Source organism: Lampris incognitus, chromosome 1, assembly GCF_029633865.1.
Source record: "Lampris incognitus isolate fLamInc1 chromosome 1, fLamInc1.hap2, whole genome shotgun sequence".
Lineage (NCBI taxonomy): Eukaryota > Metazoa > Chordata > Actinopteri > Lampriformes > Lampridae > Lampris > Lampris incognitus.
Window position 1 is genome coordinate 51,655,172 of NC_079211.1, and position 288,358 is coordinate 51,943,529.

The 288,358-nt window shown below is 46.7% G+C and overlaps 4 protein-coding genes across 5 annotated transcripts in view; all 4 read right to left on the reverse strand.

The window, feature by feature from the left end:
- Positions 1 to 2,500: 2,500 nt before the first annotated feature.
- pigg (phosphatidylinositol glycan anchor biosynthesis class G) lies at positions 2,501 to 132,228 on the reverse strand. Its single transcript, XM_056282726.1, has 13 exons — positions 131,853 to 132,228; positions 130,598 to 130,803; positions 116,023 to 116,232; positions 114,871 to 115,059; positions 103,376 to 103,514; positions 89,137 to 89,349; positions 77,035 to 77,252; positions 74,212 to 74,496; positions 60,160 to 60,563; positions 50,658 to 50,849; positions 16,022 to 16,331; positions 8,147 to 8,310; positions 2,501 to 3,910 (listed from the first exon to the last, which is right to left on the reverse strand). Exons 1-13 carry the CDS (start codon positions 132,004 to 132,006, stop codon positions 3,688 to 3,690), a joined length of 2,907 nt encoding a protein of 968 aa, XP_056138701.1. The 5' UTR covers positions 132,007 to 132,228; the 3' UTR covers positions 2,501 to 3,687.
- Positions 132,229 to 138,843: 6,615 nt separating this feature from the next.
- guf1 (GTP binding elongation factor GUF1) lies at positions 138,844 to 165,278 on the reverse strand. 2 transcript variants are annotated; one of them, XM_056289207.1, is made up of 18 exons: positions 164,963 to 165,278; positions 163,303 to 163,417; positions 156,527 to 156,675; positions 155,047 to 155,127; positions 154,254 to 154,331; positions 154,076 to 154,159; positions 153,920 to 153,984; positions 153,602 to 153,805; positions 152,665 to 152,799; positions 151,271 to 151,410; positions 149,192 to 149,315; positions 146,603 to 146,735; positions 144,325 to 144,468; positions 143,746 to 143,879; positions 142,227 to 142,328; positions 139,973 to 140,092; positions 139,225 to 139,261; positions 138,850 to 139,130 (listed from the first exon to the last, which is right to left on the reverse strand). In XM_056289207.1, exons 1-18 carry the CDS (start codon positions 165,065 to 165,067, stop codon positions 138,996 to 138,998), a joined length of 2,085 nt encoding a protein of 694 aa, XP_056145182.1. In that variant the 5' UTR covers positions 165,068 to 165,278; the 3' UTR covers positions 138,850 to 138,995. The 2 variants fall into 2 exon arrangements, with proteins under 2 accessions (XP_056145192.1, XP_056145182.1); XM_056289217.1 differs by lacking the exon at positions 152,665 to 152,799 and having other exon boundaries at positions 138,844 to 139,130.
- A 10,617-nt stretch (positions 165,279 to 175,895) lies between these two features.
- On the reverse strand, positions 175,896 to 236,107 carry LOC130126850 (gamma-aminobutyric acid receptor subunit alpha-2). Its single transcript, XM_056296497.1, has 9 exons — positions 236,037 to 236,107; positions 235,122 to 235,237; positions 216,644 to 216,711; positions 213,716 to 213,936; positions 203,297 to 203,379; positions 200,992 to 201,135; positions 184,637 to 184,789; positions 179,918 to 180,120; positions 175,896 to 176,204 (listed from the first exon to the last, which is right to left on the reverse strand). The coding sequence occupies exons 1-9, from the start codon at positions 236,105 to 236,107 to the stop codon at positions 175,896 to 175,898; spliced, it is 1,368 nt and encodes a 455-aa protein (XP_056152472.1).
- A 38,372-nt stretch (positions 236,108 to 274,479) lies between these two features.
- The window catches only part of gabra4 (gamma-aminobutyric acid type A receptor subunit alpha4), a 27,824-nt gene continuing 13,945 nt past the window's right edge, over positions 274,480 to 288,358 (reverse strand). The window contains exons 8-9 of the mRNA XM_056277901.1: positions 280,113 to 280,372; positions 274,480 to 275,028 (exon numbers count right to left, since the gene is read on the reverse strand). Coding sequence (XP_056133876.1) covers positions 274,480 to 275,028; positions 280,113 to 280,372 — 809 coding nt within the window. The remainder of the gene's footprint in view (positions 275,029 to 280,112; positions 280,373 to 288,358) is intronic.

The window sequence follows — 288,358 nt, forward strand, 5'->3', positions numbered from 1 at the left end:
CCTCCCATGCGCTACGTCCCCCTGGTGAAACGCCTCACTGTCAGGTGAAAAGAAGCAGCTGGCGACTCCACATGTATCGGAGGAGGCATGTGGTAGCCTGCAGCCCTCCCCGGATCGGCAGAGGGGGTGGAGCAGCGACCGGGATGGCCCGGAAGAGTAGGGTAGTTGGGTGGATACAATTGGGGAGGGAAAGGGGGGGAAATCCTAAAAAAAAAAAAAAAAACAACAAAACCCCCCCCCAGTAGATTAGATTTACAGATCATACCTAGGGACAATTTAGTACAGTTGATTCACCGGATCTACATGTCTTTGGGCTGTGGGAGGAAACCGGAGCATCCGGAGGAAACCCACACAGACACGGGGAGAATATGCAAACTCCACACAGAGGACGAACCGGGATGACTCCCAAGGTTTTACTACTCTGGGGCTCGAACCCAGGACCTTCTTGGTGTGAGGTGACTGTGCTATGGGGTTGCTTTTCAGCTGCAGGCACTGGGAACCTTGTTCAAACTGAGGGAAGAATGGATGGAGCCAAATACGGGGAATTTTTAAGGTGGCCGACAAGGGCCAAACGCACTGCAACGGCCTAATGCGTCTCAGTTAAGGAAAACAGCTTCAAGTACAGAAACGATTCAAATTCACAACCTCAAACACAAGTCTAAACGAGGTACAAAAACGGAACGTGGTGAAAAGGACAGGGTTTAGGTATGGAAGACTGTTATAAGAGGGCTTTTTAATGTACTATTATAACGGGTGCTTTATATCAATCTCTAATCATCATCTTATCTTATTAAGCAGGCTAATCTACGTGCAAATGTGCAGCCTTGTATCGTCTGGTGTAAAATACAATAAAAAACTTCACGTAATGTGCAGCGTTGTACAGTGATATAAACATAGTATATAAATATAAGCAAATAAAAGTCACATTATTACCGTTCCCGCTGAATGTCGAAACAGTCAGCTGTTCCAGAGACGGCTGTTCTGTCTCTCTCCATCCCGTGTGTCTTTCCATTGAGCTGTTACGCTGAGAGCGCCCCCTGCAGGTTTGGAGCGTTATGAAGCGTTTTTCTTTTGAAGATCGTTTCTTGGTTTGTATCGTTTTGTGCTTTGCATCGTTTCTCTATTTGCAGCGCGTTTGATGATGCTGCATTTGTCTTTGTTTTTTGCAGCACGTTTTTTCATTTGCACCACGTTCCTCTTTTTGTACCTCATTTAGACTTGTGCTTGAGTCTGTGAATTTGAATCGTTTCTGTACTTGAAGCTGTTTTCCTTAACTGAGACGCATTATGCCGTTGCAGTGCGTTTGGCCCTTGTCGGCCACCGTAAATATTGGAAGAAAACCTGTTGCAGTGTGCCATAAAACTGAAGCTAAAACTGAAGCTTGGGAGAAGGTTCACCTTCCAGCAGGTCAGTGATCCTAAGCACAAGGCTAAAGCAACGATGGCATGGCTCAGCAACAAAAAGGTGAACGTTTTGGAGTGGCCAAGTCAAAGTCCGGACCTCAACCCCATTAAAAATCTGGCATAGACTGAAAATCGCAGTCCAGAGGCTCCATCCCACCAACCCGCAAGACCTGTACAAATTCTGACAAGAAGAATGGGCCAAAATTACTCCAGAAGAATGTGCAAAGCTTGTACATACTTACCCCAAGAGAATCACGGCTGTTACCGCAGCAAAAGGGTATGCTACAAAATTGATATGTGGGAGTTGAATACTTATGCAACACTATATTTTAGTTTTTAGTTTATGTACCAAAAGTCAGTGAAACATAACTTATTTTGACTTTGAGAACACGATGTTAGAGCTTATGGGTTCACAAAAACAGTATTGCTCAGGAGCGGATGTGCGAGTATCTTCTATAATCCAGAAATTAGTGACGACTGCCAAGGGGGTTGAATACTTTCGCAAGGCACTGTACATACCAGACGCAAAGCATTATGAAGACTTAAGCGTTACGGTATACATTTCATGAGCTATTTGCGTGTTTATCACTTACGGTCTGTGTGAGAGCCCGTTTCCACGCCTGAAAGGAGGAAAGGTAGTTTATAAATGATCAAGCAGAACGTGACTTTTCTAACCCGGTGGCTCACAACCAACAGTGGAGCGAGCTACTGTGGCAAAGTACCACCGAGTCAGCTTAGCCAAGATCTTGTGGTGCAGAATACCTCAATGCTACGTCTACAGATGCGAGGGAAGTGTCTTTTTTGCCCTTGGAGCCCTACGGGGCTCACACAAATCCCTCCAATTCCCTTGACCATTTTTGTCTTCCTGGACACGTGTCAAGAAAGTAATGTAAACTACTAATAAGACACGTTAGCCCTTAGCTAACGGGTCTGACCCTTTAGCCGAGCCGTTAGTGACGTCGCCTTGTGGTGCAGTACACCCCGTATCGAATCCCGCACCGGTCAAGAATTGTCCGCAGACCAATTCTGCTTTAAAAACCAGTGCGACTCAAGGCAGTCAATAACAGTTTGGCGCCATAAACGTTTGGACAGCAACACACCGTTCGCTGTTCCCGGCACAGCTCCCTTTATTGCTTTCCATGATTGGCAGCTCTTCGTGAACAGTATTTTTACACACATTGAGAGAAAGGTCCCCACCAAATATTGCTACTGCCTTACGAGTCAGGTAAACTTTTCAGGACATTTTGTCTTTAGATACAGTGAAGCACTGTTTTTGTTCATATTTCCATGAAAGCTGTACACCACTAGGGTACTAAGATTGTCTCAGGGTCATGTGTGACCCTAAGACATGAGTAGGTCATGTGTGGCCCTATAAAAATGGGGGGTGTCCACTGATTAAATGCAGTCTTCCTGCACCGGGAAGGGGGAAAACCCAGATAGTCACACAGTTTGTGATGAATGCAAGTTGTTTCTTCCTGCAAACTAGATATGGGGTTTAAAATTAAATTAAGTTGCTTTAATTTAGAGGTTTGATGAAGGTGGGTCATAAATGACCCTTAAGACAGGGGCAATATACACAATGTGTGGACAACACGAGGGTTTTAAATGAGAACAAGTCCAGTTTTTGAGTGATCAGACCAACACAGGGACATGGGGAGTGTCTTTAAGCTGCTTCTAATGAACACTCATTTTCCTCACTAACTTAGAGATCCAAAGCACCTTTCCCATCCTTGTAGACTTCCTATTGATTTTTGGTAGCCACATGGGAATGTTGACACAAAGGGGGGGGGGGGTGCTAATGTCCATTTCAAGCTCTGTAAGCAGGGGCATGATGATCTGAGGCTAACTTGATAACTCAAAGCCTTGTGCACTCAGCGATCCAGACTCACATCAACCACACACTCCCCCAGGGGCAGCTGAGTGCCCCACAAATTCCCAGCTAAGTGAATTTGCATTTCCTTCATGCAGAAATTACACCATCTTTTATCACATTTTATCGATCCGAAAACATTCCCTGTCCTCTTTGGAAGAATGAAACTGTTTCAATGACTACTAAGGAAAAAAAGAAAACACAAGGTAAGAGTAGTTATTGCTCGCTGAAAAACGCAACGGTCCAGTTGCCAGTCTATGATGAGGTACTGTGGGTGAACTACATGGAGTCCATTACAGGGTAGTGCATATACATCTAAAACAGAGCATTTGGTACACTTGTGGTAAAGAAGACCGCTCTACTCCGATCCCCCGAATGTCAGTAAAACCAGAGGGTCCTCTGCCTCCGGGCTGCCTAAGACTTGCCGGAGCCATGACTTTGCTCCATGATGCTGAAGACGAGGCAGACCCCAGCAGTCAGCAGCGTGTGCACCGACTCATAAAGTAGCTTGGGTGAGAAGACACTCCAGATGAAGAGGTGGTAGCGCAGAAGGGTCACCAGCACAATGTATGCCGCCGCCGGTACGGACCGCAGCAGGGCCAGGCAGTAGCAGCCGTGGCCAACTGTCACTGGACTCCTGTGGAGAGAGAGAGAGAAAGAATGTAGGGCAGAGGACGGGGATGAATAAAATGAATAAAACGCTGGGGGGATGAAATCTAGAAGAGAGCACTTGAGTGGACAGAGTGAACCAGCTAGAAGAAAATGGTGAGAAAAACAAGATGGGAAAGTTGGTGTGTGAAACAAGGCGGGCTCAAGTCGCCTTGCCGACCCCACGAGGTTGTGCGGCGCTATGGGATCAGAGAAACAGCATATTCCAATGACAATCTATTTACATATTTTTAGCTTTTCTTACTTTAGCCTTGATTTAACACTTATGAACCCGAGGGGCGTCTGGGTGGCGTGGCGGTCTATTCCATTGTCTACCAAAGCGGAGATCACCGGTTCGAATCCCCGTGTTACCTCCAGCTTGGTCGGGCGTCCCTACAAACACGATTGGCCGTGTCTGCGGGTGGGAAGCCGGATGTGGGTATGTGTCCTGGTCGCTGCACTAGCGCCCCCTCTGGTCGATCGGGGTGCCTGTTCAGGGGCTAGGGGCTAGGGGGAATAGTGTGAACCTTCCATGCAATGTCCCCCTTGCGAAACTCCTCACTGTCAGGTGAAAAGAAGCGGCTGGCGACTCCACATGTATGGGAGGAGGCATGTGGTAGTCTGCAGCCCTCCCCGGACCGGCAGAGGGGGTGGAGCAGCGACCGGGACGGCTCGGAAGAGTGGGGTAATTAGGCAAAATTCAACTGGGGAGAAAAAGGAGGGGGGGGGGATTGTAAATCTGGCCCTGTCAGTCGACCCATGACAAGAATCTGATCCCATGTGCCACTTAAAGTAAGTACGGCTTGCTGGCACAGCCTGGTGAAGAAGTCATAATCTTGCTTCTCCATCAAAAAACAAAAACAAAAACAACAACAAAGAAAACAGCCCTTTGTTGCATCCCACATACAGGGATGAGGGAGGCAGGGTACAGATTAGTGAGCGAAGATGAAGAAGCTAAATTCACACACACTTATTCACTCGCAGGCGAACAACGCACACAGTAGCGTATGTCTGCTGGCGTGAACAAGGCGATATCTGACCCAGTTCAGCACCAGAGCAAGTTAGTACGGGGCTCCTGCTCATTCCACTGGGCAGCGTCCCAGCTGTGGGGGAGGCACTCAAAGCCTGGCGCACAGATCTGCTCCCGAGACAATGAAAGACCCACTGACAAGGCGGGAGATACGGGAGGTTAGGCCAGTGTGGACGTAGAGACAAAAAAAACAAAACCAAAAACCTTGTGAGCAGAACGGGTTCGATTTCCATCTGAGAGACGCACACGCTCGGCCTTCATTTGTTCGGCTTTTTACGAAACATGGTAGATGTCCACAGACTGTCCCGCACGTGGTTTTCAGAGTGAAAGCAGTGAGGATGCTGGTGGGATTCCCAGAACGGCCAGCATTTTGGTGGTCAGCCATTTATGACCCCCTGCTGGCTGGGGATCCCACCTGGTAAGGTATCGAGCTTCTGAATTTTTTTTGTAAAATTTTTTCGTGATTTTCTTTCGTGAATTTTTCCGATGCGTTGGACATATGTGTTTTTGTAGTTTTTTGTAGTTTGGATATGTGTGTTCTTGTAGTGTTTTTGTCTTCGTGTTGCACTGCTGTGTTATGGGGGAAACGACAAATAAATGTTCCTGATTCCTGACCGATGCCCATTTCCACTACCTTCTTGGCGGCTGAGCCCCTGATGGTGCACAGTTCACTCTAAATGAGCTCCACCCTGTCAGATGCTGGTGGTGGACCTGCATCACAGAACCTCGTAGATGGTTTTAGTGACGGGGTTTTTGAGGAATGCAGCGTGAAAGATCGGGCCGTGCTGTGAATAATGACAACACAGAGCGACTGTTCATGTTTACTGCACTGCACAGTGGTGTGTAATGTGATATTACCCGGATTTAATACCCTTATATTAAGCTGGGGGCATTAGCAAAAATAAATAAATAAATAAAAGAAAACCTGAAGTGTAGTGGAACTTTCTCAGCCGAGGCTGTTTTGTGACACATTCAAATGTGTGATCCAAGACTATTAAAGACGTAATTCATGAATGTGCATAAATCAAACAAGGGCCTCTGCAGTCTAGTTTCCAATTTAAATGTGATTTTTTTTTTTTTGCTGCCAAAAATAAATACTTTTTTTTTTTTAGAACAACAAGAGTAGGTCAAAAGCTAGTATACAGCTGCACCGTGTAGGGTCAGTGTTGGAATGTGGCCAACTTGTTACAGGGACGGTCAGTGGTGGTGTCTATAACGTGAAGTCCATCCATCCATCCATCATCCGAACCACTCATCCTGCTCTCAGGGATGCTGGAGCCTATCCCAGCAGTCCTTGGGCGGCAGGTGGAGGGACACCCTGGACAGGCCATCAGAGGGCTCACACACACACACAAACACATTCACACCTAGGGACAATTTAGTACGGCCGGTTCACCTGACCTACAAGTCTTTGGACTGTGGGAGGAAACCGGAGCCCCCGGAGGAAACCCACACAGACACGGGAGAACATGCAAACTCCACACAGAGGACGACCCCGGACGACCCCCCAAGGATGGACTACCCCGGGGCTCGAACCCAGGACCTTCTTGCTGTGAGGCGACAGCGCTAACAACTGCGCCACCGTGCTGCCCATGTGAATTCCTGGATATCAAATGTTCCTCTGCAATGTTGTGTAGTGGTGCCAGTAGTATTTGTTGTTAAAGTGTGCTGAAGTAGCATATCACATGACACGCTTAAGCTACGCTGGAGTAAAATCAAGGTTCTAAATGCAGTTGCAAGAACAATACTTTCCACTCATATCTTGGATTGTTTGAAATTTATCTGGTCGTAATTCTAACTATTCTAATTATTTGTTAACTCTCATCTGCTCCTATATGTGGCTGTGTCTTTGTTTTTCTAAGACTCACTCTGTTGAGTGTTTTGTCGGGGTGATTGTTATTTGGGGTGCTTTAACTGTGCGCTCTCCCTCATGCCTCTGGGTGCATGGACAGCTGTTTTCTCTCCTACTCTGCTGGACGGTCACAGTGAGTAACCAGATGTGGAAAGAGCAGCAAAATATTCCGTCTGTAGCGTTTTAGTAGTATCCACGAGCAGCAATATATTCAGCTCGCTTGGCGTGTGATAAATGTGGACAGAGCCGAAACCGCTGCACCTGTCACTACCCGATCTGAGTATGTGAGAAGAGGACGTATGTATATGAGAGGACCTGAATATATTATGGCTTGCACGGCCCCTCATAAGAGTGACTTCATACTTGAGGAGGAACTTCCTGTGTCCTTCCATGTGAGAACGTGAGAATGAATATACACACACACACACACACACATATATATATATATGTGTGTGTATATAACTTTGTTAAAATATATTATGGCTTGTACGGCCCCTCATAAGAGTGACTTCCTACTTAAGTGACTTCCTACTTAAGTGTTTCCTCCAACCCGACCAGGTTGGAGGAAACACGGGGATTCAAACCAGCGATCCCCGTGTTGGTAGGCAATGGAATAGACCACTACGCTACCCGGACGCCCAAATACATAATGTTTTGACACCGTGGCGATGGCCGTCCTCACATCTGGACCTGACATGTCGTAAAGTGTTTACACTCGCGCGTGCGCCGACTCACATCTAGCGCTAACTCAGATCAGGTAGCGACACCCGGCCGACCAGTCGTGTAACTTCAGTGACGTCGTGGGGTCACCTGATCCAGCGGCCCACATGTAACTCGTTCTCTCAGCCGCTCTGAACATGATCGCTCTAGTCACAGACATTTGCCTTTTTTGGCCGGCCCGCTAGTCCGGTCCAGCCCAAAAGATAATGCTAAGCACAAAGCAGCTGCTCACAGTCAGACTCAGTCTGTGCCCTTGGCATGTGGTGTACGGCGGTGAGGGGGTACCGTCAGTATTCTCTGGACAGTGGAACCCTTGTCAGTTAGCTCATATTCATCCTATTCATTATATTCAGAATTGAATGACATGTATGACCGGTCTTATGCAGGTTTACATGAAGGCAGTACTATATAACGCAGTAGAATTGGAGCAGTCAGCTGCACCAGTGGAAATGCTATCCCTCGTCCAACAGGGCTTCCTAAGTGGTGCAGCAGTCTTTCATGCCAGCAGGTGCAGCACTTAAGAGCTGAATGGGATGCACTGTGAGGACAAAGCCGCAGCCACTAGCATTGTCAACACCCTTCGTAACTGAAAAATAAACACTGACACAATGATTGCAACTCACCTGTCTCTCTCTGAACTGAGGTAGCAGACCAGGTGGCACGCCCAGAGCAGGGGCCCCGCGTAAGTGCTCAGGGCTGTTAATAGGACGGCTGGGGCCTCCACGTAACTCTCGAGTCCCACAAAGCCAACCGAAATGTCCACAGTGGCAATGTTGTTGGAGTTCCCCTGCAGGCACACAAAGAGATCTTATTTTAGCAGCGCCAGCAGTGCAGGTACGACAATATTTTGGATGTAAAACATAGACGACCCCAAATCAGTATTTCAGAATTTGTGAGGCGTGCCGACATCCGGCATCGCAGATTGGTCCTCGGGACGTGGAATGTCACCTCTCTGCATGGAAGGAGCCTGAGCTGGTGCGGGAGGCGGAGCGGTACCAACTAGATATAGTTGGGCTCACCTCCACACATAGCACGGGTTCAGGTACCAAACTCCTGGAGAGGGGCTGGACTCATTACTGTTCTGGAGTTGGCAGGGTGACAGGCGCCGGGCGGGTGTGGGGTTTCAATCATCCATCCATCCGTTATCCAAACTGCTTATCCTACTCAGGGTGGCAGGGATGCTGGAGCCTATCCCAGCAGTCATTGGGCGGCAGGCGGGGAGACACCCTGGGCAGGCCGCCAGGCCATCACAGGGCCGACAAACACACACACATTCACACCTGGGGACAATTTAGTACGGTCGATTCACCTGACCTGCATGTCTTTGGACTGTGGGAGGAAACCGGAGCCCCCGGAGGAAACCCACACAGTCACGGGGAGAACATGCAAACTCCACACAGAGGACGACCCGGGATGACCCACCAAGGTTGGACTACCCCGGGGCTCGAACTCAGGACCTTCTTGCTCTGAGGTTTCAATCAATCAGCCTGACATAGCTGTGATTATGACGAATCATAGGTTGCTAAGGCGGCAGTGTATTTATAAAAGCAGAACTTTTCAAATAAAAGTTTCGGAGCATGGCAGGTTTGGTGCATGTGCCGGAGGTGATGCATCTGATCTGGAACATTTGCGTCACATTCAACGGATGGTTTGGTGACAGGCCCTCAAGACAGCAAGGGCCAACTTGTCGTGTGGCATCAGGGAGGCAGAAAGACAATATGCACAGAGAATCAACAGCCACTTCGCTGATATAGCAGAGACGCACGGTGCTTGGGGAAGGGCATCCGGGCCCTCATGGCTACACGCCTCCTCCTCAGACCTGTGGCGGTGCCCCCACCCTCCCAGATGCACCAAATGACTTCTACGCACAATATGAGAGACTGAACAACGTGCCGGTGGTGAAGACTGCATCCCTGCTGGATGACCGGGTTCTACAGGTGACCGCAGAGGACATGAGAAAGACCCTCTGCTGTGGGCTGGGGGAAACAGAATTTCGTTTCTTTTGTGTACGTACTAGTACACAAGATTAAATGACAAATAAATTATTCCTGATTCCCCACACCGGCCATCTCTTGCTTAAAACAGTCTTAAGTGTATCACTAGACTTATCACTCTTCTCTAGACTTATCACTCTTCTCTAGACTTATCACTCTTCACTAGACTTATCACTCTTCACTAGACTTATCACTTTTCTCTAGACTTATCATTCTTCTCTAGACTTATCACTCTTATCTAGACTTATCACTATTCTCTAGACTTATCAATCTTCTCTAGACTTATCACTCTTCACTAGACTTATCACTCTTCACTAGATTTATTACTCTTCTCTAGACTTATCACTCTTCACTACACTTATCACTCTTCACTAAACTTATCACTCTTCACTAGACTTATTACTCTTCACTAGACTTATCACTCTTCACTAGACTTATTACTCTTCACTAGACTTATTACTCTTCACTAGACTTGTCACTCTTCACTAGACGTATCACTCTTCTGTTTCTGTACACAGGGCAGCCCAAAACTAATACCCCCCCCCCCCGGTCCTCATGGTTCTCACAACAACTGGTAGCTGTGGCTCTGGGCCCTAGGACTAAATCTGTTCCATCAGTTTGTGTAGCAGACATCATTTAGCCAGCTCATGATGGAAAACACACAATGGTCTTTTTTACACATGTGAGTGATCCCCGTGACACTAGAGCTCACATCAAATGAGCTTACCGATCTGAACTACATTTTTGTCAGTGCTGTACTCACGGGTCCACAATCGGTGTGTTGTGTGCCAGAGCTAATATTGTTTGGTAGCGGCTTATTCTGGACCCCATCAAAGTTTTAATGACCTGGGAGAACATGATCATGAATATTTCAGCGTTTTGGAGGTTTTAGCGCTGCCAACAGTGTGCCAACTGAACACATCTGCCCCCCGAGGAGGCTAAACCCAACGCAAGCTCATGCGTTTTTTTTCGTCATCTTGCTCTCTTGCTGCTCACGTCATGGAAAGTACAGTACAGGAAACGGCTCGATCAACCCAGCCTTCATTGCCCCTGCTGGACAACAGTGATATCACTCGTGTGTAAAAAGCTTCATCTGCAGGAAGACCCGTGAATGTCTTCTAGGAAAGTGGTGTTCATTACCAGTGATGGCTTTCCTACACATCATTATATTAAACTAGGTGTCTCTAGCAATCACACAACAACAACACTACTGACGTTTACCTATTAGACACACAGACTAACACACCATGTCAACTTCCTCCACAATCACACAACTACGACTGACCCCTAGGGCACCAGATTACGGATTGAAGAGAAACACTTATTTGTCAATAATGAATTAGAAGGGCGTCCGGGTCGCGTGGCGGCCTATTCTGCTGCCTACCAACACGGGGATTGCCGGTTCGATTCCCCGTTTTACCTCTGGCTTGGTCGGGCGTCCCTAGAGACACAATCGGCCCTGTCAGCGGGTGGGAAGCCGGATGTGGGTATGTGTCCTGGTCGCTGCACTAGCGCCTCCCCTTGTCAGTCGGGGCACCTGACCAGGGGGAACGGGGGAATAGCGTGATCCTCTCACGCGCTACGTCCTCCTGGTGAAATTCCTCACTGTCAGGTGAAAAGAAGTGGCCGGTGACTCCACATGTATGGGAGGAGACATGTGGTAGTCCGCAGCCCGCCCGGATCAGCAGAGGGGGTGAAGGAGTGACCGGGACAGTTTGAAAGAGTGGGGTAATCAGTCTTTCGGTCGTGATGTCACACGCCGCCATTTTCCAAGTAACGTTAATCATTGCTGTTAGCTGTTAGCACAGATTTTTCTTACTAACTCTATTAGTATGTCAAATATTGTTTCAAATCAACATTAAGATTACAGATTTTTGTGGCACATTGGCGCAGTTGTTAGCCCGGTTGCCTCACAGCAAGAAGGTCCTGGGTTTGAGCCCCGGGGTAGTCCAACCTTGGTGGGTCGTGCCGGGTCATCCTCTGTGTGGAGTTTGCATGTTCTCCCCGTGTCTGCGTGGGTTTCCTCCGGGGGCTCCGGTTTCCTCCCACAGTCCAAAGACATGTAGGTCAGGTGAATTTGCCGTACTAAATTGTCTCTTGGAATGAATGGGTGTGTGTGTGGGCCCTGTGATGGCCTGGTGGTCTGTCCAGGGTGTCTCCCTGCCTGCCGCCCAATGACTGCTGGAATAGGCTCCAGCATCCCCGTGACCCTGAGAGCAGGGTAAGCAGTTAAGACAATGGATGGATGGATGGATCACAGATTTTCTCCGGTAAAATTTTAGGTTAGGTATATACACTGCTCAAAAAAATAAAGGGAACACATAAGCAATGCAATGTAGCTCCAAGTCAATCACACTTTTGAGATATCAACCTGTCCAGTTAGGAAGCAACACTGATTTGTGAATCAATTTCACCTGTTGGTAAATTGTCTAATTTCCACCAGGTGGAAATTAGACAATTTGCAAGACAACCCCTATAAAAGGAATGGATTTGCAGGTGGTGGCCACAGACCATTTGCCTGTCCTCATCTTTTCTGGCCGATCTTTGGTTAGTTTTTCATTTTGCTAGTGCCCTCACCACTAGAGGTGGCATGAGGCGGTATCTGCAACCTACAGAAGTTGCTCAGGTAGTGCAGCTCATCCAGGATGGCACATCAATGCGTGCTGTGGCAAGAAGATTTGATGTGTCTCCCAGCACAGTGTCCAGAGCATGGAGGAGGTACCAGGAGACAGGCCAGTACACCAGGAGACGTGGAGGGGGCCGCAGGAGGACAACAACCCTGCAGCAGGACCGCTATCTGGTCCTTTGTGCAACGAGGAGCAGGAGGAGCACTGCCAGAGCCCTACAAAACGACCTTCAACAGGCCACTAATGTGCAGGTTCCTGCTCAAACAGTGAGAAACAGAATGCATGAGGATGGTACGAGGGCCCGACGTCCACAATTGGGGCCTGTGCTCGCAGCCCAACACCGTGCAGCCCGATTGACCTTTGCCAGAGAACATCTTGGTTGGCAGATTCGCCATTGGCGCCCTGTGCTCTTCACAGATGAGAGCAGGTACACATTGAACACATGTGACAGACGTGAGAGAGTCTGGAGACGCTGTGGAGAACGTTCTGCTGCCTGCAACATCCTCCAGCATGACCGGTATGGCGGTGGGTCAGTGATGGTCTGGGGAGGCATATCCTTGGAGGGCCGCACAGACCTCTACGTGCTAGCCAGAGGTACCATGACTGCCATTAGGTACCGGGATGAGATCCTCAGACCCATTGTCAGACCATATGCTGGTGCAGTGGGCCCTGGGTTCCTGCTCATGCATGACAATGCTCGTCCTCATGTGGCCAGAGTGTGTCAGCAGTTCCTGTATGTCGAGGGCATTGATGCTATGGACTGGCCTGCACGTTCCCCAGACCTGAATCCAATCGAGCACCTCTGGGACATCATGTCTCGTACCATCCGCCAACGCGATGTCGCACCATAGACTGTCCAGGAGTTGACCGATGCCCTGATCCAGGTCTGGGAGGAGATCCCTCAGGAGACCATCCGTCGTCTCATCAGGAGCATGCCCAGACATTGTAGGGAGTGCATACAGGCACGTGGAGGCCACACACACTACTGAGCCTCATTTTGAATCGTCTTGAAGAATTTCCACAGAAGTTGGATCAGCCTATGTTCTCATTTTCCACTTTGATTTTGAGTATGATTCTGAATCCAAACCTTAATGGGCTAATGATTTTGATTTCCATTGATCATTCTTAGGTTATTTTGCTCTAAACACATTCCTCTGTCTAATAAATAAAGATTTTCAGCTGAAATATTTCATTCATCGAGGTCTATATTGTGTTTTTAGGTGTTCCCTTTATTTTTTTGAGCAGTATATATATATATATATATATATATTAAGATAACATTTCAGGTTAGATTGGCTATATATGTAGCTATATATTAGATTAGATAGTGCACGCAGGCGAGATGGTTGGGCGTTCCTGTTGTGTGAAGAACTGCCACAGCAAATCCCACGATCGCTCCGGTATCAAACTGGAGAATGGGTTACGCTTTTTTTCTTTCCCTCCTTGGAAGAGAAACGAAGGGAAGAACACAGAGGACTTAACCAAGAGGCGCAGGATGACCTGGGCTGCAGCAGTGAGACGCCAATCGATCCCGTTCTTTAAACATCTCAGGGAGGTAAGGGTAAAGGCAACTGTAATGCTAATGTATGGATAAGTCAATGGCTAAAGTGCTAGCTAATTCATAAACAATGCCTCTGATCCTTGGAAGATGGCGCCCGGCGTCGCGTTGCCCTTGGAAACGGCCCAAGTCTGAAAGACCGATTGCCTGGATACAACTGGGGGGGGGGGGGGGGGGGAAGTAAAATAATAATAGCGGATTAGAACAGCTATAGTTTAGCTGTTCGGCTCTTCCCACCTATGGTCCATTTATGCTGTTTTTCTGTGCCGTTCATCTCTTTGTCTGTCTTTTTTATTTCATTGTACTTTTAACTAATATTTTTACAGCCATTTTTAACGAGCAAACTTTTGTATATGGCAGTCTTCTCTCACACGTGAAACGAGCCACCAAATGGACCCATTTTTTCTTCTTGATTTTAGTTTTTTTGTTCTGTACATTCTTAGCCAGAAAATCAGCTCCTGCACGATTCGTTCGATTTTAGCTTCAGCAACACCTGACAGCAAGACACCGATTCATCTGACCGCCAGCTAGCAGCAGGGCAACATAAATAAAGGGCTATTCCGCCACAGGGGGCAGCAGGGTGGCTACGCCTGAGGGCAGGTGTCATGTCCTCTGTAGTCCGATGCTGCAAAACAATACTACATATGTTACTCAGCCATGGAGCGCCCCCATATGACGTGAGCACAACAGTAAACATCAGCACAAGATGTGCGCTGCACAGTGTGGCTCATACAACAGGCTGCGGCGTTATCTGTTAACAAGCGGGAGTTCACTCCTACCTGAAACGACCACGGGCGGTCAAAATGACCGCAGGTTTTTGAACTCGATATCCCGTCAAGATAAATACCCAACTGAGATATTAACGCATTACACATGGTAGTATGTCTGTTATGAAACTGACACCAAACATTAGCATTTTAACAACCATAATACTATTTTTAAACAATTTAGACTTCAGAGAGACATGGTCAAACTTGAATAGAAAAATTGAAAAAGTGAAAATATTCGCTGAAAACCAAACCGGAAACACATGTTGCTAATGTAACAAACGTAACAAGGCCTATAAAATGTGAAATGTAAAAAAAAAGAAGTGAAAATAAATATTGAAACAGTCCCAAACAACGACCAGAACTTAAAAAATACTAGAACGACCGTGGTGGTCATTTTGACCGTTTTGGATTTTCAAAGTTTAATAACTTTGTGGGGGGAGACACAGACCTGCCGCACCCCAAATGCTCCGCAAACTGCATATATTTGCATTAAAATTAGATTTAGATCAATTTAATAATAATTTAAAAAAAAGTTATGATAAGATTTACCTAAAATGACTATGAGCGGTCAAAATGACCGCACGTTATTTGCGCGTCATGTCACGTGTGTTCTTCACGTCATTTCCTTCGCAACGTTCAGTTCTTTTTTTACAGTTCACGTTTTATAGGCCTTGTTACGGTTGTTAGATTAGCAACATGTGTTTTCCGTATTGTTTTTGATGTATTATGTCCAACATGTCTGGTTACAGACGCCGTTACAGATGCACCATGACTACCACCGAGGCGTTGCAGTATTTACAGGCGCTGGACAGCAACGATTTTAATTTGGTTGAAAAATACTATTAAAGTTGTTAAAATGTTACTTTTGGTGTCAGTTAGTTTCATAACAGACATACTAACATATGTAATGCATTAATATCTCAACTGGGTATTTATCTTGACACAATATAGAGTTTAAAAACCATGGCGGTCAAAATGACCGCTCATGGTCATTCTAGTAGTTTTTAAGTTCTGGTCGTTGTTTGGGACTGTTTTAATATTTATTTTCAGTTCTTTTTCTAATTTCACGTTTTATAGGCCTTGTTACATTTGTTAGATTAGCAATATGTGTTTTCCGTTTTGTTTTTCAGGTAATATTTTCACTTTTTCAAATTTTTTATTCAAGTTCGACCATGTCTCTCTGAAGGTTAACTTGTTTAAAAATAGTATTATAGTTGTTAAAATGTTCATTTTGGTGTCAGTCGTTTCCTAATACTAACATATGTAATGCATTAATATCTCATTGGGTATTTATCTTGACAGAATATAGAGTTAAAAACTTCCGCCTATGGTCATTTTAGGTAGGAGTGAAATCCTGGTCATTCTAGAATGAGCCCGTGCTTAGAAGTTTCCATATACATTAACAACCCATGCAGAAGAGGAGTGACATGTCACATGACAAAAGTCAGCTTTCTACAGCAATCATGCCTGACTTGCATCCCGTAGAATACTGTTAGTAAGCCGGAGTGTTTGAGAGCTGGATATGTGTGAAACCTGTCTTCATCCATACCTGGAAGTAAAAGAAAGCTTGACCAAGCCAGTAGTGCATGATGGTGGTCTGGGCGGCGTCGTAGTTCAGCCTCCTCCATATGAACTCAGCCATCAAGGTCTGGATCAGGAGGCTGCAGCACAGCACGGGCAGGTTGTGTGCTCGAAACAAGAGGGCCACCAGCAAGACCAGGCCGCTGTAGATCTCCCATAAGCCCCGGTTTTTAAGTCTGGCGTCCACTGTGATGATTTGGGAGCGTAACAGGTCCTTGGTGCCCGTGAAGAGAATCCCCAGCACAAAGACGTACACGAAGCGTGCCTCCACGGTGCCCCTGAAACAGAGACGGAAGCACTGATTGTGCATTTGCTATAAAGTGTCCTGTGCAGTGAATTGTCCTCACTATCAGTACAGCAGTGTTACTCAACCACCTTCCAAGGGAAGCCATGCTCATGTTGTCTTTCATTCCAAGCTAGTTCGACACCAGATCAATGTACAGCAATGTTTTTCAACGTTAACTAGGATTTTCTGCCACAAGCGACATCAAGTTATCTTACTGAATAGTTCAAAATATAAAGCGTAACACAGGGGCCAAAATAAAATACAAAATATATAAATATATATATGTATATACACACACACACACAATATATATATATACACAACATATACAATATATAAATATATATACAACTAGGAGAGGTACCCGGCGTTGCCCGGGGAAAATGTTCTCATCAAAACAACCAACATGATCTGATCTTTACGATATAAGCGACGATGACATATAGGATAATTTATGATATGATACACGTGATAAACGAATGTCGAATAAACGAATCTTGTTAACGAAAATGATCAAATGTCATAATTTTCAATCCATTCATCAAGCTTCTTTGCCAGTGTGTGTATTAATCACTCAGTGCTCAAGCGCCTCACGGTAAACCACACTGCATGCCTTCAGGCTAGCATTGACAAGGTTAGGTGTAGTGCCTCCCTCGACCACTGGAAGGATTTGTCCAAAGTCTCCACAAAGCATCGTTGGAATGCCTCTTTCGCAAATAAATCAAATTTTGGTAACACTTTAGTATGGGGAACATAAAAAAACTTAATTACTAGTGAATTAGTAATGATCAAGATGTCACTTTAGTATGGGGAACATATTCTAAGTAACAAAAACTTAATTAACAGTAATTTAACACTATTAACACTTGTAGTTTTGTGTTTTGTTATGTAAGAACAGACCATATTCATTAAGTGTTGGTAAGGGAGAATAAATTTTCTTGTGGTACTACCACCTTATAAAGGCCATACTAAGCAAAGCATATTGAGATGGTACTACTAATAAGCAATAACTCTGAGGTTATAGAGGGAAAACTCATAGTTAATGGCTTACTGGTTGTATAATAAGGCCATGCAGAATAAGGCATTAATGAGTACGTAATAATGACCAATTAAGAGCCAATATGCCGCTAATTTGCATGCTAATAAGCACCTAATTAATGGTAACTACGTTCCCCATACTAAAGTGTTACCAAAATTTTTTACTTGGTTTTCGAAATATTTCTTGAACTGTGCAATCCTTGGAAAGTGCTGATTCTAAAGATACCTTTCTTTTTGTTCTACGATGAGTATTTCTGGAGTTTTAAGCGAATATACAAACATACACTCTTGCTTTATATATACTTAGCAGAAAAAGTAAGGAAATGTGTGTTTGGTGGATGATTTCTTTGTTGTAACAACGCTTCTTGGCAATAAATCTTATACCGTTCGAAAGCCTGTTTATTTCCCTTTTAAATGGTGCCACATTTGTAAGGAACATGCATTTGTGGGATGAGCAGCAGAGCTGAGTATGTGGGCTGTGCCCATGAAAAATTTGCCAAATCTTCTCTGCCGATGCCAAACAACTTGTTTTGCTGCTGCTATTGACTCTTGTTTTGAGCTTCTGATACCCCAGGTGCTGACAATCAGGTGCTTAATATCAGATTTATTGCCAAGAAGCATTGTTACAACAAAGACATAATCTACCAAACACACATTTCCTTACTTTTTGTACTAAGTTTATATAAGATATATATACAACACATACAATATATGAAATACATAGAAAATGTAAACTGCGAAACAGGGGGCAGTGACAGTGAACACACAGACAATCTGAAATTCAGAACGTGGCAACAACTTAAAACTCACAACACCTTGTGAAGGTTGAAATGTTAATAAAGTAGCAAGTAATTGAGAGAAGGACTTGGTGACGATTAGTCCTCGCTCATCCTCAGGTGCCACGGCTGTGCCGGAGTGAAAAAGTGCGATGATTGAAATGTGGCTCTGACGTCACATGATTGGATTTCCTTACCAAATCAATAACACAACACAACACACAAAGGCCAGTGAAAGTAAAGAGAATAAAAACTATACCATGTCCCTAGAGTCTATCTGTTAAAGGTGTTTTAAAAAGGTTCATTGCCCATGTAGCACCAAATATATGGTTTGGGACATTGGAATTCTTGGAGAAAAATTAACAAGTCTCAGGATTTAATGGAGAAACAGAATTACAGTGAGGGCAATTCTGATCAAATTCTAATCAAGTTAAAACTTTCCAATAAAGGGTGTCTGGGTAGTGTAGCGGTCTATTCCCTTGCCTACCAACACGGGGCTGGCCGGTTCAAATCCCCATGTGTACCCCGGCTTGGTCGGGCGTCCCTACAGACACATGTGGGGCGGGAAGCCGGATGTGGGTATGGGTACTGGTCCCTGCACTAGCGCCTCCTCTGGTTGGTTGGGCCGCCTATTCGGGGGGGGACTGGGGGGAATAGTGTGATCCTCCCACGTGCTACGTCCCCCCTGGTGAAACTCCTCACTGTCAGATGAAAAGAAGCAGCTAGTGACTCCACATGTATCGGAGGAGGCATGTGGTAGTCTGCAACCCCCCCCCCCCCCCCAGATCAGCAGAAGGGGTGAAGCAGCGACCGGGACGGCTCAGACAGCGGGGTGATTGGCCAAGTACAATTGGGGAGAAAAAAATAAAGGGGGAGGGGGGTGTAAAAACAAAAATCCAATTAATCTTGATGTTTTAGTGAGTAATCTGAAGACAAATAGTATTATTATTATTTAAGGCAGTGTAGAATGAGCAACTAAATACAGTTTATTATTATTATTTAAAGCACAGTGTAGAATGAGCAACTAAATACAGTTTATTATTATTAGTTAAGGCACAGTGTAGAATGAGCAACTAAATACAGTTTATTATTATTAGTTAAGGCGCAGTGTAGAATGAGTAACTAAATACAGTTTATTATTATTATTTAAGGCACAGTGTAGAATGAGCAACTAAATACAGTTTATTATTATTAGTTAAGGCACAGTGTAGAATGAGCAACTAAATACAGTTTATTATTATTATTTAAGGCACAGTGTAGAATGAGTAACTAAATACAGTTTATTATTATTATTTAAGGCACAGTGTAGAATGAGTAACTAAATACAGTTTAGTATTATTATTTAAGGCGCAGTGTAGAATGAGCAACTAAATACAGTTTATTATTATTAGTTAAGGCACAGTGTAGAATGAGCAACTAAATACAGTTTATTATTATTAGTTAAGGCACAGTGTAGAATGGGTAAACTAGTTTCTGTATCAACAGAACGGTTGACAAAACTGTAGTGAGAACAATGGCACATTTATTTTGTTCTGTTTTGTACAGGAAGGGAGGAGTAGATTTACAGTATGAATCATGACGTAGCATGAGGTGATAGGGTTAGCTTGTTTCTGCAAACACGTGGAAACTAATAACCTGAGAACTTTGATTCAGCTACACTTGGTGCTCACAGATCAATCAATCAATCAATCAATCAACCAATCAAGCTTCATTATATGTAGCGTTTTTCTTGCTGCAACAGCCACTCAAAGCGCTTTACAAATAATACAAATACAAAACTTCAAACCACCATTACTGAAGGTTAGCTGTCCGGAGAAGGATTTCAATTCTAGACTAACTGACCTTCCTTTGAATATGTATTGGCTTGATGATGATGATGACCTAACAAAGGGCCAAGCATCAGTTGAAGCCAGTAGCACGGCATGATACAGACGTGAGGATTCAGCCGTAGAAACTAATTCCTGTCAGTCAGGAGAAAAGCTCAGAATCAGAAACTCTTTGTCATTTAATTTCATGCACTTGTGCACATGAAATGAAATGAAAGATGGTTCCCCCCAGCCCACAGCAGTGCAACAAGACAAAAACACATATCCAGGGGCGTCCAGGTAGCATAGCAGTCTATTCCACTGCCTACCAACACGTGAATCGCCGGTTCGAATCCCCGTGTTACCTCCAGCTTGGTCAGGCATCCCTACAGACACGATTGGCCATGTCAGCGGGTCGAAGCCAGATGTGGGTGTGTGTCCTGGTCGCTGCACTAGCGCCTCCTCTGGTCGGTCGAGGTGCCTGTTCGGCAGGGAGGGGTAACTGGGGGGATTAGCGTGGTTCTCTCACGCGCTATGTCTCTGTGGCGAAACTCCTCGCTGTCAGGTGAAAAGAAGCAGCTGGTGACTCTACATGTATGGGAGGAGGCATGTGGTAGTCTGCCGCCCTCCCCGGGTTGGCAGAGGGGGTGGAGCAGCGACTGGGACGGCTTGGAAGAGTAGGGTAATTAGCCAAGTGCAATTGGGGAGGAAAAGGGGGAAAATCCAAAAAGAACCCTACTCCCCCCCAAAAAAACCCACATACCCAAAAACTACAAGAACACACATATCCAAACTAACACATATATCTAAAAAAAAAAAAAAAAAATCACTGTTCAGGAGATCGAACGCCAGCCAGGATGACTGTCGGAACTGCTAGTCTGCATGGGCTAGCAGTTAGCTTAGCCTGCCCCGTTTCTGCGTCCTGTCAAACCACCCTTTGGATTTCCTCTTTGGGCGCAGCGCCGGTCAGAGCTGTGGTCCTTGGGCCCACAGGACATAGCAGACCCAAGCTCCCTCTGCCGATCCAACACCAGCTCTCCCAGCCAGACACCTTTGACACACCTGCCCGCACGCCACATGACGACAATAAAAACACAGTGAAGGCTAGGCAAGGCTGCCGCCAGACCGTCCTCTGTGTTATCGGAACTGCTGGTCTGCATGGGCTAGCAGTTAGCTTAGCCTGCCCCACTTCCGCGTCTTGTCAGACCGCCCTCGGTGTTACCTCTTCGGGCACAGCTCCAGGCAATGTTGTTCAGCCACTGCAGGACAAGCTGGGAACAATGCAGATCCCCCATGAGAACCAGTCAGCACCGCTAACATTGCCGAGGCATTCACAGCCAACTCGGACACTGCCAAGATCACAGGTGAAACCAGAAACACCTCGACCCACGCCAGAGAAGAAACCATTCTCACAACAGCCAGCAAATCAGCACCAGCGGCTGCTGAGCCACCTCATCTGAGCGACTGAAGGAAACAGAGGAGCAGCAAGACATTTCACTTAAACAAGAGCACTACACCTGATAACAAAAGTCAATAGCAACATGTCTGAACTGAAGTCAACAGCAACATGTCTGAACTGAAGTCAATAGCAACATGTCTGAACTGAAGTCAATAGCAACATGTCTGAACTGAAGTCAATAGCAACATGTCTGAACTGAAGACAATAGCAACATATCTGAACTGAAGACAATAGCAACATGTCTAAACTGAAGACAATAGCAACATGTCTGAACTGAAGACAATAGCAACATGTCTAAACTGAAGACAATAGCAACATGTCTGAACTGAAGACAATAGCAACATGTCTGAACTGAAGTCAATAGCAACATGTCTGAACTGAAGTCAATAGCAACATGTCTGAACTGAAGTCAATAGCAACGTCTGAACTGAAGTCAATAGCAACATTTCTGAACTGAAGTCAATAGCAACATGTCTGAACTGAAGACAATAGCAACATGTCTGAATTGAAGACAATAGCAACATGTCTAAACTGAAGACAATAGCAACATGTCTGAACTGAAGTCAATAGCAACTGAAGTCAATAGCAACATGTCTGAACTAAAGCCAAAAGACAATCAGAAATCCTTTTCAGAAAATGCATTCCTAACCTGCTGACCTCACCTTCCACCCTGACTGGAAAATAATTTGTTGACCATGAAATTGCCAAGGACAAAAGAATAAACAGCCCTTTCCTGACACTCATCTCCAAACAACCCCTATTCTCTCCTCCTGATGCCTGCCGCTAACTCAAACACAGTGAACCACCCAAGCCATCCACTCATCAAACTCATGGCATGCATTTTTGTACAAAATCGTAACATATATACACCACCAACTTCTTAAAATGGTGTTTTCCACTCAGTAAGGGCTACATTTAGCCCATTCCAGGTGTTAATGAGAGACTTTAAAAGATGTCATTCCCTTTAAATCCAACAAACTGAACTTAATGCTGCAAGCCTGCTCTGCCCTGACTGCACCATGACCATGAGCTGGGGAAAGAGTTACGAAAATGGATGGAATGATGGATGGAATACTATGATGGATGGGTGAATGGAATATCGTACTGATAACTGATCCAGTGGACCCCGGACAACAGCCGCTTTTCTGGGGTCTGGTCGCAGTGGTAGCAAGCTAAGTAGGGCACTCCAGACGTCCCTCTCCCCAGCAACGCCCTCCAGCTCCTCCTGGGGAATCTCAAGACGTTCCCAGGCCAGATTGGACATGTAGTCCCTCCAGCGAGTTCTGGGTCTACCCCGGGGTCTCCTCCCAATTGTATGTGCCCGAAAATCTCCAAATGAAGGTGCCCAGGCAGCATCCTAATCAGATGCCCGAACCACCTCAACTGTCTCCTTTCGATGCAAAGGAGCAGCGGCTCTACTCTGAGCTCCCTCCGGATGTCCGAGCTCATTGTTGACTTGTTGTCTGAATAATAAACAATCCCTCATGCATGGAAATTGCCTGCAAACACTCAAGACTCGGAAATAATTACACAAAGCACTGGTGGTTGATGAGAAAAGATAAGTTGTACTGCATGCAAGAGGAGAATACAAGGAGTGGGTGAACCTACTTCATTCTTACTGAACAAAAGAGTCGTGTCCCTTATATTCCTTTTCCTTAAACAAAGAAAGGCCTGGCCATTGGTCAACTAAAGCCATACATTTTCCTATACCTCACACCATAGGTTAGTTTAAACATCTGGTCATCGCCAGTTAGGAGGGGCCATATAGAATTACAAGGCACTGGGAGTTAAACTGGGTATATGGGAGAGAAGATAACACCTGTCCCTCATTACAAACATTCCTTATTCCTCTCTGGGAAATTCACAAAAGGCTTCTTTAAAGCTGATCTGACCAAAAGGCATAGAGAATCAACTGCACAATGAATAAATGATAATCCTTAATAACTCTTAATGCTTCAAGCCACTTTTCCTAATGTCAGCACCGTGTCTATATAAAGATAAAGTTTTATTGTTTGAGTGCACTATGCTAAGAAGAGGTGGGAAGGCTGGTGTGATTACTGTCTTGAAAACTGATATCTCATCTCATCTCATCATCAGCCGCTTCTCCGGGGTCGGGTCATGGTGGCAGCAAGCTAAGTAGGGCACTCCAGATGTCACTCTCCCCAGCAATGCCCTCAAGCCCCTCTTGGGGGATCTCAAGATTGGACATGTAGTCCCTCCAGCGAGTTCTGGGTCTATCCTGGGGTCTCCTCCCAGTTGGACATGCCTGGAAAACTTCCAAAAGAAGGCACCCAGGAGGCATCCTAATCAGATGCCTGAACCACCTCAACTGGCTCCTTTCGACGCGAAGGAGCAGCGGCTCTAATCTGAGCCCCTTCTGGATGTCTGAGCTCCTCACCCTATCTCTAAGGCTGAGCCCAGACACCCTAAGGAAGAAACTCATTCCAACTGCTTGTATCCACGATCTCACCCTTTCAGTCACTACCCAAAGCTCATGACCATAGCTGAGGGTTGGAACGAAGATTGACTGGTAAATTGAGAGCTCTGCCTTACGACTCAGCTCCCTCTTCACCACAACAGTCTGGTACAACGTTCGCATTACTGCTGATGCTGCACCAATCCGCCTGTTAATCTCCCGCTCCATCCTACCCTCACTCATCAACAAGACCATGAGATACTTAAACTCCTTCACTTGAGGCAACAACTCATCCCCAACCCGGAGGGAGCAATCCACGATTTTCCGGTAGAGAACCATGGCTTCAGACTTGGAGGTGCTGACTCTCATCCCGGCCATTTCACACTCAGCTACAAACCGCCCCAGTGGGCGCTGGAGGTCGCATTCTGATGAAGCCAACAAAACCACATCATCTGCAAAGAGCAGAGATCAAATTCTGAGGTTCCCAAAACGGACACACTCCTCACCTTGGCTGCGCCTTGAGATCCTGTCCATGAATATCACAAACAGAATCGGAGACAAGGGACAACCGTGGCGGAGTCCGACACCAACTGAAAACGTATTTGACTTTTTGCTGAGAATGCAGACACAGCTCTCACTTTGGTTATAGAAGGACTGGATGGCTTGCAGCAACTGCCCCAGTACCCCAAACTCCTGCAGTACCCCCCCCCCCCAGAGTGCCCCGGGGTGCACGGTCGTAAGCCTTCTCCAAGGCCATAAAACACATGTAGACTGGCTGGTCAAACTCCTATGCCTCACTCAGCACTTCCGCAAGGGTAAAGAATTGGTCCGTTATTCCACAGTCAGGACAGAATCCACACTGTTCCTCCTGGATCCGAGGTTCGACGATCGGTCGGAGCCAGGAGGAAGCGCCCCAAAACTGATATTAAAACAAAAAATAGCAACATTTTGTCATTTTTAGGTCTTTAAACCAACAGAAACAAATAATTTTGCAGCAATTGTGTTTGCAACTGTTATGTATGTTACTACATTGTAACATGTAAACATTTGTCAGAGTGGTTCGAATAAGAGTTTGGTTTGTTTGGATAAATGTCAACCTTCAGAGGGAGCCACCATTCGTTTAAGCTACCAGCTGTGGGGATGACATTTCTACCACCCGGGTAATGCCATCTCACCAAGTTGAGCACGCTCTCCGAACTACATTTTACACCTGTCTGATTCCAGCCAAATCCTGATCACAATGCGGGCCAAACTACCTCCAGAGGTTGTCTGGCAGATCGGCACATCACAGTCACAATGTGTGCTGTGTATATTTACAGCTTGCATGAACATGCGATCTTCTTTATCCTAATATCATATCCAAAGGCAGATTGCATCTTCATACCTGTTGCAAATGAGCTCATTCTAAAAGAATCCACATTTTCCGTCTTTCAGGAAGGCAAAGTCATGTTGGATGAAAAAAAATTGCAGCGATCAGAGAAACAATAATGCTGAGGAAGACGGTGTTGACTCCTTTCAGTGCAACATAGGCCAAACATCTCAACATGTGGCATCGGCACAAGCTGTTTGCAGTTTATGTCCATGTCATTTTCTACAATCACTCTAAATATCTGAAAAATCGCAACAAGCTGCAACCGTTTGAGTTACATTGTAAGGCGACCATAGAGCTTAATCGGCTAATGCAGCTTGGTTGAAAATACACCAGCCACCTGAGGCCACTGCCATCAGGAAATACGGTTACCATTAAGGGGTGTACCTGGTCTGTAACAATGTTTAGGTAGGTGGTACGTGTCTAGGTAACATCCACATGAATGCCCTGTCGCCAATTCACCAGTTGTCCTTCCTTGGAAGACTTTTGGTAGGTACTGACCACTGCATACTGGAACACTCTACAACCCCTGCTGTTCTGGAGATGCCCTGACCCAGTCGTCTAGCCATCACAATTTGGCCCTTGTAAAAGTAGCTCAGATCCTTATGCTTGCCCATTTTTCCTGCTTCCAACACGTCAACTTCAAGAAATGACTGTTCACTTGCTGCCTGATATAACCCACCCCTTGACAGGTGCCACTGTAATGAGATAATCAATGTTATTCACTTACCTGTCAGTGGTTTTAATGGTTTGGCTGATCAGTGTTTATCCTGCAGTAGTTAAATTGCTAACTTGCAACCGAGGCCTACATTGGCTTGGTTTACATGTGAAAGGGGTGTTATTATGAGGCAGTATGCCTACAGCAAACCCTCTACCCTACACACAGTGCGGAACAGACACATATGAAAGACTGGAACAAATTGTGGAAATCCAACCCAATCTAAGACTCTCGGAGGCAACAGGACGCAAAAAGAGAAGCGGGCATTGAGACCAATTTCAGCAATTAAATAAGATGAAATGGAACAAATATTTTTTCATTTAGGTTTTTCAACCACCTACTTGGTCTATGCAATTTGTTAAGTGGGACAGAAATATAAATATATACATTTTCACTTTGTATTAAAGTATTCAAAAGTACCTTTGAATCATCATTTTATTCATAATAAACCATCCTTCAGCAAAATGTCTATTATTTTGGAAAAAATGTATCATGATTTAAAACCCTATCTTAGATATAATAGATTTGAGACTTGAGAACTGTCCTCAAAGACCACCCCTTGGGGTAAGTCCAAGTTTAGAAAATATCCAGTTTTGGTAAGAACAATAACAGAGTACTGGACATGTTTTTATTTTTATTTTCGATAACAGTAATCTGGTGTCTCTTTTAGAGAGCACATTATTTAAGAACCACGGAAAAATGGTATTTTATGATGTAAAATGAGTCAGGCTTTTTTTTGGGGGGGGGGTCCCCTTTTTCTCCCCAATTCAACTTGGCCGATTACCCCACTCTTCCGAGCCATCCCGGTTGCTGCTTCACCCCCTCTGCTGATCCGGGGGAGGGCTGCAGACTACCACGTCTCCTCCGATACATGTGGAGCAACCAGCCGCTTCTTTTCACCTGACAGTGAGGGGTTTCACCAGGGGGACATAGCGCCAGGGAGGGTCACACCGTCCCCCACCCCCCACCCCGAACAGGCGCCCTGGGTATGTTGCACAATCCTCAACCATCTCCATCCACCACGAAGCGTGACTAGTCAAATCCATCTGGTCTACAGTTCTGCAACCACAGCAGTAGTACGGTGCAACAGTGGGGCGAAGACGCCAGCTCGTCAAGCGCCAGTACAGATGAGCTGTCTGGATTTCACTAACATGTTACCTTGGAAACAGAATCTGGCGCTCTGCCAAGAGTGAGTAAGCAGGATAGGTACGACTACGTCCAATCCTCTGAACACGTCCGGCACGGCCCCCTCCGTCCAGCGCACACACTGGCCTGATGCTTGCGTTAGCCAGCAGGGGGGATTAAACGCTTGGGGAAACCTTTGAAGAAGGCAGGAGTTTAAGGGTGGAGAGCCCCCACACTTTACCCCAGACCTCTCTCTCTCTGTGGGACGAACGCCGTCACGCGGCCAGACTCCACAGCGGAATGCCACAGTTGCACCCGGGCGACTGCAACACCGTGGACATAGACGAAGCATGTCTGCTAACGTGGCGTGCCCACAGATCATCCTTTGCTGTTTCGGCGGCACGCGTCTTTAGTTTTATTGAGGTGAATATCTGCTCTCGGTCGTTCAGATGAATTTTAACAAGCTATATTACCTACATTACCCCGAGCAGCAGCACGAGTGGGGTGCAGAGATAACATGCACACACAGCCACTTCCAGGAACAACGCCTATTGACTCACTCCTGTTAGTGTAGACTGCAGTGTCATAGTTCACCTCTGAAACAGGAGATAAAACTGTTAATCCCCAGGGTAATAAACTTGTACACTTCAGAGAGAGAGAGATGGAGAGAGCAAGAGAGACGGAGCGAGAGATGAGAGAGAGAGAGCGAGAGAGAGAGATAGGGAGAGAGAGATGGACAGATACGGAGAGAGAGATATGGAGAGAGATGAGAGAGAGATGGAGAAAGGGACAGAAAGATAGATGGAGAGAGAGATGGAGGGAGAGCGAGATGGAGGGAGAGCGAGACAGAGTGAGAGAGAGACAGAGTGAGAGAGAGACAGAGCGAGAGAGAGAGCAAGAGATGGAGAGATATGGAGAGAGAGAGAGAGAGCAAGAGAGATGAGAGAGAGAGATGGAGGGAGAGCGAGACAGAGTGAGAGAGAGACAGAGCGAGAGAGAGAGCAAGACAGAGCGACAGCGACGGAGAGCGAGAGCGAGAGAGAGAGAGGGAGAGCGAGACAGAGCATGAGAGATGTATAGAGAGAGAGAGCGATGGGGAGAGGGAGAGAGAGACCCTTAAATTAAGAAAAAAAGTAGAGATTGCCTGTATATGTGTGCAGGTGTGTGTGTGTGTGCAGGTGTGTGTGTGTGTGTGTGTGTGTGTGTGTGTGCAGGTGATGAGGCTGTGGGTTCACAGGTGTTGTGTGAAGGGGGTGTGAATACATTTGCATGTTTAATCAGGATTGGTATGCATGGATGTTCCTCAATGAGCTACCTGCACAACACACTCTTCTAGATAAGGCATCACAAGTCTAAATGGGTCATGTGTTGTGCAGGTAAAACGTGCGCGCGCGCGCGCGCACACACACACACACACACACACACACACACACACACACACACACACACACACAGAGTTTAAATGCCTCCTCTGGTTGCCGTTTGGCACCAACATGTGTAATAGTGAGAAACGGGGAGGAAGAGAGGGCTTTGACCTCTACATGTTTTGTCCTGTCACATGACTGAATCCTCATTTTACGTCACATGACTGTCACATGACTGAATCCTCGTTTTACATACATTTCTGATCATTTTGTTGTAAGAGTGTGTCTGTGTCAACATGTCAGTGACTGAGTCAGTGAGAGAAGGATAAACACAGATACAGACAAAGGGAGGGAGAGAGAGAGGGTGAGAGAGAGAGAGATGGCGAGAGAGAGAGAGATGGCGAGAGCGTGAGAGATGGAGAGCGAGAGAGAGATCATCTGCAAAACTTCTGTCAGACCTGGGCTCTGACAGTTAATCTGAAAAAAAAAAAAAACTAGAATCATGATCTTCCAGAAATGACCCAGGTGTCAGGGAAACCCAAATAGGTTCTTACGAGGCTCCACTGACATAGAACACACACACAGCTACACATACGTGGGGCATATAATTACCCCTACAGGAAATTTCAATCTCACTATTAATGATCTCAGAGACAAGGGAAGAAGGGCTTTCTATACTATAGAAAAAGTCTTCAAACATAGACGTATCTGTTAGAACATGGCTCAAAATATTCAAATCCATAATGGAACCAATGTTACTATATGGTAGTGAAGTGTGGGGTCGTCTTGTAAATCAAGACTTTGAAAAATGGGACAAACACCCAATCGAAACCCTGCACACTGAGATTTGAACAGCATTCTCAGAGTACACAGGAACACCCCCGACAATGAGAGATGTATAGAGAGAGAGAGCGATGGGGAGAGGGAGAGAGAGACCGCTCTCCCTCTCTCTCTCTCTCTCTCTCTCGCTCTCCGTCGCTGTCGCTCTGTCTTGCTCTCTCTCTCGCTCTGTAGTCTCCTCACAACCCATGTTCCACCTTCTGATCTACTTCTGTTTCTCTATTGTTATGGCTGTGTTATTGTTTCTTTATTGATCGTTACAATGTTGTGTTGATGTTCATTATTAGTGTTGTTGTGTAATGTCCAAACTGTATTTTTGATGCTTTGGCAACATTGTTGTAAAACTTTCATGCCAATAAAGCCTGTTGAATTGAATTGAATTGAACTGAGACGGAGAGATGGCGAGAAAGGGAGAGTGCGATGGAGAAAGAGTGAGAGAGAGATGAGAGAGAGGGTGAGAGAGAGAGAGATGCAGAGAGAGGGAGACAGGGAGAGCAAGAGAGATGGTGAGAGAGAGATAGACAGAGGGAGAGCAGGAGAGATGGCGAGAGACCGTGAGAGAGATGGAGAGCAAGAGAGAGAGATGGAGAAAGAACGAGAGAGAGACAGCTGGGCAGAGATGGAGAGTGAGAGAGATGGAGAGCAGGAGAGATGGCGAGAGAGCGTGAGAGAGATGGAGAGCAAGAGAGAGAGATGGAGAAAGAACGAGAGAGAGACAGCTGGGCAGAGATGGAGAGTGAGAGAGAGAGAGAAAAACAGAGCAAGAGAGACAAACAGAGAGAACACAAGAGACAGAGAGAGAGAGCAAGAGAGAGAGAGACAGAGAGGGGGCGAGGGGTTAGACAGGGCTGCAGTTTGAGTCCAACCCTGTTCAATATCTACATCAATGAGTTGGTGGTGTTACTGGAACAATCTGCAGCTCCTGGCCTCACCCTAAACAACACAGAAGTTAAACTCTTTCTCTACACAGATGACCTGGTGCTGCTGTCACCCACAGAACAGGGTCTACAGCAGCATCTGGATCTGCTAGAGAAATACTGTCAGAACTGGGCCCTGGCAGTAAACTTAAAAAAAAAGACAGAACTTCCAGAAGAAGCCCAGGTGTCAGAGAAGTAGACACCTATTTGCTCTAGGTAACACCGCCCTAGAGCACACGTTAAACTATGATGACCTGGGACTGAGGGTCAGTGCCTCAGGAAGCTTTGGTCTGGCAGTGAATGCACTTAAAGGAGCCCGAAGAGCTTTCTATGCAATAAAAATTAAATTCTATAAATCAGACATCCCAATTAAAATCTGGTCCAAAATCTTTGACAGTGTCCTCCTGCCCATTGCAGTATGGAAGTGAAGTATGGGGTCCACTCAGTCAGCAACACTACACTAGATGGGACCAACATCCAATAGAAGCCCTGCATGCAGAATTCTGTCAAAAATTGTTAAATGCACAAAGCAAAACACCAACAAATGCATGCAGGGCAGAATTAGGCCATTTGATAATAAATATCAAAACAGACCACTTACATTCTGGATGCACCTTAAATCAAGTCCCCACCACACACTGCAGTTAAAAGCATTCCAAATTCAAGAGGTAAGAAAGAGTCCCCTCAGTCAGCTGGTTCTGAAACTAACTGACCCCATAACCACTGACATTGATGAGTTTCAGACTAGCACGCTAACCAACCACAGATTAGAGGAAACCACATCATCACACAATGCAACAACTCATACGTGGCACATTGGGACATAGAAACCAAATGACAACACAAATGAGAATGTTATGGGGCCCTAAAAAGAGAACACAAACTGGCTGACTGTCTGTCCACTGTCAGAGACAGTCAGCACAGACACATCCTTACCAAGTACAGGCTCAGTGACCACAGTCTAGACACTGAAAAGGACAGACACACAACACATCTTGGCTACCAAAAGAGCAAAGACTATGTGGTTACTGTACAGCAGGTGAGGTGGAGACAGAGATGCACTTCCTGCTAAATTGTGAGAAATTCCGGAACATGAGAGGAAAATACCAGGAGAAATTTGAAAACCAGATTCCAAATGTTCTACTCCTGGATGAGAAAGAACAATGGCCACTTATTTTAGGAGAGGACCAAAGGTCACACCTTGCGGCACAATGTGTGTTAGAATGCCATAGCATAAGGGTCAGTGAGTGACCAAAACACTGTCAGTTACTGTCAGTTGCTGTTCAAGTGCTGTTCTATGTTTCTGCCAGATCCCTTTTTTGTTTGTTTTTTTGATTAGTTCTCTGTTGACCTGTTTTGCTTTGGCAACATGGTAATTAATGCAGTCATGCCAATAAAGCATAATTGAATTGAATTGAGAGGGAGAGATGGTGAGAGAGAGAGGGAGAGATGGAGAGAGAGAGGGAGAGAAAGAGAGAGAGAGCGAGAGCGAGCTGGAGTGAGAGGGAGAGTGAGAGAGAGGGACAGAGAGGGAGCGTGAGAGAGCGAGCTGGAGAGTGACAGAGAGAGAGGGAGAGAGAGATGGAGAGACAGGGAGGGAGAGAGAGATGGAGAGAGGGACAGCGAGAGAGAGAGGGAGGGTCAGCGTGAGAGAGTGAGATGGAGTGAGAGGGAGAAAGATGGCGAGAGGGAGTGCGAGAGAGAAATAGAGTGAGATGGAGAGAGGGAGAGAGAGAGAGAGAGAGAGAGAGGGACAGCAAGAGAGAGATGGAGAGAGAGGGAGGAGAGGAAGCGTGAGCAAGAGAGCGAGAGGGAGAGTGTGAGAAAGATGGAGAGAGAGAGAGAGATGGAGAGAGAGAGGGAGAGAGGGAGAGAGAGAGAGAGAGAGAGAGAGAGAGGGACAGCAAGAGAGAGATGGAGAGAGAGGGAGGAGAGGAAGCGTGAGCAAGAGAGCGAGAGGGAGAGTGTGAGAAAGATGGAGAGAGAGAGAGAGATGGAGAGAGAGAGGGAGAGAGACACAGACAGACAGAGAGAGAAAGAGAGAGAGAGAGAGAGAGACAGCTCTGATGTGGGGCTAGTGGTGTGTGCACATGAATAACCATGGTAGACGACTCTCAGCACAGTGATCAGCCAACTGAAACCATACTGCAACACAAGAAACTGGTGAGAAACGAAAAATAGATAAAAATGGCTGCTGACCACAGTAGTAAATTGTACCACACGGTCAGTTCCAAAGTAGTGCAGCCCCACAGGAAAGGTACCACACTGTGATTCACATTCTCTACTGCACATCTACTGTGTAGCGAAAAATACGTGAGTCTTGACTTGCTGTTCAGAGGACACACTTCTGTCAGACTGCTTTTTTGGGGGGAGGGGAGTCCCCCCCCTTTTCTCCCCATTTGTACCCGGCCAATTACCCCACCCTTCCGAGCCGTCCCGGTCGCTGCTCCACCCCCTCTGCCGATCTGGGGAGGGCTGCAGACTACCACATGCCTCCTCCGATACATGTGGAGTCACCAGCCGCTTTTTTTCACCTGACAGTGAGGAGCTTCACCAGGGGGACGTAGCACGTGGGAGGATCACGCTATTCCCCCCATTCCACCCAGAGCCCCGACCGACCAGAGGAGGCGCTAGTGCAGCGACCAGGACACATACCCACATCCGGCTTCCCACCCGCAGAAATGGCCAAATTGTGTCTGTAGGGATGCCCAATCAAGCCGGAGGTAACAGGGGATTCGAACCGGCGATCCCAGTATTGGTCGGCAACGGAATAGACCACTACGCTACCCAGATACCCCCTGTTAGACTGCATTTGATCTTCATTAGGCCTGGGGGCAAAGGTCAGCTGAGCTTAACGATACAGACAGAGGATCCACAGCGAAGAGCAAATGTAAAGTAAATGGAGGGACAGGTGTCCACACTGAACGTGGTCTCGTGAAAGGAATGAACAACCAGGAAGACGAGTCACACCATCCTCCTTGCCAATCACAAACTCTGTCAAAAGAATCCAGGTTATGTGTTTGGCTTTAGAGAGCTGCAGGTGCATGGAGGGAGTGGACGGGGGTGAGAGGTTGAGCTTTTAATGAGGAAAGCAGGTAGGAGAGACCGTGGAGGAGAGCAGAGGTTTAGAAAGGCCAGCCTCTGGTGGTCGACAGGAAGAGGTCAGAAAAACCAGAGAAGAGAACTGTGTGCCACCCTGCACATGTTATTTTCTGATAGAGGGCTAGTAACAGCTAACTCTGTGCCAGTAAAAGGGCCACAAATATGGCCCGCATCCCCCTGAAACCCAGGTTCCACAATTTTTTGCATTAACCAAGTGTCTAAATGAGACACAGTTTTAAATAAATTACATTAGATGGCAGTACTGATACATAAATGCTGTGTGTCACTCCCTATCCACTTCCGGTCTGGGAAGGTGGCGGCACGGACTCGCGTTTGCAGGGGCCTCACCCAGTACCGATTATGCAGTGTCTTTGTCCACCTCTACTACTACTACTACCACTACTACTACTACTTTCGGCTGCTCCTGTTAGGGGGCGCCACAGCAGATCATCCGTTTCCATCTCTTCCTGTCCCCTGCATCTTCCTCTGTCACGCCAGCCACCTGCATGTCCTCCCTCACCACATCCATAAACCTCCTCTTTGGCCTTCCTCTTTCCCTCGTCCCTGGCAGCTCCATATTCCGCATCCTTCTCCCATCCTTCTCTTTGTCCACGTCTGTGTCTACGTTTGTGTCATGGAGTGAAGTTTTTATTTTGATCGTCGATTTCGCTTGGCTAGGCGAGCTGGCGCTGGATTGTCTGAGAGAGCTTGGTCTGCTGCGTCCTGTGGGCCTGAAGAGGAAACACCAAGGACGGTCTGACAGGACGCGGAAGCGGGGCAGGCTACACTAACCGCTAGCCCACGGTGTGGGTTCCATTTCTGCTCGGGTACAATATCGACTCGGGGTCCTTCGACTACATATGATGTCACGGATTATGTTGCTACTTAGCGTTGTTTAACGCTAGCTTTATAGTTATTTAGCTGTGTGGTTTTTACAATCCACGTTGACATAGAGTTGGTTAGTAAAGGTGTGAGCTGCATCTAAGGAGCGAGGCCACAGGCTCAGGACAGGTCCTGGACGAGCGAACACGCGCGAGGACCGAAGGCCCAAGCTGCATCGAACATCAATCTACTGTTTCCCGCTGTTCCTAAACTGAACTAGCCCCTACCCAAACCCCTACCCAATCATAATGGGTGAAGTAGTGATGTCATCTGTAGTTGCAGGACCCCGAGCACATCCGGTAGGGCGAGTAGATCAAGTACCAACAACGGCCCTGCCCGAGAGGAAACACCGAGGCAGTCTGGCGGCGGCTTTGCCTAGCGTCGACTGTGCAGTGTTTTTGTCTGCGTCTGCGTTTACGTCACCGTGTGGAGTGCGGGGGAGGTGTGTCGAAGGTGTCTGGCTGGAGAGCTGGTGTTGGATCGGCTGGGAGAGCTTAGTCTGCTGCATCCGATGGGCCCAGGGACCACGGCCCTGCCTGGAGCTGCGCCTGAGGGGGAAAACACCGAGGGCGGTCTGACGGGATGTGGATGCGGGGCAGGCTAAGCTAAATGCTAGCCCATACAGACCGGCAGTTCCAACAGTCATCCTGGCTGGCGTTCGTTCTGTGGACGGTGGAGTTTTTGGACTGCGTTGTACTGCGTAGACTGTGTTGTTGGCTGTTTGTGTTTTTATTCTTATTTTTTTGCTTTGTTCTCTCTGTTTTTGTATGTTTCTGGTGGTGCTGTTTTTTGAGGTTTTTGGATATGTGTTTTTGTCCCTTGTGTTGCGCTGCTGTGGGCGGGGGAAAAGAAATTTTGTTTCTTTTGTTTACGTCATACATAAGATGAAATGACAAGTAAATTGTTCCTGATCCCTGATTGTTCCTACCTGCCCCTCTCCACTCTCAAACATTACATTCTGTTAATTCAACTACTACACTGAGGAAATAGCAAAATGAAGCAACACATTTTTTTCATGAAAAGACATAACTCTGATTTCAAATCAGCGCTACAGTCAGAAGAGAGTGTGAATTTACTTGATCAGTGCTGTGGGATCACTGAGGATGACAACAGCCAAACTGGTGTTTCATGGTATGTCCAAGGAAACGACCACATCTGACCAGCAATTTTACATTCTTCAAGGAGTCAAAGCTTTGTGACGGCATCACGGAGACGGGTAACCCCTTCAAACTTTCCCTGACTGTTTCCATGAGCAGGGCATCATGTGAGAGAAACCTTTCATGCCTGTGCCATCTGAAGACCTGTATGAGAGGTGACACAAGAGACTTTCTTGACAGCTCTACTAAATAATGAACACGCCACCCCCGTTGGGGTCCTCCCTATAGTCCCCGGGTCCTATAGTCCCTGGGTCCTATGTTCCCCGCTTTGTATGAGACCAGGGAATATCGGACCTTTTTGTATACAGAGGGCCCTATATTCCCCACTTTTCCCCAAAAGGGTCCTATGTTCCCCGTTTTGTATGTGCAGGGGAACATAGGACCTTTCTTTATAAAAAGGGTCCTATGTTCCCCTAGGGCACCCGGGGAACATAGGACCCTTTTTATAAAGAAAGGTCCTATGTTCCCCGGTCAGCAGGTTTGACGCTGTTTGGCGCAAAAAGTGCATTTTCAATAATGCATTATTTAGGGCAGATTATTAAGAAGACAATGAATCATACGATTTCTATTTTTATATCACAAAAACGAATTCACAAAGTCCAGGTTGGCTAAAGTATGTGGAAACTTTCGACACTACACCAATTTCAATTTATTAGGCTATAGCTTACATTTGGGCGCATAACCCACCCCGGTAGTTCTCTGATATTTATGCGCGAAATGTGTCACTTACCGAGGAAAATGCGCCTCGCCGAGTAGGTGAGCTGGCTCGTCTGTGTCTGAATGTAATATAGTAAGCCTATGTTCCTTGAGCAACTGTACCCGGGCATAGCTCAGTCGGTAGAGCTCTCGCCTATGGATCGCAAGGTCGTGAGTTCGATCCCGGGTGCCGCCAACTCAGCGTATGAGTAGCACATTGTGCGAGAAGTGCTGGGAGCTGAGGATAGGTGTTGTGTTCCGTCCTCAGCAGTCCATCTCCCAGAGGTCTAGCGCATTGTACCAGGGATAGACTCCTGCAAAAGCTGGCTGATACCGACAATAGGCCAATTCCGACCCACTTCTTCTATGTTTCCTAGAAAGCCGTCGTTCCCATTATAACCACACCAGCTTATTGGGAAAAGCATCTGACAGATATTAGATAGAAACCATCTGCTCAGTAAGGCCCTTTAAGCATCATAATTGTAATGATAATAATAATAACATAATAATAATGATAATAATAATAGCCTAATAATAATAATAATGATGATGATGATGATGATGATAATAATAATAATAATAATAATAATAATAACAATATAGCCTTATATTAGAAATGCTAAAAATTGGATAATTGAAATATTTATAATTATAAAGTAGGCTAATATAGCATGGTAATAACAATAAAATAATAACAATATCTGCCTGGTCTCTTAAGATTCTAAGATGCTGTATGCTACAGAAATAACGGGACATAGGCCTAGGCTAATGAATACGCCTTTTTGACAAAATATGACTGAAAGGCTAATCAACAACGCTAAAGCTGAATCACAAAACACATATTGCTCGAAAAATAATTTATAAATAGCCAAATGCACACATGATTTCGAGTTTGGAAATATTTAAGACTTGTCGTGGATGTGTGGTCATCTGCACGCAAGTTTCCTGGCGTTCTAAACCACATGATCAAAATTCACCAATGTCTAAACCGCCCGCCAACTTGCAACAATTTGCAACAATCGGTTGTTATCGGTGATAACTCGTGGACTCACTGTCATGTGCTTACTAGCCTACAAGAAGACAAACAATGGCGATAGTTATGGATGGTGATCGAGGGGGCAAAGTGTTGGTACATGAGAACTTCAGATATCAGAAGCACCGCACCAATCAAGACACCATTAGATGGAGGTGCTGGAGGTGGAACTGTAGAGTGCCACTGATCACAAATAGATTTGAAGTGGAGGATGTGGATGCTAACATTATTGTGCACGATGTTGGGGAACACGTGCATCCCCCTGACGGAGAAATGGTGCACTGTTCAGAATTCCGACAGGGGGTGGTTGCAGAAGTTGCGAGGGAGCCAACAGTCCCAATCAGAAGGATCTATAATGCGCAAAGGGTCCTGCAGCGTCGGCAATGTCAAATCCAGGGTTTTAGCCCCTCTTTGTTGAGTAGCCTAATGGACTAGGACTACTCATTTTGATTTTTTGAAGAAGAAAAAAGCCTTAACGTTAGCCTAGTTAGGCCTTGGAGATTTTTGTTTTAGACCATGCCTTTTCTGGGGGGCTTCTGCCATAGACCAACCCTTTTTCAGCCAAGCTTTTACTAGAAGCATTTTGTTATTAATAGCCTATTATCAGCATTACTATTGATAGTATTATGCCTGTAATTGTTATTTGTTATTAGGCCTCTTTTATAATTAGGCTATTATTATTATTATCATTATTATTATTAGGCTGTTATTATTATTATTATGTATTATTTCTTATTATTATTATTGATATTATTACTATTACTATTACTATTATTATTATTATTATTATTATTATTAAAGAAGAACATCAAAGGATGTAAGGTAGCACTCATCAAATGAAAAAAAAGACACAATTCTCTATTTTACCATTTCATTGTTTGGCATCAGTCATTAACTTGGCCGGGTGGTCTTCTTCAGAGACCTTAATGACTGATGCCAGACAATAAAATGGTGAAATAGAGGACTGCCTCTGTTATTTTTTTACCATTTGGTGAGTGTTACCTTACATCCTTTGATGTTCGTCTTTGATTCATGTTTTTGGTTTAGCACCTCCACAAGCCTTTAGTTTTTTGAGAAGCACATATTATTATTATTAGGCAATTAGCCTATTGTGTAAGGTAGGCGGCCCCCGTTGATGGATACTTTGTGCTGGTCCTAAATTTCAAGTCCTGGTCTAAGTTCTCTGCCTAAAAAGTTCATCATTAAAGTCTTTTTGAAAGAAAGTCTGCCAAGTGATTTAATATGGAAAACGAACTGCAAAGTAACAAGAAAGTGGCTGAAGTGTCCAGTGCTGTGCAAACTGAACTTTGAGCGAAGGTGGAAATGGCTAGGTTATACTGGTAGGCGAGCCTACTGCAAGACAAACTTGCGTTGATTGCCGACTGTCCATGCTGAGCCGGAGAGCCAACTAACTAGGCCTACTGCAGTAAATATTGGTAAGAAATAACAATAAAGCAAATTACAGCCTCATCTATAGGCCGAATTTGGATACGCACTCAAGGTGGCCTGCGATATACAACAGCCAACAATGGTAATACGGCCTAATTTAATCAGCGGAGGAATAGATTGTCGTAGCCTACAACTCAGCCATGACCCAGGTTTTTATTATTTTGGACCCGTTAAGGAAATAATTTGCAAAAAGGGTTCTAAGTTCCCTGGTTTGTTCCTCGATTGGCAATAGCGGGGAATATAGGACCCTTTATTTGGAAAAAGGTCCTATGTTCCCCTGGAAACAGCGGGGAATATAGGACCCTTTTTCCAAAAGAGGGTCCTATGTTCCCCGGTGTCTATTGCAACAGGGATTATAGGACCTTTTTAGGTGGAAAACAGGGAATATGGGACCCTTTTTTTCCGAAAGGGTCCTATAGGACCCGGGGACTATAGGCACGGCCCCCCCCCCGTTAACCTGGATAATGCAAGAGATGCCTTTAATGTGCTCCATCCTACCAGTGGTGGAACATCTGGCTCTTCATTATCTAAACATATATTTTTGTTTCAGTCATTTGGAAGGGTTGAAATAATTAATCAAGCTGTGAATAATACACCTCTGTGTGTGCTTTCACAAAGTTATCAGGGTTTTCATAAGGTAGCATGTAGTCCATGGGCCAGAGCCCAAAATTTCCTATTTCGGTACACTCAAGGTGGCAAAACTTACTTATAATTTTTGAAAGGATCCATGTCTGTAGATGATATTTTGGTATGATAACCATTCCTGAGTGGCAGCTGTATCACAGCTATCAGCTCATGAAGTTAACCACCCCCTAAAGTAAATTGCATTTTAGACGCTGGTGCATATCCTGGTTTAGCCTCATGGTCAGGACATTTTTCAATGTTCTATAATATTGTCTTTGGTATCATTTTAAAGGGGGCCTTCTTAGCTTTCATTCAAGCCCTGTTGTGGATATTTCTCACAAATATAGAGGTCACTTGAGCTCTTCAACCCGTCAATAACACACATCTTTCTGCAATGTTCGCCTAAACTATATACTTTCTTTTAGCCCTGTGGCATCTAGGAATATCAGGGACACAAAACACAAAAACTGGAATACTCACAGGACTGTAAAGATTCAGGAAATGTATAATATACCCATACTATTTCATTGTGTGAGGTGATTGTGAACCTTAAATTAGAAGGGCATTATTACTAAGAAACTAACTAGACCAAAGCCAGTTAGTCCATGGGTCAGACCAGATATCGATATCACCCAAGGTGACACAACTTCACTGGTGCCATTTTATTTGGTACACTAACAGAAGTAAAATAATACATGATAACCTTTCCAAATGAGCAGCTATTTCATTTTTCTTTCAGGAAACCTGTTTCTGTGCCTCTCACGATTGTGTATTTGCCCAGATTTTTACAAATATAGCATTTCAACACCCCTGGTACTGATTAGCCTAGCTTAAACTCTGGGACAGTTCTTAGTTGGCCAACAACCAAGGATAACCAGTACTGTGTACTTCCATTCATTGTGCTAAGCTAGGCTAACGTGCAGCCAGATAGCTTTCTACTAAACACATATAGAGGAAACTGGTATCTATCTTCTTGTCTCACTCTGGAGAAGATTGTAAGCTAATTTCCCATAATATTAGCATGTTCTTTTAATGTATATGTTAATATGATTAGTTAAAGTGGCTACGAGGAACTTTCATCTTGTGTTGATTTAAGCGGCCTCATGTGGACAAAATACAGCTGTTGCATAGCAACTAGGTAATGTATCTATTTGTGGCTATGTAAGATAAATAATGGTAATATGACGCTGGTGAAGCAAAGTAAACTTTGTTTTAGTAGTGTTCATACACCTAAGTTACATGTATTTGTTTGTATGTGGCAGGTGAAAACTGACTGAATATGGCCACTGGTGAACAAGCAAGTTTTTACTCAATACCAAAGCGCCCACGGGTGGAGTGCATTATCCACTGTTCTGATGATACAGATAAGCTGGTTTCACTACAAAGTGTCGACTCATGGAGAACTCTGCTCAGGGTTGCTCAGATACGAAATCATGCACCAGTTTTGAAACTGGCAAAAGACATTCCTGAGGGACAGATTCCAGCAATCTACTACCACAGAAAGTGTCGCAGTATCTTCACTATGAAGCAAATTCTTGATGGCCTCCTTGCAAAAGAAAAGAAAAGTTGTGTCTCTGCTGAAGAGAAACAATCTAAGAGAGTAGCTCGACATGCTCCAAGTACATCTAGGACTTATGATGCAGAGTGCATATTTTGTCAGAAAAACAGCAAATATTCCAAGAGACAGAATACGAGAGAAGTACTGGTGCAGTGTCGAGAACTGCGAGCTGATGCAAAGATCAGGAGTGCAGCCACAAAGAAAAGGGACAGCAGAATCCTTGCCATTGTGAGTAGAGACCTTGTAGCAGCTGAAGGGCACTACCACAGGTCATGCTATAGACTTTACACCAAAGAAGAGGTTTCCAAAGGAGAGGTTGCCAGCAATGAAGATGATGATGCTGCAGCCCAGTATGAAGCTGCTGTGAATAAGGCATACAATGAGCTGTTCCTCTTCATCAGGATGGAGCTTTTTGGCAATCCTCAAGTGATGACAATGACTGATCTCTCTTCTAGACTGGTAGCTTCAATGAACTCCCAAGGCATTGCCCAAGTCAAGGAATCAACCAAGAAGCACATAAGGCGAAACCTGGAGAGTGAGTTTGCTGGAGCCTTGCAGATGTTCCCTGATGAGAAAGGAAAATTCCTCCTCTATCCCGATAACTTGTCCATGAGGGAACTTGCCAAAGAAAATCAGTCTCTCAAAAGGGAGCTGCAGACCCTGAAAAGTGTCAGTGCACAAGATGTTATAGCCAAAGCAGCCATCAAATTGAGAGCAGACATTAAAAGTCAAGATGTTCCTCAAGCCTGGCCGCCTGAAGTCAAACCAGAAGCAGAATGTCCTACCATTCCAGAGTTGCTCATTATCTTCCTGTACTCTCTACTCACAGGCTCAAATGATCCTGATCATGCATCCCAGAGAGTGCAGTGCCTTCTGCAGTCATTTGGCCATGACATAGTATATGCAGTGACATGTGGAAATACCAAGCCTTCCAAGCACATTGTTCTGCCATTCAGTGTCAAATCGTTGACAGGAAATGTAGAGTTGATAAACATCCTCAACCGACTTGGTCACAGTGTGTCCTATTCACAGATGGAAGAGATCAACACTGCCCTGTGTCTCCAGAAACTCTCATCATCAGGGAGTGGCATTGCCCTTCCAGCTAACATCCATCCTGGCATATTCACAACTTTAGCCTGGGACAATATCGACCGTCTTGAAGAAACTGTCAGTGGTGAGGGAACATCTCACAGAGTCAATGGGATTGCTGTGCAAGCAAAGCCAGTCAACCCACTTCCTGTCCAACCCATGCCCACTGTTCCCAAAACAAAGAAGAGAAGCATTGATGGACCCCCACCAATGTTACCAACTTACAATGCTGGACAACGGGTAGGGCCACCACAAAGCAAAAAGTCAGATGCCGATACTGCAGCCAATACTAAGCTTGCCAGAGAGAAAAACCTTCTTTGGGTCCTAGCACGCATGTCACAACAAGAAGAACAGTTAGTCAGCAGCTGGACAGGCTTCAACATCCTGACTCGAGTAGAGATGACGGTCATCCCCGACAATATAGGCTATCTGCCTACCATCAATGCTCCAGCGACACAAATGTCTACTGTCAACGAGGTGCTTAACCAGTCACTGAGCATCATGCAGTGCTTAGGCCTGAGGAAGATTGTCTGTGTCTTTGACCAAGCCCTGTATGCGAAGGCAGTCGAGATCACATGGAAACACCATGACAAGTTCCATGATATCATCGTTAGGCTTGGGGTATTCCACACCATCTGCACACTGCTGGCAATAATAGGAAAGCGTTTCCAAGATGCTGGACTCAAAGACCTCTGCATTGAGTCTGGCATGATTGCAGAAGGCTCAATTGCTGGTGTTATGGATGGCCGCAAGTACAACAGGGCAGTGCGACTACACAAGCTCCTGTATGAGGCTCTCATGCGACTGACCTTGAATGGTTTCCTGTCCTGGTTGGAAGAAACTCACAGGAATGACATGGTTCACCTGAATGAGACACTGAAGACCATTGACAGCCTTGGGAAAGAAGTCTCACAACATGCTTTGAAGGAGGTCCTCGAGAACAGCTCTTGTACACGCATCATGGATCTATTTGAAGTCTACCGTGAGTTCCTTAGAGGTGGAAACGGCAGCCTCTCGAACTTCTGGATGTCCTATTTGGACATGGTTGAAATCTTGTTGGGGCTCATCCGAGCATCCAGAGAGGGAGACTGGATGCTACACTTGGCTAGCATTCGAGCAACGATCCCATGGTGCTTTGCTTATGACAGGATGAATTATGCACGCTACCTCCCCTACTACTACGCCCAGATGTCTGAGCTGCCCATCACACACCCAGATGTGTACACAGAATTCATGGAAGGAGGCTTCTCAGTCCAACTGGGCTCCACCAATCCCTTTGGCCGAATCCCTGTTGACCAAGCTATAGAAGAAACAGTGAACAAAGACACCCAAACAGCTGGAGGGACAAAGGGATTCAGCTTGAAGCCAGGAGCTGTGACCAAATATTATCTCACAGCTGAGTATAGAAGCATGTACCTCAGACAGCTGAGAGACCTGACAGGTCAAGGCAGGTGCAAATGGTCTCATCCAGATCTACAGAGTCCAAGGATCAAGAGAGATGAAGCAGATGTCCAGTCTCTCATGGACCTTATGGAGAATAACTGGCTCAATCCTATGTCCCCTGATGAGATTGATTTGGTTAGCCTCTCCACTGGCAACATGGCTCCACCTGATGTGACCATAGATCTCTTGAGAGCTCTTGAGAAAGGAGAAGAGGCCTACCAAGCATTCCAGCAAACAAGGTTAGATGCAGACCCACCACCTGTGAAATTCCACGACAAGATGACCAAGCAAAGTCTGAAAACATTCTCCAATGTCAGCACAAAACAAGCTCATGGAAAGAAAGCACAGGATGTGGTTCTGAAGGCAGATAGAAACCTTTTCAGTCACATGATCCTGGTGGCTGAAAGCAGGAAGGTGAATCTGAAGGATGTCCTTGCCTACCCATTGGGCCCACTACCATGGGCACTGGCAAATGCTGATGGGTCCTTACGAAAAACAAACAAGGCTGCACTTGCCCGAGAGCTTGAAGAGAATGTATCTCCTGCAGAAGACATCCCAATCCCATCTACTTCCATCATTGATGGGATGAGCCTGGTCCAAAAAATGAATGGCAACAACAAAACCTTTGCACAGGTGGCAGAGTCAGCCTTGACCCAGGTCCTCCATGAGGGAGCACAGAGTGGGAGGATTGATGTTGTTTTTGATGTCTATCACCAGACTTCGATCAAAGATGCTGAACGACTGAACCGGGGTGGAGACATCACTCTCCAGTACAAGAATCTTGCAGGGGGACACCACGTCCAGCAGTGGAGAAAATTTCTGTGCAGTTCCTCCAACAAGACCAGTCTCATCAAGTTTCTGGTGGAAGAGTGGAAACTCCCACGATACAGAGCTATGCTGCATGGCAAGGTGTTGTACATGACCTGTGAGGAAACCTGCTACAAGTTGACAGAAGATGGGTGTGAGGAAGCAGCAGAACTGCACTCCACACATGAAGAAGCTGACACCCGTCTGCTCCTGCATGCATTGCATGCAGCAAATGCGGGCTCAAAGTCAGTTATCATCACAGCTGAGGATACTGATGTCATGGTGCTTTGTCTTGGCTTCCAGAAGGACATCACCTGTCCCATCTACCAGAAGTGTGGGACTCAGAACCGCACACGGTTTGTCGACATCACCAAACTGGCAAGTTCACTTGGAGACAGCATCTGTGACAGCCTAATTGGCTTACATGCCTTCACAGGCTGCGACACTGTCAGTGCATTCACTGGTCGAGGGAAGCTAAATGCCCTGAAGATAGTGAGAAAGCACGCTTCCTGCCAAGAGACTTTTAGTCAACTGGGACAGACATGGAATGTGAGTGATGAGCTGTTCCAGAAAATTGAGCAGTTCACCTGTCGGATGTATGTTGCTAATAGCAGCACTGCTGAGGTGAACAAACTGCGTTACCAGCTCTTCTGCACCAAAAGGGGAGAGGTTGAGTCCAGCCAGCTGCCACCATGTAGAGACTGTCTCTTTATGCATGTTCAACGAGCCAACTATCAGGCAGCAATATGGAAGTGCTGTCTGCAGGCTAACCCTGTGGTGCCAAGCCCTACTGAGTATGGATGGACAGACGATGAAGGCAAGCTGGCCATTTACTGGATGCGCTCCCCACCTGCACCAGATGTGGTCTTGGAAATGCTAACATGCAAGTGTGTGCATTCATGCAAAATGCCAAGCTGCATGTGCCTGTCAAATGGACTTCCATGCACAGACATGTGCAGGTTACAGACCTGCAGTAACCAAAAACAGCAGGATGGTCCAGAACTGGACTTTGAACTTGGGGAGTCAGATGATGAGAGAAACGAGCAGTTTGATGAATGACAGTGTGATGATTCTGATGGTATTACTGTGGTAGTAGTCTATTGATGCACAGGATGTTGATTCTGGACTTGGTTACCCAGAGCTTGATAACAATAATGTAACCATATTCACATATACCCATTACCCTACCCATTACCATTACATATACCCACTAATGATATGGGATTACATGTATCATTGACTAAGTATATGTAAATGTCAATGTTGTTTAAAATATTAAAATAGTTCATTACCTCACTATGGTATTCCTTTTTATCATGTATTTTGATTGTGTATTTAAACAAATGTATAGAGACCAGTTTGTGACCTAACTGGCTTTGGTCTAGTTCTCATTTAAGGCTCACAGTCACCTCACACAATGAAATAGTATGGGTATATTATACATTTTCTGAATCTTTACAGTCCTGTGAGTATTCCAGTTTTTGTGTTTTGTGTCCCTGATATTCCTAGATGCCACAGGGCTAAAAGAAAGTATATAGTTTAGGCGAAAATTGCAGAAAGATGTGTGTTATTGACGGGTTGAAGAGCTCAAGTGACCTCTATATTTGTGAGAAATATCCACAACAGGGCTTGAATGAAAGCTAAGAAGGTCCCCTTTAAAATGATACCAAAGACAATATTATAGAACATTGAAAAATGTCCTGACCATGAGGCTAAACCAGGATATGCACCAGCGTCTAAAATGAAATTTAGTTTAGCGGGTGGTTAACTTCATGAGCTGATAACTGTGATACAGCTGCCACTCAGGAATGGTTATCATACCAAAATATCATTTACAGACATGGATCCTTTCAAAAATTATAAGTAAGTTTTGCCACCTTGAGTGTACCAAAATATCGTCTGGCCCATGGACTAATGTTATCAGAATCAAATTCAACTTTATTGGCCAAGGGTGCCTAAGCACACGAGGAATTTGACTCCAGCATACAGCAGCTTCTAGCACTTGCACACATCACTCACATAAAAAAGAAAAAGAAAAAAAATGAAAACAAACAGCAAAAAAGAAAAAATAGGAAAAAAACAGAAGAAATAAACGGAACAGGACATTGGAGGCAAGCATGTATGCACAACAGATATGTCGCTACTATATACAGAGTTGTGTTATGGTTGAGTAATCAACAACCTATGCCCATATATTATACCATATTGCTTATATACTATATCATCCATACACTATACCATATACCATACCACAACTCCACCATGCCCATGTATACTGCTATATACTCCTGCTATATGACACTATATTGTCTTATATACCAGAAGTATACACTATATATTCACCTACCATCCACCACACAACTACATACTTTGCACAGGACAGATTCAATGACTGCGGTGAAGAACTGGCTCAACAGCTCCTGTGACAAACCAAATTTACTCAATTACTGCAGAAAGAACATCCTTTGCTGGGCCTTTTTAAGAATGGAGTTGATGTTGGTCTCTCACTTCAGGTGAAATGGTAGTTCTCAGAAACTTGAAGGTCTCCACAACTGACACAGGCCTGCTGGATATTGTGAGGGGGAGCAGTGTTGAGGGGTGTCTCCTAAAGTCCACTGTCATCTCCACAGTCTTGAGCATGTTCATCTACAGGTTGTTCTGACTACATCAGAGCACCAGCCACTCAACCTCCCGCTGATATGCAGATTCGCCGCCATCCTGGATGAGTGCGATGACCGTAGTGTCATCTGAAAAGTTCAGTAGTTTAACAGCTGGGTCCTTGGAGGTGCAGTCATTGGTGTAGAGTGAGAAGAGCAGTGGGGCGATAACACATCCATGGGGGGCACCAGCGCTGACTGTCCATATACCAGAAGTGACTTCCCACAGCCTCACTTGCTGTTTCCTGCCTGTCAGGAAGCTGGTTATCCACTGACAGATGGCGGGGGATACAGTGAGCTAGGAGAATTTGGAGGAGAGCATTTCTGGAATGAAGCTGAAGCTGAAGTCTACAAACAGGATCCTTGCATATGTTGCTGGGCAGTTAAGGTGTTGCAGGATGTAGTACAGTCCTATGTTAACTGGATCATCCACTGACCTGTCTGCTCAGTAGGCAAACTGCAGGGGCTGTGACATTCTTCAGGTGGGCCAACACCAGTCATTCAAAGGTCTTCATGACCACAGATGTCAGAGCGACAGGCCTGTAGTCATTCAGTCCTGTGATGGAGGGTTTCTTTGCGACCAGGATGATGATGGAGCGTTTGAAGCAGGAGGGGACCACCAACAGCACCAGTGATCTGTGTGAGGATTGGAGCCAGTTGGTCAGCACAGGCTTTAAGACAGGATGGGAAGACACCGTCTGGTCCCGGTGCTTTCCTGGTCTTCTGTCTCTGGAAAAGCTGGCTCACATTCTCTACATGTATCTTGAGTGCAGCCTGAGTATCAGGGGAGAGAGTAGAGGAGTTACCAGAGGTGTGATGGGGGCTGTTGTCATTGGGCTGGAGTGGGTCAGAGGTGTGAATTTGTCTCTCTCAAACCTGCAGTTGAAGACACTCAGGTCGTCAGCCAGGTCTTTGTTTACCTCGGCATGGGGGGATGGTCTTCTATAGTTTGTGATGTATTGCAGGGCCATCCACACTGCCACTGGGTCTCACTTCATGTCATCATCAGCTGCTTCTCCAGGGTCGGTTCGCGGTGGCAGCAAGTTAAGTAGGGCACTTCAGATGTCCCTCTCCTCAGCAATGCCCTCCAGCTCCTCCTGGGGGATCCCAAGGCATTCCCAGGCCAGATTGGACACATAGTCCCTCCAGCAAGTTCTGTGTCTACCCTGGGGTCTCCTCCCAGTTGGATATGCCTGGAAAACCTCCAAGGAAGGCACCCAGGCGGCATCCTAATCAGATGCCCGAACTACCTCAACTGGCTCCTTTCGATGCAGAGGAATGGCTCTACTCTGAGCTCCCTCCGGATGTCCGAGCTCCTCACCCTATCTCTAAGGCTGAGCCCAGACACCCTATGGAGGAAACTCATTCCAGCTCTTGTATCCACTACCCAACGCTCATGATCATAGGTGAGGGTTAGAACGAAGACTGACTGGTAAATTGAGAGCTTTGCCTTCCAGCTCAGCTCACTCTTCACCACAATGGTCCGGTACAAGGTCCGCATTACTGCTGATGCTGCACAAATCAGCCTGTCAATCTCCCACTCCATTCTACCCTCACTCGTGAACAAGACCCCGAGATACTTAAACTCCTTCACTTGAGGCAACAACTCATCCCCAAACAGGAGGGAGCAATCCACCATTTTCCGGTAGAGAACCATGGCCTCAGACTTGGAGGTGCTGACTCTCATCCCAGCCATTTCACACTCAGCTGCAAACAACCCCAGTGCGCGCTGGAGGTCACGTTCTAATAAAGCCAACAAAATCACATCGTCTACGAAGAGCAGAGATGCAATTCTGAGGTTCCCAAAATGGACACACTCCTCTCTGTTTTGGCGCTGGTGATTTTCCTTTGGCGCTGGCTAAAACCTCTTTGGGGGGGCGGCAAAAAAATTTTTTTGCAAGAAAAACCTTGACCCTAATAACAAGAGGAGCAACAAAACGAGCTGCGGCGACTGTTGAAAGGACTCGAGTCCTGCTTGGCATCATGTTGCTCTGCCAGCGGCGTAGATTGATTACGTGTGCTGATGCGGAACGGACGCTGATGACGTTTTTATGGAATCGGTAGGTGTTATCGTACAGTCTACATACATGACACTTGATGTCGTACCCAAGTTTATTAGATCCATATCACACAGTGTGGCTTGCAATAAACTTATAGGATTGCTAAAATCGCACAGTCTGTAGAAAGCTAAACACAGAGGTAAAACTGCCCTGCAATCTTTACATCTCATTAAACAGTGATATTTAACAATTTCCCAGAGACAGGCATGTGTATTCAGGTTTTCTGCACACTTTCTGCACACTACACCTACTAGCTTCGCTAATTAGTACCCTGTCTGGTTGAAGGTGTGTTTATCAATGAAATCTGAAAGTACAGTCTTGGGTTCTACAGAAAACCTGCATACACATGGCCCTCCATAGCACATGGATAAATACTACTGTCATAAAATAAGACACATGGGTAAGTGAAGAAGCTTGGTGGGCAAAATACCTATACCTTTTAAGGTATACGATTCAATGCCTTTTCCATTTATCAGTTGAATGAAGCATGATTTGTCCCAGAAACACAAAGGCAGCACTTTGATAGGATTCTTAACGACACCCTTATGCAAATGATATCATTATTTTCTAGTTTTTGGTTTACTAATGTTTTCCAAATCACTAGCCCGTGCCGAGTCAGGTTGTGCACAAAATAAATCTTTTTTTGACATGTATTGTTCTAGTGTTTTGTGAATGTTTATGAAATTATATTGGTGACCGAGGCACAAAAACACTTGTAAGAGGTAAACTCGGGGATGCAATGACAAAAGCAAGGAAAGAAGGGAAACAATCCATCCATCCATCCATTATCTAAACCGTTATCCTGCTCTCAGGGTCGCAGGGATGCTGGAGCCTATCCCAGCAGTCATTGGGCAGCAGGCGGAGACACTCTAGACAGGCCGCCAGGCCATCACTGGGCCAACACACACACACACACACACACACACACACACACACACACACACACACACACACACACACACACACACACAGACACACACACATTCATACCTAGGGGCAATTTAGTACGGCTGATTCACCTGACCTACATGTCTTTGGACTGTGGGAGGAAACCGGAGCACTCGGAGGAAAACCACGCAGACACGGGGAGAACACGCAAACTCCACACAGAGGATGACCTGGGATGATCCACCAAGGCTGGACTACCCCGTGGTTCAAACCCAGGACCTTCTTGCTGTGAGGCGACCATGCTAACCACTGCACCACCGTGCCACCCGTAATCAGGACATGAATAAAAAGATTATCATTCATTAGTGCAACGTTTGTGTTGATTTGTGCTGCAGAAACTAAAAGTCAAATTATAAATCAACTGGATTTGTGTCCAAAAGTCCTGGACAAAACTGAATCTGCTGTGTATGTTAACTCATGAAATTCCAAGAGAGGTGACCATTTTCTTTCTTCTTTTAAAAAAATCCCCACCCCCCTTTTCTCCCCAGTTGTATCCAGCCAATTACCCCACTCTTCTGAGCCATCCCAGTCACTGCTCCACCCAGTCTGCCGATCCAGGGAGGGCTGCAGACTACCACATGCCTCCTACGATACATGTGGAGTCACCAGCCGCTTCTTTTCACCTGACAGTGAGGAGTTTTGCCAGGGGGACGTAGCCATGGGAGGATCATGCTATTCCCCCCAGTTCCCCCTCCCCCCTAAACAGGTGTCTCGACTTACCAGAGGAGGCGTTAGTGCAGCAACCAGGACATATACCCACATCAGACTTCGCACCTGCAGACACGGCCAATTGTGTCTTTGGGGATGCCCTAACAAGCCGGATGTAACACGGGGATTCGAACCGGTGAGCCCCGTGTTGGTAGGCAACGGAATAGGCCGTTACGCTACCCAGACGCCCTAAGTTTGGGGAGTTTGGTCGAGTATAGAGCAATTTGCCATGTGGTATAGTCAATTAACTCACAGTGAAGGGTTTTGCATCAACTTACTTGGAAACGTATTGACTTGGTTGTTGCCATGGGAACAAGACATTGCCAACTGCTGCCCGGTAGCTGTAGACGCCTAAAAGTCCAAGGGCTAGGGCAATCTTGGACACCCAAGAGCATCGCCTTTGGATGAGGAAGTAGACTAGAACCAAAGAGAAGGTGGCGAGCAGGGAGAGCACCATCTTGTGTTCCGAGCTGGGGAGACACAACAGACACACACAGATTTATGTAGTTGCTATGCACTGCAAAGTATTTTTTGGGGGGGGGATTCCCCCCCCTTTTCTCCCCAATTGTACCCGGTCAATTACCCGACTCCTCCGAGCCGCCCCGGCTCACTGCTCCACCCCCTCTGCCAATCCGGGGAGGGCTGAAGACTACCACATGCCTCCTCTGATATATGTGGAGTCGCCAGCTGCTTCTTTTCACCTGACAGTGAGGAGTTTCACCAGGGGGACGTAGCGCGTGGGAGGATCACGCTATTCCCCCCCGTTCCCCCTCCCCCCTGAACAGGCACCCCGACCGACCAGAGGAGGCGCTAGTGCAGCGACCAGGACACATACCCACATCCGGCTTCCCAGCCGCAGACATGGCCAATTGTATCTGTAGGGATGCCTGACCAAGCCGGAGGTTACACGGGGATTCAAACCGGCGAGCCCCGTGTTGGTAGGCAATGGAAATTACTGCCACACTACCCGGACACCTCCAGAAACTTCTTTGATGAGGTTTAAAATAATGGACAAATAGAGTTATCAGCTAAAATTCATTAACTCACAATAAGTGTTGTGTCTGTGTTCATGTCTGTGTTGCGGACGTCATTCCACTCTTTATTTGAACCCCAGAGACGTTTGACATCAGATAAAACCAAGTCAGCAATATCTTCAGCAGTAGTTTAATCCCCCAAAAGGCAAAAACCTTCAATTGTTCACTGGATTTGGGACTACGCGGTCTTAAATTACCCTGTACTGAGTGCCACAAAGAAAAACCACCTCACAGGATCCATCAGAGAGGCAAAACCCCGTGTTAAACTGCTGGTCGAGGAAGATAGAAGATAGCGGAAGAGTAAGGTTTTTGGGAAGTACTGCAGATGGAGGAGTAAGGGACTCTGAAATTACCATCCTCTCCACCACTTAAAGGGTCAGTTCACAAAAAAAAGTATTTAATATATATATATATGTGTATATATATATATGTGTGTGTGTGTGTGTGTGTATATACACTACCGTTCAAAAGTTTGGGATCACCCAAACAATTTTGTGTTTTCCATGAAAAGTCACACTTATTCACCACCATATGTTGTGAAATGAATAGAAAATAGAGTCAAGACATTGACAAGGTTAGAAATAATGATTTGTATTTGAAATAAGATTTTTTTTACATCAAACTTTGCTTTCGTCAAAGAATCCTCCATTTGCAGCAATTACAGCATTGCAGACCTTTGGCATTCTAGCTGTTAATTTGTTGAGGTAATCTGGAGAAATTGCACCCCACGCTTCCAGAAGCAGCTCCCACAAGTTGGATTGGTTGGATGGGCACTTCTTTGAGCAGATTGAGTTTCTGGAGCATCACATTTGTGGGGTCAATTAAACGCTCAAAATGGCCAGAAAAAGAGAACTTTCATCTGAAACTCGACAGTCTATTCTTGTTCTTAGAAATGAAGGCTATTCCATGCGAGAAATTGCTAAGAAATTGAAGATTTCCTACACCGGTGTGTACTACTCCCTTCAGAGGACAGCACAAACAGGCTCTAACCAGAGTAGAAAAAGAAGTGGGAGGCCGCGTTGCACAACTGAGCAAGAAGATAAGTACATTAGAGTCTCTAGTTTGAGAAACAGACGCCTCACAGGTCCCCAACTGGCAGCTTCATTAAATAGTACCTGTTAGAGCCTGTTTGTGCTGTCCTCTGAAGGGAGTAGTACACACCGGTGTAGGAAATCTTCAAATTCTTAGCAATTTCTCGCATGGAATAGCCTTCATTTCTAAGAACAAGAATAGACTGTCGAGTTTCAGATGAAAGTTCTCTTTTTCTGGCCATTTTGAGCGTTTAATTGACCCCACAAATGTGATGCTCCAGAAACTCAATCTGCTCAAAGAAGTGCCCATCCAACCAAACCAACTTGTGGGAGCTGCTTCTGGAAGCGTGGGGTGCAATTTCTCCAGATTACCTCAACAAATTAACAGCTAGAATGCCAAAGGTCTGCAATGCTGTAATTGCTGCAAATGGAGGATTCTTTGACGAAAGCAAAGTTTGATGTAAAAAAAATCTTATTTCAAATACAAATCATTATTTCTAACCTTGTCAATGTCTTGACTCTATTTTCTATTCATTTCACAACATATGGTGGTGAATAAGTGTGACTTTTCATGGAAAACACGAAATTGTTTGGGTGATCCCAAACTTTTGAACGGTAGTGTATATATATATATACATATATATACATATATATACATATATATATATCAACACGGATACAGGAAAAAATATTTTAATACATTGCAGTACAGGCCTGTTTCATGCATCTCGCACTCATCAGCTGCTATATATATATATATATCCATCCACCCATCCATTATCCAAGCCGCTTATCCCAATTGGGATTGCGGGATACTGAAGCCTATCCCAGCAGCCATTGGGTGGCAGGTGGGGAGACACCCTGGACAGGCTGCCAGTCCAGCACAGGGCCAACACATTCACACCTAAGGACAATTTAGTACGGCCGATCCACCTGACCTACATGTCTTTGGACAGTGGGAGGAAACCGGAGCACACGGAGGAAACCCACGCAGACACGGGGAGAACATGCAAACTCAACACAGAGGATGACCCGGGACAACCCCCAAGGTTGGACAACCCTGGGGCTCAAACCCAGGACCTTCTTGCTGTGAGGCGACATATATATACACTACCGTTCAAAAGTTTGGGATCACCCAAACAATTTTGTGTTTTCCATGAAAAGTCACACTTATTCACCACCATATGTTGTGAAATGAATAGAAAATAGAGTCAAGACATTGACAAGGTTAGAAATAATGATTTGTATTTGAAATAAGATTTTTTTTACATCAAACTTTGCTTTCGTCAAAGAATCCTCCATTTGCAGCAATTACAGCATTGCAGACCTTTGGCATTCTAGCTGTTAATTTGTTGAGGTAATCTGGAGAAATTGCACCCCACGCTTCCAGAAGCAGCTCCCACAAGTTGGATTGGTTGGATGGGCACTTCTTGCGTACCATACGGTCAAGCTGCTCCCACAACAGCTCAATGGGGTTCAGATCTGGCGACTGCGCTGGCCACTCCATTACCGATAGAATACCAGCTGCCTGCTTCTGCTCTAAATAGTTCTTGCACAATTTGGAGGTGTGTTTAGGGTCATTGTCCTGTTGTAGGATGAAATTGGCTCCAATCAAGCGCTGTCCACTGGGTATGGCATGGCGTTGCAAAATGGAGTGATAGCCTTCCTTATTCAGAATCCCTTTTACCCTGTACAAATCTCCCACCTTACCAGCACCAAAGCAACCCCAGACCATCACATTACCTCCACCATGCTTAACAGATGGCGTCAGGCATTCTTCCAGCATCTTTTCATTTGTTCTGCGTCTCACAAACGTTCTTCTTTGTGATCCAAACACCTCAAACTTGGATTCATCCGTCCACAACACTTTTTTCCACTCTTCCTCTGTCCAATGTCTGTGTTCTTTTGCCCATCTTAATCTTTTTCTTTTATTGGTCAGTCTCAGATATGGCTTTTTCTTTGCCACTCTGCCCTGAAGCCCAGAATCCCGCAGCCGCCTCTTCACTGTAGATGTTGACACTGGTGTTTTGCGGGTACTATTTAATGAAGATGCCAGTTGGGGACCTGTGAGGCGTCTGTTTCTCAAACTAGAGACTCTAATGTACTTATCTTCTTGCTCAGTTGTGCAACGCGGCCTCCCACTTCTTTTTCTACTCTGGTTAGAGCCTGTTTGTGCTGTCCTCTGAAGGGAGTAGTACACACTGGTGTAGGAAATCTTCAATTTCTTAGCAATTTCTCGTATGGAATAGCCTTCATTTCTAAGAACAAGAATAGACTGTCGAGTTTCAGATGAAAGTTCTCTTTTTCTGGCCATTTTGAGCGTTTAATTGACCCCACAAATGTGATGCTCCAGAAACTCAATCTGCTCAAAGGAAGGTCAGTTTTGTAGCTTCTGTACCGAGCTAAACTGTTTTCAGATGTGTGAACATGATTGCACAAGGGTTTTCTAATCATCAATTAGCCTTCTGAGCCAATGAGCAAGCACATTGTACCATTAGAACACTGGAGTGATAGTTGCTTGAAATGGGCCTCTATACACCTATGTAGATATTGCACCAAAAACCAGACATTTGCAGCTAGAATAGTCATTTACCACATTAGCAATGTATAGAGTGTATTTCTTTAAAGTTAAGACTAGTTTAAAGTTATCTTCATTGAAAAGTACAGTGCTTTTCCTTCAAAAATATGGACATTTCAATGTGATCCCAAACTTTTGAACGGTAGTGTACATACATATAAACAGACACAGGTGAGAAATTAAAGGAAAAACCTGAACGCTTGACCTCAACGGTGAGGGGGTCCAGGGGCTGTGTTATGCTGTGGGGGGCATTTCCCTGGCATTGTTTGGGTCCATTTGTCCCCTTAGAGGGAAGGGTCCCTGCAAATCAATACGACATTCTGAGTGATCACCTTTACCCTATGATGACAAATTTTTATCCTGATGGGAGTGGTCTCTTCCAGGATGACAATGCCCCCATCCACAGGGCACAAGGGGTCACAGAACGGTTTGACGAGTATGAAAATTATGTACGTTACATTGATCACATGCTATGGCCTATGCAATCACTCAACCCAATTGAAAACCTACGGGAGATTTGGACTCGCGTGTTAGACAGCACTCTCCACCACCATCATCAAAACACTAAATGAGGGAACTTCTTTTGGAAGAATGGCGTCCATCCCTCCAGTAGAGTCCAGAGACTCGTAGAATCTACGACAAGGAGCACTGAAGCTATTCTGGAGGCTCGTGGTGGCCCCGACACCTTACACTTTGTGTTGGTTTTTCCTTTAATAAGCCCCTTCTAATCAGTGGGTTTGGGTCTTTACCCACACCTATACAATCTAAATAGCTAAAGGTTGGCAGTAGACTGGGTCATACTGAAGAGCTAAATGACCTTCAACATGGGGCTGTCATAGGATGCCGCCTTTCCAACAAGTCAGTTCATTAAACTTCTGCCCTGCTCGATCAGCCCTGGTCAACTGTAAGTGCTGTTACTGTGAAGTGGAAACATCTTGGAGCAACGACAGCTCAGCTGTGAAGCGGCAGGACACACAAGCTCACAGAATGGGACCACCGAGCGTTGAAGCACGTAAAAATTGTCTGTCCTTGGTTCAACACTCACTACCGAGCTCTAAACTGCCGCTGGAAGCAACGTCAGCACAAAAACTGGTCCGTCGGGAGCTTAATGAAATGGGTTTCTACGGCAGAGCGGCCACACACAAACCTAAGGTCACCATACAAAATGCCAAGCGTCAGCAGGATTGGTGTAAAGCACACCATTGGACTCTGGAGCAGCGGGAACGTGTTCTCTAGAGTGATGAATCACGTTTCACTATCTGGCGGTCCGACCAACAAATCTGGGTTTGGCAAATGCCAGGAGAATGCAGTCTGCCCTAATTCATATTGCCAATAAAGGTTGGTGGAGGAGGAATAATGGTCCGGGGCTGTTTTTCATAGATTGGGCTAAGCCCCTCACTACCAGTGAAGGGAAATCTTAATGCTTCAGCATACAATGAAAAATGATATTCTAGGGAATTGTGTGCTTCCAACTTTGTGGCAACAGTTTGGGGAAGGACCTTTCCTGTTTCAGCATAACAATTCCCTGTGCAAAACAATGGCGTCCCTAAATAATGATAATAATGGATTACAAATAGATTACATTTATATAGCGCTTTTCTGGACACCCAAAGTGCTTCACACCTCTACCACCACCAATGTGTAGCACCACCTGGGTGATGCACAGCACCCATTTTGCACCAGAACGCTCACCACACATCAGTTTGAGGTGGAGAGCGAGGGATCATTGAACCATTTAGATGGGGGGGACGGTTAGGTGGCCAGATGGAGACAGCCAGGTTGGGAATTTTGCCAGGACACCGCAGGAACCCCCTACTCTTTACGATAAGTGACATGGGATCTTTAATGACCACAGTGAGTCAGGACCTCGGTTTAACGTCTCATCCGAAGGTTTGGTTTGCAGAGTTTGGTGTGGAAAAACATGACTGGCCTGCACAGAGACCCTCATCTCAACTACCATAAAACACCTTTGGGATGAACTGAAATGTCGAATGCAAGCCACACCTTCTCCTTGACATCAGTGCCCAACCTCACCAATGCTCTTGTGGCTGAATGGGAGCAAAACCCTGTCGCCATGTTCCGAAATCTAGTGGACAGCCTTCCCAGAAGAGTGGAGGCTGTTATAACAGTAAAGAAGGAGAAGGGGGCAACTATAATGTTCAACGAGCACACATGAGTGTGACGTTAGGGTATCCACATAATTTTGGCCATGTAGTGTATATATCTTTCCACTTGGCCCTAGTGCAATCCACCCATTCAGACAGTTTTGGTGCGATTCGACGAAGCTTGGCATTATCTTCAGTAGCGCTGTCTCCCTTCACCCAACAAAATGGAATTGAATAAAAATGGGTTTGTGGCGCTCACAGCACCAAAATTACATTAGAAAACGTCAAGAACAAGGTCTCTTTCCAGAAACAATGACACATTTACTCACTATAATCCAAAGACTTTGTTTTGAAAACTTTTATTGAGAACTATTTTCTCTTGAAGACAAAAGAAACTTATTTTGCACAAAGGTACAGGCCCCTCTTGGGCCAGGATTGGGTGTGGCCCCTACAGTAGCCCTACCAGCCTCACAGCTTGACACCTCAGCACCCCCAGTCCTGCTGCAGCTCGACACATCAGCCCCTCCTGTCCAACTAGGAATCGTGGAGCCAAACCCTGAGACTAGTGCTGCACCTGTGCCCCGCTCAGTCCGTGCACATACCCGGCCTGTGCACCTACATGACTGTGACTTAGGTTCTTGTGTGTTACGTCTGGCATTGCTGTGACAATGCCGTGTTCCAATCTTGTTAAACGTTTTACCTGAGTTATGTGAGTGAAGTTGAATGTCGAGTGTTTAATCAAGTGTTGTCGATTAAATGGAGTACGCTCTGACTGGAGCTTTGTCTGTCGTGTCTTTTTCACAACATAACACTACTTATTTGAACCAAACTAAACAGATGAAGAATTACAGTATATAGATGCAGAGACAGCAAGAGCCCCAGATGGAAATGATGGGTAGTACTGCAGCAGACCCAGAGCTGCCGATAACTGCTGAACCTGCACCAACACAATGGGAGATTGGTGGTATTCCTGCAAGATATGTGGATGAATGCTATCGGAAGCTGGGTGGATATATAGACAGCTGTCATCTATTCTTCAGCAGAAAATAGTCCTCAGTGAAACGTTCCACAACAAGATCTGTGGATTACCATGAGTAATCATGTCATTGTTTCTGGAAAGAGTTTGAGATTTTCAAATGTAATTGAGTTGTACATGAGAATTTGTCGAGTTTTTCCCAGATGTAATTGAGTTGTAAATGAGATTTTGTCAAGTTTTTCAAATGTAATTGAGTTGTAAATTAGTTTTTCATCGAGTTTTTCCAAATGTAATTGAGTTGTAAATGAGTTTTTTGTCGAGTTTTTCAAATGTAATTGAGTTGGAAATGAGTTTTTTGTCGAGAATTTCAAATATAATTGAGTTGTAAATGAGTTTTTTGTCGAGTTTTTCCAAATGTAATTGAGTTGTACATGAGTATTTGTCGAGTTTTCCAAATGTAATTGAGTTGTACGTGAGTTTTTGTCGAGTTTTTAAAATGTAATTTTTTTTGGCACTTTGAGTGCCACAAATTGATTTCTGATCAGCTCCATTGTAGCGCGGTAAAGGGAGGAGAGAAACTTCAGCAACACCAGGGTAGGAAAGACGGGAGTGTTTACCTAATAGAAACCTACCTGCTTTGGCATCAGTGTAGGCTACACTGAAACGTGTTGGGTTTTATTAAACACTCCAGTCTTTCCTACGGTTGCTGACGTTTTTTGCTCAGTGTGCCTCAATTGTATTCCATGCGCCTACAGTAATACAACGTAGTGCCAGAATCCTCTACCATATCGGGGCAAAGGGAGACAGCTCTAATTTGGATAACGCCAAATGTCACCAAACCACACAGAAACTATCAGGATGGACAGATTGCACTAGGGGTAAGTGGAAAAAGTTTTTTTTTTTGTATTCCGGGTGAACTGACCCTTTAAACCAATCAAACACAGTGTTTCTGATGTACGCGGAGGCATGGAGGACTTAAATCTAGTTCCGAGTCCTACTAAATCCTTGTAAACTCTAGAAAGGCTGGCGAGGAAGGAGACAATTTTTCATAAGGAAATTATTTTTTTTGGTCATTTTTAGCTCTTAGTTTTTGCCTCCCAATATCTGTATTTACCCACCCAATTACCCCACTCCTCCGAGCTGTCCCAGTCACTGCTCCATCCCCTCTGCTGATCCGGGGAGGGCTGCAGACTACCACATGCCTCCTTCGATACACGCGGACTCGCCAGCCACTTCTTTTCACCTGACAGTGAGGAGTTTTACCAGGGGGACGTAGCATGTGGGAGGATCACGCTATTCCCCCCAGTTCCCCCTCCCTCCCGAACAGGTGCCCCGACCGACCGACCAGAGGAGGCACTAGTGCAGCGACCAGGACACACACCCACACCCGGCTTCCCACCCGCACACATGGCCACTCTTCTCTGTAGGGACGCCCGACCAAGCCGGATATAACACGGGGATTCGAACCGGCGATCCCCGTGTCGGTAGGCAACGGAATAGACCACTACGCTACCTGCAGCCCCCCTTCTATGAAATATAACTTTGTCAGATGCCTTAAAATCCTTTATTTCTGTCTTTTGACTTCTCTTTAAAGGTTTTAAATTGCTGCGTCTACATAATCAGTAATTGAAGTGATTAGAATGTTTTCGTTTAGTTTTATTCATTAGAGCCACTGAATCGGCAGCTTTTTCTGTGGCTTGACGAGCTCACTATTGCACAGTGTGGTTTCTGTGCTGCAACTTTAACATTTGACACTCAGTTGGATTTGGGTAAATTTGTAGAAAGCAGGGTACAATACCACAATACTGCAAACGACGGTGTTCGCAATAACTTCTCAGAGACAGAGGAAGCCAGCACAAGCTGCAGCTACACTGTGAAGGCCAATTCAGTACGTTTGATATCAAATTCAGATCTCAGGCTGTTGCTAACTGCAACAGCTAGAGCATTATTCTAGCCAAGAGCCCTGTGCCAGTCTCGGAAATGTCCCAAAACGTCCCAGAATGAAAGTGTAATAGATGAGATTTTATACAGCACGCGCCGAGGCAACGGACCCCACCTGTTTAGCCAGTGTCCGACGTCAGGAAGATGGGCCCACTGCACCCCTGTCTGGTTGAGGGAGCGCAAAAGACGGCAGCAGGCCAGAATGAATGGTGGGGTGGCTAGAGCTAGCCATCTTTCTGTGCACAGCTCCGCCTGGGGATGGATAGAAGGATGACAATCTTTGGAAGGGAGGAGATGTTCGGTTTCATCTACGGCGCTACTGTCCTCCCTGAAGTACTTGCGGCAGACATCCTGGAAGATGGCAAGGCAGAGGGTGCTGAGCAGGAAGTACCATGTTTGGTGCTCTTCCTCTACAAAGCTGCTGGCGGCCAGACTGAGAGTGTGGCCGACTGTGCCCGCCAGCAGCAAAACATCCAGCTCTGAAAGGGCCCACTCACTGCCAAAGCTCCTGGATGGAGACTGAGAGAGAGAGAGAGGGAGAGAGAGAGAGCAGAGGGGGTTGAGAAATTGCTGTTCAAAACAGTTAGTCTTGTCATGTTTTCATTCCAATGTTGTTTTTACTACATGCAATTTTTGCTGTACAATAAATTCACCTATGCTCTAATTTCTACTTCATTTCTAGAAATTTCCATTCCAATTCTAGAGTACTGTTTAAACATTTCAAGTGTTTCTATAGCGGACTTGTCCAATATAGCGCTGAATTCAGCTGGAAACTTGTAGGGACTAGCCAGTGTTCTGGAGTCGTGCTTACTTAACTCAATATCCAGGACCAGGATCATTTTTTTGGGGGGGGGGGATTTTCCCTGCCCCCCCCCCCCAGTTGTACTTGGCCAATTCCCCCTCTCTTCCAAGCCATCCCAGTCACTGCTCCACCCCCTCTGCCAATCTGGGGAGGACTGCAGACGACCACATGCCTCCTCCGATACATGTGGAGTCACCAGCCACTTCTTTTCACCTGACAGTGAGGACTTTCACAAGGGGAACATAACACGTGGGAGGATCACGCTATTCCTCCCAGTTCCCCCTCCCCTTTGAACAGGCGCCCCGACCGACCAGAGGAGGCACTAGTGCAGCGACCAGGACACATACCCACATCCGGCTTCCCACCCACAGACACGGCTAATTGTGTCTGGAGGGACGCCTGACCAAGCCGGAGGTAACACGGGGATTCGAACCGAGATCCCCGTGTTGGTAGGCAACGGAATAGACCGCCATGCCAACTGGACACCCCCTGAAAAAGTGAGTTTAAACACTGTTGCAGATGCAATGTAGATTTAGCATATTTCAAGAGAAAGATGATCCACCCATCTGGTCAATAAGGGGCATTTGTACCAGGTACATCTCCTACGTAGTATATAGTTGACAGATACAAGAGATAGTGTGTCAATTAATATACTTATTGTACTGTCCTGAAAGGGGAGAGCATTGATTCTCTCTGACTGAGCAGTGAATTATTCATTAATCAGTACTGCAGAGAATAAAACGTGCATGTAACCAGAACATCCCCTCTCCGTTCTTCTTCTCCCCATCAAGAGATTTATCCGAGAGTGTAAACCACGGTAACTTGAAATTCTTAAAGATACTCTTTTGTCTCTGCTGTGTTAGTATTCAGTACGTAAAACATTCCAACAGGAAAATTAGACGCCTTCGACAGTTTGTAGCTCAAGTTATTGTGTGGCAATTTGGAGTCCCATGTTTCACCAGTTCCCCAATTCTTCCTGGTTTTCCTTAGTTTGCATCAAAAGGTTATCTGTTTTTTATAGATAGTATGCAAGAATTTCATTTTTTATAATCCTGTTTGATTGTAGAATAATCATACGTGGTAATAATTTTTGCACTCACAAGTATGTTCCCCTCACAACCAACTACATGATGTTGCTTTAGTTTCCTGTTGACGTCTGCCAACATCCTGTAAAACTCAACACTCTATGCCCCAAAATGTTCCAAAAATGGCGCCAAAAGACAAAAAAAAAAAAAAATCCATCATATTTTCCTCTCTCAGCATAACAAAGGCAGATTTAGGACTCACGGCTTCTAGGTTGCATTTATTTCCATAGATTATCTAGGTTGTACTTCATAAAGCTGCCTTCAAAATTTAATTTGCATCTTTTTTTATGAATGGCTGTCACGCAAAATACCGCTGTTGTTACCAACACTCCTCCGAAACAGAGTTCTCCTCATCACACACGTTTTTAGGGATAAGGTGGAGGGAGGCACAACAAGAGTTGAAGTGGAGGTGTTCATTTGTTTTAAGCCACTCATGTTAGTGAGAACGAGATTAGCCAGACCCTACTTTTGAAGAAAGGTCTGGAACAAGACTGATGTCTTTTATGCAGTTTTAACACTTTTTCACCAATGACTTTCCCCTGACTTCTTCATAACTTTTAGTTTAATTTCCAGGACCAAAAGAAGTTATTTTTTGGAGTTCCCACTGAAAAGTTTTGTTTTGTTTTTTTAAACATGATACAATGGGAAAGTCCATCTATATTTCAAATAATGTATACGAGCTGCTCAACTCTTAACATTTGCTAGCCTTATTCTTTACTTGCTAATTTGAAGCCACTGATTGTTGAAACTGCACTTGCCCGGCATACAGTTGACAAAGCTAGCTAGCTAGCTAGCTGATAGGAAAGCTAGCCAGTGGAGACACATGTTAGCATACTGAGATAAACTGTTGCATGCACTCACATGAAGGAATGGTTGTTACTTTTTTTCTCCATTGGTCAATCAATCTTTAACTTAACACTGCATAAGTCATTATTTCCATTACTTTTCCAAAACCTAACTTTTCCAGGGTCTGAAAATTGTACTTCCAATTTTACTGACTTTCCCAGGTTTTCGATGACTGTATGAACCCTGCTTATGCTTCCATCCATCCATCAGCTTAATCCAATTAAGGGTTGTGGGGGTTTGGTGTCTATCCCAGCATGCACTGGACAGAGGGCAGACAGACGTCCTGAACAGCTCACCAGTCCATCTCAAGGCCTGCCTGCACCTTCTCTGTTTTTGAACAATTTGTAGTGAAAAGGGAGCTATAATACATCTTTCCATCGCTACTTCTTCTATTTCTCCAGTGGTAGGGATATTCAAAAGAAATCTAAAAGTAGTTCTAAATAATCTTTTTTCTTTTGGAGAATAAATTAATATTTTATTTCATCGGTGCAATAAACAAAATAAAATAAGATATAAGAATAAAATAGAAAATATATCAAATAATGTTTACAACAATTCATGACAATTATTTGTAATGTCTTTAGATAGGACCTATAAGTCCATAGTAGAATTCAGAATAATTATTATCACTAAATTAAAAAAAAAAACCCACAAAGAAACAAAGAACATGCTTTGTCAATGATTCTCTTTGCCTAATAAAAACGTACGTCATCTCTGAAAAAGAGATGTACAATTGCACCTCCGAGAATCGCCACCTTAACGTGGTGGAGGGGTTTGGGTGTCCTGGTGATCCTGGGAGCTGTGTTGTTGGGGGCAATAGCTCTTGGTAGGGTCTTCCAAGGCAAATTGGTCCCAGGGGAGGGGCCAGACTAAGAGTGATTCCCAAGAAACACAGTGAAATGACATCAGCAGAGCTACAACACCTCGCCCGGAAAAGGGAAACTGGGGCCCCCCTGGTCTGGTGCCTGGGCCTTGGCCCATGGGGCCCGGTCGGGCCCAGCCCGAAAAAGCAACATGGAGCCACCACCCCGTGGAGCCACCACCCGCTGGGATGAGCATCAGTGCAGGGTGCAACGCAGGTCTGGCAGCAGGCAAAGGCTGTGACCAGGATGTGCCGACTTCCAGCATCGCAGACTGGTCCTCGGGACATGGATATTACCACTTGGCAAAAATCCCTCACACTACTTTTCCTCTTCTCTAATTATACCTGTACTTGACAGGGGGAAGCCTTATCACAAGCCCGATTGTTTTGCAGGTTCTCGGCAGCTCAGTCTTGAGGATAGTATGTCTACGTGAGGTTTGTAATATTTTCCTGGCAAGCCTTTTAACCTTGGCTTTCCATCATGCACCCTGCAGTGAAATAGCCTTTCTAACTTCCCCTTCTGTGATATGTACAAGACTTGGAAGCTTTTGAAGTATGTCATATTTTTCACCCTTCTGAAAAACCGTAATCTTTTTTTCTCCTGCTTTGTTCTCAGACTGAATCTTGAACTGAATCTGTCTTGAACAACTCCATTACTGCACCGTGTAAGTAGTTTATTGTCCACATTGATTATTGCTGGCAGAGAACAATTGAAATTTTAATCACATTTGTTTGAGTATCGATCATTCTTACAGGTTCATTTTTTCAGTGAGTGAAGTTAAACGCCAATTCTGTGACTTATTTGACCATGTAAAGGTGAGATGTATTTACTTCCATGACTGAACAGTTTGAGTTAGACTGGAAATCAGGATTTTGTATCTTTCTCAACCGATGGTTACTGAACATATGGGCCTGTTTTCCTCCGAAGTCGACAACTGTTACTGACTTCATCAAACCTTTTACAGTATCAGAAAACATCAGAAACTCAGGGCACCTTAGTATCTGAATGGTTACAGCGCATACCACATGGCTGCAACCATCAACGGTTCGATTCCAGCCGATGACATTTGTTGTATGTCATACCTCTTTCTCGCTCTCTGTCTTTCTTTCTCTCTGTCTGTCTCGCTCTGTCTCTTTCTCTCTCTGTCTATCTATCTCTCTCTCTGTCTGTCTGTCTCTCTGTCTCTCTCAATTCAATTCAATTCAATATTTGCTTTATTGGCATGACATACGTTTGTGTACATATTGCCAAAGCATGTAAAACAACAACACAACTATGATTATAATAACAGCAACAACAATGATTATGATATCAAACAACAACAATGGCAATAGGTGCCGTCCCCCTCTGTCTCTTTCTCTGTCTGTCTCTCTTGCTATCTGTCTCTCTCTGTCTGTCTGTTTGTCTGTCTCTCTCTCTGTCTCTCTCTGATGCATCTCAAACTTCCCACAGGGGCAATAACAACTGATCCATCAGAGATGAGGAAGTAGGCCATAGACTTTTACAGCAGCCTGTTCAGTGCGGAGACCTGTGACTCTGACTGCATGGAGGAGATACTGGAGGGACTGCCTCAGCTGGGTGAAACACAGGTGGCCTCGCTGGAGTCCCCCATCTCCTTTGATGAGATGTCTGTGGCGGTTCAGCAGCTCAGCTGTGGCAAAACCTCCGGAGTTGATGGACTTCCTTCAGAGTTCTACAAGACGTTCTGGACTTTAATTGGACGAGACTTACACGATGTATTTAAAGACTGTTTGGACTCTGGAACTCTACCTTTGAGTTGTAGAAGGGCTGTCCTGACACTGCTACCAAAAAAAGGGAGATCTTGGCCTACTGAAAAACTGGAGACCAGTTTCAAATAGACTCAAACAGTGTATGGATATGGTTGTTCATTACAGCCAGACGTACTGTGTTCCTAACCGTACAACTAAGGATAATCTTTTTTTTTTATACGAGACATTATTGCCATATCTAAGCTCCAGGAGCTGGACGTTCGCCTGCTTTCCTTAGATCAAGAGAAGGCTTTTGACAGGATTGATCATTGCTATCTGTTCAAAACACTTGAAGGTTTTGGTTTTGTGGATACATTTATTACTTGGATCAAGTTGTTGTACTCCGGAGCCAGTGTTCTGTTGAAGGTAGGAGGTGGACTCAGCCGACCTGTCTCTGTTAAGAGAGGTATAAGATAGGGTTGTCCCTTATCTGGAATGCTGTACTCTCTGGCCATTGAACTGCTTTTATTTCAGCTCAGGCAGGGGCTCCCAGGACTAACCTTTTCAGGGAACATCACCAATGCAGTTAGCTTATCAGCATTTGCTGACGATGTCAGGGTTTTTGTAACAACTCAAAACGATCTACAAGTTCTCAAGCAGAAATTGGCCTTATACGAACAAGCTTCCTCTGCAAAAGTCAATTGGTCAAAATCTGAGGGTCTCTTGCTGGGGGAGTGGAACAACAAAGAGAAGCCAACATTACCAGCAGGGTTGCAGTGGAATAAAGAAGGGATAAAATGCCTTGATGTCTTTCTGGGCAGTGACTGCTTTCTGAACAAAAAACAGGGAGGGTTTAATTGAAAAGGTCAGAGTGTTGTGGTTACACCGCCCCGAGCTGCCTCCCCGGCACGTTCAAGCCACTCCCCCAGCTCGGACGTGCGGGAAACATCTGAGCGCTCGGCTCGCGCTCTGAGGAGACGAGCGCTGTGCTGCACCAGGTGTTTGCCATCATCCATCAGGCACACCTGCGGCAATCAGGCAGCCCTCTACAAGAAGCACATCGTCTCAACAACGCCCACCTGAGACTCACCTGTCATTATCCCCTGTGGCAGTGTTGTTTGTTTTTCTTCCCTGCATTAAATCGCCCTTCGGGTTATCCCGGTGCTCTGTTGTCTGTCTGTCCTTTTGGGTTTCGCTACACTGGCCTCTGGTCTTCATTCGTGATACGTAACACAGAGCCCGATTGTCTAGATGGACTTGGATACAGCCTCAGTTGTCCTATAGGGGGAGAGTCTTGATTGTTAACAACTTGATTGCCTCGATGTTCTGGCACCGGTTTACAGTTGTAGAACCTTCAGACACGCTCATATGGGAAGTACAGAAGACGCTGGTGAACTTCTTCTGGGGAGGCTTTCACTGGACCAAGTCTGCTGTACTGTTCCTACCAGTGCTGGAAGGAGGCCAGGTCCTGATTGACCTCTGCAGTCGTATAACGGCTTTTTGCCTTCAAACTGTGCAGCGCCTTTTATACCATAACCGGCGACTTTGGAATGAAACAGCATCTGTGTTGCTTCGGAGGGTTATGAACCTGAACTATGACAAGCACTTCATCCTTCTGGACCTGGCTGGCATGGAGTTCACAATGACACCCTTCTATCAATCTGTCCTCCGTGCTTGGGGAACGGTCTTACGCACGAACAGACTACTCCTAGCTCTATGGCAGTGTAGGTGAGGGACCACTGTTCCATAACCCACTGATACACTGCAGGATGCTCAGCTCCGTAAGTGTACAGAGATCCCTCATAAGAGCTGGACTTATGAAGGTAGTGTGTCTCAGATCAGGAGGACAGTGGAAGACGGCTGGCATTTTGAGCCAAGAGACTGGCTTTAAATCTCTTTGTTTGATGGAGAGGTTGTTGGAGGAAGTGACCAGTGCATTTCCGGGCTTCTTTAGAGAGGCACTAGCAGCGGAGTGTGGAGAGGGTCAGCCAGCTATGCAGCCTGTTTTTCCATCTTTGTCAATCCGTGCAGCAGTGGATGAGCAGGAGGAAGTGAAGGGGGCCATTCTATCTTTCAAAACACCAGAACTACATGACTTCTTAAGTACATCACAGAAGGCTTTGTACGCAGTCACTGTAAAGGTTCTCAACAGAACATCACTAGCCGGCGTACAGGAGTCGAGGTGGTTGAGTGTGTTGGCACCAGGCTCATCCCCCAGGGGCAGCTGGAGGTCCCTCTACAAACCCCCCATAGAGAAACACACTGTGGATCTACAGTGGAGGGTGGTACATGGGGCTGTGCCTACGAACAGACATGCGGCACACATTGACCCTAGAGCGGGGAGCCACTGCTCTTTCTGTAATGATGAGGAAACTCTACAGCACTTGTACAGTCCCAGATTGAGCCCTCTTTTCTCTGTACTGCAGCAGTGGCTCAGAGGTTTAGGAGAGGTTCTCGAAGACAGCCTGTTTGTCTTTGGTCCGAGGTACATAGCAGCACAGTGCAGATGGGTCACCTTGGTTAATTTTTTGATAGGTCAGGCAAAAATGAGCATTTGGCTTAGTAGAGGGAACAAAATGAAAGGCACAGGGTCCACAGATGCTACACTCATATTCAGGGGTCTGGTGGCTGCTCGGCTGAAAATTTAGTTCACGTTTTTCAAACTTAGTTCAAACTTGGAAGGATTTATTTCTATTTGGGGACATGGGGATGTTCTGTGCACTGTAGAAAACCAAGTGATTCATCTTAATTTCTGGGGAAATAAAATAGGGGAAGGTCTGTATCCTTTTGTTTTTACTGTGTATGGCAATTGTTGTGTTTTTCCCTATGTATATGAGTATTTGTGTTAATGTTGTTATCTTGATGTGAATGAAGAATTTGAACATTAAAGGCTTGGTTAAAGGTCAAAGGTCTCTCTCTGTCTCTGTCTCCCTCTCTCTCTCTCATTTCTTGTCACCCTTTCACTGTCACTGTCTCATAAAAAATACATAAATGAAATAAGAAAACAGTAGAAACTCAGATTTGGTAGTGGTGTAGTGTGTGTCCCTGTATGAGGGACCTGTCAGTCTATGTGGGACTGACAGCAGGGTCCAGTGCTGTGTTTTGTATTTTGTTAGCAGGGCGGCCCTTATGTTTACTTCTGAATTAAAGGACTGCACCTTTAATGTTTCTGTTTTTTTACACAAAGCAATACTCTTTTTTCCATCTATCTTCTCTGCAAACTGAAGATCTTCCTCAAGGTCTGCCCAACCCAGCTCCACCTCCTTCCTCTGCCTGTTTGTTTCTATCAGCTCCATTTGTCTCTGAATTCAACTTTGTCTATATATATTTAAATATATATACATAAAAAAATCCTGCTCTCAGGGTCATGGGATGCTGGGGCTTAACGCAGCAGTCATTGGGCGGCAGGTGGGGAGACACCCTGGACAGACCGCCAGTCCAGCACAGGACCGATACATTCACACCTAGGGACAATTTAGCACGGGCAAGTCACCTGACCTACATGTCTTTGGACTGTGGGAGGAAACCGGAGCACCTGGAGGAAACCCATGCAGACACGAGGAGAACATGCAAACTCCACACAGAGGGTGACCCGGGACGACCCCCCAAGGTTGGACTGCCCCGGGGCTCGAACCTAGGACTTTCTTGCTGCGAGGCAATTGCGCTAACCACTGTGCTACCGTACCGCCTATAATTAACCCCCCCAAAAAACAAACAGAAACTGCAATATAACTAAGCGACAACAAGTTCCTGGGTGATAGCGCGTATTGAAAATGGGCTTGCAGCTGGGATGTACAGAGTTTACTGTTCTTCCCCCGGCAGATTGTTCAAAAGATTAATGCTGTGATTGCAAAGGCTCACTTCCCATTTGTCTTTAATCTCCACTGTGAAACAGTCAAAACAGACGTGTCTGTAGATCTACGACTCCATTTCCGTACGCTGCGGGTTTTAAGCTCTCTAATGCAAGACTGGTGTGAGTCATTTCTTGCTTTCTAAGTAATCAATAAGACTTTAGTATTGATTCCAAACAGCCCCTTCAAACTCATGACGGGTAGCTGAAGTAGGGGTAGGACAACCTGTCCACATAGTTCAAGTCAGAAGTGCAGATTCTGCGCTCCAACCGTGATTACAGGGTTGTGCATCTACGTATGTTCTTATCAACGGACATTAACGGCCCCCGTGAGGCCTTTTTCTGGAGCTCTTCATGGGACATTACAATCGTCACTTGTTCAAAAATCAGTGGATTTTAACCTGTAGTTTGAGACTACAGTCAACATACGTCACAGGACCTGCTCAGAATTGGAAGTCCTGGGCCTCCGCGTAGTGTTAACGGTCTATTCCGTTACCTACCGACACGGGGATCGCCGGTTCGAATCCCTGCGTCCAGCTTGGTTGGGTGTCCCTACAGATGCAGTTGGCCGTGTCTGCGGGTGGGAAGCCGGATGTGGGTATGTGTCCTGATCGCTGCACTAGCGCCTCCTCTGGTCGGTCGGGGCGCCTGTTCAGGGGGAGTGGAGAGTGGAGTAATTGGCCAAGTACAATTGGGGAGAAAAAGGGGGGCAAACAGCCAAAAAAAAAAGAAAAAAAAGAATTGGCAGTCCTCTTGGACAACTGTCTCCATTAATCATTTTACTAGCCAAGTTTACTAGCCAAGTTTGCTGCAAACCCACATACAGAGCCCCTAGCATGCCCACAGTGAACACTTTTGCCTAACTTGTAACATATTTGTGTGTGTGTGTGTGTGTGTGTGTGTGTGTGTGTGTGTGTGTGTGTGTGTGTGCATACACTCATGCTCATGTTGTGTGTTGAAAGTGTTTGGCGTCATTTCATTCATCCATCCATCCATCATACAAACCGCTTATCCTGCTCTCAGGGTCGCGGGGATGCTGGAGCCTATACCCCCAGTCACTGGGCGGCAGGCGGGGAGACATCCTGGACAGACTGCCAGGCTATCACACAGGGCTCACACACACACACACACACTGACACCTAGGGACAATGTAGTACGGCCGATTCACCTGACCTACATGTCTTTGGTCTGTGGGAGGAAACCGGAGCCCCATAGGAAACCCACACAGACACGGGGAGAACATGCAAACCCCACACAGAGGACGACCCGGGACGACCTCCAAGGTTGGACTACCCCGGGGCTCGAACCCAGTTCCTACCTGCTGTGAGGCAACCGCGCTAACCACTGCGCCACCGTGCCGCGCGTCATTTCATATTGGAGCTAAAAAGAAAACATCATCATGAAACATTTTTGTGCCACAGATTGGCGGCCTGCTCCTTTACTAGCCGACAAGGCAGTGTCTCCTCGACAACACTAACCACACCTTTTTTTTGGGGGGGGGGGTCCCCAATTTTTCTTCGCATTTGTACCCGGCCAATTACCCCACTCTCCGAGCCGTCCCGGTCGCTGCTCCACTCCCTCTGCCGATCCAGGGAAGGCCGCAGACTACCACATGCCTCCTCCTATACATGTGGAGTCGCCAGCCGCTTCTTCTCACCTGACGGTGAGGAGTTTCACCAGGGGGGCGTAGCATGTGGGAGGATCACGCTATTCCCCCCAGTTCCCCCTCCACCCCTGAACAGGCACCCCGACTGACCAGAGGAGGCGCTAGTTCAGCGACCAGGACACATACTCACATCCGGCTTCCCTCCCGCAGACACGGCCAATTGTGTCTGTAGGGACGCCCGACCAAGCCGGAGGTAACATGGGGATTCAAACCGGCGATCCCCATGTTGGTAGGCAACGGAACAGACCGCCATGCTACCCGGACAGATACTAGCCACACTTTTAAGAGTTTTTCACTCTGCCTTTGATGAGCTGTACATAGTGTCCTTAAATGTCAAATACTATTGAAGTAAACTTGTTAAATTATACTTGACTCAACTTTTAATGGACAAAATAGTCAGAGATGATTCTGCCAGGGCTTCTAAAAGGTAACTTGACTGGAGCAAAACATCAGCTCATCCTTTCCATCCTCCAGGGTCTGGATCTGTAAATGTGGCTGATTCCCTGCCAACCAAATGGTCCATCAGGGTTTCCTTTTTTTTCCTTTTGCTAAGTCGGCACTTCTACTGATAAGTCTCCCGACGGGAAAGGAGTTGTAACCTTTGCAGATAAATTATACTGAGCAAATTAGAAGTGCAGTTATGAGGAGGGAGAGAGAGAGAGAGAGTGAGAGAGATGCTGGCATCTAAAACAACACCCTGGAATTTTTTAATCTTCAGAAGTTTACTGCTTCTAATTATTCAAATCATTTGCCTACACTTAGTGGCAGTTAGCAAATCCTTCTTTGAGTTAATCTTTTTATAGTTATGTTCTTCACTAACATCTACATATCTATTAGCTAGAATATGGTTGATCACAGCTCTTCTGACTCACATTACTCTTAAACTTGATCCTGGTAGTTTTATGTAAAAAGAAATAAATAAATAAATAAATAAATCTTCATTTGTAATTAATAATAAAAACAACAACAATTACATTAAATAAATAAATATGTTAAACCGTATTTAATTAAATTAATTACATTTATTCATTTAAATAAACCAATTAAATTAATTATTTTGATTTATTCAAATAAACAATCTATTTATTTAAATAAATATTCTAATTAATTAAATCAAACGCATAAATGTAGTTAAACTATTTAAATAAATTACTTCGTTTAATTAATTAATTTTATTTATTTAAATAAAGTACATTGGTTTAATTTATTTACTTAATTTTTTTATTAAATAAATAAATGTATTAAATCGAATGAATAATAATTAAATGAAATAATACAGTACCAATGATACTAATAATATCAGTATGACAAATAATGATAAAAATCAGCATTAGCTGAGCCTAATTGTGTCACAACCCCTCTCCCTTGACGCCTGCTCACTCCTCCTCCTCCTTCACTCTGGCACACCTGTCCATGGTTTCAATCAACACACCTGCTGGCCATCAAGCAGTCACCCTCACCTTTAAGAAGCCTCCACTGTGGACCAGTCTTCGCTGGAATGTAGCCATTCATGGGTTGTTGCCTAAAGGTTATTGCACGGCCAGTCCTAGCCTGCATTCTCTAATGTTCATAGTTTTTGCATTCTTGCCTGCCTGTCTGATTTTTTGCTCTCTGCTCTCCGGGACTTCAGCCTGCCAGTCTCCCTGCCACTGAGCCAACTCCTGCTTTACTCCTGGGATCTGCCACTTCTATAAAGACTTGATTTCTTCCTTACCTGGTTGTCCTGTCTGCTTTTGGGTCTTTCCAGATATGTGACAAATTGAGTTGGACCATATGCAGAGTGCACGGCCCCCCTCCCCCCCCCTGTACTTGTGTGCTCCCGCTGGCCCCACGATCCTGACTTGCATTGCAGGATAAATACCAATTCATCATCCCTGTAATCGTGAAAGCTGTTCAGTTGGATTTAAGTGAGAACTGTGGTGAGAGCCGTGTAGACTCAACTTTGCTCACTTCCCCACACTCCCCCTTCCTGCTGCTCCCTCCCTCGCACGTGCAGCGAGCTCAGTATTTTTGAACATGACTGAGCTGATAAACATGTATAGCCAATCTCTTACACAACATTTTTGTGTGAAGGTGTAGTATTTATAATGTTCACCATTGGCCACGTGTGCGCTGTCATCTCCATAACCAGGAAATGACACTCGTAGTGATTTCATATAGCAATCTATGCAGCAAAACCATCACTTTTTCAGCAAATCAAGTGTATTGTTCACAAACACCCATTCATCATCAGTTTCTAGGTTGTAGCACAAACATGTGCTCGCCCTCCCCTCCGTTGTTGAGACTCGTGTGTGTGTGTGTGTGTGTGTGTGTGTTGTTCCCCCTACTGGTGTAATTCTGGCATGCACATTTCAACAACGGTCACTCAGTAAGGGACTTTAAGACTTTCTAGTCCACCACCACGTGCCGTCCGGCAAAACGAACCATAACATAAGTTATAATTTCATAGCTAGATTCTCTCTGTAATGAAATATGGCTTTCAAATATTTCAAAGTTTTATCTTTACCTCGGCGGGACAAGATTTCACACCACTGAATTTTAGCTTGGAGTTGATTCAATTAATTTTCCTAATCAATGCAGTCTCTTATCAATAACACAAGTTTAGATTCAACAAGGTGCACAAGAGCAAGAAGCAAATGATGTCACGAGTATGAGACTGGCTCAACATATTCTCTTGGGAAACATTTTGGTTAAGTAATTTTTCTTTGGATTTCCCCCCTTTTTCTCCCGAACTGTACCCATCCAATTACCCCACTCTTCTGAGCCGTCCCGGTCACTGCGCCTCCCCCTCTGCCGACCCGGGGACAGCTGCAGACTACCACGGGAGGATCACGCTATTCCCCCCAGTTCCCCCTCCCCCCTGAACAGGCGCCCCGACTGACCAGAGGAGGCGCTAGTGCACCGACCACGACACCCACATCCGGCTTCCCACCTGCATACACGGCCAATTGTGTCTTAGGGACGCCCGACCAAGCCGGAGGTAACACGGGGATTTAAAACCAGCGATCCCTGTGCTGGCAGGCAACAGACCGCCACGCCACCCGGATACCCCGGTTAAGTATTTTTTCAACTGTAGAATACCAACATTTTGGATCTTTTACATTTATTAATTAAACTCATTCCATGCAAACCATAATGTCAGCATGGCAGTCGGTAAGCTGTTGTGTAGATCTGATACTGCTCTGCCACAGACCACGAAGACTACAGACGTCCGTCCTCACGGCTCCACCAGCACTGACTCGCTAGACTGTGCCAGACATGCATATGTGAATATATCTCTGAGGCCCACTGTGTGTTCTGATCTGGCCCTGCAATGGCGTTGTTATTACCGGGGCATGCCACTTACCTTCCCAGGAATCTTTGGTCCCAAAGGGAGCTGTCTTGTTGCCATAGCAACCAAAATACAGAACATCGCTGAGGAGAAGGCAATAGCAGCAAACACAAGGCCCCAGGAGAGGCTGCAGAAGTAACAGGAGCTCTCGGCTGACGTGCAGACTAGGACGTGCAGGGAAGCAAGGAGGAGGCACAGAAGGTAGAAAGGCAGGGAGAGCAGAGACTGGACGACCGGGAGGTCCACTTGTGCCGAACCACTAAGGGCCTCTGGCATTGCCAGCAGTAGGACCAACAGGAGCTAAAAAGGAGGAAAGAGACAGGAGTGAGAAAGACAGTTAAAAGGGCACATTCTTAAAGCGGCTGTAGACAACTTTTCAACCCTCCCTCCCCCCGCAGCGTTTCAAAGTGATTTTATTGTTTGCGCCGCTGTCGCAAAGACAACCGGATCACTTTCCAATCATTAGCAGCCAAAGCAAGAAATAACCTTAACATTCCCCAGTTTGAACTAGAAACCCCATCATCTCAGTTCTGTGATAAAGGCAGAGTAAAACACCCGGTAGTATTAGTAAGTAGGCTGGCTGTGTTACTTACAGATCCACTTAGGCCCGGGTCTTGTATCGAACTCTGTTTCCTCGTCGAAATCCGTTTCCCCCTAGCCAGAGTTCAATACAACATCGGGACAACTTGATCACCCTTAACCTAACTTCAACCTGACCTTAACCTAAGTTTAACCTAACATTTGACTTAGCCTATTCATAACCGACAGCTAGCCTGTTTCCATGCCAACGCTTTCGTTTGGCTAGGGGGAAACACATCTTGATGGGGAAACGGAGTTTGATACAACACCGGGACAACTTGATCACCCTTAACCGATAGCTGACCTGTTTCCATGCCAACGCATGCCAGGACACACACCCACATCCGGCTTCCCACCCACAGACATGGTCAATTGTGTCCGTAGGACGCCCAACCAAGCCGGCGGTAACACGGGGATTTGATCTGGCGATCCCCATGTTGGTAGACAATGCAATAGACCACTACGCTACCTGGATGCCTGATATTTTACCTGTTTTATCACTCTCCCTCTTCACCCTCTTTGCCTCCTCTTTCAACAGGGTTCTTTTTCTCTTGCCAAGTAGACTTGACACTGTCCCTTCAGTTGTTCCACCGTCTGCCATTTGTGCTACTGCGGACAGCTATCGATAGCTCCCAGGGAAAACAGAAGCGCTATCCTCTCGCTATTTTGGTTGTGCAATGGTTGGCGCACTTCCTTTGTGCCAAAAATCCAACCTTGATTTTTCCCGCGAGATCGTACCCGGGGGCAGACAGAATTGCATAGTGAGAGCGAGGCTTGTAGGGAACCAGTCTAAACACCGATGGTGTCATTATTCTACAGAATCAGAGTCAGAATACTTTATTTATCCCCGAGGGGAAATTGAGTTCTATTACAGACACTCATGCTATAATAACTAAGAATGAACAAGATACAAGATAAAAAAACAGAAATAAAAGATAAATAAGAAATAGAAATAGTAACAAAATATATTAACAAGCATGATGCACATAACACCCTATCTATACTTCACTACCGCAGCAGACAATAAGCAGCCATTACACTCTGCCATCAACATTTACTTCCTAAAAAGCTAAAGCAAAGAAAAGTTGCCTACTGCAGCTTTAAGAGATGTGGAGGACCTGAGCAGTGTTTTGCTGAACTGCAACACGACGATTCGCAGACTAAAACACACCCACCAAGTGTGTCTAGTGAAGCTATCCAGCTCAATGGGCTCGGAAGAAAGGAGGAATTTAGTCGTGCTCGACTCTCAGTTGCCCTTAAACAACTGAAAGAACACACTGGGCTGTGGTGTCAAGCTACAATTTGATTCAGTCTTCCTACAGAGCTTCAACGTAGGCATGAATGACAATCCGCTGATTAAACCTTGAAATCTTGATTGATTTTTTTTTTATTGATATACAATGTGGGGATGCTGGAGCCTATCCCAGCAGTACCCCCCGCACCACCCACACACACACACACACACACCTAGGGACGATTTAGTACAGCCGATTCACCTGACCTACATGTCTTTGGTCTGTGGAAGGAAACGGGAGCACCCAGAAGAAACCCACGCAGACACGGGGAGAACATGCACACTCCACACAGAGGAGGACCCGGGACGACCCCCCCCCCCCCAAGGTTGGACTACCCTAGGGCTTGAAGCTAGAACCTTCTTGCTGTGAGGCGACCACGCTAACCACTGTGCCACCGTGCCACCCTGGATTCATACTCTCTAATGAAAACGATGAAGCCAAATATGTGCTTCCTGTATCCTGTAAAGACTACAGTGTGGAGTGAAGGGCTAAGTGCAGGACAGTGTCCGGACTTGGCTTGTGGCAGCACAAAAATGCTGCCACCTTGTAGCTTAGCTGCACATTATAAACACATTTTGCCTTGAAACCTCACAAATAATTCCTCGATTCTGACAAGTTATATGGAGTCGGTTACGGAGGCACCCCCCCCCCTCTTCTATACCTTCTGACCGATCAAACGGGTAAGACCCGATATATTAAGTTGGAAAATCATACCTTCAAGTGTAATACAGTTTGATGCAGGTAAATCCCAGCTCAGTGGCTAGCAATTTCACTAAACTGCTTTTGCAGTTACGACAAATGAGGGATATCCTCAAAACGTGACGGTTGTTTCTCAAAACTCAAATTTACACATCAACAATAGACCCCGACTTCCTCCAGAGATGTATAGAATGCCTGTCCACATAGCCGTCTACCACTTGTATGTTGTCTGAGCTTCAGATAAACACGGATGTTCTCTGCTCACCTGAAACACGAAGACCATGCCGGCGATCATGGAGTACATGTCGTACTTGCCCAGCTGCTTGCTGAGGGCGGAGCTCATGGCAGCCAGGGCCTCCAGGTATTGCTTCAGGACCTTTTTGCCCATGTTGGTCAACACCTCAGAGGTGTTGCCCTCCAGGTACAACTTCATCCAACTGCCGTGGGACTTCTCTGCCACACGGAACTGCTCAAAGCCGGCCTCTGTGAATGGGGAAAGCATGAAGATAGTCGAGCATCAAAACTTTGTACGCTTTTACAGAACATGGACGACAAATTAAAAAAAAAAACCCATTAGGGCATCCAGGTGGCGTGGCGGTCTAGTCCATCGCCTGCCAACACGGGGATCGCCAGTTCGAATCCCCGCGTTACCTTGGTTGGGCGTCCCTACAGACACGACTGGCCGTGTCTGCGGGTGAGAAGCTAGATGTGGGTCTGTGTCCTGTTCGCTGCACTAGCGCCTCCTCTGGTCGGCCAGGGCGCCTGTTCAATGGGCAGGGGGAACTGGGGGAAATAGCGCGATCCTCCCACGTGCAAAACTCCTCACTGTCAGGTGAAAAGAAGCAGCTGGCGACTCCATATGTATTGGAGGAGGCATGTGGTAGTCTGCAGCCCTCCCTGGGTCGGTGGCGGGGGGGCAGCGACCGGGACGGCTCAGAAGAATGGGGTAATCGGCCAAGTACGATTGGGAAACAAAGGGGGGAAAAGCCACAAAAACAAAAAAAAAACTCATTAAATACAAATTGATATGAACGCAACTCCTGACTTATCTAGAAGTGTGGGTAATGCTGTATGGTGAGAAGATAGATGGGGTTGTGAAAAGCCCGACGCCAAATTCAAGCAAATTCCACTTATGCAGGGAGACGCATCTGCAGCACTGCATTCATTAAACTTGTGGTGATGATCCTGCCTCGCATCATCCCACACACACCTGCCCACCCGCTAGCCTGGCATTCTGAGACCGACTGTAAGTGAATGCTGAGGTACAGGAAATACACACATCTCACCAGCCAGCTGACATGGACTACTGCATTCACTCAGGACTGGACACACAACCACCTGATGTAAAGCAACACGTCTTTATGTATTCTGTGTATTGTTAGATATTATTAGATGCACTTACATGATCTCTCTCTCTCTCCTCTCTCTCTCCTCTCTCCTATCTCTCTCCTATTGCTCTCTCCCCTATTTCTCTGTCTCTCCTATCTCTCTCTTCTCTCTCTCTCCTATTTCTCTCTATCTTCCACTCTCCTATCTCTCTCTCCTATCTCTCTCTCTGCGATCTCTCTTTCTCTCCTATCTCCCTCTCTCCTATCTCTCTCTATCTTTCCTATCTCCAGCTCTCTCTTTCTCTCCTATCACTCTCTCTCTCTCTCTCCCTCTCTCTCTCTCATCTCTCTATCCCTCTCTCTCTCTCTTTCTCTCTCTCTCTTAGCTCTCTCTCTCTCTCTCCCATCTCCCTCTCTCTCGCTCTCTCTCTCTCTCAGTAAATTGTGTTGGGGACTTGGTCAGACAGAAGGGATGGTAGAAATATTAGCACATTTAGGCACAAGCATGAATCCCACAATATCAATGTCCTGAGTATCTGTATGACAGAACAGGGATCCGTTAATGGTCCCAAAGATGCCTGAGGTCAGTAACACAACAGTCGCACAATATGAAGATTAAACAGAGGGATGCAATATAAGCAACAAAGACTATGATAGAGAGCAGGCCTTTCTCCAACAGCAATGCTGAAAATGCTATAAAACATGTTCCCCTTTATAGAGGATTTTTTTTGGGGGGGGCTTTTTCCCCCTTTTTCTCCCCAATTGTACTTAGCCAATTACCCACTTTTCCAAGCCTCCTGGTCGCTGCTCCACCCCCTCTGCCGATCTGGGGAGGGCTGTAGATTACCACATGCCTCCTCCGATACATGTGGAGTCGCCAGCCGCTTCTTTTCACCTGACAGTGAGGAGTTTCACCAGGGGGACGTAGCACGTGGGAGGATCACGCTATTCCCCCCAGTCCCCCCCCCCCCGAACAGGCGTCCCGACCGACCAGAGGAGGCGCTAGTGCAGTGACCAGGAAATATACCCACATCCGGTTTCCCACCCGCAGACACGGCCAATGGTGTCTTATAGGGACGCCCAATCAAGCCAGAGGTAACACGAGGATTCGAACCGGCGAGTCCAGTTGATCTTGTGTTTTATTGGAAAACAAATCATGTTATGAGATCTTCCTCAACTTCTACTGCAACTTCACAACTTCACAAAAAGAATGAAAAAGACTATAATATCAACAAATCAGACGTCACATTTGTGCCGTCAGTTTCTATTGGTCATGACAAGCCAGCTAACTGACCTGTGTTTCTCCCCATACTAAAACAGATCGATGCGAATATCAGCACCTTCATTCCCATGGAGCGAGGGCAGAGACCACAGCAGGTGTCTGAGAAGCTGCCTGAAATAGAGTCTCCGGCCCATTTCCTGTAGCTATACCGTCCTGCAGCACCGTAGCTTTATGCCCATTTCCTGTAGCTATACTGTCCTGCAGCACCGTGGCTTTACACCCATTTCCTGTAGCTATACCATCCTGCAGCGCCGTGGCTTTACATCCATTTCCTGTAGCTATACCATCCTGCAGCACCTTTGGGTTCGCGAAGCGAACCCTAGTTATATGAACAACGACAAAATGGCTGAGAGGGTTATTGCATTGTGACATCATCCACAATAGCTCGCTGGAAAAAAGAAAAACGATGGAGGTGCATTCCCAGTGGCAATCCCGGACAATATGACCCCCTGTGGTCATATGTCCTCCCACCGACCCCGTATTGGCACGCCCACCGGAAGCGCTATTCCTCTTTGTAAGTCGAACCATCTCCAACTAAATGAGCACCACACCTGTGGCCCGGGTAGGAGGAGAACGGCTCTATTCTCAGCCATTTTGTCGTTGTTCATATAACTAGGGTTCGCTTCGCGAACCCAAAGTTACATTTCACGTACTCCAAAATGGCTGAGAGGGTTATTGCATTGAACAACGACAGGATTCGTGCCTCCGTTCCCTAGCCGTCCAATGAACCCTTCAAACCCCTGGTGGGAAGGGGTACGCGTTCTGATGAGAGCATCCTAAGAGGCCTGCTCCAGAACAGCGTCGGCAACCGACCGCACCTTAACGTGCCGGTAATAATGCCGTAAGAAAGTGGTCTCACCACTCCAAACCGCCGCCTGGCGGATGACCTCCCAGTCGATACCTGACAACACAGCTATCGACGTAGCAGTCCCTCGGGTAGAATGCGCCTTCAGCTTAGGAGCTGTTTTACCCGCTTTGGTATACGCCTCCGTAATACCATCCACCAGCCAGTGTGCTAGCCTCTGGGTGGAAAGGGCATAACCTGGTTTGCTCACTCTGTAGGTCAACAGCAGCCTGTCAGACCTACGAATATCTGCTGTGCGCCGCATGTAAATGCATAAAGCCCGTACAGGACACGAGAGGTGCAAGCGTTTCTCATCCCTAGTCACCGGTGACGGATGAAACGCGTGTATCACCACCGGGGCCCTACGCGTCAGGACAGACACAGTTTTGGGCACGAAGCTGGGGTCTGTAAAGAGCGTGACCATCAGATCACCAGAAAACACCATCCCCTTGATGGTGAGTGCAGTGAGCTCACAACCCCTCGCTGCGGTGGTAAGTGCCAAGAGCACAGCCAGCTTAGCCGAGACATAACGCATGTCTGCCTTAGACTTGGGTTCAAAGGGATCTTTCTCTAGTGCGCGCAGAACAAGGGAAGCATCCCAAGTTTCAGCTCTCGTAAGCTCCTTAGCCGAGAGCTTCTTAGCACCCAACAGGTACTGCGTCATGAGCGGGTGCGTGAAAACCGTGCTACCCTCGATCTTCCCCCGGAAGAACGTGAGAGCCGATACACAGACTTTGACCGAGGAGAAAGACCATAGTCTATCACTCCTAGAGACCTCCACAAAAGTCAGTATAGGGCCAATCCCTACTGACAAAGGGTCCATGTCGCGTTCAGCGCAAAATTGGTCAAATCGATTCCAGTACCCCTGGTACCTGGAATACGTGGAGTCTTTACGCGCCGCTAAGATGACACGAATCACTTGCGCACTAAGTCCCATAGCTAAGAGCCTGGCTTTGTAAGCATCCACGCCGCTAATCGGGAGCCTCCTATCCAGGGGCCCTCCCATAGCAGCCCTCCTGCTTGCGTGAGCGCGTCCGCCCACTCCGGGACGTCGAACCGCTCGCCTACTATCCAGGGCACTATTCGCGGAAACCACGGGGTGCTCGGTTCGTATGGGGCCACGAGAACTAACCGACCCCCTGTGCGCTCGAACTTGACCACCAGGTCTAGGAGGCACCTGCGCGGGGGGAATGCGTAAAGCATCTCCTCGGGCCATGGATCTAGTCCAAGCGCGTTGACCCCCAACGGCGCTAGGTCGGACGGGAGCATCGAGTACCAACGAGGGCACTTGTAATTGAGTTTCGATGCGAACAGATCCACTTGAGCTACCCCGAACCTCTCCCAGATCATAGCCACTATGGCTGGGTTGAGGCTCCAATTGTCCGTATGCGGGCCGCCTCTCGAGAGGATGTCCGCTGCTTCGTTGTCCTTCCCAGGAACATGAAGCGCCCTGATTGATAGCGCGTTGCTGTTGACCCAAATCCAAATTTGCATGGCCAACTCTCTGCAACGCTTGGACTTCATACCGCCTTGGCGGTTGATGTAGGCCTTGGCCGTCATGCTGTCTGTCATTATCAGTATGTGACGGCCTACGAGATCCTGAGCGAAATGCTGGATAGCCAGCCAAATCGTTTCCGTCTCGCGCGCGTTGATGTGGACCTTCTCCCCAGAAAGCCACACTCCTCGCGCTGTTTTGTAGCCAAGGATGGCCCCCCAACCCGAGAGGGACGCATCCGTATAAATCGTTACCTCGGGTCCCCTGGGGCCCATAGGGACCCCAGACATGTCCACGCAGGCTCTGTTCCAGTGGTCTAGGTCCTGCGCTACCACGCGCGGGACCAGGATAAGATGGCTGTTGTACCGGCGTTCATTGCCGTATTTCAAGAAGTGAACTGCGAACCACAATTGCAGTCTCCTCATGAACAACAGACCTAAAGGAACAACTTGGTGAGCCGATGCCAGAAGGCCCAGCAGCCTCCTGATCATCCGATAAGTGACATATGTCCCCAGGACGAAATGTGCTAACATGGTCCTGGTGGAATGCCATCTCTCTTGCGTAAGGGTTGCGCGCATGGATACCGTATCCAAACTCAGACCCAGATACGTTGCCTGGCACGAAGGCCATGGCGCGCTCTTCTTTATGTTGATAGTGAAACCCATGTACTCCATGAATTCCATCAACTCCTGAGTATGGAGTATTGCTTGTTCCGGCGACCGGGCCAACACCAACAGGTCGTCTAGGAACCATGCCAAGCGCATACCTTTGCGCATCAACACTCCGAGCGCTGCTTTCACACACCTTGTGAATGTCAGAGGAGAGAGGCGATATCCGAACGGGAGGCATGTGTACTGGTAACACTGACCCCGGTAACAGAACCGAAGATACTTTCTGTGTCTTTCCGCAATCGGACAATGATAGAAAGCATCTTTTAGGTCGACCGAAGTTAGCCAATCGGGCTGTGTCACCATTGACAGCAGAACCGGTGTGCGTAGCATTTTGAAACTGACCTTCTCTACATACTTGAAGGGTTTCAAATCTAGGATTGGGCGCATGCCCCCATCCTTCTTCGGGACCAGCAAGTAACGGCTGTAAAACCCGTCTTCTCTTTCTAGGGGAGGAACCACCGTGATTGCCCCTTTCGAGAGTAACTCTGTGAGTTCGTTGTCTAGGATTTGTGCTTCGGCCACCGACCCCGGTTCCGTATGCACTATTCCCAAGTACGGGGGTACAATACCGTTCTCGAAAAGGATTTGGTGTCCATGGGCTATCTGATCCAAAACAGAAGCCGACGGGACCAATTCCTTCCACCTGTGTAACATGCGTGACAGAGGTCTCGTTGCCTCCTGTACCTTGCTGTTCAGGTAGCGCACATAAGTTGCGCGTAAAGGGTCTGGGGAAGCCCCGCCCGCCATGCCCTGCATCCATGGGGGGGCTTCGTCCTTGTAAAGGAGACCCAGATGGGGGAATTGGCGTTTTGAACCTTTCCAAATTACCATTTGACCCATCAGAGAGACTAAACATTGTCGCATCATAGTCCCCTCCCAGGGGCTCATTTGCGCTCATGTCATTATTATCCAATATTTCCAGCAGGGATGTTATTACATTGTTATCATCATCTTTACCTAAAGATTCAGACAGACAATCAGACTTGCGTTTCAAACCTTTTAATACGCAATCCCCATCATCACCAACATAAAAACTTTTATTCACATTCACAACCTTTGGAATAGAACAAGTAGACTGTGCATCAGAAACCAAAATAAAAGGCGCAGTGTTTAGCCCTGCGCACGCTGTGTCCCCTGAACAAGCGTCTATATCGCTGGAGACGGCTCTGGAATCAGTCTGTTGGTGTGGGTCGTAACATCCTGCCGAAACACGTCACTTGGCAGCTCCCTTCTTAGAAGTGTCTGTGCTGTCCGACTTGGCCGCCTTGGCCGCTGGTTCTGTGGAAGACTGGGAGTTTGGACGTGAGCCCTGTCCACGCTCGCGCCCCGCTTTACCACCTCTTTTTGGATAAGTCTCTCTCCATTTCTGCTTGCGCGCAGGCTTGTCCCCCTGCCCTTTGCCCACCGCGGGCTTAGGGGTAGGCGGGTTCTTCATCATCGGGAGAAGCTCCTTGTGCAAGGTTTCGCGCTCGGCCTGGGCGGCCTTGTATTTGCTGATAATGTCCGGGGTCGTTCCAAACAGGCCCTGGTTCCCTGCGCCGGAGTGGGCCATCCACTCCTTGCAGAATTCCTCTTTTACCCCGCCTGTCTCTAACCAGAGACGTCTGCGCGAAAGGGTGGAGGCAACTGCGCTAGAACCGCACTCTAGAGCGATGGAATACAGCAGCGATCCCAGGGAGTCAGCTATGCGTTCCATTTTCAAGATGTACACACAACCTGCTTCGCTGGCCACTACGTCACCGAACTCGGCCCCGTCGATACCTGCTGTAGCGATGGCGGCTTTGCTTTGCTCGACGTTTGATAGGCTGCAGAGCTTGCGCATGTACGCCGTTATCATCCCAGCCGTTGAGACGAGTCCAGCTGCGCGTGTACTGGCGTGCCATGCATCACACGCGTAACGATCCACCTGTTGGCCCCACTGCGAAGGGTGTTTGGGAGTATCGCGAGACCCCACCTTGGTGTTAGGGTTGAACGATAAAACGTCCCTCTCTGGTTGCGGAATTTTCCAGTCTTTGTAGTTCAGGTTCCTAACCTCGACTGCTAAGACGTCAACCCCCTTCTGACTGAACTTTGAGGACGATTTAAGTAGCGGATCCGCCTCCGCCCGCTTAAACGCTCGTTCGATGTGAGGATAAGGTGGTAGAGTGGAGTCCCTGACCCTCTCTGCCATTCGTGGAAAATCGGCTACCACCGGATCTTGAGGATTGCCCGGCTCGGTAACGATGTCGGCAGACTTGACCGCTCGCGCGAACAGATCGCGGAAACTGGCGAGGAATGTTTCGGACCCACTTTGCATGGCGTCGCCATCTTTGTTTGGTTGAGACGAACTTGGCTAGTCGTCTTCCACGCCCTGATCGTCTACTTCCTCAGGCAGTGAATCCTCGGGTTCCGCACCCGCCGAATAACATGCCACGGATTCACCAGGGAGAGATAGGATCTCATTGGTCCAGTCCTCTCTGACTACCCCGGATGGTGGGATAGCCTCTGGCTCCGGAGGGATGCTAATGCTAGCCGCCGTCCCGTGACTATAGCTAGGAAGCATCGGAGGGATGTTGCTAGCCTCCGCCCCATGGCTATAGCTAGGTAGCACCATGCTAGCCGCCTCGTTAGCAGGTGCGAAGGGATCTGCAAGTCCCCATCTTTGACGGTACAGGGCAGCCCACCTTTGGCGCCCCGATCCTCTGATGGTTTTACAGAAATTGCAGTCGATCTCATTACGGTCTACATCCCTCAAGTAGCCCGTGTAGTGAACATGCGGGATATGGGAGACACAGTCCGGATGGGGGTCCCATTGGAGCGTCGCCGGTTTAACACACCCGCACCAAGCGTAGAATCCGGCACATCGACCGGATTAACGAACATCTTGGCGATAAAAGGTAAGCTAACTATAAGTTAGTTTCTAATATACCAGTATATCACTAGATTACTTGCGTATTTGCAGTTTTACTCTTAATCCCAGCGAGAGAGAAACAGCCATCGACCGATCTCATTTAGTTGGAGATGGAAAGAGGAATAGCGCTTCCGGTGGGCGTGCCAATACGGGGTCGGTGGGAGGACATATGACCACAGGGGGTCATATTGTCCGGGATTGGCACGGGGAATGCACCTCCACCGTTTTTTTTTTTCCAGCGAGCTATTGTGGATGATGTCACAATGCAATAACCCTCTCAGCCATTTTGGAGTACGTGAAATGTAACGTAGCTTTACACCCATTTCCTGTAGCTATACCGTCCTGCAGCACCGTGGCTTTACACCCATTTCTTGTAGCTATACCATCCTGCAGCACCGTGGCTTTACGCCCATTTCCTGTAGCTATACCATCCTGCAGCACCGTAGCTTTACACCCATTTCCTGTAGCTAACTAACAGGTACTATTTAATGAAGATGCCAGTTGGGGACCTGTGAGGCGTCTGTTTCTCAAACTAGAGACTCTAATGTACTTATCTTCTTGCTCAGTTGTGCAACGCGGCCTCCCACTTCTTTTTCTACTCTGGTTAGAGCCTGTTTGTGCTGTCCTCTGAAGGGAGTAGTACACACCGGTGTAGGAAATCTTCAATTTCTTAGCAATTTCTCGCATGGAATAGCCTTCATTTCTAAGAACAAGAATAGACTGTCGAGTTTCAGATGAAAGTTCTCTTTTTCTGGCCATTTTGAGCGTTTAATTGACCCCACAAATGTGATGCTCCAGAAACTCAATCTGCTCAAAGAAGTGCCCATCCAACCAATCCAACTTGTGGGAGCTGCTTCTGGAAGCGTGGGGTGCAATTTCTCCAGATTACCTCAACAAATTAACAGCTAGAATGCCAAAGGTCTGCAATGCTGTAATTGCTGCAAATGGAGGATTCTTTGACGAAAGCAAAGTTTGATGTAAAAAAAATCTTATTTCAAATACAAATCATTATTTCTAACCTTGTCCATGTCTTGACTCTATTTTCTATTCATTTCACAACATATGGTGGTGAATAAGTGTGACTTTTCATGGAAAACACAAAATTGTTTGGGTGATCCCAAACTTTTGAACGGTAGTGTATATATATATATGACCTTTCGACGTGAAGGAGCAGCAGCTCTACTCCGAGCTCCTCACCCTATCTCTAAGGCTGGCCCCAGACACCCTACGGAGGAAACTAATTTCAGCCGCTTGTATCCGCGATCTCACCCTTTCGGTCACTACCCAAAGCTCATGACCATAGGTGAGGGCTGGAACGAAGACTGACTGGTAAATTGAGAGCTTTGCCTTCCGGCTCGGCTGCCTCTTCATCACAATGGTCCGGTACAACGTCCGCATTACTGCTGATGCTGCACCAATCCGCCTGTCAATCTCCCACTGCATCCTACCGTCACTCGTGAACAAGACCCCGAGATACTTGAACTTCTTCACTTGAGGCAGCAACTCATCCCCAATCTGGAGGGAGAACCACGGCCTCAGACTTGGAGGTGCTGACTCTCATCCCGGCCATTTCACACTCGGCTGCAAACCGCCCCAGTGTGCACTGGAGGTCGCGTTCTGATGAAGCCAACAAAACCACATCATCTGCGAAGAGCAGAGATGCAATTCTGAGGTTCCCAAAACGGACACACTCCTCACCTCTTTCAATGTTGTATTGTGTAAATTGTGTAAACACAACATCCTTTGCACGTTGTCCGTCTTGGGAGAGAGATCCTCCTCTGTTGCTCTCCCTGAGGTTTCTTCCTATTTGTTCTCCCTGTTAAAGGGTTTTTTTAGGGAGTTGTTCCTTATCCGATGAGAGGGTCTAAGGACAGGATGTTGTGTTGCTGTCAAGCCCCCTGAGGCTAATTTGTAATCTGTGATATTGGGCTATACTAATGAAATTGACTTGACTTGACATCAGGTGGTCTACTGACAGCCTGTCTCATGGCCCATGTCATTCAGATTGACCTGTAAGAGTGCTGCCATTGGACAGGAGAAGGAAACACCTTTCATTACATCATATGGTAAGGTAGAGTGCTAAATGGGTTATGTAAGTTGCCACTACATCAGTGTGTCGCCAAACGTCTTGGTTTCACGACAAACCATCTCCAAAAGATCTGAGAAAGGTGATCATTTTGTCATGAGTTGTTTTTGTGAGGAAAGCCACCAGGCCTGAAGAGAGTCTAGCTCTGGAGCTGAAGTCAGCAACCTGATAACAGAGTCAGCATCTGCTTTTCAAACAAAATAATCCACGTGCTCACTTTCATGCTTGGTGAGATCCATCTGAGGGGGGCTTGTAGGAGCTGAACACTGACTTTTTCATTTTTACATTGCTCTTGAAATTGTTAAGTGTTTTATTACCTTTTTGTTTTCATTTTCAAGCCTCTCAGACTCACTGACCACACTTAACCTTCAAGACCTGCAGTCAGTTTCTTGCATATCACATATACTATGTAATTATTACACTGCTACTATAAGCTTTTTTATTTCTTGACAATAATCAAGATCTGACTCATCAAACATCAGAAATACGGGCGTCCGGGTAGCTTGGCGGTCTATTCCGTTGCCTACCAACAGGAGGATCGCCGGTTCGAATCCCCGTGTTACCTCTGGCTTGGTTGGGCGTTGCTACAGTCACAATTGGCCGTGTCTGCGGGTGGGAAGCCGGATGTGAGTATGTGTCCTGGTCGCTGCACTAGCGCCTCCTCTGGTTGGTCGGGCGCCTGTTCGGGGGGGGCTGCGGGGAATAGCGTGATCCTCCCACCTGCTACATCTCCCCCGCTGAACCTCCTCACTGTCAGGTGAAAAGAAGTGGCTGGCGACCCCACATGTATCGGAGGAGGCATGTGGTAGTCTACAGCTCTCCCCGGATCGGCAGAGGGGGTGGAGCAGCAACCAGGATGGCTCGGAAGAGTGAGGTAATGGGCAAGTACAAGTGGGGGGGGGGGGGAGTTAAAAAAAAAAGAAGTATGGCTCTGGTTTGATATTTATGCCTGAACGTGATGGAGAAAATGCGCTCAGGCGAGGTCGGATCAGTTTTCTCACCGAACTACTAAAATTAGGTTGGGCGTGAGTTCAGTATGACGTCTTCGCTCCTCAAATTAAGCTAAGCTGTATTACTCAGTTGACACAGTACATCCGCTACTCGGAAACACCACTACAACACCACTCTCTCCATCATAAAGCTGCAGCTTTACTTTCAGTAGAATACTGCAGCCAAGGTTTCACAGCCCTCCTCGTCCTTTGCATCCTCAGTTGATTAACCGGAGCAACCAGCCAGAAACTACAAACATACGCTGAGATGTGAATCACCACACCGCTGTTGGATAAATATCAGAGAGCCCCCTTTCCTCAGTTAAAGCCTTTAACCACAAAAAGTCAAGGCATGAGTTAAGGCATGGGTGAGGTTTAGATCCAAAACCTCCCCTACTGTTTTTAAACAAGAATTCCTGCTTTCCATGTCTGTTGTATATGTAAAATTGCTCTATGTCATTTTCAATCTCAAACGCCGGGGTGTCACCGACAAGATGCCGTTGAAAACAAGGACGACTGACTTTATTCTATTTGTGGTGCACCGTTTTTTTTTCAAGTGAAAGGACAACACATTGTTGTACTGGCTCATCTTTTTATATACCTGTAGCTGAGCAGAGCGAGCACCAACAGCTGGCGCTGGGATTCAGACCAGCTACACAGTAATGAGTCCCACCGCCCAGGCCAGGGGAACATACAGGGTAATTATGCTTCAGCGAGGCTCTATACCTCGCCACGGCCATCATTAGTCTACAGCGGCGCGCCCAGAGAACTGCACGACCTACCTTTCTCGTACTCGGCCATGCTGTCTTTGAGCAGGCAGCTGAGCTGGTGGCCGTTGAGGTGCAGGAGGCGCAGCTGGTCCCTGAGCGGGGTCTCCTCCAGGACAGCCGGGATGACCCGGCCCACGCTGTTCTGGGAGATTGGCAGGCCGAGTCCCAGGGCCAAGGTCGGTGTCAGGTCCACCTGCTCGACCACTCCAGGCTTCTCCATCCCCACTTTTACATGAATGCACGAGACAAGGACACACAATTACACAGACCACATCTCAGTGACTGATGAGGAGTAAATAACACATTAAGTACAGATTCCCATCACAATTTTAATAATCTAGTTCATTTTATTTGGCTGAATTCAAAGCAACAACCCTGAGGACTTACAAGCAAACACTCTCACTAGTGCACGATAAAGTATGTTTAGTGTGTGTACGCTAGTGACAATAGCTAATCCATGAAAATCTAAGCCACACCCACTTCCGTATGCCCATTTCAATAAAATGATAATAATGCACAGAGTTGAATCATCTGGACACAATGTTTATTGAGAGAGAAATGTTTTTGAAACACCGAGGGCGGTGTGGCAGGACACGGAAGCGGGGCAGGCTAAGCTAACTGCTAGCCCATGCACACCGGCAGTTTCCACAGTAATCCTGGTGTTTACTCTCTTGGACAGTGAATTTTTTTGTATATGCTGGATATATATGTTTTTGCAGCCTTTTTGTAGTTTGGATATATGTGTTCTTGTGGTTTTTTGATGTGTTCTTGTCTTTGTGTTGCACTGCTGTGGGCTGGGGGAAACGATGTCTCGTTTCATTTCATGTACTTGCGGACATGAAATGAAACGACAAACAAACGTTCCTGATTCCTGATTCATCTAAGTGGCATCTTCAGTGGGGATACCTGCAGGTGTGTAGTGGTGAGTTCAAGCAAGAAGCAACACTATTGTGGTGAACAAGATTTGACACAACAAGCTGGCAAAAGAATTTTACAAATAAATAATTACAGCGGGCGGCATGGTGGCGCAGTGGTTAGCGTGGCCACCTCACAGCAAGAAGGTCCTGGGTTCGAGCCCCAGGATAGTCCAAACGTGGTGCGTCATCCCGAGTCGTCCTCTGTGTGGAGTTTGCATGTTCTCCCCGAGTCTGCGTGGGTTTCCTCCGGGGGCTCCGGTTTCCTCCCACAGTCCAAAGACATGTAGGTCAGGTGAACTGGCTGTAATAAATTGTCCCTAGGAATAAATGGGTATGTATGTATGTGTGTGTGTGTGTGTGTGTGGGGGGGCCTGTGAGGGCCTGGCAGCTTGTCTAGGGTGTCTCCCCGCCTGCCGCCCAATGACTGCGGGAATAGGCTCCAGCATCCCTGCGACCCTGAGGGCAGGATAAGTGGTTAAGACAATGGATGGATGGATAATTACAGCATCAATGACCAAAACTCAAGCTCATCCATGTTTTATTGGTTGTGCGGCAGTGAAGCTGCTGATGTAAAGGCACCGTCTATAAACTCACTGCTGGATCATTATTAGTATCTGGATTGCTCAAACATTGCTGCTGTGCACCATTACCACACATCCATCCATCCATCCATCATCCAAGCCGTCCATTATCCATCCATTATCCAATTAGGGTTGTGGCGATGCTGGAGCCTATCCCAGCAGTCGTTGGGCGGCAGGCGGAGAGACACCTTGGACAGGCTGCCGGTCCATTACAGGGCCGACACATTGACACCTGGGGACAGTTTAGTACAGCTGATTCACCTGACCTACATGTCTTTGGACTGTGGGGGGAAACCGGAGCCCCTGGAGGATACCCACGCAGACTACGGGCAGAACATGCAAACTCCACACACAAGACGACCCCCAAGGTTGAACTACCCCGGGGCTCGAACCCACGTTATCACACAGTCCATTCGTAAAACCAAACAGAAAGATTTTCATGGCTGCAGCTTTAATTTCTTAAATAGTTGTGCATCAAAGACTGTTTGAACTTTGAACGTTTCAATTTGAGACCTACCACGTAGTAAGATTTCACCGGATTCGTGGTGACAGCCTAGTGTTTTTCTTTAGGATTTCACTGTGCTCATGAAGTCCAATTTGAAACATGTTTTCCCCTGCAGCCACAGCGTCAGCACAGCGCTGACGTTGCCAAATCCCCTGCCCTTTCTATTGTTTGCAAGAAAACAAATTAGCACAAAGGGGTATTTTTACTAGGGCATCGATTTCTTTGCCAAGAAGTTCCAAGTTCCCGAGGCTCCCAAATCACAGCTCACACTGAGGAAAGAAAAAAATCATTCTAGCAAGAAAGGAAGAATAAATAGCGAGTGGTGCGATTCTCAAAGAGGGGTGATGAGGCTTACATCCCTTCTTCACAGGTAATTTCATTTCGTTGAAGAACATTCATGACATCATCTGTTGTGTGGTAATAACTGTAATTATTTCTGTTGGGAATTTTAATCTGGATTCGCAGCTTCCACCTGACTACAAACACATCATTAATAATTCACATTGACAGGCCTTCATCTGTGGTTGACATGAGTCAGGCTCTGTACAAGTCACTAGGCTATAAAGTCTGGGACAAGACCAAGACCTGCAGACTTAAGACAAAGTTCATTCTCAACTACTACAACCTTCATCCATCCATCCATTCGTCCGTCCGTCCACCCGTCTATCTATCTACAGTGCCTTGCAAAAGTATTCAACCCCCTTGACAGTCATCACTAATTTCTGCATTATAAAAGATACTCCTGAACAATATCATTTTTGTGAACCCATAAGCTCCAACAGCATGTTCCCAATGCCAATATAAGTTATGTTTCGCTGACTTTTTATTAATAAATTAAAAAGTAATTGGATAAGTATTTACCTCACATGTAAATACTTTGTAGAGTACACTTTTGCTGCAATAACACCCTTGATTCTCTTGGGGTAAGTATGTAAAAGCTTTGCACATTCTTCTGAAATAATTTTTGCTCATTCTTCTTGGGAGAATTTGTACAGGTCCATCCAGGTAGCGTAGTGGTCTATTCCATTGCCTACCAACACGGCGATCGCCGGGTCGAATCCCCGTGTTACCTCTGGCTTGGTCAGGTGTCCCTTCGGACACAATCGGCTGTGTGCGCAGGTGGGAAGCCGGATGTGGGTATGTGGGTCCTGGTCACTGCACTACCGCCTCCTCTGGTCACTGACCTCTGGAGCTTCTTCAAAGTGACTGCAGGATCATCTGTGGCTTTCCTCACCAGCCCACGTCTTGCTCGGACACTTAGCTTTGAGGACCGGCCTGTCCTACAAAGCATCTGGGTGGTGTGACACAGCTTCCACCCCCTGACAATGGATCCAACAGTGTTCCGTGGGACATCCACACACTTGCATACTGTTTTGTGTCCCTTTACCGCCTTTTGCATGTTAATCACTTTGTCTCTTACTTCAGTATTATGCTGCTTTGTCTTCATGTTCTGATGGAGTTCACGCCTGGCTAATGAACTTTACACGGAGTGCTTTTATACCCATAAACGAGACCGTTACCCTAATATCTTACAGGTGCACACTAATTATGTCCAATTGTGTTTACCTGAGTTTGTTTTGAGAATAATTTGTCATTTGTGTAAACTTGGAGCTTTGAGAGCACAAGGGGTTGAATACCTATACAAGCACAATATTTTATTTTTTAATCTATTAGTGAAAAGTCAGCAAAACACAACTTATGTTGGCTGTGGGAACATGCTGTTAGAGCTTATGGGTTCATAAAAATAATGTTGTTCAGGAACAGATGTGTGAGTATCTTTTATAATCCAGAAATTAGTGATGACTGTCAAAGGCACCTACCTACCTGCCTACCTGCCTGCCTGCCTGCCTACCTACCTACCTATTGCTTTTCTAGTCTGGCGACCACTCAAAGCACTTTACAGTGTAAGCCTCACATTCACACACATTCATACTCTGATGGTGGAGGCTGCCATGCAAGGCTCCAACCTGCTCATCAGGAGCAGTTAGGGGTTCCGTGTTTTGCTCAAGTACACTTCAACATGCTCTCCGGAGGATCCCGGGATTGAACCAGCGACCTTCTGATTACTAGATGACCTGCTCTACCTCCTGAGTTATGCTGCTCCTATCTATCTATCTATCTATCTATCTATCTATCTATCTATCTATCTATCTATCTATCTATCTATCCATCTATCTATCTAGCGATCTATCGATCTATCGATCTATCGATCTATCCGCACAAAAATACACATAGTGGCTTGCAAAGGCATTCAGATCATTCCTAAGATCTATTCTGTGAAATTACACAATCAGGCTCTTGAGACACTTTTTTTGACAAACTTTGTGGAAACTTTTTCCCCCCTTTTACTCCCCAATTTTACTTGGCCAATTACCCTATTTTCCGAGCCGTCCCGGTTGCTGCTCCACCCCCTCTGCTGATCCGGGGAGGGCTGTACACTACCACATGCCTCCTCCCATACATGTGGAGTTGCCAGTCGCTTCTTTTCACCTGAATGTGAGGAGTTTCACCAAGGGGATTGTGGTAGGATCAGGCTATTCCCCCCAGTTCCCCCTCCCCCCTGAACAGGTGCCCCGACTGACCAGAGGAGGCGCTAGTGCAGCGACCAGGACACATACCTGCATCCGGCTTCTCACCCGCAGACACGGCCAATTGTGTCTGTAGGGACCCTCGACCAAGTCGGAGGTAACACGGGGATTCGAACTGACAATCCCCGTGTTGGGACGACATTTTATTCAAACCCTCCATTCTCAAACTAAAGAACTTCTTAGGGAAGGTAAAGCAGATTCCAAGTTAACGTCAGAATTAACTAACAAGAAAAAAAATTGAAATATGAGCTTTGAAGTTGTTAACATGTTATCTCTATGCATCCCTATTTAGTTAATGGAATGGAGGACAGCTCCCCTTCTGGTCAGGTTATGCATGTGCAGGGTATTGCCCCTTCTAGGTGGGAGTCTCTTGTCATGCGCAGTGGTGATGGTGCTCATGCTGAGAGCACGTTGCTGGTCGCTTGGGATCGTGAAGAAATGGAGTGAATAAAGTCGGTTTCACTGAAGATAAACGTCGTGTTTATTCAGAACAAGCTTAGTAGTCAACATTGGTAGCAGTCGATGGTTAGCAGAAAATGGCTTCTGGTAGCTACAAAGTTCCACCGAAGTTCGATGAGTCCCGACCGTACGAGAGTTGGAAAAATGAAGTTGCTGTGTGGAAGCTCGTTACTGAGCTGGATAAGAAGAAACAGGCCCTTGCTGTCGTCCTGGGGCTTGAAGGAAGGGCAAGGGATATCGCCATGGAAATACCCGCTGCAGACTTGAATACAGATGGGGGTATGGACGCTTTAATTGCAAAACTAGATGGAATGTTTCTCAAAGAAGAGAGGGACCGCGCTTACGATGCTTATTCGTATTTTGACTGTATCAAGAAGGACAGTTCTGTGTCCATGGCGGACTATGTGATTGACTTTGAGCAGCGATACAATAGAATGAAAAAGTATGATATGACTCTTCCCGATGCCGTATTGGCTTTTAAACTTTTGGATACGGCTTGTCTAGACGAGAGGAGTAGGCAAATGGCGCTGACAGCGTGTACGGATCTAACGTTTGCGGCAATGAAGTCCGCGCTCAGGAGGATTTTTGGAGGGAAAATACAAGTCGACGCGACTAATGGCATACAAGTAAAAGATGAAGTGTTCTACACAGAGCAGCGCTCGCGAGGAAGATTTAAACGAACAAGTAACGTTGTGCAGCACGCTGGACAAGAGTCACAGACAACACAGGTTGGACAACAAAAGCCACCGTTACAAGGTACTAACCCACTGGATAGGTTCGGTAGGCGATCAAAATGTGCTGTATGTCAGAGCACGTTCCATTGGGCCAAGGACTGTCCCCACAAGAATAGCGAGCAAGTAAAGCTAACTGAAGAGCCAGCAAAAGTAGAGGACACATTGCTTACCAAAGCCTCGCTGTCTGAATCAGCATCAGAGATCTTTCTGACTGAGTCGTTAGGGACAGCTATCATTGATACTGCATGTACCCGCACAGTATGCGGAGAAAAGTGGTTGGAAAATTTTGTCGCAGACCTCAGTCAAAGCCAAGTGAACCAGATAGCGCAGAGTGAAATTCCAAGCAGCAGACCATTTCGCTTTGGAGATGGGAATATAGTACATTCCTCCAAAATACTGAAACTGCCTGCAAAAATAGGACATACAAAATGTCAAGTGGAAACTGAAGTAGTTAAAACTGATATCCCACTGCTTCTGAGTAAGACTTCACTGAAAAGGGCAGGGACCATTTTGGATATGGAGAATGATAGTGCTGTGATGTTTAATCAAAATATCCCTCTTGAATTAACCAGCTCGGGACACTATTGTATAGATATCAGAGACAAGAGCACAGAAACAAAGCCAATAGAAACTGAAGCACTGACGGCTCCAGAGAACAGCCTGAATGAAGATGAGGTCCTCACAGTCACAGAAAATATGACCGCAAATGAGAAACACAAAGTTCTTCTGAAATTGCATAAACAGTTCGGTCACGCCTCCGCCGAGAGGCTACAGCGGCTCATCAATAGCTCTGGAAATAAAGACACAGAGTGTGACACGATTTTGCAGCACATAGTACAGGACTGTGACATTTGCCAGAGATACAGCAAGACGAAGCCAAAGCCTGCTGTGGGCTTGCCTCTTGCTTCAACATTTAATGAAACGGTGGCAGTAGATTTGCATGAGTTGGAACCAGGGGTATGGTACCTCCACATCATTGATCAATTCACAAGGTTCAGCGCAGGAAGCATTGTAAAAACCAAGAAGTCCTCAGAGATCGTCAAGTCATTTCTTCATACATGGATAGGAATCCACAGCGCCCCCCAGAGGCTCTACAGCGATAACGGAGGAGAATTCAATAATGCAGAGTTCCGTGATATGGCTGAGAACTTTAACATTGAGACGAAAACAACAGCGGGATACAGTCCCTGGAGCAACGGACTACTGGAGAGGCATAATCAGACCCTCACCGACATCATTCTGAAGGTCAGGCGAGAAAGTGGCTGTGACTGGGAAACGGCCCTGGACTGGGCTCTTATGGCTAAGAACAGTATGCATAATGTGCACGGCTACAGTCCACGTCAACTTGTGTATGGTTTGAATCCTAACCTTCCTTCTGTACTGGTTGATAAACCACCCGCACTAGAGGGTACTACTATGAGTGCTAGAGTAGGAGAGCACATTTCGGCCCTACATGCTGCTAGAAAAGCATTCACTGAAGCAGAGTGCTCAGAAAGGATAAGACGAGCACTACGTAAACAGCTCAGAGCTACAGATGAAAAATATGACATGGGTGACAAAGTGTATTACAAACGAGCTGAATGTAATGAGTGGAAAGGACCAGGAATTGTTATTGGTCAGGATGGAGCTGTTGTTTTTGTAAGGCATGGTGGAATCTTAGTGCGAGTACATCACTCTAGACTTTCCAAGGTGAACACAAGGGTTAACGAAGAACAAATGGTACAAAATGAAAATGATGCTGAAACGGTAAATGATGAACAAGACACAGAAACAGGAAATGATGAACAAGGTATAAACAATGTAGCTGATGATTTAGCCAGTGAACAAAATAGAGAGAATGAGTTACCTGAAAGTAATGTTGCACAAACTGAAATGGCCCATAAGCCTAATGCACATGATAATCCTGTCCCCTCTGCAGGTATGAGTTTAAAAACAGGACAGACTGTAACATATATGAACAGAGGTGACAATACTCTACTTAGAGCAAGAGTCTTGGGGAGAGCAGGCAAAGCTACAGGGAAATATAAAACATGGTATAACATGCAACATCTAGAGAATAATGGAAGTGATGGGCAAAAGGTATCAGTTGATATCTCAGAAGTTGATAATCTTCACATAGAAACAGACAGAGAAGCTGATGTACTTATAACGAAAGACATCTCATTTGATGCAGCTAAACAGGAAGAAATAAAGAACTGGCACAATAATAATGTCTTCGAGGTAGTTAAAGATGCAGGTCAGAAATGTATCTCTACTAGATGGGTTTGTAGTCTTAAAGAAACACCTAAGGGTATTGTGCCTAAAGCACGACTGGTTGCCAGAGGTTTTGAAGAGATAAATATTCAAGAGCTACAAAAGGATTCCCCTACATGTGCTACTGATTCACTTAGACTTATGTTATCAGTGATATGTCAAAACCAGTGGGAAGTGCATTCTATGGACATCAAATCGGCATTTTTACAGGGTATGGAGCTATCCAGGGATATTTATATCCGCCCCCCTACAGAAGCAGGCTGTGAACATGTTGTATGGAAACTTAAGAAATGTGTTTATGGACTTGCAGACGCATCACTATATTGGTACAACAAAGTGAAGGAAATCATGCAGACTACTGGTGGTAGAGTGTCTCAGGTGGATCCAGCAATATTTTATTGGTTGGATGAGCAATGTAAGGTCACTGGGGTGCTTGCATGTCATGTAGATGATTTTCTCTGGGCAGGCACATCAAACTTTTCATCAAACGTAATCCCGCAACTAAAATCTGTGTTTAAGGTTGGTCGTGAGGAGCATGAAAAGTTTTCTTATGTAGGAATGGATTTTGTAACGGTAAACGGTGAGGTACAGGTACACCAACAAAGTTACATTGACAATCTGCAGCCTATACCCATTCAAGCAGGTCGGGCCACACAGAGAAGTGAGCCCCTTAATGACACTGAAAGAGAGCAGCTACGGTCAAAAATAGGACAAATCCTATGGGTTGCTAAACAAACAAGACCTGATGTTATGTTTGACTCGTGTTGTTTGGCTTCTAATATAAAAGGGGCAACAGTACAATCTATTCATGAGGCTAATAAGGTTATCCGTAAGCTTAAATCTGAAAAGGTAACACTCAGATTCCAACATCTGGGAAACACTGATGCTTTGAACTTGATAGTATTCAGTGATGCTTCGTTTGGGAACCTCCCTGATGGAGGTACACAGGGAGGTACTTTGATAACACTTATGGGAGAAAGAGGGAAGTTTTCCCCACTCAGCTGGCACTCTAAGAAAATCAGACGTGTGGTTCGCAGTACACTCGCAGGGGAAACTCTTGCTATGTCAGATGGAGTAGACAATGCAATGTTTCTGGCCACACTATTTTCTGAACTAACTACTGGCAATGCTGAACTGAATGCTCCCTCCGTGCTCTGTGTGACTGATAACCAATCTCTGTATGATGCTCTCAAGTCTACAAAGCAAGTCACAGAGAAAAGACTTAGGCTGGAAATCAGTAGCATTAAAGAACTCATACAAAGCAAGAAGATCAAGGAGGTGCGTTGGTCAGACACGAAAACTCAACTCGCTGACTGTCTCACAAAGAAAGGAGCATCGGCTCTTGTGCTCTTAAAGGCACTCTGTGAAGGACAATGGGACCTGGGTTAAAAGGGTGTTGGATGGACAATTGATTTTGTTCTCAAATGTTTCCATGACATGTTGATTTCTCTGGAAATGCATGTTCCATAATTCACGCTGTAAATTTCATTTTTTGTTTTCTGTTTATTTCTTTAAAAAAAAGAGAATGAGATTGTTAACATGTTATCTCTATGCATCCCTATTTAGTTAATGGAATGGAGGACAGCTCCCCTTCTGGTCAGGTTATGCATGTGCAGGGTATTGCCCCTTCTAGGTGGGAGTCTCTTGTCATGCGCAGTAGTGATGGTGCTCATGCTGAGAGCACGTTGCTGGTCGCTTGGGATCGTGAAGAAATGGAGTGAATAAAGTCGGTTTCACTGAAGATAAACGTCGTGTTTATTCAGAACAAGCTTAGTAGTCAACAGAAGTATTCAGAACCTTGACCTCAATATTTGGTGGTAGCACGTTTGGCAACAACAACAGCTGCAAGTCTTTCTGAGTAACTATCAATTTTGTTGTTCATTCTTCCTGGCAGCACAAGCTCTCTCGAACTGCTTATGGACAGCAGTTTTCCAGTCTTCCTACAGACTTTCAGCAGGACTCAAATTAAGACTTGGACTGGGCCACTCAAGGACATTCACTTTTCTAATTCTGAGGCTTGTCCAGGGAAGCGCTGACCTTGTGCTCTAAGTAATTATCTAATTTTAAAGATGCATTTTTGCCCAACTTTAAAGTCTTTAGCAGACTGAAACAGGTTTTCTTGTAGTTTACTGTCAGAGTCTAAAATCCAAAATGTCCCCCCCCCCCATTTCTCCCCAACTGAATTTGGTCATTTACCCCACTCGTACGAGCAGTCCCAGTCGCTGCTCCACCCCCTCTGCCGATCCGTGGAGGGCTGCAGACTACCACATGCCTCCTCCCATACATGAGGAGTCACCAGCCGCTTCTTTTCACCTGACAGTGAGGAGTTTCACCAGGGTGACGTAGCGCGTAGGAGGATCACGCTATTCCCCCCGGTTCGCCCTTCCCCTCGAACAGGCGCCCCGACCGACCAGAGGAGGCGCTAGTGCAGCGACCAGGACACATACCCACATCTGGCTTCCCACCCGCAGACACGGCCAATTGTGTCTGTAGGGACGCCCGACCAAGCCGGAGGTAACACGGGGATACCAGCTGATGATCCCGGCAACGGACTAGACCGCTACGCTAGCCGGACACCCTAAAATTTCAAACTTAACACAGCACAGAACTCTCTTTTTATTCACCACAATCTTTGGGAATTATGAATTTTGAAAACACTTCAGTGCACTCGTATCAATTTTCTCATATAAGTTAAATAATTTGGACAATTAATCTATCTGAATCACTTCAGGAATCACTATCTGTATCACGTCACACCAGGGTCTGGATTGCTCCATTACAAGCTCTTTACATATGGAAACAGATTTTGACCACCCTAAGATTTGAAACAAATTTCCAACTTTGAAAGCAGAACTTACATTTTTTTGGTTTGGATTTTCCCCACTTTTTCACCCCAATTGTACTTGGCCAATTACCCCACTCTTCCGAGTCGTCCCAGTCGCTGCTCCACCCCCTCTGCCGATCCAGGGAGGGCTGCAGACTGCAGACATGCCTCCTCCGATACATGTGGAGTTGCCAGCCGCTTCTTATCACCTGACAGTGAGGAGTTTCACCAGGGGGATGTAGCGCATGGGAGGATCACGCTATTCCCACCAGTCCCTCTCCCCCAACAGGCGCCCGACCGACCAGAGGGGGCGCTAGTGCAACAACCAGGACAACCACCCACATCTGGCTTCCCACCCACAGACATAGCAATTGTGTCTGTAGGGACGCCTGACCGAGCCGGAGGTAACAGGGGGATTTGAACCAGTGGTCCCCGTGTTTGTAGGCAACGGTATAGACCGCTACGCTACACAGACGACCCAGAACTTACACTTTTGCTGATAAGAATGGTAAACCGTGCTAGAAAAACCATGAATAACGCTGCAATGACTTCCTGAGCTGTAAATCATTAATTTAAATGAATTCTCCAAAAATAACACGATGTGGAGAACGATCTCATAAATAGACATGGCTGGGAAAGAAGCAATTATCACATTCATACTTCATGTCAAAAGCACATTCATCACTGCTACATAAATTTATGCTAATAAGCTTATATTTGCACTCCACGGAGACAACACTACTCCATACAAAGAATGCTGAAGAATATGTACGAGTACGTAGAGAGATCATCTTTCACTGAACGTGATACACATGAAAGATGATATATGTAGATTTGATTGTTAATTACTGACAGTCACAGACAAAGGCAGACTCTTTCCATGAGGCTCGACTAGTTGTTAGAGAGACCACAGGTCTTAGGTTGAGGGCCCTCTGAAAGCATCTGCCTTAAGTGTCTTTGGGCAACATACTGCAGCCGAGCCTTTGGTCACACCTTCTCTGTCAGCTCCTTGACACTTAGTAAAATTTATTGACTTGGGTGGGTATGACCTTCTTGGGAGGGCCACATAAAAGGGAAAACCCCCTCTGGGATGAATTCACCTCATCTCATCATCAGCCGCTTCTCCAGGGTCAGGTCATGGCGGCAGCAAGCTAAGTAGGCCACTCCAGACGTTCCTCTCCCCTGCAATGTCCTCTAGCTCCTCCTGGGAGGTCCCAAGATGTTCCCAGGCCAGATTGGACATGTAGTCCCTCCAGCCAGTTCAGGGTCTATTGCAAGGTCTCCTCCCAGTTGGATGTGCCCGGAAAACCTCCACAGGAAGGCGCCCAGGAGGCATCCTAATCAGATGCCTGAACCACTTCAACTGGCTCCTTTCAATGCGAAGGAGCAACGGCTCTACTCCGAGCTCCCCACCCTATCTCTAAGGCTGAGCCCAGACACCCTACGGAAGAAACTAATTTCAGTCGCTTGTATTCGCGATCTCACCCTTTCGGTCATTACCCAAAGCTCATGACCATAGGTGAGGGCTGGAACGAAGACTGACTGGTAAATTGAGAGCTTTGCCTTCCGGTTCATTCCGGCTCAGCTCCCTCTTCACCACAACGGTCAGGTACAACATCCGCATTACTGCTGATGCTGCACCAATCTGCCTGGCAATCTCCTGCTCCATCCTCCCCTCACTCGTGAACAAGATCCCGAGATACTCGAACTCCTTCACTTGAGGCAACAACTCATCCCCAACCCTGCAGGGAGCAATCCACCATTTTCCGGTAGAGAACCATGGCCTTAGCCTTGGAGGTACTGACTCTCATGCTACATATCTGATCATTTAATGCGACATATACCACAAAAAGATCTCAATTATGATCTAAGTTCCAAGTCAGTAATTTTGGTTTTTCTGGAGCACAGCACAGCCAGCGAACATCAGCAGGGCTTACTAAATGGTTCTGATTGAAACCAGAGTAAATGACTGAGTAAAGCATGAAGGGATCAAAGTCCTTTGTGTTAAACTTTCTGTTTATATATGTTCATAGGTGTATGTGAACGTGGAAGGGTAAATCACAATTAATCAAGCGGAACAGAAACAAAATATGTGAAGTTAAATAATACCGAGTAGATACCCATCAATTCACTTGTAGTTTAACTTTTACCCAAACTACAATAGCAGGAGTACTGTTGTGGTGGTTGGTCCAGTATAGACAGATTCAGTACAGTTCATGGACAGGCCCTCAGAACTTGCATGTACCTTCATAGTTGGGACATGCGTGTGCATATTGCTTGTGAAACAAATACATGAATATATTAAGAACTAGTTCCTGTGGGAAGATGGCGGTGCAAACTCACGTTTGCAGCAGCCTCGGCCAGTGCCGACTATGCAGTGTTTTTGCCCACTTCAGCATCTAAGTTTGCGTCCTCATGTAATTTTTTTACATTTTCGTCGATTTTTTTGTTTTTGTTTAATGGCTAGAAGAGCTGGCGCTGGATCGTCTGAGACAGCTTACAGCCCTTTCTGGAGCTGTACGGCCCTGCCTGGAGCTGCAAACGAGAGGAAACACCAAGGCGGTCTGGCGGTGGCCTCGCCTAATGTCAACTGTGCAGCGTTTTTGTCTGCGTCTGCGCCATTGCGTGGAGTGCGGGGGAGGTGCATCGAAGGTGTCTGGCAGGGAGAGCTGGCGTTGGATTGGCTGAGGGACCCTGGCCCAGGGACCACGACCCCTGCCTGGAGCTGCGCCTGGGGAGGAAACACCGCGGGCGGTCTGACAGGATGCAGAAAGCGGGGCAGGCTGGGCTGGCTGCTAGCCCATGCAGACCAGCGGTTCCGACAGTCATCCTGCCTGGCGTTTGTTCTCTGGACAGAGGAATTTTCTGGACTGTGTTGCAATGAGTGCTCTTGTATTTTGGTTGAGAGTGACAAAGAATGTCATTTTACGATCTTTCACATAGAAAAATGCAGTAAAAGCTACTTTGAAAATCATAATTAAAAAAAAAATTGCAGACAATCTATAGAAAAGTATATTCCTGAGTTCTGTCTACCTGCCTTATTTAAAGGAGATTATGATTTACTTTTTAACGGCACATGTTTACGAACTCTTTTAGAAGTGTCACCTGGTGAGAGGTGTTCTGCGACGCCGAGCCACGCGTCAGTGAGAAGCGTCTGTTGAGATCATCACGCAACTGCACAAACTACCACCACCCGACCCTGCGGGTTCTCCCCCTAATTGGAACAACAAATACGCAGCCCTCGTCTTTGCCTTCCTCTGCACAGCTGTTGTGTGTGTGTGTGTGTGTGTGTGTGTGTGTGTGTGTGTGTGTGTGTTGTGAGAGCGATGTCAGGCGGGCGGGTCTAAGTGAAAGGCAACAGCTAGGAGTTGGAGCAGACAGTTGGCTCACCTTTCCTCTTGAAGGCGGGGCTGATGAGCACCAGCGGGGTGTTGATCTCGGGCTCAGACGAGCCTCCGTGGCTGCCCGTCTCAGACATACCGTGGTCTCCACACAGCAGCAGCAGGTACGGCAGGGAGCCCTCCGCCTCCTGAGAGGAGGAAACACCAGGGTTAACGGACTCTACTGTTATCTTACAGGAGCACAGCGCACAGCTCTTGACATGAGTTATTCAATCTTCCATTGTCAAAACCTCCGACGCGGGCGACTGGGTAGCATGGCGGTCTATTCTGCTCTCTACCAAAACGGGGATCTCTGGTTTGAATCCCCGTGTTACCTCCGGCTTGGTCGGGGGTCCCTACAGACACAATTGGCCGTGTCTGTGGGTGGGAAGCCGGATGTGGGTATATGCCCTGGTCGCTGCACTAGCGCCTCCTCTGGTCGGTCGGGGTGCCTGTTCGGGGGGGGGGGGGACTGAGGGGAATAACGTGATCCTCCCACGCGCTACATCCTCCTGGTGAAACTCCTCACTGTCAGGTAAAAGAAGCGGCTGGTGACTCCAGGTGTATCGGGGGAGGCATGTGGTAGTCTGCAGCCCTCCCCCGGATCAGCAGAGGGGGTGGAGTACCGACTGGGACCGCTCAGAAGAGTGGGGTAAAAAAACTTCCAACGCTGGCGACCGGAGTAAAAGGACTCGACAAACCCCATTTTGTTTTTTGTTTTTTTAGGGATTTTTTCCCCTTTGTTCTTGCCAATTGTACTTGGCCAATTACCCCACTCTTCCGAGCCGTCCCGGTCTCTGCTCCACCCCCTCTTCCGATCCGGGGAGGACTGCAGACTACCACATGCCTCCTCCCATACATGTGGGGTCGCCAGCCGCTTCTTTTCACCTGACACTGAGGAGTTTCACCAGGGGGTGTAGCACATGGGAGGGTCACGCCATTCCCCCCCAGTTCCCCCTCCCCCTCGAACAGGCGCCCTGACCGACCAGAGGAGGCGCTAGTGCAGCGACCAGGACACATACCCACATCCGGCTTCCCACCCGCAGACACGGCCAATTGTGTCTGCAGGGACGCCCGACCAAGCCGGAGGTAACACGGGGATTCAAACCGGCGATCCCCGTGTTGGTAGACAACGCAACAGATCACTACTCCACCCGGACGCCAATATGACAAACCCCATTTTGAATTAAAGTGATGGGTACTTATCCATCAGTTTGTTGCACGATGATTTTCCAGATTTTATTTGTGTTTTCCAGTTCTTCCAAGTGGAAGACGGACTATTAATCCTGCCGAAAGAGCAATAAGTGATGCCATTATCTGTGGCAACGGAAGTCTTGACAAACAATGCCCGGCACACTTTCAACCCGTTTTGTTTATAGTTTGTTTTTTGACTGAATGAATTCCATGAAGGCAACAAACAAACAGACACACCGGGTGAGTCATTTAGGCGAGATGGCACACTTTAATCCAGCTCGGGTTCCTTGCTCTGTAATTCCCTTTCAACTAAGACACACGAGGAACTGCCTCCGGGGGTAAAGTGACAGGGAAGCTGTCGGGAGTACAGAAGCGGGGGCTGACTTGAAAAGCTAAGAAGCGCAGGTACAAACAAAGTGAACTAAACCTCACAATAATCCTCTCAAAAAGACTCACCGTGTAAAGTACAGTACCGTGTTTAACCCCCAACCCCAAAAAATAAATAAACAACTCATTACAGCAAAACACAGTTCTTAAACACCCATGAGCAATAATGAGTTATTAATATATAGAATATAAAATAAGATAAGAAGAAGAAGAAGAAAACCTTACATGTTGCAGTCTTAAACCTGGCATTATTTTAACTATTCAAGTCTTACCTCTGGCTCAGCTGACCAATAATGCCTGTTGTCCACTTAATATAAAAGTCTCAACCACACACACTACTACTACTACTCCCACTACTACTACTACTACTACTACTACTACTACTACTACAACAACATCTGGCTGCTCCCATTAGGGGTCGCCACAGCAGATCGACTGTCTCCATCTCTTCCTGTCCTCTGCATCTTCCTCTGTCACACCAGCCACCTGTATGTCTTCCCTCACCACATCCATAAACCTCCTCTTTGGCCTGCCTCTTCTCCTCTTCCCTGGCAGCTCCATATTCAGCATCCTTCTCCCAATATACCCAGCATCTCTCCTCCACACATGTCCAAACCATCTCAATCTTGCCTCTCTTGCTTTGTCTCCAAACCGTCCAACCTAAGCTGTCCCTCTAATATACTCGTTCCTAATCCTGTCCTTCTTCATCACTTCCAGTGAAAATCTTATCATCTTCACCTCTGCCACCTCCAGCTCCTCCTCCTGTCTTTTCATCAGTGCCACCGTCTCCAAACCATACAACATAGCTGGTCTCACAACCATCTTGTAAACCTTCCCTTTAACTCTTGCTGGTACCCTTCTGTCACAAATCACTCCTGGCACTCTTCTCCACCCACTCCACCCTGCCTGCACTCTCTTCTTCACCTATCTTCTGAATTTCCCGTTACTTTGGACAGTTGACCCCAAGTATTTAAACTCATATGTCTTCGTCACCTCTACTCCTTGCATCCTCACCATTCTGCTGTCCTCCCTCTCATTCACACATATGTATTCCGTCTTGCTCCTACTGACTTTCATTCCTCTTCTCTCCAGTGCATACCTCCACCTCTCCAGGCTCTCCTCAGCCTGCACCCTACTCTCGCTAAAGATCACAATGTTATCTGCAAACATTGTAGTCCACAGAGACTCCTGCCTGATCTCGTCCATCAGCCTGTCCATCACCATTGCAAACAAGAAAGGGCTCAGAGCCGATCCTTGATGTAATCCCACCTCCACCTTGAACCATCTGTCATTCCAACCACACACCACCTCACCACTGTCACACTGCCCTCATACATATCCTGCACCACCCCTACATACTTCTCTGCCACTCATAACTTCCTCATATAATACCACACCTCCTCTCTTGGTACCCTGTCATATGCTTTCTCTAAATCCACAAAGAACAAGATAACTCCTTCTGGCCTTCTCTATACTTCTCCATCAACATTCTCAAAGCAAACATCACATCTGTGGTGCTCTTTCATGGCATGAAACCATACTGCTGCTCGCTGATCATCACCTCTCCTCTTAACCTAGCTTCTATTACTCTTTCCCATATCTTCATGCTGTGGCTGATCAACTTTATACCTCTGTAGTTGCTACAGTTCTGTACATCGCCCTTGTTCTTGAAAATCGGTACCAGTATGCTTCTTCTCCACTCCTCGGGCATCCTCTCACTTTCCAAGATTGTGATATTTAAACAATCTAGTTGAAAACCCCATGGCCATCTCTCCTAAACACCTCACTGCCTCCACAGGTATGACATCTGGACCAACCGCCTTTCCACTCTTCATCCTCTTCATAGCTGCCCTCACTTCCTCACCCTACACCCCCCTCACTTGTCAGCACATTTCCATCTCTATCCTTGATCACCTAACCTGCTGCGCATCCTTCCCAGCTCAGTCCCTCTGTCTACCCAATTGGTACAAGTCCTTTTCTCCTTCCTTATTGTCTAACCTGTCATACAACTCACCATACACCTTTTCCTTTGACTTTGCTACCTCTCTCTTTGCTTTACGCCACATCTCCTTGTACTCCTGTCTACTTTCTTCATCTCTCTGACTTCTTCTTTGTCAATGTCTTTATATATGCGCTGAACTTCCTCATTCCAACATCAAGTTTCCTTGTCTTCCTTCCTCTGTCCAGATGACCCACAAGTACCTTCCTAGCTGTCCATTATTATTTCATTATCCACACCACTTATCCTGTTCAGGGTCACAGGGATACTGCAGCCTATCCCAGCAGTCATTTGGCGGCAGGCGGGAAGACACCCTGGACAGGCGGCCAGTCCATCACAGGGCCGACACCCCCCCTCCACACACACAAAGGGCCCCAAAAGCACCCAGCATTCAGTACTAAATACCACCAAGCTCCAAACCTCCAGTCTTTTTTTTTTTTTTTGGGAGGGGATTTTTTTTCTCCCCTTTTTCTCCCCAATTGTACTTGGCCAATTACCCCACTCTTCTGAGCCATCCTGGTCGCATCCCTCTGCCAATCCGGGGAGGGCTGCAGACTACCACATGCTTCCTCCGATACATGTGGAGTCATCAGCCGTTTCTTTTCACCTGACAGTGAGGAGTTTCACCAGAGGGATGTAGCGCGTGGGAGGATCACGTGATTCCCCCCGCCCCCCCGAGAAAAGGCGCCCCAACTAACCAGAGGAGGTGCAAGTGCAGCGACCACGACACATACCCACATCCGGCTTCCCACCCGCAGACACGGCCAATTGTGTCTGTAGGGAGGCCTTACCAAGCCGGAGGTAACATGGAGATTCAAACCAGCGACCCCATGTTGGTAGGCAATGGAATAGACCGCCGCGCCATGCAGATGCCCTACCTCCTGATTCTTTTATCTAACTGTGATCAGTCAGAGTTTTCTCAGATTCTCGGGGATGAAGGCGTTGAGGAGTTAGGATGCATTTTAACTAATTAACAAGGTACGAGGCCAATGTAGTTGATAACTTGTACTACTAAGCCTGTAAATCAGCAAAGAACAAGCTAACTTTGTTCTTAAGTCCATTTTTCTTCTTCTTTTTACATTCGTTGCATACAGGGTGTTGTGGTGCTGTGATATCCCACAATATTATTGATGTCAAGAGCGGGAACACATTACGCTGCTGTAAATGAAATGCCATGTAAAACATAAACTGTGTAATAACAGTGACTGAGAAATTCTATTCCATTACCCCCCTCCTCATAAAATGCATGGCTCAGAGCAAATGTGTGCTTTGCAGGTCTGGCTGAACACAATTTGTACTAAGATAGCAGAAGCAGACTTTAAAATATGAGAGACACAGGAAAGAAGACCGGAGCCTAGCCAATCCATCACTCTTTCTATTCACGATAAGGTCTGATGAAGATGTTAAGGGCCAAAACTTCCTGTTTTTAAGTCATGTCTTAATGACCAGTGTTGAGTCGGTCAGCTCTGAAGGTAGGGCACTTTCTGCTTGAAGGAGCTGGTTTTTTGAATAGGCTACTCCCAGGAGGAAGCTGGAGAGCGGTTGTTCAAATACCTCCCTACTATTTTTGTCCACTTCTGCAGAATGCAGCTTTGCTTTTAAAATGTCACGATTCAAGATCAAACAGCAGCTAATTAAGGTGAACCGAACTACCACTTTCGGTGTGGGAAGATGGCGGCGTGAATTCACGTTTGCAGTGGCCTCACCCACCACCGTCCATGCAATATCTTTGTCCACGTCTGCATCTAAGTTTGTGTTCGTTTGATGGCTGGGAGAGCTGGTGCTGGATCGGCTGGGAGAGCTTGGTCTGCTGCGTCCTGTGGGCCCAGGGACCACGGCCCTGACTGGAGCTGCGCCCGAAGAAGAAACACTGAGGGCAGTCTGACAGGACGCAGAAGCGGGGCAGGCTAAGCTAACTGCTAGACCATTCAGACCAGCAGTTCCGATAAAACTGAGGGTGGTCTAGCGGCGGCCTCGCCTAGCCTTGACTGTGTTTTAGTGTCGTCGTGTGGAGTGCAGGGAGGTGTGTCGTATATGTCTGGCTGGGAGAACTGGAGTTGGATCGGCTGGGAGAGCTTGGTCTTCTGCGTCCTTTGGGCACAAGGACCACCGCCCTGACTGGAGCTGTGCCCGAAGAGGAAACATCGAGGGCAGTCTGACAGGACGTGGAAGTGGGGCAGGCTAAGCTAACTGCTAGCCCATGCAGACCGGCAGTTCCAACAGTCATCCTGGCTGGCGTTCGTTGTCTGGACAGAGGGATTTTTTGGACTGTGTTGCACTGAGTGGATTGTGTTGTTAATTGTTTGTGTTTTTCTTTTCTTTTCTTTTTTTTTTGCTTTGTTCTCTGTTTTTGTATGTTTTTGGTGGCGTCGTTTTTGGGAAATTTTGGATGTGTGTTTTTTGTGTTGCACCACTGTGGGCTGGGGGAAACGAAATTTTGTTTCTTTGCGCATGCAAGTACACGAAAGAAATGACAGCAAATTGTTCCTGATTCCTGATTAAGATGAACCGAAGTAATACTTAACTAATACTTCAAAACAGTGAGTCAGTGAGGGTTTTCACAGCCACATTTAGGAACATGTGCTCATCAGAGAAAACATGGTTGTTTTTCTTGTTGTAGAAGTTTCCAAGACATCCTGTGGGGCCCCGGTGGGCCGTGTCTATATTTAGGTCACACTTGTACAAGAGAATGGCAGCAGCTCTCACTGATGTGAGTGAAGCGAGACTTTCAAACACATTTCATTCAAACGGCTCACTGGGAGTGCCTCGCTAACAGCCACGAGGCTTCTGTTAGCCAGGAAGCACGAGTGCAGCTGGGGAGCACGGCAAGGCAGGATTTGATGAGGCAGTTTAACAACATCGGGGACATGGCAAAATAAATTCTGTCAAAATTTCAGCCATGTCCTTTGTCTAGTTTTACACTGAGAAAGAAAAGATTGGAAGGAAACCCACACTTGCCTCCCTGCCCAAATCCCGAGAGTCTTTTCTCTCTGCACCATTTCACGAACGGGGGGCGTAAAAAAGACGTGAGAGCTTGTCAGCTTGTGTACACAACATGAAATAATAACAGAAGCTACCAACTGTAGACACAACTAGAAAGCACAAATTGCCCCACAACAGTGCACAGAGAAGTATACCTGTATTTTTTCCTATGAAACTTACTGGAAAGTTCAAAATTCAAATGAGGGGAAATAACTTGAACACGGAATTCAATCCCTTGTCTCATTAGCTCAGTATGAGAATTTACTTCAATAATCTGTTCCCCAGCTCTCCTCCCGATGTGGTTTCAACAGGATCTCTTTTCAGACTCGCTGTACTTGTCTCTCTGGCCAGTAAAGCCAATACCAGAAACTGTTCAAGACATTTGGCACATCTAAATGGGATGTAAAAGCTTGGCAGATACTGCAGAAAAGTTTGAATTTGATTTGTTTAAGAGCCATAAAAGGACAACGGACACCGAAGGACTTATTTTTTATTTTATTTTTTTGTGGCCTTTTTCCAGCTTTTTCTCCCCACTCTTCTGAGCCATCCTGATCATTGTTCCACCCCCTCTGCCGATCCGGGTAGGGCGTAGACTACCACATGCCTCCTCCGATACACGTGGAGTCGCCAGCTGCTTCTTTTCACCTAACACTGAGGAGTTTCACCAGGGTGACATAGCGCATAGGAGGTTCACACTATTCCCCCCAGTTCCCCCTCCCCCACGAACAGGCTTCCCAACTGACCAGAGGAGGCGGTAGTGCAGCGACCACGACACACAACCACATCCTGCTTCCCACCCACAGACACGGCCAATTGTGTCTGTAGGGACGCCCGACCAAGCCGGAGGTAACATGGGGATTCGAACCGGGATCCCCATGTAGGCAACGGAATGGACTACCACGCCACCCGCACACACCCCCTAAGGACTTATTTATTAGCAGGGATTTATACTTTTCTGTATATAATTGTATGTATGTTGTTTATGTTAGTTAGTTATATGGTTAGCGTGGTCACCTCACAGCAAGAAGGTCTTGGGTTCAAGCCCCGGGGTAGTCCAAACTTGGGGGTCTCCCCGGGTCGTCCTCTGTGTGGAGTTTGCATGTTCTCCCCATGTCTGTGTGGGTTTCCTCTGGGTGATTCCGGTTTCCTCCCACAGTCCAAAGACATGTACGTCAGGTGAATTGGCCATACTACATGGTCCCCTGGTGTGAGTGAGTGAGTGTGTGTGTGTGTGTGTGTGTGTGTGTGTGTGTGTGTGTGTGTGTGTGTGTGTGTGCGCGATGGCCAGGCGGCCTATCCAAGGTGTCTCCCCACCTGCTGCCCAATGACTGCTGGGATAGGCTCCAGCATCCCCGCAACCCTGAGAGCAGGATAAGCAGTGTGGATAATGGATGGATGTTGTTTATTTTTGTGTGTCTGTATCTTGTGCAGCACTTTGTAATTTCGTTTTAAAATATGCTCTATAAATAAACTCTTACTTACTTACTATTAAATATGAGGGGAGCCAGTAAGACACACACTAGAGCTGGGCCACATATTAACATAATGCCAACATCATGATATGATGAGAGGAGCTATCGTCTGGGATTTTGGTGATCGTAAGACACCATGATAAAAGGCTACATTGCAGTAAAGTGAAACCATTTTCTTAACTTATGAGATCTTTAGCCAAGTGAAGTGAACACTGAACGTCTCCACCTGCTTGGTCATCACATGACTAATGATCCTTTCTCAACATGTTCTTGTGTGTAAATGTCATATGGAGGCACCAATAGTCATCCATAAAATATTGTAACATTATCAATACTGAGGTATTCAGTCAGAAATGTTGTGATAAGGGCGTCCGGGTAGCATGGCGGTTTATTCCATTGCCTACCAACACAGGGATCGTTGGTTCGAATCCCCGTGTTACCTCCGGCTTGGTCGGGCGTCCCTACAGACACAATTGGCCGTGTCTGCAGGTGGGAAGCCGGATGTGGGTATGTGTCCTGGTTGTAGCACTAGCGCCTCCTCTGGTCGGTCAGGGGGCCTGTTCGAGGGACGCGGGGACTGGGGGGAATAGCGAGATCCTCCCACGCGCTACGTCCCCCTGGTGAAATTCCCCACTGTCAGGTGAAAAGAAGCGGCTGGCGACTCCACATGTATCGGAGGGGGCATCTGGTAGTCTGCAGCCCTCATCAGTCGGCAGAGGGGGTGGAGCTCGGAAGACGGCTCGGAAGAGTGGGGTGATTGGCTAAGTACAATTGGGGGGGAAAACGGGGGAAAAAATGTTGTGAAATCTTATTTTGGCAATATTGCCCTGCCCTGTGGTATCCAGCCAGAGAAAATAAGGTTACTTCAATAGACCTGAATATAAAACCAGGAGTAAAGCTGCTGTATCTCCAACATGTCAACACAGTCTCTGGCTAAAAAGCTAATACACATTTACTGTAATTTAATTTAATTAATTTAATTATTTTGCTGAAAATATATCAGTATTTCCCTTCGGTGAGAAAAACTGAACCGGTGAGAAATTCAACATCCATCCATCCATCCATTATCCAAACTGCTTATCCTGCTCTCAGGGTCGCGGGGATGCTGGAGCCTATCCCAGCAGTCATTGGGCGGCAGGCGGGGAGACACCCTGGACAGGCTGCCAGACCATCACAGGGCCGACACATTCACACCTAGGGACAATGTAGTACGGCCGATTCACCTGACCTACATGTCTTTGGACTGTGGGGGGAAGCCGGAGCCCCCGGAGGAAACCCACGCAGACACGGGGAGAACATGCAAACTCCACACAGAGGACTATCCCCAAGGTCGACTCCCCCGAGGCTCGAACCCAGGACCTTCTTGCTGTGAGGCGACTGGGCTAACCACCGCATCACCGTGCCGCCCAATAGTCATTCAAACAATGAATGACCTTTAGTGCTTCAACAAAAACAACAAAGAAGACCACATGTTAGTCACTTAGAAAAGAGACAATCTAAGCTGTCTCCTTCTTCTGAAGGGCAACACAGATTATCATTAACCGTCCTGATTCACTATCACGTGAGGGCGTCAAAGACTCCGGCAACTCATCTTACACAGGTGACGCACGTGGGGTCGAGCACGTAAGACCAATGACGTATGAGGCAATTAGAACGACAACACACGCGCGTTGCCCAAGTAAACTGTCTGTCACCTTCACACCCACCCCACCCTGTGCCAACAACCTCACACTCCTTCATCCATTCATCCATCCATCGTCCAAACCGCTTATCCTGCTCTCAGGGTTGCGGGGATGCTGGAGCCTATCCCAGCAGTCACTGGGCGGCAGGCGGGGAGACACCCTGTGGACAGACCGCCAGACCATCACAGGGCCGACACACACACACACACACACACACACACACCTAGGAACGATGTAGTACGGCCAATTCACCTGACCTACATGTCTTTGGACTGTGGGAGGAAACCGGAGCACCCGGAGGAAACCCACGCAGATACGGGGAGAACACGCAAACTACACACAGAGGATGAAACCCAAGGTTGGACTACCCGGGGGCTCGAACCCAAAACCTTTTTGCTGTGAGGTGACCATGCTAACCACTGCGCCACCCTGTTATTCATCTATTTCGTAACGTGAGTGGCTAGAGACAGGCTACAAACAAACGCTTACTTCCTCTTTTAATAAGTACATTTTGTATAAACTACACAAAACCTCAGGCAGCTGTGTCTTCTGTACTTGTGTATGTGCGTGAATTCTGTCTTGCTGTGTTTGAGGACCCTCGGTGTTGAGTGTTGGTGCTTGTGGGAAAACTGCAACATCTTTGTGATGTCACCATATTTGAATAAGATCCCCAAAATATAATTAGTAAACGCAGCTGACTGAGTTTCCAGAATATGAAAGATGAATAGGATTGGGGTAAACATGAATTCTACCGGTACCTACAAATGAGGGATTACTGTAGAAAGGAAATCAAGATAGATCCCTCCATGGAGGTGAATGGTGTGATCCAAATTATAATCGGTTTATACAGGGACACCAAGATCAGAATCATATCTACACTGTACCCAAAACTGAGGACAAATGAGTATTCAACTAAATACATACAAAAAAATGGGAAATAGAGTTCAACATAAAAATTTCACATGGCGACTGGCAAAACATGTGGAAAATACACCAAACACCCACCAGTTCACAGATATGGAGGGAATTCTCTCGAAAAATATTAGACGCAGACCACTCGCATATATTTTGGAAATGCCACAAAACGTCAATGTTTTGGAAAATGGCACACAAAACTTTACAAAAGATACTAGGCTATGATATCCCTATGAGCTACATGGTGCTACATCTGTGTGATTTTCCCACAGGAAATGTACACATAACTGATAGATAGCTGGTCAAAATATTGTTAACAGCTAGTAAAAAGGCCATTACAATAAAATGGGGTAAAGTGGACACCCCTGCCCAGGATCAATGGTTAGAGATAGTAGAGGAACTCTTTAAAATGGAAAAACTGACGTGGTTTGAGGTTACAAGAAACACAACTAGAAGAAAAGTGGTTGAGATGGACATTATTCAGAAACCGGAACAGCGATGAAGACTACGGAGAGGACAACTGATCTAGATATGGAAACTGGAAGAATGGACGGACTGCTGAGATTGTAACTCCCAAATAAAATGTATTTTTAATTTTTACTTTTTTGTGTAAGTGGAAGAAATAAATAAATAAATGCAGTTGATTGGTGCAACCTGATGAGTTCTCATGAGTCTCCTTGCCACAATTAAATAGATGAGGGTTTGTGTTGAGTTCCAAATGACGGCACTCTGGAAAAGTGATGAATAGACACATGCATGCTTACGTAGGTTGTGCAGGCATGCATGTGTCTGCAGAGTAACAGAGCTTATTCAAGGATTTCTGTGTGTGTGTGTGTGGGGGGGGGGGGGGCTGGAGATTAGAATGAGCGAGCACCTTTGAGATAAGGGAGCCGTGGATCTTTTTCAGGATGTCATCCATCTCCAGCAGCTTGGGCTGCACAAGGGAGCTGTGGGGTCCACTAATATGGCCAATATGGTCCAGGCCCAGATAGTGGAGGATCAGAATGTCCCAGTCATCTCTCTTCAAGGTGCTGTCCAGGTGGCGGGTCACATTGTTGTCGACCTGTTCATCAGGACAGGAGGAAAGGGTAACAAATACTCACATGCCCATATTGTGTTTTTTTTTTCTTTCTTTCTTTTTTGGATTTTTTCCCCCCTATTTCTCCCCAATTGTACCCATCCAATTACCCCACTTTTCCTAGCCGTCCCAGTCGCTGCGCCACACCTTTTGCCAATCCGGGGAGGGCTGCAGACTACCACATGCCTCCTCTGATACATGCTGCTTCTTTTCACCTGACAGTGAGGAGTTTCACCAGGGGGACATAGCGGCGCATGGGAGGATCACGCTATTCCCCCCAGTCCCCCCCCCCAAACAGGCACCCCGACCGACCAACCAGAGGAGGAGCTAGTGCAGCGACCAGGACACATACCCACATCCGGCTTCCCACCCGCAGACACGGCCAATTGTGTCTGTAGGGACGCCCGACCAAGCCGGAGGTAACACGGGGATGCGAACCGGCGATACTGGTGTTGGCAGGCAACGGAATAGACCGCCATGCTACCTGAACGCCCCTGCCCATGTTGTGTTTTAAAGGCAACTCCTTGCACCAGGTCTAAGTCATAGTACCTTTGAGCAAAATAACTTGATGGAGTCTGGTAATTAGCAGTAGATCAACGGTTGTTTGGTAGATTTACCTTCATCCTCCATCTCAAGTACAGCATCCTTAACATCTACAATGCCGACTTTTCCACCACAGAAGAAGCCAGACAGCTCAGACGTATCCCTAAAGACGGATTCTAATTTGTCATCTTGTTCTCCTATTAGGAAACCCTTATCTTTCTAGAACATTCATGAAGCTGAACTAAAGCAAAGCTGACTGCTTACCCCCTTTCTTTTTCAAAAATCCATCTGAGATTGGTAATTTCAAAATCAGTGTTACACGCCAGCTACGTCTTATCTTAATCATGTATCGTTCATCCATATTAATGAATTAATCATAGAGTCCTTGGCTCTTAGAAATCCTACCTCAGTGTAATCAGATACGAAGAAGGAGGTGGTGCCGTCGTACTCCATGAAATGCTTGGGGAAGAGGCGCACCCAGGTGTCGTCTCCGTAGAAGACGATCCTCTTCCCGGCTGTCTTGGCCTGCCAAACCAAGTTGTCTTCCAGCAGTGCAGGGGAATTCAGGTTCATTACCACGTCGATGAAGCCTGGGATACTGCCAGTGGTGAGAGCCTGGAGAGGGGTACCTTATTGTTATTCTCCTTAACAACTGACTTCAGATGGGCTTCAGCAACCCTATCAGGAATCCATCATACCATGGACGTACATCGGCTTTAGAAAATACTCACCCCCCCCACTGATTATTTCTTGTTTTGTGTGTAACAAAGCCAAATTGAAATATATGTCGTATATATTATGAATATAGAATACCCCCCCCCCCCTTGTACATCAACAACAGTTTAAGGTGTATTAAGGCAAGGTGTTTGCAGTTTTCTTGAGGGATCACACTAAATGTGTTGGGTTTGATTTCGAACCCACCTGTGTTCCACTGCATCACTGCACAACTAATATCATCAGATGTGTCTGAAATCCAATACTAACATACCGTAACGACCACAGATGACTAGACTCGCTAGCCCGTTGGCTAACGGGTCGGACCCTTTAGTCGACTGGTTAACGCAATATAGTATCCGCTGTTAAGTGCCAGGAGGGTTGCCATGACTTGTACATTCGGGAAACCAAATGGACACTGGCCAAGAGGATGGATGGTACAACACAGGAGAGCTAACATGTCAGGCCAGGACTCCACAGTTTACACCACCTACAGGCCAGTGGCCACTCTTTCAAGGATGAGGATGTGCACATCCTTGACAGGGAGGAACGCTGTTTTGAACAGGGATTCAAATAGGCCATCTATGTGAAGAGGGAACGACCATCCCTGACCGAGGGGGGGACCTAGGAGTACATCTGTCACCATTTTACAAGGCTGTGATTGCAACTGTTCACCAATCCTCTGTGAATAGTACAGATGGCTTTTGAAACTCTAATTTGATGGTCACGGCAATTTGCATATGAAACTGATTGTTTTCCGTGGTTATGTCACTGTATTGTTTATAAGGGTGGGGATACCTGCAGTCAGTTCAGATTGAGGAGGTCACTTAGATGAGTGATGAAACTTTTCTCTCAATAAACAGTGTCCAGATGAACTGATTCAACTTTCTGTGATAGTACACATTTATGTAGTACATAGTATGTTGAATGTGATTTGGGGAATCCACTGACTTTGGAGTGGCAATTCTGAAACATCAGATAAGTTTTCTTGGCCTGTAGACCAAGGAACTGCCTGCTGAACTTTAAAGCTGGGGAAGATTGGCAAGGCTCTGAACCTTCCTAGGAGTACTGCAAAGTCCATTGTAAGAAAATAGTAATATGGTGCAACCGAGACACAACCAAGAAGAGGCCACCTTACCAAACTGAGCGACTAGACAAAAAGACAAATGTCAGAAACCAAGAGACCAGCTACAACACATACAGCGTTACACAACTTCAGGTGGCTGAAATGGAAGAAGCTGTCCAGAGACAAACAACCTCTAAATCACTTCATAGATCTGACCTCTTTGGGAGAGTGGCTGGTGGGAAGCCACTTCTGAGAAAAGCCAACATTAAGTTGTACCTGGAGTTTTCTAGAAGCAATAAAACAAAATCTGAGATTTTCTGGAAGAGGATTTTATGGTCTGATGAAACTAAAATTGAGCTCTTTGGTCTGAAAGCAAGGGGCTATTCTTGGCGCAAACCAAACACAGCTCAACAGCTGCATAACACCATCTCTACTATACACATATAGTATAAGACGTGGAAGCGGGGCAGGCTAAACTGACTGCTAGCCCATGCAGACCGGCAGTTCCGATAACACCGAGGGTGGTCTGGCGGCGGCCTTGCCTGGCCTTGACCGTGTTTTCAGTGTCATCGTGTGGAGTGCAGGGAGGTGTATCGAAGATGTCTGGCTGGGACAGCTGGCGTAGGATCGGCTGAGGGAGCTTGGTCTGCTACATGCTGTGGGCCCAGGGACCACGGCCCTGACCGGAGCTGCGCCCGAAGAGGAAACACCGAGGGCGGTCTGACAGGACACGGAAGCGGGGCAGGCTAAGCTAACTGCTAGCCCATGCAGACCGGCAGTTCTGACAGTCATCCTGGCTGGCGTTCGTTCTCCTGGGCAGTGTGTTTTTTTTTGTTTAGTTTAGATATGTGTCTTAGTTTGGATATATGTTTCTGTCTGTGTGTTGCACTGCTGTGGGCTGGGGGAAAACGATGTTTCGTTTCATTTCATGCACTTGTGTACATGAAATTAAACGACAAATAAAGTGTTTCTGATTCTGATACTGTCCAGCATGGTGGTAAAGCTATGGCACAGCTTTTAAGCAGGACTGGAGAGCTTGTTGCCATTAAGGCCAAGATGGATGGAGCCAGACCCAGCTAAAGCCTTGAGGAGAACTTGGTTCCCACAGCAAGAATTTGTGTTAAGGGCAAATATTCATCTTCCAACAGAACAATGACCAAAGCACACAGCAAAAACTAGGAAGGGCTTAAAAGAGAAGCTTAATGTTTTGGAAGCATCAAAGCAAAACCCGGACTGTAATCCCATCAGAAATGTGTGGTATTGCCGGAAAACTGCTGTCCAACAAGCATCAACACTGTCCATCCAGTTTGAAGGGAGAGTGGCGGTTTAACATTAGCAACGCAAATCTTTCTTTTCTGAAATACACGTGTTCTTGGATTCAAAAATATTTCCTGGTCCAATAAAAGTGTTGAATTTATTCCAGCACCTGCAGGAATGTATTACCCTGCAGGTGCTGGTAACTGCAGTAAAAGCATTTTGTTTTCACAAGTTAATCGTAAATAAATAAAGCAACATCCAAACTAAATAAATCGTTTGTTTGATGTGTTGCTTCAGAAACATGCAGGGTGAGAACTGAATCCTGTTCCCCCCCAAAAATGATCCTTTCTGCTGGAGACGTGGGACGAACACCAAATCAGAAACATAAACGGTATAGGCCTGCTCTCGGCACAGTTTCCATGTATTTCATCATGGGATCTCAAGTAAAAACAACAGTTCAAGAGCGGCGGCTCCCATTTGACTGACAAGGAGAACAAGCAGTACTGACTCTGGTGTATTGTTGAGCGAGGCACTGTCTTCGGGCAGAACCGAGGAGATGCGAAACTGCAGCTGCCGGCAGGGATCACTGACCGTTTAACTCCCAGAATCCCCCATAAACTACCACACTGTGGCCCAACATGTAAGGTGACCAGAACCTCACTTTCAGGACTCAGTGAGCCAGGCCACATGACACATACTGTCAACACTTGTGAAGATCAGGAATCAGGAACACTTTACTGGTCATTTCACCTCATGTACTTGCACACATGACATGAAACGAGATGGCGTTTCCTCCAGCACACAGCAGTGCAACACAAAGACAAAAACACTTTTAAGAATCACAAGAACACACATATTCAAACTAACACATACATCCAAACTAAAGAGAGAAAAAAATCACTGTCCAAGGGAACAAACACCCGCCAGGAAGACTGTCAGAACCACCGGTGTGCATGGGCGAGCAGTTAGCATAGCCTGCCCCGATTGCGTGTCCTATCAGACCGCCCTCCATGTTTCCTCCTCGGGCGCAGCTCCAGGCAAGTTCGTGGTCCCTGTGGCAACGGGATGAAGCAGACCAAGCCCTCCCAGCCGATCCCGCACCAGCTCTCCCAGCCGGACACCCTTGACACACCTCCCCGCACTCCACATGACGACATCAAAAACACCACAGTCAACGCCAGGTGAGGCCGCCGCCAGACCGCCCTTGGTGTTATTGGAACTGCCGGTCTGCATAGGCTAGCAGTTAGTTTAGCCGGCCCCACTTCTGCGTCCTGTCAGACCACCCTTGGCGTTACCTCCTCGGGTGCAGCTCCAGGCAAGGCCGTGGTCCCTGGGCCCACAGCCCTGCAGACCAAGCTCTCATAGCCAATCCAGCGCCAGCTCTCCCAGCCATCAAACAAAGACAAAAACTTAGACGCAGATGTGGACAAAGACACTGCATTGACGGTACGGGGTGAGGCCACCACAAATGTGATTTTGCGCCACCATCTTCCCACACCAGTGCGGGCTGAGGATGCTGTGAACGTGAATTCGCGCCACCATCTTCCCACATCAGAAGCAGAATTTTTTTTTCATTTTAATTTGTTTTACTTTTTTTTTTTTCTTAATTTCAACTCCTCACAGAATGTTTTACACCTGGCAGGACATGAACTAGAAAGTACAGAGCTGACAAGATTTAGCTCCAATTCTTCGGTTTCTAGTTTGGCATTTTTGACGATACTCAGTAATAATAATAATGCCCTGGTAGAGCACTGGCAAAAATCAAAGTCATTTTTAAATCAGAATGAGATTCATGTTTACTGGCCATGTAGGTTTGCACAAACATGAGATCTGACTCTGGTTTCGTGGCTCTCTGTGTACTTAACATAGAATAACAACACTACAACACGACAATCTTCAGACAAATAAATACACAAGGGTTGACTTATACAGGCGAAATAAGAGGTGATAAAGTGCAATGGTGCAGAGAATATATCATCCATCTGTCCATCCATTATCCAAACAACTCATCCTACCCAGGGTCGCGGGGATGCTGGAGCCTATCTCAGCAGTAATGGGGCGGAAGGTGGGGAGACACCCTGGACAGGCCGCCAGGCCATCACAGGGCCAACACACACACATGCATTCACAAGTAGAGACAATTTAGTATGGCCGATTCACCTGACCTGAGGAAACCCACGCAGACATGGGGAGAACATGCAAACTCCACACAGAGGACGACACGGGACGGCCCCCAAGGTTGGACTACCCCGGGGCTCGAACCCGGGACCCTCCCACTGCGAGGCGACCGCGCAAACCACTGCGCCACCGTGTCGCCCGAGAATATATCAGAGATGTTGAAATGGATGTTAGCAGGTTACGTACATACATGCCCGAGGTAGATGGACATGACAGAGCGTACCAGAATACGTACAATGTACAGTACAGTATATACAACATGTACAGTACAGTATATACAACATGGTTGGATTTATTGACAGTGTTAAGTGTTCATTTGAATGACAGCCTGCAGAAAGAAACTGTTTTCATATCTGGTTGTTTTGGGGTACAGTGCTCTGTAGCGCCCCCCCAGAGGGGAGGAGTTGGAACAGGTTGTGACCAGGGTGTGATGGGTCTGCAGTCATGTTGCCTGCCCGCTTCCTGACTCTGGAGGTGTGTAAGTCCTGAATGGAGGGCAGGTTGGCACCTGTGATCTTCTCTGCAGACCTAACTGTCCATTGTGAAATCATCCCACATGACAGAGTTGCCTGCAGGTTTTTGTATGAATTGTTATCATCCCTTTTATTCCCTGTGCATTTGCCTCCTCTTTTCCCCTCAAGTACTAACCCAGTTTTCATTTCATGTCTGGCATCTTGACTGTTTATCTTGTTTGCTTCTATTTTATTTTACTGCTAGCAAATCACTTTGTGATGGCATTGTGGGAAAGTCTGTGTGTCGGATTATTTGCCATAGAGCTATTCACTAGCTACACACACACACAAAACAAAACAAGCGGCCGGGAGCAATAAACTAAAAATGCCAGACCCCCGCTGAGCTGGGTACCAAACGCTTCAACAACTGTCACAAGCCTCCCTGGAAGATGAACGCTGCACGTCTCCACGCTGCCAACACATTCAGCAACTTGTCAAGACCTGCAGCGACGTATGCAGAGGACTGTGTCCTGCAGACATTAAACCAACACATCTACAGCCTGAGCATTACTGAATGAGGAGGGAATGACGATTTATTTCGAACACGTGAACAAGCAGAATGTAACTTACAGGTAATCCACTGCCAATAATCTGAAGTGATTGACAAACCCACACATCAAACTCGACTTCAACTTTACTGATAACGTTAGTCCGTTGATTTGGGTCAGAACAGTACCTTTTGTACTTTCATTCCCTGCTTTAAAAATAGGCTCATCACTCTTCTTCGAACAAGAGTGAACTGAGGGAGGGTAGAGCTGGGCTACTGGATGACCGGGAAGATGGCGCCAGAGCTGCTGCAACTGAAATTAATGCAGTGTTTCCCAACCCAGTCCTCGAGGACCCCCTATCCTGCAGATTTTCATTGGAACCCTGCATAGGTAGCCCTGCTTGTACTTACTCAACCAATCATCTCACAGCACTTAATTATGCAAGGTGTGCAACATCTGGCATAATTCATTGCTGATTGGCTAAATAACAACAAACAGGTACCAATCCAGGGTTGTAAGGAAAATCTGCAGGATAGCGGGTCCTTGAGGACTAGGTTGGGTTGGAGGGCCTGTCTGGTGGTTGTAACAAGCTGTTGGTTACGTGTTAGCTGTGTTAGCTTAGTACTAGCTAGGCTGCACCAGGATAGCTTAGCATAGAAGTCAATAGTAGGATTTTGCACTTATGTCACTTTAATCGCCTATACCTGCCACCATACAATGCCTGGTTACGACGGCACTATGACCTTTCACCAGACACGTGGACTGATACTCAGTTGTACACGAAGCGATCTGTTACTAAGGAGAGACAAGTTACTGTTGCACAACAGACAGGTAGACTGGGAGTGACACTGGCCCCAGTGACGAGGCGCAGCATAAACATGAAGCGCCACCCAGTGACCAAATATGGTACTACAACTAAAATACTGTCCCAAAACACAGTAGGTATATTTCTGACTGTTACATGGTGCACCAGCCTCAGCAAGCCAGACCGGGCTGCTGTTGAGAGCACGGTGGCTTCTGAAGGTGCTGTTGGGTCAGTACTCTGGTGGACTACACCGTCCTAAAACCACATGGACCTGGGCCAAGTCAATGCTTTAATGGAAGGCTTTAAACACAAAAAGATTATGCCATTGTTTGTGTGCCTAATTAATGCAATCCTAATTGCAAATTGTTTAATAATACGAAACTTTTAGAAATATGAAAGCAGGTCAAAAATTCCTTCACTTATTAAAATGTGTAAACAGTAACATCTGACGCCACAAATTAAACTGTATTTGTAATACAAGTTAATACAAGTAAGTTTGTAATGTCCTCAAATGTTTTGCTCTATTTTTTCGAGTGAGAATAAATTATTTTACATCATGAAATAAAAACAGGCCCTTGCTAGAAACAGAAAGATGCAACCCAAGTCTTGAGCTCTCTTTGTTCTTGAGCTCGTACATACAAGAAATTGAAAAATGACTGCAGAAATTCAAAACTTTGCTACAAACATTTGACAAACGTTTCCTGCATAGAATGGATTTTGTCTTTATTGCTGAACAGAGTTATGATACTGCTTTTTCTACTTTTTTTCCCGTAATTTTCTCCCAAATTGTATCCGCCCAATTACCCCACTCTTCCGAGCCAACGTGGTCACTGCTCCACCCCCTCTGCTGATTCAGGGAGGGCTGCAGACTACCACATGCCTCCTCCGACACATGTGGAGTCACAAGCCACTTCTTTTCACCTGACAGTGAGGAGTTTCGCCGGGGGGGGCGTGGCACGTGGGAGGATCACACTATTCCCCCCAGTTCCTGCTTCCCCCCAACAGGCGCCCCAACTGACCAGAGGAGGCACTAGTGCAGGACCAGGACACATATCCACATCCGGCTTCCCACCCGCAGACACAGCCAGTTGTGTCTGTAGGGACGTCTGACCAAGCCGGAGGTAACAAGGGGATTCGAACCGACAATCCCCATGTTGGTAGGCAGTGGAATAGACTGCCATGCCACCCAGACGCCCCTGCTTTCCCCCCACTACTGTTAGGAATGAATGATATCCCTAGTATTTTCTTTTAAATAACAAAGCCAGAAGCCTGACTGAAAATAGACCTATATGATTCTGAGCAGAGAGAAGAATCACTTTTCTCCATATAACATACTGACTCACATGTGTGACAACTTCATGCCCACAAGTAGTTGAATGATATGAAATAGAATCTGTACAGATAAGGAAAGCAAAAACGTCAAACTTCTTCAAGGACTCATAAATATTCTGGCTCCATGCCAGCCAACAGGATGTACCCGGCTGGTGTGGCCCTGCACAACCCAGATACACCGGCACAGCGGAGGAACAGCGCTGTAGGAACAGCAGATGAACAATGTTGTAGTAACAGCAGAGGAACAGCGCTGTAGGGACAGCAGAGGAACAGCGCTGTAGGAACAAGAGAGGAATGGCGCTGTAGGAACAGCAGAGGATCAGTGCTGTAGGAACAGCAGAGGAACAGCAAAGGAATAGTGCTGTGGGAACAGAGTGGGCCTTCAGGTCTGTTTCTGTGGAAATCATTTTTGTCCATTTCTTCTCCAATTTTTGAAACAAGAAACTTTTCGACATTTACCTTGAAAACATGTGAAGAAATCACCAGGCCAAAAGGGACACAAGGGAGAGACTTCACTACCAAAACAACTGCTCATCTGCTCGAGTACACTGGGAGATTTGAAAAAGTAATGTTAGTTCAGCAATATGAGGACAATGGAGCACTTCACACAGTTGGTCCATTTTGTCCATCTTTCAGTGGGAGATGCTGCCCTCTCAATCAGCCACAGTCTTTGATTCAGCTGGCACTGTGACTGACGGGACTCATTGTTCAAACCAAGCACTTCAGAAAAGCTTTTCCTACTCCTGTGCCAGCGTTACAGCCCTGTTTGGCTAAACGTGAATACAAAGGGACAAGAAAATAGAACCAACCTCCCTTCCTCTCCTGCTTCTGGCAAGAAATACTAACTTGAACGGATCCCTAAAATTTAGTTAGAAATGCTGCGACAAAACCCTAGGGTGGCGTTTCTGTCATAGCATTCTCCTGCTGCCTGGTTCCAAAAAGCATACATAAAACAAACATCCTCATCATGTGTTTATCTTTACAAAACAATGTCATCCTGTAACTGTGCACATATAATGGATGGGAACTGTGGACTTAATGTATGCATGAATTAACGTGGGCTGAGCCTCTGAAAGATGTTGATTTGGGTTAGTTGGCTGTGTCATACCAGTTAACTGGGTGCAATGCAGTGATAGTGGTCAGTAACGTGACAGTTGATCTGCACTGCCACCTGCTGGTATATAATTAAGTTGCAAATCTACAATTAGAACAACTGAGCACAATATTATCCACACAGTGTCAACGCTAACAAGCTTACTTAGGTTATGGTCTAAGTTTTTCGAATGTTAACACATCCTATGTAAACATACACCCACACGTCCATGTCAAAGCCATGATCATATGCCTGATTTGTGTGACGCACAAGCTGCAGTGTCAGTGCGCCAAACAGTGGGTGTCATGTGGGTCATCAATAATAACACATTGTGCCGTGTTCATCGAGCATGCCAGCCTCTGAATGCACAACTCCCTCCTCTCAATCTACAGTAAAATGCTGATCATACAGCGTCTTTAAGATGGGAAGCTATGCATATGTAAACACTACAGAGGTAAAAAGACAAGAAAACGTCACACCTTTTGCACATTACAAGGTGTTTTGATTCCATGATGAGTTGGCACTTGCAATTCTGATTAGACAAAAGGTCAAAAAAATATGACTGAGTTGCAAGGCTCACTGGATAAATACAGCTTGGATGCAGCCTTTATGATTCTAATCATGCTGATGGACAACACCTCGGAGAAAACTCGCCATGCGTTAGATAAACAGAGCCGCACTATTTCCTTCTGTTTAGCGTAGCGGTTGGCAGTGCTCTGACAAAGCAACAAGGTCGAATGAGTTAAAACTGCTGAATTTAGAATCTGCTGCTTATCCAAGTGACCAACCATCTGAAAAATATCCCCTAGTGACTACCGATGGGGGAGACACCCTGGACAGGTCGCCAGGCCATCAACAGGGCCAACACACACATTTACACCTACGGCCAAGTCACCTGACCTACATGTCTTTGGACTGTGGGAGGAAACCTGAGCACCCGGGGGAAAGCCACGCAGACACGGGGAGAACATGCAAACTCCACACACAGGACGACCCCCAAGATTGGAGTACCCCAGGGCTTGAACCCAGGACCTTCTTGCTGCAGGATAAGCAGTTTGGACAATGGATAAATGGATAGACTACCGATGGACTCTTGTGCAGAAATGTTAGACGACCCATCTCTCCCCACCTGCATCTTGGCAGTCTTAAGCACTGACAATAAATCATCAATTCCTTCTAAACCTACTGCCCCCAAAGAAACACAGAAAAAGTTTGTTAGCCAGTTGCAAAAGAAAAGCACATCTGAGGTTTCTCTTTTCAGTTACCAAGTCTCTCAGTGTCTCCTACTCTGAGCTATGATTCTGCCTTGACCCCATTGTCTGCTCCAGATCGTTGTTGGTGATGTGCTCCCCTTACTGACTACCATCACTAACTCCACTGTGATATCTGGTTCTGTTCAGCTCAACAATTACACACCCCTTTGCCCATCCATATATCCATTATCCAAACTGCTTAACCTGCTCTCAAGGTCGCGGGATGCTGGAGCCTATCCCAGCAGTCATTGGGCGGCAGGTGGGGAGACACCCTGGACAAGCCGCCAGGCCATCACAGGGCCAGGCCATCACACACACACACACATACACACAGACACACATACACAAACACACACATTCACACCTAGGGACAATGTAGTATGGCCGATTCACCTGACCTACATGTCTTTGGGCTGTGGGAGGAAACCGGAGCACCCGGAGGAAACCCACGCAGACACGGGGAGAACATGCAAACTCCACACAGAGGACGACCCGGGACCACCCCCAAGGATGGACTACCCCGGGGCTCGAACCCAGGACCTTCTTGTTGTGAGGCAACCGCGCTAACCACTGCGCCACCATGCCACCCAATACATAGTGTAGCGAATTTGGGGGGGCAGCCGGGAACCGCCACAGCCAGGATGCGAACCCGGGTCGCCCACACCACGGGCGACTGCGCTAACCAATCGACTAAATGGTCCAACCCCCTTTGTCCATCTAATGTCAAAAACGACAACCCCGTGACATTTACTAAAACACAACCCTTGACATGGTGTCTGGTAAGGTCCAGTGTGGACACTGAGACAGTGCTCTATGGTTATACTGTGGCACCTTATTCTGCAAGAACTACTCCCTCTCTTAAGGCCTTATGCCTCCAAAAATATGAGTATCTAAACCAGAAACATGCTCCTTGCCACCTTTCCTATCCTGGGGGTCTAATTTGCCTTGTGTAGGACTTTTTCATTCACACTTATAACAACGTGGTGACACAAACCCATGTAGTCAAAACTTCTGGTGTGATTTGACTCAACCAATGAGGCCCATATGTCATTAGTGCAACTCATAAAAGGATGCTACAACTGGCAAGGTTTTCATTGCCAAACTCATCTGTGTCTTCTTGGGCACATCTTGGGCAGCACAGGGGTTAGTGCTGTCACCTCAGAGCAAGAAGGTCCTGCGTTCGAACCCCAGGATTGTCCAACCTTGAAGGGTCATCCAAAGTCGTCCTCTATGTGGAGTTGGCATGTTCTCCCCGTGTCTGCGGTGGGTTTTCTCCGGGTGATCCAGTTTCCCCCACCAGCCAAAAGACATGCATGTTAGGGTTAATACTCCTGTCTGTGCCCCTGACCGAGACATGGCAAGATGAACTGGAGTTGGTCCCCGGGTGCTGCACGGTGGCTGCTCACTGCTCCTACACAGCTAGGATGGATTAAATGTAGAGCATGATTTCTGTACGGGGATCAATAGAGTATATCAAAATCAAAAAAAAAAAGTCACACCTCTCCCAGGCAACACGGATTTCAGTACTAGCCTATGAGGGAGCCGCACCTCTGTCCCTTCGGGCCATAGTCAAGCCCTACACTCCAAGACTGTGCCCCGCATTCTCCCTTCCTATAGTCCCCAACCCATCACTCATCCACCAGTGCCAAGTCTCCCTCTTCCTAGCTCCCCAACAGTGGATGACCTTTCCAATCCAATCAGGACCGCGGCACCACGTCCAGTTCTGTCAAACGCTGAAAAAGCCTCTCATGAGGAAGCATTTCACATCCCCCTCTCTAATGACACCCCTGTCTATTCTGCAGAGAATTTTACTCCATCTTTTCCTCGTGCTCCTCACTTATGGGTTAACTCTGGCGAGTGCTAATGAAGTCGTCGAGGCACTACGGCTCTGACCCGTCACCTGTTAGCCTCCTACTGGTTGATTTTGGGTTTGCTGAACTGGCAGTTAAAGATCTACTGTTCCAGTGATTAAATCTGTTTCTGGAGCATCGAGCCTCAGCCAAATAACTAACATTTTTTATAAAAAACAGAACAAGTCTGATTAGTCTCTAAAAGTCACACTTGTTTGAGAAGGTCTATGGATTACAGTAATGTTTAATGGATTACAGTAATGTAATCCATCTATGGATTACAGTAATGTAATCCATAGATGGATTACATTACTGTAATCCATCTATGGAATATAATTATCTGACAACATGGAAAGGGCTAGTTACTGGCTATGGATGGGCAGAAATCAGTTCAGCTGGGGGAGTAGCTCTTAGATGTTGTTCCTGCAGATTAGCTGTATGTAGAGGGGTGTCGGCGTAGGAAATTTAACAAATATTTGGCAGGGGGGGGCAACTTTTGCCCCCACACTGTCTAAGAGATTGGGGCATTTACAAAATGTTGGGGGCTGTTCTAGTGTTAAAAAACAGCAAATAGTGCATAGAGTTGCTGTTTTTAATGTGAAATGAGCCCAGATTAAAATGCATAAAGTAATCACCACCGTACCGTGTGCCAAAATGAGTAAATAAAAAGCATACTACTGCAGTCCCAGAGTGTTCAATCATCTGTATGTATATACAATACCATCTGTATGTGTTAGAAGGGGCAGTTGTAGAAGCGGCAACTTTCTTTGCCATCTTATTTGCTGGGCTTGGCGTTGGTGACGGCCCAGGACTTTTGGGTTGCTTTCTTCGGTAACAGTTGGAGCTTTTTTTAATGAGGTGCCGGTCCACTGCAGCAGCCAACTTAAAATTCAGATGCAGGATTGCCCGGCCTCTGCCAGGGATCGTAACAGCAGCACAGCGTGAACAACAAGCGCTGTTTGTGACTGTGTGTCAGAGACGGCAATGGAAATTAAATTAACTGAATGAAAATAAAATTATGTTTTATGTAGGATTGGGATATTGGCCTAAAACTGTTTAACATTGAATTACATTTTCAAAATCTTTGGGGCAAGTTTCGCCCCCCCCCCCCATCACAGTTTTTGGGGGCATGCTGAGATTTCTTGGGGCATTTTTGCACTTTGTCCCTGTTAATTTCCGATGCTGGAGGGTGCTGGATGTGGGTATGAAGGGGGATGGTTCAGGGACGCCAGGGCTTACTGTCAAGCCTTCTGAGCCTAATAGAAATAAACCTTCGGGATGGAAGGTGCCAACCTGATCACCCCTGTGAAATACTCACGTTGGCACTCTCGCTGGTTGTTGTAGTTTGGGAGTTCAATCTCTGACCTGCTGAGCAGGCTGCTTCAAGCCAGCAGTGTCCGCCGTCCCACTAGCTTACAGCTGTTCATATCGTGAGTGAGGATACACATACTCATGCTGGCACACTCCCTGGTTGTTGTAGTTTGGTAGTCAGCTAAGTCATCTGAAACCAGCTTTATGCGGATTCAGTACAGCACTGTCTGACGTGTGAATTTGGATGAATTAGTTGTTTTTCTGAATTGATTTTTTGTGTGCAGCCCACAAACAAGGGATTTAAAATCAGATCATATGTATTGCTTAATGAACCCAACCCTACAGCCCTTCTTTATCAAGTCTTTAATACGTCATTACATGATTAGTGTAGTCATTCATTTTTCATTCATTCATCATCCATTATCCAAACCGCTTATCCTGCTCTCAGGGTCGCAGGGGTGCTGGAGCCTATCCCAGCAGTCACTGGGCGGCAGGTGGGGAGACACCCTGGACAGGCCGCCAGGCCATCACAGGGCCAACACACACATACACACACATAGACATTCACACCTAAGGACAATTTAGTACGGCCGATTCACCTGACCTCCATGTCTTTGGACTGTGGGAGGAAACCAGCGTCCCCGGAGGAAACCCACGCAGACACGGAGAGAACACGCAAACACCACACAGAGGACGACCCCCCAAGGTTGGACAACCCCGGGGCTCGAACCCAGGACCTTCTTGCTGTGAGGCGACCGTGCTAACCACTACGCCGCCTAGAAATGACCAGCTAGACAGGGCAGCCAGAATCCAAATCCTCTATCGTAGTCACTGCTGGTAGACCCACAGATTGCTTAGTTACTTTGTGATGTGTAAAAAGCCTTCAACTTCTACAAGCCTTATAATGTTGTTTAGAAAGGTGCGATATAAATAAAGTTTAGTATCATTACTTCAGTTTCAACACTGCTGCCACAAAAACAATCTTTATACATAACCTTGAGTATTTGCTGCCCTAAGTACGTTGAGCCATGGTGAAAAGTCACGGTGAATGTACAAGCAGACGGTTTACAGCCATGTCAACCTTCACATGATGACGACAGAGTTGAGAAGTGTCAGTTTACCTTAATTCTAGGCATCGTCACCGTTGGAGGCCTCGCCTTGGCCACAAAGCTGTGCGCTGAACCACGTTCAACCAGATGCCTGGTGTAGGGCATGTACTTCCGACCATGGGGACCAAACACAAAATCCTCCCGAAGAGCATCTACTAACATTATAACCACCCTTTTAAATAGGGGCTGGGGGAGTCGGGATGAGTTGTGGGACCCTCCTGCAATTCAAAACAAGCCGTCAATGCATTTCGAAACGCGTAACACCTGAGAGCATACGGTGCTGGGTGACGAGGCAGCACGAGGGACGCTCTCATTTCATTTATCTTTTTAATTGCAAAAAGTACAACACAACAGCCAACTTCAAACACCACACCCAACTTCAAACACAACACACAACATCAAACACAATACCCAACTTCAAACACAACACACAACTTCAAACACAACACCCAACTTCAAACACAACACACAACTTCAAACACAACACCCAACTTCAAACACAACACACAACTTCAAACACAACACCCAACTTCAAACACAACACACAACTTCAAACACAACACCCAACTTCAAACACAACACACAACACACAACTTCAAACACAACACACAACTTCAGACACAACACCCAACTTCAAACACAACACCCAACTTCAAACACGACACACAACTTCAAACACGACACCCAACTTCAAACACGACACCCAACTTCAAACACAACACACAACGTCAAACAGAAAACAGAAACTCACAATAAACAAAACAGACTCCCCATTTAAAATATAACAACGTCCTATTTAATGGAAAAATACATATACTGAATAGAAAATAATAGAATTAAACGAAAAGAAAAAAGAAAAACTGCATTAAAACTGGAAACAAATACAAGAATAAACAAGCATTATAAGCCACAGCCATTTGAAACGTCACACGGTGACGTCAGAGGATTCCCTGAAGAACTTGTCGTGGCAGTTTAACCACTTTGTACCCTTGTCGTCCTTTAACGATCCAACAGAACTTCAGAGAGACTCAAGTTCGGGCAGGAAACGTCGCAGATAAGGGCGGGAATTAGAAAACCTCTGCTTGTGTACAAAAAAATTTTCCAATAAAATGTAAAAATGTTTAACTACATGCCCCAGTATTTTATTTTGTGAGCTGCCATAATAACAAACCCCGTGTGTTGGGGTACAGGGAACGGAGCTGCTAGACCCCCTCCCAGCACTGAACCAGCTGAGAAGTGAATGAGGGACGCTGTCGTGCCTACGCACCTGCCAGGGGCTCCGGCGGCAGGTCCGACAGCTTGGTCTTGGACGACAGGGACGACTTGACGGGGACGGGGAAAAACCCTCTGAGGAAGACGGCCACGCCGACCACCTCCAGCATCAGAACGAAGGACGCGAAGACCGACGAGCGGACCTTCATCTTGCCGGCCGGCTCACAGCTAACGAGCTAGCTTAACAGACGCGGCGCTGCCCGCGTACATGACCGCCGTGCGTGTCGGACTACATAGGGACGCCCCCGAAACCCCTTCGGCACGTCCGCACTAAAGAACCAACAGCCGAGCTACGGCTATATGTTATGTTATGTTATGTTATGTTATTTAAGGAGCTGCCCTTCTTAAAGGTGTAAGACGACGGCAAACGGGCAGTGTGAAGGCTAGCTGGAGAGCGTACAGTGGATTTGTTATGGGCGGCTTCCGGGTTGTGCCGAACTACGGTGGCCCTGACGTTCAAATCACACGGCGGAAGTAGCGGTGTCAATCAAGCTAGGTTGAATCAGCGTGGAAATGTTGAATTGAGCACCCCCCCCCCCTCATCGTTTTTTCTTCATTTTGTTTGAATAATTAATACAGTTTGTAATATATGATGTGGTGGAAGCCATATCCAGTCAGTCAACGACGTCTTTTATTCTGCGGTCTCAATACAAACACAGTAACACAACAGCAAAGTCACAGTGCCGCCTAGCGGTCGCACCGAGTAATGCACTTATTCAAATACACTACACAGTTATTTGATGATCTTGTGTTTTCCCTTCTTTACCCTGGTGTATTCTGTACCTGTGGTCCTATGAGCGGGCGGGTGGGTGGGACGGGAATGAGGGTTTTCAGTTTGTTAATACATGTGATGAATAATACTTTGTATCTGGGAGGTGAGTAGCTGATTTGAAGTCACGCGTGTTTCGTAATTCTTGTGGGATTAAAAAAAAGTGAAAATCAATAAAATATATGGCAACACTTCAGTATGGGGAACATAAAAAAACTTAATTACTAGTGAATTAGTAATGATCGAGATGTCACTTTAGTATGGGGAACATATTCTAAGTAACAAAAACTTAATTACTAGTGAATTAGTAATGATCAAGATGTCACTTTAGTATGGGGAACATATTCTAAGTAACAAAAACTTAATTTACAGTAATTTAACACTATGAACACTTGTAGTTTTGTGTTTTGTTATGTAAGAACAGACCATATTCATTAAGTGTTAGTAAGGGAGAATAACTCTTCTTGTGGTACTACCACCTTATAAAGGCCACACTAAGCAAAGCATATTGAGATGGTACTACTAATAAGCAATACTTCTGAGGTTATAGAGGGAAAACTCATAGTTAATGGCTTACTGGTTGTATAATAAGGCCATGCAGAATAAGGCATTAATGAGTACGTAATAATGACCAATTAAGAGCCAATATGTTGCTAATTTGCATGCTAATAAGCACCTAATTAATGGTGACTATGATCCCCATAATAAAGTGTTACCAAATATATATATTAAAAAAAGTTGTACCAGTTCATGTGGATACAACGTTTGTTGACAGAAACGTTTCATCGCTCGTCTAAGTGACGTGTTCAGTCTAAACTGACTGCAGGTGTCCCCACCCTTCTACACAATACAGTACAATGCAGGCAGGGCCTGACGACCCAAACCTACGCAAATATGGGTGTGACCAGAGATCATGTGTACTATTCACACAGTACCAGCAGTCAGTATGAACACCGGTATCACATCCGTCTTCATACTGACTGTTGTCTGTAAGGGCTTGTGCTGGCAGTTAAATAACATATTTAATTAATCAACAAAAACAGCACCAATAATTGACAACATTCAAAGCAGTAATTATAATGCAACAAAGAAGGGCAAAATATGCTGCCACACACGTATTTTGTAACACGTTACTTGTAAATCAGCAAAAATTAACAAACGAAATTGACCAAGAAAAACATCATCACACTTGATGTGATAATTAAACGACTGTTTCCCTTTTCTGGGCCTTAAATGTGCTTTCTATTGTACATTCTTAGTGAGAACGATACTTATTTCAGGAGAGGTCCTCGGCTTCATTAAACTACAGCTGTTAGCCCTCAAACGCAAGGTTGCTTCGACATCTTACAGAAATACTGATTTCCTCCCAGTATGAAGTCTGTACTGGTTCAGACCACTGTAGAGTAAAAAAAATAATCATATCTGATCTCTTACGAAATACTCAAAATTCAAAAAAAGCTGGAATGAGTGATGATAGGATGCCAGATGTCTACCGTACGAAGGTATCTTCTCCACAGTGCCTTCAGGAAGCATCCTACCCCCCTGAACTTCTTCACACTTTGTTCCTAGCAAGGTTTTATGCATCAGAACATTTGCTTTTCCTTAATCTGATCCAATTCAACACATGCTAACACACACACACACACACAGTATACATATAAAACTGTCTCGCTGTGCACAACAGTTGTTGAATAATATGACGAGGAGGATGCCAAGCAGTGTCCAGACGCCGGCGGAACTGCCCAGGACCCGAGCCACGCAACCAGCATCACCATGGAGACCTGACAGGAGCACAGCCTACACATGCACACAGGGGCGACTCACATCACACCATTCTCACACTCGGGAGAAGAGACAAGAAAAAGGTTAGTCACACATCTGAGTGAGAGAAGGGTACAACTTTGAAACATAACAAAATTACATGCATTTACAAGATACTAAATAAGAATAAACTGCGATGAGGGGGATGCCAAGCAGTGTCCAGGTGGCGCCCACCATCACCATGAAGACCTGGGAGGAGGACAGACTGCACGTGCACACAGGGGAGACTCACATCACACCATTCACACACACACACAGAAGAGGAGAAAGGAGAAGGCATCATTCAGAGAGAGAGAAAAGACATGTGAGAGAAGTCTGCAATAGTCAATAATGTAAAGTTAGAATTAGATTGGCTTGGATTAAAGTTTGGATTTAAAGGACTCAACAGACTCCGATTGTCTGATGGCAGCAGGCAGGTTATTCCACAAGAACGAGGCCCGGATAGGAAAAGGCCCTGCTGCCACCAGCTGACTTCCTCTTAACTTTGGGTACACACAGGAGCCCTGTGTTTTGAGATTGAAGTGCTCGAGGTGGCATGTAAGGTTTAAGGAGATCAGACAGGTAGGATGGAGCAAGCACATTTAGGATTTTATAAGTCAGCAGAAGCACCTTGTATTCTGATCTAACATGGACAGGAAGCCAATGAAGGGAGGCAAGAGTTGGTGTGATATGGTTTAGTTAGGATTCTAGCAGCAGCATTCTGACCCATCTGGAGAGTCCTAGTACCAGCATGTGGCAGACCTGAGAACACAACATCACAGTAATCAAGTCTGGATGAGACAAATGCATGTATTAGAGTCTCTGCATCAGCCATGGAGAGGAAAGACTGAATTTGAGCTGTGTTAAGTGGGTGAGAAAAGGCAGTCTTGGTGATTTCTGTAATGTGCTTACCAAAGGAAAGGCTGGGATCAAACTAACACCAAGACTTTTGGATGCCACACATTGTGAAACCACAGAGTTGTCGATTGTTATCGTTACTTGATCAAATTGGTGTCTGTGTGTAGCAGGGCCAACGACCAGCGTCTCGGTTTTATCCGAATTTAAAAGCAGAAAGTTTAGTGGCCTCCACGTTTCCGCAGCAGTGATTAGTAGATCTTGACCTCGGGAGCTTGTCTCATCTATGTGTGTTCTACTGTTTGTAGTGTTTATTACATTAGTGTGGTCGCCTCACAGCAAATAGGTCCTGCGTTCGAGCCCCGGGGTAGTCCAACCTGGGGGGTCATCCCGGGTCGTCCTCTGTGTGGAGTTTGCATGTTCTCCCCGTGTCTGCGGGGGTTTCCTCTGGGGGCTCCGGTTTCCTCCCACAGTCCAAAGACATGGAGGTCAGGTGGATCAGCTGTACTACATTGCCCCTAGGTGTGACTGTGTGTATGTGGGCTCTGTGATGGCCTGGCGGCCTATCCAGGGTGTCTCCCCGCCTGCCGCCCAGTGACTGCTGGGATAGGCTCCAGCATCCCCGCGATCCTGAGAGCAGGATAAGCGGTTTGGATAATGGCTGGAAGGATGCTACGTGCTATGCTGTAAATGGTTATTGGCTGTACTGTCACAATGTTGTGTGTCCCCCGAGAAGAAAAGCTGCTGTATGCAGAAACTAATTGAGAGCCTAATAAACAGACAATGAACAAACAAACTTCCAAGCTTTATGTTTTTGTAGTGTGGCCAGTTTGGTTCTGGATTTATTTTTTATTTTTTCATCTTTCCCATAAAATGTGTTTACTATAGAGTTTAATGAGTGTGACCAATAAGTGGCAAGTTGGATCGGGTACCTCGCAAAGAAGTAATTAACTTTGGGTAGATTGATCACTTCGACAGTTAAAAAAGTGGCCTGTCTTTAAACTCTGAAATGAATCAGTAGACGGGCACCAAGGGATGTGCCAGTCCTCAGGTAGTGCGAGTTGCTCTTTTGGCACCAGCTCCGGTTTTGGCCCTGTGGCTGGATTCTTTCCAAGCCGGAGGCGTGGAGACTTGTGCTACGAATGAATAAAAAGAGATTATGTGAGAGCAAGATGTGTGGATGTAGGTTATAAAGACTGAGACAGTCAACGCTTGCACAAAAATCCTTTGGCAGAGGCTGAGCCGCCTCCGTTTCTAGATTTCAGAGGTAGGTGTAGCTTAGCTGGGTGTTGTCGGCGTATCAGTAGAAGATAAAACGTCTGTAGAAGACGTGTCCAGGAGGGAGCGAGCACATGAAGAGGAAGAAAGGATGCTACCTGGAAAACCTACCACACTTCCGGTGTGGGAAGATGGCCTCACCCAGTGCCGGCTATGCAGTGTCTTTGTCCACGTCTGCATCTAAGTTTGTGTCTTCGCCATCGTTGCCCACGTGAGCTTTGAAGTCCCTCAGCAGAACCGTAGAGTCCCGAGGCGGAGCGCTATCCAGGACACCACCCAGACTCCAAGAAGGCCGGATACTCCAATCTGCTATCCAGTGCATAAGCACACACAACAGTCAGAGCCTCCTCCCCACCCCACCCCCCGGTGACTCGCATTTGTATAGCGAATTAGGTAGTAACTTCTATTAAATATAACCTTGAGTGTGTCAAATACTGTTGAGTACTTTGCCTTGGCAAACCAAAAACAAATGAGATGTCATTTTCCTAACTCTTCATCTCATACTGGGGAATACTCTTGCAATACTTACACTTTTCTCTTTCACCCTTGTCCACCTCCTTCACTCAGATATAACAAGACACACCTCTTGTTAGGACAGAAACAGTGAGCTAGAAGGCTGCAGCCAGAAGGAGACCCTGCAGGACCAAGAACAAAAGTTGCAGGTGCGGGACATTTTTACTCTAACTCAGTGGGAACGGTCAGAAATCCCGAATAGGGACCGAAAAAACTGTCCCACGCAGGGCTCTAAAAAATCACTCGTGTAATAGACTGAAAAGTGCATGAGAGTGGCCTGTACTTACCAAGTGCCGAGGGCAGCTACACTTCATGGCATAGCCGCCACATTTTTAAGTCATGCAAGGTATGTGGATTGGGTTAAAGTGACTCATTTAAATCTCTGGGAATGAATCAATGAATCGTTTGGAATATTTAGCAAGTTATGAGGACTGAAGATAATGTAATCTTTGACCCCCCCCCCTTCCCTTCCTGGTAGAGAATGTGTTAAAGTCAACCAGAAAGAAAAATTATGCAATCAGCACATGTAAGAAGGAAGAAAGAAAGCCACTTTATTTGACATTGTATTCTTACAATGAATTTGTTCATTTAACCCATCCTGTAGCATACCAGCAGTGGGCGGCTGCAGCGCCTGGGAGCCAACTCCAGTTCCTCTTTCCATTGCCTTGCTCAGGGGCACAGACAGGAGTATTAACCCTATGCCTTTTTGATGGTGGGAGGAAACCAGAGCACCCGGAGGAAACCCAAGAGACGGGGAAAACATGCAAACTCCACACAGAAAAGACCTGGTTCAATGTTGCACTGTGTAAACTGTGTACACACAACATCCATTACACGTCGTGCGTCTTGGGAGAGAGATGCTCCTCTGTTGCTCTCCCTGAGGTTTCGTCCTACTTTTTCTCCCTGTTAAAGGGTATTTTAAGGAGCTGTTCCTTATCTGATGTGAGGGTCTAAGGACAGGACGTTGTATTGCTGTAAAGCCCCCTGAGGCAAATTTGTAATTTGTGATATTGGGCTACACAAACAAAATTGAGTTGACTTGAACCCAGGACCTTCTTGCTGTGAGGCACCAGTGCTAACCACTGGACCACCGTGCCCTTTTGTAACTGAGGTATGTAACACCGGCCTCTTTATGCTGGATCTCTGTGCTCTTTATGCAGCCTTTATGCTGGATCTGCTGGGAGAGTTTGGTCTGCTGCATCCTGTGGGCCCAGGGACCATGGCTCTGCCCGGGGCTGGGCCCGAGGAGGTAACACCGAGGGTGGTCCGACAGTACGTAGATGTGGGGCAGGCTAAGCTAACTGCTAGCTCATGCAGACCGGCAGTTCCGATAACACCAAAGGCGGTCTGGCGGCGGCCTCGCCTGGCATTGACTGTGGTGTTTTTGGTGTCGTGGTGTGGAGGTGTGTCAAGGGTGCCTGGCTGGGAGAGCTGGCGTTGGATTGGCTGAGGGAGCTTGGTCTGCTGCACCCGGTGGTCCCAGGGACCATGGCCCTGCCTGGAGCTGCGCCCGAAGAGGAACACCGAGGGCGGTCTGACAGGACGCGGAAGCAGGGCAGGCTAAGCTAGCTGCTAGCCCATGCAGACCGGCAGTTCCGACAGTCATCCTGGCTGGCGTTCGTTCCCTTGGACACTGATATTTTTGTTTAGTTTAGATATATGTGTTAGTTTGGATACGTGTGCTCTTGTAGTTCTTGTAGTTTTTGGATGTGTTTTTGTCTTCGTGTTGCACTGCCGTGGGCTGGGGGAGATAGTATTTTGTTTCATTTCATGTGCACAAGTGCATGAAATGAATCGACAAATAAAGTGCACCTGATTCCAGATTTATTCAGTAAATTATCTACATTTCAGCCTTTAATAACAAAGACTCGTTCAGCAACATTTTGCTTATGTCCCATAAATAATGATGCAAGTCAAGGATCGCTACTTGTCCTTCCTCTTTAGGACACTGATGAAAGCGTCCTTGGGAACGTCCACGTTGCCGATGCGTCGCATCTTCTTTTTGCCTTCGGCCTGTTTCTTCAGCAGCTTCATTTTCCGCGTGATGTCCCCCCCGTACTGCAAACAAACAGGCGAGAGTTGAGGCACACCGTACAGTTTTTGGGGCTTGTTGTATATTCTCTCATTCAACCGTATGGAGACTACTACTTACACATTTTGCCAGGACATTTTTTCTATACGCCTTTATTCTGAAAGAGACATACAAGCTGTTATGTCCACAGGCATTCATACATTTCTCTACTGGTAGAAAACGTGGTATTTTTCATGCTCTCATCTGAAGGAAAGATAAACTATGATATTCTGTTAACCAAGTGCTATGATATTCTATTAACCAACAGCTTACTTTAAAAGTTCTTTTAAAGTTAATTTGTATCTCTTTCTAGCCTGTATCACTTTCTCGCCTGATATGAAGGATGTTGTACAAGCTGGCAGCTACTGTTGTGAAGTTAAGTAAGATCTTCTTCTTTAGTTCTGGTTCCACATAAAGCTTCAAGTGCACCCAGTCTACCACCACGGGCGAAAGCTTGCACACGTTGTGACAGTTTACTCATGTTGTGTTGTGTTACTCTTGCTCTTAGCAGATTCAAAACGGAGCATCCATCCATCCATTACCCAAAACGCTTATCCTGCTCTCGGGGTCGCAGGACAGGTTGGACAGGCTGCCAGGCCCTGTATTGGCTTGGCAGCCTGTCCAGGGTGTCTCCCCGCCTGCCGCCCAATGACTGCTGGGATAGGCTCCAGCATCTCCGCAACCCTGAGAGCAGGATAAGCTGTTCAGATAATGGATGGATGGATTCACTCTGGAAACACTTAACATCTATCCTATATGATGATGATAAGAATCATGCTGAACACAGCACAATCTCAGGAGGCCTTTACCTCCTTCCAAATGTACTTACGTTTCCCTTGCAATGATCTTACTCCCAACAGCTGCTTGTACGGCAATCTCAAACATCTGCCTTGGTATGGAGTCTTTCAGACGCTCACACATGGCTTTCCCCATGGAATACGCCTTATCTCTGCAAAGAAAACATGGACCTTTACAAGTCAAAGACAAAATTGTGTTTTTTTGTTAACACTTCTATTCATGGCTGACAAAAAAAAAAAAAAAAACTGACAAATGCTAACTTAAGTAAGCTGTTGTACTTTTTTTTATATACATTTGCAAAAGACCACAGAGAAGGCATTTAGATTAGAGTGGTTTTGTGCTTTTGACAAAAACGTCCATCAAAAAGAAATATTAAAACAGATGTTCAGCGCCACAGGGCATCCCCTCACTTGTCCTCAGCCTTTTAATTTTCTGATGCACTTGTGCATGCCTGTGGTGAAAGATGGTCTGTCCTGCTACTGGTGCAGTGCCCTTTGTGAACAACAAAATGCAGGTGTACCTGGCTGAGCTCCAAGCCATTTATATGGTATGAGAGTAGCTATCATTGCTCAAGCATGGCGCCCTTCAATTACCCTAACCCACAGAGGCTTAAAATTTAATACAGATCCACTGTGGGCCTTCAATTTTTGTACATGACTTACACTATTGTCCTTGTTGCAGACAGAATGAAAACTTTGTCCATTTTCTGAAGTCCCAGCACTAAATAATGCACTTTTTTCCCCACTCTCATATTGTTAGATTGACTGGCAAAAACGTTTCGCAACTGTCACATTCATGCCTTCTGTGCCCCCCCCCCCCCCCCCTCTGGCTGGTCCTTGTTTTGCGCCTCTCATTGTCACTCTCCTGTTCCCCATCAGGATTAATCACCGCACGAAGCCATATTTAAGCCTGTATTTTCATTGGCTCCATGCCAGATTGTCAAGGCACTGGTCCTCTTGTCATGTTTAGCCAAAGTTTCTCTTGTCATGTCTAGGTCCTCTTGTCAGGTCTCGGCCATGTTTCTTTTGTCATGTCTATGTCCTCTTGTCATGTCTAGGCCATGTTTCTTTTGTCAAGGCACTGGTCCTCTTGTCATGTCAAGGCCAAGTTTCTCTTGTCATGTCTATGTCCTCTTGCCATGTCTAGGCTATATTTCTTTTGTCAAGGCACTGGTCCTCTTGTCAAGTCAAGGCCAAGTTTCTCTTGTCATGTCTAGGTCCTCTTGTCATGTCTAGGCCACGTTTCTCTTGTCATGTCTAGGTCCTCTTGTCATGTCTAGGCCATGTTTCTTTTGTAAAGGCACTGGTCCTCCTGTCATGTCAAGGGAAGTTTCTCTTGTCATGTCTAGGTCCTCTTGTCATGTCTAGGCAATGTTTCTTTTGTCATGACAAGGTCCTCTTGTCATGTCTAGGCCACATTTCTTTTGTCATGTCTAGGTCCTCTGGTCATGTCTAGGCCAAATTTCTCTCGTCATGTCTAGGTCCTCTTGTCATGTCTAGGCCAAATTTCTCTTGTCATGTCTCGGCCAAGTTTCTTTTGTCATGTCTAAGCCAAGTTTCTTTTGTCATGTTGAGAGCATGTTTCTTTTGTCATGTCTAGGCCAAGTTTCTCTTGTCATGTCTAGGTCCTCTTTCTAGGCCGAGTTTCTTTTGTCATGTCTAGGTCCTCTGGTTATGTCTAGGCCAAGTTTCTCTTGTCATGTCTAGGTCCTCTTTCTAGGCCGAGTTTCTTTTGTCATGTCTAGGTCCTCTTGTCATGTCTCAGCCGAATTTCTTTTGTCATGTCTAGGTCCACTTGTCATGTCTCGGCCAAGTTTCTTTTGTCATGTCGAGGTCCTCTTGTCATGTCTAGGCCGACTTTCTTTTGTCATGTCTAGGTCCTCTTGTCATGTCTAGGCCGAGTTTCTCTTGTCATGTCTAGGTCCTCTTGTCATGTCTAGGCTAAGTTTCTCTTGTCATGGCTAATCCTGCTCACAGCTATTTACCTTGCCTAGTCTTAAGTTTTGAGCCATACAACAATTGCTATGCTGGTTTTGTCTGTTCTGCCTTGTTTTTGTATTCTCATTGATATTGCCATTGAAAGGCCTTTTCAGTTTTCGAACTACTACTACATGTCTCAGCCTTGTTTGCGTTTGTGCCTGAGTCCCACCTCGAACCATGTCAGTAACATTATTCAGCATGACCGCTTGACAGAAACAAAAGGCTTGTGAACAGAAATGTTCAGACTAAATATTTCTCAACCAGTTTTGCCATATAATCTGAACCGTAAGAATTACTGAAACTTACTTGTGTACGATTGTGGTGAGTTCTTCCACAGGCTTCCCATTCAGCAGAAAATCCATTTTTATCAGATCAGCAGGCTGGTAGCCCACATTCTCATAGTCAAAGCTAAGGGAAGAAGGAAAATGACAATGACCTCATTACCTACTATTCACAACACCTACACAGACAACAATGTAAAATTATGAAAGCCTTTATAGTGGCAATCCTGAAGATTCCAGTCACGTTCTTTTTTGGCAAACACTTCCTAAACAGAGAGAAAAATTATTGCACGAGGTTTGTTTGTTTTTTTTTAATCGACAAGCACGAAACTGTCCAGATCCACGGTGCACCTGTGCTGCATGTGTAGGTGGAGCGTATCCTATTAAATGTCCCTCTCAGGTCATCCATGAGTGAGTGATCACAATTTGTGATGCATAGCCCAAGGCAGCAGTTGCGTGTGCGCCATGGGAAAAAAAAAAGACTTTCTTACAAACAGGAACTAATCCAAGATTACGACTGAACCTTGAAAAGAATGCCCAAGAAATGCTCTCCCCTCACTCGCCTACATCTCCCAAAGTGGCATTGAGTAACCTAGCCCCTATCTGCTCCAGTGAAACTGTGGATGCACTTCAGCAAATGCTGGGCATCAAGTTGTGTAACTATTGTATTGTGTGTGTGTGTGAGCGACAACAAGATGCAGGCTGCACAAAAAAAAAAGAAAGGGTGTCCAGGTGGCGTGGCAGTCTATTCCGTTGCCTACCAACACTGTGACCACCAGTTCAAATCCCCGTGTTGCCTCTGGCTTGGTCAGGTGTCCCTACAGACACAATTGGCCATGTCTGCAGGTGCGAAGCCGGATGTGGGTATGTGTCCTGGTCGCTGCACTAGCACCTCCTCTGGTTGGTCGGGGCGCCTGTTCGGGGTGGGGAATAGCGTGATCCTGGAGGAGGCATGTGGTAGTCTGCAGACCTCCCCGGATCAGCAGAGGGGGTGGAGCAGCGACCAGGATGGCTCGGAAGAGTGGGGTAATTGGCCAAGTACAATTGGGAGAGAAAAAGGGGAGAAATTCCGAAAAAAAAGGAACAAAAAACTACATATGCCCAGCAGACATTCCATGGGTAAATGAAGGTGAACACTCCAACAGCCATTGAAATTCACTTTTGTTTAATGCTTTGCTTGATGGAATGTTTTTCTATTAGTGACTGTTTTCAAGCCAACAACACAGTCTGATCACCACTCTCAATCTGAAATTGATGTCTTTATTTGTTCCAAAATGCTGGAGTAAACAATGTTTGTAATGTCTGTCAGACGTTTCTGATTTACACTTGCATCTGAAAATTAGGGGGAATATTTTCCTCCAGTGAGTCCCTCCCGTAGAAACTGTGGGCATATCCATTACTTAAATAGACATATAATGCAGACTGGCACCTCAGCAAAACATAAGCAGGACTTTGTAAATGGAAGGCACACAATTTAAGTGTTTAGCCAAGAAATTCCCATGTGTTAAATGGCAACATTTACACTGCCGGCTGCTTCATTTTACCTGGCATATCCAGAAGACAACGATTTGAGAAGGTCGTAGAAGTCGACAACAATTTCATTCAGAGGGAAGAGATACTTCATCATCACTCGATGGTCATCAATGTACACCATATTCTTCTGAATGGCTCTGCGAGTCTTTGGAAAGCAAACAGCTTGAGGTTTTACATTTATCCGATTTTCATATGAGAAAAGGAATGAGTTAGCAACACATAAAAGCATGTACCGCATTAGTAAGAAAGAGAGGGAAAGAGGGTACCAACCCTAAAACTCGTTATTCGCCCGGCATATTACACAAACATTAAACAATTAAGAGTTTTTTTTGTCAGGGGTACACAAGATATTAAAAATAGCAATTGTGTCGCGTAAAGAATTCTGGATACAGACAGACCCCTGTGAATACATTCATCTCATTACTTTCAGGGAAATTTCCCAAGTTATATCCGTCATCTTGTGAGGACAAATGATGCTTTGGGTTACCCCCAAAACGGATGTGGTCATTGCCGTTGCTTTGTTAAGCTTAAAAAATAAAGTATGTTTAAAAAAAAAAGAGGAAATTCAATGACATGGGACAAAATCTTACCAAACAAAGATTCATAATATTGCCAGTGTAGTCATCTGGAGTCAGGATGGTCCCCATTACCATGGGCTCCAAATAATGCGACACTACGGATTTATCTGGAAAATGAGCAGGGTTCACGATGGTGATCTCCTCACCGCCATGTTCCTGTGAGAGGAGCCTGGGTTACTTTAGCATGGTGCTCAAACTGGTTACCAGGAGGTTTTACAAAAAGTCTTGCTTGTTTTGACATTTTTATAACTTCCTTGAGATTTGAGACTACAATGCACCATAATTTTGTCTTTCTTGATACACCTGAAATACAACAAACAGCACGTTGGATAATGAAGAAAAAAAGATCACTCTTTACAGCCATTAAAAAGTAACTTAACCCAAGACCATTTTCGCGAGTTTGCTGACATCTCCAGGTTAAATGCCATGTAAAGGTTGCAAACACAGCAGGCTGATCTTGGTACTCTGTGATGATAGCATAGCAGGGTAAACACAGCTGAAGTTAATAACATTAATAATTGATCTGTTGGATGAACCAACATTGACAGCAATAGTGACAATTGTTAGTGCTGGCTCTGTCTGTCAATCAATTATCTTGGTACTCTGTGATGTTAGCATAGCAGGGTAAACACAGCTGCAGTTAATAACATTAATAATTGATCTGTTGGATGAACCGACATTGACAGCAATAGTTACAATTGTTAGTGCTGGCTCTGTCTGTCGGCCAATGCTAATAGGTGTGCTGGTACATCTACATCAAACAGCTCCATGATTATGTTTTTATGCATGCTCAATAACCCAGTTAAGGAAATCACAGAAAATTGAATCAGTTCATCTGGACACAATGTTTATTGAGAGAAACGTTTCATCACTCATCCAAGTGACCTCTTCAGTCTCAACTGACTGCAGGTATCCCCACGCTTATAAACAATACAGTGGCATAACGACCGAAACCAATGATTGGTTTCATATGCAAATTGCCGTGACCATTAGCTAGGGTTTCAATGGCCACGTGTACTATTCACAGAGGATTTGAGAATAGTTGCGATCACAGTATTGTAAAATGGTGACAGACGGCCCAAACAGTGCACCAGCCGATCAATCAAAGAGAGAAGGACAATAGCTGCCTAAGCGAAAACTAGTGGTGATTCAGTATGTGAACCGGTATCTGTGGCGATTCCGTATGTGGCAGAGTTCCAGAACAGCTGAGACGCGTATTTTCCAAACGCCATGTCTCGGTTGCTTTTAAAGCCCAAAACACGCTGTGCCAGAAATTGGTCCATCCCAAGGATCGGGTCCCCCTGGCACAAACAGAGCAATATAGTGACCGCTGTTAAGTGCCAGGAGGATTGCCATGACTTGTACATTGGGGAAACCAAAACAGACGGGTCAAGACGATGGCGCAACACAGGAGAGCTAACACGCCAGGCCAGGACTCTAGTCTACACCATCTACAGGCCAGTGGCCACGCTTTCAAGGATGAGGATGTGCACATCCTTGATAGGGAGGAACACGGGTTTGAACAAGGAGTCAAAGAGGCCATCTATGTGAAGAGGGAACGGCCATCCCTCAACTGGGGGGGGGCTAAGAGTACATCTGTCACCAACTTACAATGCTGTGATTGCAGACATTCCCCAATCCTCTGTGAATAGTACACATGGCCATTGTAACTCTAGTTAATGGTCACGGCAATGTGCATGTGAAACTGGTCCTTGGTTTGGTTCATTATGCCACTGTATTGTTTATAAGGGTGGGGATACCTGCAGTCCGTTGAGACTGAAGAGGTCACTTAGATGATGATGAAACGTTTCTCAATAAAAGTTGTATCCAGATGAACTGAATCAACGTTCTGTGAGATCCTTTATTAATGTTATGTGCAGCTGTGTTTATTTTGCTATGTTTACATCACAGATTACCAAGACCAGCCTGGTATTTTTTTAACCGCTGCATGGTTTTTAACCTGAAGATGTCAACAAACTCACTAAAATGGTCTAGGGTTTAGTTACTGTCTAAGTATTAATGATTTATAACATTTGATCTATTGCCGGTGTTACCACGCAGCAACTAACTGAGAAATAGGAATTTCCTTAAACCTAAAATATGTTTCCCACACAGCTTCAAATTAACTGAGTTTTAACACTTTAATAAACTACGAAGAATGTAGTCCTCTATCATGTCATGCCCCCCCCACCCCCACCCCTTTGATCAGATTTTTAAACTGGTTTAAATCATCTCGCCCCTTGAATGATACTGTCTGCTAAAAATGATAGGACCAAGAAACCTCTCCTACCTTAATGAGTTTGGGTGAGGAGAGGACGGCCTTGTACGGCACAGTGGGCGCCGTCACTATGACGGAGGCGTTGTACTCCTGCTCCAGCCTTTGATTAAACACCTCCATATGGAGAAGGCCCAGAAAACCAAGCCTGCACAGAGGGGGAAGTTCAGAGATTTCCTTAAAGTTAGAATGATGTTAAACCAAAAAAAGAAAAAGAAAAAAAAATCCAGTGCAAACCAGGTTACGAGGATTGACACTATCTAATTAATGGATTACTTTAAAATGAAAGGAGCGAACTACACGTTCCGCACGTTGCTTCATCAGATTCACTTTCTGCTTGTTTGCCATGAAGTGTGCCTGCTGATTAGCAGAGAATCCAACAGGTTCACATTCGTTCACACTGGCTGGGAGAGCTGGTGCTGGATCAGCTGAGAGAGCTTGGTCTGCTGCAACCTGTGGGCCCGAAGAGGAAACACCGAGGGCGGTCTGACAGGATGCGGAAGCGAAGCGGGCTAAGGTAACTGCTAGCCCATGCAGACCAGCAGTTCCGATAGTCATCCTGGCTGGCGCTCCATCCCTCTGATGGTGATTTTTTGTTTAGTTTGGATATATGTGTTAGTTAGTCTGTGTGTTCTTGTAGTTTTTGGATATGTGTTTCTGTCTTTGTGTTGCACTGCTGTGGGCTGGGGGAAACAGCATTTCGCTTCAAATAAAGTGTTCCTGATTATGGAAATATATGCCTGCTAGACCTACTCATCCTCTGTAGTATTAGCAAGGCTCAGCGTTTTCGGTTTTTATTTTTCAAAACCATCCAGCATGCCGAATTTCGCCACAAGAGGGCACTGTTACATAACCTCACACGAACAGGAACAACTTTTGAATCCATGGAAACATAAAATCCGGGTGAAAATCTGGGTATTTTTCGGGGAAAAATCGGTAAAAACCGAAAACGCTGAGCCTCGAGTACTAGAGATGGGATAGGCTGACGAAGTATTTTGTACTCTGACATTTGCTGCATCTCATTAACTTATTGAACAGGGTCTTATGGAAATGTAATATTTAGATCCAGTCTGTAATTTTGTACGGTAGAATTAGTTGCTATTGCCTATTATTACTGACTGTTTGAAGTGTATTTGTAATGGAAAATGAGATGCTGTATGAAGGTGAACCTGTTGGATTCTCTGCTCATCAGCACCGGATTATTTAAAGGCACACCTGACGGCGAGCCGCACAGGATGAATACAATGAAGTAATGTGCGAAACACATAGTTCGCATGTTACTGCGTACAGCTGCTGAAAATATTCCGTATCTGATGAAGGCCATTGGCACCAAAACGTTATGCTTTTAATAAAATAAATTCATTTCTGCACAATTCGTCATGGGTACGACATTAAACTGCAACCGCCGGGTCGTTGGCGACTAAACCGGCATGCCCACTTAAACTCTTGGGTTATTGTGAGCAGGGTGTGTGGACACCCAGCAACACTAAAAACAAAACCTGTCAAAGGGCGGATGAGTTCCTCTGTGAACCAATGGCCATCCATACCTGGAGAGGAGATAGGGACCACCAGGTACTCCCCCTACTGAAACACAATGATGACTCAACCGAGACTTGCTGAGGCATCAGCTGTGCTCCTCTGACCTCCATAGGTTACGGAACTGATGATGATGATGACAATTGAGCCACTCTCGCCTTTTTGGCCTCTACAACAGTTTTCCATGACAAACAATAATATTTCCATGACATTTGACCCTTTTCCAGGTGTTTTCTGTGACTGGAAAAGCAGTCATGGAATTTATTATCAACGTCATTAATTTCCAGGTTTTCAGGGTTTCCCAGGATGCATAGGAGCCCTGACTAGATCACCATTTAGACTTTTTTGGGATCCTCCCCCCCCTTTCTCCCCAATTGGATCTGGCCAGTTACCTCACTCCCCCCAAGCCTTCTCAGTCACTGCTCCACCCCCCTGCCGATCTGGGGAGGGCTGCAGACTACCACATGCCTCCTCCGATACATGTGGCGTCGCTAGCCGCTTTGTTTCACCTGACAGTGAGGAGTTTCACCAGGGGGAGGTAGCGCGTGAGAGGATCACACTATTCCCCCCAGTTCCCTCTCCCCCCTGAACAGGCGCCCCGACCGACTAGGGGAGGCGCTAGTGCAGCGACCAGGACACATACCCACATCCGGCTTCCCACCCGCAGACACGGCCAATCCTGTCTGTAGGGACGCCTGACCAAGCCGGAGGTAACATGGGGATTTAAACCAGCGATCCCCGTGTTGGTAGGCAACGGAATAGACTGCCACGCCACCCAGACGCCCCACCATTTAGACTCTCGTAAGACTTACTGTGTTAGCATAATTTAATACTTTAACCTTGGGTCTTTGATCCGTTTTTGCATAGCTACTGTTCACGATGGTCTTAGGAAGATTTTCTGGTGGAGCATTTTCTTGTGTGTGTGTGTGTGTGTGTGTGTGTGTGTGTGTGTGTGTGTGTGTGTGTGTGTGTGTGTGTGCGTGCGTGCGTGCGTGCGTGCGTGCGTGCGTGCGTGTGTGTGTGTGTGTGCATGTGGTGGGGTTGTTCTAGGGAGCAAGCGTTCTTCACCTCCATCCCATTCCCAGGGCAAGACTGCTGTCCCTCTGAACACTCACACTGGAGTCATTCAGCATCAGTCTGTCAATGGCGCTGTGGAGGGCGGTGTATTCTGACTGGTCCACGGGATACATGCCTGGGAAGAGAGAGGCACACGTTAAGCACACGTCAGCAGCGAGCACCGACCCCACTCTTTATGTTTGTTCAGGGAGCATCTACGCCACAAAAATCCAGGCTACTCATTTCCGCGGTCATAATTATTACGGCCTAAACGATTCCTGTTTGGTTACCCATCCAGCATTTATCCATCCATCCATTACCCAAACCCCAGGGTGGCGGGGATACTGGAGCCTATCCCAGCAGTCATTGGGCGGCATGCGGGGAGACACCCTGGACAGGCCGCCAGGCCATCACACAAGGCCAGCACACAGAAACACACATTCATTCCTAGGGACAATTTAGTAAAGCCGATTCACCTGACCTACATGTCTTTGGACGGTGGCAAGAAACTGGAGCACCCGGAAAAACCCACTGTACTTGGTCAAGCCACAAATCCTGCAATAGTTATAAAAAAACAATGTTTTGGTACGTATGTTATACATGGTGTGTCCAGTGAGCGAGAGTAAAACTGACCTTCGGGCAGGTATTCACTAATAATCGATGCAAATTGATCCAAATTCAGACAAAAGTACTCATTTTCAGAGCTACAAGTCATTAAAGGGAATTGTGCGGCACGGTGGCCCAGTGGTCAGCACTGTTGCCTCACAGCAAGAAGGTCTTGGGTTCGAACCCACGGGCATCCCAGGTCCTTTCTGTGTGGAGTGTGCGTGATCTCTCCGTGTCTGTGTGGGTTTCCTCCCACCATCAAAAAGACATGCAGGTTAGGGTTAACACTCTTGTCTGTGCCCCTGAGCAAGGCAATAGGAAGAAATAGCTGCAGTTGGTCCCCGGGTGCTGCAGCTGCCCACTGCTCCTCGCTACACGGCTAGGATGGCTTACATGCAGAGTGAAATTTAATTGTATGAATGTACAAATGACAAATAAAGTGTATTCTATTCTTCTTCTTTTTTTGGCTTTCCCCCCCTTTTTCTCGCCAGTTGTACTTGGCCAATTACCCCACTCTTCCGAGCCGTCCCGGTCACTGCTCTACCCCCTCTGCCAATCCAGGGAGGGCTGCAGTCTACCACATGCCTCCTCTGATACATGTGGCATCGCTAGCCACTTTCTTTCACCTGACAGTGAGGAGTTTCACCAGGGGGACGTTCTGCATGGGAGGATCATGCTATTCCCCCCCAGTTCCCCCCCGAACAGGTGCCCTGACCGAGCAGAGGAGGCACTAGTGCAGCGACCAGGACACATACCCACATCCGGCTTCCCACCTGCAGACACGGCCAAATATGTCTGTAGGGATGCCCGAACAAGCCGGAAGTAACACGGGGATTCGAACCGGCGATTCCCGTGTTGGTAGGCAACAGAATAGACTGCTACCCTACCCGGACACCCAAAGTGTATTCTATTCTATTCTATTCTATTCTTGTTACCTGTTGCATCACTGTTTGTATGAAAACGTAGCACCTCCATGGTTGTCTTTGACTTTCTCATGTGTATTTGGTCATTATTTGGTTATCTGATGTGCTGAATTGTGCAACTACCCTGCCACACTGAAACAAAAACATTTGTTCTGTAACTTGACATTTAAAAGTCAAACCACAGAACAAAAAATAAATATTACAAAATTTGTATTTTTTTTGTTTTAATTTAGAACTATCATCTAATATTTTTGCAAGTAGTGAATTTACAACAGCCCATCGACCCACCACCCGCGGGGATGAGCATAGGGGTAGGGTGTAATGCAGGCTGGGCGGCGGGCAAAGGTGGGGACCAGGGTGTGCCGACTTCTAGCATCGCAGACTGGTCCTTCGGACGTGGAACGTCACCTCTCTGGCAGGGAAGGAGCCTGAGCTGGTGCCGGAGGTGGAGCGGTACCAAGTAGATATAGTTGGGCTCACAGTAGGACGTCCATTTGTCAGCTACAGTCTGACCTTTGTAATCTTAAAAAAAGAAAAAATCACCCATTACAGTTCTTCTTACCAGCAAACACCATGGACTTTGCAGGCTTGAACCCTGGAAGGGCTTCTACCGGCTGCTGCAGGAGATAAACGGTGTCGCCGATCTGTGTCTCCTTCACGTCCCTCATCCCTGCTATCATATAGCCCACTTGGCCTGCGTACCTGCACAGCAGATCATCTTGCAGTTAAAGTCATGCAATGGTCAAACAAGTTTACTGAGTTAGCCTGGAAACTTCCTCTAGAATCTGAGCTTTCAAGAAGCCATTGTGCGTGACTTTTTTCCCCTTCAGACCTGGACATCATTTGAGGCCTGAACATCAATAACAGTGCCGAATGAAACTTGCCAAAATATGAAAGTCCTTCTGATTTACAAACTATGGCAGACGATATCAGTAAAACATGCTGCCTTGCTCTGAAAGACCAGGTTGCGATGCTGGCATTGCTTTCTCAATTCATTTTTAATATATATATAAAGCAAGAGTGTATGTTTGTATGTTCGCTTAAAACTCCAGAAATACTCATTGTAGAACAAAAACAAAGGTATATTTAGAATCGGCACTTTCCAAGGATTGCACAGTTCGAAAAATATTTCAAAAACCAAGTAAACATTTTTTTGATTTATTTGCAAAATTTAGTTTATTTTGTGTCAAAACTTCCGGCAAATCCTTCCAGTGGTCAAGGGAGGCACTACACCCAATATTGTCAATGCTGTCCTAGCGCCAAATAGTAAGACAAGCAACGTGGTTTACCCTGAGGTGCTTGAGCACCGAGCAATTAATACACACATTGGCAAGGAAGCTTGATGAATGGATTGAAAATTATGACATTGGATCATTTTCGTTAATAAGATTCGTTTATTCGACATTCGTTTATCACATGTATCATATCATAAATTATCCTATATTTCATCATCGATTATATCGTAAAGATCAGATCGTGTTGGTTGTTTTGGTGAGAACATTTTCTCTGGGCAATGCCGGGCACCTCTGCTAGTTCATTAATAAAGAAAACATGGTAAGCTGTTTCATGCAGAATTCCCATTTCCAGCACACTCCACTGTGCTGTGTATACCAACGTGGGCTGCAACTGATGGTTATTATCATAATCGATTGATCTATTAATTTTTTTCCCTCCCTTTATCTCCCCAATTGTACCCAGCCAATTACCCAACTCTTCCGAGCCATCCCGGTCGCTGCTCCACCCCCTCTGCTGATCCAGGGAGGACTGCAGACTACCACATGCCTCCTCTGATACATGTGGAGTCGCCAGCTGCTTCATTTCACCTGACAGGAGTTTCACTAGGGGGACGTAGTAGCGCGTGGGTTGATCACGCTATTCCCCCCAGTTCCCCCTCCACCCAAAACAGGCGCCCCGACCAATCAGAGGAGGCGCTAGTGCAGCGACCAGGACACATACCCACATCCGGCTTCCCACCCGCAGTCACGGCCGATTGCGTCTGTAGGGACGACTGACCAAGCCACACATGGGGATTCGAACCGGTGGTCTCCGTGTTGGTAGGAAACGTAATAGACCGCCACGCCACCCGGATGCCTGTAACCAACAACTTTTTGGCATCTTTACTTGATAACTGCCTAAAACTATTATTTGATTACCAACATTATAATCAATTAATGTTCGAATGTTCGAATGACTAATCAAGTAATTGACTAATTGTTTCAGCACCAATACCAACACCCATATTACTGGCAATACTGATTACAAGAACAACAAACATAATACTGCTTACAGCGAGTAATGACACAGTAAAATCATATTGTTTGTCTGAATGACTGCTGACGTGCTGCATTACATCCATCCATCCATTATCCAAACCACTTATCCCGCTCTCAGGGTCGCGGGGATGCTGGATCCTATCCCAGCAGTCATTGGGCGGGAGGCGGGGAGACACCCTGGGCAGGCCGCCAGGCCATCACAGGGCCCACAACCAACCACTCATCCACACACCCACACCCACACACACACACACACACACACACATTCACACACACATTGACACCTAGGGACAATTTAGTACGGCCGGTTCACCTGACCTACATGTCTTTGGACTGTGGGAGGAAACCGGAGCCCCCGGAGGAAACCCACGCAGACACGGGGAGAATATGCAAACTCCACACAGAGGAGGACCTGGGACGACCCCCAAGGTTGGACTACCCCGGGGCTCGAACCCAGGACCTTTTTGCTGTGAGGCGACTGCACTAACCACTGCGCCAGTGTGCTTGCTGCACTACAATGAGGATGTAATTCATCTGGAATACAATATGGAATGATAAAATCTGCAGGGTGGAGAGTATTGACTGAGAGAAGCAGGAGGAGGAGGATAAACGCTACTTACAGTCTGTTTGTCGGATGCTCATCTGGTCGGAGCACACCTAGCTCATTAACCTCGTAGCTTTTGCCCAGGTGAGCCAACACTACCTTGTCCCCTTTTCTAACTTGACCTCCAAACACGGCGATGTTGGCTACCACTCCTCGGTAGTGGTCAAATTTGGAGTCGAACACGAGGGCTTTAAACGGGTCATCGGTACTAAATGTCGGTCTGGGAATTTAAAGATGAAAGCAAACAAACACACAAAAACTAATTTTCCAACTCATTCATAAATCAATTTCATTGGAGATTAATAAAAAAAATACCCCAATCGGGCCAACTTACGGTGGGATTCTGGTCACAATCTCTTGCAGCACTCGCTCAACATTCATTCCGAGTTTGGCTGAAATCTGAAGATGAGGTGAACCATCACACAGGGGGGACACGTTTCGAAACTGTCACACTGAAACTCGGAAACAGCTGTTGCGTGCCTCTACTCACCCTAATGCATTCTTCTCCTGGAATATCAAACGCCTTCTCGATCTGCGCCTCCACCCTGTCTGGGTCCGCGTTTTTCAAATCAATCTGAGGGAGAAACGAGTGAAATGACTTGCCAGGTGAAAGTCCATGGGGGAAAACGTATACCCCTGCATGATCCGAGTGACAGATCTGGGTGTACCTTATTGATGACGGGGATGATTGTCAGCTGGGCTTCAAATGCCAGGTAGAAGTTCGCCACAGTCTGCGCTTGAATGCCCTGCAGACAATAACAGCCAGACGCTGAAGCATGTATGTTCTACCTCCACATAAACTTACCAGCACAACCAGTACAAAACCAAACGAAGGAGGGTGGTTCCATGTTTATTTTTGGGGTTTTTTTTTTGGGATTCCCCCCCCCCCCTTTTCTCCCTAATTGTACTTGGCCAATTATACCACGCTTCTGAGCAGTCCCGGTTGCTGCTCCACCCCCTCTGCCGATCGGGGAGGGCTGCAGACTACCACATGCCTCCTCCCATACGTGTGGAGTCACCAGCCGCTTCTTTTCACCTGACAGTGAGGAGTTTCACCAGGGGGACGTAGCACGTGGGAGGATCATGCTATTCCCCCCCCCCCCCCCCCCCGGGAACAGGCGGCTCGACTGACCAGAGGAGGCGCTAGTGCAGCGACCAGGACACATACCCACATCCGGCTTCCCACCCGCAGACAAGGCCAATTGTGTCTGTAGGGACGCCGACCAAGCCGGAGGCAACACAGGGATTCAAACCGGTGATCCCCGTGTTGGTAGGCAGTGGAATAGACCGCCAAGCTACGGTTGCATGTTTAATGTTGCATGTGTGATGTTAAGACCCGAAACACCCGATGACCCCGGGTTCAGTACTTACAATGTGCCCAGGTTGCACCACATGGTGTATCAAATAACTCTGTCTGTATGTGTCTGTGTGTGTGTGTGTGTGTGTAGTGGACATGTGTACCTGGTTGGCATCAACGATCAGCAGGACACCCTGGCAAGCAGAAATTGATCTGGACACCTCATAATTGAAGTCAACATGTCCCTGGGTAGAAAATCAAGAGCAAGTTACTCACACCATCAGTCTGGCGGTCAGTGGGCAAAATAATTGATATTGGATCAGTTATTTTTACCAGTATTGAAGCATCCCTAGAAAATACACATGGGTAAGAAACAAATAGCCTCAGAAGAAAAAACTACACAATCAAAAGAACTGTAAATGACAGACGAGCGTGCCTCAAAGTAGATCTATTTTTCATGTTCCAGTTTCGAACCACAACCGGCTCTTCTGGTCAGTTCTGCAAGAGGTCGTTGTGGGTATGAAGGATGTGTTTTGTAAGCGAAGACTGAGACTGTATGAGTCAAACTGTCTGGGCAAACATGTCCAACCAGCGGTCGAGAAGCTTCCTGGAGTCATAGGGCTTGGTCGGATTCTGCTGATGAGCAAAGCAATGGGCTCTGCTCTCCAATCAGGCTTGAACCCCATTCAGACGGGATCACTCAGGAGGTCATCTATACAGCTGTATTCAGTCATTTTAATCCTGTCCGGATTGGCCATGGCTTTCCCCCTCCTACCCAAGTAATAATTCCAGCCACAAATACCTGTACTATTGAGTCTACTTCTGGTGTGGGAAGATGGCGGCGCGAATTCACATTTGCAGCGGCCTCACCCAGTACTGTCCATGCAGTGTCTTTGTCCACAAATGGCTGGGAGAGCTGGTGCTGGATCGGCAGGGCGGGCTAAGCTAACTGCTAGCCCACGCGGACCGGCAGTTCTGATAACGCCGAGGGCGGTCTGGCGGCGGCCTCACCCGGCGTTGACTGTGGTGTTTTTGATGTCGTCATGAGGAGTGCGGGGAGGTGTGTCGAGGGTGTCTGGCTGGGAGAGCTGCCGTTTGATTGGCTGGGAGGGCTTGGTCTGCTGCGTCCGGTGGGTCTGGGGACCACGGCCCCTGCCTGGAGCTGCGACCGTCGAGGGCAGTCTGACAGGGCGCGGAAGTGGGGCGGGCTAAGCTAGCCGCTAACCCATGCAGACCGGCGGTTCCAACAGTCATCCTGGCTGGCGCTGTTCCTTTGCACAGTGATTTCTTTGTTTAATTTGGATATACTTGTTAGTTTGGATGTGTGTTCTTGTAGTTTTTGGGTATGTTTTTGACTTTGAAAGCGGCCCTCACTCCAAACAAATATGAGGTAAAAGGTTTATTTTCCTGTCTGCTGTCTCGTTTTCACTTTTATTTGGACACCATGTTGGCTGTCAGAGTTCAGCTGATGAGTGAAGCCTTTATCCTGGCATGTCCAACATCGATGTGCTCCTCCAACTGTACATTTTAAAAGCCGTCTAAATGGATGTAAATTACCGAGGACCCAGGAAAATACTGCATCAGCCGTGTTACCCTGGGAAACTATTTCTTTCTGAACGGGGCTGGAGTGGGTTGCTGATTTACCGGCGTGTCGATGAGGTTCAGCAGATACTGGTGGCCCTGGTGGGTGTAAAACAGCGAGGCCGTCTGGGCCTTCACGGTAATCCCCCTCTCCCGCTCCACCTGCAGCTTGTCCAGGACCTGTTTGTTCTTCTCCGTTTTTGCTATGGCACCTGTTTGACAGAAAAGACACAGTTATTGGAATTTTTTTTACAAAGCTAATAAGCCTGCAGACGCAGCCGATATGATAGTCCGGTCTGACAGCAGATTATCGACCGGGGACGACCCCCAAGCTTGGACTACCCCGAGGCTCGAAAAATACACCAATACAATTCAACATTATAATCTAAGTATACCCAGTTAATGGATGAAATGCACTGCAGAGTCCAATCTAATACAGTAAACAATTTCACTGGGGCGGCGCAGTGGTTAGCGCGGTTGCCTCACAGCAGGAGGGTCCCAGGTTCGGAGCCCCACGTTAGTCAGGCCTTGGTGGGTCATCCCAGGTCGTCCTCTGTGTGGAGTTTGCATGTTCTCCCCGCGTCTGCGTGGGTTTCCTCCGGATGCTCCAGTTTCCTCCCACAGTCCAAAGACATGTAGGTCAGGTGAACTGGCCATACTAAATTGTCCCTAGGTGTGAATGTGTGTGTGTGTGTGTGTGTGTGTGTCGGCCCTGTGATGGCCTGGCGGCCTGTCCTGGGTGTCCCCCCGCCTGCCACCCAGTGACTGCTGGGACAGAATCCAGCATCCCCGCGACCCCGAGAGCAGGATAAGCGGTTCAGATAATGGAAAATAATGGAATTTCACTGTGATCATAACGCACAATCATTTTCATATGTGGTCGAAATTTAGCTCCTCGTAGATATGCTTATCTTTCCAGCTACAGAAAGTTGTATTGGGTCCACTGCATTTCTGGCTCAGACCAAGGCATTTCCTTGCATTTTCAAATGTACCTGGCAAACAATAGAACTTGCCAGTGCATGCCACTCCGTTATTAAAAAGGACTCTGTCTAAAGCCTCCTACACACTGTGTGCCTTGGTCCGTTTCAGACGAAAGGTGGTTAAATATATATATCTTTGGTCGTGGCTGCAAAACGTGGTCCTATGTCGCCCTGTGAGACAGTTCAAAGACGGGCGTTATTATGGCAACCATTCCCAGGCCAGATTGGACATGTAGTCCCTCCAGCGAGTTCTGGGTCTACCCCGGGGTCTCCTCCCAGCCGGACGTGCCCGGAAAACCTCCAAAGGAAGGCGCCCAGAAGGCATCCTAATCAGATGCCCGAACCACCTCAGCTGGCTCCCTTCAACGTGAAGGAGTAGCGGCTCTACTCCGAGCTCCCTCCGGATGTCCGAGCGCCTCACCTGCAGGCTGAGGCTCGAGCCCAGACACCCCACGGAGGAAACTCATTTCAGCCGCTTGTATCCGCGATCTCACCCTTTCAGTCACTACCCAAAGCTCATGACCATAGGTGAGGGTTGGAACGAAGACTGACTGGTAAATTGAGAGCTTTGCCTTCTGGCTCAGCTCCCTCTTCACCACAACGGTCCGGTACAACGTCCACATTACTGCGGATGCTGCACCAACCTGCCTGTCAATCTCCCGTTCCATCCTACCCTCACTCGTGAACAAGACTTATTTATAATGTGTGGTTAACTATGTATGTGCAAGTGCAATAGAAAAAGAAAATTACTTCTCCATAATTAGTTGAGCCTAGCAGTTACAGAAGTTGTCCAATAACCAGAAGGTCCAAAAGCCCTTGGGCAAGACGCTGAACCCCAAGCTGCTTATCACTTATGATATCAGCTACTCGAGATACAGTGTCAGTGTCAGATATTTGACTAAAATGTTAAATGTAGGAAATATCAAGTCTCTCTTGATGGCTTTTTTTCATTCATTCATCCATCAGTCGCTTCTCCGGGGTGGGGTCGTGGTGGCAGCAAGCTAAGTAGGGCACTCCAGACGTCCCTCTCCCCAGCAACGCCCTCCAGCTCCTCCTGGGGGATCCCAAGGCGTTCCCAGGCCAGATTGGACATGTAGTCCCTCCAGCGAGTTCTGGGTCTACCCCGGGGTCTCCTCCCAGCCGGACATGCCCGGAAAACCTCCAAAGGAAGGCACCCAGGAGGCATCCTAATCAGATGCCCGAACCACCTCAACTGGCTCCTGTCTCTTGATGGCTTCACATTTCAAACTAACAAAGGCCTTGCCGAGCAATATTTCAGCGATTTACTTCCTCCCTATACAAGATGTGGGAGTCCTTTTCACTTTATGTATTGGAAAGAACTAGTACTACTACTACACTACTACTACTACTACTTTCAGCTGCTCCCGTTAGGGGCCGCAACAGCGGATCATCCGTTTCCATCTCTTCCTGTCCTCTGCATCTTCCTCTGTCACACCAGCCACCTTGCATGTCCTCCCTCACCACATCCATAAACATCCTCTTTGGCCTTCCTCTTCTCCTCTTCCCTGGCAGCTCCATATTCAGCATCCTTCTCCCAATATGCTCAGCATCTCTCCTCCACACATGTCCAAACCCTCTCAATCTTGCCTCTCTTGCTTTGTCTCCAAACCGTCCAACCTGAGCTGTGCCTCTAATATACTCGTTCCTAATCCTGTCCTTCTTCATCACTCCCAGTGAAAATCTTATCATCTTCAACTCTGCCACCTCCAGCTCCTCCTCCTGTCTTTTCATCAGTGCCACTGTCTCCAAACCATACAACATAGCTGGTCTCACTACCATCTTGTAAACCTTCCCTTTAACTCTTGCTGGTACCCTTCTGTCACAAATCACTCCTGGCACTCTTCTCCACCCACTCCACCCTGCCTGCACTCTCTTCTTCACCTCTTTTCTGCACTCCCTGTTACTTTGGACAGTTGACCCCAAGTATTAAACTCGCACGCCTTCGTCACCTCCACTGCTTGCATCCTCACCATTCCACTGTCCTCCCTCTCAGGCATATGTATTCCCTCTTGCTCCTACTGACTTTCATTCCTCTTCCCTCCAGTGCATACCTCCACCTCTCCAGGCTCTCCTCCACCTGCACTCTACTCCCACTACAGATCACAATTATTACAATTATTACAATATGGAGCTGCCAGGGAAGAGGAAAAACAAAGAGGAGGTTTACGGATGTGGTGAGGGAGGACATGCAGGTGGCTGGTGTGACAGAGGAAGATGCAGAGGACAGGAAGAGATGGAAACAGATGATCCGCTGGCGCCCCCTAACGGGAGCAGCCGAAAATAGTAGTAGTAGTAATTATTATAATTATTATTACAATGTATTGGAAAGAAGACAAACCCAGCCGCTGAGGATGCACAAGCCAGTGCATCCTTAGTGCCGGTCCCAAGCCCGGACAAATGGGGAGGGTTGCGTCAGGAAGGGCATCCGGCGTAAAATCTTTGCCAAATCAAATATGCGGATCATAAATAAGACTTACATACCGGATCGGTCGAGGCCCGGGTTAACAACGACCGCCACCGGTACTGATAACCAGCAGGGTGTCGGTGGAAACTATGTTACTGTTGGGCGAAGGAGAAGGAGAGGGGGAAAGCATGTCCAGAGGCAGCTAGAGAGGAGGAAGGGTAGGCATGTGGAGGTGAGAGTTGGAACTTTGAATGTTGGCACTATGACTGGTAAAGGGAGAGAGCTGGCTGACATGATGGAAAGAAGAAAGGTAGGCATACTGTGTGTGCAAGAGACCAGGTGGAAGGGGAGTAAGGCCAGGAGTATCGGAGGTGGCTTCAAACTCTTCTACCATGGTGTGAATGGGAGGAGTAAAGGGGTAGGGGTAATTCTGAAGGAAGAGTATGTCAAGAGCGTGCTGGAGGTGAAGAGAGTGTCAGACAGAGTGATGAGTATGACGCTGGAAATTGAAGGTTTATTACTGAATGTTATCAGCGCATATGCCCCGCAAGTTGGGTGTGAGATGGATGAAAAAGAAGAATTCTGGAATGAGTTGGACGACATGGTGGAGAGGGTACCCAAGGAGGAGAGAGTGGTGATTGGAGCCGACTTCAATGGACATGTTGGTGAAGGGAACAGAGGTGATGAGGAGGTGATGGGAAGGTATGGAGTCAAGAAGAGAAATGTGGAAGGACAGATGGTGGTGGATTTTGCGAAAAGGATGGAAATGGCTGTGGTGAATACATATTTCAAGAAGAGGGAGGAACACAGGGTGACGTACAAGAGTGGAGGAAAGTGCACACAGGTGGACTATATCTTATGTAGAAGGCGCCATCTAAAAGGGATTGGAGACTGCAAGGTGGTGACAGGGGAGAACGTAGCTAGGCAGCATCGGATGGTGGTCTGTAGGATGACTTTAGAGACCAAGAAGAGGAAGCGAGTGAAGACACAGCCGAAGATCAAATGGTGGAAGTTGAAGAAGGAAGAATGTTGTGTGGAGTTCAGGCAGGAGTTAAGACAGGCACTGGGTGGTAGTGAAGAGTTGCCAGATGGCTGGAAAACCACTGCAGAAATAGTGAGGGAGACAGCTAGGAAGGTACTTGGTATGTCATCAGGACAGAGGAAGGAAGACAAGGAGACTTGGTGGTGGAATGAGGAAGTACAGCAAATTATACAGAGGAAAAGGTTGGCAAAGAAGAAGTGGGATAGTAAGAGAGATGAAGAAAGTAGACAGGAGTACAAGGAGATGCAGCGTAAAGCAAAGAGAGAGGTGGCAAAGGCAAAGGAAAAGGCGTATGGTGAGTTGTATGACAGATTAGACACTAAGGAAGGAGAAAAGGACTTGTACCGATTGGCTAGACAGAGGGACCAAGCTGCAAAGGATGTGCAGCAAGTTAGGGCGATCAAGGATAGAGATGGAAATGTGCTGACAAGCGAGGAGAGTGTGCTAAGAAGGTGGAAGGAATACTTTGAGGGGCTGATGAATGAAGAAAATGAGAGAGAGAGAAGGTTGGATGATGTAGGGATAGTGAATCAGGAAGTTCAGTTGATTAGCAAGGAGGAAGTGAGGGCAGCTATGAAGAGGATGAAGAGTGGAAAGGCAGTTGGTCCTGATGACATACCTGTGGAGGCATGGAGATGTTTAGGAGAGATGGCAGTGGAGTTTTTAACTAGATTGTTTAACACAATCCTGGAAAGTGAGAGGATGCCTGAGGAGTGGAGAAGAAGCATACTGGTACCGATTTTCAAGAACAAGGGCGATGTGCAGAACTGTAACAACTACAGAGGTATAAAGTTGATCAGCCACAGCATGAAGATTTGGGAAAGAGTAATAGAAGCTAGGTTAAGAGGAGAGGTGACGATCAGCGAGCAGCAGTATGGTTTCATGCCACGAAAGAGCACCACAGATGCGATGTTTGCTTTGAGAATGTTGATTGAGAAGTATAGAGAAGGCCAGAAAGAGTTGCATTGTGTCTTTGTAGATTTAGAGAAAGCTTATGACAGAGTGCCGAGAGAGGAGGTGTGGTATTGTATGAGGAAGTCAGGAGTTGCAGAGAAGTATGTAGGAGTGGTGCAGGATACGTATGAGGGAAGTGTGACAATGGTGAGGTGTGCGGTTGGAATGACAGATGGGTTCAAGGTGGAGGTGGGATTACATCAAGGATCGGCTCTTAGCCCTTTCTTGTTTGCAATGGTGATGGACAGGTTGACGGACAAGATCAGGCAGGAGTCTCCATGGACGATGATGTTCGCGGATGACATTGTGATCTGTAGCGAGAGTAGGGTGCAGGTTGAGGAGAGCCTGGAGAGGTGGAGGTATGCACTGGAGAGAAGAGGAATGAAAGTCAGTAGGAGCAAGACGGAATACCTATGCGTGAATGAGAGAGAGGACAGTGGAATGGTGAGGATGCAAGGAGTGGAGGTGACAAAGGCATTTGAGTTTAAATACTTGGGATCAACTGTCCAAAGTAACGGGGAGTGCAGAAGAGAGGTGAAAAAGAGAGTGCAGGCAGGTTGGAGTGGGTGGAGAAGAGTGTCAGGAGTGATTTGCGACAGAAGGGTATCAGCAAGAGTTAAAGGGAAAGTTTACAAGATGGTTGTGAGACCAGCTATGTTATATGGTTTGGAGACAGTGGCACTGACGAAAAGACAGGAGGCGGAGCTGGAGGTGGCAGAGTTGAAGATGCTAAGATTTTCACTGGGAGAAACGAAGAAGGACAGGATTAGGAACGATTATATTAGAGGGACCGCTCAGGTTGGACGGTTTGGAGACAAAGCAAGAGAGGCAAGATTGAGATGGCTTGGACATGTGTGGAGGAGAGATGCTGAGTATATTGGGAGAAGGATGCTGAATATGGAGCTGCCAGGGAAGAGGAGAAGAGGAAGGCCAAAGAGGAGGTTTATGGATGTAGTGAGGGAAGACATGCAGGTGGCTGGTGTGACAGAGGAAGACGCAGAAGACAGGAAGAAATGGAAAGGGATGATCCGCTGTGGCGACCCCTAACGGGAGCAGCCGAAAGTAGTAGATTGGAAAGAAGACAGCTGGAAAAAACAGAGGTTGTCTTTTACTTCCAGTCACACAGGCCAGCAAACAATGTGAGGGAGACAGACACCCAAACGCATTTAAATTTAGATTTAAGACTCGTTTATGTAGTACAGCCATCCTTCCCATCTCGTTTTTTTTTTTTTTTTTGTCTTTGACCTTCTCTTGGACTTGTATCCCGTTACAGATGCTCGTCTTGTGACGTGTGTTCTTACTTGGTTTGATGCTGGAAAGCATCTCTGCCCCCTAAACACCTCTGAAATGAAAATCCTGTGCTAAAAGTGTTCTGTTTGTAAAACTAACCGAAGGAATAAAAAAACTGCAAAAAAAGTACTTTGGTAAATAAACGTACCTGTTAATTCCAACAACCTGTCAGCCAGAGTGCTTTTTCCATGGTCAACATGGGCAATGATGCTGAAATTCCTGATCCTTTCCACAGGGAACTTGGACAAGTCAATAGCATCCGCCTACGTAAAAAGAAAGAGGCATTCCAATCACTTCATGCTACTGGTTTGTTTTCTTTAACTTTGACACACAAATGAAAGAAATGACAATGGTTGTGACCAGTTTTGTACCCTTTTGGTATTCTTTCATTACCGATAACCTACGTACTATCAGTACCCACTTTCTTCACCTATGAAGTACCTTCACAGATGACCTCGATTTAGGGTTTTCATTTAAACAATACTACTACTACCATTACCACCACTACTACTACCACTACTACCACTACTACTACTAATGCTACTACTACCACCGCTACTACTACCACTACCACCACTACTACTACTACTACCACTACTACTACCACCGCTACTACTACCACTACTACCACTACTACTACTACTACTACCACTACTACTACCACCGCTGCTACTACTACCACTACTACCACTACTACTACTAATGCTACTACTACCACTACCACCGCTACTACTACCACTACCACCACTAGTACTACTACTGCTACTACTACCACTACTACTACCACTGCTACTACTACCACTACCACGACTACTACTACTACTACTACTACCACTACTTTTGCTACTACTACCACTACCACCACTACTACTACTACTGCTACTACTACCACCACTACCACTACTACTACTACTACTACCACTGCAACTACTACTACTACTACTATTACTACTACTACTACTACTACTTTCGGCTGCTGCCGTTAGGGGGCACCACAGCGGATCATCCGTTTCCATCTCTTCCTGTCCTCTGCATCTTCCTCTGTCACACCAGCCACCTTGCATGTCCTCCCTCACCACATCCATAAACATCCTCTTTGGCCTTCCTTTTCTCCTCTTCCCTGGCAGCTCCATATTCAGCATCCTTCTCCCAATATGCTCAGCATCTCTCCTCCACACATGTCCAAACCATCTCAATCTTGCCTCTCTTGCTTTGTCTCCAAACCGTCCAACCTGAGCTGTGCCTCTAATATACTCGTTCCTAATCCTGTCCTTCTTCATCACTCCCAATGAAAATCTTATCATCTTCACCTCTGCCACCTCCAGCTCCGCCTCCTGTCCTTTCATCAGTGCCACCGTCTCCAAACCATACAACATAGCTGGTCTCACTACCATCTTGTAAACCTTCCCTTTAACTCTTGCTGGTACCCTTCTGTCACACATCACTCCTGACACTCTTCTCCACCCACTCCACCCTGCCTGCACCCTCTTCTTCACCTCTCTCCTGCACTCCCCGTTACTTTGGACAGTTGACCCCAAGTATTTAAACTCATCCGCCTTCATCACCTCCACTCCTTGCATCCTCCCCCATCCCACCGTCCTCCCTCTCATCCACGCATAGGTACTCCGCCTTCCTCATCTCTGCAGTGCATACCTCCACCTCTCCTCCACCTGCACCCTACTCTCGCTACAGATCGCTGTGCCATCCGCAGACATCCCGGTCCACGGAGACTCCTCCTTCCATGTAAACAACAGAGACTATAAAACCCCACAACGAGTGTCTAAGGGTGTCCATGGGAGGCCAGTCACCTTGTCCGGCTGCGTGTGGACCCTCCTGGCGCCCGCCGAGCACGCGGGAAGGTTCCCCACCCAGCGGCGTCTGAGTAGCGCGTGCGTGACGGCACACCGCTGCATGTCGACAAGTCGCCTTAAAGCCGCCGCCGCTTCACGCCATCGTCACTAAATCCACAATACGAGAGGCCACTTTAGCGCCCTGCCTTATAAACCAGCGGTACCCAGCACCGGGGCGGTACTGTGTGATCTATTCAGCTGGATGAAACGCCCGCTGTGAGTCTAAAACGGACACAAAAGGTAAAGGGTAGTCAATATCGCCGATACGTGATTTTGCCGGGCGCCGCCATGTTGGGTGAAAGGTTACATTTGCCCCGCCCCCTCCTCCCCCAAAGGCTTCTGGGAAGTGTAGTGAAATCAGTCAGAGGGGGGAAACCCGCTTATTTTTCGCTTACTTTGCAGGATGTTTCAGGTAAAGGAGACCGAGCAGTGTGCTTTCAGGGATACCAACAGCCAGAGGGCGCGATGCTGCAGCCTTGGGAAGGCCAAGAAATACAAACCCTGGCTACCAAAGCGACACAATAGCGCATACAAATCGGTTATAAAACGTCAGAAGTAAGTGGCGCTCCACCGGGTAAAACTCCCCCTCACGTTTGAACAAGCACGGTCGCTGACAGATCGGATGTCCCGCCTACTCCTCAAGTCGGATGGAGGATAACGAGGGGGAGGCGGTTTCCCTGACAACGCAGCAGCCTCAAGCGCAAGAATAGATTACAGCCGTCTGCTTTGTGCTGCTGGAGATCTTAAGTGTTGAGACAATAATGTCATTAACACATTAACCGCAACCTCAACCTTTAAAAATGAACCATTATTAACTCGTTTAGGTGATCCGAGTCGTACGTTGGCCCAAGTCGCGCAACTCTGCGATCAGATGTAGCGGGCATGGGTCGTTTAAGAGGCAGACGAACGCAAAGGAAAAAGAAAGCCACTTCATTTTGTCATTGTGCAGGTTACAATGACATGCGTCCTCTGCATTTAACCCGGCCTGTTGTATAGAAGCTGTGGGCAGCTGCCGCGCCCGGGGACCAACTCCAGCTCTTCTTTCCATTGCCTTGCTCAGGGGCACAGACAGGAGTATTAACCCTAGCATGCATGCACCATTTTGATGGTGGGAGGAAAACCACGCAGACACAGGAAGGACATGCAAACTCCCCACAGACAGGACCGTGGACGGCCTGGGGTTCCAACCCGCTACCATCATGCTGTGAGGCAACAACGCTAACCACTGGGCCACCGTGCCGCCCAATATTCTAGTTTCTGCGTCAAAACCTGCAATCAAACAAATCCTAATCATAAGTTATCTAAATTGTAGTGTGACTCACAGTAAGTATGTAGGTTATCCATGAAGGAAATAATGGTTACTGGATAATTTTGGCCACATTGTACAGTCGTGGAATACATTTCCATTGCTATGCTGATGATACTCAGCTGTACAAGGGCTGTCAGGGCTGATGATCATAGTGAAATGATTAATTTAGAGGCCTGCTTGGCTGCTGTGAAAAATTGGATGTCACTAAACTTTCTGTTTTTAAATTTGGATAAAATCAAGATGCTGGTCATTGGCCCTGCGAGACACAGACACCAATTTGATCTAGTAACGATAACAGTCGACAACTTGATGACTGTAATGTTGTGTTTTCAGGTCTGCCACATGCTAGTACTCAGATGGTTCAGAATGTTGCTGCTAGGATCCTAACTAAAACTGGAAAAGTTGACCATATTACACCAATTCTTGCCTCCCTTCACTGGCTTCCCGTCCATGTTAGACCAGACTTCAAGGTGCTTCTGCTGACTTATAAAATCCTAAATGGGCTTGCCCCATCTCACCTGTCTGATCTCCTTTCCATCTTGAGCTCTCCACTTTCAAAATACAGGGCTCCTGTGTGTTCCCAAAGTTAAAAGGAAGTCAGCTGGTGGCAGGGCCTTTTCCTATCAGGCCTCGTTCTTGTGGAATAACCTGCCTGCTGCCATCAGACAATCAGATTCTGTTGAGTCCTTTAAATCCAAACTTAAAACTCATGTTTTTGCCTTAACCTACAATTAGTTGCCTTTAAGTTGAGTGCTTCACAACCTGTACTGCATGGCGGGTCAGTCTCTATCTCAATGAATTTATCAACCACTATTCTGCTGATGAGATCATAGAGTATAGATCATAGAGTATAAAGTATAGATTATAGAGTATAGACCATACAGTATAGATTATAGAGTATAGATCATACAGTATAGATTATAGATCATACAGTATAGATTATAGATCATAGAGTATAGATTATAGATTATTGACTATTGCAAACTGGTCTCATCTCTCACATGTCTTTTCTCTCTCTCTCTGAATGATGTCTTCTCCTTTCTCTTCTTCGATGTGTGTGAATGGTGTGATGTGAGTCTTCCCTGAGTGCACGTGCAGTCTGTCCTCCTCCCAGGTCTCCATGGCGATGGTGGTCGCCACCTGGACACTGCTTGGCATCTCCTCATCACATTTTCATTTATAATCTTATAAATCCGTATAACTTTCTTACCTATGCTTCTCTCACTAAGACGTGTGACTAATGTGTGTGTGTGTGTGTGTTTTTTTTGGGGGGGGGGTTTGGTCTACAAGGTGATGGCAGTCACGTGGTTCAGGTCCTGGGCTGTTCTGGTGGCACCTGGACACTGCTTGGCATCCTCCTCATCATATTCTTCATATATTTTTATAATTCCATTATAATTGTGTTCTCCTCTTTCAGTGTTGTATTGTGTAAATTGTGTAAACACAACATCCATTGCATGTTGTCCATCTTGGAAGAGAGATCCTCCTCTGTTGCTCTCCCTGAGGTTTCTTCCTATTTGTTCTCCCTGTTAAAGGGTTTTTATGGAGTTGTTCCTTATCCGATGAGAGGGTCTAAGGACAGGATGTTGCGTTGCTGTAAAGCCCCCTGAGGCTAATTTGTAATTTGTGATATTGGGCTACACAAACAAAACTGACTTGACTGGATTCTCAGGTTTGAGAGAGTGTTAAATTGTCTCGTTAAACTCTATTTAGCTTAGCTAGTGAACATCTAGCTGAATGGTCTCAGCTCGTGGGATAAACAGTGATGAATTATAACCCGATGCTCCAATTTACATTTTTGTGAGATGGCTGTCATGAGTATTTGAATATGAAAAACTGTATTTACCAGCTTGCTCTGGCAACCACCAGATCCATCGTTACATCCAAACTCATATGGAGGTTTCATATGATCCTTGAGCGATGGTAGATAGATCATGCATCAATTAAGGTATGCTTGGCAATGGGGGCTTAACATAATGCTCAGGGTTAAAATTCTCCTGCTCACATCCTGTATTAACCCATCCCATCTCATCATCAGACGCTTCTCCGGGGTCGGCAGCAAGGTAAGTAGGGCACTCAAGACGTCCCTCTCCCCAGCAATGCCCTCCAGCTCCTCCTGGGGGATCCCAAGGCGTTCCCAGGCCAGATTGGACATGTAGTACCTCCAGCAAGTTCTGGGTCTACCCCGGGGTCTCCTCCCAGTTGGACGTGCCCGGAAAACCTCCAAAGGAAGGCGCCCAGGAGGCATCCTAATCAGATGCCCGAACCACCTCAACTGGCTCCTGTTGACGTGAAGGAGCAGTGGCTCTACTCCGAGCTCCCTCCGGATGTCCGAGCTCCTCACCCTATCTCTAAGGCTGAGCCCAGACACCCTACGGAGGAAAGTCATTTCAGCCGCTTGTATCCACGATCTCACCCTTTCGGTCACTACCCAAAGCTGATGACCATAGGTGAGGGTTGGAACGAAGATTGACTGGTAAATCAGCTCCCTCGTCACCACAACTGCACAACGGTCCAGTACAACCTATATATATATATATATATATATATATATATATATATATATATATATATATATATATATATATATATATATATATATATATATATATATATATAAGGTCCTGGGTTTGAGCCCCGGGGTAGCCCAACCTTGGGGGTCGTCCCGGGTCGTCCTCTGTGTGGAGTTTGCATGTTCTCCCCGTGTCTGCGTGGGTTTCCTCCGGGTGCTCCGGTTTCCTCCCACAGTCCAAAGACCTATAGGTCAGGTGAATCGGCTGTACTACATCGTCCCTAGGTGTGTGTGTGTGTGTAGGCCCTGTGATGGACTGGTGGTTGTCCAGGGTGTCTCCCCACCTGCTGCCCAATGACGGCTGGGATAGGCTCCAGCATCCCTGCGACCCTGAGAGCTGGATGAGCGGTTTGGATAATGGATGGATGGATTATATATATATATACACTACCGTTCAAAAGTTTGGGATCACCCAAACAATTTTGTGTTTTCCATGAAAAGTCACACTTATTCACCACCATATGTTGTGAAATGAATAGAAAATAGAGTCAAGACATTGACAAGGTTAGAAATAATGATTTGTATTTGAAATAAGATTTTTTTTACATCAAACTTTGCTTTCGTCAAAGAATCCTCCATTTGCAGCAATTACAGCATTGCAGACCTTTGGCATTCTAGCTGTTAATTTGTTGAGGTAATCTGGAGAAATTGCACCCCACGCTTCCAGAAGCAGCTCCCACAAGTTGGATTGGTTGGATGGGCACTTCTTGCGTACCATACGGCCAAGCTGCTCCCACAACAGCTCAATGGGGTTCAGATCTGGTGACTGCGCTGGCCACTCCATTACCGATAGAATACCAGCTGCCTGCTTCTGCTCTAAATAGTTCTTGCACAATTTGGAGGTGTGTTTAGGGTCATTGTCCTGTTGTAGGATGAAATTGGCTCCAATCAAGCGCTGTCCACTGGGTATGGCATGGTGTTGCAAAATGGAGTGATAGCCTTCCTTATTCAGAATCTCTTTTACCCTGTACAAATCTCCCACCTTACCAGCCCCAAAGCAACCCCAGACCATCACATTACCTCCACCATGCTTAACAGATGGCGTCAGGCATTCTTCCAGCATCTTTTCATTTGTTCTGCATCTCACAAACGTTCTTCTTTGTGATCCAAACACCTCAAACTTGGATTCATCCGTCCACAACACTTTTTTCCAGTCTTCCTCTGTCCAATGTCTGTGTTCTTTTGCCCATCTTAATCTTTTTCTTTTATTGGTCAGTCTCAGATATGGCTTTTTCTTTGCCACTCTGCCCTGAAGCCCAGAATCCCGCAGCCGCCTCTTCACTGTAGATGTTGACACTGGTGTTTTGCGGGTACTATTTAATGAAGATGCCAGTTGGGGACCTGTGAGGCGTCTGTTTCTCAAACTAGAGACTCTAATGTACTTATCTTCTTGCTCAGTTGTGCAACGCGGCCTCCCACTTCTTTTTCTACTCTGGTTAGAGCCTGTTTGTGCTGTCCTCTGAAGGGAGTAGTACACACCGGTGTAGGAAATCTTCAATTTCTTAGCAATTTCTCGCATGGAATAGCCTTCATTTCTAAGAACAAGAATAGACTGTCGAGTTTCAGATGAAAGTTCTCTTTTTCTGGCCATTTTGAGCGTTTAATTGACCCCACAAATGTGATGCTCCAGAAACTCAATCTGCTCAAAGGAAGGTCAGTTTTGTAGCTTCTGTAACGAGCTAAACTGTTTTCAGATGTGTGAACATGATTGCACAAGGGTTTTCTAATCATCAATTAGCCTTCTGAGCCAATGAGCAAACACATTGTACCATTAGAACACTGGAGTGATAGTTGCTTGAAATGGGCCTCTATACACCTATGTAGATATTGCACCAAAAACCAGACATTTGCAGCTAGAATTGTCATTTACCACATTAGCAATGTATAGAGTGTATTTCTTTAAAGTTAAGACTAGTTTAAAGTTATCTTCATTGAAAAGTACAGTGCTTTTCCTTCAAAAATATGGACATTTCAATGTGATCCCAAACTTTTGAACGGTAGTGTATATATATATATATATATATATATATATATATATATATATATATATATATAAACCTGTTGTAGCAGGTGTGAAACCAGCCTGATTGGTTGCTGAATAACTGGAACAACAGGTGAATGTAATGAACCACTTTGTAGAATAGAAAAACAGCAGTACCGATGGTACCCGAGGACCTGATTGAGAACCACTCAGTTGGTCCATTGAGTCAGAACATGTTTAAGCATTTCGACTTGTTAAATGAATTGGGTGTGTGTGATGGTTCTGCATCATGTCACAGAGGTTGTATCATCACTTCCTGCTTTCCTGCCACTTCCTGTGAATTACCCCAGAACAGATGTACCAACTGCAGCCAATAGAAGTGAAACATGTTTTATTAGAAACACCTTGTAAATAATCAGCCATACAGTTCCTGACGACCAGTGCCGAGTTCACCTGGGAGGTCTGTTAAAGGATTACGACATTGGACTGGAGAAAAACTGAGCAAAATAAGTAAGACAAACACAACTTATCTTGAAGTTTAAGTGAAAGCTGGTTTCATGCAAGGTTTAGGCAGCAGAGTCAGCTGACGTGGCCTTGTTAAAAACGCGTGACACAGTCTGTGGCTACAGACATACAGCTGCTCACGTGGCGTTTCAGTCCTGTCAGCGATGAGGTTTAACGGGGAGGTCAGGACCCTGCTGTGCATGCACACGTCTGTCATCAGCATCTCCAAACTCGCATCCCGGTTATGGGCGTTATGCGGCTTTTCACGGCCTACATCTCAGCCTGACAGCCCTTACATGTCCCTTCCACTTGGGTTTCACAAAAACTCCCAACCGCCTGCAAAGGATTCAGCCTGCCAGATCAGGCGGTGATCAGTTTAATGGCATGAGAAAACCTATCAGTGACTGAAAATGTGCTCGCATTTAGCTGACTTTCATCCCCCTACTTCTGCCCTCTGCCTGAGGCCCAGATTCTAGCGGAACAAATGAAAATCCGGCTGTTGTTTGGTGTGCCTACTGTTCATTTGTATGCTCCATTGGCCCGCACGTGTAGGTCAGATGAACTGGGATTATCTACCAGCTTTCAGCACAAAATTCCTTCGCCACCCTCCTGAATGGTTTGTTTAACCTGAACCGAGTTGGGAGGCCACCACACGTTTATCTGCTAACCACTGTTCACTAGGGACTTCATAATCCAGGACTCAGATGTGATATCTTAGAAACGTTCCACCGAAATACCACAAGGAAGCTAAATCTGGTTCCTAGTGACTACTGCAGCATTACCTATGAAACGGCCCAGAAACCCGAACGCCCCAAAACAACCGAGCAACAACAACAACAATAACGATAATAATAAATAATGCAAGGAACAATAAATATAACTAAAAATTAATTAATTAATTCATTCATTAAATGCAAATGAGTTTCTCTGCTTTTACCGAGGGCTCCCCTATTGTTATTCATATCTTCCTTTCATAGCATGTACAACGTTTGCAGATTGGCAACTGATGAAAATGACCTAATTTTGGAAATTAGCTTGAGCTGGAGAAAGCTATGTTATCATTGGGGTATCCTTCGCGATTTCACTCCTACCCAAACGACCACGGGCGGTCAGCTTTTAAACTCTGTATTTTGTCACGATAAATAGCCGAGTGAGATATTAATGCATTACATATGTTAGTATGTCTGTTCGGAAACTAACTGACACCAACATTAACACTTTAACAACTATAATACTGTTTTTAAACAATAAAAGTCTTATAAAACGTGACATGTAAAAAAAGAACTGAAAATAAATATTGAAACAGTCCCAAACAACGACCGGAACTTAAAAACTACTAGAACGACCATGGGCGGTCATTATGACCGCCACGGTTTTTAAACTCTATATTCTGTCAGATAAATACACAATTGAGATATTAATGCATTACATATTGTAACGTGCATGGATAAGTAGACACGGTGGTCCTTGACTAATGGGTCGGGCCCTTTAGCTGACTGGTTAACGTTGTCGCTTGCGGTGCAGAAGATACGAGTTCGCGTCCCGGCTGTGGCGGTTCCTGGACTGCCCCCCCCCCCGAATTCGTTACACTGGTGTCAGAAGTGGGATGGTGAGACCGTGAGGTCATCAGAGGCGTGAGGGAGCTGATACGCTGGACGCGCTTCCCGAAGAAGGCGGGTACTGTAACGTGCATGGATAAGTAGACACGTTGGTCCTTGACTAATGAGTGGGACCCTTTAGTCGACTGGTTAAAGTTTTCGCTTGCGGTGCAGGAGATGCGGGTTCGCGTCCCGGCTGTGGCGGTTCCCGGGCTGCCCCCCGAATTCGCTGCAATATGTTAGTATGTCTGTTAAGAAACTAACACCCTGTTCACACTTGGTCTTGAAATGCGTTTTGGGCGACCGGATCACAAGTGGACAGCGAGACACATCGCCGTTTACACCTGTGTCTATCATGCGTCTCCAAATGCGTCCTGCTGACCACCTGTGATCAGGTTTCGTTACTGTCCACGTCACTTCCGCTACAAGGTCAAAGGGCCTCAGTCAAGCGCCAGATTTGCCGACTAGCTGTGAAAACAAAAGCTAAGTTTTTAAGATGTTTCAAGCACTAATGTACATTTACGGACTGTTCCAACTGTTGAGACTGAAAGGACTGATTCTTCTGCCCAAATGAAGGTCAGACGTCTCGTTTCACTTGGACTCCAACCGCGTCCTCGATCTCCATTTTTTCCAAAGTTGGCGCGCTGTTACCAAAACAACCACCACATCCTGCATTGATGACGTATTTTCCTGTTACGTCCTTGTCGGGGACGCATCATGACGCATTAGCGTTTACACTGCAAAAGCCATGGGGTCAGATGCGTCCCAGAGCAACCGGTTCACAAAACGGTTTGTTGGTCGTTTACACTTGTACTTAGCGCTGTCCACTTGTGACCCGATCGCAAAAAAAAACGCATTTTAAAACCAAGTGTAAACAGGATTTAACTGACACCAAAATTAACATTTTAACTACTTTAATACTATTTTTCAAACAATTTAAAATGGCCGCCGTCCAACGCCTGTAAATCCTGCAGCGCCTCGGTGGTAGTCATGGTGCGTCTGTAACGAGGTCTGTAACCAGACATGTTGGAAATAATCAGAAGTCAAGTTTAGACTATTTCTCTGCACTGGGGGGCGCTAGTGTGCTTCTAGGACAGAGCAACGAACTTCACGAAGGAAATGACGCGACCAACACACGTCATAAATACTGGCATGACGCGCACCGTCCCGCCAAATTACGAGACGGTCATTTAGACCGCTCATGGTCGTTTTCATAACTTTTTTTGAGCAATTGATCTAAAACTCATTTTATTGCAAATATATGCAATTTTAGGGGCATTCGCGTAGCGGCAGGTCTGTATCTTTTTGCCACAAAGTTATTAAACTTTGAAAATCCAAAACGGTCAAAATGACCGCCTTGGCCGTTCTAGCGATGAGCAAAAATAAATAAACAAACAAACAAACAAATAAATAATCCAAAAAGGTAATATCCCACTTTTCCAATATCTTTAAACATCTTTAATGTTTGTTTGTTTGTTTGTTTTAATATGATGTGTCGGATTATGAAATGCTGCAGAAACCTTTTGGTTTATTTCTGCCATTTGTTGAGGCTCTCGTGAAGCACAAACTGTAACCACCCGTCAGGATGTCAAACAGGCCCGAAAACAGTCAAGATGCAGTTGTCCCTATATAAATATGAACACCCAGTTTAAAGACGACCAGCTGAACGAGTATTCAAGATCAGCACACTCCTTTATAATGTTTGATTTGAAAGATGAAATTTAAGTGATGTGTACATTCTTAGCCAAAGACAGCTGTGTACCTTCATGTGACATGCGTCAGCAAGCACATCATATTATTGGCACTTTGACTGGCAAAAAGGTGCCAGCACTGGTTTCTGATATGTAGTACAGCTTGTTGGAGCCTGGTGAAGTGGTACCCTGTTTTTGTTCTTTTACCACTGTTTTTTCACCCAATTTCCCCTCAGGGATGAATAAAGTATTCTGATTCTTATTCTGATTTTATCTCCACTTTTTGATTGGGCTGCCTCTTCAAATGCTTAACTATAAATAGAATCCATTCATTCTGTAATCATAATAAAGTTATATTCACATAGCGTTCAATGACATGATCCAATCTAGCTAGCTAGCTAGCTATATATAGATAGATAGATACCTTATCTATCTATCTATCTATCTATCTATCTATCTATCTATCTATCTATCTATCTATCTATCTATCTATCTATCTATCTATCTATCTATCTATCTATCTATCTACAGAATGGGTGTCTAGCTAGACAGCTAGCTAGCTGAAAAACAGACAGCTGGCTGTTTTTCATTCACTTCAGTGTACTTTACATACTTTGTAGCCTGTACTGTATCATCTGACTGTGTTTTTAGGGTTAAATGCGTGATGACAGCCTTACACCTGTAGCCACAGAAAATTAAAACTAAACTCTTAACACAACGTTGCACAAATGTATGTTTGTGTAACTCAGACAGAGAAAAGATCAGACCACTTTCATGGTGAAAGAAAACATCAATTAAGCCCCCCCCCAAAAAGTAAACGATAACATGCAATATTCAGTGAGTGAGAGCATTAACCTGCACCTACAGAAAGATATGTGAAGGACTTGTGTGGGTCAATACTTACGTACTCCAATCACGTTTCATTTATATAGATATATAGCCACGGCACTGCAACCGCACATTCAGGGGGAAGATAAACAACACTCCGATAAAAGTATCACAGAATATATCACAATGAAACCATTGATTATAAATATACATACGCATTTACAAAAGCCTTTTTTTTAACCAAAACAGCTGCAGATAGTTGTGTAGAAAAAGAGGAGTGAATAGAGGGGTCACAACGCAATCCAGGACTTGATTCTGAAAGAGCTTTGTGAAAGTAGTTTGTTTTTTTCATTTGGAAGTGTATGAAGCGTCTTTTGGTCCCTAAAGCAGAGCCCGTGCCGATGGGCTCTAATGTGACGGGACCATATCCTCTAGAACTGGCTCTCTGTTTAAGTAGGTGGCCCAGTACACCAAGTTGAAGCTGCCAAAGAGCACTGGAAACATAATCCTTGAAATCCTGTCAATTTTGCTGACACTGTTGAACGTCTTCTTGCTTTCTTGAGTCTTGCCTTCAGCTTTGGCCTTGTTAGGTTCTGCAGCGCCGCCTTTGGCAATCGTTGGGAGCATGACAGGGTCCTTGGTGATATTTGGTGCATAGTTGGCTACCGCTACAGCATAGGCATTGTTCTTCCTGAAGACCGACGTCCTCTCTTTTTTCTGTTGAGAGACCAGATGGATTAGGAGCAGTATGGGGGTTAAAAATTGACCGAGATACATCTCTTCTGACATGTGGCCTTGATTCAGGATTGCTGTGTGCGGTAATAAATAAGGGGGCCTGGCAATGGATCAGTGCGAGCACATGGCAGTGTCAGAACAAAAGCCAGGAAAAACTCTGGACTTTCCATTCAGTGGAACAGTGTGAGACTCAAGTATATATATATATTCATTACTGACCTCAGGTTCCCGTAGCCTTTTATACAGAATTGATGTAAGAATATATGATATTACAGCTCCATCAAAAGTTCCAGTAAATCACATGAGAGGCTGTTTTGATCTTAACGTCAGGTGCATCATATGAAGTGAGTTGATTATGCACATGTTACATTCACAACGTGTTTCATATTCTGTGGGATACATATTATCATACAACGCAGGATAATGGAGCTGTTTTAATAAAACATCACTGTAACGTGTTCAGGTTAAATATAATTAATAAAATGTACCCATTTCTACTTAAGATACAGAAATGAATATACAGTTGCAGTATGACATTAATATCTTTCACCAAATTTATGACCGCTTCACCTTTTTACTCTTTGCTGTTTTCACATCTACAAATGTCTTTGTTGTGCATATGTAATTTGTGTTATTCTCACCACTCTTACTCATTTTGTTTTGTCTTGTTTTTTCTTGTTTAATCCTATTTGGAATTCCTGCTCATCATTTCTATATTTACAGATATTAGAAAGCTTCCGTTATTACGGCCGTAGAGAGTCAAACAACCGGAACTTAAACTCTCTAGAGCAGTTTTTTCGAGTTAAGTACTTGGCCCTCGGGCACACCATTGCTATTTCTAGGGATCTTGCTCCCGCCCACACTACAGTGCAGATGCTTTTGCTCTTGCTCTCCACTTTGCTCTTTGATTTCCAAGTTTTCCTATTTTTTTTGTTACTTTCCGCTACTTCTCCAAGATCAATACTGAACAACTAGGTTATTGGTGAAAGTGACTACGGTTTTCACAGAGTTCTCAGAATCTCTTTGAAGAGAAGAGACTGTCCACAGCACTGAGGCTGAAACACAAGTCCCACTGCCCTTGGGAACCAGACTGGCTTTTCTCTGTGGAGATTGTTTCCACTTCTGGTCATGGAATGTGAGGAATTGATGTGGATAAATTGACCTTTGAGGCTCTGAAATATATCAACTAGACCGAGGTTTCAAAAGACGTCTGATGGAAAGACGTCCGAAGGTAGTGACTTTCACTTAGAAGTGCCGACCCACTGACAAATGAAATAATGTTAGTGGGGCAGTATCCACTAGCTATTTTTAGCCCTGCCCGAGCGGAAGCGGAAGCTTCGCAGCAAACGGAAGTCAGACATCGGATGCACTAGTCTACATTAGAAGTAAGCAGTTTGTTGTAATTTTCTTTGTTTTTTGCGTAATTTTTTACGCAAAAAAATGGGGCCGCATATATGTGAGTTGGTGTTGTAAACACTGCCATGCTGTACTGTCGAATGTGCTCCGCATGTCTGACTTCCTGTGATGCGTCCATAGTGACAGCGATGCTGTGACATCACTCCAGTGCAATAGGAGAGACCTGAAATAATAGCAAACAGTGATCCTACTCAAGGAGGTAAGGACATTCACTTAAAGGTGACGGCCCATTGACAAATTAAATAATTTATAATGGCAGTTGACTGTCAGGAAGCAACTTGACAACTTGACAGAATCAAGTTGAACAGAGTCGGACTACAATAGGAGAGACCTGAAATAACAGCAAACAGTGATCCTATTCAGTGAAAGTTGAAGAAAGCATAAACCAGGTTCATGCTCTCAGAAGTTGGACAACTGGAGGCTTTGTTTTGCTTTGAGGAAAAATGACTCGCCTCTCTTCTCCCTCCACTGAATGCAACAGCTGTGCCACGCTCAGTCAGAAAATCACTGAGCTTGAAAAAATAATCTCTAGGCTCTACCAAATACAAGAGAACGACAAGCTTATTGACACTCTGTTTGCTGCTTCCCAAGGTGATGTCCAGGAACTGGCTGACGATCAGAACCAGGGACATGAAACATGTTGCGAAGTGGCTTTCAGGCATAACGAACCCCAAGCCGATGACTATCCAGACACTATTCCCTGGTCTGGCCCAAACCCACTTGAGACCGACATCACAATGTGTCTGGATATGTGCTATTGGCTAAACCGGGGAGTAAGACCAAAGACCTGTTCTACCCCCGCAGTGTCAAATCCTGAGCTCTGGACAGAAGGTGTGCGGGACAAAAGAAGAGTCAGACACAAAAAGCACAGTTGCACTTATGTCTCACCAGAGGTTCGGCTGGGGAACAGGTTTATTATTTTGAATTAGCTACCTGTCAGTGAGCATAATGGTAATACCACAGCTAGCATTAGCACTGCTAACTCAGAAGGTAGCACCGAGACCTATGCAGCCACGTCCTAAATACAGCAAAACCCTTGAGGAGCATCTCTCAGCAGCACCCAGAGATAAACAACGGATAAATAAATTAAGCTTCCTCTATTAGTCCGCTTGGGGAAATTCATTTACTGCAAATTAAACCGCACATTCCATCTCGAGCTCTTCACTCTCAAAATACAAGGCTCCTGTGTACCCAAAGTTAAAAAGAAGTCAGCTGGTGGCAGGGCCTTTTCCTATCGGGACCTGTTCTTGTGGAATAACCTGCCTGCTGCCATCAGACAATCAGAGTCTGTTGAGTCCTTTACATCCAAACTTAAAACTCGTCTTTTTGCCTTAACCTACAATTAGTTGCCTTTAAATTGAGTGCTTCACAACCTGTACTGCAAGGCAGGTCACTTTCTGTCTCAATGAATTTACCAACCACTGTTCTGCCCACGAGATTGCAGAGTATAGATTATATAGATTATAGATTGTTTATAGATTATTGACTATTGCAAACTGTTCTCTTCTCTCACGTGTCTTTTTGCTCTCTCTGAATGATGTCTTCTCCGTTCTCTTCTTCTATGTGTGTGAATGGTGTGATGTGAGTCTCCCCTGTGTGCACGTGCAGTCTGTCTTCCTCCTAGGTGTCCATTGTGATGGCAGTCGCCACCTGGATACTACTTGGCATTCCCCTCATCACATTTTATTTTCATATATCTTATAAATCCATATAATTTTGTTATCCTGTTTTAATGTTATATCCTTCCCTCACTAAGATGTGTGACTAATTTTTTTTTTCCGTCTACATGGTGATGGTGGTCATGTGGCTCGGGTCCTGGGCTGATTCGGTGGCACCTGGACACTGCTTGGCATCCTCCTCATAATATTCTTCATAAATTTTATAAGTCCATTATAATTCTGTTATCCCCTCTCAGTGTTGCATTGTGTAAACACAACATCATTGCACGTTGTCTGTCTTGGGAGAGAGATCCTCCTCTGTTGCTCTCCCTGAGGTTTCTTCCTGTTTGTTCTTCCTGTTAAAGGTTTTTTTTAGGGAGTTGTTCCTTATCCGATGCGAGGGTGTAAGGACAGACAGTGAATGGTAATTTTCGGGTGGGATTTAAAATGTGTACACACGGCTCTTCGTGGCACCTGATTGACCTCCACTGTTCTTGCCTATCAAGGCTACCTCCGTCTGACGGCTAACGGCGTACAGGAAAAATACTGCCTGGTTAAAAACACAATTCTACAGCTTGACCCTGGATCATGAAGTCCACCACAGGTTTCTTCCCCCCTTACCTTGTCAGTGACAACACTCTTGCCGTCCCAGGCCCAGCCACGCTTTGTGAAGTAGTTGACAGTGGCGAACTCTATCAAAGCGGAGAAGACGAAGGCGTAGCAGACGGCGATGAACCAGTCCATGGCGGTAGCATAAGCCACCTTGGGGAGGGAGTTCCGCGCACTTATGCTCAGCGTTGTCATCGTCAGCACAGTGGTCACACCTGGAAACAGAGGAAAAACGCTTCTTTCAGCTTCCCAAGTCTGTCCAGCCACTGGGATGTGAGCTAAGCTTGTTTGGACTAATCCCCTCCACAGACACAGCTCACTGGTACAGTCCAGAAAAAAAAAACAAATATCAGGTAGAATGTGTTCGGAGTCCTTAAGACTTAGCTTTTGCTTTGCCTCAATGGCCCTAGTGAGCAATGACCTTCAGTGATGATTTTACAGTTGGGGGCAGGCTCTGGTACTGGATTTTGTGTACTCAAATGAAAGCTTTTTTTTTTCTAACTACAGATTTCCCCCCCCTCAAAGCTCGTTTTTTAGGTACCTATTAGTTCTGGTTGATTTTTCCTTTTCTTTTTTTTTTATTTAAGTTTTTATTGAGTTTCTTTAAGGAACATAAATACAAACGAGACAGCACAGAAGACCAAAAAAAAGAAGAAGAAAAAATGAGAAAACAAAACCAAAATAAAAACAAGAAGTAAAACAGCAGTGACTTAAGGAAAGCACAGACAGCATGGTCCGTGCAGCATGTGTGACAGTAGTGATTGTACAGTCCGTCAGCACATCATCAGTCCTTGAGGGAGTCACCCAGTGAGCCATTCTGCAGCTCAAACCTGGACGCCAGAGAGACTCCCTACATGAATAATATATGATAAATGAATAATCTTGGTACAAATGTCTAAACATCCAGAGTGACTTTTATATTGTGGTGTTTTGCTCTGGGACAACACGGCATCCACACTGACTCCACGACACACCTCCACCAGGCTGGTCTGACAGGTTACACACATGTAAATATTCTTTACCAGCTTCATTAAGGAAAGCATTTTTGGGAACGTCTTTGCTCTTTAAATATACTGGTGCTTTTTTTTAACATATATTTATAATTGTTTTCATCCACTTATAGAAAAGAAAGAACAAACACAGGGAAAAAAATATGTACAGGTAGGGAGTGATTTTTTTTCTTTACAACAACATAATCACGTATTTGTGAAAATAAAAATCAGGTTGACTGGTTGACTTTTCAACAGCTTAAGAAAAAAAAACTTTAATGGACATTTTATTTTATTCTTTTATTATTTTCACTGTAATAAGCAGACCATTCTATTTAATTTGAATACGTTGGTACGGAAGTATTCCCTATACTACTGTTGGGTGAAGGAGAAGGAGAGGGGGAAGGCATGTGCAGAGGCAGCAGGAGAGGAGGAAGGGTAGGGGTGTGGAGGTGAGAGTTGGAACTTTGAATGCTGGCACTATGACTGGTAAAGGGAGAGAGCTGGCTGACATGATGGAGAGAAGGAAGGTAGGCATACTGTGTGTGCAAGAGACCAGGTGGAAGGGGAGTAAGGCCAGGAGTATCGGAGGTGGGTTCAAACTCTGCTACCATGGTGTGGATAGGAGGAGAAATGGGGTAGGGGTAATTCTGAAGGAAGAGTATGTCAAGAGTGTGCTGGATGTGAAGAGAGTGTCAGACAGAGTGATGAGTATGAAGCTGGAAATCGAAGGTGTGATAATGAACGTTATCACCACATATGCCCTGCAAGTTGGGTGTGAGATGGACGAGAAAGAGGAATTCTGGTGCAAGTTGGATGAAGTGGTGGAGAAGGTACCCAAGGAGGAGAGAGCGGTGATTGGAGAAGACTTCAATGGGCATGTTGGTAAAGGGAATGGAGGTGATGGGTAGGTATGGTGCTAAGGAGAGGAATGTGGAAGGACAGATGGTGGTAGATTTTGTGAAAAGGATGGAGATTGTTGTGGTGAATACATATTTCAAGAAGAGGGAGGAAAACAGGGTGACGTACAAGAGTGGAGGAAAGTGCACACAGGTGGACTATATCTTATGTAGGAGGTGCAATCTGAAAGGGATTGGAGACTGCAAGGTGGTGACAGGGGAGTACATAGCTAGGCAGCATCGGATGGTGGTCTGTAGGATAACTTTGGAGATCAACAAGAGAGAAAAGAGTGAGGGCAGAGCCAATGATGGTGGAAGCTGAAGAAGGAAGACTGTTGTGTGGAGTTCAGGGAGGAGTTAAGAAAGGCACTGTGTGGTAGTGAAGAGTTGCCGGATGGTTGGACAACCACTGCAGAAATAGTGAGGGACACAGCTAGGAAGGTAATTGGTGTGTCATCAGGGCAGAGGAAGGAAGACAAGGAGACTTGGTGGTGGAATGAGGAAGTACAGGAAATAATATGGTGGAGGAGGTTGGTGAAGAAGTGGGATAGATATAGAGATGAAGGAAGTACACAGGATTATAAGGAGATACAATCTTGGAAAGTGAGAGGATGCCTGAGGAGTGAAGAAGCATACTGGTACCGACTTTCAAGAATAAGGGTGATGTGCAGAACTGTAGCAACTACAGAGGTATAAAGTTGATCAGCCACAGCATGAAGATATGGGAACGAGTAATAGAAGCTAGGTTAAGAGGAGAGGTGACAATTAGCGAGCAGCAGTATGGTTTCATGCCATGAAAGAGCACCACAGATGTGATGTTTGCTTTGAGAATGTTGATGGAGAAGTATAGAGAAGGCTAGGCTACATTGTGTCTTTGTGGGTTTAGAGAAAGCATATGACAGGGTGCCGAGAGAGGAGGTGTGGTATTGTATGAGGGAGTCGGGAGTTGCAGAGAAGTATGAAGGAGTGGTGCAGGATGTGTATGAGGGCAGTGTGACAGTGGTGAGGTGTGTGGTTGGAATGACAGATGGGTTCAAGGTGGAGGTGGGATTACATCAAGGATTGGCTCTGAGCCCTTTCTTGTTTGCTATGGTGATGGACATGTTGACAGACGAGATCAGGCAGGAGTCTCCGTGGACTATGATGTTTGTGGATGACATTGTGATCTGTAGTAGGAGTAGGGAGCAGGCTGAGGAGAGCCTGGGGAGGTGGAGGTATGCACTGGAGAGAAGAGGAATGAAAGTCAGTAGGAGCAAGACGGAATACATATGCGTGAATGAGAGGGAGGACAGTGGAATGGTGAGGATGCAAGGAGTAGAGGTGACGAAGGCATATGAGTTTAAATACTTGAGGTCAGCTGTCCAAAGTAACGGATAGTGCAGGAGAGAGGTGAAGAAGAGAGTGCAGGCAGGGTGGAGTGGAGGAGTGATTTGTGACAGAAGGGTACCAGCAAGAGTTAAAGGGAGGAGGAAAAGAGGAAGGCCAAAGAGGAGATTTATGGATGTGGTGAGGGAGGACATGCAGGTGGCTGGTGTGACAGAGGAAGATGCAGAGGACAGGAAGAGATGGAAACAGATGATCCGCTGTTGGGAGCAGCTAAAAGAAGAAGAATTACGGGAGTATTCCAGAACAAAAGAAGGTTGAAGGGATAGTAAATGTAAGGTGTGACCATTATTGTACGTCTGCTGTAATGCCACTATGAGGTGCCATGCATCGTACTAAAAGCGTGATGTGTGTTTCAGGATAATAAATCAAGACAAACATGAAGCTCAGCAGCGTTTCAGACACACACACAAGAGTGATGAGTACTGTGGTCGCTACTGGACGGCCACCCAACATCACAGAGATGAAGCTGAACACTGTGGTCGCTTTGCTTTAACGACAACACTGCTGATGTTACTATTGCCACCACCACTAGTACTACCACTACTAGTACTACAACCACCGCGGGTAAATCTTCTACTGCAGTAGTGGTATTTGTGGCATTGTTTGTACTATGATCAGAGCTACTATTATTATTACAGCCCTCCTTGTGTTTTTTAACACTAGAACGGCCAGGAAACGACCGTGGGCGGTCGAAATGCCCGCCACGGTTTTTAAATTCTGTCAAGATAAATACCCAGTTGAGATATTAACGCATTACATATGTTAGTGTGTCTGTTATGAAACTAGCTGAAACTAAAATTAAAATTTTAACTACTTTCTACTACTACTACTTTCGGCTGCTCCCGTTAGGGGTCGCCACAGCGGATCATCCGAAAATTTTAACTACTTTAATCCTGTTTTTTAAACAATTTAAAATGGCCGCTGTCCAACGTCTGTAAATACTGCAGCGCCTCGGTGGTAGTCATGGTGCGTCTGTAATCAGACATGTTGCACATAATCACACATCAAGTTTAGACTATTTCTCTCCACTGGAGGACGCTAGTGTGTTTCTAGGACAGAGCAACGAACTTCACGAAGGAAATGACGCCACCAACACACGTCATAAATACTGACATGACGCACACCATCACGCGCAAATTACGAGCAGCCATTTTGCAGGCTGTTCTCATTCCCTGGTCGTAGTAAAAGGTACGAAAAGTAATGCACTAAAATTTGTATGTAACCACATATGTAACCCTAACCCTAACCCCGGGGGGGGACGCTGTTCTCCCCCCTCCTCCACTCTACAATTCCCCCTCCCCCCTACACCCCCCCCCAGGGGTTAGGGTTACATGTGTGTGTTACATACGAATTTGTGTGCATGACTTTTCGTACGATATCACACGAATCGTTTCATGAGAATACTATGTCGCATGTTGACGGCTCATGGTCGTGACTAGTTTGGTTATGAACCTTACCAAACACAGTCCTCGCTGGCACCGACTCTCTGTTCAGCCAGAAGGACACCTGGGAGAGGATGACGGTCATGATGCACGGCAGGTAGGTCTGGATAACGAAGTAGCCAATCTTCCTCTTCAGGTGGAAGTGAGCCGTCATGACTGTGTATTCACCTGTGAACACAGAAATCTGGACCCATCACAAAACTGCAACCCGTACTCTAAATCAAACCAATACCACGTCGACAGTAAAACCATTACTACCACTTTTACTGTTACCGCACTCCTGCAAGTACTGTGACTAGTAAGACAATGTGTATCCTTGTGCATACTGTGAACACATTACGCACAATGAACAAAATAACTGTAAATGAATGCTGATGAATACAAGACGTGTAAAAAAAGAGATTATAAGAAAATATGAGAGTAGATGAAGTATTTGTATAAATGTTAATTTCTTATCGCGGAGATACTTATCTCGCTTCCAAAATCTCTATTTAGTGTAGATGCTGTGGCTAATGTACCTTTTCCTTCATGTCAGGCTCAGCTCTGTCTCACATGCAGTTAAAATATTGACTATGTAGTCAGGAGCCAGATCCATTGGTACCCATTGATAAGATAGTCAATACAACCAATATTTAATTTCCTAAATAGATGTGACCGCTGTAATTGTTTGAGGTTAAAAGCCCTGGTGCTGCATTTTGAACATCGTAAGCCTGGATATAATGGATCGCGTTTTGACTGATATATGACCAAAGTCCAGGGCAACAGAACATAAAATGATTGGTACACTTTACATGTGACTGTAGCTCCTGATGGTGGGTAGACCCTGAAAAAGCTTTTAAAGAAGAGGCTGAACATGGATGGTCTTCAAATAGGTTGGTGGGGAGCCAGGAGGAGAGAGAGTCCAGGAGGAGAGAGAGTCCAGGAGGAGAGAGAGTCCAGAAGGAGAGAGTCCAGAATGAGAGAGTCCAGAAGGAGAGAGTCTGGCAGAGGGAGAGAGAGTCAAGAAGGAAAGAGTCTAGCAGAAGGAGAGAGTTCAGAAGGAGAGAGGGTCCAGAAGGAGAGTCCAGGAGGAGAGAGATTCCAGAAGGAGAGCGTCCAGAAGGAGAGAGAGTCCAGAAGGAGAGTCCAGGAGGACAGAGAGTCCAGAAGGAGAGAGTCTAAAAGGAGAGTGAGTCCAGAAGGAGAGAGCTCAGAAAGAGAGAGAGTCCCGAAGGAGAGAGTCTAGTAGAGGGAGAAAGAGTCAAGAAGGAAAGAGTCTAGCCGAAGGAGAGAGTCCATAAGGAGAGAGTCCAGAGGGAGAGAGTCTTCTTATTCTTCTTGTTGGTGATTATTGGTGGTTGGCAAACATGCGAGAGTCTAGCAGAAGGAGAGAGTCCAGAAGGAGAGAGTCAAGAAGGAGAGAGTCTAGCCGAAGGAGAGAATCCAGAAGGAGAGAGAGTCCAGAAGCAGAGTCCAGGAGGAGAGAGAGTCCAGAAGGAGAGCGTCTTCTTATTCTTCTTGTTGGTGTTTATTGGTGGTTGGCAAACATGCGAGATTCTATCAGAAGGTGAGAGAGTCCAGAAGGAGAGTCAAGAAGGAGAGAGTCTCGCAGAAGGAGAGAGAGTTCAAGAGGAGAGACAGTCCAGAAGGAGAGAGAGTCCAGGCGGAGAGAGAGTCCAGAAGGAGAGAGAGAGTCAATAAGGAGAGAGTCTAGCAGAAGGAGAGAGAGTCAAGAAGGAAAGAGTCTAGCAGAAGGAGAGAGTCCAGAAGGAGAGTCCAGGAGGACAGAGAGTCCAGAAGGAGCACGTCCAGCAGGAGACCATTCAGAAAGAGAGAGTCCAGGAGGAGAGAGAGTCCAGAAGGAGAGCGTCCAAAATGAGAGAGAGTCCAGAAGGAGAGAGTCCAGAAGGAGAGTGTCCAAAAGGAGCGAGAGTCCAGAAGGAGAGAGTCCAGAAGGAGAGTCTAGTAGAGGGAGAGAGAGTCAAGAAGGAAAGAGCGTCTTCTTCTTCTTCTTGTTGGTGTTTATTGGTGGTTGGCAAACATGCAAGAGTCTAGCAGAAGGAGAGAGAGTCCAGAAGGAGAGTCCAGGAGGAGAGAGAGTCCAGAAGGAGAGTGTCTTCTTATTCTTCTTGTTGGTGTTTATTGGTGGTTGGCAAACATGCGAGATTCTAGCTGAAGGTGAGAGTCCAGAAGGAGAGTCAAGAAGGAGAGAGTCTAGCAGAAGGAGAGAGAGTTCAAGAGGAGAGACAGTCCAGAAGGAGAGAGAGTCCAGGAGGAGAGAGAGTCCAGAAGGAGAGTCCAGGAGGAGAGAGTCCAGAAGGAGAGAGTCTAGCAGAAGGAGAGAGAGTTCAAGAGGAGAGACAGTCCAGAAGGAGAGAGAGTCCAGAAGGAGAGAGAGTCCAGAAGGAGAGAGTCTAGCAGAAGGAGAGAGAGTCAAGAAGGAAAGTCTAGCAGAAGGAGAGAGTCCAGAAGGAGAGTCCAGGAGAGAGAGTGCAGAAGGAGAGCATCCAAAATGAGAGAGAGTCCAGAAGGGAGAGAGAGTCCAGAAGGAGAGTCTAGTAGAGAGAGAGAGTGTCAAGAAGGAAAGAGCGTCTTCTTCTTCTTCTTGTTGGTGTTTATTGGTGGTTGGCAAACATGCGAGAGTCTAGCAGAAGGAGAGAGAGTCAAGAAGGAGAGAGTCTAGCAGAAGGAGTGAGAGTCCAGGAGGAGATACAGTCCAGAAGGAGAGAGAGCCCAGGAGGAGAGAGAGTCCAGAAGGAGAGAGTCAGTAAGGAGAGAGTCTAGCAAAAGGAGAGAGAGCCAAGAAGGAAAGAGTCTAGCCAAAGGACAGAGTCCAGAAGGAGAGTCCAGAAGGAGAGTCCAGGAGGAGAGAGAGTCCATAAGAAGAGAGTCCAGAAGGAGAGAGAATCCAGAAGGAGAGAGTCTTCTTCTTCTTCTAGGTGTTTATTGGTGGTTGGCAAACATGCGAGATTCTAGCAGAAGGAGAGAGAGTCCAGAAGGAGAGAGAGTCAATAAGGAGAAAGTCTAGCAGAAGGAGAGAGAGTCAAGAAGGAAAGAGTCTAGCAGAAGGAGAGAGTCCAGAAGGAGATAGAGTCCAGAAGGAGAGTCCAGGAGGACAGAGAGTCCAGAAGGAGCACGTCCAGAAGGAGAGCGTTCAGAAAGAGAGAGTCCAGAAGGAGAGTCCAGGAGGAGAGAGAGTCCAGAAGGACAGCGTCCAAAGGGAGAGAGAGTCCAGAAGGAGAGTCTAGTAGAGGGAGAGAGAGTCAAGAAGGAAAGAGCGTCTTCTTCTTCTTCTTGTTGGTGTTTATTGGTGGTTGGCAAACATGTGAGAGTCTAGCAGAAGGAGAGAGAGTCAAGAAGGAGAGAGTCTAGCAGAAGGAGAGAGAGTCCAGGAAGAGATACAGTCCAGAAGGAGAGAGAGCCCAGGAGGAGAGAGAGTCCAGAAGGAGAGAGTCAATAAGGAGAGAGTCTAGCAGAAGGAGAGAGAGTCAAGAAGGAAAGAGTCTAGCCAAAGGAGAGTCCAGAAGGAGAGAGAGTCCAGAAGGAGAGTCCAGGAGGAGAGAGTCCATAAGGAGAGAGTCCAGAAGGAGAGAGTCTTCTTCTTCTTCTTCTTCTTCTTCTTCTTCTTCTTCTTCTAGGTGTTTATTGGTGGTTGGCAAACATGCGAGATTCTAGCAGAAGGAGAGAGAGTCCAGAAGGAGAGTCCAGAAGGAGAGAGTCAACAAGGAGAGAGTCTAGTTAATTAGAGAGTGTCCAGGAGGAGAGAGAGTCCAGGAGGAGAGAGAGTCCAGAAGAAGAGAGTCAATAAGGAGAGAGTCTAGCAGAAGGAGAGAGAGTCCAGGAGGAGAGACAGTCCAGAAGAAGAAAGTCCAGGTGGAGAGAGAGTCCAGAAGGAAAGAGTCTAGCAGAAGGAGAGAGAGTCTAGCAAAGGTGCCTTCACCAGCCTCTTTCGCTGCATGGCTGATAGTGCACTGTGAACGCAGGAGCTACAGTTGTAATTATGGACTTGAGGAAAATTGTCTTCAAAGGAGCAGAATCAGAATCAGAAACACTTTATTTGTCATTTCATTTCATGCACTTGCGCACATGAAATGAAACGAAACATAATTTCCCCCAGCCCACAGCAGTGCAACCCAAAGACAAAACACATATCCAAAAACTACAAGAACTACAACAAAAAAAATCACTGTCCAGGAGAAGAATGCAAGAACGCACATATCCAACGAACGCCAGCCAGGATAACTGTCGGAACAGCCGGTCTGCATGGGCTAGCAGTTAGCTTAGCCTGCCCCGCTTCCGCGTCCTATCAGACTGCCCTCTGTGTTTCTTCTTCAGGCACAGCTCCAGGCAGGGCCATGGTCCCTGGGCCCACAGGACGCAGCAGACCAAGCTCTCCCAGCTGATCCAGCGCCAGCTCCCCCAGCCATCAAACGAAGACAAACTTAGACGCAGACGTGGACAAAGACACTGCATGGACGGTACTGGGTGAGGCCGCCACAAATGTGAATTTGCGCTGCCATCTTGTTTAACCCAGAAAGGATATATCTTAATGAACGGTTCTCTGTCAGAAAGAGAAGCTGTCAGTCTGGTGCAGGATGAGAACAGGATGAGAACAGTGCTGTAGAACAGGATGAGAACAGCGCTGTAGAACAGGATGAGAACAGGATGAGAACAATGCTGTAGAACAGGATGAGAACAGCGCTGTAGAACAGGATGAAAACAGGATGAGAACAGTGTTGTAGAACAGGATGAGAACAGCGCTGTAGAACAGGATGAGAACAGGATGAGAACAATGCTGTAGAACAGGATGAGAATAGCGCTGTAGAACAGGATGAAAACAGGATGAGAACAGTGTTGTAGAACAGGATGAGAACAGCGCTGTAGAACAGGATGAGAACAGGATGAGAACAGTGCTGTAGAACAGGATGAGAACAGTGCTGGAGAACAGGATGAAAACAGGATGAGAACAGTGATGTAGAACAGGATGAGTATAGGATGAGAACAGTGCTGTAGAACAGGATGAGAACAGCGCTATAGAAAAGGATGAGAACAGGATGAAAACAGGATGAGAACAGGATGAGAACAGTGCTGTAGAACAGGATGAGAACAGCGCTGTCGAACAGAATGAGAACAGCGCTGTAGAACAGGATGAGAACAGTGCTGTAGAACAGGATGAGAACAGCGCTGTAGAACAGGATGAAAACAGGATGAGAACAGTGCTGTAGAACAGGATGAGAACAGCGCTGTAGAACAGGATGACAGCAGGATGAGAACAGTGCTGTAGAACAGGATGAGAACAGCGCTGGACAACAGGATGAAAACAGCATGAGAACAGGATGAGAACAGCGATGTAGAACAGGATGAGAACAGGATGAGTATAGGATGAGAACAGTGCTGTAGAACAGGATGAGAACAGCGCTGTAGAAAAGGATGAGAACAGGATGAAAACAGGATGAGAAAAGTGTTGTAGAACAGGATGAGAACAGCGATGAAGAACAGGATGAGAACAGGATGAGAACAGTGCTGTAGAACAGGATGAGAACAGCGCTGTAGAACAGGATGAAAACAGGATGAGAACAGTGTTGTAGAACAGGATGAGAACAGCGCTGTAGAACAGGATGAGAGCAGGATGAGAACAGTGCTGTAGCACAGGATGAGAACAGCGCTGTAGAACAGGATGAAAACAGGATGAGAACAGGATGAGAACAGCGATGTAGAACAGGATCAGAACAGGATGAGTATAGGATGAGAACAGTGCTGTAGAAAAGGATGAGAACAGCGCTGTGGAAAAGGATGAGAACAGGACGAAAACAGGATGAGAATAGTGCTGTAGAACAGGATGAAAACAGGATGAGAACAGGATGAGAACAGTGCTGTAGAACAGGATGAGAACAGCGCTGTCGAACAGAATGAGAACGGCGCTGTTGAACAGAATGAGCACAGTGCTGTAGAACAGGATGAGAACAGTGCTGTAGAACAGGATGAGAACAGCGCTGTAGAACAGGATGAGAACAGGATGAGAACAGCGCTGTAGAACAGTATGAGAACAGGATGAGAACAGGATGAGAATAGTGCTGTACAACAGGATGGGAACAGCGCTGTAGAACAGGATGATAACAGGATGATAACAGTGCTGTAGAACAGGATGAGAACAGTGCTGTAGAACAGGTGAGAACAGTGCTGTAGAACAGGATGAGAAGAGGGTGAGAACAGGATGGGAACAGCGCTGTAGAACAGGATGAGAACAGTGCTATAAAACAGGATGAGAACAGTGCTGTAGAACAGGATGAGAACAGCGCTGTAGAACAGGATGAGAAGAGGGTGAGAACAGGATGAGAACAGCGCTGTAGAACAGGATGAGAACAGGGTGAGAACAGGATGAGAACAGGATGAAAACAGGATGAGAACAGTGCTGTAGAACAGGATGAGAAGAGGGTGAGAACAGGATGAGAACAGCGCTGTAGAACGATGGAGACACACACACACCTCAGCAAGCAGCTTTAGCTCATACATCACCGCACAAGTTCAAACCAGCAGTTCTTGTATTCACACAAGCGGGATGAGTCTCTTTTACGGCCTCTGTGTAATTACCATCAGATTAACAGCTACATTACACAACAACATTTTATGGAGTACCATCAGCAAAAGACTTGATACGAGAGATTAGAACAACGTTGCTTCACTTTTTGAATCTGACACCACGCTGCAGTCACTGGGAGAAAACCATACAGTAGGTCTGGTTCCCAGCCCCACAGTGAAGCCTGACAGCCGACGGGCTGTGAAGCGCTGCCAGCGCCGCAGCAGCAGGCGAGCCTTCCAAACACAAGACATCTAAACTAGAGGCCAAGATTAGACACGAGAAGCAAAAGATGTGTTACCCGTGGCAACAGGACAGAGAAGCCCAGCTCGTTTGCCGTGATTCCCAAATCAGGTCTTTGATACAGATTGCCACTTGGCAAGGAAGGAAGTCCTTTCCAGCATTGTGGGATGTGGGATGGGGTGGTGATGGGGGGGATGGGGGGTGTCAATTCCAACGACTAATCCCAAAAGACTCCATATCCCCTCTTTTGTTGTGCACACGAGTTGTATCACTCGCATGTTTTGCAGCTAAGTGACGACTAATTCTGTCTTTCTCTCTCACAAATACTCATCCATACGTCTGCACGCACACACACACACACAAACACACACACACACGCACACAGATACACTTCTGGAATTTAGAGAAAATGAGTGATTGTGCTCTCAGTGCCCTCTGGAGCTCTATATCTCCTGTAATTTAATTTGCATGCCTGCCCTGATGCCTGTGTGAGGAGGGGGAGGATGGGGAGGAGGGGCAGGATGTCTGTGTGAGGAGGGGGAGGAGGCCTGTGTGAGGAGGGGGAGGATGCCTGTGTGAGGATGGGGAGGAGGGGGAGGATGGGGATGATGCCTGTGTGAGGATGGGGTGGAGGGGGAGGATGCCTGTGTGAGGAGGGGAAGGAGGGGGAGAACGCCTGTGTGAGGATGGGGAGGATGCCTGTGTGAGGAGGGGGAGGATGCCTGTGTGAGGATGGGGAGGAGGGGGGATGCCTGTGTGAGGATGGGGAGGACGGGGAGGATGCCTGTGTGAGGAGGGGGTGGATGGGGAGGAGGGGGAGGATGCCTGTGTGAGGAGTGGGAGGAGGGGGATGTTACAAGCAGGGAACCCACGGAACATGGCTGCATCCTCCCTGGAGAAGTGTACCGTCCCTGCTCTGACAGGAGAGATGTGTATTTGTGGCACAGAGATGGTAACTGCATCATGGTCGCAGATGTACATTGCAAGGCGATTTTCTAAAATTACCTGGTGTCATGGAAAACTTCAACCAGAAAGGAAAAAAAAACTGTCCACCAGAGGGAGGAAACTTCCAGGGAAGACAAAAAGCCTGAGCGATGATTACTGTATAGGAATTATCATCAGTCCAGGAAACACTGACAAAACTTTATCTGCAAGATCTGGGCCGAACCTCATTTTCAGGAATCAACTATTTTAATGACAATCTGAGCAAAATCAAGCAAACTAACACGTAAAAAGCCAATATGTTCCCTGACTAATGCCTGCTCCACTTCACTTACATGCCCATTTGTACCATGAACGAATCCTACTTAGCACCATTCATTTGAAAAAGGGCAAAGACCCTTCCATAAAAACCTTTACGGAACACGAGGAGACGGTGCTACGGTAGGAACTGAACTGGGACAAGCACGGTAAGTGCTGTGTTGTGACAGGAGAGGTGGTCCACGCTGCGGGACACTTGTCCGACATGGTGGACCTGCAGGTGCAGAGCCGCTGGCTGCTGCTTCTGCTGGTGTAGGAGGCTGGACACCACTGTGTGTGATGACAAATGTGTGGCTGAATAAGGGATTCCCTTTAACGGTGTGTTACTGTGCACACAGGCCCTCACAGTGAAGCCTGCAAGCACACTCATTTGTGCCAAATGACCTAGTTTGCAAGTACGCCGTAGCGAACACTGACAGAGGAGCGATGAATGATTAATCTAACGTCAGCCGATTGGGGTACATGGAGTGAGGCGCTAAACGGGAAAAGCGGTCTTTGGTATACAGCTCGTCCTCTATTCAGACATCGTACAGCACTTAACCTCGATGGGAGCAGTTAGTTCACATGAAAGGATATTGTTTCTCGAGCGACCGAGGCGGGGATATCCCTTGATAGTGAAATACAGTCACTGGGGAAATCCTGTATGGTGGTAGTTCATATCTGGTGGAAATAGAAAGGAGACACTTCCAGTAAGCCAGGGACTTTGTGACTGTTTATTATATCAGCTCCCTCACGCCTCTGGGCGCAGGTGCTTCCGATGGCCTCACAGTCTCACCGTCCCACTTCTGACACCAATGTAGCGAATTCGGGGGGCATCCGGGAACCGCCGCAGCCGGGACACAAACCCGGGTCTTCCACACCACGGGTGACTACGTTAACCAGTCGACTAAAGGGTCCGACCCATGGTCATTAAACTACCCGTCTTCTTCGGGAAGCGTGTCCCCACGCCTCAGCAAACCGGCTCCCTCACGCTTCTGGGCACACAGGCTTTCAATGGCCTTACGGTCTCACCATCCCACTTCTGACACCAGTGTAGCGAATTCAGGGGGTGGCCGGGAACCGCCGCAGCCGAGACGCGAACCCGGGTCTCCCGCACCACAGGCGACTACATTAACCAGTCGACTAAAGGATCCGACCCGTTAGCCAAGGGCTAGCAGGTCTACACATCCGTGATCGTTGTACTATCTCATAAAGAATTTCCTTGACTCACTGGATTATTTTGCTCCTTATTTGTTGAGCTCTTTCCCTACCATTGAGTGTTTCTTTTAACAACGTTTTTATACATATATGAGCCAAATATTAGATCAAGCCATAATTTTAGCCTACCCACATGAGCTTGTAGCTGTATTCGGAAATGGTGTTACAGTTGTATTGATAACACTGAACGCAACATATTGTGCATATCTTTCAGTTTGTTGTAAGCAGAAGTGGCGCCTCAGCTCCAAACAAAAGGCTGTCAAGGTGAAGTGGGAGCTTTCATGGGAAACGTTTTCTTTTTCTTTTCCTTTTGATGAAGCGGGTCTGAATTCGATACTTGATATTAAACACTACTTTGGATGTGTTGACCAACCCTCGTTTTACCTTTACCTCGGGACTACGGCTAAAAAGAAGGGTCTACGTCAGAAAGGTGACAGCTCGAGCGGCTTTGTGAAGAGAACAAGACTCACTTTGCATCTTGGGGCAGAAAACCAACACCTCAAAATCTGTGCAAATGGCCAGAGAAGCCCCTTCGGTCCATCTCGCTGCTCTCGTTTTACTGTTTGCCGATGATAACCTACTTCTCCAACACCTCTACCCGCTTGTTAGAAACACCCCTTTCAGACCAAGCTCCGACCCGGGTCGGACCAGGGTTGATTTTGTGTATGAAAGGGATAACCCGGGTTGTCCGACCCCGCTTGGCGACCCGGGTCGATTAAAGCAACATGGAGAAATGGCAAGATTTGGAAGCGCGGGGGCCCCTCGCTGTGCGTGGTGAGGAAGAGACCAACAGGCAGATGGCCGGGACGGTGAGGGACAACGTTGTGTGCGTGAACCGAACAAGGCTGCTGCACCAGAGAGGCGTCCGGCGATCCCCAAAACAGATCCCAAACAAACTGAAGGCACTGAAGAAACAATACACCAAGATCCACGACCACAATGAAAACCGTATTATGATGTGTGCAACAGTATTTTCGGACACACTGCTCTCGCCAATCCAGTGCAGCTCTCCTCTAGCTCCGGACAGGCCAGAGAAGAAACGCCATCGCCACCAACCTCGTCTTCTTCACGTAATAAGGGGGAGAGAGATGAGATGTCGGACACGGCGTCTTCATCAGAGAACGTAACGGTAGACGCAGTGTTTCTCAACCGGGGGTCCGCGGACCCCTAGTGGTCCGTGGTGTAATTGCAAGGGGTCCGTGAAAATAAAATATCTTTAAAAAAAAGATCCTATGACATTTATAGAAATAGGATTATTTTACTCAAATGTGACTGAGACTTTTATCTACCTAAACTATAAAGGGTAACAGGAGTTTTTTCTCTAATTACATCTGTTTCACAAGTGTAATTTATTGTATTTTAATAAGAGATCTCGCTCCCGTTTGCATTGTTAAAAGTTACTGCATAAAAATTCTGTTGTTACATATATCTGAAAGTTACTGAATACATATTCTGTTTTGTTACATATATCTGAAAGTTACTGCATAAGAATTCTGTTTTGTTACATATATCTGAAAGTTACTGAATACATATTCTGTGTTGTTACACATATCTGAAAGTTACTGCATAAGAATTCTGTTTTGTTAACTATATCTAAGTTACAACTGAAAGCTCTTATTTTTGCCCCAAAGAGTGAATAAATGCTATAATGCAATTTAAAATGCAGTTTCTACTGTTTCTATCAAATTGCAACCCCCCTCCCCCAAGATCAGGTGGAGGGGTCCTCAGGATAGATCCAAAATACGCAGGGGGTCCAAGACCCCAAAAAGATTGAGAACCACTGCGGTAGAGGACCTTGACCGGTCGGGCACGGCACATCCCTTGTAATCAAGGGGTAAGTGGAAATATGCATTCAAATATGATTCAATATTCTTCTGTGTGAATAAACAGAAGTAACCGTTAACGTTATGTATCTTCGACAACTATCGACAGCGATCGCTGTCTGCCATTGTTGTTGTCGTCTTTGCATACTGTACAGAGGTGGAAGGAGTACTCTGATCTATTACTTTAGTAAAAGTAGAACCATGAAAAATACTCAATTACAAGCAAAAGTCCTGAATTCAAACTCTTACTTAAGTAAAAGTACATTAGTATTGTCAGCAAAATGTACTTAAAGGGGAGCTATTATGCTTTTCCAACTTGTGGTACCAAGGGAAACAACAGTCGCCATTGAAGACATTATAAAAGCTCTTCTTCTTCTGAGGTACTCACGGCGACGTCTGTTACTTTAGGCCATGAATGCTGTTCGTCTCGCTCTTAGCACAGCTTGGATTTTGCTCACCTCCATCAGCAACTTATTTAGTCCATCCTCTGGTGACTGCGTGAGGACAACGAATCCAAGTACAGAAAAAATCTGAAGAATTTCAGCATTGTCCATGATTGTTCTTGCTCGTCCTCGTTTGTTGTGCTGTTGTCTCTGTGCAGTGCAGGAATTGACCACTGAATATGACGTGTTGTCCACCCCGCCCATTCCCAGATAGGACCCGGGTCCTATCTGAATTGTCATGACCCAGGCTGAACCCGTGTCGACTGGCTTGGTATGAATTGACAAAGGGTTTAACCCTGGTCAAATAACCCCGGTCCGACCCTGGTCCTTGGTCTGAACGCGGTAAAACACACCTATCACCCAAGCTCACTTCATGTTTTAGTTGACCCTAAGTCTAGACCTCAGCCTGGTGTTTACAGGCACTGTAAGTCCACTCCATCCAAGCGTGTCCCCCATTAATCAGATCTCTAATCTGATTATTGTGATAACATTGTTGTGATAAGACCTCAGCCGTAACCCGCCTGCCTTCTCTAAGGTCTGCGTTGGCGTCACCCAAAGTTTTGTTTCCGGGTTAAGATGGTTCCTGCTCTCTACTGACAGAAAATACCCTTTACGAGCTGACTGTTACGACACACTCATGTCTCGTCGTTCCAGCATCACACTCAAACGAGTCCAACCTACTGGAAACTCGTAAGTCAGAGGGCTCATTCGAACCGGGGGGAAAGGAACTTGTCACGCCAGTCCTGCTTTCCAACGTGCTACCTGTAAATACACTGTATTACATGCACCCACGCTGATTTAAATGTGCAATGCTTTGGAAGGCTTTGTGTGTCATTGTATTACTCATTTTAAACAACGTCGAGACTTTTTGTCAAGACCAGGTTCATTACAAGTTTAAAGCACCAATAAATTCCACCCTACCGGCCATTTCTTTCCGCTCTACTTCCCTGTGGTCTTTGCCTGCAAACTGCTCTGGCAATGCCTCGTCCCCTCATATTTATTCAGAGAAACATGCACACTCTCACACACACACACACACACACACACACACACACACACACACACACACACACACACACACACACACACACACACACACACACACACACACACACACACACAGGCACATATTTTTGGGGGACTTTATGTGTGGTGAGTTGCCCTGCACGGCATCAGTGGTGCACAGAGTCGTCGGAGACCCACAACAGCGTTATTATTCCTGTTACGTCTGTCAGCGCTATAAAAACCACCCTCAATTTGCTCTTGTAAAAGGAATCTGTAAATATTAATGTTGCTTTCCTTCCACTTTCTTATTTCTTCAAACTCTCACTCCCACCATTTCATTATACTGTGGGAAGGGGAGGGCCGGAGGTGTTATCTTGTCTACTTCAACACTTCCTTCAAGACTTCGGAGAAGAAAAGACGCTATAGAAAAGATACAAAAGACTCAGTACTCTCCTTCAGTGAATTACTGCAGAAAATCTCACCTTCCTCTCCCCCCCAACCTCTCTCTCTCTCTCTCTCTCTCTCTCTCTCTCTCTCTCTCTCTCTCTCTCTCTCTCTCTCTCTCTCTCTCTCTCTCTCTCACACACACACACACACACCCACACACACACAAGCATTTCTTTTGTATTTAATGCACCGCTGTTCTTTTCTGGGCCATGCCTGTGCTCCTGTCGTGTCTTTGGGCTCCAACATGGCTAAGCCAAATCACTGTGCTGAGAGGATGGCAGCCAGTCCTGTCTGCTGCCTGTGTCCCTGACTGCTATAACAGGCACACACTCTCCCACCTTATGTTCATTTCACCATCTCTCACCACCTGTCTGGCTCCTTTGTCTGGCTCTTCTCTCTCTCTCTCTCTGCCTCTACCTCCGTCTCTGTCTCTCTCTCTCTCTCTCTCTAGGATTTTATGTCAGCTATACAAAAAACACACAGGGGGCTTTCCTCAGAACTCGAATCTCTACTGTCAAAAATATATATGCTCCAACTTCTTTCTTCTTTAAGCTTGAAAGAAAAATTAGAAAAAGAATAATGCGATGATGCATCTCAAGATTCCATATGGAGCAATAACAACTGATCCATCAGAGATGAGGAAGTTGGCCATAGACTTCCTGTTCAGTGTGGAGAACTGTGACTCTGACTGTGTGGAGGAGATACTGGAGAGACTAGACTGCCTCAGCTGGGTGAAACACAGGTGGCCTCGCTGGGGTACCCATCTCCTTTGATGAGATGTCTGCAGCGGTTCAGCAGCTCAGCTGTGGCAAAGCCTCTGGAGTTGATGGACTTCCTTCGGAGTTTTACAAGACGTTCTGGACTGCAATTGGACAAGACTTACATGATGTATTTAAAGATTGTTTGGATTCTGGGACTTAACCTTTGAGTTGTAGAAGGGCTGTCCTAACACTGTTAGCCAAAAAGGGAGAGACCTTGGCCGGGCTGCAGTTGAACACATAAGGGATGAAATGCTTAGGTGTCTTTCTGGGCAGTGACCACTTTCTGAGCAAAGACCGGGAGGGTTTACTTGAAAAGATCAGTGCCCGATTGTCCAGACGGACTTGGATACAGCCTCAGCTGTCCTATAGGGGGAGAGTCTTGATTGTGAACAACTTGATTGCCTCGATGTTCTGGCACAAGTTTACAGTTGTAGAACCTCCGGACACACTCATAAGAGAAGTGCAGAAGATGCTGATGAACGTCTTCTGGGGAGGCTTTCACTGGACCAAATCTGCTGTATTGTTCCTACCAGTGTCAAATGGAGGCCAGGGCCTGATTGACATCCGCAGTCGTATCAAGGCTTTTCGCCTACAAACTGTGCAGTGACTTTTTATATCATAAACAACAGCTTTGGAGTGAAGCAGCATCTGTGCTGCTTCGTAGGATTATGTACCTGAACTATGACAAGCACTTGTTCCTCCTGAACCTAGCTGGCATGGAGTTCACTGACACCATTCTATCAGGCTGTCCTCTGAGCTTGGGGAACAGTCCTAAACACCACAAGAGACTACTCCCAGATCTATGGCAGTGTAGGGGAGGAACCACTGTTTATAACCCTCTGATACACTGCAGGATGCTCAGCTCCATAAGTGTATGGAGAGCCCTCGCAAGAGCTGGACGTACTAAGTTAGAGGGTCTCAGATCAGGAGGACAGTGGAAAATGGCTGATATTTTGAGCCAAGAGCCTGGTTTTAAATCTCTTCGTCTCATGGAGATGTTGTTGGAGGAAGTGATCAGTGCACTTCCTGGTTTCTTCAGAGAGGCACTAGGAGCAGAGTGTGGAGAGAATCAGCCAGTTATGCAGACTGTTTTTCCATCTTTGTCCATCCGTGCTACAGTGGAGGAGCAGGAGGAAGAAGTGAAGGGGGGCATTCTGTCTTTCAAAACACCAAAACTACAGGACTTCTCAAGTACATCAAAAAAGGCCTTGTATGCGGTCAGTGTAAAGGTTCTCAACAGAACATCACTAGCCGGTGTACAGGAGGTGGTCGAGTGTGTTAACACCAGGTTCATCTCCCAAAGGCAGCTGGAGGTCCCTGTACAAACCCCCCATAGAGAAACACACTGCTAATCTACAGTGGAGGGTGGTACATGGGGCTGTGGCTACGAACAGATATGTGACACATATAGATCCTAGAGCAGGGACTCACTGCTCTTTCTGTAATAATGAAGAAACTCTACAGCACTTATGGCTCCGATGTCCCATATTGAGCCCTCTTTTCTTGGTACTGCAGCGGGGGCTCAGAGGTTTAGGAGAGGTTTTCAAAGAAAGCCTGTTTATCTTTGGTCCTAGGTACGCAGCAGCACAGTGCATAAGTGTCACCTTGGTTAATTTTCTGATAGGTCAGGAAAAAATGAGCATATGGCTCAGTAGAAGAAACAAAATGAAAGGCACAGGGTCCACAGATACTAGACTCATGTTCAGGGGTCTAGTGGCTGCTCGGCTGAAAATTGAGTTCTCGTTTTTCAAAATTATTTCAAACTTGGAAGAATTTGTTCCTGTTTGGGTACATGGAGCTGTTCTGTGCACTGTAGAAAACCAGGTACTTATTCTTAATTTCTGAAAAAGGGAAGGTCTGTATCTTTTGTTTTTGCTGTGTATGGGGATTTTTGTGTTTCAATATGTATGGATATTATGAGTATCTGTGCTAATACTAATGTTATTTTAATGTGAATGGAAAATTGGGTCATTAAAGACTTGGTTAAAGGTCAAAGGCCTCTCGGCCTCTCTGTCTCTCTTTCTCTCTCTGTCTCTCTCTCTCTCTCTCTCTCTCTCTCTCTCTCTCTCTCTCTCTCTCTCTCTCTCTCTCTCTCTCTCTCTCGGTGTTTTTGTCTCTTTCTCGCCTGTGGAGATAGACTACACTGCATCTGAGCCTTTGTTCTCCGAGCAGGTCCCTGTAAAGTGGAAAGTCTTGTTTCGTCGGGGCAGCAGCTCAACTGGCTTGCAGTTTTTTTCTCCGACTCATGCTAAACGGAAACGAATGGAATGTATTTGTAAGAGTGTCAAGCTGCTGTAGTCCTATTTGTCAAATCACTGCCCTGCACAGACAGCCCGGGCAAAGCTTCCTCGTGTCTTTTAAGCCCAGTAAACTGAACAACAGCATATAAGGCATAAGTAAGAACTAGTGACGGTGTCTCTTCAGAAAATTATGTCAGTATATTGAATAAGACGCGGTACCGGCCAGACCGAATCGTTTCTGTTTAGCTCTATTCATTCATTACCCTCTGCATGACTGTACTCAAGAGAATCGACAACCCAGAATCTTCTTTTTTACTGTATGGACTTACTGACAGTCTACATCTGAAGGGGAGAGGATGGTACAAGAAGCGATGCTGTCCCATCCAAAAGCTTACCTGTACTTGATTTGATAGTCTCCTGCCCCACAGTTTGTCCCAGAAGGTCATACTGGTTCAAGCGGGAGCTCTCGCCTCCCACGACCACCGACTCAGAGGCGTTTCGAGTCCAAGTGTATGTTACTTCTGACACTGTGTAAGCATCTGAAACAAAAGATAGCACGTTGAAAAAAAGAAAAAAGTTACACATCTGGCTGTAAAATCAGGTACAAATGGGACGAACAAGTGAGGAAGAAAAGAAAGCCACTTCATTTTGTCGTTGTGCAGTATGAAAGTGTTCTCTGCGTGTAACCCATCCTATTGTATAGCAGCAGTTGGCAGCGGCAGCACCCGGGGACCAACTGCAGTTCTTCTTTCCGTTGCCTTGCTCAGGGGCACAGGTGGGAGTATTTTGGGGGGGGGAATCCCCCCCCTTTTCTCCCCAATTGTATCCGGCCAATTACCCCACTCTTCCGAGCCATCCCGGTCGCTGCTCCACCCCCTCTGCCGATCAGTGAGGGCTGCAGACCACCACATACCTCCTCCCATACATGTGGAGTCGCCGGCCGCTTCTTTTCACCTGACAGTGAGGAGTTTCACCAGGGGGACGTAGCACGTGGGAGGATCAGGCTATTCCCCCCCAGTTCCCCTTCGAACAGGCGTCCCGACCGACCAGAGGAGGCGCTAGTGCAGCGACCAGGACACACACCCACATCCGGCTTCCCATCCACAGACACGGCCGATTGTGTCTGTAGGGACGCCCGACCAAGCCGGAAGTAACACGGGGATTCGAACTGGTGATCCGCCACGCCACCCGGACGCCCCAAAGGCAGGAGTATTAACCCTAACATTCGTGTCTTTTTAATGGTGGGAGGAAACCCACACAGACACGTGGAGAACATGCAAACTCCACAAAGAAAGGACCTGGGACGGCCTAGGGTTCGAACCGAGGACCTTCTTGCTGTGAGGCAGCAGTGCTGACCACTGGGCTGCCGTGACTGCTGAACTCATCAAAACGAACCTGTAGGCAGAATATCAACTACATGCGAGCGTAATTTAAAAACTTGTGTGCTACACTAAGACCGCCCGATGAGGAGGATACACGGATTAAATGCACAATATACTTTCTCCTTGACAAACTTGTTTTACAATTAAGACAAGTATCGTCATTACACACAGATATTCTAATGACACGTATCGAGCTGTGTGCTGTACTACACACAGAGCTGGGCCTTGTGAAACTGACCGCACATCATGCATCAATGCATTAAAACTGAACGTGCAACAAGACCACAGTAAAAATGTATTGGACACGTGGTGTACTGACGCTGTAATTCACTGACCTGAATTAAATGTTGTGAACTTCCCTGGTGTGTGTGTGTGGGTGTGTGTGTGTGTGTGTGTATGTTAAAACTCTATCATAGTGACATTTGAAAAGAAACCTAATGCTGGGGCGTCATGTTGGCGTAGTGGTCTATTCCGTTGCCTACCAACACGGGGATCGCCAGTTCGAATCCCCGTGTTCCCTCCGGGCGTCCCTACAGACTCAGTTGGCCGTGTTTGCAGGTGAGTAGCCGGATGTGAGTATGTGTCATTGTCGCTGCACTAGTGCCTCCTCTGGTCGGTCGGGGCACCTGTTCAGTGTGATGGGGGGGGGGGGAATAGCGTGATCCACATGTACCGGAGGAGGCATGCCTGCAGCCCTCCCCGGATCAACAGAGGGGTGGAGCAGCGACCGGGTCAGCTCGGATTCCCCCCCCCCCTTTCCCCCCAATTGTATCCGGCCAATTACCCCACACTTCCAAGCCGTCCCGGTCGCTGCTCCACCCCCTCTGCTGATCCGGGGAGGGCTGCAGACTACCACATGCCTCCTCCCATACACGTGGCGTCACCAGCCGCTTCTTTTCACCTGACAGTGAGGAGTTTCACCAGGGGGACGTAGTGCGTGAGAGAATCACGCTATGGCACCCCGACCAACCAGAGGAGGCGCTAGTACAGCGACCAGGACACATACCCACATCCGGCTTCCCACCCGCAGACACGGCCAATTGTGTCTGTAGGGACGCCCGACCAAGCCGGAGGCAACACGGGGATTCGAACCGGCGATCCCCGTGTTGGCAGGCAACAGAATACACCGCCATGCTACCCAGATGCCCCTGTGCTAGACATGTTAATGCACCTGAATACTTTTTAAATCTCTCTTGACTGTTTTGCCACCTTTTCGGTTTCTGGTTCACCCCGCGCTCTGAGGGGCACCTGCGCTACTCTGGTGCCAGACAGCCGGTCTGTCGTGTCTGTGGGCATCACCGCCGTCGCAATTACTCACAGCTGCCAAACTTCAGCGGGCAGGAGTGGAAGTCCATGGGGAAGTCCTCCAGATGCATCGGGCACTCAGCATGCACCGTTAACCTGCAGCCAATTCACACACAGTTGAGCACGCCTGGTGAACACACGAGAATTAAACAGCAGCAGCAGCACACAACATGGCTCGCTGCCCATGAGCAATTACAGACACGTGTCCGTGATACCTGCGCAATATGTGTATATATGTCCATATGTACGTGTCTGCATATACCTTGAAGGAGTGGTAAACCCTCTCCTATATGTTTTTGAGCTAAACACATGTTGGTATGGCTCTAAGCTGGTAGACCTGATGGTCCTCACGATAAACTCAACAAAGAAACACAAGACTCATCACACACCTGCTTCCAGAAACACAATTTATGCTTTTCCTTACATCCGAGGGAAAACACGTTTGTATCAACCCCCTCCCAACTTCCATAATGGAGCATCGAAGCTGCTGAGACTCAAGCGACGTAGGCAACACATGTGGAGTCCAATGTGTTAGACCAATAAAATACATCTACACCCCTTTATATCCTTTATACGTGGACACCACCATCGCTGTCTTCTATGCCTACACCCTTTATATCCTTTATATATGGACACCTCCATCACTGTCCTCTATGCCTACACCCCTTTATATCCTTTATATATGGACACCTCCATCACTGTCCTCTATGCCTACACCCCTTTATATCCTTTATATATGGACACCTCCATCACTGTCCTCTATGCCTACACCCCTTTATATCCTTTATACATGGACACCACCATCACTGTCCTCTATGCCTACACCCCTTTTATATATGGACACCTCCATCACTGTCCTATGTGCCTACACCCCTTTATATCCTTTATACATGGACACCTCCATCGCTGTCCTCTATGCCTACAACTCTTTATATCCTTTATAGATGGACACCTCCATCACTGTCCTCTATGCCTACACCCCTTTATATCCTTTATACATGGACACCTCCATCGCTGTCCTCTATGCCTACACCCCTTTATATCCTTTATATATGGACACCTCCATCACTGTCCTCTATGCCTACACCCCTTTATATCCTTTATACATGGACACCACCATCACTGTCCTCTATGCCTACACCCCTTTTATATATGGACACCTCCATCACTGTCCTCTATGCCTACACCCCTTTATATCCTTTATACATGGACACCTCCATCACTGTCCTCTATGTCTACACCCCTTTATATCCTTTATACGTGGACACCACCATCACTGTCCTCTATGCCTACACCCCTTTATATCCTTTATATGTGGACACCTCCATTACTGTCCTCTATGCCTACACCCCTTTATATCCTTTATATATGGACACCTCCATCACTGTCCTCTATGCCTACACCCCTTTATATCTTTTATATATGGACACCTCCATTACTGTCCTCTATGCCTACACCCCTTTATATCCTTTATACATGGACACCTCCATCACTGTCCTCTATGCCTACAACTCTTTATATCCTTTATAGATGGACACCCTCATCACTGTCCTCTACATCTACACCCCTTTATATCCTTTATACGTGGACACCACCATCACTGTCCTCTATGCCTACACCCCTTTATATCCTTTATACGTGGACACCACCATCAGTCTCCTCTACATCTACACCCCTTTATATCCCTTATACATGGTCACCTCCATCACTGTCCTCTAAAGAAGAATAGAAATACAGCTTCACCTTAATCAGCAGTTTCACACTAAACATGAAAAAGAAACAAAAGTGAAAAATAAAAATAAAACTGAATGTGAAGATAGGTTGAACTTGTCTAACATCATTTTATGTTCCTTGCGACAGCTGTAAATGCTCTCTGACTGCCTTCAGCAGTAAGCTGATGGACAGACACTATGTCACATGAAAGAGAAATGTTTTTAAGGCTGGCCCTGGGATTTCTGATGTGTGGCCAGTGATGACAGTACAATAGGACCCAGTCCAGTGTTTTCCAAGGTAAGTGGTCTTTCCAGCTCCAAGGTATTGTTTCTTTGAATAGGCACCAGGGGGACTGAGACATGGTTTAAGAGGGAAGAGAAAAGGTTTTTTTTACTGGCATTTGATCGCAGGTTAAAATGACCGCATATGGTTCCAGGTACAAGGCCCCCTTAAGAGGAGTATTTTGGATGCTTTTTTCTATTCAAAGATAATTTAAAAAAATGCATGCACTGAAAGAACAGACGACTGAACATAACCAGAGTAGCTAACAGAGCATGATGGGCGGACTGGCCATCTGGAGTACTGGGAGTTCTCCAGTCGAGCCGTGGGCAGGTGGTGAGCCAAGCACGACTGATACAGAGAGATAGATGAAGTCTCCTTCTGTTTGGGTCAGTCATCCAGCCAGAGCATCTCTTCAAGCCTTTCATAGCATTTTCCATCCTCCTGGTGTACCACCCGTTTTTACCTGGTCACATCATGACCCCTTCTTACCGTTTGAAAGAAACATGTGTAGCGCTATCTATCCCTTTTAACTGTCAAGGACAACGCTCCTGAGTTCTCTATACAACTCGGTATCCAATAAACTATTGAAGTATGGTAACTTCGCTTTTTATGTGTTTAAAGTATGTTCTAAAGGCTCTAAATGTCTTACAGTGTCATCTGGTAACTCCAACTAAAAGGTTGACTACCCCTTTAAGGCGCTCAAATATGGCATATGACCCCTTTACGGCAATCTAACATGGTCTAGACACCTCAATGTGTCACCGAGTAACTTATATTAAAATGGTGGACCAGCCCTTTAAGGTTGTCTCAATATGTCACTTACCATAGCCTATACACCACAGGAATAAACACACATGAATAATCCACACTCACACAGGTACATAGAATTATATATATAAATTTATTATGAGTAATAATTATTAGAATGAATGAAAGTGATAAGCCTCAATGGCTAACAAGCATCTGCTTTCAGATATACACAAATTAATCAGACTAACACATTAGCATACAGCTCAATAACCCTATAACTAAGCCGGCAATAAAATAAAAGAAAGTCAACCCCCAGTTGCAGGCCTGTTTCTTTATCGGGTACGCTGGGACCCTAAACAGCCCTCTTCGCTCCCCTTGGAAGCCCGCACATCCAGCTTGTACTCACAAAGAATGAATGCTCCTCTTCGTCTCGCGTTTCCCACCGCAGCGAATGTCAGGCCGGCAGCCCTCCTAGCTAACTGGCTAGTTAGCCGTTAGCCGTTAGCACCATCTCACGGTCGAACCGTGCGCTCGCCTCGGCAGACCAACACGGCAACAGACGACTCCTTCTGCGTTCCTCGATGGTCGCATGAACCCACCACTACACTGTACTGATAACGTTACTTCGCTAAACTAGAAGACGGCCCGACTCACTGTGTGGAGAGCCCCTTACCGCATCCAGTCCATTCGCCCGTCTTGCTGCGCTAGCAACGAACACCGACTGGCTAGCTCGCTCCGTAACGTCGCTGGGTCACATATGGTCACATATACAGTTCCCGGGATGGGTCTCGGTCAGACACCCGCACACATCACTGTTCACTAAACTTCAATCACATTTCTCTCACCGCAAAATAGCATATAACAACTCGACATCAAACTGCTCCGTTTTGCTCACACAAGGGACGAGAGACCTCCTTCCCTCCGTCCAGTCTGCTCGTGCTGACGTTTTTCGCTGCCCTCTCAACCAATCACATTCAAGGTAAGTTTCCACTAAAGCAAATGCATTTCACATTGGTAAACAACTGTTTTGCAGAACAATATCAACAATATAATATATTCATATTCAAAAGGTATACAAAATAACAAACATAGGCCAAAGTCTTATCTAATAGTGCAATGTAATATATCTAAGGCCTATAATTTAACCACAGGGTTACACATGGATTCTCATGTCCATTAAAACTCATATCAGCACGAGTGTCAGTCCAGCTGACATCTCAAGCAGTCTCATTTCATCCTGCTGTATTTCTCACTGCAGGGTTTTGGGGTTTGGGTTACGCTGAAGTTAAGACATTTCAACAAGGTGGACAAACCATTACACCCATCACAGCACCTGGACAGCAGGGATCAGTTGACCATGACCTTCGACCTCAGACCCGGGTAAGACAAATGGGTGGCAACATGGAGATGATTCAGGAATTAAATCAACCATCCATTAGCTAAACTGCTTATCCTGCTCTCAGGGTTGCGGGGATGCTGGAGCCTATCCCAGCAGTCACTGGGCGGCAGGTGGGGAGACATCCTGGACAGGCTGCCAGGCCATCACAGGGCCGACACAGAAAAACAGTCACACCCAGGGACAATTTAGTATGGCCGATTCACCTGACCTACGTGTCTTTGGACTGTGGGAGGAAACCGGAGCACCCGAACAAAACCCACGCAAACACATGCAAACATGCAAACTCCACACAGAGGACGACCCGGGACAAGCCCCAAGGTTGGACTACCCCGGGGCTCGAACCCAGGACCTTCTTGCTGTGAGGCGACCACGCTAACCGCTGCGCCACCTGGAATTAAATCATGGAGTCATTCAATCTATTCACTTTTATATGATCAGTTATAAACAGCTGGAGATGACAAAAGCAACTTCAGCCAAATGACCTGAGACCACATGTGAAAACTGACAAATTGCAATAATGTAACACATGAACAGTAACATATATGATCCATAAAAGGAAATTTGACACTGCCACTTATTTAATGAAAGTCTTTGAATTTATCATATCAGTGTCTTTCAATGCACGTGTATTTTCCTCATGTTTTACATTCACATTCATTTCCCCACAGCAGTGACCAGTCATGTGACCAGTCATGTGGTCCTCAGCCCTGTGGGGCGTCTTTACACGACGCCATTGTTGGGGTAGGTGGAGGAAACTTAGTCGGGTGCACGTCAGGAGGATGCACGACAGGAGGTGTCACTTCAGCACCTGCCTGTTCCTGAAATGTCTCCTGAGTCTTAAGCAGACTTCTGTGGTTTCTCCACAATACCTGTCCATCTTCAGTCCTAATGGTATATGACCGTGGACTTACTTCTTTCAGAACCATTGCCTTTCTGTTCCATGCAGAGGGCTCTTCAGTTCTGATCACATCATGTTCTGTAAGAGGTTTCAGATTCCTGGCAGCCTTGTCGTGGTTCTTTTTCTGTTCCCACTTGAGCTGCATGTGTTTCTGTGTCAGTTCCCTTTTTTCCTTTTTCACAGGCATGCATGGCATGGCAATGTGTTGCGCAGTTTACGGTTCATGAGGAGCTGCGCAGGCGACGCTCCACATGCCAGAGGTGAGGATCGATACGTCAACAATGCCAGGTAAGGGTCCGAGTTGGTTTCAGTGGCCTTTTTCAGGAGTCTTTTGACAATTTCTCTCCCTTCCCATTTGCCCGTAGATGGAGAGGGCTTGATGTGGTGTGTTGGAACCCATACTGTTCTGCAAATATCTGAAAATCCCGGCAGCTATAGTGGGGGCTGCTGTCACTCTGCACTGTTTGAGGAATTCCGTGTCTGGCAAAGATGTTTTTCAGGTGAGTAATAACACTGCTTGCAGATGTGCTGTTTAGCTGTGCGCTTTCAGGATAATTTGAGTAATAGTCTATTTCTAAGAGAAAGTCCTTTCCATTCAGATGGAAGAGTTCTGTTCCCGCTTTTTGCCATGGCTCGGCTGGCATGTCTTGAATCAGCCTTGGCTCTTCGGTTTGCTTGTAACGGTGTCCTTGACATGTGTCACATTTACTAATCAGTGTCTCAATGTCTATTGTTACCTGGCCAATAAACACCTTCCCTAGCCCTTTTGCACTTTTCCATGCCAAGGTGACCCTTGTGGATCTGGCTGAGCATCTCTTGGCACATAGACTCTGGAATGATAAACCTGTTTTGCCTCAGCAGTAGACCACGCTCAGCTCTGCCTTGACAGGATAGAATTGTAAGAGTTTACTGGAGGTTGGCCATGACTGTCTGCAATGTCGCATCTTTTTCCATTTCTAGTGCAATCTTCTTGAACATCATGTCTGACACCGGGAGGGAGGAAGAAGTCAAGTTAACATGCATTTCCACTTCCACCGAGATGGTGCTGACCTGTGTCTTTGTGATTGGTGGAGGTGCTTGGGACAGTGCATCAGCCAGAGTGATGTATTTACCTAGCGTGTAGACTAGATCTATATCATATCTTTGTAGCCTTATCATCATCCATTGGATCTGGGGAGACATGTCATTCAGGTTTTTTCTGAAGTTTGAAATGAGCAGTTGGTGATCTGTTTCTGCTGTAAAGGTGGGTAGTCCATAGACATAGCCATGAAACTTCTTACATCCAAACACTAACCCTAGGGTCTCCTTTTCAATTTGGGCGTATCGTGTTTCAGTCTTTGTCATTGCTCCGGGCGCATATGCCACTGGTCTCCAACTGTCATCATAATCAGCCTGGAGAAGCACGGCACCCAGTCCATCTTTGGATGCGTCCATGGATATTTTTTTTCTGCATGAGGGATCGAAAAAGGTAAGCACTGGCTCTGTGGCAAGTGTCTCTTTAAACTTTTTCCATTCTCTGTCATGTGTGGCAGTCCACTTGAACACTTTGCCTTTGTGCAGCAGATCTCTGATACAGACCATTTTTGCAGAGATTCGGGATGAACATGCCTCGGAAATTTACCACAGCCATGGCTTGCAGTACTCCCTTCTTGTCTGTCGATGGGGGCATGTCCAGAATGGCCTGTACTTTGGAGCAGTCTGGTTCCACTCCTTCTCTAGACAGCTTGTCACCTAAGAGAGTGATCTGTTGCCTCGAACTGACATTTGTTCTGTTCATTTTCAGACCACTCAACTTGATTCTCTGTAAGAGGTTCAACAGTCTCTCGTTGTGTCGTCGTAGTGTTTACATTGATGACTTAGTTGTCCCACACAACTAAGTCATCAATGTAAACCCGGGTGCCTTCTAGACCCTCAATGATCATTTCCATTGCTCTGTGATAGATTTCTGGAGCCGATTTGATTCCAAATGGAAGTCTAAGAAAACAGTATCTGCCAAACGGTGTATTGAACATTCAGCACTTGCTGCTCTACTCATCCAATTTCAGTTGACAGAAACCATGAGATGCATCTAGTTTACTGAGTAATTTGGCCCCTGACATTTCACAAGTGATTTCTTCCAGTTGCGGTATCTGGTGTTCTCATGTTCTCATTAAGGTCTTTGGGGTCTAGGCACACCCTTAATTCCCCATTGGGTTTCTTTACACATGTTATGGAGTTCCCCCACTCTGTCGGTTGTTCGATACGTTGTATAACTCCCAATTTCACCATCCGGTTGAGTTCTTTCTTTAAGCTGGCACCCTCCATGGGGCGTGCACAACTGGCTTTGCATCACTTTTCAGCTCTACTCTGTAGGTGAATAGCAACGTCCCCTGGCCTGTGAAGATATCAGGAAACCTTTGCACAATGTCAGTTACTGTGTCGCTGTGAGTCTTAAGAACCACATTTTCATGGTTGATTTGGTAGACCCTCTTGACCAGCTCAAGGTCCTCACATGCTCTGACTCCTAGCAGTGAGTCATGATCATTAGGAACAATCCCGAACATCAGGTTTTGTTGCTTCCCTTTCACATTCACTTTCAGCTTGCACACCCCTTTGGTTTCTATTCACTGTCCATTGTATGCCTTCAGTGAGACTGTCCGTTTATGTATTAGTGGCTTCTCTTTAAGTGCTTTAATGTCTTTTACACTAATCAAGTTGGCTTTTACCCCTGTGTCTAATTTGAAGAACACCCTTGTCCCATTAACTAACAGAGGTGCCGTCCATTTGTCTGTTCCCACTGCACTGACTTGATGTCCAGTGGCTACACTCTCAGTTGGCTGCACACTTTTGTCAGAGTCACAGGAAACCATGTTCACTAAAAATGAATCACTCAGTGAATCACTGTCCTCATCAGTTTCATCCAGGCAGTGTTCTTCAAATTTCTTGATGACTTCGTCCAGCTTGTTTTTTTCTCCCTTGTTTGCAAACCTGAATGCGCATCAGCTCCAGCGATGGCGAGCAGCATGGTGGTCTTGCGACATACAGCTTGAACTGCCGCTTGAAATTTCTCCAGTTTGCATCCACATTTCCAGTTAACTTTAACGTCCCCGGTGGTTTCATCGCATCCACTCTCTGTCTGGCTCACTCCTGGTACCGTGATGTAATGTTCTGTTATGTAATAAATCAAGCTGAAAAGTCCCTGTGTATTTAATCACGTCTTGTCTGCTCAATGGCTGTCACGTGTTCTGACCCTTGAACGTTCTGCGCATGAACTTTAACCCTCTACATTACAGGGGTGTCAAACTCCAGGCCTCGAGGGCCGCAGTGTCTGCAGGTATTTGTTGCAACCGTGTACTACACCCCCCGATTAAACTAGTTCCTTTCCCTCCTTGATCCAGGAGGTGAGCTAATTAGTTAAATCAGGTGGTGTAGTGCACGGTTGCAACAAATACCTGCAGACACTGCGGCCCTCGAGGCCTGGAGTTTGACACCCCTGCTCTACAATAAACCAGATATACCATTACTGCCACTTACTGGCCCGGTGGGCACATGTCATTAAAGACATTACGCCATCTTATAGTAGACGCGTTTCAGTCACGTGGTTTTGTTGCTATGACCGCCGTCTTGAGGACCGCGGTCCCCGGGAAGTTTGAAAGACTGTCCAGAATCGCTCACTTAACCGCGGAGGTGAAGCAGCGTTATCTGCACACAAAAAAATCGAGTTTTTAGAATTGGATCCTTATCTTCCATCCAAAGACCAGTTAACCCCACTTCAGTCTGCTATAGATCTTCTTAATTTTACGTTTCACGACGTTTACGTGTACCTCGTCCACAATCCCTCGCCATACTCAGGTGAAGCCCTGAAAGCCTTCAAAAGCTCTGAAGCCTACCGCTACTTCACCGCAGGATGGGTGAAGGACGTCAAAATGAATCATGTAAAAACGAAAAGACTGTTCGTCTTTACAGGAAGGGTAAGTGACAGTCTGTTGATAAATGTCATATTAATGTAACCGGTTATTTTCTTGCCCGGTGCGGGATTCGATACGGGGTGTACCGCACTACAAGGCGACGTCACTAACCGCTCGGCTAAAGGTTCAGACCCGTTAGCTGACGTGTCTTATTAGTAGTTTACATTAGCATCAGTGCACAGGACACGTCTATGAAGCTAGCTAGCCTTGCAACAAGACTGTCTTGTTACAAGGCTATGAAGCTAACGCGGTAGCCAGCTAGCTAGCGTTAGCTAGCTAACGTCAGCTACTTACCCGAAACAAAGTGCTCGCTGCATAGCCCGGAGTGTTCTGTGGGAATCCAGTGGTCCCTTTTGATCTCTACGATCCATTTATTTCGACGATCATGGTTTTTAGGGATTCTGTAAAATTGTAATCCATTTGTTTGTGACTTTTTGTGGTCACAACCCACAGCACAGCAGATCGAAGGCATCTTGGCATCCGTTGGTCCTCAAGATGGCGGTGTGACGCGCCACTCAAATGACGTGAAACCCATGAATAGTAAACGACATGACGCCACAACATGACGCCATCTTATAGTGAACAACATGACGCCATGTTATAGAGAACAACATGACGCCATCTTACAGTAAACAACATGACGCCACAACATGACGCCATCTTATAGTGAACAACATGACGCCACAACATGACGCCATCTTATAGTGAACAACATGACGCCATCTTATAGTGAACAACATGACGCCACAACATGACGCCATCTTATAGTGAACAACATGACGCCACAACATGACGCCACAACATGACACCATCTTATAGTGTACAACATGACGCCATCTTATAGTGAACAACATGACGCCACAACATGACGCCACCTTATAGTGAACAACATGACGCCATCTTATAGTGAACAACATGACGCCACAACATGACGCCATCTTACAGTAAACAACATGACGCCACAACATGACGCCATCTTATAGTGAACAACATGACGCCACAACATGACGCCATCTTATAGTGAACAACATGACGCCACAACATGACGCCATCTTATAGTGAACAACATGACGCCACAACATGACGTCATCTTATAGTGAACAACATGACGCCACAACATGACGCCATCTTATAGTGATGAACGCTGTTATTTCTTTTTCTTATGAAATCACCAAGAGTTTTAATGAAGTCAACTTCACACTCTTCAATTCGCAGTTTATCACTAAATTAATATGTTCACGTGCATTTTTGTTCATCTTACTTGTTAATTCAAGTGATTATGGCAGCTTTTTATCTGCCATAATTACCTGTACATTCCAAATTCAGATTTTTGTTGCATCATTTTATCAGTTGATGTTTGTAACCCCGTTGTCGCCCCCCCCCCCCCCCAAATCAGTCATGAGGTTGTGTTAGCCCGCGGTGGTGTTCTGAGTCTCGACTTGCCTCATCGTGTAGAGCAGAGTCCCGTCATCTTGGATCCTCAACAGTTTATTCGGCATGGTCATGTTGTGAGCTACAGACTTCTTCCCGTTGTGAAAGAACGTGTCCGGGGTCCAGATTTTACTTGCCATCAGGTTGTTGAGGGGCAAAATGTTCATAGGCCCGTCAAATGTCAACCTCTCGTCTTTCCAGCTTTGCCGGAAAAAAACATCTATGGTGTACTCCTGTAGACAGACGAATACACAGACAGACATTACAGTTAAAACAGGCAAACATCAAAACACTTGTTCATCTTTGTCTGCCATAATCACGAGCAGTTCCCCTACTTTAACTGTACAGATGGAAATGTAGACGAGTCCCACTACTGGAGGCACAGCGGAGGAAAGAAAATAGCAAATATTCCCCCTACCCGGATGGTGTAGCGGTCTATTCCGTTGCCTACCAACACAGGGATCGGCGGTTCGAATCCCCGTGTTACCTCCGGCTTGGTCGGGCGTCCCTACAGACACAATTGGCCGCGTCTGTGGGTGGGAAGCCGGATGTGGGTATGTGTCCTGGTCGCTGCACTAGCGCCTCCTCTGGTCGGTCGGGGCGCCTGTTTGGGGGAGAGGAACTGGGGGGAATAGCATGATCCTCCCACGCGCTATGCCCCCCTGGTGAAACTCCTCGGGTGAAAAGAAGTGGCTGGCAACTCCATGTAGTAGTCTACAGCCCTTCCTGGATCAGCAGAGGGGGTGGAGCAGTGACCGGGATGGCTCGGAAGAGTGGGGTAATTGGCCGGGTACAATTGGTGGAGAAAAGGGGGGGCGGGATTTCCCCCTGCTGGTCTTTACCTGAGCCAACCACCAGTCGTTTCTATGACTTGCTTTGCCTGCACCTTTAAATGTGTCAGGGTATTCTTTGTGTATTTTGTCATGCGGCAGCCTGCACCTTTGCTGTGGCGTGTATCTCTCTCACACAGTGTTTGGCTAAGCGTTAGCCATGGGGCATGACAGCAGTCTGGAGGTGTGGGGCCACAGCCAACCTCTTCACCCACCATCCTCCCTCGTCCAAAGACCCAACACACAGTAAAGACCTGAGGCCAGAAGGGACCACAATGCTTCACTAAGTGTTCGTGTGTAGTAGGCACTAGGGTGGATGTAATTTAATGTGTGAGAGATAGACAGAGAGAGAGAGAGAGAGAGAGAGACAGCGACAGAGGCAGAGAGGGGGGGGTATATGGGTCGGTTGACCCTTCCACAGTACAAGAGGGTTTTTTTTCCTACCAGGCCTCTGCTTTAGAAGAGACGCCTGGCTTCTTGCATGTATCAGTGGCTAATACTTGCCATAATTCTGGATGTAGACATCTTATTTGCATTTCTCATAAAGCGCTTTGAGTGGCTGTTGCAGCTAGAAAAGCGCTATGTAAAATGCAACCTGATTGATTGATTGATTGATTGATTGATTGATTTATTGGTTGATTGGTTGATTGATTGATGTGTGTGTGTGTCAGGGGGGTGTAATCTTGCATTTTCGAGTTGCTGGGTCTTCAGTATGTGAATGGATCAGTTATAGACTGAATTACAGCGTAGGAGGATTTTTGGAGTCCTAGCTCATTTGTCTTCACATGATTCCGGACCCGAATCGTCATCTTTTAGCAAAGTGCCACAGCTCAAAGCTGTGCCGGATTTCATATTACACTCTAACGTCCCTATTTCCTGATACACCCTGAGACAATTCTGCAAAGTTGACATGGCGGGGACTTCTTTAACAGGTTACCACCTCCTGGCCCTCACCACTCCAGTCACGACCTGCTGATTCCACACATCCTGAGCATCCTAGCTGTAAAGCAACGGCTCAACAACCTCAAAAGTACCAATGTGATGACTTAAAGCGACCCCGATGATATGACATGAAACTGTGCACAGGTTTTAGAAAGATAAGAACACATAAATAAATAAACAGATAAATAAATAAATAACACTGGACATAAATATAGTGACTTGCATTATGAGAGCATTTTCACTATTTTGTAAGATACAAGCTGTCACGAGCATCATCATCATTCTGCAGCATTATGTCATGCCTGGTGATGGGGCAAGGGACTAAGAAAGAAAGAACGCGAGAAAGAAAGAAAGAAAGAAAGGAAGGAAGAAACAAAGACACAGAAAGCGAGAGAAAAAGACAGAAAGAAAAAAGAAAGACAGAAAGAGAGCGAGAGAGAGAAGGGAAGAAAGAAAGAAAGAAGGAAAGGGTTGTGATGGGAACATTGCACATGGATGAAGACCTCCACGGAAGCCAGAGAGCAGTGATGATGCTAACAAGAGCAGTAGAGCAGTGATGATGCTAACAAGAGCAGTAGAGCAGTGATGATGCTAACAAGAGCAGGAGAGAAGTGATGAGTCTAGCAAGAGCAGGAGAGAAGTGATGATGCTAACAAGAGCAGGAGAGCAGTGATGATGCTGACAAGAGCAGGAGAGAAGTGATGATGCTAACAAGAGCAGGAGAGCAGTGATGATGCTAGCAAGAGCAGGAGAGCAGTGATGATGCTAACAAGAGCAGGAGAGAAGTGATGATGCTAATGAGCAGGAGAGCAGTGACGATGCTAACAAGAGCAGGACAGAAGTGGTGATGCTAACAAGAGCAGGGGAGCAGTGATGATGCTAACAAGAGCAGGATAGCAGTGATGATGCTAACAAGAGCAGGAGAGAAGTGATGATGCTAACAAGAACAAGAGAGCAGTGATGATGCTAACAAGACCAGGAGAGCAGTGATGATGCTAAGAGCAGGAGTGCAGTGACGATGCTAACAAGAGCAGGAGAGCAGTGGAGGCTGAGCAACTTGAAGCTATTGGGGGTCTATCAATGTGAAGAGAGAAGCGTGTTGTGGGGGGGGATAAGAGCATTATGAAATGCATTTATGAAAAATAAAATATCCAACACGTCTTCTCACCATATCCGTGTCTGAAACTGGTCCAAAGCTGGTGACGTAGATGTTTGTCTTGACTTCAGTGACGCGGTCTGTGGAAGGAGAAGATGAGAGGCTCCAGAAGACAACAGTGGATGAAACCAAGCTACAATGAAGACAGAAGAGGAAGGCTGTGAGACGTGGCACAGTGAGTCCTCTATAAATAGAGATACACAGTTTACTAAAATTAGATTCCTCTGGGCTGAAGTGCCAGGTTTATAATTCACAGCAGCGCTCTCTTTAGTTCGGATACACATGTCAACAAAATGGGCATCACTAAAGAGATGCTTTTCACTCTTTTAAACCAGAATCAAAAGCGATTTTGGACGCCCTCGTAGTTTTGGTGGTGGTTGCACACACCGTTTGCTAAATGTAAATGGTGTGTGCATGTACTAAAATGTAAAAGAGTTTCATCCAGTTGCAGAAAAATTAAACTTTAGGGGCCCTGGAGCACGAGGGACTCCAAAAGGTCAGGGGTATTGTGTTCGCATATAGTAGGGATCCCCAATCATACCCTACAAGGGACATTTGTTCCTCAGGGCCCAGGCTAGTCTCTATTGATGCAGGGGCCCCAAGCTACAGCCTTTACTGATGCAGGGCCCCAAGCTACAAAGTCTCTATTGATGCTGTGAGCTGCTATCCTCATCTGTGTTTGTTTTGAGGTTCAAAATTGTGTTGTACTTTGTAGTCGCCATCCGAATCCCATGCAGATTGGCATAGCGTCGCCTATCATGTTGAATATTTGCATTAGTTTTACTTTTAACAATGTTTAGTATTGTTTGCGTAGGCGTAGCCTATCTGATGGGGTGCGTGGGGGTGTGTGTGTGCAATGGACGTGTGTGCCCAGGGGCCCCCTGGTGGGTTAATCCGGCCATGGGTGTTAGGGAATATATGCAAAGGTGAGATTCATTATCTCAGTAATATTTATTAAAGCATTTCCCTGGGTACGAAGATGTTCGCCAGGTTTTCTTAACAAGACATTCCCTGTTAAACCTGAGGTGAAGACACACGGTAGGTAATGTTAAGCAGAGGTCAAACTGTCGCTGGTCTCCTTCATAAATCCAAATATCTTATGTGTCTTTGCTCTCTTCTCCAAGAAATCTCAGACTTTAGTTTGAGGGAATGGCAATATGATGTTTGCAGATGACATTGTGATCTGTAGCAAGAGTAGGGTGCAGGTGGAGGAGAGCCTGGGAAGGTGGAGGTATGCACTGCAGAGAAGAGGAATGAAAGTCAGTAGGAGCAAGATAGAATACATATGTGTGAATGAGAGGGAGGACAGTGGGATGGTGAGGATGCAAGGAGTAGAGGTGACAAAGGCGTATGAGTTTAAATACTTGAGGTCAGCTGTCCAAAGTAACGGGGAGTGCAGAAGAGAGGTGAAGAAGAGAGTGCAGGCAGGGGGGAGTGGGTGGAGGAGAGTGTCATGAGTGATTTGTGACAGAAGGGTACCAGCAAGAGTTAAAGGGAAGGTTTACAAGATGGTTGTGAGACCAGCTATGTTGCATGGTTTGGAGACAGTGGCACTGATGAAAAGACAGGAGGCGGAGCTGGAGGTGGGAGAGATGAAGATGATAAGATTTTCATTGGGAGTGACGAAGAAGGACAGAATTAGGAACGAGTATATTAGAGGGACAGCTCAGGTTGGACGGTTTGGAGACAAAGCAAGAGAGACAAGATTGAGATGGTGTGGACATGTGTGGAGGAGAGATGCTGGGTATACTGGGAGAAGGATGCTGAATATGGAGCTGCCAGGGAAGAGGAGAAGAGGAAGGCCAAAGAGGAGGTTTATGGATGTGGTGAGGGAAGACATGCAGGTGGCTGGTGTGACAGAGGAAGATGCAGAGGACAGGAAGAGATGGAGACAGTCAATCTGCTGTGGCGCCCCCTAATGGGAGCAGCCGAAAGTAGTAGTAGTAGTAGTAGTAGTAGTGGTAGTAGTAGTAGTGGTAGTAGTAGTAGTAGTAGTAGTAGTAGTGGTAGCAGTAGTAGCAGTAGTAGTAGTAGTAGTGGTAGTGGTAGTAGTAGTGGTAGTGGTAGTAGTAGTAGCAGTAGTAGTAGTAGTAGTAGTAGTAGTGGTAGTAGTAGTAGTGGTAGTAGTAGTAGTAGTAGTAGTAGTAGTAGTAGTAGTAGTAGTGGTAGTAGTAGTAGCAGTAGTAGTAGTAGTAGTGGTAGTGGTAGTAGTAGTGGTAGTGGTAGTAGTAGTAGCAGTAGTAGTAGTAGTAGTAGATTGAGGAGGAGGAAGGCAACTGACTGATCACACTGTGTGACCATACCGAGAACAAGTTTGAGCTTCAATTTACTGGAAGACATTCATAAGTCGTGTTGTAGGAAGAAGCCGACTTGTTACTAGGGAGTCCGGAGGGGGGTAGGATTCATCCCCAATTTCCACAGTGCTGTGGTGGAGGCACGAGATGCAGCGTCTCACGTGCCTCTTATTCAGTGGTTAATTTGTTTCCAGTCACCGGCCGGTGCAGCGCTACGTGGGCACCGCGCCGGGTCCACTTGCTTCCTCTAACACGCTCTCTCGCTCTCGCTCTCTCTCTCTCTCTCTCTCTCTCACTCTCTCTCTCTCTCTCTCTCTCTCTCTCTCTCTCTCGCTCTCTCTCTCTCTCTCTCTCACTCTCTCTCTCTCTCTCTCTCTCTCTCTCTCTCTCTCTCTCTCTCTCTCTCTCTCTCTCTCTCTCTCTCACTCTCACTCTCTCGATAACTAGCTAGATGTGTTATGCTATGCTTGGTCAAATCAAAAAGCTCTCACACACTTCTCTGTGCCGCGCACCACGTACAGCATCTCACATAATGTGAAGGCATCATTACTCGTAAGCAGGGTGCGCTCATGCACTCTTCGCGTCCCTCCACCGGAAACCCGGGCAGATTTATTAATGAGCTCGTGCAGATCTGTGGCAACTAGCAGGTTGCTTGGTAATTGGCGCGAGACACGCCGACAGGTAAGGTAAACCATGTCTCTGTATGTAAATCTGATGCAAACGATGCAAAAAGAGCAGTTTTGTTTTTGTTTTACTGCAAAGTGGCTCAGTGGGGCCTCCACTAGTCTATTTTAGGACAGAAATGCAGCTTACGTCCACAAAGTGCATCTTTGCTGAGGCATACCTGGATATATGACGGGTGTAACAACTCAGGAAAATGCAACCTGAGCTTGGCTTTACACACAATTACCCTGCAGAGCTCACTGTCAGAGGAGAAACTACCGCGTCATGCAGGTTATAGTAAGAACAGGGCTGCGGCACTCGAACCTTGTCTGTGCTGCGACTGAAAACTGCACCATATAAAACATGTCTGGCAACAGGAGCTATTAGGGTCCAGTTCGTGCGCCGTCACTTGATCACGACTGTGGTAGTGTGTAGAATATGAAGCGTGCAGTATTTATATCGCAGCAAGACAAACCGGGACTCAACTAAAAAGCAACACTGACACATAACAGACACAAAGGAATAAGTGATAAACTGAGAACTGAGGAAAGCTAAAAATATCCCAGAAAGACCTGTGCTGTCAATTAGATTCGCAGGCCAAAATAAGTATATTCACACACACACACACATAATGCGTTCATGCAGTGGACTATTAATGCATGCAATCCATAAATGCATCTAAAAATGATCTAATAATAACACAAAATTGGAGAATTATACACAATGAAGATATCAACAAAGCATATGACACATTCTCAAAAACATCCAAATGATCATATGACAAAAATTGCCCAGTAAAACAACACAGCAGGAAACAAAAACACACAGACAGTCCGTGGATCACAAAGGGATTACAAAATGCCTGCAAAAAGAAAAATACTCTACATAGAGAATTCACAAATTCTCAATTTCAGAATTAATCAGAACTAAAGAGGCAGAAAACATAAAAATAAGTTAACTAATATGAGGATGTGTAAGAATTAATACTATAATAAAGTATTAGAGAATAATAAAAACAACACTAAAGGTATATGGAGTGTATTAAACAGCATTATTAGAAATGGATCTAGAGACTCAAGTCACCCTCAGTATTTTATCAATACAATAAGACCATTAATAATATGGATGATGTGGTTATTATCAATACAATAAGACCATCAATAATATGGATGATGTGGTTATTATCAATACAATAAAACCATCAATAATATGGATGATGTGGTTATTATCAATACAATAAGACCATCAATAATATGGATGATGTGGTTATTATCAATACAATAATACCATTGACAATATGGATTATGTGGTTAGGGGTTGTAATACATTCTTTGTAAATGTGGGACCAAAATTGGCAGAAAACAATCAAACAAAGAGGGGGCTGATGATGACTATATCACTAGCGATCCGAGTTCAATGTTTCTTAGAGCAGTAGAAGAAAAGGAAGTAATGGATACGGTAAGCAAACGTAAGACCAAAACTTCTACTGACTGGAATGAAATTGCTATGACAACAGTGAGAAACGTCACTGAAGGTATTGCAAAACCACCTGCTCACATCTGCAACTTGTCATTTAAAACTGGTGAATTTCCAAGCAAAATGGAAATGGCTGGGGATAGACACCACTTCTTAAATTACAGGCCTGTTTCTTTACTTTCCCAATTCTCCAAGATGTTGGAAAAACTCTTTACTGGCAGATTAGACAAATACACTGAGGAGCGCAAATTGCTGACTATCAGACAGTATGGATTCAGAACAAACAGATCAACATCAATGGTGCTAACTGAAGTAATAGAAGAACTTACTAACAGCAGTAGGAATATTTATATATCTAAAAAAGCTGTTGATACCATTGAACACAACATACTACTTGATAAATTGGAATGATGTGGAATCAGAGGAGTTGTGCTGAATTGGTTGAGAGGCTATTAAAGAAACAGGCAACAATTTGTGAAGATAGGTGAGAAAAAATCCACATGCATGGATATTAATTGTGGAGTCCCTCAGGGGTCAGTATTAGACCCAAATTTGTTTATTCCATATCAAATAATGTATCCAGAGTATTAAATATATTGAAATGTGTTCTATTTGCAGACGACACCAGTATTTTCTGTTCTGGGGAGAATTCACAGCAGCTTTTGGAGCTGATCATAACAGAAACGAGAAAGTTACAAAGGCGGATTGACATAAACAAATTATTGGTAAATTTGAACAAAACCAAGATTATGTTGTTTGGAAATTGTGAAATAAACACTCGAGTACAAATGATGACAGACAATATCAACATAGAAAAAATGAAAATGAATGGGAAACCCCATATAAAATATGTGCGAGCAAAGCTGGCAAGGTGCATTGCATTCCTGGGAAAAAGAAGGAGCATTCTGGATTGTAAAGCATTGTACACATTATATTGCTCACTTGTATTGCCATATCTGAATTACTGTGTGGAGGTATGGGGTAACACCTGCAAAAGCAACCTACATGCATTATGCATACTGCAAAAAGCAGTCATAAGGATCATTAACAATGTAGGATTTCGTAAACACACTAACATGCTGTTTTTAAAGTCACGTGCCTTGAGGTTCATGGATCTCATGAATTTAACACAACACAAACAATGTAAAAAGCCAGAAATAAATGTACTTCTTCTTTCAGATTATTCCCTGTTTCTCAGGGGTTGCGGTCACCACAGCAGTTTTTACAGTTTCCATCAGTACCCTGTGAGGGCACAGCACCAATGGCGGCCGTTGTTAACCCAGGCCTTGACCCAGCAAAAATTGGCAGAATTTTACGTTGGATGCCCTTCCTGACACAACCACTAACCCTATGGCACAAGTAAAGCGCTGGATGCCAGCCCAGTATTCATGGACTGCAAGCAAGAAATAACTTACTACTGGTTAATATACAAAAAATGTTCTTCGACGGGGGGGGGGGGGGGTTATAATTTGAGAGGAAGTTTCATTTAAAGCAAAGTACAAGAGGTATAGGGAAGAGGAAGGGCTGTGAACTGTTGAAATTTGACACTGGGCGATATCATGGTTGTACATAGAATTGGGATAATTGTCTTGATGCGTGCTCAATAGTCCAGGTAAGGAAATCACGGAAAGGTGAACCAGTTCATCTGGACACAACGTTTATTGAGAGAAACGTTTCATCATCATCTAAGTGACCTCTTCAGTCTCAACTGACTGCAGGTGTCCCCACCCTTATAAACAATAGAGTGGCATGACGACTAAGGGGGGCTAAGAGTACATGTGTCGCCATCTTACAATGCTGTGATTGCAAACATTCCCCAATCCTCTGTGAATAAGACTCATGGCCATTGTAAATCTAGTTAGTGGTCACGCCCTTATTTGCATTTGAAACTGGTTGTTGGTTTCGGTCGTTCGGTTGAAACAGGCTTGTGCTGTCTCATAAAGAATTTCCTTGGCTCACTGGATTATTTTGCTCCTTATCTGTTGAGCACTTTCCCTACCATTGAGTATTTCTTTTAACAAAGTTAAGATTAATAATGTGAATTACTGGATGAGTCGTGGAGAAGGGGTAGCAATAAATAAGTTTATACTTTCTCCTATTCCTTTTTGAACATGCAATATTTAATTTGTGTTGCATATGAGATTTTTTTTATACTGAATTTGTTGTATAGTTTTATTGTTCATTTCAGTTTGATATATATATATATATATATATATATATATATATATATATATATATATATATATATATATATTTTTGTTATCTGTTGCTTCTTTTTTACATGTTCAAAATATATCAAATCAAAATGGCAAACCTACAAAAGAACAGCCCTTGGAGAAAATTGGTGATTACTATTTAAGGCTCCCAGAGTGCATTTGATGCCTGCGGGTGTTAGGTCACTTATTTATAGGAACCAGGACAATATGTAAAGTTCATTTATTCAGCAACAGCAGGAGCAGTCATAAACACGTGTCTTAATTGCAGTCTGAATCACTGGGTGCAGATGGGCCTGCTGAAGCATATTCAGTTTGTCACGGGCAGTCTACTCGTGGTATGACACTATGTGCTTCATTGTGCAAGTAACCAAATGTACACTTTTGTTTGCTGTCAATCTGGACAAAGAAAACGAGCCTGGGAATAAATGGGTCTTGCACCAGGAATTTGGGCGAGGGAAACAAATGCCATCAGCTCAGTTGTTTGCAGTATTGATGAGCCTTGTTCAAGGGACCATAATCCATAAGTTATGAACAGTTTTAGTTGTAGCATTTTTGTTTCAAACACTACTACTGTTTATTATTTACTAAGGCAAGTGATGGTGTGTTGATTCAGAAACAAATGAAAGACAAAGAAAAACATACTGAGGTTACATGACCTTTGAAATATCTTGCCCAATTCAATCCCCATGTCTATATATATATATATATATATATATATATATATATATATATATATATATATATATGTGTGTGTGTGTGTGTATTTCTGCATACTCTCAAACATCAGCTGAGGCGATATTGACTTGAAGCAGTCTTGTGTGTACATGGCCTGATCTGTTGCCATACAATGTGAATGTGAATAGGAAGTGCTTTGGGTGTCTAGAAAAGTGCCATATAAATGTAATGCATTATTATTATTATTATTATTATCATTATTATTATCATGAATAATAATAATGAAATAATAGTTGTATTATTATTATTATTATTAATATGATGATGATTATTATTGCAATTAAGACACGTGTTTATGACTGATGTTGCTCTTGCTGAATAAATGAACTATTAGTAAACTTGCTTCTAATGGTGTTCTCTTGATGAACCATACTGTTATTTCCAACATTTGCAGGGAATTCTATTTGCAGGGAATTCTATCCAAATGTTTATGACTCAAATTTTCCTCAACAGAGTTTGGATCAATTTGTTGTCTCAATTTAAGCAATATAACAGTTACTAAAGTTGACAAATTTATGTGTGAGTAACCCATTAAGCCTAATGATATTACTGATGGGACTGACAGATTAAGGCTGAATGAATCCCCTGGCAATGATGGCTTAACTGCTGAATATTATAAACAATTTGCAAAAGACCATGTTCCTTTCCTACATGTCTTATGTGAGAGTCTCAACAATGGAAATCTCCCCCCTTCTATGACAAAAAATATTCTAAACCTTATTCCAAAACCCCAGAAAGACCATTTACATTTAGAGAACTGGCGTCCAATAAGACTTTTAAACAATGATTAAGAAGTTTTGGCCTCTACCTTATCTAAAAGGATAAAGAGTTTCTTGGCCTATATTACTGATGAATGCCAGTCAGGCTTTATATCTAGTAGGCTTATATCTAACAATATCACATTAGTGCTTAACATCACTATTATAACAATATCAACAATATAACAATATCCAATTAGTGCTTGATTTAATGGATTACGCACATTTAATAACATATGATAGTTATTTACTTTTTCTTGATTTTTACAAAGCATTCGATACTATTGAATATCTTTATTTTCAGAGCCTTAAGCATTTTCGGCTTTGGCCCAAACTTTATTAATTCATTCAGACACCATATAAATATACTGCTCAAAAAAATAAAGGGAACACCTAAAAACACAATGTAGACCTCGAAGAATGAAATATTTCAGCTGAAAATCTTTATTTATTAGACAGAGGAATGTGTTTAGAGCAAAATAACCTAAGAATGATCAATGGAAATCAAAACCATTAGCCCATTAAGGTCTGGATTCAGAATCATACTCAAAATCAAAGTGGAAAATGAGAACATAGGCTGATCCAACTTCTGTGGAAATTCTTCAAGACGATTCAAAATGAGGCTCAGTAGTGTGTGTGGCCTCCACGTGCCTGTATGCACTCCCTACAACGTCTGGGCATGCTCCTGATGAGACAACGGATGGTCTCCTGAGGGATCTCCTCCCAGACCTGGATCAGGGCATCGGTCAACTCCTGGACAGTCTGTGGTGCGACATCGCGTTGGCGGATGGTACGAGACATGATGTCCCAGAGGTGCTTGATTGGATTCAGGTCTGGGGAACGTGCAGGCCAGTCCATAGCATCAATGCCCTCGACATACAGGAACTGCTGACACACTCTGGCCACATGAGGACGAGCATTGTCATGCATGAGCAGGAACCCAGGGCCCACTGCACCAGCATATGGTCTGACAATGGGTCTGAGGATCTCATCCCGGTACCTAATGGCAGTCATGGTACCTCTGGCTAGCACGTAGAGGTCTGTGCGGCCCTCCAAGGATATGCCTCCCCAGACCATCACTGACCCACCGCCGAACCGGTCATGCTGGAGGATGTTGCAGGCAGCAGAACGTTCTCCACAGCGTCTCCAGACTCTCTCACGTCTGTCACATGTGTTCAGTGTGAACCTGCTCTCATCTGTGAAGAGCACAGGGCGCCAATGGCGAATCTGCCAACCAATTTGTTCTCTGGCAAAGGTCAATCGGGCTGCACGGTGTTGGGTTGTGAGCACAGGCCCCAATTGTGGACGTCGGGCCCTCATACCATCCTCATGCATTCTGTTTCTCACTGTTTGAGCAGAAACTTGCACATTAGTGGCCTGTTGAAGGTGGTTTTGTAGGGCTCCGGCAGTGTTCCTCCTGTTCCTCCTTGCACAAAGGACCAGATAGCGGTCCTGCTGCGGGGTTGTTGTCCTCCTGCGGCCCCCTCCACGTCTCCTGGTGTACTGGCCTGTCTCCTGGTACCTCCTCCATGCTCTGGACACTGTGCTGGGAGACACATCAAATCTTCTTGCCACAGCACGCATTGATGTGCCATCCTGGATGAGCTGCACTACCTGAGCAACTTCTGTAGGTTGCAGATACCGCCTCATGCCACCTCTAGTGGTGAGGGCACTAGCAAAATGAAAAACTAACCAAAGATCGGCCAGAAAAGATGAGGACAGGCAAATGGTCTGTGGCCACCACCTGCAAATCCATTCCTTTTATAGGGGTTGTCTTGCAAATTGTCTAATTTCCACCTGGTGGAAATTAGACAATTTACCAACAGGTGAAATTGATTCACAAATCAGTGTTGCTTCCTAACTGGACAGGTTGATATCTCAAAAGTGTGATTGACTTGGAGCTACATTGCATTGCTTATGTGTTCCCTTTATTTTTTTGAGCAGTGTATAATAATACCTTTATCAAATTGTCACATGGTACATCACAGATATTCAATATACAAAGGGGTGTGATAAGGGTGCCCCAATTCACCATTCCTTTTCCTTCTGCCAATGCAGCTTTTAGCCACTCACATAAAAAATAGCAACATGGAAGTAATCTGTAATGCAGGACAGCCCATGTTAAACTTGCGGATGATGCAACGCTATTCCTGAAAAATAAGGAACACATTTCCATTCTGTAATGTCCGTAGACGCCTTGTCTTACTGACATAAGAATAATTCAAGAACGAGCCGACTTCGTAGGTTCTTAACTGTGTAGCTTTTACTAGCGTTCATCCGAGTTACAACCTTCATAACATGCGCTTCTCACTTCCTGTATACGTCACACGCACTGCACGTACACCCGTGAGTAGGTCAAGTTAAACACGTGACCTTTCATTCATTACATCTCCCCCTCTAAGATTATTTTCTAAACATTTCTCTGAACATTTACTGCCAACAATTTTAACCTGTATATCACCCCCCTTTTCACAAAAAAATAAAAAATCTCCCACAGTACACAAGTCCATACGCCTCACAAATCCAGCCGGATTGCAGGCTTGCTCACCCTGCCAGAGCGAGTAACATATGGTGTGGAAGTTGGCATTTCTGCTGCTCGGGACTCATCTGTGTTTCCACTCTCCCCTGGAGTGACATGGTCAGGATCCCTGCTGACAAAGGTGAGTGTTTTAGGTGTGGCCAACAGGTGGCGCCTGTTCCTTCTGTAATGTTCACCTTGAGCTGTCTCCACTATGTAGGATCTGGGAGTGGAGCTCTGACTGTGAACAACTGCTGGCATTGTCCATGTTTTCTGTCCATCAGGTTTGGTGAGTACTGCGTCACCCGAGTTCAGTGGGCGCAGTGTCCGCACGCCGTTCCTGCGGTTGTAGTAGAAAGCCTGCCTCGATTTGGCTGCGGCGTCAGCGGTTTTGATCAGTTCCTCTTTAGGCCAGGCCGGTTTCAGGTTATGCTGCAATGTGGGTAAGGTGGTTCTGAGTCTCCTACCCATGAGCAATTCCGCTGGACTGGCTCCAGTGGAAGAAGAGGGTGTAGCTCTGTATGTCAACAGGGCGAGGAGAGGGTCTTCCTGCCTTAATATGCTTTTGGCTATCTGAACAGCCCTCTCTGCCTGTCCATTACTCTGGGGGTAGTGTGGCTTGAAACTGTCCTATGCAGCTGATGTTTCCACCTGGGCTTATGAAGCATGTGTCAGGAGGTCCCAGTTTTATGTTTGGCTTCAGCTTTTTAAATGTCCCTTGGTTGATAACAGTAGCGTCAGCCCCCGTGTCAATTTTAAAGGTTATTGGTACATCACTTATTGTTAAACTAACAGTCCAATCTTCCTGACTGCTCTCTTTGCCAACTTCTCCCAGAAAGTACAGCTGTTTAACCTCTTCAGTGACTTCTCTCACCGCTTTAGAGTGACATACACGCTCCCAATGTCCCTTTTTATGACACTTGTTGCACTTACTGTTCGTTGCAGGACACTTCCGCTCATCGGTGTGCTGCGTCTTGCCGCACCTCCCGCATTCATCTACTTTGTTGGTTGCAGGTCTGCTGCAACCATGACGCTGTCCGCCCTTTTTGTTTTGGCGTTCGTCCCGCCATCGGACAACATTGACGTTAGCCAGCAGGGCCTCTGGTTGGTTAGCTTGGAGGCTGAGCTGCTTTGTTATTGCCTCCGCCTGGCGCACTTGTTCAATGACTTTCACCAGAGTAAGGTCCGCTGTGAGCTGGAACTGACGGGAGAGCACTTTGTCTTTTATGCCCACTACCAGACGATCTCTGATATGTTCATCCCTCTTGTCCCCAAACTCACAGTGTTCAGACAGCTCGTACAATGTCCGGATGTACATCTCCGCTGTCTCTCCTGGCTGCTGGCTACGTTGATAGAAGCACGCCCTCTCATGTATGATGTTACGGCGGGGAATAAAGTAGCCGTCGAACTTTTTCAGTACGATATCATAGTCCACTTTATCACCCTCCGCCGCGAAGTCAAACGAGCTGAATATCTTTTCAGCCTCGCTGCCCATTGCATAAATCAGCGAACTCACTTGAATCTCCCCGTCGTCTTTATCCAGCTTTGTCGCGAGCCTGAAGCGCGAAAACCGTTGTCTCCACTCCGGCCATTCAACGGGGCAGTCAAACTTGAATTCACTCGGCGTATTAAACTTCGGCATGACCGCTCGTGTTCAGATACACAGACTATTCTGACACCATGTAATGTCCGTAGACGCCTTGTCTTACTGACATAAGAATAATTCAAGAACGAGCCGACTTCGTAGGTTCTTAACTGTGTAGCTTTTACTAGCGTTCATCCGAGTTACAACCTTCATAACATGCGCTTCTCACTTCCTGTATACGTCACACGCACTGCACGTACACCCGTGAGTAGGTCAAGTTAAACACGTGACCTTTCATTCATTACACATTCCATTTACACCATTAAGTTTTTTTCTCAGAGGCTTCTGACCTGTCTTTCAAATGTGAACTTTTCAAAACAAAAAAAAAACTTCAACACTGGGTTCTATTTGTAATACTCGAGTAAAATCAGAATTGAATTGCATTGTGGTTTGAAAAGATCAAAAAAGAAAAACGTCAGTTAATTTAGATCCCCTTATTCTTAGTATTCAAAGAAAATCAAATTCATGGCTACAGTGGGACCTATCAATCTCTGGCAGAATACTACTTTCAAAAACTGAAGCTCTGTCCTGTGTTATTTACCCTGCAGTGTTATTAGATGTATCACTGGATATTTGCAGGAGATTAGACAAAATTATTGTAAATGTTGTATGGAAATCTAGAGCTCATTTGATTAAGAAAAGTGTCATGCTGGCTAGCCCTTCAGGCGGATTCAATCTCATTGATTTGTCTTTGCTTAACAGTTCTTTTAAGATCAAGTGGATCAAATTGTTTTTGAAGAATTCCCTTTCCACCTGGAACTGTGTTCTTAACTATCTGTTCAATTCTGTGTGTGTATGTGGGGGGGGGGGTTAATTTTATTTTTCATTGTAGTTATAATATTTTCAAGCTTCTTTGGGCTTTAGCAAACTTTCAACAACATTTTTCCTGTTGATCTTTTATGTACAATCATAATTTTTACCACACACATATTTCATATGGAATAATGATACAAGAGCAAAACTTTATGCTACCATACTTGATTTGAAAAGAATATCCTATTAGTATCACAACTTTTTGATGAAAATGTTGTTTTGATGAAATTGTTTTCTTGTAAAGACTTTATGGATATACTTTCTTTTCCTGTCCCTCCAAGAGAATATGTGATAATGTTTGATGCCACCCCTGCTGGTGTCAGGGCAGCATCCTAAGGGCCCGTCTTGCTCCCCAACTTTGGATACCTCTCATTTATTTATAGAAAACTGACTTTTTATTGGCCACAGCTTTACTACTAAGAAGATCTATTCTCCTTAAGCCACTTATATCCGTACCGCCCTGTCTAACTTTTGGAACAATACATTTGAAAATATTGATTAGAAAAGATTTTGTATGCTTATAGAGGATTTCATGATTACCAATAAAGAAATTGAAGTCACCCCCAAAATTGAACGCAACTGTTACCCATGTAACTATATATTATCAATATTTAATCTTTGTATTTCTTCTGACTGCTCTTACTGTCATTGTTCATGTCATTGTTGTCATTGTTCTAATGTTTACAAACATTATGGATGCGTGCACAGCCAGGGGGCAAAACCGCTTTGGCAGCTCTCAAATGAGATGCATCATCTTTTGAGAGCTGCCAAAGCGGTTCAACCACGAAAATGTTCAACATTTTCCACCCATCCTTTTGGCGGTTTGTGCAGTTTATTGCGCAACAACTGCGCGTCACCTCTGCTGTATCTGTATCTCTATCTTGGTTAAAATCTCTGCGCTGTGGCTGCTTTCTGCCCCCTACTTGCGCACGCATCTCTGTGATGACGTTGCACGGAAACCCTCCTATTGAACCAGCTGACCCTATTTTTGGGGGGGTTGGGGGGGAGAGTAGTCATTCTAAAGATTTTTGGGGGGGGGCTGATCGTTCTAATTTTGTCCAAAATTTAAAAAAAAATTCCAAGACTTTTTATCAAGCGTAAAAATCTTTTAATTTGAAGCTCCTAAAGACCCAGACTCGGCTACGAGGGGCTTCGTTATTAATCTACTGCTCTTTTTAGTGACAGTCTGTATTCACAAATGTACATTTAAAAAACTCCTATTAAAAACTCCTCAAAGCCCTCCGCCATGTTGCTGCTGTCAGCCTCGTGTGATCCATCGGTAACCCTTCTTTCCGCTCTCTCTATACTCACGGTCTTGCTCGTATGTTATGTATGTTTCTGACGTATTTGAACGTAGATAAAACTGTGTCGATTGTCCAGAAAACTGACTTTGTCCTGAGCCAAGATTCACTTCTGCTTCTTTTTCCCCAAAGGGAATTTTAATTGACATCACGAGGCAGATCTCCCCTTAAATGCAAAATGTAGAGGTATGTGCAGGGAACTGCGCAGCCCTTTGCACAGTGATGCTTCCCCGTCTGCTTCTCCTTCCTTCAGCAGCAGCGCTGACAGGACATCCGGAACATCCCGACCCGAACTAGACCAGACTGAAGACTTTCACAGAGACCGAAGGCTGCCTCGTGCAGTTATTATTGCATTTGGCACGATAGGTGGTGTACGGCACCGCCGGTTCTGTCTGCACTAGAGGTTTGAGTTCTACCGATGCCGACCCCATGCAAGAAATACAAAATACAAATAATAGCGCTAGCTTGCGGTCTATTTTAGACAGAAGCGTACTCGTTTGTCTATGATGAAAGGTTTTCCAACATAACCCCTTGGCAGTGGTGGATCTAGAGATTTTTTTCCTGGGGTGGCAAAGGGGTGGCAAGACTGTGTCCCAGAGGTGGCAGCTGCCACCCCTTGCCACCCTGTAGATCCGCGCCTGTGAGGGGGAGGGGGGATTCTAAATCGGCGACTTCTGTTTGAGATGAGTTTGGTGCGGGTCTCATTGACCTTCACCATGCATGTACATAAAATATACTTTAAAAACATATTATCTGATTTATAAATGGGTTGGCAACAGGGGTGGCAAGACTGTGTCCCAGAGGTGGCAGCTGCCACCCCTTTGCCACCCCGTAGATCCGCCCCTGCCCCTTGGAGAGAGATGGCGTGGAACTGAGTCCGGCTCCCTGTACAGAGCGAGCTCCCCTTTCTTAAGTAATAGAAATCATCTTGAATTTACCCTGCAATCATTTTCATTTTCATCTGCAGACTTTAATTCATCGTCAATACAAAGGCTCGAAGGCTGATCAGTGAATTACATTTTCAGCCTGCATATCCTGTATGCAGTATTCACTTCCGTTCTGCTGGGGGATTCACTGATCCTGGCACTTAAACTGGGTAATATGAAAGAACGGGGCTGAAGTGAACTCGTGTTGGAAATAATGAAGTACTAATGAGGGGCGCATGTTGAATAGACACGTGAACTCGGTGTTCTACAGCTGAGGGTTGCACTAATCTCAAATCACATTTAACCATCTCAGCACAGGTCTTGAATACCGTCCTCGTATAGTACGTCACTATGTGGCGCCGAGCTACGGAGCAGAGCAATCAGCCGCAGCGTTTCAGGAACAGCGGGAATGGGAGAAGCTCCATATGGAAGCCGGAGGAGGTCTGGCGGCAGCTCCTGGGCTGGGCTGCTGGCCCTGTGAATTTGACTTTCAAATGAAACCAACTCCTGAAGGAGCAGCTCAGCTTTGGGGCGAGGGGCGAGCTGGAAATGAGATGCCAGACGTCGAGAATGACAGGAGAGGTGAAGATGGATGAAAAGGCAAAGCTGCCCTGAATCCGTGTTTACCAAATGATTAGACGCTAAAAACCCCGCTAGCGGGTTGCCTGTGTTGCCCCTCTACGCGTGTGTGGAGGGATTAAGGCGCTAAAGTTACACGTGTGACCGGATCTATCTGCCGATCCTCTCGTTCACGCCCTCGAACACTTCTCTAGAGACATTGGGAGTTTCCACTGGGCATGTCATTACTGGATCCGCACTGCTGGCATGTACGAAAATGTGGTTTTCTAACACCTCACAGGACCGGGAGCCTTATCCCGCCATAAAAACCAGACTCTAGACACCCGCCATGATGGACGCCATGGAACTCTTCTATTGTGCCAAGTGGTACACGATGGGACAACACCAATCTATCTTCTGCAGTGTTATGACGTCACCATCACACAACGCGTTTACTGCTGAGACTACTCCGCCCACACTGATTACACTACACACACTCACACTGATTACACTACACACACTCACACTGATTACACTACACCCACACTGATGTCCCTACACACACTCACACTGATTACACTACACACACTCACACTGATTACACTACACCCACACTGATGTCCCTACACACACTCACACTGATTACACTACACACATGCTGATTGCACCACACACACACACACACACACACACACACACACACAACCACACACACTGATTATTCTACACACACACACACACACACACACACACACACACACACACACACACACACACACACACACAGATTGCACTACCCTCACAGTGATTACACTACACACACTGATTAACTACACCCACACTGATTACACTACACACACACTGATTACACTACACCCACACTGATTACGTTAAATACACACTGATTACACTACACACACTGATTTCACTCTTTCCACACTGATTACACTACACACACACTGATTAACTACACCCACACTGATTAACTACACACACACTGATTACACTAGACACACACTGATTACACTACACCCACACTGATTACACTACACACACTGATTACACTACACCCACACTGATTACACTACACACACACACACACACACACACACACACACACACACACACTGATTTCACTCTTCCCACACTGATTACACTAAACTCACAATGATTACACTACACACACACTGATTACTCTACACACACACTGATTACAATACACCCACGCTGATGACACTACACAAACACTGTTATTTTATCGATGACTGATACATGTAGTGTTATTTATGATCCGTTATGGATATATATAGTGTTATTTATGATCCGTTATGGATATATATAGTGTTATTTATGATCCGTTATGGATATATGTCGTGTTATTTTATTAATGATGGATATATGTAGTGTTCTTTACTATCCGTGATGGATATATGTAGTGTTATTTACCATCCATGGTGGATACATGTAGTGTTATTTATGATCCATGGTGGATACATGTTATGTTATTTAATATCCATTATGGATATATTTACTATCCATGATGGATATGTGTAGTGTTACTTACTATCTATGATGGATACATGTAGTGTTATTTACTATCCATGATGAATACATGTAGTGTTATTTACTATCCATGATGGATACATGTGGTGTTATTTAATATCCATTATGGATACATGTGATGTTATTTACTATCTGTGATGGATACATGTTATGTTATTTAATATCCATGATGGATACATGTGTTATTTACTATCCATGATGGATACATGTGATGTTATTTACTATCTATGATGGATACATGTTATTTTATTTAATATCCATTATGGATATATTTACTATCCATGATGGATATATGTAGTGTTATTTACTATCCATGATGGATACATGTGGTGTTATTTAATATCCATGATGGATACATGTAGTGTTATTTACTATCCATGATGGATACATGTGGTGTTATTTACTATCCATGATGGATACATGTGGTGTTATTTACTATCCATGATGGATACATGTGGTGTTATTTACTATCCGTGATGGATACATGTGGTGTTATTTACTATCCATGATGGATACATGTAGTGTTATTTACTATCCATGATGGATACATGTAGTGTTATTTACTATCCATGATGGATACATGTGGTGTTATTTACTATCCATGATGGATACATGTAGTGTTATTTACTATCCATGATGGGTACATGTAGTGTTATTTACTATCCATGATGGATACATGTGGTGTTATTTACTATCCATGATGGATACATGTAGTGTTATTTACTATCCATGATGGATACATGTGGTGTTATTTACTATCCATGATGGATACATGTAGTGGAATTTACTATCCATGATGGATACATGTGGTGTTATTTACTATCCATGATGGATACATGTAGTGTTATTTACTATCCATGATGGATACATGTGGTGTTATTTACTATCCATGATGGATACATGTGGTGTTATTTGCTATCCATGATGGATACATGTGGTGTTATTTGCTATCCATGATGGATACATGTAGTGTTATTTACTATCCATGATGGATACATGTGGTGTTTCGGAAGTGAACTCGTACCTCCCAGCCCGGGCCGCAGACGGTTGTCGTAGCCGTCCAGCAGTCTGTCCAGGATCCGGGTGAACAGGGTGATGTTGGTTTTGAAGGCATCTGCTGCGGAATCAGCATTCACGGACCTAGTCAACAGACTCAGCATTACAACATCACAACGTCACAACATCACAACAGACCAGCTGGTCACTTTGTACAAAAGCAGACCTCTAATAAAAAACAACAACAACCAACTAGCACCGTTTATAAGTTAACCAGTCGTATTTACCACAGAAAAAGTATCAAGGATCTGATTTGCACCCCCCCTCCCCCCGCTCACTCTCTCTCTCTCTCTCTCTCTCTCTCTCTCTCTCTCTCTCTCTCTCTCTCTCTCTCTCTCTCTCTCTCTCTCTCTCTCTCTCTCTCTCTCACACAGACACACACACACTTATTATTCATACACATATTTCCTCCTCCACATGGGTGACCCAATTGAGAGCAGAACACTTGAGGGCCATGTGACGTTGGAGCTGCGGCACCACTGAACATGCAAATGTCACCGGAAGTGGAGATTTGTGGTAAGCGGCTGCAGACAAGGTCCCCGCACTTAAGTCCGGGTTTCATACAGATACGACGGGAAGAAGACGCTAATCACGTGTCCACTGGTTCGAGACAGAATCCCCCTGGGGTTGTCAGCCCACATGCAGTGTTGTGTGTTTGCAGGAGACGGACGTGTGGTTGTGGTGCGGAGTTGTTGTTCCCTCGTGACGTCACATGTGGACATGACTTATTTACTCAGAGCGGGCCGGTACACGTGTGAGTATTACAGACCAGGTCGCGCCCGAGAGGCGGAATGCGACTGACACGCGTCCCTGAAATGAAACGGAAGACCGAGCGATGCAGACTCGTGCTGCTCCTCAGACCCGAACCTTCATCCAGACTCACCTCGTCTGGCGGAGCGCGTCCAGCGCGAGCAGGCAGACGATAAGTGTGCAAGCGCTGCCCGTGGTCCCCATAGTCCGCCACACACACCTAAACACACACACACACACCTGCACACACACACACACGCCTACACACCTGCACTCACACACGCACACACACACTTACGCGCGCGTACACACACTTACGCACGCACACACACACACACATCTACACACACATACATACACCTACACACACATATACACACCTACACAGCACAAGACACAACACATGAAATGAAAGCTTCGTTTGTTTTCACTTTATTCATGCAGACCCCCCCCAAAAAAAACAACACAAACAACTAAACAGAGCCAACAGAGCAGCTACGCACGTCATCTCAGTTGTACCGAGCAATTTTGTTTTCCTTATTCAGCATGCAGCCAAGTGTGTACTTGTCCGCCTTTAAGTAGAAATAAACGGCGGTAAGAGCGGAGCACCGTAAGAGGAGGTGTATCCCGGGGTCTGGCGGGGGCCACGCTACCTGAGCCCGCGTAATAACCAACGGACCGGAAACGCTCCTCTCGGCGCGGAGTCGCTCTGGCGGATCCTTTGTGCGCGTAAAGACGCGACATCAACCGCCGCCAATTAGTATTCCCTGACACGTCTGCAGCGTCCGCACCGAGAGGTCCGTTTCTGCCCCCGAACCACCCCTTCACCCCCAGCCCACCACGGCAGCGAGCCCCGACCCGAACGCGTTATAGTTACCCCGCTATCAGCCACGCAACACGACAAGGAGCAAGCTGCCTCTTGCGCGTCGTCTCCATGCAAACAGCCATCAGCAGCAGGCAGCAGGCAGGAGGCAGGAGGCAGCAGGCAGGAGGCAGGAGGCAGCCTGCGCGCTGGAGCGGAGGAAGTACTCACTTGTGGTTCGCAGCTCGGCTCGGCGAATATGCGAGAAGTTACGCGCAAACGAGCGGCCGGGTCCCGTGTAGCAAGTGTGCCACGAGGAGGGAGGACAAAGCGGCAGCCGCTGACAGATCGCCGCGCGCAGCGGCGGGGCTCCTCATAGTTGGAGAGAGCACGCGAAGCAACGTGAGGCGGTGCGAGTGAGGAGTGTGTAGCTGGAGAGAGCAGCTGCGGCTGGTTTTGTGGCGCTGTGCGTGTGTGCGTGTGTGTGCGTGTGTGTGTGGTGGTGGGCATGCCCCCCGTGCCCCCGCCCCCTCCCGTCTGTCACCAGCTCGATGTGAGTCGTGATAAGGGAGAGGAAGCACATCCCAGCGTCTCCCTCATCTCAACACAAAAACTACAAAGGATGGGGAGGACACACAAGCGCGCGCGCACGCACGCACACACACACACACACACACACACACACACACACACACACACACACGCAAAGGGTCCTAGAGACAGTTTTGTATTCGCTGAAATGTTTCACGCGCTCGGGAACGTGAAATAGGAGGACGTGTATGGTTGCTGTTGCTCAGCCTGCAGGAGGAGGACATGCCGAGCCTGCAGAGCGCTGGTTCGGGGGGAGATGTTGCCTTTCAGCTGGAAAAAGGTTGCGTTGAGTAGTTCGCTGCTGCGGTCAGGGGTTGTGCGCGCGCGTGCGTGTGCGTGCGTGTGTGTCTAAGGGAGCGATATATAACTGGAGGGCGACGGGGCACGAGGGAAGGAGGACGGCCCTTTGGACGCTTGGTTTATTGCAGGGACCGTCTGTGGCGACACGTGCAGCTGAACTTGTTCAACATGTCACGTGGTCAGTATGAGGAGTCAGGAGTCAGGAGTCAGGGATCAGGAGTCAGGAGTCAGGGGTCAGGAGTCAGGAGTCAGGGATCAGGAGCCAGGAGTCAGGGATCAGGAGTCAGGAGTCAGGAGTCAGGGATCAGGAGCCAGGAGTCAGGAGCCAGGAGCCAGGAGTCAGGAGTCAGGAATCAGGAGTCAGGAGTCAGAGGTCAGGGATCAGGGGTCAGAAGTCAGGAGTCAGGAGTCAGGAGTCAGGGATCAGGAGTCAGGAGTCAGGGATCAGGACTCAGGAGTCAGGTGTCAGGGATCAGGAGTCAGGAGTCAGGGATCAGGAACATTTATTTGTCGTTTCATTCCATGCACCTGTGCGCATGACATGTAATGACATATCGTTTCCCCAGCCCAGAGCAAGACAAAACACATCCACACAACAAGAACACATATATCCAAACTACAAAAACTACAAGAACACATATATCCAAACTACAAAAACTACAAGAACACATATATCCAAACCACAAAAACTACAAGAACACATATATCCAAACTACAAAAACTACAAGAACACATATATCCAAACTACAAAAAACTACAAGAACACATATATCCAAACTACAAAAAAACTACAAGAACACTTATATCCAAACTACAAGAACACATATATCCAAACCACAAAAACTACAAGAACACATATATCCAAACATAAGAACACATACATCCAAACTACAAAAAATACGAAACACATATATCCAAACTACAAAAACTACAAGAACACATATATTCAAACTACAAAAAACTACAAGAACACTTATATCCAAACTACAAAAACTACAAGAATACATATATCCAAACTACAAAAACTACAAGAACACATATATCCAAACTACAAAAAATACGAGAACACATATATCCAAACTACAAAAACTGCATGAACACATATATCCAAACTACAAAAACTGCATGAACACATATATCCAAACTACAAAAACTGCAAGAACACATATATCCAAACTATAAATAAACTACAAGAACACATATATCCAAACTACAAAAAACTACAAGAACACATATATCCAAACTACAAAAACTACAAGAACACATATATCCAAACTACAAAAACTGCAAGAACACATATATCCAAACTATAAATAAACTACAAGAACACATATATCCAAACTACAAAAAACTACAAAAACTACAACAACACATATCCAAACCACAAAAACTGCATGAACACATATATCCAAACTACAAAAACTGCAAGAACACATATATCCAAACTATAAATAAACTACAAGAACACATATATCCAAACTACAAAAAACTACAAGAACACATATATCCAAACTACAAAAACTGCAAGAACACATATATCCAAACTATAAATAAACTACAAGAACACATATATCCAAACTACAAAAAACTACAAGAACACATATATCCAAACTATGAAAACTAAAAGAACACATATATCCAAACTACAAAAAACTACAAAAACTACAAGAACACATATCCAAACCACAAAAAGCTACAAGAACACATATATCCAAACCACAAAAAACTACGAGAACACATATATCCAAACTACAAAAACTTCGGGAACACATAAACTACAAGAACACACATATCCAAACTACAAAAACTACGAGAACACATATATCCAAACTACAAAAACTGCAAGAACACATATATCCAAACTACAAAAGCTACAAGAACACATATATTCCAACTACAAATTAACTACAAGAACACATATATCCAAACTACAAAAACTATCAGGACAAATATATCCAAACTACAAAAAAAACTACAAGAACACATATATTCAAACTACAAAAAACTACAAAAACTACTAGAACACATATCCAAACCACAAAAAACTACAAGAACACATCTATCCAAACTACAAAAAACTTCAAGAACACGTATATCCAAACTACAAAAATCTACAAAAACTACAAGAACACATCTATCCAAACTACAAAAAATCTACAAAAGCTACAAGAACAGATATATCCAAACCACAAAAAAAACTACAAGAACACATATATCCAAACTACAAAAACTACCAAACACATTCAAACTACAAAAAAGAAAACTACAAAAACAACAAGAACACATATATCCAAACTACAAAAAACTACAAGAACATATATATCCAAACTACAAAAAACTACAAGAACACATGTATCCTAACACTGTCCAAGAGAACGAATGCCAGGATGACTGTTGGAACTGCCGGTCTGCATTGGCTAGCAGTTAGCTTAGCCTGCCCCACCTCCGCATCCTATCAGGACCACTCTTGGTGTTTCCTCCTCGGGCACAGCTCCAAGCAAGGCCGTGGTCCTGGGCTCACCGGAGGCGGCAGACCAAGCTCCCTCAGCAGATCCAACGCCAGCTCTCCCACCTTCGACACATCTCCACATGATGACACTAAAAACACAGTCAAGGCTAGGTGAGGGCCGCCGCCAGACCGCCCTCGGTGTTATCGGAACTACCGGTCTGCATGGGCTAGCAGTTAGCTTAGCCTGCCCCACTTCCGCATCCTGTCAGACCTCCCTTGGTGTTTCCTCCTCGAGCGCAGCTCCAGGCAGGGCCGTGGTCCCTGGGCCCACCGGAGGCAGCAGACCAAGCTCCCCCCGCTATCAAACGAACACACTGCATGGAGGGTTCTGGGTGAGGCCTCTGCGAATCAGATGTAATCTGACTCTTTTCTTGTTTTTTGATTGTAATCTGACGTGAAGATGGAATCCCAGTATTACATCTTGTGCAGTTTAGCAAAATGGGAAACTAAACTAAACTAAACTAAACTGAACATGCTAGTAAATAAATACGTTTATTAGTTAAGAGCAAAATTACTGTCCAGTGAATCCTGTGCCAACGAGTTCCCCACTTCTGCCCAGTGCAACCTGCTGAAAAGCTGATCTTTCAGCACTACATCCAATAAATGTGTGTGTGTGTGTGTGTGTGTGTGTGTGAGAGAGAGAGAGAGAGTGTGTGTGTGTGTGTGTGTGTGTGTGTGTGTGTGTGTGTGTGTGTGTGTCGTCCGTTAGTGCAAACGCAACTTTTACTGCACTTGTAGGCACACACTGCATGCCCCCTTTGCTGAGAACGCATAGCTGCTCTTTCGTTAGTGATTTACTAGACAGCAAGTCACATATTAATGTTGAGTATCCTCTTCTTCTTCCTCCTCCTCCACCTCCTCCTCCGCCTTCTTCTTCTTCTTCTTCTTCTTCTTTTGGCTTGTTCCCTGTTTCTCAGGGGTCACCACAGCGGATTTGGTAGTTTCCATCAGTACCCTGTGAGGGCACAGCACCGATGGCGGTCTTGAGAATCCACATAATAATTTGGCAAATTTTTTCGACAGATGCCCTTCCTGACACAACCACTAACCCTATGGACGGGGGCACAGGTGAAGCACTGGATGCCATCCCGGTATTCATGGTCTTGGGCTCGTGCCTGTCATCATATATTCATGTTGAGTATGGGGTCCAGATTTCTTCATGTACTATTATGAAAACCTCAGCCTTTTGCAGAGGAGCATAGCTGGGCTGCTCGTTTCGTTTAACGCCTGAAACTTCAATAGGGACGCGTTTCTTCATGTCAGACTGTTAGAAAGTGTTTCAGTGGACTCATAGGTGTCGGTATTGTGCATAAAAAATGCCTGTCCATGCTTCGTCATCTAATGGTGCTGCCAGTCATGTTGTGCTTAGAGTTTGGGCTGGGTGGAACACTTAAAATATCCTGCTAATTGATAATACTTAAAGCCAATATACATATCACTCACTCACTCACTCACTCACTCACTCACACACACACACACACACACACACACACCAAAGCAAGCATGAAACCCTCAAACGTCAGAACATTGGACCCCAGGCCTCAAAACATTATCAGGCTTAGAAGCCCCCACCACTGTCGGGTGTACTGGGTCAGGTGGCCTGGGTCAGGTGGCCTGGGTCGGGCGGCCTGGGCTGGGTGGCCTGGGTCGGGTGACCTGGGTCAGGTGGCCTGTGCTGGGTGGCCTGGGTAAGGTGGCCTTGGTCAGGTGGCCTGGGTCGGGTGGCCTGTGCTGGGTGGCCTGTGCTGGGTGGCCTGGGTCGGGTGGCCTGGGTCGGGTGGCCTGGGTCAGGTGGCCTGGGCTGGGTGGCCTGGGTCAGGTGTATTCGGCTACATGGGGGTTTGCTCGGTGCATGCGCCCAAATGGGGTGTCTAGCTGGTGGGGTGTGGCTGGCCTCACCCTCAGTCAGGTGTGGATGGGGCCGCACCTGCAGGCTGTCCAACCAGGGCATCAGTCTGTTGGCTGCGCGACCCGGCTCCAGGCTGTGCCTGGGGTTGGCGGTGGACGCCTCATGGGTGCAAACCCGGCTTGTATTTTTGGGGACTCCCTCGAGGGCGTGCGGAGCTGCTGCTCTGTGGGCTCCTGCCCCCCCCCCCCCAGTAGGCTCGGTGTTCCTCTGGGGTTGCAGTGCTTTAGGCTCCGGCTGTTCTCTTGGTCATGGAGTGTCTGCATGACTGCAGGGCCCGTCGGTGGCTGCAGAGCCTGTCTGCTGCTCAGAGGCACTACAGTAATCTCAGACATCAGAGTTTGTTGGGTTTAATCCTGTGCACTCACAGGTGGACGCTTCACATGCACATGCACACTGCTAGCATCGTTTCCTTGTCTCACGTGTGGTGTTGTCCCTCTTGGAGAAGCAATGCTGATTGGTGTTTAGCAGATCAACATGCAGAAGAGGGGGACTGGTGATGGCTCTGAATGTGCACCAGACACCCACAGATCATCCGAACAACAGAGTTACTGTAAGTGGTCCTTGATAATAAAGACTGCCCTTGCAGATTAAGTCTGTCCAGGACACATCGGCATATTGAGTCCCTGTGTTGTATGCCAAGCCTGCCGGCAGCACAGGCTGGGAAAGAAAAGCTCCCACCACCACTGCAACTAGACCAGAAAGAAGGCTTTGTCCACTGACCCTTGCTCCGATCCATACCTGTGATAGATCACATCAAGAGCCATGACCCTCAGGCTCTGAACGCTGTTCTGCAAAAAAATGGACCAAGAAGCAGCGAGGACAATGAAGACAAAAGAAAATCTAATAGGGCAGCACCATGGCCCAGTGGTCAGCACTGTCGCCTCACAGCGAGAAGGTCCTGGGTTCGAACTCCAGGCTGTCCCAGGTCCTTTCTGTGTGGCGTTTGCATGGTCTCCTCTTGTTTGCGTCGGTTTCCTGCGGGTGCTCCGGGTTCCTCCCGCCATCAAAAAGACATGCATGTTAGGGTTAATACTCCTGCCTGTGCCCCTGAGCAAGGCAATGGAAAGAAGAAGTGGAGGTGGTCCCGGGGCGCTGCAGCTGCCCACTGCTCCTATACAATAGGGTGGGTTAAGTGCCGAAGACACATTGATTGTAACCCGTCCAATGGCAAATGAAGTGGGTTCCTTCTCTAATTCTTGGCACAGCATATTGTTGTTTTGTGTTGAACCTGTGTGTATTTGGCGTTGGCTGGTAGCCCGCGGGTTACAGTGTGTTGCCGCACGTTGTTTGTTGCAGGACATTGCATCATATCCAGCCTACCACCGGTTTTGAGTAGGTCCCAACTGAGCACAATGGCTGACACTGCATGTTGATCAACCTCACCAGAGGAGACAAGAGGAGGTGAATAATTCACACTGGAAAGGAGACAATAAAGTTTCGCCAGTAAACTAAAATAAAAATACCACCAATTATTTCAGCCACGTCTTTTAAAAGTAACATCTGTTATCAGCTTCAGCATCGGTACTGGTAGAAGAGAAAGTCAGGTGTAAAGATCTGGAAGGTCTTTGATACCCCCATCAGTCTCGTGTAAACGAGTACTTCAACCCCTACGACCAGCTAGGTCGTGTACCCTCTAATACCACCCACAGGAGCGTTTCCGAAATTAGCGCCCCTACCGGCGGCAGGAGATATGTCACAGTTACTTTTCGCCTCTGTGCATTGTCCATTTTATGTACTTGTTGACATCCTTTTTGCAACGCCTCCTTGGAGGGTTTCTGTGCAACGTCATCACAGAGATGCGTGCGCAACTAGAGGGCAGAAAGCAGCTACAGCGCAGCGATTTTAACCAAGACAGAGCTCAGATACAGCAGCGATGACGCGCAGTTGTTGTGCAATAAACTGCACAAGCCGCCAAAAGGATGGGTGGAACATCTTCATTGTTGAACCGCTTTGGTGGCTCTCAAAAGATTATTCATCTCATAATCTTTTGAGAGCCACCAACGCGGTTTTGCCCCCCGGCTGCGCACGCACCCAGTAATGTTTGTAGACAGGAAACCCGTCTACAGACAGGCTAATAAAGGTAAGCAGTCAGTGATAAAAACAACGTGAGAACAATAGAATATCTAGTATAGTAACTAAGATTGCTATTGGCAGCATGACCGCTAGAGGTCGCTTAACTTTAACTATAGGTGGTAATGAGCTGCTTGTACACACGACCTATGGGGTGGTTTTCTGGTGGAGGACAATCTCTCTGATGACTCTCTTCTGCTTAAGAGACCATCATGTGGCCTTTACCATGACGCAGAGATGATGCAGTACTTAAGACAGGCGGAGGAATGCAATAACAGCCGCATTACTGAAATATACACCTGTCTCCCTGCGTTTTCAGACGTGGACAAAGACCCTGCATGGACGCTACTGGGTGAGGCCGCCGCAAACGTGAATTGGCGCCGCCATCTTCCCACCCCGGTGGGCGGATGAGCATGAACATGAACAGAAACTAGTTACATGTTTTATGCAGTCAAGTCAGTTTTATTTGTAGAGCCCAATATCACAAACTACACATCTGCCTCAGGGCGCTTTACAGTAACACAACATCCTGTCCTTAGACCCTCACATCGGATGAGGAACAACTCCCTAAAAAAAAACCTTTAACAGGGAGAAAGTTAGGGAGAAGCCTCGGGGAGAGCAGCAGAGGAGGAGGGGTCTCTCTCCCGAGACGGACAGACCTTAACAGATGGGAGCTACCTCGTGCTTCTGGTTTGATCCAATGGATCACCAGTTTGCCCCTTTCTCATACCTACCCCCCCCACACACACACACACAAAGTGCACACGCATTTTACTCCGCAGCAACCCCTGCTGGGAGAAGACAGTAATACTCTGGATTCTAACCTACAGCAATCCCAGTGTTTCAAAAATGGCTGGATCACTGGCAGGGCAAAGCGGGCACCTGCCCCGCCCGGGGCCCTGGACCCCAAGGGGTGCCAAAGGCCTAGGTTTCTCCAGGTTTCTATTGGTTTGTGGTAATCGGATTGAATGCAAATTGTTTGGGAAATATGCACCTTTTAAACACAACATCAAATGAATTGATAGGGGCCTTATGAAGGGCCCATATCCACTCTGTGTACATGCACGACATACAGAGGATGGACAATTGGTCGGGTTGGGAGGGGCCCGTAGGACATTTTTGCCCCGGGGCCCCATAGCAAGTTAATGCAGACATGCCATCGAGGGGCGAGTCAATTTGATTTGACTGGAGAAGATGGGAGAAGTGCAAACACAGAAGATAATTTTATATCATATATATATGTTTCAGTTACATTTATTTAAATCTGACACCTCAAATAGCTGAACAGTCAGTCAGTGACAAAAATCATACCAGAAAGTTCAACATAGGCCACTCATATCGATATAAAGACCCTCCTCAGGACATGCAGGAGTAGCTCCTGGACGCCCTCGTTGGAGGAGCAACACAATAGTTGCCCTCTCCCTGAACAAATAGCGAAGCACTTAAATCGGTCATGATTTTTTTGTCAGTTGCATGTCAGCATGAGTTGATTCACCAGGCGATGCTGGCAACGCGAGCCCTTTCGGAGGCCTGCCCATTACCTCGGCAACAAGCCATGCATGGCAGCAGAAGAAAGATGCTGTGAGTGGAAACAGATGAGGAGTCAACGAGGGGCTCTGACTCTTAAAGGGATACGTCACCCCTTCCATACCTCCTTCAGAATCCTTTGTTCAGCAGCAGTGTGTCCACTGCTAGGTACATGGGGGGAGGGGGGGGAGACAAAGACACCCCAAGGCTGTAGTTGGTCGTCATATGTGATATTTTCAAGGCTCAAGATGAACCATTGACTCAACATTTGAACTCAAAATGTTGCTCCAGTGAATTCCTAAAAAGACTTATTCACCGTAAACACAAGCGTATGAAACTTGTTGGCAGAGCATCTACATCTTCTAAATGATAAGTAAAGCTGTATGACGTCACCACACTGTTGGCCAGTGACATCACTGAGCAACACATGTTAGACTGACTGGTGTGTAAAGTCAAATAAGACTGGAAAACAAATGGTGGAGTGTAACTTACAGATTAATACTGATACAGGCCTGTACAATAACGCCATTTCTGCACATCATCAGCAGTGAGTGGATCAAGGCTGGCTTTTACAATTTAATTCACAACTCGGTGTGTGTTGAGGTCTGTGTTTCTACACTCTGCTCTGCGGTGCTGCAGGATGTGTTTCTGAACTGACTTTTCAGCGGAGCTGCAGGGTGTGTTTCTGAACTGACTCGACTCTGCTCTTCAGGGCTGCAGGAAGTGTTTCTGAACTGACTCTGCTCAGCAGGACCGCAGGATGTGTTTCTGAAGTGACTGCTCTGTGGGGCTACGGGATGTGTTTCTGCACTGACTCTGCTCTGCAGGGCTGCAGGAAGTGCTTCTGAACTGGCTGCTCTGCTGGGCTGCATGATGTGTTTCTGAACTGACTATGCTCTGCTGGGCTGCAGGATGTGTTTCTGCACTGACTCTGCTCTGCAGGGCTGCAGGAAGTGCCTCTGAACTGGCTGCTCTGTGGGGCGGCAGGATGTGTTTCTGAACTGACTGCTCTGCGGTGCTGCAGGATGGGTTTCTGAACTGACTGCTCTGCAGTGCTGCAGGGTGTATTTCTGAACTGACTCGACTCTGCTCTTCAGGGCTGCAGGAAGTGTTTCTGAACTGACTCTGCTCAGCAAGACCGCAGGATGTGTTTCTGAAGTGACTGCTCTGTGGGGCTACGGGATGTGTTTCTGCACTGACTCTGCTCTGCAGGACTGCAGGAAGTGCTTCTGAACTGGCTGCTCTGCTGGGCTGCATGATGTGTTTCTGAACTGACTATGCTCTGCTGGGCTGCAGGATGTGTTTCTGCACTGACTCTGCTCTGCAGGGCTGCAGGAAGTGCTTCTGAACTGGCTGCTCTGTGGGGCGGCAGGATGTGTTTCTGAACTGACTGCTCTGCAGGGCTACAGGATGTGTTTCTGAACTGACTGCTCTGCAGGGCTACAGGATGTGTTTCTGAACTGGCAGCTCTGCAGGGCTGCAGGATGTGTTTCTGAACTGGCAGCTCTGCAGGGCTGCAGGATGCATTTCTGCACTGACTCTGCTCTGCAGGGCTGCAGGATGTGGCTCACTAACATATGAGAGGCAGGAGGGTAACGGCTGCTTTGACAAAGCCAGTTTAGGTGGCCTCAAGCATCTCTCTACAGAATCGAGGTGAACCCAGAAAGGCTTGGCAAGACATGGATCTGCAATCACAGACAGAATGTGGGGAAATGGACGGTAGATGCAGCCGCGTGCACAACGTGACAAAAATGGCGTAAAGGTGTCACCAAGACTTGTTGTTTTGTTTGCTGTTTCTTGCCGATGCGTTATACATTCAAACAAACCTGTGCCAGGAAACCTTCAGCAGGGAAGCAAAACACAGGCAAGGGGCCAAATGAATAAGAAGTCATCATAAAAGCCTGCGTCAACATGGATATACAGGCCTGTAAGGGTCTGAGACTCTGAGTCAGCAACATGGCTGTGCCCCGGCGTGACATACGAGACAATTCCCAGACAGCAGAATGAAACTGGGCCAGATCCGGGCCGGATGTATCACAGCAACTGGCGCAGATCTTTTGCGCAATGGGCCAATACCGATGCAGAGCTGTACCGGCTTTGGGCCGTATCTGGCCTAGCTCCGGCCAGAGGCGCGGGGCGGTCTATGGGTGGATGTGATTCCTATGCGGATCTGCCGGACTGTGGGCGGATCTGGCCCGGTGTCAGGTGCTATGAGGGTCCATATCTACACTGAAGTGAGCCGATCAAAGGTTTGTTCACCTTCTGCAAGTGAAAACCAGAGGACATGAAGCGAGGCCGAAGAGTCGCAGCAGACGGGAGTAAGTTCTTCATTCCAAGACCTCCTGTGTGAGTGTGTGTGTGTGTGTGTGTGTGGTCTCCTAGTGAGGGCTGCAGAGCGTCAGCTCCCCTGTATGTCCCCGGGCTGTGGTATTTGCCACCCACTACTGTTTACTTTGCCCCGCTGCCCTTCTGCTAAAAGTCAAGCGCACGGCCCTCTTGTGCACAAGACGAGCTCCTGACGACGCGTTACGCACGTTTTTGCCCCACATCGAGTGAGTGTGTCTGTAGATGAACCCCCCCTCCCCTCCCCCCTCCCCCCACCCCCCAAGGCTACTTCCTGCTCGTGTCGTGCGACCCCTTACGTAAGCCAGCAGACTGGCCAGAGGATGAAACATGCTTCTTCTGCGGTGACACATGGCCGTCTCTGAGGAACAGCACGGGGGGGGGGGGGTTTCTGGGTAACCGCGGCTCGCCAAGGCGCCTGGCGATGTGGCCACGCACGTCTCACTAATCTGGACAGGGACTCGAACGTGTGCGCAGACTTACACGTCATGTAATCCGTCATGAGCTGTCGAGGCATCTGTGAGTGTGACACCGACACCAAGTGGAAACAACAGTGACAGGGAACTTGCAAAGAGGTCTGAACCAAGACATCGGCTGATGTGGACTCCCTCCTCCCTCCTCCTCCCTCCTCTCCTCTCCTCTCTGAACAGGACTGCATACACATCCTCCTCCCTCCCCTCCTCTCCTCTCCGAACAGGACTGTCGTCCTCCCTCCCCTCCTCTCCAAACTGGACTGCATACACATCCTCCTCCCTCCCCTCCTCTCCTCTCCGAACAGGACGGTCCTGCTCTCTCCTCCCCTCTCCGAACAGGACTGTCCTCCTCTCTCTTCTCCTCTCCTCTCCGAACACGACTGTCCTCCTCTCTCTTCTCCTCTCCGAACAGTACTGCATATACATCCATCCATCCATCCACCCATCCATCCATCCATCCATCCATCCATCCATCCATCCATCCATCCATCCATCCATCCATCCATCCATCCATCCATCCATCCATCCATCCATCCATCCATCCATCCATCCATTACCCAAGTTGCTAATCCGAATTTGGGTCGCGGGGATGCTGGAGCCTATCCCAGATGTAATTGGGTGGCAGGTGGGGGGAGACACCCTGGACAGGCCGCCAGGCCATCAAATCACACACACACACACACACCTGAGAGCCTCAGTCGGTATTTCTTCAGTCTCGCCTTGTTGGCAGCATCTCTGGAGCAGTTGGAGGCCTTCACGTCCCCTAGGGATGGCTGGTTCCTGCACTAGACTAGACCACCGTGTGCTACAGCACCATGAGCTCTGCAGGACTGAGGCCCCTGGTTCATCCTTTTCCTCCTTGCCCAAACACAATCCGTCCCCTAATATCAGATTCTTTCATGGATATTAATCTGTTGTCATGACATGATGAAACTTAGGAGGTTGTAGAAGAAGAAGAAGAGGAGGAGGAGGAGGAGAAGAAGTTTTGTTTCTGTAAAGCAATGCTCCTTTGCTGTTGTGCTTCTCTTGTTGTATGTTTTTATTATTTTTCACTCTTCTTGTGCCCCCGTCTATGTTTAGTTCCTGCTGTTTTGTTCAGTTAAAAATATAAAAAGGAAGAAGACGAAGAAGACGAAGGAGGTTGTAATGTGTCGTTCAGGTATTGCTGCAGCCCACTCCACTCGGCTCTGTGCATAACGACCCGTCCACTGGCAGGGGCAGGTGGAGGTGTGTGGACAGTTGTGTGCATGTGGTTGACATGTATCCGTGGCAAATCTTGCAGGCATCGCTCAAACCACGCCATCGCCGATGGTGCATGCCAACGGACAGGAAACTGGTGTGACCGCTGCAGTAGAAACAGGAAGTCGGTGGACTGCAGCTATGCGTTCCACTCCACGCCTCTGTGATGAGAAGCAATTCGCTGAATCAGCGTGCAGCGGTGCCCGACTCCAGGCCTGGCGGGCCGCAGTGTCTGCGGGGATTTGCTGCAACCGTGCACTACACCACCCGATTCAACTAATTAGCTCACCTCTTGGGCCAAGGCGGGAAAGGAATTAGTTAAATCAGGTGGTGCAGTGCATGGTTGCAGACACTGCAGCCCTCAAGGCCTGGAGTCGGGCACCCCTGGCGTACGGCATGACTGCCACGGCGTCATGACACAGCAAGCGAGTGTCTCCGCACGCTATTTGGTGCCCAGTTCTACCAAGCATAATGCACAAAACGGGTGGAGGCGAACACGTTTGCACAGATTTAGAGGGTTGACTTCATGACCTTGGCAATACTATTTGCAGTATGCTGCTGCAGCTTGTTGCTTATTTTCCTCCGGTTGCCACGGAAACAAAACGGTCCATGTTGCCTCTGCCGTCTTTTAAACCCGGGGTGTCCATACCGACGACTTCTGGTGGATGCTGAGGTGTGATGGCACTGAGAAAGTGGCTGAAATAAGCGCTCATCTTGTGTGTGAGGGTGTGTCTGTTGACGGGGGGCAGCAGTGTTGGGAGCATAACAGGTTGTGGTACCCCGGAGTCCTTCCTCTCCCCCTTTTCTCATACATGCGATCAAATGGACTCAGTCTGAACACGTTTTGCCCACATGTCGTGCAAAACCGAGGCGTTATTCCTCTTATTGGACGTTAGGTATAACACCAAACGCAGTGTGTCTAAACTACAGTGTTTTGTTTTGGGGGTTTTGTTTTTTTTGGAGGTAATTTTAACCAGTGTTGGTACATTGTAATCACTATTAATGTGGTTTTGTGTTTTTAACAACACACAGAATGGACATTTTGACGTCGTCTTACAGAAGACAGCTGCATAAGATAACTAGATAACTAGATAAATTAATAAATTCGTTAATTAATTGACATACGAATGTAAACAATCTTTTGAATATTCCATTTGGGTTTAATTTAGGGCTTTCTCTTTTGGTTGGTTTTGTACCTTTTTATCCAGGATTATTTGATAGGAAACTGTGTGAAAATGTTTCGACAGTGCAGCATGGTGGTGATGATGATGATGATGATGATTCTTTGTTTAATCCTAACACTGTAAACTTAATGATAGTTTTCCACTAATGGGATTGGTAAAGTATTAACTGTTCCATTATTTGGCCAAAAACGTCATCCCTGCAGTTCTTGTCATTTGGTCCAGAACACCACTAGATGGCGCCCTCCTAAACATATTGCAGGCACGATAGCGCTCGGCCGTAGTACAGCTGCACTCATTTGTCAATGCAGAGTAAAACTCTTGCAATTACTTGCAATTCAGCAAATGTTTGATAGTTGTAGTCAGTTTCACTTGGTAGAAGTAATTAAAGTAAATGTCCTCTAGTCAGGAAACCCTGCAGAGGGGTCTCCAGTCTCCATATCTTACTCTGCAACTCTCAGTGGGTTCGGGTGCAGAGCAACATGCACAGTTCCCTCACATGACAACAAATAAAGCACCACTCGTGTTATCAGGAAGCCATTCTATTCTATATGAGTGACATGTGTCCATAGGGTAGTACAGTGTTATTTTTGATGCTAGCTGAAAAGCATCAACACTTCAGCTTATAGCCAATGTTGGTGGAGCGAGAAATGTGCGTTTTGTCCTCCGTCAGTTAACGTGCATGATATTTAGTGTGTTAGTTGGTATCAGTTCTGGCCAGGAAATAGTTGGAATGCAACATTTCCCAAGGTTTCTGACTTTGAAAACACCCCCAAATATCCCAACGATCCTGACCCAGAGCGCTTGACTCTCAAGGAGGACACTGTCCCCCTTTACTTACCTGTGGCTCTCTATGTGTATCCCATTCTTCGAAGAGTTTGCTTCAAGTTTTTGGTGTTCAAATCCCACTTAAGGAGAGCGTGTTCCCTGTACCACTCATCTTTACCAGTAAAAACACAATAGTAATGAATTCTTCTGAAATTTTCATCCCAGCATGTGCCTCTTGAAATTTGAATATTCTAATTAATCTGAGTGGATTATTTCCCATATTCTATATTTTACTCCCTATTTTTATTACTCTTGGTAATAACCGTCCTATTGTAGTGGTTATGGGGCTACATAATTCCCCTCATTGAGCTAGTGGGAACGTTAGTTTACAGCTGCTGTTTCCTCGGTTCGGGTTTACAGTGACACACTTCCGCTGCGCGGGTTTTTTGTTGTTGTTGTAATGGTGGAAGGAATAAATGGTGCACGTTGTGTAGCCGAAAGAGAAAGTTGTCACGACTCCTCCTTGAGCTCCTCTACACTATACTCTATATTTTACTATTTTGGTTACTCTTGGTAATAACCGTGGCGATATGGATAGATGAGGAACCCAGAGTAGTTTTCAAACACAGTATTGTCAGTAAAGTTAGTAGTTTTATTCTTTGTGGTATTTTTTGGAGGGTTTTTTTCCCCCAGTTCAGAAACAGATGGAGAGCTCTTGAGGTTTGGAGAGAAACGCCAGGGATTAGAGGACTAAAGATCAGCAGAACAAAAACCGAGTACCTGTGTATAAACAAGCAAGTAGAAAGTCCAGGATGGACCTTAGGAGGAGAAGATGTCCCAGAGGTTAACGAATTAAAGGACTTAGCATCGACAACACAGGACAGAAGGTAAGAAGGAAGTCAAGAAAAGGACACAGTCTGGGTGGAATTCATGGAGAAAGGTAGCTGGAGTACTTCGTGACAAAAGAATGCCGTTGAGGGTAAAGGGCAAAGTATACAACTCACTGGTCAGCCCTGCCATGCTCTATGGTGTGGAAGCAGTGACGACAGCAGAGGCTAGAATCTACATTACAGGTAGCAGAGGGGAACATGCTGCACTGGTCCCTGGGAGTGACTAGAAAAAGAAGAGAAATGAAGACGTGGGAGCTACGTTCAAGGTCAGAGGAGTGGATGAGAAGTTGAGAGAGACAAGACTGAGATGGTTTGGACGTGTACAGAGAGGAGGCATAGATAATAAAAGAAAGAAGGCATTGGACCTGGAAATACCTGGTAAAAGAAAAAGGGGAAGACCAAGGAAAAGATGGAGAGACCAGATAGAGGAGGACATGAGGAGGGTTGGACTGCGGGAGAGGGACGCATCAGACAGTAAGCTATGGAGGGCAAAATCCCCTGTGGCGACCCCTGAGAAACCAAGGAGGAGGAGGAGGAAGAAGAAGAAGAAGAAGAAGAAGAAGAAGAAGAAGAAGATGGAGAGTTAATTGCGAGTATCGAGTGTCACCTTGCCATTTTGTCATGGGTTGTGACAAAAAGTGTGTGCAGTGTGTACAGGCAGCAAGGAGCTACAAGACGACTTAAGATGAAGCCATTTCAAAGCTTTGCCTTTATTTCAGTGTAAACTCATCAAAATATGTGTTTGCATCTCATTCTGCAAGCGTATCAGATTATATTCATCTATCAGGAGCCATGCTTTTAGTCACACCAGCTATAGGCAGCTCATCTCGGCCTTTCTTAGTGGCCAGATAGGTTGATATGGTCAGTAAACACTGAAGGTAAGGACGGTGATCCTCTTCACGTCAACGTTAGTGTCACGGTCACAGGCCTCAGGACTAGTGCTGGTTTTGACTACTCTCTCTTGGGCATGTTTGAGGCTCCCTCACTACCTTCTTGGAGGGCTTCTTTACAGCCTCCAGAGATGACTTCAAGTATTTCAGAATCAGAATCATGTTTATTGGTCATGTAGGTTTGCACATGCGTGGAATTTGACTCTGGTTTCATGGCTCTCTCGGTGTACGTAACATAGAATAACAACACTACAGTACAGCAATCTTCAGATATATACACAACGATTGTTTTATACAGGTGATATGAGAGGTGATAAAGTGCAATGGTGCAGAGAATATATCAGAGATGCTGAAGTAGATGTTAGCAGGTTACTTACATACTACATGCCTGAGGTAGATGGACATGAGAGAGCATACCAGTATACGTACAGTACAGTATACAACATGTACAGTACAGTATATACAAAATGGTTGGATTTATGGAGTGTTAAGTGTTAATTTGAATGACAGCCCACAGAAAGAAACTGTTTTATATCTGGTTGTTTTGGGGTACAGTGCTCTGTAGCGCCTGCCAGAGGGGAGGAGTTGGAACAGGTTGTGACCAGGGTGTGATGGCTCTGCAGTGATGTTGCCTGCCTGTTTCCTGACTCTGGAGATGTGTAAGTCCTGAATGGAGGGCAGGTTGGCACCAATGGTTTTCTCTGCAGACTTAACTGTCCATTGTAGTCTGTCCCTGTCCTGTTTGGGGGCCGATCCAAACCAGACAGTGGTGGATCTGCAGAGGACAGGCTGAAGAAGAAGAACTGAATCAGCAGTTCCTGAGGCAGGTTGAACTTCCTGTGTTGGCAGAAAAACCACATCCTCTGCTGGGCCTTAAACATGACTGTGTCTATGTTGGATGCCCACCTTAGGTCCTGGGAGATTGTGGAACCCAGGACTAATTTCATGAGTAGATGTAAGCTTTTTTTTTCTCATTCACAGTAATTTAGGTAGTTAGACCCTTTGTCATGTAAAGGACAGAGCCTGTGTTATCGTGTTGTTGTTGTTTTACTCGTTAGCAGCCTATACTGGTGTACTAAAAGAAATGAAATGTTAGATTTACATAAAGATGATATGTCAAATGGTTCCATGTGTTGAGTAATTTCTCATCCCTGAGCACAAACCGATAAATCAAGTTGCTTAGAAGTTACTTAACAAACTTGTGTGGGACCAGCTGACACATGTTCAAGTACATACATGCTTTGTGTTTGTTTTTAGTATGGGTGAAACCGCTGGTGACTTTGAATGGTAAGACACACTTTCAATGGACGTCTCCCGTCTACTGCATCTTCCTCACCTCACTGACCCCCATGTTATGACATCAGACATCTTAGACGTCTGCTCGCTTCAGAAATACAGTCCATCACCGTGAAGAGGAGAGGATGAATCATGTTGAAATGCTGCCCCCCCCCCATGAATGTCCGGCGTGGTGGGTTTGGTTCATACTTGAAAATTCCTCTTGGAGACCGGATGTACAATAGTAAAGAAGGAAGTGTTACTTGACACAGTATCTTTGCAGAACAATATAACGTTGTAGTGACCTACTTTAGGCAGGTTAGACATCCACCATGTTTATCAGGGACTGTCCCTTTAAGACGGTGGGTTCAGGGGTCAGCAGAAGGGGATTGTGGGTAGAGGCGGGGTTGAGGTATTTGGTGGTTGTGTCGAGCAGCCAAAGACTGTGCACTTGAGGCTTGTTGGAGGAACAACCACACAGCTGTGTGGTCAAAAGAGACTGCCCTCCACCAAAAAACGACCCCGTAGGTCGTTTGTACAAGCGGCTTATTACCACCTATAGTGACGTTTTAAGCTACTTCCTCTGTCATTATAACACGTTACTTTCCCTGTAACAATAAGCGTCTCCTTCCATAAGATATCGCGAGAACGAATATTAATAAAAGCAAAGTTTAATGTCACATAGCGGTTATAAGGTCCACGCTAGCTGACTTTCTAACTTTTGGCTTATGTTAAGTTAGCTCTTATGACGTCATTCATAGGTAAACATACTGCCAATAGCAATCTTACTTACTATACTAGACGGCGAAACAACACAAAAAACGTACTGACTACATATTGTAACGTGCATGGATAAGTAGACACGTTGGCCACTGGCTGACGACAGTGTTGTAGTACTCGAGTCCAGGACTCGGACTCGAGTCCGACTCGAGTCCTGATTTTCATGACTCGTGACTCGACTTGGACTTGAGCACTGATGACTCGGACTTGGACTCGGACTCGCGAATTTACTGCATTCGGACTCGGAAGTTGGAGACCCGGACTCTGACTTTTTAATTGATAAAGTGTAGAGCCGAAGTAACGGAGAAGACCGTAGGTTCACACTTTAGCCGTGTAGGCAACTTTCTTTAATCCACGGTAAATCAGCGAGACAAAAAAAACCCACAGCTCGACTGAGCGGAGGTGGCAAGAATAACCAGAAAACTGGCTGGACAACCATAACTTAACCCTGCGTTAACCTGCCAGGGCAACCATGACTTAACCCTTAGTTCCTGGGTTGAATTCTGTCCCCAATACGTGTCCACCACATGAGCCCCCCCAGAATTCGCCCTAGTAATCGAAGTCAGGCAGGCACGGGGGGACGACAGGCCGTCTGCGGCGGCTCCGGATAACAGGGGCCGGAGTGTCTGTGGGAGGCATTGACGCGGGCCTGTGGAGGTCGGCCTGAGGAGCAGAAGAGGCAGCTCGGGCCTCCACGGGGGGAGGAGGCGGAGCCGGGGGACGACCGCGACGAGGAGGTTGGGCTAACTCCAATGGCTGCGTCAAGTCCAGGTGTGCGGGTTTAACTCGGTCCACTGAAACATGCTCGGCCGTGCCCCCAAAATCCACCACCAGGTGCTTAGTTCCCCGTTCCAGGACGCGGAAGGGGCCGTCATAAGGGGGTTGCAGAGGGGGGCGGTGTGCGTCGTGACGGATGAACACGTAGTCCGCTGACTGCAGACCTGGGGGCACCTGGGACACCGGAGCGCCGTGTTGGGCGGTAGGGACGGGTGTGAAAGCTCTGACCCCGTCCAGCAAGGAGGCTCGTTGGTCCACAGCTGACCAGGGACGCGTTGCATTGGGCATGAAATCGCCTGGGACTCGCAGCGGCGTGCCGTACACCAGCTCCGCAGAGGAGGCTTGTAGGTCTTCCTTCGGGGCGGTCCGCAGGCCCAGCATGACCCATGGGAGCTTGTCAACCCAGTTGCAGTCCTTGAGAGTAGCCCGAAGCGCAGCCTTCATGGACCGGTGGAAGCGCTCACATAGGCCGTTCGCCTGAGGGTGGTAGGCGGTAGTGCGATGAAGCTTGACGCCCAGAGCCTCACCCACAGCATTCCATAGCTCTGAGGTAAACTGTGGCCCACGGTCAGATGAAAGGTCGGAAGGCGTACCGAAACGTGAGACCCACGACCCAATAAAAGCCCGGGCCACATCAGCAGACGTCGTGGATGCCAGGGGAACAGCTTCAGGCCAGCGCGTAGTCCTGTCCACCACAGTGAAGAGGTAGGTGAACCCATGGGAGGGGGGTAGGGGACCAACCAGGTCGACGTGGACATGGTCAAATCGTCTCTCCGGCACTGCGAAGCGTTCCAGGGGCGCCTTAATGTGGCGGTGTATCTTAGCCCGCTGACAGGCAACACACGAGTCGGCCCACGCTTTCACGTCTCTCTTAAGTCCCTCCCACACAAACTTAGCAGAGGTCAGGCGCACGGATGGCTTACCGCCTGGATGAGAGAGGCCGTGCACAGCTTCAAATACGGGGCGTCTCCAGCTGTGCGGGACGATGGGCCTGGGCTGTCCTGTGGAGACGTCACACAGGAGGGTGACACCTGTGTCGCTGAAAGGAACGTCCTGCAGGCGGAGCCCCGTGTCGGAGGCCCGGAGACGGAGGATGCTCGGGTCCGTGGCCTGGTCCGCAGCCATCTGTGCATAGTCAAGGCCTAGGTGGACCGCTCCAATCACTGCCCTAGACAGGCAGTCAGCTACCTGGTTAGACTTACCAGCGACGTGCTGGATGTCGGTAGTGAATTCCGAAATGTAGGAGAGTTGTCGCTGCTGGCGAGCGGACCATGGCTCGGCCGTCTTGGACATGGCAAACGTGAGGGGCTTGTGGTCCACGTATGCAGTAAACTCGCGGCCCTCTAGCAGGAAACGGAAATGCCGGACGGCGAGCCAGAGACCGAGGAGTTCCCTGTCAAAAGTACTATACTTGCGCTCTCGGGGTGTAAGCTGGCGACTGAAAAAGGCCAAAGGCTGCCAAGCCCCCCCCACCCACTGTTCGTGAACCGCACCAACAGCATAGTCCGATGCATCCGTGGTTATGGAAATAGGCGCTGTAGGTGAAGGATGCGCTAGCAGGGTAGCCTGGGAGAGCGCAGCTTTAGTCTCGGTGAACGCACGGTCCCGCTCTGCTGTCCAGTCGACCGCCTGGTTGGGGGACATGCCTTTCAGCGCCTCGTACAGTGGCCGGATGATAAAGGCGGCTCGAGGAATGAAGCGGTGGTAGAATGTCACCATCCCGATGAACTCCCTGAGCGCACGAGCTGTTTGGGGGCGCGGAAAGGCCGCCACCGCTTCCACCTTTGAGGGCAGGGGGACTGCCCCGTCCCCAGTGATGCGGTGCCCGAGGAAATCAATGGCTGTCAGCCCGAACCGGCACTTCGCCGGGTTGACGATCAGCCCATGCTGGCTGAGGCGTGTGAAGAGGGCATGAAGATGGGACAGGTGTTCTTCCTCGGAGGCGCTGGCGATGAGTATGTCGTCCAAATAGACGAAGATGAAATCAAGGCCACGGAGCACTGAATCCATCAGCCGCTGAAAGGACTGGGCCGCGTTTTTGAGTCCAAATGGCATTCGTAGGAATTCAAATAGGCCGAATGGGGTTGTCACCGCTGTCTTGGGGATGTCTGAGGGGTGCACGGGAACTTGATGATAACCACGGACCAGGTCGACTTTTGAGAAGACGCATTTGCCAGACAGGCTTGCAGAAAAGTCCTGGATATGCGGGACAGGATAGCGGTCAGGCGTGGTGGCGTCATTTAGTCGGCGGTAGTCCCCGCATGGGCGCCAACCTCCATCAGGCTTAGCGACGATGTGGAGTGGGGACGCCCACGGGCTGTCAGAGCGGCGGATGATCCCCATGCGTTCCAGGTGCTCGAACTCAGACTTGGCAATGGCGAGTTTGGCGGGGTCGAGACGCCTGGCTCTGGCGTAGACCGGGGGCCCCTTCGTAGCAATGTGATGCTCCACCCCATGCTTAGCGGTGGGTGCAGAGAAGGTAGGCTGGGTGAGGTCAGGGAACTCAGCGAGGAGGCGGGTGAACTTGTCTGCCTCTGAGAGAGAGTTGGCTAGACCTGCATAGGCCGCTTCCCTCCGCGTACATGCGAAGGAGGAGAAGGTTAAGGCATCGACCAGACGGCTGTTCTGAATGTCCACTAGCAAACCGTAAGCGCACAAAAAATCAGCTCCGAGGAGGGGAAGCGTTACATTGGCCATGACGAACTCCCACGTGAAACGTTGTCCACCAAAACACAGTTCTACAGACCGCACGCCGTAGGTGTGGATAGGGCTGCCGTCAGCCGTCGCCAACTGGGGGCCCCGCTCCCCGCCCATGATGTCGACGTCAGTAGCAGGGAGCACGCTTCTCTGTGCGCCCGTGTCACAAAGAAATCGCCGACCGGAGATGGTGTCGAGGATGAAGAGTAGCCTGCTCGTATCGCCAACACTCATGGCCACTACTGAGTGTTGGCCCTCTCGTTTCCCGTCGGCCTGTAGTTGCAGGGGGAACGGCACCGTTTAGCTTTCGCACCAAATCGAGCGTGGTACATACAGAGTCCAGAGGGCTTGTAGCGGTCTGACGCTGTGGCGCCACCGTCGGGCCACGCCCGCGATGTCGGCGGGGGGCCAGTGAAGGTAGGAGCCAGCACCTCGGCATGGGAGGAACGTTGTGTAGCGACGAAGAATCGGTCAGCCTCCTTTGCCAGCTCACGGGGATCAGTGATGGTGGAGTTAGCGAGCGCAGTCTGGACGTGGGGCGGCATGTTGCGCAGAAACAGCTCCATAAACAGGAAACATGGCTTTTCTTGACCCAGTAGGTTTAACATCCTGCTCTTTAGCTCCGATGGTTTGCCATCTCCCAAGCCCTGAATTGCGAAGAGGCGACGTGCTCTCTCCGTTGCTGACAGTTCAAAAGTTTCAAGGAGGAGATGTTTAAGTGCGGCGTATTTACCATCGGCCGGTGGGTTGGTTATGAAACCGCTAATCCTGGAAGCCGTAGCGCACCCCAGCGCTGCCACTACGTAGTAGTACCTGGTCTCGTCTGCTGTTATGTCTCTGAGCGCGAACTGTGCCTCAGCCTGCGCGAACCATGTAGCCGCGGAAGACTCCCAAAACTCCGGCAGTTTAATTGCAACGGCGTTCGTAGCCATAATGTGTGTGGTTTCAGAAAACTTATCCGAAAACCGACGTCGGGGTCACCAGTGTAGAGCCGAAGTAACGGAGAAGACCGTAGGTTCACACTTTAGCCGTGTAGGCAACTTTCTTTAATCCACGGTAAATCAGCGAGACAAAAAAAACCCACAGCTCGACTGAGCGGAGGTGGCAAGAATAACCAGAAAACTGGCTGGACAACCATAACTTAACCCTGCGTTAACCTGCCAGGGCAACCATGACTTAACCCTTAGTTCCTGGGTTGAATTCTGTCCCCAATACGTGTCCACCACAAAAGACTGTTTTTGTTAGATTTTTTTAAAATAATAGGCCCTATTAAAATATATTGATAGCTATATTAATACTGTAACATTATTCAATTTCGTGTAAGGGCAGGCACGTGTGTTCCACCTACATGCGGATTCACGTGGCGTGCATACCGTCATGTTCAGTAGCGCCAAGATGCCTAAAGAGACGCCCCGAATTGTGCGCTTTGCTTACACAGATTTTACAACAAATTCCAGCAAGATCACTGCTAGATGTTCGATATGTAAACGAACTATTGAGGAGAAGACCGGGACAACCTCAAACTTCAACAGACATCTGTCAAGGATGCACCCAGAAAAGTAAGTGATATGCAGTCAGTTGACGATATGGTTGGTGATCAGTTAACGTTAGCTAGCTAGCTATCTAGCTACGGTAACAATAGCCTCTGAAGAAACTCAACCACTGGTCCAAGATGTTGGGTCGGGTCGTGTAGCGGGTATATCATATCACTAGAACCAAGTGAAATTGTGTAGGTAAGTTAAGTAACGTTACTGTTAGAATGCTAATGCAGCATTGCACAGAAAAGTCACAGTACGGTTCGCTTTCGGTACGAGCGTGCCATCCATCTCACTAATGAATTGGTAAGTAACACGCAGCGTCTTTGTGTTATAGGGAGATTAAAACGGATTTTTCCTATTTATCATTTAGCTAATTACCAAGTAGCATATACTTAACGGAAAAAACACACCACTCTGAACTACCATGTTAGCATTTATCTTAACTAGCAATAACAAATCCGCACATTGCAGGTCTCCGCCATGAATATTCTCCAAGTGCGGAGAAGGAAGAAGTCTAGCCTATATGCATCCACAAATAATGTTGATAAAATGTGCACAACTTTACAATGCAAATAAAAATAATTGTAGGCTATTACTCGCTAAATGGACTAATTGAAGAAAGCTAATGTGGATGCCGCCACTGGTTTTCTTGAGAGCTGTAGACGGTACAAGATTTGACGGATGTGGCATTTCCCCCCCCCCCCCGATGTACCGAAAACTACCGAACCGTATCGTGATTCGTGACACCGCATAGGCTACTGTAAATATGGGGATATTTTTCTTTGCATATATGCAGCATTGGGTGTGCCAAATTCTAAAAATAGACATGCGCGACGTAGCTTTTGAACAGTACTATGAACTGGCTCTATCTTCTAACAAAATCACACCCTCCCTGACCCATACAGAATAAACATACAGACTCACGGAGGTAGGGTAATTGGCCAGATGCAATTGGGGAGGGAAAACAGGAGGGGGGGGTGACCCCATAGGTCGTTTACGACCTATAGTTATGTTTTAAGCTACTTCCTCGCGGTCCTCCGTAATTATTACAATACAATAAGCGACCTCCTTCCATAAGCTCTCGTGAGAACTGTTATTAATAAAAGAAAAGTTTACCGTCACATAGCGGTTATAATGTCCACGCTAGCTGACTTTCTAACTTTTGGCTAACGTTAAGTTAGCTCTTATGACGTCATTCATAGGTAAACATACTGCCAGTAGCAATCTTAGTTACTATACTAGACGGCGACACAACACAAAAACGCACGGACTTCGAACGATGTCTGTGGCATATCTCCTGCCGCCGGTAGGGGCGCTAATGTAGGAAACACTCCTGTGGGTCGTTTTGGAGGACAAACGACCTATGTGGTCGTATGGGTTGGAGGACTTGTTGGTCGTCACAGTTTAAAAGGCGGTGCCTCTGCGCTGGTCCTCAGTATACTTCAGCAGCTCTTGGAGAGAGTAATAGAGTACCAAACGTCTGTATAGAAAATGATAACGATCCTTCATATCAGGACCAGCATGAAGAAACATTTCAGGCATTGAATGTTGCAGAAATCGAACACACAGATCATCTTCACCTTTCAAAACGTTTATTTTATCGTCATATAATTCAGCTGTTGACGTACAGCAGCAATAACAGGTTCTGTGTAAATAATAGGGACATGTTTTAACCGTCAGCTTCCTAAGAGGACCCTGGGATCTGTGGTGTATTGGATCGAGCAATCGGATCCAGCCGTCCTGGTGGCTGTTGTGCGTGGAGGAACGGTTGTGGAGAACATGGAAGGCCAGCAAGGACCCCAGCAGACTGACCGCAGGTCTACAGTGCAGAACAACCAGGTTCATGTTGCTAGTAGGTGATGTATCGATCAGAGACTTTATCAAAGACGTCACACTTTATCTGAAGGGGTGTGCGTAAGACTGGCATGCCACTCTCATTAGCATAAAGGTGTCTTTATGAATGGTTATGACTGCTATCCAAAGGAGTTGAATCAAGTGCAACTGGACTTGGTATATATCCGTGAAGACGTTTCACCTCTCATCCAAGAGGCTTCCTCAGTTCGTACCTTTCTGACTAGACCAAGCTAGTCTGACTGGACCAAGCTAGTCTGACTGGACCAAGCTAGTCTGACTGGTTGGTGAGGAGACTCAGAATTTATCCTCAGCTCGTTGTCAGAGCTGTAGATGTCCATGGCTCTTTGTGTCCCGATGTTTACCAACGCCCGTCGCTAACAGAGTCATAGATATGAGTGGCTCTTTTGTGTACCGATGTTTGGCCTGAGTTTCTCGGAGACCCCAGAAACATAGGTGTAGATATTGGTCTGTGTGTGTAGGTTTACAGGAAACCTACACACACAGACCAATATCTACTTTTCGACTCACACCACCCTCTGGAACACAAACTGGGCGTCATCAGAACTCTGCAACACAGAGCTGACAAGGTGCCCCACAGCACTCAGGCCCAACGAGAAGAACACAAACACCTGAGGGGAGCTTTAAAAACCTGCGGCTACCCCAGTTGGACCTTTGTGAAAACTGCAACACGTTCCAAAAAGACCAACCGGGTGAGCGACGAGGAGAAGAAGAACAGAAGGAATAACATAGTCATCCCATATGTTTCTGGGGTCTCCGAGAAACTCAGGAGAATTTTCAACAAACACCGCATCCCGGTATACTTCAAACCCAGCAATACACTCCGACAAAGACTGGTTCATCCCAAAGAACGTGTACCACACACCCGGAAAAGCAATCTGGTGTATGCTGTACAAAGCAATGAGGATTGCCCTGACCTATACATAGGAGAAACCAAACAACCACTACACAAACGGATGGCCTAACACAGAAGGCCAAACTCCTCAGGACAAGACTCGGCAGTCTATCTACACCTAAAGGAGAAGACACACTCCTTCAAGGACAGCAACGTACACATTTTGGACAGAGAAGATAGATGGTTTGAAAGAGGGGTGAAGGAAGCCATCTATGCGAAACTGGAAAAACCATCCCTCAACAGAGGAGGAGGTCTGCGACACCACCTATCTCCCACTTACAATGCCGTCCTTTCATCTCTACCCAGGAGACTCAAGAAGCCTAGCCTCCAAGAACAACAGTCCGTCCACTAACGCCTCCAACGACTCTCATGACCACTGAACAATGAAGTCGACACTAACACCCCCAACGACCGTCACTGCTAAACAAATGCAAATCAATACCTCCGATGGTGACGGGCCCGGCTGCACATCGGAGCCGGGACAGCCACTCATATCTATGGCTCTGTTAGCGACGGGCGTTGGTAAACATCGGGACACAAAGAGCCACGCATATCAATAGCTCTGACAACGACTCCTAGAGGATAAATTCTGAGTCTCATCAGCAGCCAGTCAGACTAGCTTGGTCTAGTCAGAAAGGCACGAACTGAGGAAGCCTCTTGGATGAGAGGCGAAACGTCTTCACGGATATATACCAAGTCCAGTTGCACTTGATTCAACTCCTTTGGATAACCATAACCTGGATGAATGAGAACATTCACAGACACGTTATGACTGCTGTCATTAAATGTCATTCGGTCAATTAGATCATTTTAATGGAAAGTTGGCACTATTAGATATGTCTTTGTTGTAGCAACCCGAGTGAGATCGAGCCGCTCATTTCACGCGTCTGTAGCTCGAAAAAGGACGTCTCAAACAATGTCAACTTTGTATTAAAAATGACATAAATGACCGAATGACACTTAATGACAACAGTCATGAACATTCATAAAGACTCCCTTATGCTGATGACGGTGTCATGTCAGTGTTATTCACACTCCTTCAAATTAAGTGCTAGAAAGACGCGAGCTGAGCCAATGGGAGCACATCAGACTGACAGCAGGTTCAGTCACAACAACCAGGTTCATGTATGTAGCTCATACACTCACCGGCCACTTTATTAGGCACACCTGTCCAACTGCTCGTTAACGCAAATTTCTAATCAGCCAATCACATCGCAGCAACTCAATGCATTTAGGCATGTAGACATGGTCAAGACGATCTGCTGCAGTTCAAACCGAGCATCAGAATGGGGAAGAAAGGTGATTTAAGTGACTTTGAACGTGGCATGGTTGTTGGTGCCAGACGGGCTGGTCTGAGTATTTCAGAAACTGCTGATCTACTGGGATTTTCACACACAACCATCTCTAGGGTTTACAGAGAATGGTCCGAAAAAGAGAAAATATCCAGTGAGCGGCAGTTCTGTGGGCGAAAATGCCTTGTTGATGCCAGAGGTCAGAGGAGAATGGCCAGACTGGTTCGAGCTGAGAGAAAGGCAACAGTAACTCAAATAACCACTCATTACAACCGAGGTATGCAGAGGAGCATCTCTGAACGCACAACACGTCGAACCTTGAGGCAGATGGGCTACAGCAGCAGAAGACCACACCGGGTGCCACTCCTGTCAGCTAAGAACAGGAAACTGATGCTACAATTCGCACAGGCTCACCAAAATTGGACAATAGAAGATTGGAAAAACGTTGCCTGGTCTGATGAGTCTCGATTTCTGCTGCGACATTCGGATGGTAGTATTGTATTTTTAAATCACGTCAGGACACAGCGCTGTCGCTCGACACAACCTCTCCGTGGCATTCTTTATTTAGACTGACACAGCATCAAAGGCAGACCCGATCAAACAACCCAGAGCCCGCAGGCATCACCAATCGATCCCAGCACAATAGAACAGCACCAAATCAAATGCAGCACTGTCGATGTGTGCATACATAACATTCCCCCCCCCCCCCCCCGGCAGGATTTCAAACATGAAAGGTTGACACAAAGTCCTCTAGGTGGCCAGGGCGTAAACGTGTGCGAACAGGTCGCGGGGCGGCCTGAGGCTGGGCAGGCCGAGGTGGGGAGGGAGATGGCAGGGGAAGCTGAGGCCCAGAAATGTCTGGGGCCCGTGTAGGAGCTGCATGAAGCCCCGGGGCGTCTCGCCATGCTGAGGGAATGGCTATGGTTGTGTCACCAGCTGTGTGTGGCGGAGCTGACACCTTCCGTAGACGACTGGAGTGCCACCGAGTGCCATCACTGAGGAGGTAAGTGGCTGGGCCCAGCTGACGGGTGACTTGGAGAGGAGAGGACCAGTATGAAGCTATTTTATTGTCCCTGTGGGGCCTGCGGACCCTGACCCAGTCTGACACATTGATGTCTGGCACCCTGGTTCGTTTTGACTGGTCAAACCGTTGCTTCATCCGCGTCTGCTGACGAGTGACTGAGGCTCTGACCCCAGAGGGAGGTGCCTGAGGTGTGGAGGGGCGGAGCCTGTCAAGGGGCATGCACAGTTCCCGGCCTAGCATGAGAGAGGCTGGGGAGACGCCTGTGGTCGAGTGCTGTGTGGCCCGATAGTGCAGCAGAGTGTGACGGATGGCCTGCGTGAAAGAGCACCCTTGGGCCATGTGTGCTCTGAGGCCGTTCTTCAGTGACTGGTGAAAACGTTCAACGCCGCCATTGGCCTGGGGGTGGTAGTACGCAGTGCGTATATGACGGATGCCCTTGCTTTCGAGATAAGCAGTGAACTCAGCAGAGACCAGCTGAGGGCCGTTGTCAGTGGTGATGGCCTTTGGGAGGCCCCAGCGAGAGAAAAGAGAGTCCAGGAAGTCGATGATGATCTGTGAGGTCACAGTGCCGGAAGTGGTGAGTTCAGGCCATTTTGAGTGTAGATCGTAGGCGACCACCATGAAGCGTTGGTGGTGGGGAACTCCATGGATCTCACCACAAATGTCCAACTGCAGGTGTTCCCAGGGCTGAGAGGGCCAGGCGAGAGGTTGCAGGGGTGGGGGAGCCTGGTGGCCAGTCTTGCCACTCACAAGGCAGGCAGAACAGTCCTTCACCAGAGCCTCAATATCTCTGTCTATCCCCGGCCACCACACCAGGTCTCGGCAGCGCTGTTTCAGTTTCACAATGCCCAGGTGGCCTTCATGCGCCGTATTCAAAACACGTGCACGGAGAGCAGCTGGGACCACTGTGCAAAACCCACGTGCCACGCAGGTGTCGTTCCAGCAGGAGAGCTCCTGTCTGACTCGGGCGAACGCAGCCAGCTCCTCTGGGACCTTGTGAGGCCAGCCGTTCTGGATGTAGGTGCGGAGCTGGGAGAGGACAGGGTCCTGTTCGGAGGCTGCCCTCAGCTCCTGCAGAGAGACAGTGGCCTGGAGGGGTGTGTGTAGCATTTGGACAATGTCCTTTTCCACACAGTCAGTGTCCGTCTGTGGAGCTGGGGTGGAGACAGAGCGAGAGAGCAGGTCGGCGACAACATTGTCTCTGCCTGGGGTGAACTGCAGGCTGAAGTTGTACTGGCGGAGGCGGTCAGACCAGCGGTGCAGCCTCAGGGGTTTGTGGCCTGTCCCAGATGTGGACAGCAGCGCTGTCAGGGCCTGGTGATCTGTCCTTAGGGTGAAGGAGCGGCCATAGAGGTAGAGGTGCCACCTTTCACAAGCCCAGATACAGGCTAACGCCTCACGCTCACCCACGGAGTACCGCTGCTCGGTCAGGTTGAGGGCACGAGAGGCGAAGGCAATGGGCTTCTCCACACCGTTCTGGGTTTGAGACAGCACGGCCCCTATCGCTGTGGCTGATGCGTCACAGGTCACAAAGGTGGAGCTGGAGATGTCGAAGTGAGCCAACACTGGTGGTGAAGTCAGTTGAGTCTTGAGATCACGCACAGCGTCACTGCATGCCTTTGACCACACCCATGGCTCGTCCTTACGCAGCAGCTGGCACAGGGGGGCTGTGGTCGCAGAGTACTGGGGAAGAAACCTCAGGTAGTAACTTGTCATACCCAGGAAGGAGGCGACCTGGGCGGCCGAGCTGGGCTCAGGGATGGCCTGAATGGCGTCCACGTTGGATTGTAGTGGAGTTACACCGCTCGCTGACAGCCGGAACCCCACGAAGTCGATGGCTGGCACAGAGAGGACACATTTCTCAGCATTGAGAGTTAGCTTGTGCTTGGACAGGGCTGCGAAGACCATGTTAAGGCGCTTGTCGTGGATTTCACTGGTGGGCCCGTGTACCACTATATCATCCAGATAAATGGCCACGCCCAGTATGCCAGCCAGCACGGAGACCATGATTTTCTGGAAGCAGCTAGGGGCGGAGCTGAGACCGAAAGGCATCCTGGTGTAGCGAAACACTCCTGCATGTGTCACAAAGGCTGTGAGGTTTCGGCTGCTGGGGTGGAGGGGCACCTGTAAGTACCCCTGTCTGAGGTCGAGCTTGGAGAACACCTCAGAGCCATAGAACTGAGCAGTGAGTTCTTCTGAGGTGGGCAGTGGATACTTATCAGGGACCACTGCCTTATTTACTGCACGTAGATCGACGCAGACACGCAGGCCCCCCGACTTCTTCTTAGCCACCACGAGGTTTGAGACCCAAGGTGACGCGTCCACCGGTTCAATGATGCCAGCTTCCAGCAGTTGTTGCAGCTCGGCAGAGACCCCATCACGGAGAGCCAACGGGATGCGGCGCAGTGGTTGGATGACAGATTTCACAGCAGGGTTGAGGAGAGGTTGATGGGTGAAGGCGGAGAGGCAGCCCAGCCCCATAAACAGCGATGGCCACTTCTGCTGCCAAGGTGTGGCGACAGTCAGGATTGCTGCCCCCCTTGTGTCTAAGAGGGAGAACCCCAGAGCGGAGAACAGGTCCAGGCCCATCAGGTTGGCCCCACGGCGTGCCACATGAAAAACTGCATTGGGCACCAGCTTGGTTCCATAGCGGACAGTCACTTGGAGAGAGCCAACCAGATCGATTTTGGAGTCACCATACCCACAGAGGACAGCTGAGGGTGCGGACAGTGGCAGTGAACCGAAAAATTGACTGTAGGTATCAACATTCAGGAGAGACACACTTGCACCGGTGTCCAACAGCAGGGGGATGCACACATCATTAATGTTGACTGTGCATGATTTGAATGACACTGGCGCAGAGCTCACCTTGTGAATGACGGCGGTTGAAGACTGGGGGGTGTGGCCCTCTGACCCAGCCGGGGAAGATCGACAGACGTTGGCAAAGTGATTGTGCTTACCGCAGCTACGGCATGTCTGGCCACGGACAGGGCAGTTCTGAGCCCTTGAAACATGAGACCGAGACCCACAGTTACCACAGGACTGTTGAGGGCGGGGCCGAGAACGCCGTCGTTGCAGTTGCAAGACGTCCCCAGTGGAGTCGGCGCCCGCCTCGCTCTGGTTGGGTTGCATCCCGAGGGGCAGCCGTGAGTAGAGGGAGGAGTCGTTGGCAGCTTGACTGGAGGTGGCCACTTGCTGTGTATTTAGCATAGCAGCACACTCAGCTGCTCCCTCAACCTGTAGTGCGATGGTAATTGCTCTGGACAGCAGCAGATCGTCTTTTTCCAGCAGGAGAGTCTCACGCACCTTTGCGTTGTTGGTGTGTTCGATTAGCTGGTCGCGAACCATCTCGTCCTGAAGCGCGCCAAACTTGCATGAGCTAGCTAGCCCTCGCAAATTAGCTACGTACTGCCGCACAGACTCACCAGGCAGTTGGTGTCGCTGACGGAATATAAATCGCCGAAGGAGGGCACTCTGTGGAGCAGCGAAATGGGTGCTCATAAGTCCCACAGCTTCGGCAAAGCTTGTGACGTTCCCCAGAGACCCGAGCACACGATGACCCTCTGCTCCCAAGCAGTGTAGCAACAGAGCCGTCTTCCTAGCCTGGCTCACGTCGTCGAGCCCTGAGGCGATGATGTAATTTTCAAAACTATGTAGCCAGCGAGTCCATGGTACCGGAGGCTCGCCAGGTAATGCCAGGAAGGGGGCAGGTGGTGGGAGAGAGATATCAGCCATCCTCGTCGCCAATATTGTATTTTTAAATCACGTCAGGACACAGCGCTGTCACTCGACACAACCTCTCCGTGGCATTCTTTATTTAGACTGACACAGCATCAAAGGCAGACCCGATCAAACAACCCAGAGCCCGCAGGCATCACCAATCGATCCCAGCACAATAGAACAGCACCAAATCAAATGCAGCACTGTCGATGTGTGCATACATAACAGGTAGGGTCAGAATTTGGTGTCAACAACATGAAAGCATGGATCCATCCTGCCTTGTATCAACGGTTCAGGCTGGTGGTGGTGTAATGGTGTGGGGGATATTTTCTTGGCACACTTTGGGCCCCTTAGTACCAATTGAGCATCGTGTCAACGCCACAGCCTACATGAGTATTGTTGCTGACCATGTCCATCCCTTTATGACCACAGTGTTCCCATCTTCTGATGGCTACTTCCAGCAGGATAACGCGCCATGTCATGAAGCTCGAATCATCTCAGACTGGTTTCTTGAACATGACAATGAGTTCACTGTACTCAAATGGCCTCCACAGTCACCAGATCTCAATCCAATAGAGCACCTTTTGGATGTGGTGGACCGGGAGATTCGCATCATGGATGTGCAGCCGACAAATCTGCAGCAACTGCGTGATGCTATCATGTCAATATGGACCAAACTCTCTGAGGAATGTTTCCAGTACCTTGTTGAATCTATGCCACGAAGGATTAAGGCAGTTCTGAAGGCAAAAGGGGGTCCAACCCAGTACTAGCAAGGTGTACCTAATAAAGTGGCCGGTGAGTGTATATCGATATATTGTAGCGAATTCGGGGGCAACCACAGGACCTGCCGCAGCCGGGACGCGAACCCGTATTTCCCGAACCGCGGGAGACATCGCTGACCGCTCGACTAAAGTGTCCGACCCATTGGATGCGCTTCCCGAAGGAGGGCGGTAGTGTAACGTACATGGATAAGTAGACACGTTAGCCCTTGGCCAAGGGGTCGGACCCTTTAGTCGACTGGTTAACGTTATCGCCCGCGGTGCAGGAGGTACGGGTTCTCAACCCTGCTGTGGCGGTTCCCGCGGCTGCCCCCCGAATTCGCTACAATATTAACCTTGAGGTTCATATATGTAGCTCATATATCAATACATTAACCTTGGGGTTCATGTATGTAGCTCATATATCAATACATTAACCTTGGGGTTCATGTATGTAGCTCATATATCGATACATTAACCCTGAGGTTCATGTATGTAGCTCATATATCGATACATTAACCTTGGGGTTCATGTATATAGCTCATATATCGATACATTAACCTTGGGTTTCATGTATGTAGCTCATATATCGATACATTAACCTTGGGGTTCATGTATGTAGCTCATATATTGACACATTAACCCTGGGGTTCATGTATGTAGCTCATATATCGATACATTAACCATGAGGTTCATGTATGTAGCTCATATATCGATACATTAACCCTGAAGTTCATGTATATGTAGCTCATATATCGACACATTGACCTCGGGGTTCATGTATGTAGCTCATATATCGATACATTAACCTTGGGGTTCATGTATGTAGCTCATATATCAATACATTAACCTTGGGGTTCATGTATGTAGCTCATATATCGATACATTAACCTTTAGGAGGACGCGCTCGCACGGGACTGACCCCAATTTGTGACTCAGACCCCACGGTGGGAATAAGATACTGTAACGACCACGGATGACTAGACTCGCTAGCCCTTGGCTAAGGGGTCGGATCCTTTACTTGACCGGTTAGTGCAGTCGCCCGTGGTGTGGGAGACCCGGGTTCGATTCCCGGCTGCCCCCTGAATTCGCTGCATTAGTGTCAGAAGTGGGATGGTGAGACCATCGGAAGCACGTGCGCCCAGAGGCCTGAGCGAGTTGGTTTCCCGAAAGAAAGGAGGGGGGCGTAACGACCACGGATGACAAGACTCGCTAGCGCTTGGTTAAGGGGTCGGACCCTTTAGTTGATTGGTTAGCGCAGTCGCGCGCGGGCGACCCGGGTTCCCGGCTGCCCCATGAATTCGCCACAGTATTTTGGGGTTTACAGTAAACCCTGAACAGTGTCGGGCAGACAGTTGCGTGTTTGCATCGGGATGTTGGGAGTTAAATGTCCCGGTGCTGTTGGGGTCGCGACTGGAAAAGGGTGAGAACCGGGGCTGCACAACACTACTAAACTGGCAGCATCACGTCATGAACTAGTCGCCCTTCAGCATTCAACCTGTGCCTGGTTAAACACAAAGGGGAGAGAGAGTTCACACCCGCGACACCGGGCGTCTTACGAAGACCAAAATGAAAGGCTGAAATTCAGAGGTAAACCACTAGAGGGAGCAGGAGGCCCTGCTTTACTGCAGAGGACGTCTCCGTCTGAGCTGAGCTGAGCTGAATTGAATTTTGCCGTGGTTAGTTGTTTCAGCAACCCCGATGAAGACAAATGAAGAAAGTGGAATATCACAGAAGAGTCCAACTCTCCGCCCCCACAAATCTTTCGGGTCGCAGCCGCCAGGCGCAAATAATAACCCACATTCAAACCCTTCAGTCAGTCAGGAGCCCAGCTGTAGAGATGAAGGGATGAAGAACACACACACACACACGCACACACACACACGCACTCACACGCACGCGCACGCACGCACACCAGTCTACTGTCCGCAAGGTCCACGCCACAATCACAGCGTCTCCCGATCTTTATTGTGTTGGATGGTTTGTACACACACGCTCACTCACTCACATACGTGTGTGTGTGTGTGTGTGTGTGTGTGTGTGTGTGAGAGAGAGAGAGAGAGAGAGAGAGAGAGAGAGAGAGAGCGAGAGAGGGAGAGAGAGAGAGAGATGGAGAGAGAGAGAGAGAGAGAGAGAGAGAGAGAGAGAGAGAGAGAGAGAGAGAGAGAGAGAGAGAGAGAGAGAGAGAGAGAGAGAGAGGGAGAGAGAGACAGAGAGGGAGAGAGAGGGAGAGAGAGAGAGAGGGAGAGAGAGAGAGGAAGAGAGGGAGAACGAGAATGTGGGAGCAAGAGAGAGAAACAGAAACAGAGAAACAGACAGAGAGAACGAGAATGGGGGAACAAGGGAGAGCGAGAGAGCGCGAGTAAAAGAGAGAGCGAGAACGAGAGAGCGTGACAGAGAGCGAGAGTGACAGAGAGAGAGAGAGAGAGAGAGAGAGAGACCAAGTGGGAGGTAACAATGGCCAAATCAATTTCACACATGGGTGGGTGGGTGGGTGGATGGGTGTGGTGGAGGTGAGCGGCGGCGGCTCCAGCAGCACCGCTCCTGTAAGACCAACAGAGCCACTAAGGGGAGCAGCAACCTCTACGTGATGACGTAGCCATCAGAGCAGGAAACAAGGCATCCAGACCGTGAATCAACAAACCCACAGCGTCCCACCGCAGGGAGGCCGTTTCCCCTCACCCTGCAGTGCACCCGGCACTGCCCACACCAGCAGGGCCAGAGGGACATGGTCTTCTGGGTTCTGTTCTTCTACTGAAGGACACAGACCTGGTTTTCATCTGCATTTGTGAAAAAATAGATGAGAATAGAATAATCTGCTAATAGAAAAAGCGGTTTCACAGCTCCCAGCCTCTCGGTGTGGACAGGTAGCATCATGGCATGTTTGATGTTAGGGCTCCTCCTCTTTATAACGTACGTATCCCCCCACCCCCACCCCAACAGTCTTGTTCTCGATCCTCCATCATGGACATATGGTCTCCTCGCCTGTTCACATATGGTGCAGCTTCTAGCACCACAACAAGCGATGAAGGAACGTTTAAACAGAGGAGTGGATGTGGAGCAGCAGAGGTGCTCCACATCCACTCATTCACCTTCACTAAACTCGCAGATGTGACCATCAGTTGAGAGCCCCCCCCGCCCCCGCCCCCGCCCCACCCACAATTACCCCTCCATGGTTTTAACTGCAGGTATCTTCTAACCAGTGGTCCCCGACTCCTTTCCATTTGCATTAGAAGAGAACCAGAGACCTTCATCCATCCATCCATTATCCAAACCGCTTATCCTGCTCCCAGGGTCGCAGGGACGCTGGAGCCTACCCCAGCAGTCATTGGGCGGCAGGCGGGGAGACACCCTGGACAGGCCGCCAATCCATGACAGGGCCCACACACACATTCACACCTAGGGACGATTTAGTACGGCTGATTCACCTGACCTACATGTCTTTGGACTGTGGGAGGAAACCGGAGCCATGCAAACTCCATACAGAGGACGACCCCCCAAGGTTGGACTTACCCCAGGGCTTGAACCCAGGACCTTCTCGCCTCACAGCGAGAAGGTCCAGAGAGCTTCAGTCCTCACATAAAGGTATGACTGTTCTTCTCTTCACTACTTTACACAAGATTTAGATCTCGGGCTTCCGTTTGTATACCTCCAGATGCACCATTGTGACTTGTGTCAGAGTAAGGTTGGGTCACGTGCAGCACAAGAGAGACGTTTTGGTTGCAGGGCTGATGACATTTAATAGTAACAGGTCTGGGTTAAAGGGCAGGCTTTACTAGTTGAATATGTTTTTATTAGTCAGTATTTCTGACCGCTGTCGTCTGACCATCGCCGTCATACACAGCAGCTGCTACGCTGAACGTGTCGCCCTGATAGCAAGGACCTTCATTTTAAAGTTCTTACTTTGCTTTATTCCACCTTCTTACCACACACCAAAGCAACTAGCCCTTTTTTCACCGAATTATAATTTTCTCATTAAATATAAACTGACAGACTGAGATATTGACATAATGCTGATACAGATCATTTTACTGGAGAAGTGTACACACATCCAACTTCTTACTGGGTGCAGGGTACAAAAATAGGGGGAAGAAATGACCTCGGGCCAAAAGGGATCTTCAGGCGGTTGAAGCCTTGGAAGATCTCCATGGTCAGAAGCAACACAACATGAAGTAGAGGGCCACTACTCCACAGGGCCGGTGCTTCAGTTGTCTGGTCAGGTGTTCTTTCTCAGTAAGCCGGCTTGTTCCTATGTTTCCTGGCTGAGGACCTCGAGAAAAAAAAAACGTTTTGTAGTTTCTCAAGGATTTAGAAGCAAATGTCCAGCACGTTTTATTTACCTTTTGGGCAAGAACGAGTTTCCTTTCATTTTGTACGAAGCTCTGACAAAAAGTCCATAATCCATTGCGTTCCATCTTCTTTTAAAAAATGGTACTCCATTCCCGTTGCAGTAAATCTACTCTTCTTTGGGCACCATAGTGTCCTTTGATAAGTATACTACCCAGTAGACCATATTAAATGCACCAAAGGAAACTGGGAAAAGGATTCGTGCGTATTTGTCAATTTTACTGGTGCCACCCATCCCGACGGTGGTGGGCTGGGAGCACGGCGACTGCTTCAGCTCTATTTTGTTCCCCATCATCTGAATGCGCTCCAGCTTGGGCCCTAAGAGATACTGGAGGGACGAGGGGCCCGCGTTCTGCCTGGACGGTGTACCGCCCTTCACATCTGGAGATGAATGCGGCGCCAAAGGGGCATTTCTGACCAGCTGGGTGGAGGACGAGGCTGCGCTGAGTTGGCTGTCGGACTTGGGGCTGCAGCGGGACAGGGTGGAGGTGCTGCCGTTGGCCTCGGCCGACGAAGAGCACTGGACAGTAGGGCAGGGTTGCCTCGGTCCCCCGGCTGTGCTGCAGGCGCCAGCCTGGGCCCTGTGGCTGCTCTGGGACTCTTGCTGAGACAGGTAGTTCATCCGCTTTCTCAGGTTACCGTTTGTGTCCCGGTTTTGCTGTAACAGGGGGGAAAAGACAGTAATGAGCAATACGTATTTTTCAGCTGTTGGTTGGAAACATACCAAGGTGATGTGCTGGGCTGAGTCGCAGTAAACTGAACCCTTATTACAGCCGTCACAACTCCGTTCATACTGATCTGTATTTTTCTCTTTTCTTATTTTTTTTTGGGGGGGGGGGGGGATTTTTCCCTCTTTTTCTCCCAATTGTACCCGGTCAATTACCCCACTCTTCCGAGCCGTCCTGGTCAGTGCTCCACCCCCTCTGCTGATCCGGGAAGGGCTGCAGACTACCACATGCCTCCTCCGACACATGTGGAGTCGCCAGCCGCTTCTTTTCACCTGTCAGTGAGGAGTCTCACCAGGGGGATGTAGCGTGTGGGAGGATCACGCTATTCCCCCCAGTTCCCCCTCCCCCCCTGAACAGGCACCCCGACCGACCAGAGGCGGCGCTAGTGCAGCGACCAGGACACATACCCCCATCCGGCCTCCCACCCACAGACACGGCCAATCGGCTCTGTGCACAACTGTAGTCCACTGACTTCCGGTTTCTACTGCAGCGGTCATACCAGTTTCCTGTTTGTTGGCGTGTGCTGTTGACGATGGCATGTTTTCCATGATGCCTGCAAGATTTACCACGGATAAATGTCAACCACATGCACACAACTGTCGACCTACTTTCACCTGCACCTACCAGCAAACGGGTGAAAGGTTTCAAATTGTACATATCAAGTTACGTCCACAACTATGAGGATGAGGATACTCATCCTCATAACTGAGTATCCTCATAACTGAGTATCATCATCTTCATAAATCTTGCAGGCATCGCGAAAAATGTGCCAATATCAATAGCACACGCCAACAAACTGGTAGACTGCTGCAGTAGAACCCGGAAGTCTACAGTTATGCACAGAGTCGATTGTGTCTGTAGGGATGCCCGACCAAGCCGGAGGTAACATGGGTATTCAAACCGGTGATCCCCGTGTTGGTAGGCAACGGAATAGACCACTACGCAACCCGGACGCCCGGGCATCCCTCTCAGATTTCTTCAGAATGCCTAGTGTAACACAGAAGAATCGTTCTCCTGCTGGCAAGGTTAATAGAAATCAATGCCGACTGGCGACCAATGAACCGCTGTCGTTTCCCCAAACCCTCCTCGTGCGAGTCATGTGATTGGCGTCTTTAACTTCCCGTCTTGCCTCAGGTTTGTGAGCATTTGTAGGCAGCGTCTGGTGCACTTCTGGCCGTTAAGAGGGACAAATGCCACAGTGCTCTCCCTCTCTAAAAGCATGCGGGGCGCTGTAAAACCTCATCATATTGATCTGATTACGGTCTCTTGACACAGATGGCCCTCCTCTGGGAGCCCCGGGCGTCCTGGCCGCAGTACAGATGTCACTTACCAAGGATTTCCCTCATTTCACACGAGCTTAAGACGGAGGGTAGGTAGGCACCGCATTGGACGGTAATGCAGTATAGCGTCAAAGGAGCTTATCCTTTTGAAAAGCTGATGTTTTCCAAGCAGGGGGAGCGTGACGCGGGTACGACGGCATATGCATGAATAATCCCCCACCACCACCACCACCACCACCACCACCACTGCCACCCACCCACCCCCACCCCGAAGTGAAGGAATTCAACGTTATTGTGTCCCGTGTCCAACAAGAGGAAGTGCATGGGTAAAATGGGAAGCAGGATTTTTGCATCCTGCCAGAGGTTAAAAACAACAACAACAACAACAACAACAACAAAACACAAAGAAGCCGAGAGGCTCTCGAGCTATCAACACACCTGCACCATCACGCAAAGCTCTTTAGTAGCTCCAACGGGGCCTGCTTTCGAGGAAAAGAGTATTAGTCTTCACCCCCACTGCCAGAGCCTCTGTGAAACCTATACAGATGTGCACAAGGCTGCGTTGCCGTGGCAACCTGCTAATCCACTGAAGAGCCCTTGTCACTAAACTGCGTTCAAGCTCCATTACTCCACACTGGGATTTGGACCGGAAGGCAAACCCAGAGGAGTCAGGCTCCATGAAACCGTTTCGCCAGGGTCGTTTAGTGTCCGGGATCGCTCAACTCTTTGAGAAGAAAAACAGACGAGACAAATCAGCCAGGGCGCACAACGGAGAGTAACCCTGGTAATCTGTCCTGTGCAGTGCCTCGGCCAACAAGAGCCTCTCTCTGAACCTAGTCTTTAACAGATACTGTACCGCTGTCAGAAAGTCCTTTGATTTACTGTTGTTATCTACGTACTCGCCCAAAATATCATACACAGATCCACCTCTGTGAAAACCCATCTGAGTTGTCTCAAATGGGTTTTGCACTTTATACGAACACCAGCGTGCGGGCCCCACACTCCTGAGTCCATTTATGAGTTCTGGTAGGAAACTCATCCTATTGTCGCCACAGCGGATCATCCGTTTCCATCTCTTCCTGTCCTCTGCTTCTTCCTCTGTCACACCAGCCACCTGCATGTCCTCCCTCACCACATCCATAAACCTCCTCTTTGGCCTTCCTCTTCTCCTCTTCCCTGGCAGCTCCATATTCAGCATCCTTCTCCCAATATACCCAGCATCTCTCCTCCACACATGTCCAAACCATCTCAATCTTGCCTGTCTTGCTTTGTCTCCAAACTGTCCAACCTGAGCTGTCCCTCTAATATACTCGTTCCTAATACTGTCCTTCTTCATCACTCCCAGTGAAAATCTTATCATCTTCAACTCTGCCACCTCCAGCTCCACCTCCTGTCTTTTCATCAGTGCCACTGTCTCCAAACCATACAACATAGCTGGTCTCACTACCATCTTGTAAACCTTCCCTTTAACTCTTGCTGGTACCCTTCTGTCACAAATCACTCCTGACACTCTTCTCCACCCACTCCACCCTGCCTGCACTCTCTTCTCCACCCACTCCACCCTGCCTGCACTCTCTCGTGCACTCCCCGTTACTTTGGACAGTTGACCCCAAGTATTTAAACTCATATGCCTGCGTCACCTCCACTCCTTGCATCCTCGCCATTCCACTGTCCTCCCTCTCATTCACGCATAGGTATTCCGTCTTGCTCCTACCGACTTTCATTCCTCTTCTCTCCAGTGCATACCTCCACCTCTCCAGGCTCTCCTCCACCTGCACCCTACTCTCACTACAGATCACAATGTCATCCGCAAACATCATAGTCCACGGAGACTCCTGCCTGATCTCGTCCGTCAACCTGTCCATCACCATTGCAAACAAGAAAGGGCTCAGAGCCGATCCTTGATGTAATCCCACCTCCACCTTGAACCCATCTGTCACTCCAACCACACCCCTCACCACTGTCACACTGCCCTCGTACATATCCTGCACCACTCCTACATACTTCTCTGCAACTCCCGACTTCCTCATACAATACCACACCTCATACAGTAATACAAAAATACCTACTTTCATCCTATTGCCAATTGGTAACCCTTAACAAGCCATCCATTATGCAGGAATAACTGAGGAACTGATGAGTAAACGGATGTAACTGAACAATTAGTATTGGTAATTACCAAGTAATATATGAGTAAAATAGTACTGCAATGACCACGGATGTGTAGACTCGCTAGCCCTTGGCTAACGGGTCGGAACCCTTGGTCAACTGGTTAGTGCCGTCGCCCGTGGTGCGGGAGACCCGGGTTTGCATCCCAGCTGCCCCCTGAATTCACTACAGTAGTATAGCAACAGCACTAGTAATAGTAGTCAATAGTAACTAGCTGTTAAACTTGAATATCAGGTGAGTGTTGGATGTCATTCTATCTGCTATCATTATGTTAATTAGCAGGACATTAAATATTCACCTCATGTTCCAGCTTAACAGCTAACTACTATTGATCCCTGTGGCACAAGTAATTCAAAATACAATTTGATTTGTGAATTTAACCCATACAGTGTTTGATGTAGAGTAACTAACAGCACATTATAATGACAAGGAAGCAAAGTAGAGATGCAGTAAAACCTCTATTCTACTCATATAGTACTCACCAATATACAGCTATTTTACTCATATGGGTATTGTCCAAATTCCTGAGTCGTTCAGGTTATCGATGCTGTGTGTCACTTAACCCGAGCAACACGTCAACGAGTGACAAGTCAGCAGGGATATAAAACATGAATATCTGTCTTTTAAATCTGCTTCTTTCCCCGTCATCCAACCATCTGCTTCCTCGCCTCTTTTTAAGCCGGGTTCGACCACATCGCCGCCAGCTCCGGGGCTCCTCTGATGCCTGGAGGAGGATTTGCTTGGTGGCGTTGACTTTGGAAATGTCTACCTCCTCCTATCTGTTGCACCACACTTATGTTAACCCCCTCCAGATAAACCCCGCTAACATCTGCTAACATCTGGTAACATCTAACACCTCCTGACGGCCTCATATACTAGAATTAAGAGGGTCAGTTAGACCACTTCAGGAACAAGAGCGACCACACCCTTTCTCGTCCCAAGGCCAGTTTTTGGCTACGTGTCTAACTACCGTTGAGGGGAATTTTCCGTAAGTTACCGGAATTTTCTATTTTGCTCTAGCAGACCAGGACTCAGAAGACACAGAAACACCATCATATTACAGGCCGGAAGACCGAATTACTTTCCTACGTGTGGTGTATGAAACACCAATACTGTTCTAAACTGTTTAAGTAGATAACTGGAAAGTGCACACGGCAGACTTATGACAGTAACGTAGTATATTTAGTCTTACGCTTAACAACCTAGCTATCCCGAGTAGAGCGGAGTACCAAGAGAATGCCCTGGTGGCGATTCTGCCTTATATACGCTTCAGGAACAACCAATAGCTGACCTCCACCTCATTCAGCACCAATCACATTTGAATGTGGACATTCAAAACCAACCAACCCACACTGGTTAGTATTCTGTGTTGGGAACGCCACACTACGGTGAAACACTTTCTCTGCGTTCCCATGAATGTCCGTCATTTAAGTGATCGGACATGTTGGGCAGCTTGAACCTCCGGCGCCCAGATGGATCATGGGATAGGAAGGGTGCGTATCAGATAACACGGAAACCGGAGTGCCATCAGATCATGTCAGTGGGACAGCGACACAAAACAACACCTGCAGCACTTCCTCTGTGTCCGGCTTGACCTTCACCGGCGTGGTCTGCGGCCCGGGAGGACACTTGGCCGGGATCCTTTTGGCCCGCTCGATCTGCGTGTTGGTGAAGTAGTTGACGGCGGCAAACTCGATCAGGGCGGAGAAGACGAAGGCGAAGCAGACGGCGATGAACCAGTCCATAGCGGTGGCGTAGGACACCTTGGGGAGGGAGTGGCGAGCACTGATGCTGAGCGTGGTCATGGTCAAGACGGTGGTGATGCCTGTGAAGGGGAAAACACACACACACACACACACACACACACACACACACACACACACACACACACACACACACACACACACACACACACACTCAACTTTACTGTTCAGTGAAGGGAAGTCTAATATAATTACTGCATCTCATTACCAAACACTTCTCATTACAGATGTTCGACAAGAAATCTTCTGTCAAAAGAGGTTTTGGGCGTCCGGGTGGCGTGGCGGTCTATTCCGTTGCCTACCAACATGGGGATCGCCGGTTCGAATCCCCGTGTTACTTCCGACTTGGTCGGGGGTCCCTACAGACACAATTGGCCGTGTCTGCGGGTGGGAAGCCGGATGTGCGTATGTGTCCTGGTCACTGCACTAGCGCCTCCTCTGGTTGGTGGGGGGGGGACTGGGGGGAATAGCGTGATCCTCCCACGTGCTACAGCCCCCTGGTGAAACTCCTCACTGTCAGGTGAAAAGAAGCGGCTGGCGACTCCACATGTATGGGAGGAGGCATGTGGTAGTCTGCAGCCCTCCCCGGATCGGCAGAGGGGGTGGAGCAGCGACCGGGACGGCTCAGAAGAGTGGGGTAATTGGCCAGGTACAATTGGGGAGAAAGGGGGGGGAAACCCCCCTCCAAAAAAATCACAGATTTAATTTGAGAATATATATATATATATATATATTCTCAAATTAAATCTGTGGTCACTGAATCATCTCGGATTCGTCTTGTTCAGTGAAGAGTAAAATAGTTTTTAAAGTTTTTAATCATATTGCCCAACATAATAACAGGAATCCATGGTTACCAAGAGAGAAAATGCCACGTGCTGTATCCCTGCCCGTACTACAGCTTCCTGTGTATTTAAAGCAGTACTGTGTACCGGGCTGCCCCAGATACTTCAGATAAATCATTACACACTTCGTGTTACGCTCACACGGAATTACTGGTCCTGAAGCGCTGTGCCTCGCGGGACAAAGGGCGCTCCTTGTATTTAGCCAGAGTCCGGCTTGGGCCCAAACCCCTCTCTCCACCAGAAAACCCTCTTAGAAGGGGCTGGTCTGAACGCGAGGTCGTGCAGGGCCGCTCCACCAACAGGAGGCTGCGGTGTACAGCCTGTGGCTCGCGTCTCTCCTCGCGCCCCTTGTGATTTATCACCAGCGGCAGCGTTATGATTTGGTGCGGGCCGCGGACCCCCCCCCCCGCCCCCCTTCGGAAGCGGAGCTGGAACAATCTGTGCCCCGGAGAGCTCGCCCGACATAAATTCATCTCCCGCGCCCCCGACTTGACTGCCACATAATTGCCTGCCAATCAAACGCAGCCGCGTGACGTTGATAGGTGAGCCAGGGCTCGAGGTCTCGGACTCACAGCATTAACCTCTAACACGAGGCACTTTCATCACGTTAATTGCTAAGATCACACGTGCAGCGAACCCCGAGTCCTCATAATGGCGGTACTGTAAGTTAGTGCATGCGCCCGTTTACTGATATAGCATATCATATGTATGATGGCGGCTGCTGTCATCGACTCACCGATCAGTTATCTCATCACCCTGCAGGATGCATGGGAACATTACGGTTATCGCACAACGACAAAACGAAGACGAAAGGACGGACACAAGTTCTCCTACCTCTGCAGATGTGAACGGCACCGTTTATTTTGGTCTTACAGCTGCCAGCCTGGATAAACACAACAGCTGTAACTGGATTTGTGTGGTATGTAGAAACGAATAAGAAAAACAGCAAATGGGGCGTCCGGGTAGCGTGGCGGTCTATTCCGTTGCCTACCAACACGGGTAACGCTGGTTCGAATCCCCGTGTTGCCTCTGGCTTGGCCGGGCGTCCCTACAGACGCAATTGGCCGTGTCTGCGGGTGGGAAGCCGCATGTGGGTATGTGTCCTGGTCGCTGCACCAGCGCCTCTACTGGTTGGTCGGAGCGCCTGTTCGGGGGGAGAGGGAACTGGGCGAAACTCCTCACTGTCAGGCGAAAAGAAGCGACTCCACATGTACCGGAGGAAACACATGGTAGTGTGCAGCCCTCCCCGGATCGGAAGAGGGGGTGGAGTAGCGACCGGGACTGCGCGGAAGAGTGGGGTAATTGGCCAGGTACAAAGGCGGAGAAAAAGGGGAAACATTTATACATGCACATGCATGTCTACATTTCCATGTATGTTTTTACCCACGGCTTACTAGCATGACCAGGCTCAGAATGACTCTAACTCCCAACTCTGCTGGCTGTAGAGACGGGTTCTGTGTTCTGAGATACAGAGCTACAACTCCTAAAGTTCTGTTTTGAGATACAGAGCCACAACTACTAAAGTTCTGTGTTCTGAGATACAGAGACACAGTTCTGTTTTGAGATACAGAGCCACAACTCCTACAATCCTGTGCTCTGAGATACAGAGCCATAACTCCTAAAGTTCTGTTTTGAGATACAGAGCCACAACTCCTAAAGTTCTGTTTTGAGATACAGAGCCACAACTCCTAAATTTCTGTGTTCTGAGATACAGAGCCATAACTCCTAAAGATCTGTTTTGAGATACAGAGCCACGACTCCAACAGTTCTGTGTTTTGAGATACAGAGCCACAACTCCAACAGTTCTGTGTTCTGAGATACAGAGCCACAACTACTAAAGTTCTGTGTTCTGAGATACAGAGCCACAGGTTCTGTTATGAGATACAGAGCCACAACTCCTACAGTTCTGTGCTCTGAGATACAGAGCCACAGGTTCTGTTATGAGATACAGAGCCACAACTCCTACAGTTCTGTGTTCTGAGATACAGAGCCACAGGTTCTGTTATGAGATACAGAGCCACAACTCCTACAGTTCTGTGCTCTGAGATACAGAGCCAAAACTCCTAAAGTTCTGTGTTCTGAGATACAGAGCCACAACTCCTAAAGTTCTGTGTTTTGAGATACAGAGCCACAACTCCTAAAGTTCTGTGTTCTGAGATACAGAGCCACAACTCCTAAAGTGCTGTTTTGAGATATGGAGCCAATAGTTCTGTGTTTTGAGATACAGAGCAACAACTCCTAAAGTTCTCTTTTGAGATACAGAGCCACAACTCCAACAGTTCTTTGTTTTGAGATACAGAGCAACAACTCCTAAAGTTCTGTTTTGAGATACAGAATCACAACTCCTAAAGTTCTGTGTTCTGAGATACAGAGCCACAACTCCAACAGTTCTGTGTTCTGAGATACAGAGCCACAACTACTGAAGTTCTGTGTTCTGAGATACAGAGCCACAACTCCTACAGTTCTGTGTTCTCAGACACAGAGCCACAGTTCTGTTATGGGATACAGAGCCACAACTCCAACAGTTCTGTGCTCTGAGATACAGAGCCACAACTCCTAAAGTTCTGTTTTGAGATACAGAGCCACAACTCCAACAGCTCTGTGTTCTGAGATACAGAGCCACAACTACTAAAGCTCTGTGTTCTGAGATACAAAGCCACAAGTCCTACAGTTCTGTGTTCTGAGATACGGAGCCACAGTTCTGTTATGAGATACAGAGCCACAACTCCTACAGTTCTTTGCTCTGAGAAACAGAGCCAATACTCCTAAAGTTCTGTTTTGAGATACAGAGCCACAACTCCAACAGTTCTGTGTTCTGAGATACAGAGCCACAACTCCAACAGTTCTGTGTTCTGAGATACAGAGCCACAACTCCTACAGCTCTGTGTTTTGAGATACAGAGCCACAACTCCTACAGTTCTGTGTTTTGAGATACAGAGCCACAACTCCTAAAATTCTGTTCTGAGATACAGAGCCACAACTCCTAAAGTTCTGTGTTTTGAGATACAGAGCCACAACTCCAACAGTTCTGTTTGGAGATACAGAGCCACAGTTCTGTTATGAGATACAGAGCCACAACTCCTAAAGTTCTGTGTTCTGAGATACAGAGCCACAACTCCTACAGTTCTGTGCTCTGAGATACAGAGCCACAACTCCCAAAGCCACACAAATTAAGACAAAAAACGTGAGCAGAAAAGAGAGGAAAAAGTTGGCAACCACTTATAGGCAGCTCCGGGGAACACTTAGAAATGAGCTTCATCCTGTTTGAGCCCCACACTCCCCTAAGCCAATAAGGGGAACCGTAATGATGCCCCCCCCCGCCTTCACACACACACAAACACAACACTTCTGGTCCTGGCCGAGCTTCTGAAACGAAAACTTCTGTTTGCACAGACAATGTGCCTCCTCTATTCTCTTAATAGGACTAGGGTGGTTGTTGAGCCCCCAAGCAGGGAAACAGTCAGCATATGGCAGGGAAGAAGAGGAGAGGTCCAGACTATCACTACCCACCCCCTCCCTCCCTAATCCTTCCCAGCAATGTGTGTCCGTACGCAGGGAATAAGCGTAGATATCCACTGTCTCGGGGAACAGGCCTGACGTATAACGAGAGTTAAACTGCTTGATGCCTCCATTTTACAGTGCCTTGGCCAGCGCTGAGATGGGGGTGGGGGTCTAAACCAAACACATTGTCAAATACATAGGCAGCCTTGTTTTCCCCCAGTTCTTTTTTAATAATGACCACAGGATAAACATGCTGATGTTGTCCTTCAAATACCGAGCCCCCCCCCAAAAAAAGTGAAACATAGCCAAAATTATGTATTATGAATGTGTGCACATGTAAAATATACAGATCATATTTTCCTTCTGTCATCAACAGGTATATTACTGCTGTCTTATTGTTTGCTGAAATACTTGGGGTAATATTTGACTGGTGGTACATTTTTTGGGAGGGTGGTTTCTAATTGCACACCGCATTATGGTATTAGAAACCTGCGACAACCTTTGACCTTTACTGTTTCACTAGCAAGGACCACACCGACAACAAGATGCATTTAAATGAGCTTTGTATGGAATCTGCCGTAGCACCCTGGCCACAGCGGACCCCCTCAGAACACTACGAAGTAGAGGAAAGAGAGAAAGAGAAAGGGGGGGGCAGAATATGAGAGCGAAAGGGATAGAGAGGGTTAGGAGAGGGTTAGGTGGGCATTTGTAGGGATGCCGGCAGTAGCGTGTCTGAAGTGTGATCCTGCTCCTGACACTCGCTAGATAAAGCGTCAGTTCACTCGCAAGGGCCACACCGTCAACAAGCATTTACATGATTTATTCAAGAAAAGTGATTGATGTGCGTAGTTCTTGTAGTTCTTCCACTTGCTGGCTCTATTGTGGGGAAGCTTTGTAGGGAATCCGTCGTAGCACCCGAGCAACAATGGACCCTCCTCAAAACCGCCAGTTACTCCGGATAAGACTGAGCGGATCTGAGACCTTTGAGACCTGAACAGATGTAGCAATGATGTGTTTGGGAGGACCAACAGCCCGTGACTTATATGAGGTGTTCTGGGACGCCACTGCGGGAGGCTTAAGTGGTGGTTCTGATCCTGAAGGAGTGTCCGGAGTAACTAATGGGAGACAAATGTATTTGTTTTACCAGCCATCATAGAATGGGCGTAGGTAATGAAACAAGTCAAGGTGATGACATCGAACAATGGGAAGGTTATTTTATACTGGTCAAGAAAGTAACTGAAACTTTTCCAAGTTGTTCAGTGGGATGAGAGGGTTGTGGGAGGTAGGCTGTTGATGATGGAGTTCTGGGAGTTGACGATCAGGGATATTAGGGTAGTATTTACAAGTTGAATGTATGTTTTATTTATGGAGGAACCGTGTTGGGAGGGTATTTGCATGAGGGGCTGAACTTCTGTTTGCACAGAAAATGTGCCTCCTCTATTCTCCTAATAGGACTAGGGTGGTTGTTGAGCCACCAAGGAGGGGAACACAGTCAGCACATGGTAGGGAAGAAGAGCAGCGGTCCAGAGTACCACTACCCACCCCCTCCGTAATCCTTCCCAGCAATGTGTATCTGCATGCAGGGAACAAGCGTAGATATCCACTGTCTCAGAGAACAGGCCTGACGTATAATGAGAGTTAAACTTTGCAGGTGAATGAGTCGGAGATCTGTGACAAGGGCAATGAACTCATCTTGAATTGCCCCATCCTCTCTTTGCTGATGAGGACGGTGGGCTGGGAGACGCGGAAGACTCGTCAGGTGAACTGTGGAAATATTGCAATGTTGTGAAGGGATGAGCCGGGCGGGATACAAACGATAGAAGAAACTGACTTGGAGCTTGGTGGACTCACTCGCTTCCTGGACAACTTTTGGATTATGGAGGGCAGGGTCACAATTATGAGGGTATTGTGGACATAACTTGATATGTACAACTTGAAACTTCTCACTCGTTTGCTGGTAGGTGCAGGTGAAAGTTTGTCGACAATTCTGTGCATGTCGTTGACATTTATCCATGGTAAATCTTGCAGGCATCGTGAAAAATATGCCATTGTCAGTAGCACACACCAACAAACAGGAAATGGTATGACAACTGCAGTAGAAACCTGAAGTCAGTAGACTACAGTTATCCACAGAGCCTTTTTCCTTGTTTTAAGAAAACGGAGGGAAAACTTTCGAATAAGTGAAGCTAAAAACATAATATAAGGGCGTCCATGTAGCATAGAGGTCTATTCCGTTGCCTACCAACACAGGGATCTCCCGTTCGAATCCCCGTGTTACCTCCGGTCTTGGTCGGACGTCTCTACAGACACAATTGGCCGTGTCTGCGGGAGGGAAGCCGGATGTGGGTATGTGTCCTGGTCGCTGCACTAGCGCCTCCTCTGGTCAGTCGGGGCGCCTGTTCAGGGGGGGACTGGGGGGAAAGCCCTCCACGGATCGGCAGAGGGGGTGGAGCAGCGACCGGGACGGCTCGGAAGAGTGGGGTAATTGGCCAGACACAAATGGGGAGAAAAAGGGGGAAAACATCCAAATAAAATAATATTATATTGTAGAGCCGAAGTAACGGAGAAGACCGTAGGTTCACACTTTAGCCGTGTAGGCAACTTTCTTTAATCCACGGTAAATCAGCGAGACAAACAAAACCCACAGCTCGACTGAGCGGAGGTGGCAAGAATAACCAGAAAACTGGCTGGACAACCATAACTTAACCCTGCGTTAACCTGCCAGGGCAACCATGACTTAACCCTTAGTTCCTGGGTTGAATTCTGTCCCCAATACGTGTCCACCACATGAGCCCCCCCAGAATTCGCCCTAGTAATCGAAGTCAGGCAGGCGCGGGGGGACGACAGGCCGTCCGCGGCGGCTCCGGATAACAGGGGCCGGAGTGTCTCTGGGCGGCATTGACGCGGGCCTGTGGAGGTCGGCCTGAGGAGCAGACGAGGCAGCTCGGGCCTCCACGGGGGGAGGAGGCGGAGCCGGGGGACGACCGCGACGAGGAGGTTGGGCTAACTCCAACGGCTGCGTCAAGTCCAGGTGTGCGGGTTTAACTCGGTCCACTGAAACATGCTCGGCCGTGCCCCCAAAATCCACCACCAGGTGCTTAGTTCCCCGTTCCAGGACGCGGAAGGGGCCGTCATAAGGGGGTTGCAGAGGGGGGCGGTGTGCGTCGTGACGGATGAACACGTAGTCCGCTGACTGCAGACCTGGGGGCACCTGGGACACCGGAGCGCCGTGTTGGGCGGTAGGGACGGGTGTGAAAGCTCTGACCCCGTCCAGCAAGGAGGCTCGTTGGTCCACAGCTGACCAGGGACGCGTTGCATTGGGCATGAAATCGCCTGGGACTCGCAGCGGCGTGCCGTACACCAGCTCCGCAGAGGAGGCTTGTAGGTCTTCCTTCGGGGCGGTCCGCAGGCCCAGCATGACCCATGGGAGCTTGTCAACCCAGTTGCAGTCCTTGAGAGTAGCCCGAAGCGCAGCCTTCATGGACCGGTGGAAGCGCTCACATAGGCCGTTCGCCTGAGGGTGGTAGGCGGTAGTGCGATGAAGCTTGACGCCCAGAGCCTCACCCACAGCATTCCATAGCTCTGAGGTAAACTGTGGCCCACGGTCAGATGAAAGGTCGGAAGGCGTACCGAAACGTGAGATCCACGACCCAATAAAAGCCCGGGCCACATCAGCAGACAGTTCAAAAGTTTCAAGGAGGAGAT

What these genes read in the sequence shown, in the direction of transcription:
- guf1 (XM_056289207.1), bottom strand. Translation starts at nt 165,067, where the DNA reads ATGCAGCGGTGTGCCGTCACGCACGCGCTACTCAGACGCCGCTGGGTG. An exon ending in CAGGTTGTTGGAATTAACAG is followed by an intron (nt 156,676 to 163,302) that starts GTACGTTTATTT and finishes TCTGTCAAACAG; the next exon opens with GTGCCATAGCAAAAACGGAG. An exon ending in TTGTCTTCTGGATATGCCAG is followed by an intron (nt 142,329 to 143,745) that starts GTAAAATGAAGC and finishes TTCTTCCCTTAG; the next exon opens with CTTTGACTATGAGAATGTGG.
- pigg (XM_056282726.1), bottom strand. Translation starts at nt 132,006, where the DNA reads ATGAAGGTCCGCTCGTCGGTCTTCGCGTCCTTCGTTCTGATGCTGGAG. An exon ending in GTCGGACACTGGCTAAACAG is followed by an intron (nt 50,850 to 60,159) that starts GTGGGGTCCGTT and finishes GTGTCTCCCCAG; the next exon opens with CTCGGAACACAAGATGGTGC. An exon ending in CCAAGTCAATACGTTTCCAA is followed by an intron (nt 16,332 to 50,657) that starts GTAAGTTGATGC and finishes TCTCTGTTTCAG; the next exon opens with GGGCACCGTGGAGGCACGCT.
- LOC130126850 (XM_056296497.1), bottom strand. Translation starts at nt 236,107, where the DNA reads ATGGGGACCACGGGCAGCGCTTGCACACTTATCGTCTGCCTGCTCGCG. An exon ending in GACGCGCTCCGCCAGACGAG is followed by an intron (nt 235,238 to 236,036) that starts GTGAGTCTGGAT and finishes TCTGTTGACTAG; the next exon opens with GTCCGTGAATGCTGATTCCG. An exon ending in GACTATCAAATCAAGTACAG is followed by an intron (nt 184,790 to 200,991) that starts GTAAGCTTTTGG and finishes CTGTGTTCACAG; the next exon opens with GTGAATACACAGTCATGACG.